Source organism: Bufo gargarizans, chromosome 7 (genome assembly GCF_014858855.1).
Source record: "Bufo gargarizans isolate SCDJY-AF-19 chromosome 7, ASM1485885v1, whole genome shotgun sequence".
Classification (NCBI taxonomy): Eukaryota; Metazoa; Chordata; class Amphibia; order Anura; family Bufonidae; genus Bufo; species Bufo gargarizans.
The window spans coordinates 20252764-20495934 of NC_058086.1; the positions used below are offsets into that span (position 1 = coordinate 20252764).

Sequence of the window (243171 nt, forward strand, 5' to 3'; positions counted from 1 at the left end):
GGAGCTGTGTGCAGTCGGCCGCCGGGGCTGCACACAAGGCGCGCACTGGCAGAGGCTAGCTGCAGAGTCCTGACTTTTGGGGCGGCCGCCCGAGAGGAGGGAGAGGAGCGGGCGCCCGGCACACAGAAGAGCCGCATTAAAGTGTGCAAAGAGCCGCATGTGGCTTGCGAGCCGCGGCTTGCCGACCACTGATCTAGTTCAAGTAGAATTAGCAAAGAGCATGTAGTATTGAACATGGTAAACAACCAATTAGAATGCGAGTAGTCATATTCCAGAGATATGTGTCTCTGTCTTCTTGGAATGTGGGGGCATTGATGGTAGGCTCGACGGGTCATCAAAAGATGAGGTTTTCTTGTTATAAAAGTTTTTATGCGTATATAAGTATAATTTTCTCAAGCACAACAGAATATATTATTAATATGAATGAAATTAGAGAACAGGCGGGCAGGGTATCATAAATAATTTATTTCTTTAACATTTTTCACCCTTTTTGATCATTACATTATCACACATATGCATTTCTCATTAATTTATTAGCTAACTATCTGTCCTGCCTGTCTAGAAAAGGCCCCTTAGACTGCCTGTACTGCATGAAGTATACAGATAAGCTGCATAGATCATGGGATGTTAGACATCCATTCCTGGCCGCCTCATAGTAGCCATTTCATCTAAACATTCACACATCTTTATGGAGTTGTTGACAGAACACACACACACATCATTATCTACCTAAAAGGCTGACGACAGCCAGCCAGAGGTGCATCCCAACACAAGGACCATCCCTTCCTGGCCACCTCATAGTAGCCATTTCATCTGAACATAAACGCTTCTGTATGTGGTTATTGACTAGACACACATTATTATCGATCTAAAAGGATGACGACAGCCAACCAGAGGTGCATCCCAACACAAGGACCACCCCGGAGTAATCCCCGGTGAAATCACGCTTTTAGGGCATTGACTCTTCTTGTAGGAGTGGTGCTCAAACTGCTAGGGTGCATCTGTGGGACCCTCTTTCAGAGATGATGTCCTCCACCCAACTCTCAAAAAGCTGAGGGGTCTTCAGGAGAGGTGGGCAGTCGAGCTGGGCTATCAGACGGTCAACTCTGTAGCTGTGATGTCATCCTTCGTACAATATAGATATATCCACGCCCTCAACTAGGAATATAACATATTAATCATTTCCAGGCAATTACTGAATGTTATATCAATAGAGGAGAAGCAGGAAAGTGGAAAGAAACCAGACATGAACCAAAACCCTAATAATGATTGATACAAGAAATCAGAGTTACTTCTTTCCTTTCTCATTTTCTGCTCTTTTGATCATTACATTATCACTCATATATGCATTTCTCATTGATTTGTTAGCTAACTATCTGTCCTAGCTGTCTAGAAAAGGCCCCTTAAACTGAATGTACTGCATGAAATATCTAGATAAGCTGCATAGATCATGGGATGTTAGACATCCCTTCCTGGCCACCTCATAGTAGCCATTTCATCTGAACATAATCGCTTCTTTATGTAGTTATTGACTAGACACACATTATTATCTATCTAAAAGGATGACGACAGCCAGCCAGAGGTGCATCCCAACACAAGGATCACCCCGGAGTAATCCCCGGTGAAATCACGCTTTTAGGGCATTGACTCTTCTTGTAGGAGTGGTGCTCAAACTGCTAGGGTGCATCTGTGGGACCCTCTTTCAGAGATGATGTCCTCCACCCAACTCTCAAAAAGCTGAGGGGTCTTCAGGAGAGGTGGGCAGTCGAGCTGGGCTATCAGACGGTCAACTCTGTAGCTGTGATGTCATCCTTCCTACAAAATGGACATATCCATGCCCTCAACTAGGAATATAACGTATCAATCATTTCCAGGCAATTTTTGAATGTTATATTAATAGAGGAGAAGCAGGAAAGTGGAAAGAAACCAGACATGAACCAAAACCCTAATAATGATTGATACAAGAAATCAGAGTTACTTCTTTCCTTTCTCATTTTCTGCTCTTTTGATCATTACATTATCACTCATGTATGCATTTCTCATTGATTTGTTAGCTAACTATCTATCCTAGCTGTCTAGAAAAGGCCCCTTAAACTGCATGTACTGCATGAAATATCTAGATAAGCTGCATAGATCATGGGATGTTAGACATCCCTTCCTGGCCACCTCATAGTAGCCATTTCATCTGAACATAAATGCTTCTGTATGTAGTTATTGACTAGACACACATTATTATCTATCTAAAAGGATGACGACAGCCAGCCAGAGGTGCATCCCAACACAAGGATCACCCCGGAGTAATCCCCGGTGAAATCACGCTTTTAGGGCATTGACTCTTCTTGTAGGAGTGGTGCTCAAACTGCTAGGGTGCATCTGTGGGACCCTCTTTCAGAGATGATGTCCTCCGCCCAACTCTCAAAAAGCTGAGGGGTCTTCAGGAGAGGTGGGCAGTCGAGCTGGGCTATCAGACGGTCAACTCTGTAGCTGTGATGTCATCCTTCCTACAAAATGGACATATCCATGCCCTCAACTAGGAATATAACGTATTAATCATTTCCAGGCAATTTTTGAATGTTATATCAATAGAGGAGAAGCAGGAAAGTGGAAAGAAACCAGGCATGAACCAAAACCCTGATAATGATTCATACAAGAAATCAGAGTTAGGCTACTTTCACATTAGCGTTCGGGGCTCCGCTCGTGAGTTCCGTTTAAAGGCTCCCACAAGTGGCCCCGAACGCATCTGTCCAGCCCTTATGCATTCTGAGTGGATGCGGATCCGCTCAGAATGCATCAGTCTGGCAGCGTTTGGCCTCCGCTCTGCTCAGCAGGCGGACACCTGAACGCTGCTTGCAGCGTTCAGGTGTCCGCCTGGCCGTGTGGAGGCAAACGGATCTGTCCAGACTTACAATGTATGTCAATGGGGACTGATCCGTTTGAATTTGACACAATATGGCTCAATTTTCAAATGGATCCGTCCCCCATTGACTTTCAATGTAAAGTCTGGACGGATCCGTCTGAAGCTACTTTCACACTTAGAATTTTTTCTAAAATATAATGCAGATGGATCCGTTCTGAATGGATTTCATCGTCTGCATTATATGAGCGGATCCGTCTGGGCAGTCCCCAGACGGATCCGCTCTCAACTCAAGTGGAAAGTAGCCTTAATTCTTTCCTTCCACATTTTCTCCTCTTTTGATCATTACATTATCACTCATATATGCATTTCTCCTTTGTTAGCTAACTATCTGTCCTACCTGTCCATAAATGGCCACTTAGACTTCCCGTACTGCATGAAGTATACAGATAAGCTGCATAGATCATGGGATGTTAGACATCCATTCCTGGTTGTCTGACAGTAGCCATTTCATCTGAACATTCACAAATCTCTATCATTATGTATTAGAATGATGATAGCCAGTCACAGGTACATCCCAACACAAGGACCACCCGGAGTAATCCCCAGTGAAATCACTCAGGGCATTGACTTTTCTTGTAGGAGTGGTGCTCAAACTGCTGGGATGCATCTGTGGGACCCTCTTTCAGAGATGATGTCCTCCACTCGACTCCTCAAAAGCTGAGCGGTCTTCAGGAGAGGTGCGCAGTCGAGCTAGGCTATCAGACGGTCAACTCTGTGATGTCATCCTTCCTACGAAATGGACATGTGCACACCTGCAAGTAAGAATATTACAAATAAATAATTTCCATGCAATTGTGGAGGCAATAGAGGAGAAATATAAAACTAGAAAACTAGAAATGAACCAAAACCCTGATAACGATTGATGCAAGAAATCATTACAACTTCTAGAACAGTGGCCTCCAACCTTTGGCTCAGCGAGTGCTGCTGTAGAAATACAACTTCCATCATCCTACAATAGCCTACAACTGTCAGAACTTGTTTGGAGTTGTTTTCCACTCACCAAACATCTCAGGGGAGATTTATTAAGAGCAGGGGGGATGCATTTAATTTATCATGAAGTTCATGCCTGGTTATAAATTAAGTGCATCCTCTGACAGTCTATGCGCCCTGAATGAACTCTTGGCCAGCTTGCAGCTGCCATAGATTTTGGTCATCATTTAAAGCAGAAGGCTAAATGCACACGGCCGTGGAACATGGCCATGAGCGGTCCGTGGTATCCCGGCCTGGATTCCTGCTAACAGCATGAGCGCATGGCGTCATTGGTTGCTATGACGCTGTGCGCTTCATGCCTGCCACCGCTGCACTACAGTGATACACTTGTATAGGTCATACGAGTGTATTATTGTAGTGCAGCGCCGGCATGAAGCTCATGGCGTCATAGCAAGCAATGATGCCATGCGCTCCTGCTGTCAGCAGGAATCCAGGCCGGGATCCCACGGCCGTTTACGGCTGTGTGCATTCGGCCGAAAACTGGCATACATCAAGTACATCTTCTGGGGCTGATCTACAAGCCCACTCCTTTCAAAAAACAGAGAGGGTGCCAGTAAAACACCATTTAAAAACATTTTAAACAGAATTTGCAACTTTTGTATATCAGTTTTCTGGTGTATGGGAATGATAAATCTCTCCTTGTGCTCTGAACTACCAAAAGCAGTGGATATAATTATTTATCATCGCCTCTCCTGACCTTGGTGTTATTATGGCTGCTGTTGTTTGTGTGACCAGTGACAGTGACCAGTAAAATAGGGGGAACATTGACCAGTAAGGCTACTTTCACACCTGCGTTCAGGTGTCCGCTCGTGAGCTCCGTTTGAAGGGGCTCACAAGCGGCCCTGAATGCAGCCGTCTGGCCCTAATGCATTCTCAGTGGAGGCGGATCCACAGAGAATGCATCCGCCTGCCAGCGCTCAGCCTCCGCTCCGCTCAGTGAGCGGACACCTGAACGCTGCAAGCAGCGTTCGGGTGTCCGCCTGGCCGTGCGGAGGCGAGCGGATCCGTTCCGACTTATAATAGAAGTCAATGGGGACGGATCCGCTTGAAGATGACACCATATGGCTCAATCTTCAAGCGGATCCGTCCCCCATTGACTTTCAATGTAAAGTCTGAACGGATCCGCTCAGGCTACTTTCACACTTAGAAATTTTTCTAAGTTATAATGCAGACGGATCCGTTCTGAACGGATGCAAACGTCTGCATTATAGGAGCGGATCCGTCTGATGAAACATCAGACGGACCCGCTCCGAACGCTAGTGTGAAAGTAGCCTAAGTTAGAGCAGCATCCAGTAAGATAGGGGAGATAGTAAGCAGCAAGATAGGACCGAGACCAGTAAGATAGGATGAATAATAACCAGTAAGATAGGGTAATGACCAGTAAGACAGGACAGTGGAAATGTCAGATTATTAAGACCACTGATACATAAGATAATGGGTGATAAGATAATCAATAATGGGTAAGTTTGTTCAGTGATATTGTTCTTTGATAAACCCCTGTAGGTATCCTTAATTTTCCCTGTAAGTTGTGAAAATTGTAGTATCAAAAAACTGATTTTACTGATTCATGACCATACCCCAAAACAGGACATTGAGATAACCCATAATTCCCAACATATCTTCTTTGGTGTTCTATATCATCAATCTCAGTGAATTTAACCACTTCAGCCCCACTAGGTGAAACCCCCTTCATGACCAGAGCACTTTTTACACTTCGGCACTACACTACTTTCACCGTTTATTGCTCGGTCATGCAACTTACCATACAAATGAATTTTACCTCCTTTTCTTCTCACTAATAGAGCTTTCATTTGGTGGTATTTCATTGCTGCTGGCATTTTTACTTTTTTTGTTATTAATCAAAATGTAACGATTTTTTTGCAAAAAAATGAAATTTTTCACTTTCAGCTGTAAAATTTTGCAAAAAAAACGACATCCATATATAAATTTTTCGCCAAATTTATTGTTCTACATGTCTTTGATAAAAAAAAAAATGTTTGGGCAAAAAAAATAAATGGTTTGGGTAAAAGTTATAGCATTTACAAACTATGGTACAAAAATGTGAATTTCCGCTTTTTGAAACAGCTCTGACTTTCTGAGCACCTGTCATGATTCCTGAGGTTCTACAATGCCCAAACAGTAGAAAACCCCCACAAATGACCCCATTTCGGAAAGTAGACACCCTAAGGTATTCGCTGATGGGCATAGTGAGTTCATAGAACTTTTTATTTTTTGTCACAAGTTAGCGGAAAATGATGATATTTTTTTTATTTTTTATTACAAAGTCTCATATTCCACTAACTTGCGACAAAAAATAAAAAATTCTAGGAACTCGCCATGCCCCTCACAGAATACATTGGGGTGTCTTCTTTCCAAAATGGGGTCACTTGTGGGGTAGTTATACTGCCCTGGCAATTTAGGGGCCCAAATGTGTGAGAAGAACTTTGCAATCAAAATGTGTAAAAAATGACCGGTGAAATCCAAAAGGTGCACTTTGGAATATGTGCCCCTTTGCCCACCTTGGCAGCAAAAAAGTGTGACACATCTGGTATCGCCGTACTCAGGAGAAGTTGGGGAATGTGTTTTGGGGTGTCATTTTACATATACCCATGCTGGGTGAGAAAAATATCTTGGTCAAATGCCAACTTTGTATAAAAAAATGGGAAAAGTTGTCTTTTGCCAAGATATTTCTCTCATCCAGCATGGGTATATGTAAAATGACACCCCAAAACACATTCCCCAACTTCTCCTGAGTACGGCGATACCAGATGTGTCACACTTTTTTGCTGCCAAGGTGGGCAAAGGGGCACATATTCCAAAGTGCACCTTTCAGATTTTGCAGGCCATTTTTTACACATTTTGATTGCAAGGTACTTCTCACACATTTGGGCCCCTAAATTGCCAGGGCAGTATAACTACGCCACAAGTGACCCCATTTTGGAAAGAAGACACCCCAAGGTATTCCGTGAGGGGCACTGCGAGTTCCTAGAATTTTTTATTTTTTGTCACAAGTTAGCGGAAAATGATGATTTTTTTTTTCTCTTTTTTCCTTACAAAGTCTCATATTCCACTAACTTGCGACAAAAAATAAAAAATTCTAGGAACTCGCCATGCCCCTCACGGAATACCTTGGGGTGTCTTCTTTCCAAAATGGGGTCACTTGTGGCGTAGTTATACTGCCCTGGCAATTTAAGGGCCCATATGTGTGAGAAGTACTTTGCAATCAAAATCTGTAAAAATGACCGGTGAAATCCGAAAGGTGCACTTTGGAATATGTGCCCCTTTGCCCACCTTGGCAGCAAAAAAGTGTCACACATCTGGTATCGCCGTACTCAGGAGAAGTTGGGGAATGTGTTTTGGGGTGTCATTTTACATATACCCATGCTGGGTGAGAGAAATATCTTGGCAAAAGACAACTTTTCCCATTTTTTTATACAAAGTTGGCATTTGACCAAGATATTTTTCTCACCCAGCATGGGTATATGTAAAATGACACCCCAAAACACATTCCCCAACTTCTCCTGAGTACGGCGATACCAGATGTGTGACACTTTTTTGCAGCCTAGATGCGCAAAGGGGCCCAAATTCCTTTTAGGAGGGCATTTTTAGACATTTGGATCCCAGACTTCTTCTCACGCTTTAGGGCCCCTAAAAAGCCAGGGCAGTATAAATACCCCACATGTGACCCCACTTTGGAAAGAAGACACCCCAAGGTATCCAATGAGGGGCCTGGCAAGTTCATAGAATTATTATTTTTTTTGCATAAGTTAGCGGAAATTGATTATTATTATTTTTTCTCACAAAGTCTCACTTTCCGCTAACTTAGGACAAAAATTTAAATCTTTCATGGACTCAATATGCCCCTCAGCAAATACCTTGGGGTGTCTTCTTTCCAAAATGGGGTCAGTTGTGGGGTGTTTGTACTGCCCTGGCATTTGAGGGTCTCCGCAATCATTACAGGTATGGCCAGCATTAGGAGTTTCTGCTATTCTCCTTATATTGAGCATACAGGTAATGAGATTTTTTTTTTCCGTTCAGCCTCTGGGCTGAAAGAAAAAAATGAACGGCACAGATTTCTTCATTCGCATCGATCAATGTGGATGAAAAAATCTCTGCCAAAAAAAAAAAATGGAGGGGAAAGGCGTCTGCCAGGACATAGGAGCTCCGCCCTACATCCATACCCACTTAGCTCGTATGCCCTGGCAAACCAGATTTCTCCATTCACATCAATCGATGTGGATGAATAAATCATTGCCGGGATTTTATTTTATTTTTTATATATATATATACAAAGTGCTTGCCAAAGCATAGGAACGCCGCCTCCTCCTCAGCTCGTATGCCTCGGCAAACGTATCTGTCACTGCAGAGGAGAAAATCCCGTCTTGCAGCGCCGCATACACCGACTTGCGTGTAATCTGACAGCAGCGCAATGCTTCTGTCAGAATGCACATCGGTGCTGCAGCTAGTCAATCGGTTGGTCCACCTGGAAGGTAAAAAAAAAAAAAAGAAAAAACCAGGCCGCAACGCAATAATTTTATTAACTTTGCAACAGAACATATAAACTTTAACTTTTTTAACTGAACATTAACGTGTTTGCTTACTGGTGTGTTTTTTTTTATTTTTTTGTTTTTTTACCTTTATAGAACAAACCTCTCCTTCCCCATGGGTCAATGTGCAAAGCGCAAATCGCCCAAAGATGTGGCGAAGTGCGTTATGCACTTTGTCCCATGTGAAAGGAGACGTTTGCAGCAGCAGTGAGTGAATGGGTCCTAATAGCCCTGTGTGCCTGTCCTGGTGAGATGATCCCTATGCTAATAGTGTACCTGTGAGTGGTACTTCCGGAAACACTCTCCAAAGCATAGGGCAGGGTGGTCCGGACAGTCAGGACAGAAATAGCGGGTGTCACGCCTTATTCCACTCCTGCTACAGACACGACATCTTTTTCGGGGTGACTGTTGGGTTGAGGTACCAGGAACGACATTGGGGAAATGTCGCTCGTGTAGACGGCTAACTACACTGGTGGTTGGGGCCACGGAACCTCCTGGATACAGGAGGTTCTCGATGATCTCTTCCTGAAATTTGAGGAAGGATCCAGTTCTCCCAGCCTTACTGTAGAGAACAAAACTATTGTACAGAGCCAATTGAATTAAATATACAGACACCTTCTTATACCAGCGTCTGGTGCGTCGGGAAACTAAATACGGAGACAACATCTGGTCATTGAAGTCGACCCCTCCCATGTGGAGGTTATAGTCGTGGACTGAGAGGGGCTTTTCAATGACACGGGTTGCTCGCTCAATTTGTATTGTCGTGTCTGCGTGAATGGAGGAGAGCATGTAAACGTCACGCTTGTCTCACCATTTCACCGCGAGCAGTTCTTCGTTACACAGTGCGGCCCTCTGCCCCCTTGCAAGACGGGTGGTAACGAGCCGTTGGGGGAAGCCCGCGCGACTAGTTCGCGCGGTACCACAGGCGCCAATCCGTTCTAGAAACAAATGCCTAAAGAGGGCCACACTTGTGTAAAAATTGTCCACATAAAGATGGTACCCCTTGCCGAATAAGGGTGACACCAAGTCCCAAACTGTCTTCCCACTGCTCCCCAGGTAGTCAGGGCAACCGACCGGCTCCAGGGTCTGATCTTTTCCCTCATAGACCCGAAATTTGTGGGTATAGCCTGTGGCCCTTTCACAGAGCTTATACAATTTGACCCCATACCGGGCGCGCTTGCTTGGGATGTATTGTTTGAAGCCAAGGCGCCCGGTAAAATGTATCAGGGACTCGTCTATGCAGATGTTTTGCTCTGGGGTATAAATATCTGCAAATTTCTGGTTGAAATGGTCTATGAGGGGCTGAATTTTGTGGAGCCGGTCAAAAGCAGGGTGGCCCCTGGGACGGGAGGCGGTGTTGTCACTAAAGTGCAGGAACCGCAGGATGGCCTCAAAACGTGCCCTGGACATGGCAGCAGAGAACATGGGCATGTGATGAATCGGGTTCGTGGACCAATATGACCGCAATTCATGCTTTTTTGTCAGGACCCATGTTGAGGAGGAGGCCCAGAAAAGTTTTAAGTTCGGAAACTTGGACTGGTTTCCACCGGAAAGGCTGGGCATAAAAGCTTCCCGGGTTAGCGGTGATAAATTGTGTGGCATACCTGTTTGTTTCGGCCACAACTATGTCTAAAAGCTCCGCAGTCAAGAACAGCTCAAAAAATCCCAGGGCCGAACCGATCTGAGCCGTCTCAACCCGATCTCCAGACTGGGCAGTGAAAGGGAAAACTACAGGTGCGGCTGAAGTTGGGGACTGCCAATCAGGGTTTGCCAGCACCTCTGGGATTCTAGGGGCTCTACGGGCACGTCTTTGCGGTGGCTGCGACGGGGTCACTACTGCACGTGCCACCGTACCAGCTTCAACTGCCCTTCTGGTGCTCGCTACTTCAACAGGTTGTACGGCAGTGCTGGTACTAGGTCCAGGGAGGGCTGGGCTGCTGGTGTATGCCTCACCACGTAATCCGACAGCACCAGCCCCACTCTGCTGCTCTTGAAGCGGATCCTGCGCAACCTGCGGTCTAGCGACACGGGGCCGGGTACGCCTGGTGGTATCAGGGACCTCAGCCTCCTCGTCCGAACTTTGGGTCAGAGAGCCACTGCTTTCTACAGGTTCGTATTCTGACCCGCTGGATTCATCAGATGAGGGTTCCCACTCCTCATCCGACTGGGTCAGAAGCCTGTAGGCCTCTTCAGAGGAATACCCCCTGTTAGACATGTGGGCAACTAAATTTAGGGGTATTCCCTGAGACTACCCAAGAAAAAAAAGCAAGCCTGTCTTACAAAGGGGAGGCTGGCGAAGTACTGGAGGCCGCTGCGGTTGATAAAAAATATCAAAACTGATTTTTTTATCGCCGCAGTGCGTGTAAAGTGAATGTGCAGTGATCAAAAAAAAAAATTTTTTTGTCACTGCGGTGGGGCGGGTGTGGGCGAACGCACGTGTGGGCGACCGATCAGGCCTGATCGGGCAAACACTGCGTTTTGGGTGGAGGGCGAACTAAAGTGACACTAATACAAATATAGATCTGACCGTGATCAGTTTTGATCACTTTCAGATACTATAAAAGTACAAATGCTGATTAGCGATACGCTAATCAGCGAATAACGGACTGCGGTGCGGTGGGCTGGGCGCTAACTGATCGCTAACTACCTAACCAAGGGACCTAAACTATACCTAAAACCTAACGGTCAATAACAGTGAAAAAAAAAGTGACAGTTTGCACTGATCACTTTTTTCTTTTCACTTGTGATTGACAGGGGTGATCAAAGGGGTGATCAAAGGGTTAATTGGGGTTCAGGGGGGTGATCAGGGGCTATAGTGTAGTGTTTGGTGTACTTACTGTGAAGCCTGCTCCTCTGCTGGATCCAACCGACGAAAAGAACCAGCAGAGGAGCAGGCAGCCATATAACAGATCATATTTATATTTTTTAAAATCAGCAACCTGCCAGCCACGATCATTGGCTGGCAGGTTGCTGACGAAATACTTCTGTGCGAAATGCCGGCGCGAACTGCGCATGCGCGCGCGCATAGTCGCGTCATCTCGCGTCTCGCGAGATGATGCGTATATGCGTGACTGTGCGCAGCGCTGCCACCTCCGGAACGCACATGTGCGTTAGGCGGTCCGGAGGTGGTTAAGATAGGACAGTTATCAGTAAAATAGGGCTGCTAGAGACCAGTAAGGTACGGTAATAACCAGTAAGTTAGTACAATGACCAGTAATATATGGAAGTGAATTATAAGATAAGGCAGTCATGTGTAAATTAGGGTGGGAAGTGACCAGTAAGGTAAAGGGGGCAGTGAATAGTTGAACCAAAGGCACTTTCCAAATGGTCTGAAAGCTGGAACCTTATTGGCTGCTCCACTCGTCTTATGCAGTGGTTTAGATGAACCTCTTCATACACATAAATCATCCCATACAGTTCCCTGGTCCAGTAATGACCCCCCTCCTGCAATGTCTGACTGAGAACTTACCAGGATCTAAAGAGGGGTCGCAGATGTCACTACAGACACACGGATGCTTCTCTCTTGCAGACATAGGGGGTGATGCAGCTAAGCTGGGAGACATCTTCCTCCTCCTGCAACCGGCAACCAGGAATGACAGTTGGTAACAGCAATTATCATTCATGTTTCTGAGGGGCAGTGCTGATTGGTTGTTCAGATTCTAATCCACCAATCAGCAGCTCTCTGTTCTCTACAGCCTGAGTGCAGTACAACTGATGTGTGCAACTGCCAGGTGGACTGATTTTATTGATTAAAGGACCAATTATTACCCCCATAGCAAAGTGTTGGTAGGGTTGATGCAAATTAAATTTCCCATTAGTGTCCATACTTTTACTCTTTTTCCCCTGAAATATTTCAATTTTTTTGGCTTATAGCAGGGTACATACGGTTAAAGAAAAAAAAATTCTTTCATTTCACAATGCCATAAATAAGCATTATTATTAATCCTACTAGATGGCTTTTATCCCGTTCCTGTTATTTTTCACCTTACTGCCTATTTTTTTTAATCCTGTAATTTTGGAATGCTTTAATTATCCAAGCCATAAAGAGACTCTTTTCTTGTGACACATCGTACTTTAAGATATTGGTAAATCTGAGATGATTATTTATTAAAAAAATTCCAAATTGACTTCTCTGCTTTTGTTTTAGTTTTTTTGCAATATGTTTAATTTAATTATGTATTTAAGCTTAAAAGAAAAAAGAAAAGAAAAAAGAAGAATATCCAGGAGGCTCCTGAAAAATGGAGAGATCTATTGGATGAGTTGGCAAATCTCCTGGGCATCACAGAAGCATTCTGGCACTTCCCATACCACAGTCCTCCATGAACCTGTGTGTGGGATCAGATGCAGCCCTGGCACCCAAATGTACACTGAAGGGGCAGTGCCATGTTATGAAAAGGATGTGTGGCCTATTAGCATTGGGCATGGTCTGCAGAAAGGGGCTGTGCATTGTGCCTGTGTATACTATGAAGGGGACATGGCAGACTCCAAGCAATCAAACACTCATTGCCTAACCTGAGGATAGGGCATCAAAATTAAAGTTGCAATGAAAACTTGCTCTGCTACAGGGGCGTAACTAGAAGTGACTGGGCCCCATAGCAAATATTTGTAAGGGCCCCTCCAGCGCGCTTCGCACCTCCCTCCTCCTGTGTAAACCCCACTCCTTTGGCACAGTGTAGCGGTATACTGTATATTGTGTGGCACAGTGTAGAGGTATACTGTATATTGTGCGGCACAGTGTAGCGGTATACTGTATATTGTGTGGCACAGTGTAGGCTATATGTGTATAACATAAACATATTTCACATGAACACTTACAGTTACTTGGCTTGGCCCTTGGGGATCTCGGACACCACTTCAACACTTTGGCCGGGGGCTCGGCGGAGCTGATGTTGTGTTTTATCCTAATGAGAAAGATTTCATAATAAGGATTTGGAGAAGGGGCAGAGGGGTCGCAGAGCAGGGAGAGGCTGGTGCTGCCACTAGGGGGTCATACCATGGGGGAGTAATAAAGCCCACCATAATGCCCCCCCCCCCCCAGTAGAAATAATTCTCCTTATAATGTGACAATGCAAAAAATACCCCCTTGTAATATCCCCAGTTGAGCTAATGTCCCCATAGTGCCCCCATAATGTGCCAGTATAAAATACCCCTATATAGTGCCCCCAGTAAATTCCCCCATAGTGTTCCTCTTCCCCCTTTCTGCTAGTGCCCCCCATAATGTACCAGTATAAAATGCCCCATATATAGTGCCCCAGTAGATGCCCCTCAGTGTCCGGCCTCTGATAGGCTGCCGGCCTAGTGTCCCCCATAATGCCCCCCAATAATGTGCCAGTAAGTGTCCCTATAGATGCCCCCCCATCATGTTCCAGTATAAAGTGCCTCCCCCCATGTGCCAGTAGCAAGTGCCAAACCCCCCCACATGCCAGTATCAAGTGCCTCTCTCCCCCCATGTGCCAGTATCATAGTGCCAAACCCACCCATGTCCCAGTATCAAGTGCCAACCCCCCCCCCCACATGCCAGTATCAAGTGCCTCTCTCTTCCCCCCCATGTCCCAGTATCATAGTGCCATCTCCCCTCCCAAAATAAGTGCCAGTATCAAGTGCCTCTCTCCCCCCATGTGCCAGTATCAAGTGCCAAACCGACCACCCACGTGCCAGTATCAAGTGCCTCTCTCCTCCCCCCCATGTCCCAGTATCATAGTGCCATCTCCCCCCCCCCCCCCCAAAAAAAAGTGCTATATATATGAAGTCAGTGCTTATATTTCAGAAAAGTTTCTGCTGGGATTTGAACGCAGGACCTTCTGTATCAGAGGCAAAGCAGCTAACCACAAGACCATAAGAGATTCCTTGCTGCTGACTGAAAAAATAAGAGACTTCTACTGTTATAGCTGGCTAACTGTACATCTATACACATGACAGCTGCCTTAACACACCCCGCACTGCTATATCTCTATATGACAGCTGTCCCAGCACACTCAGCTCTACTATATCTCTATATATGACACTTGCCCCAACAAACCTAGCTCTGCTATATCTATGCACATGACAGCTGCCCAAACACACCCAGCACTGCAATATCTCTATATGACAGCTGTCCCAGCACACTCAGCTCTGCTATATCTCTATATAAGACAGCTGCCCCAGCAAACCCAGCTCTACTATATCTATACACATGACAGCTGTCCCAGCACACTCAGCTCTGCTATATCTCTATATATGACAGCTGCCCCAGCAAACCCAGCTCTGCTACATCTATACACATGACAGCTGCCCAAACACACCCCGCACTGCTATATCTCTATATGACAGCTGTCCCAGCACACTCAGCTCTACTATATCTCTATATATGACACTTGCCCCAACAAACCCAGCTCTGCTATATCTATGCACATGACAGCTGCCCAAACACACCCAGCACTGCAATATCTCTATATGACAGCTGTCCCAGCACACTCAGCTCTGCTATATCTCTATATAAGACAGCTGCCCCAGCAAACCCAGCTCTACTACATCTATACACATGACAGCTGTCCCAGCACACTCAGCTCTGCTATATCTCTATGTATGACAGCTGCCCCAGCAAACCCAGCTCTGCTACATCTATACACATGACAGCTGCCCAAACACACCCAGCACTGCTATATCTCTATATGACAGCTGTCCCAGCACACTCAGCTCTGCTATATCTCTATATATGACAGCTGCCCCAGCAAACCCAGCTCTGCTACATCTATGCATATGACATCTGCCCAAACACACCCAGCACTGCTATATCTCTATATGACAGCTGTCCCAGCACACTCAGCTCTGCTAATCTCTATATATGACAGCTGCCCCAGAAAACCCAGCTCTGCTACATCTATACACATGACAGCTGCCCAAACACACCCAGCACTGCTATATCTCTATATGAAAGCTGCCCCAGCACACTCAGCTCTGCAATATCTCTATATATGATAGCTGCTCCAGCACACCCTGCTCTGCTACATCTATATATTTCTAAGTATTGCTATACAGTAGATAGATAAACCCAGCTCTACTACATCTATACACATGACAGCTGTCCCAGCACACTCAGCTATGCTATATCTCTATATATGACAGCTGCCCCAGTAAACCCAGCTCTACTACATCTATACACATGACAGCTGCCCAAACACAACCAGCACTGCTATATCTCTATATGACAGCTGTCCCAGCACACTCAGCTCTGCTATATCTCTATATATGACAGCTGCCCCAGCAAACCCAGCTCTGCTACATCTATACACATGACAGCTCAGCTCTGCTATATCTCTATATATGACAGCTGCCCCAGCAAACCCAGCTCTGCTACATCTATACACATGACAGCTGCCCAAACACACCCAGCACTGCTACATCTCTATATGAAAGCTGTCCCAGCACACTCAGCTCTGCAATATCTCTATATATGATAGCTGCTCCAGCACACCCAGCTCTGCTACATCTATGCATATGACAGCTGCCCAAACACACCCAGCACTGCTATATCTCTATATAGCTGAGTGTGCTGGGGCAGTTGTCATGTGTATAGATGTAGCAGTGCTGGCTGTGTTTCGGCAGATGTCATGTGTATAGATGTAGTAGAGCTGGGTTTGCTGGGGCAGCTGTTATATATAGAGATATAGCATAGCTGAGTGTGCTGGGACAGCTGTCATATAGAGTTTTAGCAGTGCTGGATGTGTTGGAGCAGCTGTCATGTGTATAGATGTAGCAGAGCTGGCTGTGTTTCGGCAGCTGTCATGTCTATAGATGTAGTAGAACTGGGTTTGCTGGGGCAGCTGTCATGTATAGAGATATAGTAGAGCTGAGTGTGCTGGTGCAGCTGTCATGTGTATAGATGTAGCAGAGCTGGGTGTGTTTGGGCAGCTGTCATGTGTATAGATGTAGTAGAGCTGGGATGCTCTGGGAGCAAAGACTAGCCTGTCTGATGCAATTCCAAAGAAACAAACAATACAGTAGCACAGACTACTAGAAACTGTAATGCTGGATGTGATAGAAAAGTGTCAGAGCACACAGTGCATTACACTTTGCTGTATATGCAGTATGCCAGACCGACAGGGGAATTATATGTGAGGTCACGGTGTGAGCAATAGGTGGGCCGAGGTGAATACAGTTCTGGTTACTCACGGTTATGTCGCCCCTGGGCAGGCTCGCATAAGTGATGAGAAGAACGGCAAATTCTCTGGGGCACACTCTGGTGTAAGGGACACAGGCCAGATGGTGGTTCGAGGTGTCCTAGGTGGTCTGTAATAATGTGCCTATGGCAAGATCCCTTGTAGTCGTGACGCCAGTACCTTTTGTGGTGGTACAACTATTTACTGTAGTGTTAATTGAGGAATTGGAGACTGAGGCAAGGATGGTGCAATCCAACTTATAACTTATACTGAACATTGCTCTTGGTAACATTACATCCAAGTAATAAACAGTCCATTAGTACAGCCAAGTATGAAATACAGTACCATGCATACGGGGGGTAGGGTGATGTAAGTCCTCAGAAGAAACAGGCTCTTAGCCCTATATATATGTAAGAAAGCTACTGCTTCAGACTAGGCTTTGAAGAAATAAAAGTCTTTGGCTGGTAAAAACTCTCGCCTGATTGTAACCTGACTTGAAGGTGGTTTGCAGAATCCTTGAACCTCTATTTTCCAGGGTTTTCTGACAGATGGCCTATATGTCCTCAGGGTTTAAACTGGAAGGTGTGGATGCCGGAAGCTGTGTCCTACACCTGCTTGTAAAGGTGCCTGGGAAGCCCTTAAGTATGGCCGTGTGCTATCCTTTGACTTTAAGACAATATAAAATTCCCTTGAATACTTGGTTTAGTTGCTGGACACTGGTCACCCCGGAGGAGTGTGCTGTAGAAGTGGACTTCTCACCTCTGGTGGAATCTTGTGGCTTTAACCCTGGGCTGTGGAGCCAACAGGAGGCCTCCCTCCAACAAGCAGCTACTTCATGGCTGCTCTCTGTCTAGAAACTAACTCTACTCTGCCTAACTTAGGCCTGAGCTAAGCTATTTATACACTGCAACACTGCCCCATCTTGTGGAGAAACTAGTGTAGTGCACCCTAACTAGGCCTGTGTAAAGGATCTTACATGAAGAATCACATTGGAAAATAGGACATGAGATGAAATACAGCATACAGGCATAATACAAGACATTAAAACACAATAAAAACAAGTTTGCAGTGCCCACAGTCACATAGTGGGAAACGGCATATATGCAATTGAGACTTCAGACCAGACCTCTGAATTACTTCAGACCCAAACCAGGCCATAAAATGTATTCTAACCTCTGACCAGAACCCTAAATTAATTCAGACCTCATAGCAAACCTAAGTTAAAGGAGCTGTCACTCCTTCACTCCTTGTTCACTGAAAATGTGGCCGCTGGAGTCATCAGCTGATGTTCTCTCAACATCTCCAGAAAACAGCTGATTTTGCTGGGGCAAGCCTCGACCATCCACATCCAGCCAGGTATTTCGTTTCAGATGAATGGCTGTCCCTGTATTAGAAGGGCGGCCTAAGTCTGACTGAGTCAGGGACGCTCATACAAAGCAGCTCTCAGTTTTAGCTCTAAGAGGGGAGTCCCAAGCCCTAATACAATGTCCTGTTGCCAGGTTTCCTTGCTGCTCCAGAAGAAGGAGAATTTCAGGCCCAAATACAACATTGTGATGCCAGTTCTTTTTGCTAGTCTGGAAGAACGAACTCCAGCGTGTAACCCGTATCAGTTGTGTGACACTGAGTAAGAGGATGGAATGCTGGCAGGGAGTGGGCCCCTGTGTTAGGTGCCGGTTGGGCCCCATCAAGCCTGGGAATTTAGGTACAGGGCTATGCAGTGAACTGAATCTTTGTGAAGGAAAGCCTAATTATGATTCTGGAGTCTTGGATGAGGGCGACAGGGCAAACACGCATCTCTAGGCATGTTACTACACAAATCAGCATTGAAAACTGTTGGTAGAACGATGGTTCTGCTGTCCTGTGGCCAAATGTGCTTGAAGTTTACAGTCAGGGAACAGCATCTTCTGCTTACAGAGAAATGCCATTTTCCTAACTTTTTAATCTTCTGTAAGTAAATATGACAATAATTATTGACCAATTCAAGACCATTTACCCCCCCCCCCCCCCTTTCCCTAACACACACATCTTCCACTTATTTAGTACATGCGTCTTCAAAAGCCATAACTTTTCTTTTCCTATTTGGTCATTTAGATAATGTCTGTATCTTTCATTTTTTTTTTTGTAAGTCAGACATTTTATGTCATTTTTATTATTTTTTGTTTTTTACCTGGGAAAATGTAAAATAAAAAAATAGTCTGTTTTCATGTTGTCTTAAAGGGTTTCTGTCATCATATTTAACCCTATTAAGCTAGCTGACATTAGCGATGTGCTAATGTCAGCTAAACCTAACTAGCCTATTCCTACTTTAATCTATACCCCCGTTATGCCAGAAATCTAACTTTTATAATATGCTAATTAGCCTCTAGGAGTAGGGGAGCGTTGTTCCTGCTCCTAGATGCTCCGTTTTCCCACCTTTGTCGCCTCCCTCCAAGTCCTGATTGACAGGGCCAGGCAGCGCTCGCAGGCCTGTACTCTGGTGAAATCTCACGCCGTTCAGCATTCGGAAGGGAAAGACGCTCGCAGGATAGCAGCTTCCTCACCGTGCCTGCGCCGAATACTGAACGGCGCAAGATTAAATCATGCCAGCAAAGGAAGAAATATAGACAATCACAATACATTAGTAAGTGCCTTGCATTCATTTTGTTTACGCGATATATGACATTTGTCAAACTGAATAAAAAAAACTTGAAAACACACTATATTTTTTTTTTTTCCCCTTTCAATTTCAGTTATTTTTATACCGGGGATATATGGGCGTCAATAAATAAAAACATATTACTAACAGATATTTAGAAAGGCTCTACCAGCGGACTACTGGAGCTCAGCCCTTCAGTTACCAGCTGAAAAATAGGAATAAATGAAATAGAAATATGGGCTGGCTCTCAGTATTTTTGCATAAAGTTTTATTAATAACTATATAAACAATCTTTGTGTCATCATGTCAGCATATAAAAACATGTAAATTACATAGGTATGTGCGGAGCTCACGCACAAACTTAAATATCTGGAGTACTCCTAAGTATAGGACCAAAATGGCTATAGTAGGGCTGCAAGAAATAGTTACTTATACCGCTTAGATGTCCAGGACGTGAGTCTCGATTGCCAGGAAATTGAGACAAAGTTGTAACACAATCGCTACAGCGATTCCAATATGTCCTTGCTGTAATTGTTACAAGAAAGGTTTCTCTGTTCGGGTATCCTGTATTATATCAGGACCGCTTTTTTTGTGTAAGCGATGTTCCAGTTACTTTTAGCTGTTGGCTTGCAGCTCAAGACCTCAGACCCATTCGCTCACTCAGCGTCCCACGTGTCCAGCCTGGCAGTTGATCGCTGGAAGATGACGTAGGTGCCCGTGGCCGTCAAGCGCACGGAAGATGGTTGAGCTGAGTTGAGCTGGTGGTTAGCTGGGTCTGTTTGGCCGGCAGTTGTAGATGCAGCACAGTTTAACCTTGAACTTGTGGTGGTATTGAATATAGCAGTATAAGTTTTAGTCCATTTAGTGGATGGTTGATAAGTACAAAAGGCTTTTCAGATGGTCTGTGGCGTCCTCAAATCCTTGTAGATGTTGCAAAGGTTGAAGATTAAAGAAAGTCCTTTTCTTGCATATTAAGTAAAAAACCGCACTTATAGTCTTGGTCTCTATACACACTAGACGCGTTTCAGAAACAAGTTCCTTCCTCAGTAGTCAATCATAGAATGCTGCATGTAGACACAAGATTTGACTTAAATACCCTTTTGGGGTTAGCATAAAGACTGGACCAGATTGTGGACTGGGCTGATTATACAGCCTCATTGGATATCTTCACAATATATACAATGCATTTCCACAGATTAAATACGGTATAAATCTCACTCGCATATTTTTATATATCACTGTATAGAATCCTTATTGGGTATACAGAATAGTTATGACCCAAACTAAATTATATCATAATAGCCCTATTTGTGGTATAATAGGTTCAATGGAAAACATGGATCAAACGGTATATGGAGCTGTTCTTATATCTATAGCTTGCTTCATATGTTGCATTGATCCATACATTTCGATACATGTTTACATTAGTCAGAATAAAAAATAAAAAATAGAATTACATTTAAAAATACAAAAAATAAAAATATATGTAGAAATAAAAATAAAATGCATATATGAGAAATAATAAAGTATACTTAAAAAATCTATTAGATATAGACCTATAAAAACATATGGATAAAAAACATTAAAATAATGTAAAATAATCTCATGCTGGGACAGTCGTATGTGGCTTTGAGGAGAGAAGGGAAGGGATGCAGGAGGGGTCGGTGCGCTGGAAAACAGCCCGGCAACGACTCCCCATGTAGGCCAACCCATCTCTCCTAGAGGAATCCAAAGATTTCAATCTCCGAGTTTAGACCCTGTGGCATCAAGGACCCAAACTCGAATATTTTCTTGGATTCCAATCTGGACATTTTAGCCACAAAATCTCCTCCTCTCCAGTCTTGTTTCACCGACTGGATGGCCATAAATCTCATTTTACTTGGATCACCTGCATGGAATAGCTTAAAATGTTTGGATAATGGATGCGTTTCAGATTGCTTTTTAATATTATTAATATGTTCAGAGATTCTAGTCTTAAGTATCCTTTTTGTACGACCTATATACTGTTTTGGGCATGGGCACTGAATGATATAAATTACTGACTTACTATTACATGACAGGATATCTTTTATTTCCCATTTGAAGTTATTGGATGTTGACACTATTTGTTTTGTATTTTTTTCGAAATGTGTCTGTCTGCAATTCTGACAGCAGCCACACCTATAAAAGCCTTTTAAGTTATCCCAAGGGGTTATCATTGATTTGATCTGGTGTTTTCTTATGGTGGGAGCCACTTGTAATCCCAAATTGGGGGCCCTAGTGTAAACTATTGGCGGATGTGCCGGGAGTATTGGGCCTAAAACTTTATCGTCTTTTAATAGATGCCAATGATTATGGACTATATTGCTCACCGTTTTATAGTCTTTATTATATGGTAAGATTATTTTGGCCGTGTTGTCTTGCTCTTGTGTGATAGCAGATGCTTCTTTCAAACCCAAAGAAGCATCTGCTATCACACAAGAGCAAGACAACACGGCCAAAATAATCTTACCGTATAATAAAGACTATAAAACGGTGAGCAATATAGTCCATAATCATTGGCATCTATTAAAAGACGATAAAGTTTTAGGCCCAATACTCCCGGCACATCCGCCAATAGTTTACACTAGGGCCCCCAATTTGGGATTACAAGTGGCTCCCACCATAAGAAAACACCAGATCAAATCAATGATAACCCCTTGGGATAACTTAAAAGGCTTTTATAGGTGTGGCTGCTGTCAGAATTGCAGACAGACACATTTCGAAAAAAATACAAAACAAATAGTGTCAACATCCAATAACTTCAAATGGGAAATAAAAGATATCCTGTCATGTAATAGTAAGTCAGTAATTTATATCATTCAGTGCCCATGCCCAAAACAGTATATAGGTCGTACAAAAAGGATACTTAAGACTAGAATCTCTGAACATATTAATAATATTAAAAAGCAATCTGAAACGCATCCCTTATCCAAACATTTTAAGCTATTCCATGCAGGTGATCCAAGTAAAATGAGATTTATGGCCATCCAGTCGGTGAAACAAGACTGGAGAGGAGGAGATTTTGTGGCTAAAATGTCCAGATTGGAATCCAAGAAAATATTCGAGTTTGGGTCCTTGATGCCACAGGGTCTAAACTCGGAGATTGAAATCTTTGGATTCCTCTAGGAGAGATGGGTTGGCCTTTATGGGGAGTCGTTGCCGGGCTGTTTTCCAGCGCACCGACCCCTCCTGCATCCCTTCCCTTCTCTCCTCAAAGCCACATACGACTGTCCCAGCATGAGATTATTTTACATTATTTTAATGTTTTTTATCCATATGTTTTTATAGGTCTATATCTAATAGATTTTTTAAGTATACTTTATTATTTCTCATATATGCATTTTATTTTTATTTCTACATATATTTTTATTTTTTGTATTTTTAAATGTAATTCTATTTTTTATTTTTTATTCTGACTAATGTAAACATGTATCGAAATGTATGGATCAATGCAACATATGAAGAAAGCTATAGATATAAGAACAGCTCCATACACCGTTTGATCCATGTTTTCCATTGAACCTATTATACCACAAATAGGGCTATTATGATATAATTTAGTTTGGGTCATAACTATTCTGTATACCCAATAAGGATTCTATACAGTGATATATAAAAATATGCGAGTGAGATTTATACCGTATTTAATCTGTGGAAATGCATTGTATATATTGTGAAGATATCCAATGAGGCTGTATAATCAGCCCAGTCCACAATCTGGTCCAGTCTTTATGCTAACCCCAAAAGGGTATTTAAGTCAAATCTTGTGTCTACATGCAGCATTCTATGATTGACTACTGAGGAAGGAACTTGTTTCCGAAACGCGTCTAGTGTGTATAGAGACCAAGACTATATGTGCGGTTTTTTACTTAATATGCAAGAAAAGGACTTTCTTTAATCTTCAACCTTTGCAACATCTACAAGGATTTGAGGACGCCACAGACCATCTGAAAAGCCTTTTGTACTTATCAACCATCCACTAAATGGACTAAAACTTATACTGCTATATTCAATACCACCACAAGTTCAAGGTTAAACTGTGCTGCATCTACAACTGCCGGCCAAACAGACCCAGCTAACCACCAGCTCAACTCAGCTCAACCATCTTCCGTGCGCTTGACGGCCACGGGCACCTACGTCATCTTCCAGCGATCAACTGCCAGGCTGGACACGTGGGACGCTGAGTGAGCGAACGGGTCTGAGGTCTTGCGCTGCAAGCCAACAGCTAAAAGTAACTGGAACATCGCTTACACAAAAAAAGCGGTCCTGATATAATACAGGATACCCGAACAGAGAAACCTTTCTTGTAACAATTACAGCAAGGACATATTGGAATCGCTGTAGCGATTGTGTTACAACTTTGTCTCAATTTCCTGGCAATCGAGACTCACGTCCTGGACATCTAAGCGGTATAAGTAACTATTTCTTGCAGCCCTACTATAGCCATTTTGGTCCTATACTTAGGAGTACTCCAGATATTTAAGTTTGTGCGTGAGCTCCGCACATACCTATGTAATTTACATGTTTTTATATGCTGACATGATGACACAAAGATTGTTTATATAGTTATTAATAAAACTTTATGCAAAAATACTGAGAGCCAGCCCATATTTCTATTTAATAAATAAAAACACTCAGGGCCTCGGCCCCAGATCTTTGTCCTAAGCCCGAATCTACTGACTGCTGGACCCATATGACTATACAATTGAATCCCTGCACTGCAGCGCTACCACACTGAATGATTTGCCCAGGGCCCCCTGCTCAACTGCTCCACAGATAATGAAAATACAAGGGTGACTACTGACCAGGACGCACTGCAGGAGCTGAAGGCAGGAACGGCCTTAGGGTTGTGCAACCAGTGTGGCCGCACAGGGTGCAATGCCCTGCATTCCTGAAGGGGGCACCAGAGCAAATTTTCGAAGGGCAATGAATCTAATTATTTTCACCTTGCTCCATCCCTCCTTCCCCATCATCAGCTCTTACCTAACAACTGTGACGGCCCATGAGTTTCCTGTGAGCTATGAAGTCTCTTGAGAAGGAAAGCAACAACTGCTTCCTCCCACATGCTGTTTTGTTGGGAGCAGTTTGTGTGGTACACTGTGCACCTCGTCTGGAGACCCTTACAAATATGACCTGTTGGTGCTGTCCCTGACATGCTTCACTAAGTTACTGAAAAGGCTTCAAGTGGTGAGTCTGTCTATATCTAAATCTATCTATGCATCTATCCATCCCTCTATGTCAGTCTATCTATATGTCTGTCTATCTATTATCTATCTCCCCCCAGGGTCCTTCTATAATGCGTCCCAGGTGTAAATGCCGAGTGGTGTAGTGCGGCCTAAATGTCTCTTTATGTGTCACTGTGCTCCTACCTGGATACTGCTGGACCCCATGCTTTGGCTCCGAAGCAATGAAAAGGGGGAACATTTAAGGGATTGGAAAGACTTGGAGTCTAGACCTTGAGATGAAGTTCAATGGCAGCTTTACTTTGAATAAACGTTTCTTCAAACAGTTCACAGGCTTTGTCTTGGTTCCAGCAGGCTTTAGCATTAAACTGGCAGGCAAACTAAACTCTTCTCTATCCTTCTCACACTCAGCCAAGGAACTTTACTCCTGGCTCCTGAGGCTTTAGGCTTCTACTTTCAGGAGGGTAAACTAAACTCTAACTGGTCCCCACCCTTCTTACAGGAAGTAGGACTACCCCACGGTAAGTTCCATTCTATCTAAGATAGCTCTGCCAGAAACGCTGCCACCTGCTGGTGAACCAGGCACATTAGACGAACAGTTACAAAACATTATTATAAATGCAGTGTTGAGGGACCTGGAAATAAATATATAGGTGACATACAGGTTAGACCATAAAAGAAAGAAGCAAGGTGCAGAAGTGGTAACACCACTCTGGTGTGTTACATACACCCTTACTTAAAACCAAGCTGCCCTCTGCTTGTGCTTAGGGTGTGCTCTAAGGGTACCCAAGGGAGGTTAGAGTGCTGCATGAGACTATTTACTATTACTGTATACGTAGACTGAAATAGCAATGGCTACCACTAGGTTCCTGTCAATTCCCACTTGTCCCGCTCGGTAATAACCAGAGCATCAAAAAGACTGCACAAAGCGTTCAAATACTCCAGTTGTGGATACTGAGCCCTAGTACTACTGGAAGCGTGGGATGTCATGTACTGTAATCTCTCCACGATACTATGAAAAGTTAACAAATAGAAGGGTGGCTTCATCCTGTAATCCCTTCCCAGCATCAAGGTCTACATAAAGCATTTTGCACGGTCACCTTGACTAAACTGGTAGCTAAACATATTTTCTTAAGGCTGCGAACAAAGGCTTTAGGACATCTAGACATACATAAACACATTTAGCAGCGGGGTTACCCTTGACGGTGTTAGATCTGCTTGTAACTTACCACTTGGTCCCCCTTTGTTTAGGAACAACACAATACAATGCCTAGGCTTTCTAAGCTAACACAAGGTGACATAAGACCATTAGTATTAACGTCCTCAGAGGAATGAAGTAAGGTGCTAGCTATCTGGCTAACAATATTATGTCCAAAGTCCACTTGCAGTGCATAGGATCACTTTGTTGTACCCATATAAGAGTCCAGAGCAGGGGCGTAGCTAGAAATGCATGGGCCCCATAGCAAAAAAAATGTATGCCCCCCCCCCCCACTTATCTATTGGACCTCCCACCACCCTTTCCAGAGCCCCCACCCAAACCCCCATCCTAGTTCTCCCACCTCTCAATGGGGACGGAGCAGCGATCCAGCGAAATAGCGGCAGGACAGATCCGAAAGGCTGAACAGCCTGCCGTATCCGTCCTGCCACAAGTGCAAAAGTACCCTTAGTCTGTCATATAAGGGGGAAGAAGAAACCCCAGAACTAGAGTATGCCCCCCAAAAGAAGGAAGGGGCGCCCTCCTTATCACTGCTGGCATCTCTTTTTAACTTCAGATCATCAGACTCTCACTTACTAATTACAGCACACACCCCTGTAGTGTCCACCATCAGACAGGGGAGGGAAGAAACAGAAAAAGAAACCCCAGAACTATAGTGTCAGTGTGCCCCCCAAGTTGGGGGCACACTCTAGTTCTGGGGTTTCTTCCCTCCCCTGTCTGATGGTGGACACTACAGGCCAGGGTGTGTGTGCTGTAAATTTGTAATTAGTGAGAGTCTGATGATCTGAATTCTGAAGTTAAAAAGAGCTGCCTGCAGACCTGCAATGATAAGGAGGGCGCCCCTTGCTTCTCCTAGGGGTTCCCACTCTGCAGGCAGCTCTTTTTAACTTCAGAATTCAGATCAAGTATCTCAGAAAGTTCTCACTTTCTTTCACTTACTTTTATTTAGAGCACACTAGTCACAGCAGGCACAGACTGGCAGGACTGGAGTGGAGACCAGTTGAGGAGGAGGCAGGAGCACCGAGCAGAGAGAAGAGGACCGGCCCCCTCCACCTCCCTCTGCTGCTTTTCCAACCTGGTGGCTGGCTGGCTGGCTGGCTGGCTGCAGTCCTTCCTCCCTCCACTCAGGTACGCCCCCGGTCTGGCCCCCTCCACTGCCTACCTCTATCTGTGCTGCTCTGACTGCTCCTGACTCCTCCCCAGCCAGGCCCAAGCTGGCCTGGGCCACGGACGGACCGGCCACTAATTGTTCCCGTCCCGGCCCCCTCCACCGCCTACCTCATCTGCTGCGTGTGCGCCCTGCTCCAGTCCTGACTCCTTCTCCCCAGCCAGGCCCGAGCCGCGGACCGCCCGCGCCCCGCCCACTACACTAGTCTAGAGTAGTGGACGGGCGGTCCGCGGCTCGGGCCTGGCTGCCTGTGCTATGTGTGTGTAAATAAATAAATAAAAAATCAACAGAAGGTGGCCCGGACGGGCCCCCAGTGGCGTAGGGCCCCATAGCCACTGCTATGGTTGCTATGGCGATCCCTACGCCACTGACAACTTGGAGCAAAATGTTAAAACCCAATTCCGTTAAGAATGTAAACATAATGAGAAATAATGCTGAGGTTTTATTTTTTTTTAAAAATCACCTTTACCATTCTGTATTAGAGAAGATGCATGTACTGTAACATAGAGACCATCAGTAATTAAACCAATATTATACAGTATATTAAATAATGTATAATTTCTACATATTTTGAACAGTAATGGAAGAAAACATATATGATTTAATTAGATCTTGCTTTTATTACCAGTCTTGCGTCAAAGGGGTCATCTGAGATCTGAAAAAATTAGAGGTGCCCAGACATGGTATCAGAATAGAAAAAAAGTGGTTTACATCCAGAGCAGCTCCCGGTCTCACTGGAAATCAATGGCCTCAGCGGCGATGTGTGCAACCCTCCCTATATAAACAAGGATGCTCTAACCAATCACTTCTCTTATCTCTCTGCTGACTGTCCGTCTGTCCCTTAACCTCATCACTGCTGCAGCCTGGTCATCAGCCTCAGTGTAAACTGTTCGAGTGACTCACGATTCTTTTAACTCAAAGAATCGAATGAGTCTCTAACTAAGGGCTCTTTCACACTTGTGTTCTTTTCTTCTGGCATAGAGTTCCATCGTCGGGGCTCTATGCCGGAAGAATCCTGATCAGTTTTATCCTAATGCATTCTGAATGGAGAGAAATCCGTTCAGGATGCATCAGGATGTCTTCAGTTCCGGACCGGAACGTTTTTTGGCCGGAGAAAATACCGCAGCATGCTGCGCTTTTTGCTCCGGCCCAAAATCCTGAACACTAGCCGCAAGGCCGGATCCGGAATTAATGCCCATTGAAAGGCATTGATCCGGATCCAGCCTTAAGCTAAACGTCGTTTCGGCGCATTGCCAGATCCGACGTTTAGCTTTTTCTGAATGGTTACCATGGCTGCCGGGACGCTAAAGTCCTGGCAGCCATGGTAGAGTGTAGTGGGGAGCGGGGGAGCAGCATACTTACCGTCCGTGCGGCTCCCGGGGCGCTCCAGAGTGACGTCAGGGCGCACCAAGCGCATGGATCACATGATCGCATGGCACGTCATCCATGCGCATGGGGCGCTCTGACGTCATTCTGGAGCGCCCCGGGAGCCGCGCGGACTGTAAGTATACTGCTTAAATAGCGTCCTGGCTGCCATAGTAACACCGAACGCATTTTGAAGACGGATCCGTCTTAAATGCTTTCAGTTAACTTGCGTTTTTCCAGATCCGGCGTGTAATTCCGGCAAATGGAGTACACGCTGAATCCGGACAACGCAAGTGTGAAAGAGGCCTAAGTCGGAGCTTTAGATTCTTTTAACCTGTGACCCATTCGATTCTTAAACCTGAGCTCTGATTGGTTGCAGGCCGGGGTGGACGGGGAGGGGAGGGGCTGGCTTACACTCTAGGATCAGATTACGCTCCTCCCTCCCTGCTACCAGTATCTCTGCTCTGCTATCTGACTGAGCGGCCTCACACGGATCAGCTCAGTCAGAGGAATCGACTCCTCCGGTTCAGTGAACTGAATTGATTCAAAAGAACGATTCGTTCATGAACCGGACATCACTAGTATCCGGGATATATTGTTTCACATACGGGCGTCAGGGAGCCGCTATCTAATAGCGGGAGACTCCCTGAACGTCCAGGAGACTTGAGATCCCTGCCACCATATTGTTTTATTTTAGGTAATGGACAACCCCTTTAAGGTATACATATAAAGCATAACATAACACAAATGAAACATTACACATATTACACGACATCAACCCAGAACCATTCACAGTGACCCCAGCAATGGCATCCACAGGCCACCCCAGCCAGTGACATACAGTACTGTATGCATACATCCACTGTACTGTGCAGGGTGAAGGAGACCATCGTGCATGTTGAAATGTGTTTGTAGGGGGAGGGGGGTCAGTCAGGTTACAGGAAGTGTTTTTTGTTTTTTATATTTTGTTTATTTTATTCTTGGTTAGAAAGGTCTGTTTGTTTTCACCAGAAACCTTGTGAAATGCAGAAAATATTGACAGAGCAGCTATAAATGTATCGTCACTGACAAATATGTGTGGAAAGTGCACATTTCATAAGAGCAAGATACTGGCGCGTTTCATCAATGTATCTTTTGCAGATAATAGATTAGCAAAAATAGGGTCAGACTGAAGGCAAGAATACAGGACTGCAGGATAAGCTACATGTAGGGTTTGATCAGGGGCGTAGCTATTGGGGAAACGGCTGCTACGGGGCTGAACTCAGAAGGCGGCCGCCCAGGAGGAGGACTGAAATATATTATTTGTTCCTTGGTTGGACCACCCTGCTTCAGGATTAACAGAAATTCCACACTTGAAACCAGTCAGATAAACATAAACATGGAAAAGCAAACAGGCCAAACGAAGCCTTTCCTCCTCTCCCTTCCAGGCTTTTATGGAAAACCAAGGATGCAACAAATAGTGAAGTACCGTCACATCAACTGGCGTAAAAAAGGGTTTATTATACTCACAATATACAGGTAAAAAGCAAGGAGTGTATACAAAGATCAATCACTCGACCCGTGTTTCGCTCAATCGAGCTTCGTTAGGGGTATCTGTCCTGCCCATTCCAAGGCGGTCTTTTAAGCAGCCAGGTAGGTCTGCACCCACCTCTCCGAGACGTCATGGACCCAATCACATTACAACATTAAAAACCTTCAATATTAAAATATCAAGGATCCAACAATACATAGTTAAAAATGCTCCAAAGAACTTATTACTCTACAATAAAGAAAGTACATAAAAACAAACCACATTTCATAAACGAACTTCATATCTCCCGCATGTTAGTTTATAATATTCCTTTCAACCAATCCTAGACCCCACACACCGCAGTAAATCCGACTTCATTCACTATGATTCTTCTACGTCACTCATCACATGGTCTCATTCCTCCTATCCCCACTCTTTCTCTAATGTTCATCCTGGCCAATCACAGGTTACACATCCCTTGAAACGCCCCCCTTCATTCATAAAACCGGCAACCGGCCCCCTCAACAGTATTATACAATGACATTATATACAGTGACATGACATATAGTATATACGTATAGGAAAAGGACGAAGCGGCTGCTCAGCCTGGTCTGAGGGAGTGATCTTGACTGGTCACAGGAGTGGGGGTTGCACGAGAGGAGGGGGTTGTGAAGAAGTTGCTGGGGGAGGGGGGTTCAAAAATTTCTAGTTACACCACTGGATTTGATGGTGCTCTGTAGGGTTATAGACACATACTCTACATAACAGCAGAGCATAATTGTGTACACTGTATGTGTATATTTTGCTTAGCTTAATGCTTATTTAATCCCTTCCCACCCAGTGATGGACTGTTATGTCACCGAGCAAAGGTATTTAACACTCAGAGCCGCAATAGTACGATGATGTGGGCTCAGGTGCTGTGCTTGTAAAAGGTGTACATATACATGGTTGGCATCACCAGGTCCATAATTAGAGTTGAGCGGACACCTGGATGTTCGGGTTCGAGAAGTTCGGCCGAACTTCCCGAAAATGTTCGGGTTCGGGATCCGAACCCGATCCGAACTTCATCCCGAACCCCATTGAAGTCAATGGGGACCCGAACTTTTCGGCACTAAAAAGGCTGTAAAACAGCCCAGGAAAGGGCTAGAGGGCTGCAAAAGGCAGAAACATGTAGGTAAATCCCCTTCAAACAAATGTGGATAGGGAAATTAATTAAAATTAAAATTAAATAAATAAAAATTAACCAAAATCAATTGGAGAGAGGTCCCATAGCAGAGAATCAGGCTTCACGTCAGCCACCACTGCAACAGTCCATTTTCATAAATTTAGGCCCAGCACCCAGGCAGAGGAGAGAGGTTCCGTAACACAGAATCTGGCTTCATGTCACCAGAGAATCAGTCTTCATGTCATAGCAGAGAATCAGGCTTCACGTCACCCACCACTGTAACAGTCCATTTTCATAAATTTAGGCCCAGCACCCAGGCAGAGGAGAGAGGTCCCATAAGGGTCTATTCACACGTCCGTTTTTTCTTTCCTGATCTGTTCCGTTTTTTACTGAACAGATCTGGACCAGATCTGGACCCATTCATTTTCAATGGGCCCTGAAAAAAAACGGACAGCACAATGTCTGATTTTTTTTCAGGACCCATTGAAAATGAATGGGTCCAGATCTGGTCCAGATCTGTTCAGCAAAAAACGGAACAGATCAGGAAAGAAAAAACGGACGTGTGAATAGACCCTAACAGACAATCTGGCTTCATGTCGGCAGAGAATCAGTCTGCATGTCATAGCAGAGAATCAGGCTTCACGTCACCCAACATTGGAACAGTCCATTGGCATATATTTAGGCCCCGGCACCCAGACAGAGGAGAGGTTCATTCAACTTTGGGTAGCCTCGCAATATAATGGCAAAATGAAAATAAAAATAGGATTGAATGAGGAAGTGCCCTGGAGTCCAATAATATATGGTTAAGGGGAGGTAGTTAATGTCTAATCTGCACAAGGGATGGACAGGTCCTGTGGGATCCGTGCCTGGTTCATTTTTATGAACGTCAGCTTGTCCTCATTGGCTGTAGACAGGCGGCTGCGTTTGTCTGTAATGACGCCCCCTGCCGTGCTGAATACACGTTCAGACAAAACACTGGCCGCCGGGCAGGCCAGCACCTCCAAGGCATAAAAGGCTAGCTCTGGCCACGTAGACAATTTAGAGACCCAGAAGTTGAATGGGGCCGAACCATCAGTCAGTACGTGGAGGGGTGTGCACACGTACTGTTCCACCATGTTAGTGAAATGTTGCCTCCTGCTAACACGTTGCGTATCAGGTGGTGGTGCAGTTAACTGTGGCGTGTTGACAAAAGTTTTCCACATCTCTGCCATGCTAACCCTGCCCTCAGAGGAGCTGGCCGTGACACAGCTGCCTTGGCGACCTCTTGCTCCTCCTCTGCCTTGGCCTTGGGCTTCCACTTGTTCCCCTGTCACATTTGGGAATGCTCTCAGTAGCGCGTCTACCAACATGCGCTTGTACTCGCGCATCTTCCTATCACGCTCCAGTGCAGGAAGTAAGGTGGGCACATTGTCTTTGTACCATGGATCCAGCAGGGTGGGAACCCAGTAGTCCGCACACGTTAAAATGTGGGCAACTCTGCTGTCATTGCGCAGGCACTGCAGCATGTAGTCGCTCATGTGTGCCAGGCTGCCCAGGGGTAAGGACAAGCTGTCCTCTGTGGGAGGCGTATCGTCATCGTCCTGCCTTTCCCCCCAGCCACGCACCAATGATGGGCCCGAGCTGCGTTGGGTGCCACCCCGCTGTGACCATGCTTCATCCTCATCCTCCTCCATCTCCTCCTCATCCTCGTCCTCCTCGTCCTCCAGTAGTGGGCCCTGGCTGGCCACATTTGTACCTGGCCTCTGCTGTTGCCAAAAACCTCCCTCTGAGTCACTTCAAAGAGACTGGCCTGAAAGTGCTAAAAATGACCCCTCTTCCTCCTCCTCCTCCTGGGCCACCTCCTCTTCCATCATCGCCCTAAGTGTTTTCTCAAGGAGACATAGAAGTGGTATTGTAAAGCTGATAACGGCGTCATCGCCACTGGCCATGTTGGTGGAGTACTCGAAACAGCGCAACAGGGCACACAGGTCTCGCATGGAGGCCCAGTCATTGGTGGTGAAGTGGTGCTGTTCTGTAGTGCGACTGACCCGTGCGTGCTGCAGCTGAAACTCCACTATGGCCTGCTGCTGCTCGCACAGTCTGTCCAGCATGTGCAAGGTGGAGTTCCACCTGGTGGGCACGTCGCATATGAGGCGGTGAGCGGGAAGGCCGAAGTTACGCTGTAGCGCAGACAGGCGAGCAGCGGCAGGATGTGAACGCCGGAAGCGAGTACAGACGGCCCGCACTTTATGCAGCAGCTCTGACATGTCGGGGTAGTTGTGAATGAACTTCTGCACCACCAAATTCAGCACATGCGCCAAGCAAGGGATGTGCGTCAAACCGGCTAGTCCCAGAGCTGCAACGAGATTTCGCCCATTATCGCACACCACCAGGCCGGACTTGAGGCTCACCGGCAGCAACCACTCGTCGGTCTGTTGTTCTATACCCCGCCACAACTCCTGTGCGGTGTGGGGCCTGTCCCCCAAACATATGAGTTTCAGAATGGCCTGCTGACGTTTACCCTGGGCTGTGCTGAAGTTGGTGGTGAAGGTGTGTGGCTGACTGGATGAGCAGGTGGAAGAAGAGGAGGAGGAAGCTGAGTAGGAGGAGGTGGCAACAGGAGGCAAAGAATGTTGCCCTGCGATCCTTGGCGGCGGAAGGACGTGCGCCAAACAGCTCTCCGCCTGGGGCCCAGCTGCCACTACATTTACCCAGTGTGCAGTTAGGGAGATATAGCATCCCTGGCCGTGCTTACTGGTCCACGTATCTGTGGTTAGGTGGACCTTGCCACAGATGGCGTTGCGCAGTGCACACTTGATTTTATCGGATACTTGGTTGTGCAGGGAAGGCACGGCTCTCTTGGAGAAGTAGTGGCGGCTGGGAACAACATACTGTGGGACAGCAAGCGACATGAGCTGTTTGAAGCTGTCTGTGTCCACCAGCCTAAATGACAGCATTTCATAGGCCAGTAGTTTAGAAATGCTGGCATTCAGGGCCAGGGATCGAGGGTGGCTAGGTGGGAGTTTACGCTTTCTCTCAAATGTTTGTGAGATGGAGAGCTGAACGCTGCCGTGTGACATGCTTGAGACGCTTGGTGACGGAGGTGGTGGTGTTGGTGGTATATCCCCTGTTTGCTGGGCGGCAGGTGCCAACGTTCCTCCAGAGGCGGAGGAAGAGGCCGAGGCGGCAGCAGCAGAAGAGACCGAGGCAGCAGCAGCGGAAGAGGTAGCAGGGGGAGCCTGAGTGACTTCCTTGTTTTTAAGGTGTTTACTCCACTGCAGTTCATGCTTTGCATGCAGGTGCCTGGTCATGCAGGTTGCGCTCAGGTTCAGAACGTTAATGCCTCGCTTCAGGCTCTGATGGCACAGCGTGCAAACCACTCGGGTCTTGTCGTCAGCACATTGTTTGAAGAAGTGCCATGCCAGGGAACTCCTTGAAGCTGCCTTTGGGGTGCTCGGTCCAAGATGGCGGTGGTCAGTAGCAGGCAGAGTCTCTTGGCGGCGGGTGTTCTGCTTTTGCCCACTGCTCCCTCTTTTGCTACGCTGTTGGCTCGGTCTCACCACTGCCTCTTCCTCCGAACTGTGAAAGTCAGTGGCACGACCTTCATTCCATGTGGGGTCTAGGACCTCATCGTCCCCTGCATCATCTTCCACCCAGTCTTGATCCCTGACCTCCTGTTCAGTCTGCACACTGCAGAAAGACGCAGCAGTTGGCACCTGTGTTTCGTCATCATCAGAGACATGCTGAGGTGGTATTCCCATGTCTTCGTCATCAGGAAACATAAGTGGTTGTGCGTCAGTGCATTCTATGTCTTTCACCGCTGGGGAAGGGCTAGGTGGATGCCCTTGGGAAACCCTTCCAGCAGAGTCTTCAAACAGCATAAGAGACTGCTGCATAACTTGAGGCTCAGACAGTTTCCCTGGTATGCATGGGGGTGATGTGACAGACTGATGGGGTTGGTTTTCAGGCGCCATCTGTGCGCTTTCTGCAGAAGACTGGGTGGGAGATAATGTGAACGTGCTGGATCCACTGTCGGCCACCCAATTGACTAATGCCTGTACCTGCTCAGGCCTTACCATCCTTAGAACGGCATTGGGCCCCACCATATATCGCAGCTACTGGGACCTGAGGTAGTTGGTACACTAGGACGTGTGGATGTAGCAGAACGGCCACGTCCTCTCCCAGCACCAGAGGGTCCACTAACACCACCACGACCATGTCCACGTCCACGTCCGCGTCCCTTACTAGATGTTTTCCTCATTGTTATCGTTCACCACAACAACAAAAATATTATTTGGCCCAATGTATTGTATTCAAATTCAGCTGGATATAAATTTGAGGCCTAGTATTTAGGCGCTGGGTGACAGGTATGGGTTTAGTGACAGAATTAGACTTGGAAATGCACAGTAGCGGGTGTGTGAAGTTATTCTGAATGACCCTATGTGCACCTTCAATATGATCTACACTTTTAGGGATAGATTTCAAATAGCTCTGATACAGCAGAAACCACTAAATTTTTAAATTGCTAAATTGGGAATTGTATTTCAACCCAGAACAAGAAATGTGCTTGAACGGACACTAAATAACTCGCCCAGCTACAGCACTGACGACAGATTTAGCTGGATATAAATTTGAGGCCTAGTATTTAGGCGCTGGGTGACAGGTATGGGTTTACTGACAGAATTAGACTTGGAAATGCACAGTAGCGGGTGTGTGAAGTTATTCTGAATGTCCCTATATGCACCTTCAATATGATCTACCCTTTTAGGGATAGATTTCAAATAGCTCTGATACAGCAGAAACCACTAAATTTTTAAATTGCTAAATTGGGAATTGTATTTCAACCCAGAACAAGAAATGTGCTTGAACGGACACTAAATAACTCTCCCAGCTACAGCAGTAACGACAGATTTAGCTGGATATGAATTTGAGGCCTAGTATTTAGGCGCTGGGTGACAGGTATAGGTTTACTGACAGAATTAGACTGGGATATGGCCAAAAAATAACCACACTATTGATGGTTAAATGCACTTGGTGACAGGCGCAGCTTGCCACTGATGTAGTATATGGCCAAAAAATAAACAGACTATCGCTGGTTAAATGCACTTGGTGTGACAGCTTCACCCTGATGTAGGATTTAGCCAAAAAACAACCACACCATTGAGGGTTAAATGCACTTGGTCGCAGCTTGTGCTGGCACACCACAAGACACAAAATGGCCGCCGATCACCCCAGAAAAAAGTGACTGACAAACGGTCTGGGCAGCCTAAAAACAGTGAGCAATTGAGTATCAGCAGCTCAATGATGCACAGCTGCAGATCGATCGATTAATCAAGTCCTTTGGAGGAGTTAATCTGCCTAATCTCGCCCTACTGTCGCAGCCGCAACCTCTCCCTATGCTAATCAGAGCAGAGTGACGGGCGGCGCTATGTGACTCCAGCTTAAATAGAGGCTGGGTCACATGGTGCTCTGGCCAATCACAGCCATGCCAATAGTAGGCATGGCTGTGACGGCCTCTTGGGGCAAGTAGTATGACGCTTGTTGATTGGCTGCTTTGCAGCCTTTCAAAAAGCGCCAAGAAAGCGACGAACACCGAACCCGAACTTTTACGAAAATGTCCGGGTTTCGGGTCCGTGTCACGGACACCCCAAAATTCGGTACGAACCCGAACTATATAGTCCGGGTTTGCTCATCCCTATCCATAATGACACAGTCCATTAAATGATCCCATTATTTCATCTGCCCAGTGATGTCAGGATTGTAATTTTTTGGTCACCTTACAGCCATCAAAATAAATTGAACACAAAATTATCAAAAGGTCACATGTACTGTATCCTAAAATGATATAAATAAAAAAGTACAGATCGCCCCGAAAAAAAAAATGCTCATTGCAGAAAAATAAAATAAAAGTTATGGGTGTCAGAATATGGTGACACAAAGCAATCTTTTTTCAAATAAAGTGCTTGTTAACTTATTTAACCCTCTCAGGACACAGCCCATTTTAATATTTTCATTTTACCTTCCTCACCTTCCAAGAGCTAGGATTTTTTTGTTTTCTGTTCACAGCCTTGGGCTCATGCACACGACCGTTGTTGTTTTCCAGTCTGTTTTTCACGGATCCGTTCAGTATCCGAGGCTTTTTTTTTCTCTGATTTAGGGTGCATTCACACAACCGTAAGTGTTTTGTGATCCGCAAAACACAGATACTGGCTGTGTGCGTTCCGCATTTTGCGGACCGCACATGGTCGGCACTATATAGAGAATGCCTATTCTTTTTCACAACCGTGGACAAGAATAGGACATGCTCTATCTTTTTTGCGGGGCCACGGTACGGAACAACGGATGCGGACAGCACACAGTGTGCTGTCCGCATCTTTTGCGGCTCCATTAAAATGAATGGGTCAGCACCCGTTCCACAAATTTGCGGAACGGATGGGGATCCATTTATACGGTCGTGTGAATGCTCCCTTAAGTCCTCTTCTATTCCGTTATTCCACAAAACATATCCGTATGGGATCTGTTTTTTGCAGATCGGAAATGGAAACAGTTACTTATTAATCACCGAACACATGAGCGATTTGGGCTGAGCATAGCATTTCTACGGTATGGATCCGCAAAATACGGATGAAATACGGATGACATACAGATGTGTTGCGTGTGCGTTCCGTATTTTTGGTGGATCTATTGACTTGAATGGGGCCTCGGACCGTGATTTGCAGACAATAATAGGACATGCACTACTTTTTTTGCAGAACGGAAATATGGAAACAGAATGCACACGGAGTACCTTCCATTGTTTTTGCGGACCCATTGAAGTGAATGGTTCCGCATATGGTCCGCAAAAAAACGGAACAGAAGCGGAAAGAAAATACGTTCGTGTGCATGAGCCCTTATAAGGTTTTGTTTTATGCGGAACAAGTTATATTTTTTATTGACAGTTGGCACTGTTTATGTTACCATAGCTTATATTGGAAAAAAAAAATTGTGAGTGACTTATGAAAAAAATGACTATTCTGCCAATGGATGGACAAATGAAACATTTACAGCTTTTGAAATACAGAGATGAAAAAAATCACTGGAGCAGGGGCATAGCCTTAGTGGAAGCAGCTGCTACGGGGCCCCAAACTCAGAAGGGGCCCACAGGGGGAGGACTTAAAGATTTTATTGTCAGGGCCCCTCAACAGTATTATACAATGATATTATATATAGTGACAATATATACAATGACATGACATACAGTATATATGTGTAGAAAACGGACAGAGCGACTGCTGGGCCTTGTCTGGGAGAGCAATACTGATTAGCCACAGGAGTGGGGGTTGCCGAGGAAGGGGGTGTTCAAAAATTTGCTGTGGGGCCCAATCAGTTCTAAAGTCACTGCATATAAAGATAAAGTAGGGTAGGTATAAATATAAATCACTGAAGCTAGTAAATGTACCCTTTAAAATGTCACTTTTAATATAACAGTTAAAATAAAACCCACCAAAATGTAACAAACAAATATGTATATAAGATAAATAATGTGAATATTGGGAGAGATAAACCACTGGAACTTCAGATCAAGTCATTAGAGGCAAAAGGCAGAGGGGTTACCACCATGCGGTTACTCACGGTACCGTAGATCATAGGTGGAGTAGCATGGAGAATGATGCATTCAAGACTTGATCACCGATTCTTTGTAGATGCCAAGCGGTGGTTAATCAGAAAGACCCAGCAGTGATATTGGATATAAAGGAAGCTGAAAGTTCACATGCACTAATAGGCAAGAATGGGATAGCTATCCCTAACAGCCTATACTATCCCTACCTAAAGCAGGACAGTACCCCAAGATAGGAGAACTATCCTATTTATGCGTAGCCCCTAGAATTAGATACCTACCTATCAATATAGATACCCACTCTGTGATATAGGGAGTCAATTCCTGCCACAATAGGGCGCCCTTTCAAAGGATTAACTCCCTTATGAATCTTCGGTAATATGTAAAAAGTAGGTATCTTAGGTTTATTGTTAAACATATATTTCATTTCTTCATGAGATATAAGTTGGGCATCCAATGCTGAAACCAATATTTTTTCCAGTCTAAGTTGGAATGTGAAAGTAGGGTCTCGTTCAAGTTGGATGTAGGAAGATTATCTTTTTTAGAATCAGTTCTAGTTACACCACTGCACTGGTGCCGTAAAGAGGACCTTTCACCTGGATATCCTTAATCTAATTATTATCCTACCTTATAGTGCGGCCCCCACTGATGTCTTGGCACTTTTTTTTCCTCTAAAGAACCCCCCGTTCGTCCGCTGTGGTCCTCGTATCTTTAGGCGACTCGGTATACTAGGCGTGGACTTGTATTTCTCCTGGGCGTGGTTATCTTCTCCCTGTCTGCGAGCGCATTCAATCAGAGCGCCCCGCTCTTAGCCGGGGAGAAGGAGCTCAAGTTCTCAAGAGAATCACAGCTCCTTCTCCCGCGAAAACTCCCTGTGATTAGATGTGCTCGCAGCCAGGAAGATAATAACCGTGCCCAGGAAAAATACAAGTCCACGCCTAGTATATTAGCATATGAGGCGCTAAAAGATACAGGGACCACAGCGGACAAACAGGGGGGTTCTTTAGAAGAAAAAAAAGTGCCAAGACATCAGTGGGGGCCACACTATAAAGGTAGGATAATAATTGGGATATCCAGGTGAAAGGTCCTCTTTAAATACCCAACTAGGCTGCGTCCATAAGAGGTTAAAGTGATTCTCTGTCTTTTATCATGTCATTTAAAGGGGTTCTCTCATGAGTAATGTAACAAATGAAAATCGGACATCATATAGTACATGAAATCCTTTTTCTAACAAAGCTAGAACCAGCCCTGTGCCTCACATGAATCCAGAGATCTCCCTAGTCATGTCCTCTCTATAGCAGCTAGTGGCAGTTGAAGGATGGAACTGAGCACGTGCATCCATGTCAGTGAGCAGGACAGAGAAATTAGAAAAAGAGCAAACAGCAGGTGGTGGCATAGATTTTGTTGAATAACTCAGTAACTATAATACATTTTTAGAATATTATTTGTGGGACCATCCCTTCAATTATTGTGTTGCCCGGATAGAAAGATAACGTGCCGGCTACCAGCAGTGGCCACTAGGGGGAGGTCAGAATCTAACTGCTATATTATGTAGCTGGGAGTGTGCAGTAAGTGCCTGAGCTCTCTTAGCTGCATGTGCAATCTACAGGGGTGCACTCGCTGGGGGCTTCTTAAAGTACATAGTTTGTCGTGTAGGGTGGCCTAATGTCTCTTAATGGTGTTGCACTTGTCACGGTGCTCCTACCTGGATATGCTGGAACCCCATGCGTGGCCCTCCGAAACTGCAGACTAGGGATGGTTAATGAAGGGGATAATAAAATAAATTGAGTCCAGACCTTGTGATGACGCTGATAACAGCTTTACTTGAATAAACTCTTCTCCAAACAATTTACAGACTTTGTCTTGGCTTCCAGCAGGCTTTGGCATTAACTTTGGCAGGTAAACAAACTCAACTCTGCTACACCAGTTTCTCTCTGGCTCTGCTGTGCTAACAAGCTTACTGCATAACTTTGCTTCTGTCTTTATGCTGCAACTTCTCTCTGTAGTCTGTCTCCAGTTTAATACCAGGGAATTTATACCTCCTGGCTTCAGAGGCTTCAGGCTTTGGCCTCTGTGTCCAGCTGAGCTTAGGGTACTCTCGCTGGCTTAGGAAAGGCTTTTCCAGCAGGGACGAGCACCTGCTTTCTTCCCCAAGCAGGGGGTAAGCTGAACTACGGATGTAGCATGGTTAGGACTCCTTTTTTCTGAGATTTCTGAGTTTGGTTATCTAATCTAAGAAAACACCTTCAATTGCTTTTCAATGGCTTTTGTCTCAAGATAATGAAATGAGTTAAGAAATTTGAGTTAACAGCGGGAGTGCTAACCATGATACATCTGTAACTAACTCTGACTAACTAGACTCCTCCCTCTCTTGGAGAGAGCTAGAATGGAAAGAGGGGTTCCATTCTAGGTAACATATCTCTGCCAATTATGCCGCCATCTGCTGGTGAACCAAGCATATTACACTTAATCATAACAGTTGCATGGAAATAGATATGCACATTATATAGGACCTGGAAAATAATACATGGGATGACATTATGTTAACCATATGAGATAGTAGCGAGGCGCAAAGGTGGTAATTCCATTCTGGGGCGTTACACATGCAGGGTTGTCAACCATCCAGAAATTTCTGGACAGTTTATAAAAATAGGTGACTTTTCTCCTGTGTCCGTGAAAACAATATTTGTGTTCATGATTTTTTTTGAGGCTGATGTTACTCGACTACTTATTTTGGTGGTAATTATCCTCATTTTACAGCTCACAGTAAATGCTGGTAGTGAGTTATTTTCAGTATATTGAACTATAGACAGGTAATACTATCATTCATTATGGGTTTATAATTTGTCTGTAAAAAATGTTGGCTGTCTGTGATTTTGGGATAAGTTGTCCAGAAAAAAGCATGTTCATAAATTAATCACAGAAATTAGCAGGAGGGGTTCCAAGCGCAATAAAACATATCAAAGGGGTTGTCATATTAAGATAACTCCTGACTATATGTACAGTCATGTGAAAAAATTAGGACACCCTTTGAAAGCATGTGGTTTTTTGTAACATTTTTAATAAAAGGTTATTTCATCTCCGTTTCAACAATACAGAGAGATTAAAGTAATCCAACTAAACAAAGAAAACTGAAGAAAAGTCTTTTCAAGATCTTCTGAAAATGTCATTCTACAAAAATGCCTATTCTAACTGAGGAAAAAGATAGGACACCCTCACATGTATTCCCTCTTAAATTGGCTCAGATCTCACACAGGTATATCACACCAGGTGCACATAATTAGTAGATCGTTACTCTGCATGTTGAATGAGGCTTGCCCTATTTAAACCTCAGACATTTAGTTTGGTGTGCTCCTGACTGTTGAAGTGAGAGTGAGCACCATGGTGAGAGCAAAAGAGCTGTCAGAGGACTTCAGAAAAAAGATTGTAGCAGCCTATGAGTCTGGGAAGGGATTTAAATAGATCTCAAAAGATTTTGAAATCAGCCATTCCACTGTCCGGAAGATAGTCTACAAGTGGAGGGCTTTCAAAACAACTGCCAACATGCCCAGGACTGGTCGCCCCAGCAAGTTCACCCCAAGAGCAGACCGCAAGATGCTAAAAGAGGTCTCCAAAAACCCTAAAGTGTCATCTCGAGAACTACAGCAGGCTCTGGCTACTGTTGATGTAGAAGTACATGCCTCTACAATCAGAAAGAGACTGTACAAGTTTAACTTGCATGGTAGGTGTGCAAGGAGGAAACCTTTGCTTTCCAAGAGAAACATCGAGGCCAGACTGACATTTGCCAGAGATAAAGTTGACAAAGACCAGGACTTCTGGAATAATGTTCTTTGGACAGATGAGTCCAAAATTGAATTATTTGGACACAACAGCAGAGGACATGTTTGGCGTAAACCAAACACAGCATTCCAAGAAAAGAACCTCATACCAACTGTGAAGCATGGAGGTGGAAGTGTCATGGTTTGGGGCTGCTTTGCTGCAGCAGGACCTGGTCAGCTCACCATCATAGAATCCACGATGAATTCTACTGTGTATCAGAAGGTGCTTGAAGAACATGTGAGACCATCAGTTAGAAAATTAAAGCTGAAGCGGAACTGGACCATGCAACATGACAATGACCCAAAACATACTAGTAAATCAACCAAAGATTGGCTGAAAAAGAAGAAATGGAGAGTCCTGGAATGGCCAAGTCAAAGTCCAGATTTGAATCCCATTGAGATGCTGTGGGGTGACTTGAAAAGGGCTGTACGTGCAAGAAACCCCTCAAACATCTCACAGCTGAAAAAGTTCTGCATTGAGGAGTGGGGTAAAATTTCCTCAGACCGATGTCGAAGACTGGTAGATGGCTACAAGAACCGTCTCACTGCAGTTATTTCAGCCAAAGGAGGTAACACTCGCTATTAGGGGCAAGGGTGTCCTATCTTTTTCCTCAGTTAGAATAGGCATTTTTGTAGAATGACATTTACAGAAGATCTTGAAAAGACTTTTCTTCAGTTTTCTTTGTTTAGTCGGATTACTTTAATCTCTCTGTATTGTTGAAACGGAGATGAAATAACCTTTTATTAAAAATGTTACAAAAAACCACATGCTTTCAAAGGGTGTCCTAATTTTTTCACATGACTGTATTATTAGGGTCTATGGACATTATGCTTAGGATCCTTTAGTAGCCAGAACAGAGAAATACGCCATAGAATCAGCTCCCATTCTGGTGGACTTGTATCTGTCCTTGTAATATATGGATGACCATATTATTTGGCCGCCATGTTATACTACACATCTCGTACAGTAGAAATGCCCAGCTCCCTGTCTCTCCTCATGGCAAAATCAGCTTTGTGACAGAAGCCACCACATATTTGGAAAAGGATCTAGGAATTTTAATAAACAGCAAACTAAGCTGCAAAAACCAGTGTCAGGCAGCTGCTGCCAAGGCCAACAAGATAATGGGTTGCATCAGAAGGGGCATAGATTCCCATGATAAGAACATAGTCCTACCACTTTACAAATCGCTAGTCAGACCACACATGGAGTACGGTGTACAGTTCTGGGCTCCTGTAAACAAGGCAGACATAGCAGAGCTGGAGAAGGTCCAGAGGAGGGCAACTAAAGTAATAACTGGAATGGGGCAACTACAGTACCCTGAAAGATTATCAAAATTAGGGTTATTCACTTTAGAAAAAAGATGACTGAGGGGAGATCTAATTAATATGTATAAATATATCAAGGGTCAGTACAGAGATCTATCCCATCAGCTATTTATCCCCAGGACTGTGACGGTGACGAGGGGACATCCTCTGCATCTGGAGGAAAGAAGGTTTGTACACAAACATAGAAAAGGATTCTTTACGGTAAGAGCAGTGAGAATATGGAACTCTCTGCCTGAGGAGGTGGTGATGGTGAGTACAATAAAGGAATTCAAGAGGGCCATGGACGTATTTCTGGAGCTTAATAATATTACAGGCTATAGCTACTAGAGAGTGGTCTTCCTCTGGATCAACTTGCGGGATAACAGGCTGAACTGGATGGACAAATGTCTTTTTTCGGCCTTATGTACTATGTTACTATGTTACTATATTTAAAGAGGTTTCTGCTCAGAAAATCCCTTTCAGAATTAAAGCAATTTTCAACTTATTTCAACATGAAAAAGACAAAATAGTAGTCAAACGTGGACACTGACTTTAAAGGAAATGTGTCACCAATTTTTTTTTCGGCCAGTTAAAACCAGATACCAGCACACATCCTTTTTTGTAATCTGTTTTTCTTTTTTGATTGCAGATTTAGTCTTTCTATTTTCTGAACATGATTATGGATGTGATCATCTTGCCTGATCTGTTCTTAACAGCATTTAGAAAACATTAAGAAGATTGCTTTATGGCAGCTCCATGGTCCATAGACACAATGGTCGGGAGAGGACATCATTGACTTCTATGGGAGAGTTTTCTGGACATGCTCTGTGCCCTGTACAAAGCTCATTGTACAAGGAAAGAATAGATTAGATATGACAAAGTATTGTGAATGGTGGATCCTGGGTTATCTGTCATTCTAATCCTGCCTGCAATGATATCATCTCTGTGTACAGATAAGCAGGTAACTGCAGTAAAGTGATCTGTACAACCCAATAAGTGGAGCCTATTATTAGGCTTAGTGGTCAGTGCGAAAATAGGAGTTTATGGTTCTTGTTTAACTATAGTTATTGACATTGAAAATTAAAAAAATAACAAAAAAAATATTTATAAATGTGATTTAAACGATAAGTCACTTCCTGATGCCCCATTCCCTTTAAGGGATTATGCAACACAAATGTGTGCCGGCCAGGCCCGTGCTGTGGACGCAAATTGCGGTCTGCAATGCACGGGCACCGACCGTAGGGCCGCTGTATGCGGACGAAGGACCTATTTACTTGAATTGGGTCCACAATCTGCATCCAACAGTCCACACAGCAAAAAATAGTGCATGCACTACTTTTTTGCCGTGCGGAGGCATGGACAGAAACCAGACTGAAGCCCCCCGTAGTGTTTCTGTGGGGTTTTGTGCCTCCGTTCTGCACTGCACCTTACGGATTGCGGACCCATTCAAGTGAATGGGTCCGCATCCGTGATGGGGTGCACAAACGGCAGGATTCAGGCTGCAATACGGGCATGGCCGGGCAACGCTCGTGTACATGAGCCCTAAGGTAGAGGAAACAAACCTTTTTGGTGCCTGAGGTGGTACTTTCAAAATGCCCCCCTCCAGCCCTTGTACTTCTACATGATAGTTGGTAAATGGACTAGCACTAATTTTAATTTACCCTTATGATAACACTTCCAAAAATATCATTTAAAACCTCTTTAAAAGACTCCTCCTTAAAATTCAGGAATTTGGGGAAGGTAGAAAGAATTTTCTCATGCAAAAGTAAAGTATCCAATACATGCGATCCCTGCAATAACAGACATGAGTAGGACCTTCTGACTCCAGGGAGTGCTGTGGGTGGGACAGTTTACAAAAGAGACTGGAAGGACGGATATCCTCATCTCCATCTTTAATACATGTTCCATCGCAGTGAGTATTGTTACAGATATTCTACTATTATCATTGGTTATTTTACTATGTTTTACGCTTCAGATACTATTTTTGTGGTAACACTTCTGTCTGCAATAGTTTAGGAAGTTCTGCAAAGCATTTACATTCAGAACTGCTTGTCTAGCACACAATCCCCACTCCACAGCACACATCAATGTCAAGCAGGTTATATTATGACGAGGATGGAACAGAAACTTCCAAACCCAGCAACAAGCCAGGCGATCCACATAGCACAGTCACTGACACTGACAGGTAGTTTTCCCTGGAGTAGACACCAGACACTGTATTGCTAAAACAACAAAAGAACAATAACTCACAATAATACAGCCGCCTGGACAGTAAAGCATTGACATGGTCATCGTTATTTATATAGGACGGCCCAGCATTCCTTTCTAAATCTCTCGAATGCTGCTAAATCCGGACTACATTGCAGAAAGGAAATATGTCTTGTTCTATATTTTGTAAAAGTTCCTTTCACTTTCACTTGTATTTGACATTTATTTATCTGAAATGTGCTTTTTGTTTTTGTTATAAACCAGCTGCAGGAAAATCACTGTTAAGGCTACATGCACACGACTGTATGCGGATCCGCAAAAAAAAAGACGGATGACATCCATATGCCATCTGTTTTTTTGGCGGATCCATTGTAACAATACCTAAAACGGACAAGAACAGGACATGTTATATATTTTTTTTTTTGCGGGGCTACGGAATGGACATACTCATGCGCAAAGCACACGGTGTGCTTTCTGCATTTTTTGCGGACCCATTGAAATAAATGGGTCCGCAACCTATCTGCAAAAAAACCTGAACAGACACGGAAACAAACAACGTTTGTGTGCATGTAGCCTAAACCAGACACAATACCATGTAGCGCTAGCTTAGCTGAATGTAATGATTCTTTTCACTTGCTTCATTCTGGAGAAACAGTACTTTTAATCCATATGCAAATGAGCAGTTAAGTGCACTGAGGGCGGACCCAAGCCGCTCTGTGCACCCTTGATCCTACTGCTGCTTGCCAGTCTCTCTCTCCTGCTTGATTGAAAGGGCCAAGTTCCTCAATAATCATCTCACCTGGTCCTGAAAATCTCGAAGCAGAGCATGATCTGACAGCAAGCAGGAGGAGCAATGGTTTGGTCCCGCCCTCAGTGCACTTAACTGCTCATTTGCATATGTAGAAGTACTTTTTCTCTAGCTTGTATCCTTACATACTAGTCCTACAAGGTATTGTACCTGGTTCAACAGCGACCTATTCCCTTAAAACCATCAGAGAGTAATGGTACATGATGATCATACAGGATCACAAAATAAATCATATCGGTTCCACAATACAATCTCCTCAACAGTTGAGGATATCCTATGTATAAAAGTATCATGTATTTCCTGTTTACCCTTAGCAAATCTAACAGAGTGAAGAAGTAAACCAAATTTGCTTTAATTATTCTGTTTATAAAAAATATATTTAGAATTGAAAGAAACACTTGCATTTTTTACAGATTTTGTAACTTTTTGATGTTATTTAATTTAATTTCAAGCGGTTAGCCCGTCAACAATTTCTATTAATTGCAATGATAATGCATCTCCAGTCCACCATTGCTTTGATAAGCATGACCTACATGCAGGAGTGACAACAGTAAATTAGGCTAGAGCAATTTTGGAATCCGCTTGATTAAAGGGATTGTCTGATTTCAGGAGGAAATCTGACAACCCTCGGGATCAGCCTGAAATAAAGAACTGGTACTGTAAGTACCTACTTGGCAGATCCAGCTCTGGTTCTCCCAGCCAGGCTCTATTTACATGACTGCAGCAGTGATGTCACGTCGACAACATGGGACCACTGCAGCCAATCACTGAAATCAGGGGTGCATCAACGTGACAGGGATTGGCTGCAGTGGTTACGTGTTGCTGACATGACCTCACTGCTGTAGTTGGGTAAATGTAGCCCCGATGGGAGAACCAGAGCAGCAGTAGAGGATACACCAAAGTATTTACCAGTTCTTTATTCCAGGCTGGTGCAGAGCGTTATCTAGTTTCCTCCTTAAACTGGACAACCCCTTTAAACTCTTTGGCTATAATCACCAAAGCATGCTTGTAGAAAAAAAGATAAGGATGCCAAGAAAATATTACCTTGCCTTCAGGAAATAACCATGGAGTTGTTTGTGCAATGCTTTAGGGTCACATGTCGGTAAGTTGATAGAGGAAAGAATGCATACTGCTAAGTATCAGAAATCCTGGAAGTCATTGTTCAGGAAAACAAAGAGGTCAGCAGAAGGTCTGAGTACAAAAACTGTGTATGAGCCTCTTAATTTCAAACAGATCAGGATAAGGCACTTCAGTATCCCAGAACAGGTTTACTGCAGAGGGTTAATTGCTACAATGTCACATTGCTAAGTTAAATATTGTGACTTACCAGGTTTGTGTACCTAAAGGCATTGTATGAACAATTGATGGTGACCTTCTAGACTGATTGAGTTATGTTGCCAGTAGATGGACCTAGGTAAGCCCCCTGATTAGTTAGTGAGTCTAGTTCTGCCTGAGCAACAGTGAAGACCTATATATGCAAGCGCGTCCGAGCTACGCCCAAGATCAGAGAACCCACATCTGAGACTTCTACAGCCAAGAAAACACATTTACAACCCAAAGTTTATGACAGAGAGGCCTTACTGCTGTGAGAGGAAACATTGCTAACCCACCCTTCTGTCAGCGCAATTCATGCGCTTCTCATCTTGTTTGTGTGGTGCCAAATCAATTAGAAGTATAAGTATGCACGTGCTATGCTGCTTTCATAATGAGACCAGACACACTAGGTGGTTTCATGAAAGCATCTTCTCATCCCCCCTGAGCCATGGTAGAAGAGAGAGCTGTCACGGTGGGGAGTGGGGGGAAACCCCCTACCGTGCGGTGTCAAAGGGTAAAAGGGGATTAGCCTGGCCAAAAGGAGAAATACGGAAGCAGGTCACCTCCTACAGCGTCCCTAATCCTCTCCCTGACTTCTCACCGTATGAGCGGACCCCGATGGTAGGACAGCTCATACACTGGATTCCTAGAGACCCTGAGTCGCCCTGGTAATCCCTCACCAAGGAGCAGGGGAGAGACGACCTGTTCATCCCAGTAATGGAGGAACAGGAGTCTCTATCTGAGGCCAGGCTGCAAGGAGAGGGGAACACATACAGCATATGGGGATGGCAGGTAAGCGAAACCCATAACACACTTACCTGCCACAGACACACTGACTGGAACCCATGCACAAGTGCTGCTGTCCACACCAACATTAAAGGACACAGCACAAACTACAACACAGGAACCCAGGACAGCCATAGCTGCAATAAACGTGAGACAGGGGAATGTCTAACAAACATGCTGGACACCAAACAAGACATACAAAACCCTGAACATAACCCACACAAACCAAAAGATAGGAAGGGAAAGAGACACCATAATAACATCAATGACCACAAGGGTGGCCCTCACTGGACAGAAGGTAAAAGCCAGGAACAGTGAACCACCAGCATACACCAAGGCTGGAGGAACACTGAGCTTTAGGCATCCAGCAGAGGCTAAATAGCCCAAGCAGCCACACCCACACACACATAAACCCAGTGTTCACAAAACACTAGGAAGGGAGTTAACCCTTCCAACACAAGACAGAGGAAGAAAGCCACTTAATGGGGAAGTGCACACACAGGCATACCAAACCACACGTTACCACCGGCAACAGCATGCGTAGCAACCATGTCACGGCAATCACCCAGAAGGCAGAGACACTGCCACCACATGCTCTCACAGCAACACGTTGGCGCGGGCAACCGCAAGTGTGGCAACAGTGTCACAGCGCAAACCAAATGCCGTGACAAGAGCTTTATTCACATTACATTGATTTAAATAGCAGACATGACATCCCAAAAGGGGTGTTCCTTAAGAAGAGACTATTGGCTCCTTAACCTGATAGGAGTGGTTTCAGCAACTTCAACTCTGAGTTCATAGGTAGATTTGAAAACTGCAACCTAACTCCCCCCTTCCCCCTCGACCTTAAAACAAAGAATGCACACACGTCTCAAACATCTGGTTTGCGGCCATCTAGTGGACAAAAATCAGTACTACACAAAAATGTGCACCACAGAATGTTCACACCACATACACATAGAGGAACAAAACCCATCTCTCACACTTCCACACTGCTGCTTATTTTAAGGTTAAAAAGCCCCACTCATTGACCGCGTCTTGTACAACTACCCAGGATGTGCATATGGTATGTCGCCACTGCAATGCAGTTAGAAGAAATAGGTTTGTGAATGACATTCGTGGTCCTTAGCATTGTCTGTAATACTCAGGTGATAGACGGGTGGTGCGAATTTTCAAAATGGATCAACTCCTGCTGGTTTTTACACTACTCTTTTATGTCCTGTCTCCGATAAATGGTGATTTTCTGATTGAAGGACTAAGAGGCATTCAGGTCAGTAAAATGATTATCATATCTATTGTGTGCATATGTATATCTCTGCACACACACTAGGGTCATTTTCACTGAATATTTCAATGTGTTTTTGAAGTGTGGGAGGAAACTAGAGAACTCCATGCAGATGGTGTCCTTGGTCTGATTTGAACCCAGGACTTCATCCAAAGGGTTAAACACTTTACAAGTCTATAGCTAAAGCCTCTAGACTATTATATTAATTTTTCATACTATAGTAACATTTGTATTCACCTATGCTATGCCATTCAGTCAGTGAAGGAAAGGGATGCTTGGGAATGGAAAATAAGTAAAGGAGACACAGCATTAAGATAGTGACGTGGCCCCTTCATTCTAAGGATCACTTGTGATCCCAGCAGTTGGAATCTTTGCAATAAACCATCACTTAGTATAGTAGAAAAATCCCATTAAATATGACCTGTCAACATATTATGGCATGGCTCTCTTTATTTTGTCTGCCTGCTCCTATTCTTGAGCTATGTCCTCTTAGACTCCTGATGAATATCTGAAATGGTTAACCATGGTGGTGTCCATGCTCTCCCTATCACAGCTCAGGGGGCGTGTCCATGCTCCCCCTATCACAGCTCAGGAGGCAGTTGAAGGATGAAACTGAGCATGTGCGGCCTTCTCAGTGAGCAGGTCAAAGAAATAGGAAAAAAACTAACTGCAGGTGGCGCTATGCAGATACATTTGATTGAATAACTCAATGTCTATGCTAAATTTCTAATTACATGCAATTACAAAAGTATTCAGATACAGGTGCTGGTTTGAAAACTGTAGAATATTTTCGTGGGACAACCCCTCTAATGATATAGAACAGTGTTTCAGTTCAATTGGCACCACCAATCATAATGTTATGGCATACTCTAGTAATATGCTGTAACATTATGGAATGGGAATATCCCTTTAAATGAACTACAGTATAGTAGGTTTAAAATACAGAAAAGCAGTAACTTATCTTTTAAATCACCATCTCTCCTGCAATGACCGTTTCCAACCTCTTCTTTTTGCTGCTGCAGCACTGATGTATCATATTGACACTTGGATGTGGCAGCCAGTCATAGGGCACAATGGTGATATTAGTAGGACTGACACGTCAACAATGTAGCCTGTGATTGGCTGCCACGGACATGTGTCAAGATGTCATGTTAACGCTGCAAGACATAAACACCATCAGGCCAGATGGGATCCTGCTCTGGTTTGCCATATAATCTTTACTATGCAATATTCAATATATAGTACAATAGTGCTAGAAATTTAAAGTGAAAGGCACATAGAAAGAAGAAGACATCATAAAACTAAAATAAGTTACAACCAGGTTAAATTAATATTATTTTCACATTGTTGTTTGAAATCATTCGACTGATGTATAGTATGATATGCAACATATTTTCTATATGTTTTATATGTAATTTTCTTCTTCTATTTTTTCTTTAGAAAAGAAGCACTGATAGGGTAAGTACTGGGACTGACACATTACATGTAGCCTAAGGTCAGCGCTACGCTTGGCAGACGGGGGGGGGGGGGGGGGGGGGGTCAAATTTGTATGTCTATAGACAAAAGTCAAAATTTTTGCTGCAATTTCTGTGTTCCACTAAAATTGTGACTTTTACCCTTTTCCACCTCCTTCGCCTCTTTTACAAAAAGTATCAGGGCATGGGCGGGCCTTCCGTCGTCTAACTCATTTAACATGTGCACCAGAAAACTGGCGCACATAAGACCAGGCCCCTTGCTGATGTAAATTTACTTTCCTGTCACATGGAGCTCCCAACGATGCTCCACAATGATTACCTCTTAATATTTCTAGTGCATTGTATACCAGTGGGGTTTGCTTTGGTATAAGAAATGTCCTCCTTTATACATCTCCCCTAGACTTTTTTTATGGTTCAATCAGTTTTTATTGATTTATCCAAGCAGATTAGCAATAATAATTACCAAGCATTGTAGGAGGCAATTGTGAAACACATGAAAGATGTAATATATCCAAAGACACTAGTAATGTTGATTAGTATCCACTTATGAAACATTTGAGAATATGAGTATAATAAGGAGAACAAAAAAAATATACAAATAACAAAAATGTAGGAGTAAGGAAACAAGAAGGAGGATAGAAGGGGAGACAAGACAGAGACATTAGGTAAGGAACACGGATATCGGGAGAATGCATGGAAACAAGATATACCATATCTAAACTGATAGCATCAAGAGAACTTAAAGGTCAGGAAAGAGAGCCATCTCTCAACCAAGCTGAGAAGCGCGGGGAGGAACGGAACTGCAGCCAAGACTCCCAAGTTACTGTATGGACCGGGCCGGATAAACTTGAGTCAGCACTTAACTCTTCTAGTCGCGCCAGGGCATCCAGAGCAGTTGCCCAAGTAATCCTCTGCAGACTCTCTGTTGACTTCCACCTATGGGAAATAATCTGCCTCATTGCAAGTACAAAAAATCTTAAGATACCCTTCTTAACATGTTTTATTCACCCTGGAAAAATAGAGAGCAATGCTATCAGAGGAGACAGTGATATAGTAGTCCAGTAAAGATGGTTATATAGAGAGAAAACATTTTTCCACAAAGGGGCTACTCCAGGGCAGTCGGACCATATATGAGCCATTGTGCCTATATCCATTTGGCAATGCCAGCAGATATCTGGTACCGATGGATAGAATTTATGTAGTTTTACCGGAGTCCTATATCACCTGGTCCAGATTTTGCAATTAAGCTCTTGGAGGCCAATTAAAATGGAAGACTTATGTGTGAATAATAAATATATTTTCCATTGATCTGGGGAAATAGTAACTCCCAACTCTTCCTCCCATGCCCTAACCAATTTTATTCCCTGGGAATGTATCCCATGAGTTTTATCCTCAATCTCTCCATCATTAATCATACTATAAATCAAGGAGACCGCATGACCTGGAGCTGACTCAGAGACACGTAAGTTCTCAAATGGGGTCAGTCGTGTATTAGGCTGAGACCCAGGTGTCAAGGACCATATGAAATTTCTTAACTGAAAATAAATAAAAAAACATCTACCTGGCGTATTTGAAAGCATGTGAGACAAATCATTCAGGGGAAGCAAGCCCTTATCACCTTGGAGATTTTTGACAGTAATCGAGTGCACAGCTGATGTTGCAAAGCTCGGCAGATTTTTAAGGGAGTCAGAAAGTGATGGATGCCAATTCTAAACTGTGAGAGGTCCCGGCCTTGAGACCAATTTTAGCTTAGGAGCAAATCTATCCCATAGTGAAGCTAAAGATGACAGTAAAGGAGATAAATGTAAATGTGGGATCTGGCTACGCGTATCTGCCGGGAGCCAAAAGAGTCCAGGTACTAAATAAGGAGACATATCTGTTTCAATTTCCACCCAAAGCTTCGAGGTAGAGTTATGAACTAGATCAAGGACGCAGTTTGTGATAGATGCCTTGTAGTAAGTAAGGAAATTTGGAAGGCCTGCTTCCCCTGAGGACTTAGAGCATGTCAGCATAACTAAGTCTTGGTCTCATGCCCTTACAAACAAATCGTGTGGTGACTTTTCTAAGGCGGGTAAAAAATTAGATGGGAATCTGACATGGAAGTGTTTGAAATAGATACTAGAGTCTAGGATGAATATCCATTTTTAGGGTATTGATTCTACCAAACCAAGATAACTGTAGGGACTCCCATTTATGGAGACTGGAATCGATAGTTTTTATCAACGGAGGAAAATTACTTTTAAAGACATGATCAGTATTGGCAGGTAAGTTAATTCCCAAGTATTTGACGTATTGTGATGCCCAACTGAACTGGAAGGAGTCCATTAGATAAGTAGTTAGTCTAATGGGAAGAGTAATGTTTAGAATTTCCAATTTATGAGTGTTTACCTTGAAGTTACTGAGACGGCCAAATATTTTAAATTCTTTCAAAACTAAAGGAAGACCGACTCTGGGAGAGGTTAGATATATAAGAAGATCATCAGCAAACAGGGACAATTTGTGTTCAGAATCACCTATAACAATGCCTTGAATGGATTCCTAGACATTTTTTTTGCGCTGCTGAATAATTTTATTGCAGTGTTCAAGATTGCAGACAACTGAATTTACTGCCTTGGACTACATCTGTAGCTGGTGGCACAGGATACATCCCAAAGAAGCATGGCCCAACAGGCAAACTAATGACAGAAGTGGTAACTTCATACAGTTTGTTAATATCTGTATGATACTTCAGCAAGTCATGCAGACATTAACCTACTGCAAGGAGTTACCACCTCTTTCATTAATTATGTGTGTAGTCATGTGACTTTGAGCTGAATCGCTCGGTCATGCCGTGCCTATTATGTGTGACAGCACCCAAAAGGTTTGGATATAATCCTGGCCTTAAAGGGATTATCCAATGCAAAACTTTTTTTTAACAGACCTCTTCAGCGTGGCTTGACCGCAGTGGGGTTCATACTTACCTGGTCTGGGCTGCGGCTGGATTCTTAGTGCACCGCTCCACGTCCACCACTGTAAGTCCTGGGTGTCTGGGAATCAACATCCTGTTGACCAACGTCACGTGGCCACTGCAATCAATCACTTGCCATTGTGGTGACCTGTCACCCATGCAGTACGTCCAATGGGATGCCAATCAACAGGATGTTGGTTCCCAGACACCCAGGACCTGAGGAAGTGGCCATGGAGTGATGCATCTAGAATCCAGTTTAGTATAAACCCCGTCAGGGGTCCAGTCCAGCCACTCTGAAGAGGTCTATTAAAAAGTTTAGTGTTGGATAACCCCTTAATGTTGTTAGGTGACTCCTATAGAAATACAGGTAAAGGGTCCTAAAGGTAAAAACAAAAGGCACGACAGGCCACGAGTCGCAGGCTACATCCACCTGTGGTAGCCAAATGGCACAGTTTATGTGATTTTTTTTTTTTAGGATTCCACAGCATTATTGCCTGTCAGTGTATCACTGAAAGGCAATCTATTAGACCATGCCTCGGGCAGCTGTCTGTGGCAGATCTAGGGGACTTTGATAGATGCTGCACTCAATGTTAACAAATGTGTCCTTCAAATAGCCTGAAGACTATTAATTAAAGGATAACTGTCGTATATTTTTTTGGGGGAGTATTGGATTGTGGTGATTAATATCTCCTTGGTGGCCCTATTTCAACTTTTCACTGTGTATTCAATTACCCCTTAATTCCACATTTTTGTTCCCTGTACTGCCTACTTTTACCTGTGCTTAAAATAGGGTTACTAGGCATGGTCCGTGTATCTGTTGAAGGACGGAGGACGCTGCGTGCAAGGTCACATTACTGACAGCCAGGGACTGTAAGTAAATGATTAGAGCCAGGTCCTCCCCAGCAGCTGATAACAGTGCCTGGGCTGTGTGCACTTCTCCTTGTCCCTGCGCTTGGCAGACGCTCCCTCACTCAGCAGAGCTGGAGAATACAGAGTGGAAGCAGCGCAGAGCAGGGAAGGGAGATCTGCCGTCTGCTCAGTGTATAAATGAAAGTAACATGTGGTAAGAGGACCCCTTTGTGCTGCAGGAGGTTACTGACACTATTGTGGGGCTATTGTTACTGGCTAGTGAGGGCAGGTGGGATTAGCCTCAGGGTGAGGGCAGTGGCGGCCATCTTAACTGAATAGTGAAATTGCAGTTTTATACAGACTGGTTGCTAAGGGCTGAATCTTATTAAATATGGAGTAAGTCAGTATAATAGTAACTGATTCAGGAATATCATGTTATTAGTAACTACATATATGAAAATTGAAATTAGGTTCTAAATGTGACAGTTATCCTTTAAGTTACTTTTTCATGTTATAATAATCCACTGTATTGTTGTTCCATTCAGCCAGTAAAGGACATAGAGTTCTACAGGATAGACATCAACAGTCAGGTGACATCTCGCTTTGCCCATAATGTCATCACAAGCAGAGCTGTTAATCGTGCCAATATATCAAAAGAAGCCATATTTGATGTGGATCTACCAAAAACTGCTTTTATCACTAATTTCAGCATGTAAGTACTACAAATGTATATGTGTAGTTGTTGCAGGTTTACATTTATACAGTAGCTTGTAACACACACTGGTACACGGAGATAGGGTCACAACTAAAGGGAAAGAGCAGAGGCTACAAATGTGCCTTAGGGCCTGAAGTCACCACATATGAGAACATCAGGGTTTATTCTGTCCGTGCTGCAAGTTCACTGTACATTATCCTTATCATGCTTATTTTTTGTGCTGTTACATCGTTGCCTTTATATCTGTGACATCACTTTGTTATCACTGTATTTGACTCCCCTGTTCTGTGACATCATTGTGTTTGTTATTCCTGTTCTGTGACGTCACTGTGTTTAATACCTCTGTTATATGACATCACTGTGTCTGCTATCCCAGTTCTGCGACATCACTGTGTTTTATACCCTTGTTATATGACATAACTGTGTCTGTTATCCCTGGTCTGTGACATCACTGTATTTGTTTCACCTGTTCTGTGACATCATTGTGTGTTATTCCCTTTCTGCGACGTCACTGTGTTTTATACCCTTGTTATATGACATAACTGTGTCTGTTATCCCTGGTCTGTGACATCACTGTATTTGTTTCACCTGTTCTGTGACATCATTGTGTGTTATTCCCTTTCTGCGACGTCACTGTGTTTTATACCCTTGTTATATGACATCACTGTGTCTGTTATCCCTGGTCTGTGACATCACTGTATTTGTTTCCACTGTTCTATGACTATCACTTGCACATTATTCCCATTTTGTAACTTTATTGTGTAGCAGTGATCACCAGCAGGAGTATGTCCATGATCCAACTAACCAGATTTTTAATGGAGGGAAAAAATGTGTCAAATATGAAAAAGCCCTAAAAAAGAAAAAAAAATGAAAAATAACCTGTAAACATAAGACCTTGAGCTTTCATCCCCTATAGGTTTATTGAAAATTCTCTATTAATAGCTGCTTCTTTGTGAACTAGATGGCAGCCAATATTTCTGGCAATATAAAATAAAATTTGTCACCAAGTTTTCCCAGACCTCTTACTGCTGCTGGCTCTACTTGGTTTTGTAAGATTTTGGGTGCACAGGTTGCATCTATTTGTAATGAGACAAGAGTTTGTCCACTACTCTATGAATTCCTTAGAGCTACAATTCCAACAAATCGTACCGAACTTTAAGTTTTTTGGTACACGGACGCGAACCCAGACTTTTTCAATGAAGTCCTGGTTCGGTGTTCGGGTTATTTTATTCTAATACAGAGGCGTTCCCATGGTGATGGGGACGCTTGAAGTTAAAATATACCATTGGATTAGAGAAAACTCCGATCCGATGGTATATTCTAAACCCCAGGTGTTCCCATGGTGATGGGGACGCACCCCTGACAGGGCGCTGCCATCCGCAGAACCTGAGGGGTTAATTGCGTGGACGGCAGCTCCCTGTCAAAGATCGGGTGTCGGGAATGTTTCTGCAATGCATAAGCAATGTGTCACGGCCACGGTTATGGTCGTGACTCCTTGGGAGCCGCATACAGTTGCCCGCGGTTGTGGTTGTTGTTTCAACCGCAGCTGAGGCATATTGTAGTTGGCCTCAGTGCGGTTGCCGCGAACAACAACTATGTGTGCGGTTCCCAGGGAGTTGTGTGCGTGTGTGGATGCACTTTGTTTGTATGTCTGGTGTGCACTTGTTGTTGTTTGGTGCGCACGGACATCGTCCCTTCACAGGGTGATCAGGTTGATCACTTCCCCTGTATGTGTGTTTTCCCTTCTGTGGTGTAGGAAGGGTTAACTTCCTTCCCAGTGTGTGTGTTGTGTCACTGGGTGTGGTTGACCGGTGGGTGTGGCCACTTTGCCCTATAAAGCCTGTGTCTGGAGCACAGCTCAGTAGGTTGCTTTCAGTCATGCTTGGCTGAAGCAGCCTCCTGTGGATTCCATCCTTCTTGTAAGGGCCACCCTTCCGGTCATAAGTTTAAAACCTTTGTTAGTAAAGACTATGTTTCACGGTGTTATCTAGGTGTGTATGGGATTGGGTTATTGCAGCCTATGGTCCAGGGTTCCTGTGTGATGTCTGGTGTGTGCTGTGTCCGTTGTTGTCTTGTACTTACAGCACCTGCACATGGGTTCCTGGTTGTGTTGTCTGTGGCAGGTGAGTGATGAGTTGGTTCCATTTGACTGCCACTGCCATAGCTGTTTTTGTATCCCCTGTGTTGCTTGGCCGTTGAGACTCCTGCTCCTCCGTGTCTAGGAGGAGCAGGTCGTCTTACTCTGTCCCCTAGTTCAGGGCCGACTTGAGGGCTTGCAGGGACTTTTAGGTTCCGGCGTATGAGCCCTCCTACCACCAAGGTCGGCTCACTGACAGGAGACAGGGTCAGCGTTAGGGACGCAATAGGAGGTGACCTGCTCCCTAACTCTGTGGTCCCGGCCAAGGGGTAACCCGACCATCTCCTGGCACTGTCACGGCTGGTGGTGGGGGAAACCCCCAGCCGTGCGGTGCCAGGAGATGGTTGGGTTACCCCTTGGCCGGGACCACAGAGTTAGGGAGCAGGTCACCTCCTATTGCGTCCCCAACGCTGACCCTGTCCCACACAGGACAGAAAGGTTTCTGCCTAAACCCTTTTCAATGACCCTTGGGCCTTTTTCCAAGAGAGTCCTGACCAAGTTACCTCCAGTAGAAGAGAAGATAACTAAGACTGGGCCTCCTCTTGCCCTGGGCCCCATAGCAGTCACATGGTCTGCCGCTATGGTAGTTACGCCCCTGGCTCTGATGTGGATCATAGCATATGGTTCATTGAGGATCAAGAATGGGCCTCACACTTTCTCCCATTACCCTACTGTGGTATAATCCTCACTAACCTCATCTTTATACCCTTCCAGGGGTTGCTTTCTGGGTTGTATTGCAGGTAAATTATTTGGTTCAGGTGTCCCTTGATAATTCTGGTCTGTGCATCTTTGCCAGTTAATATTCACGTATAGTGTTTTATATACGACCTTCTTTCAGTATTTCCAGTCCTGGAATGTCCTTCAAGCCCATTTCAAGCCTGAACTCTCCAGGCTTTTGCAAACATTTGCACCCTTCTTGGTTTTCCAGACCTGTCTAATCTATTAACCCAATTATATACCCATTTTCAATCAGTAACCTTTTGACAAGGCCTATACTAGATGGGCTTTTGGTGCCCCTGACCAGACTCCTGATCACTGACTGATTGAATATTCGGGTTTCTTTCATGGAGTCCATCCTTTTACTGGAAAAAAATAATGCTGCATGGTGCACCATTTTTCTTTTTCTTTTGATGGAATATGCAGAGCCTCCAGCACAGATCTAAACAGAGCTTAAAAAAAAAAAAAAAAAAGATAGTAGTTGGCCAAATGTTTTTCGAGAGAACTCTTCTCACTGCTTTAGTAGTTAGCATGATTTATTATTATTATACAACAAGTTCAAAAAGTGTATGCCTTGTCTTCCTGCATTGCAACTACTGCAAGTCAATGGGGTTGCATTGTGACCAACCATGCTGGATTTCTTGCCAATCTTGGATCGTGACAATCCACAGGTCACAACACGACCCTATTCACTTTGGTGTGGGCCAAAGTTACTAATTAGCCCTAGCTTTACGATTAAGCACCAAATCTATTTTACAGGCTAATAGACGGAGTAACGTATTCAGGAGTGATTAAGGAAAAGGAAGCTGCTAAGAAACAGTATGATAAAGCTGTATCAAGGGGCCAAACAGCCGGACTAGTCAGGTAAATATCACTATGATACAGTGAGCATAAACTGTGAATGTATTGTATGCCCATACAGTCTGGATTCACATACATCAGCTTTATACCAGAGCTGGACACAATTGATGGGATTAGTGCTATAATCAGTTCCCCAGTTTCTGTACCGTGCTAGAGGAAAACTATATAGGACAAGCAGATAAGAACCCAGTTTAAGATACAAATCAGATCTGTCAACAGCCTGCTGTGTTTGGGAGCAGCTTGACAGGAAATTGGGTGTGTTGGATATCAGAATGCCTGATCCCTTGTTCTTCAGGTTATTAAAAATGTTCACATTTAATTTCATTACTTGCAACAATGTATACACACGGGTTACATATCATCTATGGAGAAACATGCATACATCCTAGCCTCCTCATCCCTGCTACAGAAGAGTCTCTGCCACCTAAATCATGCAACGTGGTGACTGGATTAGTATGCTTTTTAACAGATCTGTTCATGTAGTTGCTTATCACATGTACTTCTTCCTAAAGCTTTTTTTTTTCTCAATTTGGACTCACCCGTCCTGTTTTCACCATATAAACATATCACTCTGGTTGGTTTCAATCCCATATGTAGCGCTTCCTGTTGCTGTAGCCAACCAAACCCATGATGCACTTCTCCTTTTTCTGCCACAGCTCCAGCACCGCACCTAACAATGCCCAGCTAGTTTATAGCTCCTCCCACCCAGCTAGTTACATAGACACTCCCCTATCACTACCCTTAACACCCAGCTTGTTTATAGCTCCTCCCACCGGCTAGTTACATAGACACTCCCCTATCACTTGCCTTAACAACACCCAGCTAGTGTGTAGCTCCTCCTACCCAGCTAGTTACTGTCAAGGATGTATCAAGACATACGGATGTCCCAGAGACAGTGAGTGGCAGGAGATCTGTGAGACTGGCAACACGTGGTTTGATCTGCCAGGTTTTCCTTGTGGATCAATAGGTGTCTGTATTGTTTCTGGTAATGGCCACACCCCTTGCCTCCAGGTTTTGATTATGTGGTCATTTAACCTTCCGTATTTATAGTTGCTTCTCCCACTATACTGTGCGGTTTATAGCTTCTGTGCTTGTGAATTGTTTGTGGTTGGATCTCAGCTGAGTTCCTGGTGCTTCCATAGCCTCTTTGAAGTTAAGTCTTTCCTTTCCCTTTTAGTATTTTGTTTGGGTTCTGTGTGTTGCATTTCCCTATTGTTTGTAGTAGACTCCTGTTCATCCTTCCTTTTGGAGGAACAGGTATTCTCATCCCTGCCATTAGTACCAGGGTCCTATAAGGCTAGATAGGACTCTATGTATTCCTGCGTATAAACTCACCTACCTTTGGGGTCTGTTTATACTGGTAGTCAGTCAGAATTTTGGTTAGGGTTTTCACTAGGAGGTGTCCATCTTCCTTCCCTAGTTCTCAGACCTGATTTCCTGTTTCTCCCTTCCCTCCTATGCTTGGTGTGGTGTTTCCCTCCCACACCGAAGTGTGACAGTTACATAGACACTCCCCTATCACTGCCCCTAACACCCAGCTAGTTTATAGCTCCTCCCACCCAGCTACTTACATAGACACTCCCATATCTCTGCCCCTAACAACACCCAGCTAGTTTATAGCTCCTCCCACCCAGCTAGTTGCATAGACACTCCAGACATGCACGTTGTCATGTGACCATAGCCCAGAACATGAGATAAGAGCAAAAAAAGGCAAAATAAATATATTGTAAAATTACAGCTTCCTTCATAAATGATTATTTCAACCCCTTCCTAACCTCCCCCATACATGTATGGCAGAAGTCAGGTCTTTAAACATGATGTCCACTGAGGTGCTGAGCAGGGACGCTATAGCCACGGGATTTCTGCTGTTTAAACAACAGACACCTGCAGCTGAAGTGTGTGATCGGCGATAATGCCGCAAACAGAAATTTAATCCCTCAGATGCTGTGGTGAATTGTGGCCACGTGATCTGAAAGGCTGAGATGAAGAAAGCTGTTCATTCTCTGTGGTAGCCTTGAGCCATCTAAAATGCTACCACAGTGATTGTTCCTATGCAGGTCTCCATAGGGATATAATAAAACTCCCATAGGGTGTAATGGTAATTCATTGAAGGCTATGGGACAAGCAATCTAATGATAACATGTTCAAGTCCTCTAGGGAGAATTCAAATAATAATTGTAAAAAAGTTTTTAAAAAATTAATTGGCAAATTTGCAGTTTTTTCCTTGCTTTACCATCTAAAAAAATTGAATAAACATTGAACAAAAAGTCACAGACACATATTGGTATCAATAAAAAGTACAGATTGCCCTGCGAAAAATGAGCCCTAGCTCAGCTGTATAGATGTAACTATAAAATAGTTATAGTGGTTAGAATATGGCGATGCAAAAAAAAAATCTAAGTTTTTATTTTTTTAACTCGAAAGTGTATGTGTATGTCTGCACACAGGTACATCAGGTGCCCGGGAAGGTTTTAGACCGGGTCTCAGGTTTCTAGCACGTATCGTTCCTGAGATAGTCGCAAAAAATACATTAGGCTACTTTCACACTAGCGTTTTAACTGGATCCGGCAGGGTTCAGCAAAAACGCTTCTGTTACTGATAATACAACCATCTGCATCCGTTATGAGCGGATCCGTTTGTATTATCTTTAATATAGCCAAGATGGATCCGTCATGAACTCCATTGAAAGTCAATGGGGGACAGACACGTTTTCTTTTGTGGCAGAGAAAACAGATCCGCCCCCATTGACTTGCATTGAGGTTCATGCCGGATCTGTCTTGCTCCGCATCCCAGGACAGAAAGCAAACTACAACATGTTGCAGTTTGCTCTCCGGTATGGGAACGCAACTAAATGGAACGGAATGCAGAGGAGCACTCCGTTCTGTTCAGTTTAGGTCCCATTGACAATGAATGGGGGCAAAACTGAAGCGTTATTTTCCAGTATTGAGCCCCTATGACAAATCTCAATACCATAAAACTAAAATGCTAGTGTGAAAGTAGCCTTAGCCAATAGAAGCCTGGTCACATGACCCTTATCAGCCAATAGAAGCTTGCAGGCCCTTAGTCTCCACATACACACAGTTTTACACCAGGTTTCCATAACAACCCAGCCATTTTTCTTCACTGCTGTAGGTCAGCTTTAAAGGGGCAGGGTGCTGTGGATGACACTGTTAAGGGAGCGAAGTGCTGTGGAGGCCACAATTTAGGGACAGGTAGGGTGGCCATACAGGCCACCTTTAAAAGACGGACTTAAAATCTCTGCTCCCAGGTCGAGTACGGAGCTCTGAAATAGTAACTTTTTAAAAGAAATGTGTCATCAGAAAATGAACTTTTGTTTAAAAGCTTTGTACACCTTTGGAGGCAAATTTTCTTTGATTGCATTTTACTCCTTTTGGCCTAAAAATCTTTTTTTTCAATTGGTCTTTATTAAAAATATTGAGCCATTCTGTCACAAAGGGTTAACTGTTTGTCTAGCTGTGTGAATAGTACTTTTTACTTTCATTTTGTGTCGTCATCTAATAATTCTAATTAGCCCCTTAGGCCGGCCTTGTTCATTTCCGGCCTTATTTAACCCATGAAGATGTCTGTGATGGATCCGTGGATTGTCTGTTTGTCCGTTTTTATCCTCCATGTGTCATTCGTGATCCATGGACTTTCAAGAGCATTCCCTATCTGTCTTCCGTGAAAAACGGACACACCACAGATGCCAACCGTGTTTTGTCCGTGATTTTCACGGACCCATAAACTTCAATAGGTGTGCTTGGTCTGCATCACTGACCAAAGTAGTTCATGTCTCTGTAATTTTTTTACTGACCCGCAAGCAGTAAAAAAAATACTGTGTGAATAGACTCATTTAAATCAATAGGCACATGTGCTGTCCGCATTTTCCACGGAAAACAGAATGGATGAGGCCTAAGAGGTCATAAACACTTATTTAAGCCACATTCTTATCAGAAGAACTGAGCTTTAATGAGTGTTTATAAGGTCAGAGATCAGAGATAAGGGGCCGATCAGGTTAGCTGGCTGACAGAAGAGAGAGAAAATTCTCTGCTAGAGCATCTCAGATCTGTACAGAAAAAAGGATTCCATATACGTAGTAAAGACCATTTAATTTTTTTTTAGCTCAAAATGAGTACAATGCAATAATAAAAAATGTACATAGCCTTTAAATCATGTTTTAGTGCTAAACATATTTTTAAAGAATTTTAATGATATTATTTTTAATTCACAGGTCAATATTTATATTAAATGGGGTCCGCCATCCGCATCCGATGGGTCTGCACCACAAAAAAGTAGTGCATGCACTACTTTTTTGCGGTGCGGAGGTACGTACATTAAACCCACGGAATCACAACGGAGTGCTTCCGTGGGTTTACTGTACGTACCTCTGCACCGCAAAAAACTCCGTAGTGCTTCCATGGGCTTCCGATCCGTGCCTCCGTTCCGCATCTCCCGGATCGCTAACCCATTCAAGTGAATGGGTCTGCGATCCGTGATGCAGGATGCACACGGCCGGTGGCCAAGTATTGCGGACCTGCCGACACACGTTCGTGGGCATGAGCACTTAGGGTAGTTTCACACTAGCGCTTTTCTTTTCCGGCATAGAGTTCCGTCCTAGGGGCTCAATACTGGAAAAGAACTCATAAGTTTTATCCTAATGCATTCTGAATGGAGAGCAATCCGTTCAGGATGTCTTCAGTTCAGCCTTTTTGACTTTTCAGGACTGAGATAATACCTCAGCATGCTACGGTTTTATCTCCGGCATTCAAATTGCTGCATTGACGGATCCGGTATTCTGGTCTGCGCATGCCTTTAAAAATGTGAAAAATAAATAAATACCGGATCCGATTTGCCGGATGACACCGGAAAAACAGATCCGGTATTGCAATGCATTTTTCTGACTGATCAGGCATTTTTCAGACTGATCAGGATGCTGATAAGTCTGAAAAATGCCTGATCAGTCAGAAAAAATTACATGCGTTTGCATACAGTTTGCCTGATCAGGCAGGCAGTTCAGGCAACGGAACTGCCTGCGGGAATCAAACAACGCAAGTGTGAAAGTACCCTTACAAATGCCATCAGTTGGCATACGTTTTGCCGGATCTGGCAGTCAGTTCCGGAGACGGAACTGCTTGGCGGATCACTCTGCCGCAAGTGTGAAAGTAGCCCTACTTGCGTTATCTCCTCATCATTACATGCAGGATTAGAATGACATATATCACCTTTGTATAGATAGCACAGGATCCACCATTCAGAATAAGTGACATCACAGCTTATCTACTCCCTCCTCTGTATACAGTAGGTCACAGAGCATGCCTAGAAAACTCTCCCATAGAAGTCAGTGAGGTGTTGTCGTCCCCCAACCCCAACCCCCCCGCCGGTCCATTGTATCTATGACCCATGGTTTATGCTGTAAAGCATCTCTCTAAATGCTGTTAACTGTTTTGGCAAGATGGTCGCCCCCCTAATGATGTTCAGGAAATATAATTAAAAAATCTGTAATCAGAAAAAAATGTTGACACATTCCCTTTAATGAAGTAACTGTCTACATCCGCTTGACGGTGTCATGTACAGTAAATAAGGAACTGGGTGAAGCTCCGAAGCAGACGCTTGTCTCTGTATTCATTATGATTGCCTTTGTTCTACAAGAACAATTTAGGAGAAAAAAATTAAGTTAAATTAAAACTCTGTTGCCCCTAAGAGGATCTCTTTATTATTGAGTGATATAAGTACCTATGAAGTTATCGCCCCCCCTAGTGGCAGCTACAGGCAGTCTCATACAGTCTTTGAAGTTTTTTTGTTTTTTATTTAAATCACAGCATGGGGGAAAAAAAAGAGTTAAGCCACTGACAAAATGTGAGGTTCAAAATAAGTATGCATTTTTCTGGCATTTTTTACATGGGAAAAAAATGCCAAAGCAAATTTGTATATGATGGAAGTCTAAGAACCACTGTTTAATAACAGTAACACTGTACATCATTTATATATACTGTGGATAATCTAATAAAAAATGTTCAATATTTTTGTAAATACTGTAAATATTGAAAACTAATTTATGAATATTGAGAATGGCAGTACTACATTTAGCTTCCATGTGGCTATGCAGCACCATTTTTATAGATTATTTTATTTATGGGGATGGAGGCTTTGGCAATCTTATGATCCATGTAACTCTGGCCTATGCTCATTATTACTGCCTTGATGACTTGGTCTTCCTTTGCTTTCTTCTTTTTATTACCTCCTCAAATTAAAGGGAACCTGTCATCAACTTTATGCTGACCTCACTGAAGGCAGTATAAAATAGTGACAGAAATACTGTTTTCAGTGGTGTGTCACTCATGAGCAAAAAGTAAGTGGTTGCCGAGAACCAGCATCATAATAATTGCAGCCCAGGACTTGAAAAGAGTCAGATCTACCTGAGAAGAGTCATGGTTATTCCTAATCTCCTGCACTCTTACCCATCTGCTGATGATTGGCAGTTCTCTCCTAGAGAGAAAGGGAGAAAACTAGGTAGAAGACTGTCAGTCATCAGCAGGTGGGCAGGAAAGCAGGAATTTATGAATAACCAGGACTCTTCTCAGGTGGCCGGGACTCTTTTCCAGGCCCAGTCTGCAATGATTGTGATGTTGGTTCGCGGCAACCACTTACTTTTAACTTTTAAAATCTACTTTATACTGCCGTTAGTATGGGCAACATAAAGTTGATGACAGGTTCCCTTTAATGTTAGGGTTAAATATTAGGATGAAACAATATAAGGTTGGTGGATACATGAGCTGTCCACGTCAACCATTGACAGACGTGTGAAAGAGGCCTAATTGTTATGTATGAGACTTTATATGAACATGTGGATGACTTACTCAGGGCCTCTGGAAGGAAGACGGAGAAGTTCACTGTGTCTGTTAATGTGGCTCCAGAAAGTAAAGTCACATTTGAGTTGGTCTATGAAGAAATGCTGAAACGTCGCCTTGGAAAGTATGAGATGTTCATCAAAGTTCAGCCTAAAACTCTTGTTAAAAGCTTTCAGGTGAAGTCTATGCAATATTAATATAATCTAAAGTGTGCATTGTTCCTCCTGCCTGTAGACAAATACAAATAGTAAAGCTGTGTCAATGTGCTAGAGCCAGGTTTTGGACCTTAATGGCTTGGACAGTTCAAGGCCCATTCACACTTCAGTTAATTGGTCAGTTATTTCCATCAGTTATTGTGAGCCAAAACCCGTAGTGAAGCCTCCACAGAGATCAGGTGTAATGGAAAGATCTTCTCCTGTTCAGTGTTTTTGACCCGCACCTGGTTTCGGCTCACAAAAACTGATGGAAAAAAACAGGCTAAACAACTGAAGTGTGAACTCAGCCTAATCGGTACTTTCTTTAGTTAAAGAGGTTGTCCAGGTTCAGAGCTGAACCCGGACATATCCCCTTCTTCCCCCACTCAGCTAGAAAGGGTTTTTTGTTTGCATTTTTACACTGCTGGGCGGTGGATTCCGCCTAGCAGTGTTTCCGGTGACATCATCAGCACTGATGGGCGGGCTGTAGCTCTGCTCTAGCCGTTTTACAGGTTAGGGAAGTGCTAATACCCACCCATTAGTGTCGGTGACATCACCAGCCTCACTGCTAGGCAGAAGCCTGCGCCTAGCTTACCCATGGAGAGCCCGGTACATCACCGGATCTCCAGAAAAAGCCCTTGCCCTGCTCAATTTATCGCAGGGCAAGGGAGAGCATCAGAGCATAAAATGTCAGAGGGGCTGAGTGGGGGAAGAAGGGGATATGTCCGGGTTCAGCTCTGAATCCGGACAACCCCTTTAATCATATCAGACAAGACATCAGACATATGCATACGGTTATTGTTTCATGAAGTATGAGAATGCTTTTCATCCATCCCCAACGATTAATGGGGTTGTCTGATGGAATAAAATGTTTAGAAAAGGGCTACAATGATTTTAAAAAAAAATAAATAAAAAAAACATTAACAATCTCCTTCCACGGCCATTCTACAGCCAATTCGCTATCAGCCAATCACTGACTGAGGTAAGTGTCCGCTGTCCCTAATGACTGGCTGAACAGATATTTCCTCCTGCCATTTCATGTGTGTAGAGATGGGAACAAGAAGAGGAGACCGACAGGCCCCCAGTGAGAATCAGAATGGCAGTGGTGGTGGATTGGTGAGGGGAATAATGCTTCTGTTATTTTTTAACCCATTCTGCACCTACTTTAAAAAAGTTTTATCTCATTGGTTAATCCCTTTAGCAGTTCTGCTCTGCATATTTAGATTGGAAGCTATTTACAAGCATAAGCCCTCCACGTACTTACCAAAAAGTTAGGGAAGGATGTGTTTGCAATAAAACAGAATGATTTATAACTACTTAACCACCACTAAAAGAGTTGCTTATTTACCTGCTTCCCGGCGCTGGCTCCCTGCTTCTCCTCCCGGCCTGTGATGCTCTGCTGAGCTCCCTCACTTGACATCGCCGCAGCCGATCACTGGTCGCGACTGTGATTGGCTCCCCTTACTTCCTGACAAATGGTCACTTGACACAAGGGAAATCAGTCAACCCCCCCTCCAACCTTTCATTTTTGCACAGCCCCTTCAAGCCGAAAACAAATTAGTACATAATAAGCATGTATACACTAAGGCAAGGATGAGGTTCTGGAAATCCTCTGTAATATTGTCCTCAGTCCAGAGAACTGCAGTTTACCAGTTGAATTTTATATATATTGCCCTAATTAATTTTTTTCTCATTTAGATTGAAGTAGACATATATGAAGGACAAGGGATCAGCTTTCTAGATGCTCAAGCGTCTTTCATAACCAATGACCTGCAATCTGCTATCAAAAAATCTCTTTTTGGTGAACAGGTAACTTTTTGTGCGCTATGCAGTAGTAAAAATTACTATAAATTCAACATCACAGTATACAAAAAATGTACAGAAATATATTAATAGCTTTCTAACATTTATACACTAACAAAAAAGTGAACGCACCAAGAATGAGTTGTTGGGAGTGAATGAAACTTTTTATGTGTGAATGGAATGAGGATATACTGTATGTAAGTGATTACAATATTAGAGTCAAATGATTGGTTTATTTGGGAAAATTGTACAATAGAAGGCTAGAGGCAGCCCGACGGGGTCCTAATACCTCCTGTATTAGGACCCTGTCGGGCTGCCTCTAGCCTGCATTCAAGATGAGATACGGTTGGGCAAGGAAGGCATACTGGTTCCATATGGCATCCTGAGGCACATTTGCCCACAGATGTTACAGCTGGGCCTCTACATCCTGCACACTTGAAGGTTGCCAAAGTTGACATCCCAGGTGGTCCCATAAATGCAAAAATTAGCGATAAATCTGGCGACTAGGCAGGCGAAGGAAGACGGAGACATTCCTGGTAAACCCTTGCTGTGTGTAGGCGAGCATTATCCCACTGAAAATGCAAGTTGGAAGCCCTGCCATGAGAGACAACACATGTGGCGCAGGAGCTGTAAGTGTCCTTGGGGTGACCGGCTGTCGTATGCGATGGCTCCCCAGATCATCACACCAGCATTTGTGACAGTGTGTCACCCCCACAGAAAAAGTAGGATTGAAGCGCTCACCACCAGGCCTCCATACAAGAACCTGTATTTGTTGCTAAAGACGATATAGTTCCAGTCCATCTCAATCCTGGTTTCTCATTCATGACACCACTGCAAATGAGCAATGGTAACTGGCTGTCACTGGCAGGACACGTAATGGGCACTGCGACACCAAATTTCCTTTTGCTAAGCACCTGGAAAGGGTTTGGGCAGAGACAGGGGTGTGTAATAAAGGTGCCACCTGTGTTTGGATGATGGACAACGAAATTGTGGGAGCTACTTGTGCTTGTCAGTGGATCAAATTATCCTCTCTACTGGTTGGCTATCCAGGCTATCTGGAGCATATTTGCAGTGTGTGCTTGCCCTCACGTAACCACTACTGCCAACAAATCGTAACAGCTATGCGAGAATGGCCTAGATGGCGAGCAATTCATCCAAATGACCTTCCTGCTTCTCGCAGGTCAATGATGCACCCCCTCTCAAAATCTGTCAACTGAGCAAAATATCCTTGAGAGCACTGTAGAGGGTACACTACTCAAAAGAAGCCTCAGAGCCTTTCTATAGAGGGGAAACACTTGTATACCCTCTTATGGCAAGACCCCATGTCTAACAAATCACTGAAAAAAAGATATAAAACATCCTGCACAATATGATAATGAACGTTGCGGATGTACAGTACATGGCTACATTTATAAAGTCACAGAAAATAATGTACTATAATAATAGATGCAAACATAACATATGGACTAAGCCCTCACTCTAATGATAAAATCGGAGACACTTGGTAAATACATTTTGATCAAATTACATCTGTGCCCACCTACCCAGCGCCAAGTTGGTCTCAGTTCAGTCAGGTCCTATGCTAAGGGTCAATTCACACGTCCGTAATTTGGGTCCGCATTTGTTCCGCAATTTTATTCTGTCTCTCAGAGTATTTTCACTAAGCTGCTTGGCAATTGCCCCGTAGCCTTTTCCAGCCTTGTGGAGGTCCACAATTTTGTCTCTGGTGTCTTTGGACAGCTCTTTGGTCTTGCCCATGGTAGTAGTTGGCGTCTGACTGTCGGGTGGACAGGTGTCTTTAAAGAGCTCAGACAGGTGCTACTAAGTTAGATTAATGAGTGGAGTAGAGGTGGACTTTTTAAAGGCACAGTAACAGGTCTTTGAGAGACAGAATTCTTGCTGTTTCTCAGGTATTCAAATACTTATGTTCAGCAGTGCAAGACATATACATTCTTAAAAAATCATACAATGTGATTTCCTAATTATTATTATTTTTCTTATTCTGTCTCTCAGAGTGGGAATGCACCTACAATGTGAATTTCAGACCCCTCCATGATTTCTAAGTGGGAGAACTTGCAAAATCGCAGGGTGTTCAAATACTTCTGTTCCTCACTGTATCTAATAGGCGACCTTGATTAAGGTGGTACATATAGGTGTGTGTGCTCCATCCTCTCATTGGCTACTGATGCACACAGAGGTAACTAGGAGCAACACACTATATGTGCAGGGTCTACGCTCCTGAAAATAAATTCATTACGGCATAGGGAGGTTTAGCGTAGGACCTGCCTGAACTGAGACCACCTTGGGGCTGGGTAGGTGGGCACAGATGTATTTTGATCAAAATGTATTAGCTAAGAGTCTCAGATTTTATCATTAGAGTGAGGGCTTAGTCCATATGTTATGTTTGCATCTATTACTATAGTGCATTATTTTCTATGACTTTATAAGACCCCATGTCTAATCAGATCACACCTGTAATCATTTACATAGCTGCCTGACACATATCTGCATGCCAAGTTCTGCAGCAATCCAATATTTCAATCTGGATGGGCTATTTATTTATTTATTTTGTCAATGAGTGTACTTTAAGTCATAATTTAAAGGGATCAGGTCACCATGAAAATGCCACCATGAAGAGCAGGAGGAGCTGAGCAGATTAATATATATAGTTTTAATGGAAAATATTCAGTAATATTGGTAATTTAAATCTCTGCTCAGTCTATGCTTAGGAGTCATGTAGACGGTCCTATTCAGTAACTGACAGCTATCTCTGTATGGTTGGTCGTGCAGAGTTATCTGTCAATCATTGATTGGACCGGCATTATGACTCCTAGGCAAAGACTTAAATGAATACATTTCAAATTATACTGAACCTTTTCCCATACCTCTATATATCAATCTGCTCAGCTTCTCCTGCTCTATAACATGCTGCCTGCAGATTGCACTGCATTTTCATGGTGACAGATTCACTTTAAAGAATTCAAAAAAAAAAAATGTAATTTCTTGATCTGTTCTTTAATCTGCTTCCCTCAATGTAGCATTTGCTGCCCTCAGTAGTGTCTGCTGCTGCCTCAGCCTCCAAAATTGTGCATCCTGCTGTCCCAATACTATGCCAACCAGTGCGCCCAATGCTGTGCCATGCTCAAGCTTCCAATGCAGCACAATGCTGACAGCATGAAATATTTACGGTGACTTTTTTGTCCTTAGGGTCATATCTCTTTTAAACCCACGATAGATCAGCAGCGATCATGTGCCAACTGTAATACCACGTTACTGGATGGAGATTTTACTGTGACCTATGATGTTAATAGAGAATCCCCTGGAAACATACAGGTGAGGTTTTATAATTACTGTACATTCTAATTAATTAGCTATTACGTTTCAAGGGGTTTTCAAAAGTAGAAACACAATGCTTCCTTCTAGAAACAGCACCATACCCGGGTCATGTCTGCAGACATGTTTTCCTAATTCTGGAAAATCCCTTTAAAGTGCAACTGTCATATTTTTTGGGTTATTTGCTATTTTATTAGAGCTAGGCATGTATACCTGAATTAGTCTGTCAATGATTGTCAAAAGATCTGTAATTACCTAATAAGAACAGCTTTCATTAATATGCCATATTCCTTTCAATTAGTCCCTTAAAAGGGGTTTCTGGGAGTTTTACACAGCTGATTGGCGGGGGTCCCGGGTGTCGGACCACCACCAATCAGATACTGATGATCTATCCAGAGGATAGGCCATCAGTAAAAAAAAATTCCCAGAAAACCCTTTTAACAGAGTGTTGCTATGTCTTCCCTGTCTTCAGCTCAGTGTATACAGAAGACGGAGGGGCGGTCCTTCACACTGCATGCCTGCATTAGGCTTCAGAGTGAGGAGGCGTGTCTCTCAGTAATCAAATCTGATTGGCTGGCTGGAAGTTGCTGGCTACAGCAAGTTTGTATGAGAAGTGAGGAAAGGCAGTTTTGGCCTCAGAGAACTGGCCAAGGAGCCATCTCGAGCAGATTCTTATAATGCAGGGTTCAGAACTGCAGTAACTAAGGGAAAAGTTTGAGGAAAACAGTTGTATGTGAATAAACTAAAGATTGCTTTATGCATAATGCTCCTGCAGCAGTAACATATGCCCCAAAATGTTTTTTTTATTAAAACATAACAGTTACACTTTATCTCTTGCTAAAAAAAACTAATGTAGAGCTGGGAAAATACATATACTAATAAATGGCCTATAGGGAACATATTACTAAAGACGAGAACACAAATGAGTATTTTAGATATACTTAAAAGTGAAATGAATGGTGAAATCTCAGAATAAATTCCACCAGATGGCCCAAGGTCTGGCAGTGCCCAATCAACTGTACGTTGATCCGGAAGAATATGGTTTTCAATAGCAATGAAATATCTGTGTTCTTTTTTTTTTTTTTAGGTTGTCAATGGATACTTTGTTCACTTTTTTGCTCCCTCTAAATTGCCTAGTGTAACAAAAAATGTAATTTACATCATAGACAAAAGTGGATCAATGATTGGTCAAAAAATGGAGCAGGTAAGATACATCTATGTCAAATTAAGAGTCATTCATAGTTGGTTTGTTTTCCAGGTTGCATCAATATCTTGTTAAAATAATCATTTATATAGGTAGCTGTAATTCTGTATTTCTTTTATCTGTATTGCTCCTATCTCTCGTTCTGGGCTGTCACATGACCATGTCCATGCAGCTTTATTATATTTCCTGTGATGTTATGTCCATAAGGGAGATAAAGGAGTGTCTATCTGGGTGGGAGGAGCTATAAACTAGCTGGGCATTATTAGGGGCAGTGTTAAGGGAGTGTCTGTTCAACTAGCTGGGTGGGAGGAGCTATAAACTAACTGGGTTTTAGGGGCAGTGATAGGGGAGTGTCTATGTAACTAGCTGGATGGGAGGAGCTATAAACTAGCTGGGTGTTGTTAAGGGCAATGATAGGGGTGTGTCTATGTAACTAGCTTGGTGGGAGGAGCTATAAACTAGCTGGGTGTTATTATGGGCAGTAATAGAGGAGTGTCTATGTAAATATCTGGGTGGGAGGAGCTACAAAGTAGCTGGGCGTTGTTAGGGGCGGTGCTGGAACTGTGGCAGAAAAAGGAGAAGTGCATCATGGGTTTGGTTGGATACAGCAACAGGAAGTGCTATATACAGGATGATAGGTTTACATGGTAAAAACAGTTCCAAACTGAAAAAGAAAAGCATGAGGAAGATATACATGAGGTAAGCAATTACATGAGCATATCTAAAACCCCATAATAAGGGTCCATTCACACATCCATAGAATGGGTCCGCATCCGTTCCGCAAATTGCAGAACGGGTGCGGACCCATTCATTCTCTATGGGGCAGGAATAGATGGGGGAGAACACTATGTGCTCTCCACATCCGCATATCCGGAACGCTGCCACGATTTTCCGGTTCACAGCTCCGGAAAAAAATAGAGCATGTCCTATTTTTTGTCCGCAATTGCGGACAAGAATTGGCATTTCTATGGGGGTGCCGGCCGGGTGTATTGCGGATCCGCAATTTGTGGATCCACAATATACTACAGACATCTGAGTGGAGCCTAATTACAGAAAACCCTTTTAAACTCATTTTCTTTTCAGATTTTATGAGGCTTAAGCCCTTTTGCACACGAACATTGTGCATCCGTTCCGTGCCATTTGCGGTCCTCAATGCATGGGCAACGTCCGCACCGCGGCCAGGATGGATCGAGACCCATTCAACTTGAATAGGTCCGTTATCCGTCCACACCGCAAAAAATAGAAGAAGTGAATCAGTCCGCATCCGTGATGCGGAGTGCACACAGGCTGCAATACAGCCACAGGCACACAACGTTCGTGTGCAAGAGGCCTTAGTCATTGTACAAAGAAACTTTATGCAAGTTGTAGTTATACTTTGTCTAGTGTCTCTACTGAAACTCTCAGAAATCTGTGAAGTAGAATCTCACTTTGTTATATTTGTAAGTTGCACCATTTATTAAGGTGGAGGCACCCACTTTTTTTAAACTGCTGCAGTTTATGATACATTTTTTTTTTAGCTAAAGCCTCTCCTTCCTGCTGGATCCATTTTTAACATTGACTCAAAAATATCAAAAAATATCAAAGATGAAAATAAATGGTAAAATATTTTTCAGATGCAGCAGTTGCATATACTGAATATTCAAGTTTCATATTCAATGAAATATGTATCTTATATATATCAGATATGACATTTATTGGTATCACATGCTCTCCTAGTGTCTTCTTGCAGACCACTCCTGCAGACTGCTAGCACTTTCATGTGTATATTTTCATAGCCTAAGGGCTCATGCACACGACCGTATGTATTTTGCAGTCCGCAAACAACGGATCCGCAAAAAATACATCCGTATGCATTCTGTATTTTGCAGAACGGAACAGCTGGCCCTTCATAGAACAGTACTATCCTTGTCCGTAATACGGAAAATAATAGGACATGTTCTATTTTTTTAGCGGAACGGAAATACGGAAATGGAAAGCACACAGAGTAACTTCCGTTTTTTTTGAGGACCCATTGAAGTGAATAGTTCCGCATACAAACAGCCGAAAAAACATAATGGACACCGAAAAAAAATACAGTGCCTTGCAAAAGTATTCACCCCCCTTGAATTTTTTCGTATTTTGGTGCCTCACAACCTGGAATTAACATGGATTGTTTGAGGATTTGCATAATTTAATTTACAGAACATGCCCACAACTTTGAAAATGTATTTTTTTTAATTGTGAAGCAAACAACAAATAGGACAAAATAACAGAACAAGTCAATGTGCATAACTATTCACCCCCCTAAAGACAATACTTTGTAGAGCCACCTTTTGCGGTAATACCAGCTCCAAGTCGCTCTGGATAAGTCTCTATGAGCAGTTGCCACATCTTACCACTGGGATTTTTGCCCATTCCTCCTTGCAAAACTGCTCCAGCTCCTTCAAGTTAGATGGTTTGCACTTGTGAACAGCAATCTTTAATTCTGACCACAGATTTTCTATTGGATTGAGATCTGGGCTTTGACTCGGGCATTCCAACACATTTACATGTTTTCTCTTAAACCACTCAAGTGTTGCTTTAGCCGTGTGTTTGGGGTCATTGTCCTGCTGGAAGGTGAACCTCCGTCCGAGCCTCAAATCACGCACAGAGTGGGACAGGTTTTGCTCAAGAATATCCCTGTATTTAGCACCATCCATCTTTCCCTCAACTCTGACCAGTTTCCCCGTCCCGGCTGCTGAAAAACATCCCCTCAGCATGGTGCTGCCACCACCATGTCTCACTGTGGGGATGGTGTTCTTTGGGTGATGTGATGTGTTGGGTTTGCGCCAGACATAGCGTTTTCTTTGATGGCTGAAAAGTTCAATTTTAGTCTCGTCAGACCAGAGAACCTTCCTCCATACATTTTGGGAGTCTCCCACATGCCTTTTTCGCAAACGCACAACGTGCCTTTTTCTTTTTAGCTGAAAGTAATGGCTTTCTTCTGGCCACTCTGCCATAAAGCCCAACTCTATGGAGGGTGCAGCTTATTGTCATCCTATGTACAGATACTCCAGTCTCTGCTGTGGAACTCTGCAGCTCCTCCAGGGTTACCTTAGGTCTCTGTGCTGCCTCTCTGATTAATGCCCTCCTTACCCGGTCCGTGAGCTTTGGTGGGCGCCCATCTCTTGGCAGGTTTGCTGTTGTGCCATATTCTTTCCATTTGGTTACGATAGATTTGATGGTGCTCCTGGGGATCATCAAAGATTTGGATATTTTTTTATAACCTAACCCTGACTTGTACTTCTCAACAACATTGTCCCTTACTTGTTTGGAGAGTTTTTATGGGCTTCCAAACAAAGGGAGTGAATACATAAGCACATGCCAATTTTCTGTTTTATTTATATATTTTTCTCATTTCACTTCACCAACTTAGACTATTGTGTTCTGATCCATCACATAAAAGTCAGATTAACAAAACACTGAACTTAGGGCTGTAATGTAACAAAATACAAAAAAAGTCAAGGGGGGTGAATACTTTTGCAAGGCACTGTACGTTAGTGTGCATGAGCCCTACATGCTGTGTATGCATGTATACTTCAAGAATGTGTCTGTATTTAGACAAAACAAGCCCTTCTTCGCATTCTGAATGACACGGCCCAGCATGATCACTTTAATTTCATACTGTTTTCCGATGATGGTCAAGTTTGGAAAGATTCCTTAGTTAAAGCAACTCCAGAAAACCTGGAAGAGGCTAGAACTTTCGTCAAGTCGATTATTCCTGATGGCCGTAAGTTAAATTGTCTTATGTAAATGTATCCACCAGCAATTTATATTGTGCCAAATAAACAAAGATGGAATGCCTCATTCACACGTCAATGTTTTGGTCAGTGATTTCCATCAGTGATTTTGAGCCAAAACCAAGAGTGGAGCTACAGACATAAAGCTACACAGGTATAAAGGATCTGCGCCAGAAGTATCTGCACCTGTTCTGTGTTTAGAGCCGCACCTGGTTTTGGCTCAAAATCACTGATGGAAATCACTGACCAAACGCTGACTGTGTGAATGAGGCATAACAGGAAGCTCCGGGTCCCTGGTGCAAAATATGTTACTGTGGCCCATACACAGGCATTTAATACTGGCCATGTAAATCCATCTTTAGGCCCCTTTCACACGGGTGAGAATTCCGCGCGGGTGCAATGCGCGAGGTTAACACATTGCACCTGCACTGAATCCGGACCCATTCACTTCAATGAGGCTGTGTACATAAGTGGTGATCTGTTCGCCATTGACTTTCAATGGTGTTTATAACTGATGCAGATGGTTGTATTATCAGTAACAGAAGCGTTTTTGCTGAACCCTGCTGGATCAGGCAAAAACGCAAGTGTGAAAGTACCCTTTGTCTTTTGTCCTGCACCAGGTTTATCATCCAGCCTGAGCCCCTGTAAAAAAAAAACTGATGCAGGTTAGCATGCTCGGCCGAACACTATATTGAGATATATATATATATATATATATATATACAAATGCAAAAACACAAAATGCAATCGCACACTGCAACCAGCACTCTGCCCTGCCTTTATGCTGGATGTTGAATAAGGCATTGGTGTACATTTTGGCCAAAGCGTAATAAGCCACTCACCACGTCAACGTCGCCTTAATGAGTGGTCCCTAACACTTGTTCCTACCTCTTATGGGCCATGACAGCCACACAGGAACTAGTGTTAGGGACCACTCATTAAGGCGACCTTGACGTGGTGAGTGGCTTATTACACTTTGGCCAAAATGTACACCAATGCCTTTTTCAACATCCAGCATAGAGGCAGGGCAGAGTGCTGGTTGCAGAGTGCGATTGCATTTTGCGTTTTTGCGTTTGTATCTGTATTTCGCCATAGCAATCTGCACCTGCTAGGGGTTGTGCGGGCTGAATCTCACATATTTTTTCTTTGTAGTGTGTGTATATATATATATATATATATATATATATATATATATATATATATATATATTATATATTAGCAATTACACATTTATTTTGTGGCATACATTTTTTACAATTACTAAAAAACAATATAAAATATATAAATGTAATCTCTATTTCTGCTGAAATTTGAACTACCAAGTAGGGCTGCAGTAAACGAATATTTTTGTAATCGAGTATTCTATCGATTATATTTCTCGATTCATCGAGTAATCTAATAAGAAAAAGCTACTTAAAATAACGTACGTAATTAGGTATGTATAAAGTTATTGGTTTGAAGGGGTTAATAACTTTATACATGCCTAATGCCAAGGTGCTTCCATTAACCCCTCCAAACCAATAACTTTATACATGCCCATTGGGTTTGGAGGGGTTAATGGAAGCACCTTGGCATTAGGCATGTATAAAGTTATTGGTTTGAAGAGGTTAATGAAAGCACCTTGGAGGTGCCTTCATTAACCCCTCTCTAAACCAATAACTTTATACATGCCAAGGTGGTGCCTGCAGCCTCCATTAACCACTCTCTCTCCATCTGCCTGCCCCCAGCCTCTGATCTGCCTCCCCCCCCAGCCTCTGATCTGCCTCCCCCCCTCCCCCAGCCTCTGATCTGCCTCCCCCCCCTCCCCCCAGCCTCTGATCTGCCTCCCCCCCCCTCCCCCCAGCCTCTGATCTGCCTCCCCCCCCTCCCCCCAGCCTCTGATCTGCCTCCCCCCCCCTCCCCCCAGCCTCTGATCTGCCTCCCCCCCCCCTCCCCCCAGCCTCTGATCTGCCTCCCCCCAGCCTCTGATCTGCCTGCCCCCTCTGGTAACGCAACCCCCCTCCCTCCCCAGTATTAATCATTGGTGGCAGTGGCCACAGGGTCCCCCTCCTCCCCCCCCCCCATCATTGGTGGCAGTTTGCAGTTCCGATCGGAGCCCCAGCAGTGTAATGCTGGGGCTCCGATCGGTTACCATGGCAGCCAGGAGTCACGCTACTGAAGTCCTGGCTGCCATGGTAAGTTAGTGAGCAGAGAGCAGCATTATACTCACGTGCGCTGTGGCCGCCGGTCGCTCCTTCTCATAGGTCTGTGCGGCGCATTGCTAATGCTGTAAGCATTAGCAATCCGCCGCACAGACAGAAGAAGGAGCGACCGGCGGCCACAGCGCACGTGAGTATAATGCGCTGCTCTCTGCTCACTAACTTACCATGGCAGCCAGGACTTCAGTAGCGTCCTGGCTGCCATGGTAACCGATCATAGCCCCAGCATTACACTGCTGGGGCTCCGATCGGAACTGACACTGCCACCAATGATGGGGGGGAGGAGGGGGACCCTGTGGGATATGGCCGGCACATTCATTGGTGGCGCAGTGGCCACAGTCCCTCCCCTCCTCCTCCTACTCTGTCCTTATTGGTGTTCAGCGGCAGCCGCGCACAGTGGGGAGGGAGGGATTCCCTCCTCCTCCCTCCTCTGTGCCGGCCGGCTCAGTCCTGCCTCTCTGACCTCCGGAGGACACGGAGAGGTGAGTGAGACGCTTAATTTCACTCCCGCTCCGTGATCATGAGATGTAAACGATTCCTCGATGCAGGGAAACGGCATCGATGAATTTTTTGACTCGATTTAATCGAGTTATTCGAATAATCGTTTCAGCCCTACTACCAAGCTTGTATATTAGAGGCAAGGATGTTAACCACTACACTATATATGTTAACCTGCACAAAAATATAAAATAAGTCTTCTGCTGAATAGGAATACTCACTAAATCAGAAACTACTATGAGGTTTTTCTGACACAATTTAGCATTCGGCTTTATAGTTGAGTGGATAAGGTCCTTGCCTGTAATGTACAAGCTTGGGACTTCAAATCCTGGCAGAAAAGTTTCAGAAATTAGATTTAAATACACTGGGGTGTCCCCAAGCACTGACTCCATATATGTATATAGCTATATATGGAGTCAGAGCAGGGACTCCTAAGCCGAACTAGAATCAGAAAAGAAGCTGTCACTGTACTGCCACCTAGTGGAGGCAGCAACCAGCAGATTGCAAATTTGGATTTCTAAACTGGACGTCCACAAGAGAGAACTGTTAGTTATCGCTCTACTTCCAAATCCACCATAAACATACACAATCAGCTCATATTAATAGAGAGAGGGGGAAAAGTACTCAACGTTTTATGTATGTTAATTCTATATAGAAAGTCAGTGAAATGTAAACATGCACCTTATCATTATAATATGTTTTATTATAGTTACAAACATTAATAGTCCAGTATTAATGGCTGTGGAGCAGCTGAATAAAGCGCATGAACTTAAAATTGTTCCCGAGCGAAGTGTTTCCTTAATTATTCTTCTTACTGATGGAGACCCCAATACAGGTAGGTAAAATACAAGTGATTTTAAATTGATACACTAAGATATGTATCTGCCAGGAGAACCCTTAAAGGGGTTTTCAATGTTAATTTGTTTAGTCAAATTAACTCCCAAAGGAAACATACTTACCAGCTCCCCGACTCTCAGTTCCATCCCTATGGGTCCCAGGCTGTCTTCTTTGGACTTCTGGTCCTCATAGGTAAACCTTCTGCACAGACTGGAGTCACATTCACCGCTGCAGCCAATGACTGGCTGCAGCAGTGACATGTCCTAAGTGGTATGTGACCCAGGAGGGCTGTACCGCTTGGGAGCACCAAGTGTGTGTGTGTGTGTGTGTGTGAATCTGTCACTTCTCCTGATATATCTGGTAGAACAGGAGGCAGAATGCCACGACCCAGTCTCACCAGTGAGGTCGCATGGAGTTTGGCACCATATGACTAAACTGGGAAGGGATTAGGGTGTGGCAATACATAGACCCTGCGTTTTAGGGCTCATGCACACAAACATTTTCTTTCCGTGTCCGTTCCGTTTTTTGTGCAGACCGTATGCAGAACCATTCATTTCAATGGGTCCGCCCAAAAAAAGGAGGTTACTCCGTGTGCATTCCGTGTTTGTATGTCCATATTTCTGTTCCGAAAAAAAAATAGAACATGTCCTATTGTCTGTATTACGGACAAGGATAGTACTGTTCTTTTAGGGGCCAGCTGTTCCGCAAAATACGGAATGCACACGGATGTCATCCGTATTTTATGGGGATCCATTTCTTGCAGACCGCAAAATACATACGATCGTGTGCATGAGCCCTTAAAGACATTGGCGCTAGAATGTGTATATAATGCACACACAGTCCTGATCAAAAGTTTAAGACCACTTGAAAAATGGCAAAAAATCATATTTGATTTTGGCTGGATCTTAACAAGGTTCCAAGAAGAGCTTCAAATTGCAACAAGAAGAAATGGGAGGGAGACAAAACATTTTTTGAGCATTCAATTTAATGAAAACAACGAATAAACTGAAACAGGCTGTTTTTCAGCTGATCAAAAGTTTAGGACCACACCTCCAAAAAAAACCCCCACAAAACAGAAATCCAACTTCCAAACATGAACTCAGTAATGAGTATTTCCGCCGTTATTGTTTATCACTTCAAAAATTTGTTTCGGCATGCTTGATGCAAGCGTTTCCATGAGGTGAGTGGGAACATTTCTCCAAGTGGTGAAGACGGCCGCACGAAGGCCATCTACTGTCTGGAACTGTTGTCCATTTTTGTAAACTTCCCTTGCCATCCATCCCCAAAGGTTCTCAATTGGATTTATATCAGGGGAACACGCAGGATGGGCCAAAAGAGTGATGTTATTCTCCTGGAAGAAGTCCCTTGTCCTGCGGGCATTGTGTACTGTAGTGTTGTCCTGTTAAAAAACCCAGTCGGTACCACACAGACGAGGGCCCTCAGTCATGCTGGACATAGCCAGCGGCCGTTTGATGCCCCTGCACTTCCTGAAGCTCCATTGTTCCACTGAAGGAAAAGGCACCCAGACCATTATGGTGCCCCCTCTACTGTGGTGCGTAGAAAACATCTCAGGTGGGATCTGCTTGTCATGCCTGTAGCGTTGGAAACCATCAGGAACATCAAGGTTAAATTTTTTCTCATCAGAGAATAAAACTTTCTTCCACCTTTGACTGTCCCATGTTTGGTGCTCTCTTGCAAAGTCCAAATGAGTAGTTCTGTGGCGTTCAAGAAGACGAGGTCTTTGAAAATGTTTTTTGTTTTTGAAGCACTTCAGTCTAAGATGCTGTCTGATGGTTATGGAGCTGCAGTCAGCACCAGTAAGGGCCTTAATTTGGGTAGAGGATCGTCCAGTGTCTTGACGTACAGCCAATTGGATACTCTGGCTCAGTGCTGATAAAAATGTTTTGGGTCTTCCACTTTACTTTTTTGTTCCATAACCCTCAGGATCATTTAAGAAATTCCAAATGACTGTCTTACTGCGTCCCACCTCAGCAGCGATGGCGTGCTGTGAGAGACCCTGCTTATGCAGTTCAACAACCCGACCACGTTCAAAAAGGGAGAGTTTTTTTGCCTTTGCCATCACAACGTGTGACTACCTGACAGAAAATGACAATGAATCCACATGTTTGCACAGATTTGGCCTTTTAAAGGCATGTGGTCCTAAACTTTGGATCAGCTGAAAAACAGCCTGTTTCAGTTTAATCGTTATTTTCAATTAATTGAAAGCTCAAAAAATGTTTGGTCTCACTCTCATTTCTTCTTGTTGCATGTTGAAGCTCTACTTGGAACCTTGTTAAGATCCACCAATGTAAAATATGATTTTTTTTTGCCATTTTTCAAGTGGTCTTAAACTTTTGATCAGGACTGTATTATAAGCTGCTCTGGAATTCACTGTAGTGAATCAACTCATCTATGCCGCAGCTGATTTCTACATGCAGCTGCATGGGTGAGTGTATGTGCAGTAACACGCATGTTGCTGATACAGGCCCAAGATCTATTCATGGTTTCCATACAATTTTATTGACAATTTAGATCAAATAAAATGTTAAAACTGTATTAGACCCGTTTAACATCTGCGGTTTGAGATCAGTTAGGAAACAGCCTGTTGAATCTCTCTGCATTCCACCATTGCCGGAAGCAACCGCACCGCCATCCAGCCCCATTCACTTTAATAGGCCGGACAAATTCCGCTGCATGCATATGTGACACAGGCCTCACTCCTTTAAGGTCATACTACTTTACATGGCTTACACCTGCTGGGAATATGGCTGTAGTTACTTACAAAGGCTGTAGAGTGGGGGTGGGGGGAATGTTCCTTAAAAGTCTCAGAGAGGGTTAAAAAGTAAACAAAGTAATATCTCCTAAGGTGAATCAAACCCTGCAAAAATCGAGGAAAATGCTAAGAAAGCCATTCAGGGCAAATACACCTTGTACAGTCTTGGTTTTGGCCAAGGAGTCAATTATCCTTTTCTGGAGAAGTTAGCACTGGAAAATTCAGGAATTGCCCGTCGCATATATGAAGACTCGGATGCAGACTTGCAGTTGCAGGTAAATTGTTATATTGAAGTATTATGGTTTTTATCATCATTAACTGCTAAAAACACTCTGCATATTTTGTAATGATTATTTGACCACCAGGGATATTACTGAGCCAATGGACCACTAGATAACTAGGGATGTCTAACAAACTAATTGGTTATTGGCGAAAGGCATAAAGTGCTGGGCTACCAGGTATAAACCATAATTATCAGGGGCACCAGGGTCAAGGGTCCGATGGAGCATGCCACATTTTTTTCTGATGCATTTAGTATGAATTCCTCAGAATATAACTCTGTATGTCTTTATATGAAATCGGAGGCATTTGGATGTACGGTAGGGTCCCAGAGACTTCTATGAGTGCCATTTATGGCTGTATAACATGTATAACATGCAATCTGTGCAAGAACAGTAATAGGGAGCTGTTCCAGTTGAAATCCCTGGTTCTTTCAGACATCCAAATGTTCGTGAACACATACTGTATGCCATACATAGTTACCAACATTTCTATGTGTGTGTTGGATTTAACTATGGATTAGGCCTCCGTGTTGCATCTATTATTTTTATTTCAATGGGTCTTTGGGTTGCATTTTGCAGCCAAGAATAGTTCATGTTTTATATTTTGTTGAATGTACATTTGGACGCAGAAAGCACATATATCATCTGTCTGCTTTCCGCATTCCTATGTTCATTCTGCAAAAAGATAGAACATGTTCTATACTTGGCCGCAAAGTGTGGCCCACAAACCCATTGAAGTCAATGGTTCCAAGAAAAAACAAAAACAGATGCAACATGGACATCATCTGTATTTATGCACTGCAAAATACATACAGTTGTGTGTATGAGGCATGTAGTAATGAATCCCAGCAGCTGTGTCTTTGCAAATTCAGTTTATTCCAGAATATGTCCTACAACCAGGACGCATTTTGGCAAACATGCCTTTATTAACAGGTACGTTTGCTGAAAGGCGTCCTGGTTGTAGGACATATTCTGGAATAAACTGAATTTGCAAAGACACAGCTGCTGGGACTCATTACTTTACTACATGTTGACTGTGGAGGCGGCTCCTTTTCCCGTGCAGCGTGCATTGAGCGAGTGCTTACCAGTTTTGCTACTTGTGTGTATGAGGCAGACTTTACAATTATTAACAGGAAGGATGGATTCACATCGCTGCCATTTTTTGCACTGGTAAATGTTGGCATAGGTTCATCCTTTATATACCTCTTTTTAACTTCCGCTTTCTGTTCTCTAGAAGCCCCTTTTGCTGACTGTTTTACAGCAAATTTTATAAACCAATTACTTAATGTACTTAAAGGAATTGTCAAACACCTATAATGCCCCCAAAAATGCCCAGGCACCTCATACAGGTTATACTTACCGCTCTCCCTGGCACCCACATCGCTCCTGATGCCTACACGGTCACCACTGCATCTCCCTGGCGCGTAAATCAAAACATCTGATGAATAGCAGGCCGTGACGGGGACAAGCCTCCCTAGCATCACCCACGACGAGGTGCCGGGGCATTATAGGAGTTGGATAACCCCTTTAAATAAAGTGAATTGTATACATCAGATAGCTGAGAGGGGGCTAAGATGCTGTCAGACGCGGAAGAAAGGATCGGGCCTATTGAAATCCAAAATTCTTTGTTCCCTTAACATCGACAATGGTTGGGGAGGACGGGGGAGTCAGAAGGCCCTAGTACACATAATATGGTGAAAACCAGCTGACTTGGACCAGTGCTATGTAGTGTGTATGGCCAGATTAAGTTGATATGTACACACAAATTATCATGAAGATTTACTCAAGTGATATTTTGTTCTTAAATGGTAGGGCTTCTACACCGAGATTGCAAATCCAACATTAATTGACATAGAAATGCAATATCCTGAGAATGCTATCGCTGACCTCACTCAGAACAACTTCAAACATTACTTTGAAGGGAGTGAAATTGTGGTCGCCGGACGTGTAACAGATAATGACTTGAACTCATTTACTGTGGATGTAAAGGCAAAAGGGGTAAGTGCCATAAAACGTTACTTTCTCTGTGTCGGTAGTCATTCAGTCATTCTTCATCCTTGGCTGCTGTCAGCTCAGCTGCATTAGAATAGAACATTGGTCAGTGACGGGAGCTTACCTGTATTGTCTCATGGGAGTCAGATCTTGCCAGATAACCTCCAAGCCTGTTGCTTTGTCCTTCCTCCAGGCTTTGCACATGGGCATGTCAAGGAGATGAGAGTTTGAGGATTTGCCTTTTTGCTGCTCTATTGCTGCCTTCTCTCTCAATCAGTGTTGGGAGTGTAGAACCCCTTTAACCCTGGGTTCACACCTGAACGTTCTGAAAGGAGCGCTCTGTATGCGCGATTGTACCGGCGTTTACAATCGCACATACAGAGACAAGCGAACGCCCATTGTCGCACGTTCCCGAAAGTCTATGTACGGGAACGTGCGACAAAACTGCCCCAAAGAAGCTCAAGAACTTTTTTGAGCGTCGGGCGTTTTACAGCGCGATCGTACGCGCTGTAAAACGCCCAGGTGAGAACCGTTCGCATAGGGAAGCATTGGTTTCTCCTTGTTGAGCGTTTTACAGCGCGTAGGAACGCGCTGTAAAACGCTCAGGTGTGAACCCAGGGTAAGGGTACAGCTACACATGGTGTAAATGCTGTGACTTTCCAGAGCAATATTTTGTGCATACAATTTGTAGTATTTACATGACAGACTTTCAACAGGTGTCACCAGAGACTTTCAACCTTTTGCAGTGACCTGGAGGATCACGGTAAGGCCTCATGCACACGACCGTTGTTTGGGTCCGCATCCGAGCCGCCGTTTTGGCGGCTCGGATGCGGACACATTCACTTCAATGGGGCCGCAAAAGATGCGAACAGCACTCCGTGTGCTGTCCGCATCCGTGGCTCTGTTCCGCGGCCCCGTTAAAAAAAATAACATGCCCTATTCATGTCCGTGCTTTGTGGACATGAATAGGCATTTATATTGCCAGCGCCCGTTCCGTAAATTGCGGAAGGCAACACGGGCGGCTTCCGTTTTTTTGCGGATCCGCAGTTTACATGAGGCCTAAAGGGTTCATATAATGCTAAAGAGTTTAACCTGATGCTACAGATTTAAATGTTTTTACACCAATAAACAAAATGGCTACTTAGGTGGCATCTCCCCTTCTTCTTACAACACTCAACAGACGTCTGGGGACCGAGGAGACCAGTTTCTCAAGTTTAGAAATAGGAATGCTCTCCCATTCTTGTCTAATACAGGCCTCTAACTGTTCAATCGTCTTGGGCCTTCTTTGTTGCACCTTCCTCTTTATGATGCGCCAAATGGTCTCTATACGGTAGGTAATAGATCTGGACTGCAGACTGGCCATTTCAGTACCCGGATCCTTCTCCTACGCAGCCGTGATGTTGTGATTGATGCAGAATGTGGTCTGGCATTATCTTGTTGAAAAATGCAGGGTCTTCCCTGAAAGAGATGACGTCTGGATGGGAGCATATGTTGTTCTAGAACCTGAATATATTTTTCTGCATTGATGGTGCCTTTCCAGACATGCAAGCTGCCCATGCCACACGCACTCATGCAACCCCATACCATCAGAGATGCAGGCTTCTGAACTGAGCGTTGATAACAACTTGGGTTGTCCTTGTCCTCTTTGGTCCGGATGACATGGCGTCCCAGATTTCCAAAAAGAACTTCGAATCGTGACTCGTCTGACCACAGAACAGTCTTCCATTTTGCCACACTCCATTTTAAATGATCCATGAAAATGCCTGAGCTTGTGGATCTTGCTTAGAAACGGCTTCTTCTTTGCACTGTAGAGTTTCAGCTGGCAACGGCGGATGGCACGGTGGATTGTGTTCACTGACAATGGTTTCTGGAAGTATTCCTGAGCCCATTTTGTGATTTCCTTTACAGTAGCATTCCTGTTTGTGGTGCAGTGTCGTTTAAGGGCCCGGAGATCACGGGCATCCAGTATGGTTTTACGGCCTTGACCCTTACGCACAGAGATTGTTCCAGATTCTCTGAATCTTTGGATGATGTTATGCACAGTTGATGATGATAGATGCAAAGTCTTTGCAATTTTTCGCTGGGTAACACCTTTCTGATATTGCTCCACTATCTTTCTGCACAACATTGTGGGAATTGGTGATCCTCCACCCATCTTGGCTTCTGAGAGACACTGCCATTCTGAGAAGCACTTTTTATACCCAATCATGTTGCCAATTGACCTAATTAGTGTTAATTGGTCTTCCAGCTCTTCGTTATGCTCAAATTTACTTTTTCCAGCCTCTTATTGCTACTTGTCCCAACTTTTTGGGGATTTGTTGACACCGTGAAAATTTTAATCAACGTATTTTTCCTTTAAAATGATACATTTACTCGGATTAAACGTTTGATCTGTCATCTACGTTCTATTACAAATAAAATATTGGCATTTGCCATCTCCACATCATTGCATTCAGTTTTTATTCACAATTTGTTTAGTGTCCCAACTTTTTTGAAATCCGGTTTGTACTTACCTGCTGCGATGTCTGTGACCGGCCGGGAGCTCCTCCTACTGGTAAGTGACAGGTCTGTGCGGCGCATTGCTTAATGATCTGTCACTTACCAGTAGGAGGAGCTCCCAGCCGGTCACAGACAGTGCAGCAGGTAAGTATGATGCTTCTAATATTGCTAAGTAACCATGGCAACCAGGACTGCAGTAGCGTCCTGGTTGCCATGGTTACTGATCGGAGCCCCAGCAATTAAACTGGGACTCCGATCGGAACTCTCCGCTGCCACCAATGATGGGGGGAGGGAGAGAGAGGGGAGGCCGCACACTGGCCACCAATGATAATACAATAGAGGGAGGGAGGGGGCGCGCACACTGTGCCACCAATGATATTAATACAATAGAGGGAGGGAGGGGGGCCCGGGGGGGTCGCACACTGGCCACCAATGATAATACAATAGAGGGAGGGAGGGGGCGCCGCACACTGGCCACCAATGATAATACAATAGAGGGAGGGAGGGGGGGCCGCACACAGGCCACCAATGATAATACAATAGAGGGAGGGAGGGGGGCCGCACACTGGCCACCAATGATATTCAAACTGGGGAGGGAGGGAGGTCTGCCCCCTGCTGCCTGGCAGCCCCTGATCTCTTACAGGGGGCTATGATACGCACAATTAACCCCTTCAGGTGCGGCACCTGAGGGGTTAATAGTGCTGCTCACAGCCCCCTGTAAGAGATCGGGTGCTGCCAGGCAGCAGGGGGCAGTCATGTACACAGTTCGTAGTATATTCTAACTAGAAGCGTCCCCATCACCATGGGAACGCCTCTGTGTTAGAATATACTGTCGGATCAGAGTTTTCACGAAGTGAAAACTCAGCTCTGAAAAAACTTTTATGCAGACGGATCTTCGGATCGTCTGTATGAAAGTAACCTACGGCCACAGATCACGGACGCGGATGCCAATCTTGTGTGCATCCGTGTTCTTTCACGGGCCCATTGACTTGAATGGGTCCGTGAATCGTTGTCCGTCAAAAAAATAGGACAGGTCCTATTTTTTTGATGGACAGGAAACACGGATCGCAGTGGCGGATGACAAACGGTGCATTTTCCGAGTTTTCAACGGACCCATTGAAAGTCAATAGGTCCGCAGAAAATCACGGAAAACGGAACAACGGCCACGGGTGCACACAACGGTCATGTGCATGAGGCCTAAGGCTATCTTAATACTGACCAATGTAGCTCAGGCCCTGACGCGCGTTTTGCATCTCGCTTCCTCAGGGGGTTCCCTGAGGAAGCGAGATGTGGTACTGTGTATATGTTAAATGTTGTGATTTGTTGTTGAAGCACTTATTTTTTTTATTCACTATGTATCTCAAATGGTTATTTATGTGAAACAAATAGTCAACACTGGCAGTCTTTGCCCAGTTTCCAGGGCAATGAGCTTATCCCATCCCCTGGTCTTAGCTGAGCAAAGCTAGTGGCAACACATGTATTAGTGCACTCCTGAGAAGTAGGCCTGAAGAGAAGCTTGGTCCAGCCTGAAGAGAAGCTTGGTCCAGGGAATCTTCATCCCTGTGACAGAAAGCTGCCAGAGAACAACTTAACTCAAAGAACTGACATTCAAAGGTTTAAAACCATCAAGTCTATGCAGGATTCAGACAGTAAGGTACAGCATATTTATGGCAATAAGACTTTGTTGTGGACAGGGTATAATTCGGTGCCCACCATACTTGGAGTCGGGTTGACCACCCGAATCTAAGATCTGTGCCCCACAGCCTGGGAAATGCAGAAAAAGTTAATGAGAACGGAATTGTATGCTTGTGGTTGTCTGGGAAGATTGGAAAGTGAAATTAGGCAGAACTGTGGCTTTTGCTGTTGAATGAACTACTACTCCCATTATTTATTCAGTAAAGAGAGACTTTTTTATTGCGACCAAGTGGGCCTGGTTATTGACTCCACCACCATTCATCTGCGGGCCCCTATCTTTGATCCTGCTCTTCAAAAAATATCAACACCAAGGGCACCCCACATAACACTAGGCAGGAGCCCCAAAGCCAAAGGGGGTCCAGAGGGAAGAAAGGGTGTGGTCCAGGGCAAGATAGAGGGCAAGAGATTATCCAGCAAGAATACTACACCACCATCATTGATACCACCAATTGCATTATCTCCAACCTCACCATCCACCACACCATCCCCTGCAGTCTTGAAAGCAGCAGAAGATCTGATGTGATCCTGCCAGCAATGCCACCATGAAAGCCAGACCATTTTGGCCAGTTTTTTTCTGCAGCCGATTGCAGATTCGCTGCAGAATTTCTGCTGCAGAAATTTTATATGAATATAAATATGAAAGAGATACGTATTTTCTGTACAGAGAAAAATACTTTACCAGACAAATAAGCATCTAGATTTCTTTGGTTTAACTTACTGCTATTGTATGAATAGGCAGATGCATCTTTAAAATATACTGAAAATATCCAACTTCAAGAAAAGGATGATGAGAGCAAGCAGCAAAAATACATCTTTGGTGACTTTACAGAGAGACTCTGGGCATATCTAACCATACAGCAGCTCTTAGAGAAACGGTAAGTAAAGGGGTGGAATGTAGTACTTAATTCTAGACTCAAAGCATGACTTACAGGGTAAAAAGCACAGCAGATGCTATGGGGCCAAGAAACCAATGGGCTCCACTTCCATTTCTACAGTAACAAACAATGTTAACCCCTTAGTGACAACCCATACATCTCTTTACGGCGCTCACTAAGGGGCCTTAGGCTGGGCGCTGCATGGGTCTCACGAGAGCCGCGGTCCTGCTTTAACAGCCCAGACGCAGATGCGCCGATCAGGGCTAACGCTTTACATGCCATGGGCAATGGCGCCCGCCACATGCAAAGCACTGACAGTGGGAGCGGACTCCCTCTGTCTCCCATCGACACCCCCCAAATGCGATTGCAGGGTGGCGATGTGTGTAAATGCAGGCTGGGGTCCTATGAAGGCCCCAATCCTGCCTTGAGTAGTTTCCAGCAGGCTGTGAATCTCTGGCGCAGACTGCTGGTCAATGTCAGTATAGCACTGACATTAAAATGCAATGCACTATAGCAGTGATGGTGAATCTTTTAGAGACAGAGTGCCCAAACTGCAATCCAAAACCCACTTATTTATCGCAAAGTGCCAACACTACAATTTAACCTGAATACTACAGTCCAATATAGTATATCTTCCATGTACTTTATTATTAAGCTATAATAGCCTGCCTACATTCAATGCGCTGCCTGTGCTGTTCATAGTGCGCCCCATGCCATAGGTTTGCCACCACTGCACTATGAGGATAATGCATTGCATTTGAAAATCAATCTGAATATTGTCTGTTATAGTACCCTTGTTGGACTATTAAGACGTAAAAAAAAAGTAAAAAAAAAATTATAAAAACTAATTATTTATTTTTGAAAATTCCATAACAAAAAAAAGTTTTTTCCATTGCAAATACGCTTTTTAATGAAAAAAAAAGAAAGAAAACCACCCCCTTATGTTTAACGACCTGGACTACATAAATATTCTGTACATTATCCCCTGCGGTGAACGCTGTAAAAAAAAATAAAAAAACTGACAGAATTGCTAGTGACCAAAAAGCGTAATTCACTCCAAAATGATACCAATGAAAAATACAAGTCGTCCTCCAAAAATTAAGCCCTCATACAACTGTCATGGAACCATGAACCAGACGTACAACAAGAGATAAGTGGAAAATAAGAAGGTTTTATTGAAGAGCAAGCCGTAGCAAAGTCCGAACGGATGGCTAAACCGAAGCAGGGTCTTGCGGAGACAGAGGTCAGGAACCAGAAGGGTAGTCAGACGAAGCCAGGAACAGGAACCAACGGGGTAGTCAGACGAAGCCGGAATCAGGAACCAACGGGGTAGTCAGACGAAGCCGGAATCAGGAACCAACGGGGTAGTCAGACGAGGCCAGGATCAGGAACCAGAAGCAGCAGCAGTCTTGGAAGCATGTGAACACAGGAGGACCAAGCAAGGAACTGAAGCCACAGACCTCCTATATATATGAGCTAGGCATCCAGCTCCTCCCAGTGGGAAGGAGGAGCCGCAGGGTGGGAGGCTACAAGAAAACCCAGAAACCAAGATGGCCACCAGCACATGTCAAACGAAGGGAACAGCAAGGAGGTAAGACCATGACAGTACCTCCCCCTCAAGGGCCCCTCCTCCGCGGAGTAAGGAACGGTTTCTGAGGGAAGCGTGCGTGGAAGGCTCGGAGCAAGACAGGAGCATGGACATCTGCGGAGGGAACCCAGGAACGCTCCTCTGGACCATAACCACGCCAATGGACCAAAAACTGCACCCGGCCGCGGACCAGGCGTGAGTCCAGGATATTGCTCACCTCATACTCCTCACGATTGCCCACTTGGACCGGACGAGGCCGAGGAATCGAGGAAGTGAAACGATTACACACCAGTGGCTTCAACAGGGAGACATGAAACACGTTGGAGATCCGCATGCCAGGAGGAAGCGCAAGGGCATAGGCTACCGGGTTTACCCTGCGAAGCACTCGGAAGGGACCAACAAAGCGAGGCGCCAGCTTGGGAGTGGGCACTCGAAGGTTGAGGTTGCGGGTGGACAACCATACGCGGTCTCCGACCTGGTAGGAAGGAGCGGGCGCTCGTCTGCGATCAGCCTGGAGTTTCTGGCGCTGCGCAGAGACCTCAAGGGACCTCTGGATCTGTACCCAAGAAGCACGTAGGACGGAAAGGTGATCCTCCACAGCCGGAATATCCTGGGGAGAGAATACCTCCGGTAACACGGCAGGTTGGAACCCATAATTGGCCATGAAGGGAGACGTCCCAGAGGAAGAGTTCACCGCCGTGTTCCTGGCAAACTCAGCCCAAGGCAGGAGGTCAACCCAATTGTCTTGGTGATCGGAGACATAGCAACGAAGGAATTGCTCCAAGGCCTGATTGGATCGTTCTGCGGCCCCATTGGACTGAGGGTGGTAGGCCGAGGAGAAAGAGAGATGAATCCCCAACTGGGAGCAAAAGGCGCGCCAGAACCTGGACACAAACTGACTCCCCCGATCCGACACAATCTCCTTGGGCAAACCGTGCAACCGGAAGACCTCCCTGGCAAAAATCGAGGCCAACTCTTGTGCAGAGGGTAACTTCTTGAGAGGAACACAGTGGCACATTTTGGAAAACCGATCCACAATCATGAGAATGACCGTATGGCCTCGGGATGCAGGGAGGTCCACAATGAAATCCATCCCCAGGTGTGACCATGGACGCTCCCCGGTGGCTATGGGTTGCAAAAGGCCCAACGGAAGGTGCCGAGGGGACTTACTCTGGGCACAAACGGAGCATGCCGCTACATATGCGGCGATGTCGGAACGTAGAGAAGGCCACCAGAACAGACGTGAAACCGCCCAGGACAGCTGATTCTTTCCAGGGTGCCCCGCGGCCTTGGAGTTATGGTAGGTTCGCAACAACCGAGTGCGCAACTCCTCAGGCACAAAACATCTGCCGTTGGGTCTCCCAGAGGGAGCACCAGATTGAGCCGCCAAAATCTGCTCACCCAGAGGAGAAGTCAGGCTGGTGCGAATAGCGGCCAGGATCTGATTCGGGGGTATGACCGTAGTCGGAATCGACTCCTCCCCGGACAGCTCGGAGTACTGCCGTGATAAGGCATCCGCTCTGATGTTCTTGGAGCCGGGTAGGTAGGAGACCACGTAATTAAAACGTGACAAGAACAGAGCCCATCTGGCCTGACGTGGTGTCAATCTCTTGGCCTCAGAGAGGTAGGTCAGATTCTTGTGGTCCGTCAGGATGAGAACCGGAACCACCGAGCCCTCGAGCAAGTGCCTCCATTCTTTAAGGGCCTGCACGATGGCCAATAACTCCCTGTCACCAATCTGATAGTTGCACTCCGCGGAAGACAGTTTCCGGGAGTAAAACCCACAAGGAAGCAGAGGACCCTCTGGTGTTCTACGCTGAGACAGGAGGGCGCCTACTCCCGTCTCAGACGCGTCCACCTCGAGGACAAAAGGCAACCCAGGGTTGGGATGCGACAGAATCGGAGCCGACACAAAGGCGGACTTTAGAGCCTCAAAAGCTCGGATGGCCTCGAGCGGCCAGACCTGAGGATTACTGCCCTTCCTGGTCAGATCCGTGAGAGGCTTGGCTAGCATGGAAAAGTCCCTGATGAACTTCCGATAATAATTGGCGAAGCCCAAAAAGCGCTGCAGGGCACGAAGCCCACTGGGCTGGGGCCACTGTAAGACAGCCGAAACCTTCTCAGGATCCATGGAGAACCCCTCAGCGGAAATGATGTAACCTAAGAAGGTTACCTGGGATCGGTGAAATTCGCATTTCTCAAGCTTACCGAACAGCTTGTTCTCTCGTAAGCGTTGCAACACTCGTCTGACATCCAGAATGTGGGCCTCCATGGATGCAGAATATACCAAGATGTCATCCAAATAGACCACCACACACTGCTGCAACAGGTCACGGAAAACATCGTTGATGAATTCCTGGAAGACTGCGGGCGCATTGCACAACCCAAAGGGCATAACCAAGGATTCATAATGACCGGTCCTGGTGTTAAACGCGGTCTTCCACTCATCGCCCGCCTTGATCCTTACCAGGTTATATGCCGCCCTCAGGTCGAGTTTGGTAAAGACAGTGGCCCCTTTGAGGCGATCGAACAGCTCGGAAATCAAGGGTATCGGGTAAGCGTTCTTGATCGTGATGCGATTGAGACCCCTGTAATCGATGCAAGGCCTCAACTCGCCGCCCTTCTTTTTCACAAAGAAAAATCCAGCCCCTGCCGGGGACGAGGATTTGCGAATGTGTCCGCGTGAAAGCGCCTCCCTCACGTACTCCTCCATGGCCTCATTCTCCGCTACCGACAGTGGATAGACTTTGCCACGAGGAGGAACGGCACCGGATTGTAACTCTATGGCACAATCGTATGGGCGGTGCGGAGGTAGGGCAACCGCGCGCACCTTATCGAATACATCCCGGTACTCTTCGTATTCAGGAGGCAACAGAGAGTCCGAGGAAGTACACAGCAACTTGACAGGCCCATGGATGCAACTAGCCCCACACTGCGGTGACCACGAGAGGATCTCGACCGATCTCCAATCGAAAGTCGGATTATGCTTCTGGAGCCAGGGGTACCCCAAGACCACCGAGTAGTGTGGAGACGAAATAACCTGGAGACAGACCGACTCTCTGTGAACGGCACCAATGGCCATCCCCACTGGAAGGGTCTCATGAGTCACGTGTGGCGGCAGAAGGGGTCTGCCGTCTATCGCCTCAAGAGCCAGTGGGGAACCTCGAGGCTGCAGAGGAATGGAATTGGCGGCAACGAACACTCTATCAATGAACAAACCACCAGCACCAGAGTCCACCAACGCCTGGGTCGTCACCGAGCCCCCGACCCAGGAGAGGACAACCGTGATCAGTGGTTTGTCAACACGGGAAACCGGGGACGAGGAGACTCCACCCAAGATCTGCCCCCGACAGGACCTCAGGTGCGAGCGTTCTCCCGGACGGTTCGGACATGCCAACCGAAAATGCCCACCGAGACCACAGTACATGCATCGGCCCTCGCGTCTCCGGAGTACCCTCTCCCCCTCAGACAGGCGAGCAAACCCCCGCTGCATGGGTTCACCCCCAGACAAGTCATCCCCAGGAGGCGTGGGAGGAGAGGGAGGCACGGGTGGGACAGCAAACGTAGGCGCCAATCTGTTAGGAGACCTCCGCAGGCTCTCCTTAAAGGAAGGTCTCTCCCTGAGTCTGGTGTCAATCAAAATCAGGAAAGAAATAAGAGACTCGAGCTCCACTGGTAGGTCCTTAGCTGCAACCTCATCCTTCAAGGCATCCGAGAGACCATGAGAGAAAGCAGCGACCAGAGCCTCATTATTCCAGCCCACCTCTGCTGCCAGGGTACGAAACTCAATGGCGTATTCAGCTACGGATCGTGAACCCTGTCTGATGGATATAAGGAGCTTCGCAGCAGAGGCAGCACGAGCCGGCACATCGAATACCTTCCGAAGAGAAGCAACAAAACCGGAAAACTCGGCAACCACCGGATTGTTGTTCTCCCATAAAGGGCTGGCCCAGGCCAAGGCCTTGTCCGAGAGCAGCGAGATCAAGAAGCCCACCCTTGATCTCTCAGTAGGAAAGGCATCTGGCAGCAACTCGAAGTAAATGCCCACCTGGTTAAGGAAACCTCGGCACTGAGTTGGCTCTCCCCCAAAGCGCTGTGGAAGGGGGGCAGAACCGGTCATACCCTGAAACACCACAGGCGCAGCAACAGGTGTCAGGGTAGACTCTGGCGCAACAACCGGAGCGGCAGTAGGAGCGGGCCCAGGAGCGACAACCGACCCATCGGCAACGGAAGCTAAATGAGCCGTGCGTTCAAGCAGGGTTTGCAACGCCACAGCGAACCGACCCAACAGGTGATCCTGCTGATCAAGTCTGGCAACCAGCGTAGGTAGCGAGGGTGGCCCTGTACCGTCAGAATTCATGGCTTGGTCCTAATGTCATGGAACCATGAACCAGACGTACAACAAGAGATAAGTGGAAAATAAGAAGGTTTTATTGAAGAGCAAGCCGTAGCAAAGTCCGAACGGATGGCTAAACCGAAGCAGGGTCTTGCGGAGACAGAGGTCAGGAACCAGAAGGGTAGTCAGACGAAGCCAGGAACAGGAACCAACGGGGTAGTCAGACGAAGCCGGAATCAGGAACCAACGGGGTAGTCAGACGAAGCCGGAATCAGGAACCAACGGGGTAGTCAGACGAGGCCAGGATCAGGAACCAGAAGCAGCAGCAGTCTTGGAAGCATGTGAACACAGGAGGACCAAGCAAGGAACTGAAGCCACAGACCTCCTATATATATGAGCTAGGCATCCAGCTCCTCCCAGTGGGAAGGAGGAGCCGCAGGGTGGGAGGCTACAAGAAAACCCAGAAACCAAGATGGCCGCCAGCACATGTCAAACGAAGGGAACAGCAAGGAGGTAAGACCATGACAACAACTCCATAGAATGAAAAATATAAAAAGTTATGGGTCTTGGGAAGCGGCAATGCAAAACATTTTTTCCTTAAAAAAAAAAAAAAGGGGGTTTTATTGCAAATAAGCAGTAAAACATAATAAAAACTATATGTATTTGGTATCACTGTAATCGTACTGACCCAGAGAATAAAGATAATATGTTATTTATACCGAGAAATGAACACTGTAAAATCTCTAACGTAAAAAAGCTGTGGAAATATTGCCGTTTTTCCCATCTCCCTCCCAGAGTTAATAAAAGTTAATCAGAAAGTTATGTGTAACCCAAAAAAATTAAAAACTATAACTTTTCCCGCAAAAAAATAAGACCTCATACAGCTATATAGACGGAAAAATAAAAAAGTTATAGCTCTTGAAACGCAAAGATGAAAAAAGGAAGAAAAACACTTGGTCAGTAAGGCCCAAAACAGGCTGGTCACTAAAGGGTTAAAGAGTCACTGAGCTTTCCAAAAACGTTTCATATGTCATAGCGGCATATCCAATGTTTTAATCGGTGGAGGTCACTACTATGTGAGCACTTCTCTCTCTTTGTTTTAACGATCAGTCGGGGACTAAGCACTCAGTACCCTCAATCAAAACCTTTGTTACGATGCTGTGACATTACAAACGTTTTTTGAAAGCTCAGCGACTCTTTAAACTATCCGAGTAGCCACTGAACATGGATCTCTGTTTTAAGAGAAGAATTGTCTGGATGATGCAGGGGAAGAGATTGAAGGAGGGTTTAAGGGAATGAAGGGGATGTTGCAAGTGTTAAAAATGACTTGGACAGGGATTTAGGATTTTTAGTTTACAGTAAACATTCTGTAACTGTAGCAGCCAGTGTCAGGCAGCTGCTGCCAAGGCTAAGCAGAAGTGTCATAAATGCCCATGATGAGAACTAGCACTTTACAAATCACTGTAAGACTGCACATGGAGTATTGTGTACAATTTTGGGTAACTGTGCATAACAAAGACATAGCAGAGTTAGAGAGGGTCCAAAGGCACCTAAGGGTAGGTTCACACACCTCAGTTTATCAAATCCGTCAGGCTGTCCCAGCAGAGAACAGCCTGCCTAAGATCTTTGGATCCCTCCCAACCAGATTCTGCCGTTCACTGCCGGACTCCATTGACTATAGTGGGATCTGCGCTTTCCGGCATAAGTGCCATTGCATTCAACTGTTTTTGTCTGTCTGGCGATATGCCCCCATTGTCTGTGATGAGACAATCCTTTAAGGTAAGGAAAATTATATTATGCCTAATGAGGAAAAGTAAACATACACATTTTTTATGCCTATAACTCATTCAAATGTTGTAGATGATTTTTGAGCATTGTTAAACCAAAATAGCTCACCAAATTACCTGTAACCAGATTTACATTTAGGGTTTTAAAATAATTTTGTTTATTCCAAGACTTCATGCGAACCCATCAGAAAAAGGGAACCTAACAGCACAAGCGCTCGAGCTCTCCCTAAAGTTCAAATTTGTGACTCCTTTAACATCAATGGTAGTTACAAAGCCGGAGGAAGAAAGCAAGGTCAAAGAAGAAATAATTGCTGATAAATTTGTGGAAAGTACAGGTAGGAGAATTATTACAGATGCAACACACAAAAATACTATTTTTGTTGATGGTTTCCCACAATTGCAGTTTTAAAGGGGTTTTCACAGATTTTTACATTGATGACCTATCCTCAGGATTGGAAATCTGTATCTGCGGGTCTGGCAACCGACTCCTCCACCATTCAGCTGTTTGAAGAGACCGTGGCACACTGGTGAGCAATGCGGTTTCTTCCTAGGCCAGTGACTTCACGTTCATCCGTCACTCACAGAAGTGCTGTGCTGGGGGAGCCGGCTGTCAGATCTCAAACCTATCTGACATTGATGACCTATCCTGAGGATAGGTCATCAGAATCAATATCTGGGACTACCATTTTAAAGGATATGGACACTTTTAGCAGCTATGTTTTCAAATAGAGCATTGTCCTTATTTTGGGCTTAAACATTTTTCCATTTTAACAGTTTTTCCTTATCTCTGCACTCCTGAAAACACATAAACACACTTTAAGGGTCCCTACACACAACAATCTGCACTTGTGTTTTTTTACCACTTAAGGATGGGTTCACACTAGCGTTAGGGATTCCGTTATAACATGGTTATAATGGAAAATAACATAATCCATAAGACGGAAGGACGGATCCGTTCTTCTGCCTATAGACTTGTATTATGACGGAATGCAAAACGGAAGCCTTTAAAAGGCATTTTGTTTGCTTTCTGTCCTAAACGAAGTCTATGGGAATCAAAACGGATCCGTCTGGGTCCCGTTGTGCAAGACGTAAAACAAAGTCCTGTCGACAGGACTTTGTTTTCCGTCTTGCACAATGGGACCCAGGCGGATCCGTTATGTTTTCCCATAGACTTCTATTAGGACGGAAAGCAAACGGAATGCCTTTTAAAGGCTTCCGTTTTGCATTCTGTTATTTTCCATTATAACCATGTTATCACGGAAAGCCATAACGGAATCCCTAACGCTAGTGTGAACCCACCCTAAGCCAGAAAAACTGCTTCCTTTTTTCCATACCGCATGTGGTTTTGTGTGTTTTATGTTCTAAATGGCTTTGTGAACTGAGATATTTTCAGGCATTGTCCCCCTTAAAAAGAGATGTAAAAATGCAGATACAGCATGCTGGATTTTTTAAACGAAACCATAAAGACAAAAACACCACCTAACAAAAACAGCAGGAGTAAAAAAGAAGCTTTTGTGTTCTGTAATTCATATTTCCCATATACCTTCAGCTACAGTAACACTTGGAGCTGGCATTTTCACTTAGGCCCCTTTCACACGGGCGAGTTTTCCGCGCGGGTGCAATGTGTGAGGTGAACGCATTGCACCCGCACTGAATCCGGACCCATTCATTTCTATGGGGCTCTGCACATGACCACAATGCACCCGCATCTTATCGGGCCCTCACACGCCACGCTCGTGTGAAAGAGGCCTTAAAAAGACACACCAAAAAACTGATTTTAAAAAGTCACTAATACCACAGAATACCATAGAACAATGCAAAAACCTATATTTAAGCTTAGTAATTTGATTTCACTGGAAAGTAGAAAGAACAGCCAGCATTGAGTATGTAAAGATGCAGGCTGCTGGGGGCAAGAGGTTGCAAATTTTTAATAAAGGCCAATTAAAAGAATGTTTTACAAGCACACTTCTAATTGATCTTTTAATGCGCTTCTTCCAAATGCTTTTAACTGTGTCCATAGCTTTACTTACCGTGTCCACAAATATGGGAAAACTGTGACATTACTATGTAAGATTCAGTTTATACACATTTATGTCCTCTGTTTAATATATACTCCAGAACGCTGGCTAGTGTAACCCTATGGACAGATTTTGCATGCACGCCAGGAGCTTTCCCAGCGTACGTGCTAAACATACATCAGAAATATGGTGTGAACCCAACCTAGTTATATAGTTTTTTTAAGTTTGGTAAATATGTGCACTATATCTATCTCCTAAGGTCCGGTTTACACACTCCAGCTGCCACATCTGGAAAAAAAACTCCACCCTCTCGCTGTGGCACAAGATTTTTTGGGTAATACTTTGGTTTTAGCCACAAAATCACGCAGCCGATGGTCGCCACGAATGGGTTTTTCGGCCGCATGCCATAAACAGAGTGTGTAAACTCAACCTAAAAGTATAAAATATTACCCAATTAACTTTCATTCCATTGTTTGCAGTGCAAAGAGATTTTACTGCGTCGTCCTTTCCACATAAAAGACGTAAGCATTTAACAATAGAAAAATAATAACTACATAATCTTGTTTTTTTATGTTTAAAGTGGATCAATTTGCTCTTCTGACATGTCTACTACTGCAGAGAGAACAGTATAGCACAGCATTACAGAGCAAAGCATGCTGGGTTTAGTTAAAAAAAAAAAGGCTCATGAAAACAGGAAGTTCTTCATGTAAACATCCTGCCAGGGTGTAGTGAAGTTGAAAACAAGAGAAAGGGAAAAATAGGTATACGAGGCAAACATTACCAGTGTTTGGCGTACTCTTCATTATGAAACTGGAGTACCCCTTTAACTCTATGGCTAAATTTGTATCCCCAAAACACCATGAACTCTAACCCTTCTAAAGATATATTATGAAATGAATCTTGAATTTTGGTCCCATTTAGAGAAAAAATATGATGTGATCACATAACAAAAACGTGAACATACAATTTAAGATCTCTGTATTCATTTATAACACAGAATTCATAATTACTTTAACATAAATATTATGATGATTGATGAATTCTAATATAATTCTAACTGCATGCCACCATTCACACCATCACCTGGAGGAGCTAGCGTCATATGGTTTTATACAGCTAGTATTGAACCGGTGGTATCTAAATGAATGTGCATGCAGTGTCATGGAAAGCAGGGGGAGCAGTTCAGTGCTAGGTCTCCCAACACAAGCTTACAGCAGTTGCATGCCCAACCTCTATGGTAGGTATACCACTGCTGTAAATTACATTAATTGTATGAGATATACAGTAACTTTTAACCATTTTTGTTATTTTTAATTTTCCATGTCCACTATATTTAAACAAAAATTATAAAATCCTACAGTTTTGGCACTGGCCACCAAGCCTAATAATAGGCACCATTTCTTGGTCTGTACAGATCACTTTACTGCAGTTATATATCATTCTAATCCTGCCTGTAATGATATCACCTCTTTGTACAGATAAGACAGGATCCCCCATTCACAATACTTTGTCAGAGCTTATCTATTCTTTCCTTGTGCAATGACCTCTGCACGGGTCACAGAGCATGCCTAGAAAACTCTCCCATGTAAGTCAGTGAGGTCCTCTCCTGTCCATTGTGTCTATGGCCCATGGTGCTGCTGTAAAGTTGCCGAAACTGCATGCCGGATGCTGAAATCCGTGTGCAAACGAATACCGTTTGTTTCCGGATCCGTTTGACAAATGCATTGAAATACCGGATCCGTCTCTCCAGTGTGATCCTGAAAAAAGGATCCGGTATTATTATTTTTTTTTTACATTTTTAAGGGTCTGCGCATGCACAGACCGGAAAACCAGATCCATTTTTCTGGAACACTTGGTACCGAATTCGGCATTAATACATTTCAATGGAAAATAATGACGGATCCGGCATTCCGGCAAGTGTTCCGGAATTTTGGCTGGAGAAAATACTGCAGCACCGTAAAAGTGACTGAACTGAAGACATCCTGATGCATACTTAACGGAATGCTTTCCATTCAGAATGCATTAGGACAAAATTGAAGCGTTTTGTTCCTGTATTGAGCCCCTAGGATGGAACTCTTTAAAGGGAACCTGTCACCGGGATTTTGTGTATAGAGCTGAGGCCGCTAGCACATCCGCAATACCCAGTCCCCATAGCTCTGTGTGCTTTTATTGTGTAAAAAAAAACGATTTGATACATATGCAAATTAACCTGAGATGAGTCCTGTTACTGATTCATCTCATGTACAGGACACATCTCAGGTTAATTTGCATATGTATCAAATCGTTGTTTTTTTTTACACAATAAAAGCACACAGAGCTATGGGGACTGGGTATTGCGGATGTGCTAGCGGCCATCTAGCAACCCATGTCCTCAGCTCTATACACAAAATCCCGGTGACAGGTTCCCTTTAACGCTACTGTGAAAGTACCCTTAGACAGCATAGGTCATCAATATCAGATCGGTGGGGTCTGACTCCCGGCACCCCCACTGATCAGCTGTTTGAAGAGGAGGTGGCGCTCATGCAAGTGCTGCTTCCTCGTCAATATTATATTATTCAATATTACACTGTGTAATTACAAGTGCTGGTCCCATTCCCTTGTAATTACACTAAATATTACACCCAAGAAGTGCCCTCTCTATCCATTTGTTTTCTTTCCTCTATGGCTAAGATTCAGTAATAGATAAATCTTATACTTGAATATATCCTAGTCATACGCTATAAAACAATTAAAATAAACCCAGTGTTTCTATTACAGCACCGCATACTCAAGGGTCTGCAAACTGGGGTAAGTTATTCCTTATATTTAAAGGCTATGAACACCTTTTACCCAGGAAAATCTTTTTTCTTATATGTTAGTGCTCAAGTTGCGATAATTTTCAGTCTGCAATCTTCATTTCCTTATTTACTTTAAAAAGTGGATGCAGAATAGTATCAAGGCGACCTAGTACATTGGCTACTGGTTCTTTCCCCTTTGTTTTTCACACGTACTGCAAATAAATCCTCGGGTACCTGGATAAAATATCTAGGTTTTACCAAATGTGGAGGACGCCCATACAAAATGTGTAGATATGCCACACCAACAAAAAAAATTCACAATTCCACACATACAGAAACATTCCCGATAAAAAGCTATATTAATTGCAATACAATGGGCATTATTTATGTTATGGAATGTACAATGTGTGATCTCATGTATGTAGGGAGTTCCCGCAGGAAATTTAAAACAAGACTGTTGGAACATGTTAATTACATTACTATGGGTACAGCAAATGCGGCTAATCATTTTATAACAGTACATAATCATAGTTTTAACTGGCTTCCGCACCTATGCGATTGAAAGAGTAGTTGTTCCTTTAAGGCTGGGTTCACACCTGAGCGTTGCGCAAACGCGCGTTTAACGCGCGTTTTTGTCGCGCATTTTTAAGCGCGTTTTTTGTAATAGTAAACGCGCGTTTGACGCGCGTTTGTGTGATTGACTACAGTGTCCTATGGCCACAAACGCGCGTCAAACGCCCCAAAGTCGCTCATGTACTTTTTTGAGCGTCGGGCGTTTTACAGCGCGATCGTACGCGCTGTAAAACGTCCAGGTGAGAACCATTCCCATAGGGAAGCATTGGTTTCTCCTTGTTGAGCGTTTTACAGCGCGTAGGAACGCGCTGTAAAACGCTCAGGTGTGAACCCAGCCTAAGAGGTGGTAATATGAAGAAGAAGGTTTTGCAGCGTGAGGCATATTGGGTACTCAGCCTGAAAACCAGATACCCTCAGGGTCTCAATCTGAGGAAAGAACTGATGTTTTTTTTTTTAATACTGTTGTAATCCAATATACATAAGCGAACAATAGCCATTATTTTGTTTCACCGATAGCTACATGAAGATGTCCTAGTAATTTAGATGTCTTCTTATTTTATACCTATTTTTCATCTTTGACTTTTTATCCCATTCACACTATGCAGTTTTTCAGGGCAAAAATACCTGAGGCTAGAGTCCTGATTCAGAAAAAGTGCCGTAATAGAAGTGAATTATGCGCTGCAAATGTGTTGTGGTATTTTGTATTATGTATTGTTTGCTGTGGGACGTATAAACATATATGTATTTTTATGCTGTTAAAGGGAACCTGTCACCAGGATTTTGGGTACAGAGCTGAGGACATGGGCTGCTAGATCGCCGCTAGCACATCCGCAATACCCAGTCCCCATAGCTCTGTGTGCTTTCATTGTGTAAAAAAAAAAGATATTATATATATGTAAATGAGGCAAGTAAGAAGCCCAAGGAGCTGTTACTAACGTTTCCAGAGCCCAGCCACGCTCCACTGTGAAGAAGTCCAGCACCGCCCCGCATCATCCCAATCTCCTCCTTGCTCCCCGACGTCACAAAGCTAGAGCGCCATAATCTCGCGATGCTGGTATCAGCCTCAGGGAACGAACTGGGCTTGCGCTAGCTCGCGCGAGATTACGGCGCTCTAGCTTTGTGACGTCGGGGAGCAAGGAGGAGATTTGGAGGATGCGGGGCGGTGCTGGGCTCCTTCTGAGTGGGCGTGGCTGGGCTTAGAGTCAGAGAACGCTGGACTCCTCTCTGAAGCATGGAGGAGACAGGACTCATCTAAGGCTACTTTCACACTTGCGTTTGTCGGTCCGCTCGTGAGCTCCGCTTGAAGGAGCTCACGAGCGGACCCGAACGCCTCCGTCCAGCCTTGATGCAGTCTGAATGGAGCGGATCCGCTCAGACTGCATCAGTCTGGCGGCGTTCAGCCTCCGCTCGCCTCCGCACGGCCAGGCGGACAGCTGAATGCTGCTTGCAGCGTTCAGCTGTCCGCCTGGCCGTGCGGAGGCGAGCGGATCCGTTCAGACTTACAATGTAAGTCAATAGGAACAGATCCGCTTGAAGATGACACCATATGGCTCAATCTTCAAGCGGATCCGTCCCCCATTGACTTTACATTGAAGGTCTGAACGGATCCGCTCAGGCATCTTGCGCACTTAGAAATTTTTCTAAGTTATTAATGCAGACGGATCCGTACTGAACGGAGCCTCCGTCTGCATTAATATGATCGGATCCGCTCAGAACGGATCCGATCAAGCGCAAGTGTGAAAGTAGCCTAAGGTGCATTTACATGTATGACGGGAACATCTATTTTAGATTTTTCTCTGAACTGATAGTTCATTCAGAATAGATTTTAATATTATTATTAATGTATTAAAAAGTATGTATAGAAAAGTGAGTGGATAAATAGGTTTAGAAAGTAATGACAGGTTTCCTTTATATGCAGATCTCAGGTGTAGCACATGACAGAGTTTTGGAGTGCCCTGCCTCTGGGAGGTGGTTCCCCTCCCCCTCCCATTTCTGGTTGGGGGAGTAGATCTATCCATCTACCGTTTTTATTTGAAAATGTCTTATATTATTTTTTTCTCCGAATAAGGGTTAGGGCTTATTATTGGGATAGGGCTTATTTTGGCTCCATGAACATATTTCATATAGACACATGCCAATTACAGAACAGTCCCTGGACAGTGTTTTTATTAAATATGACTATAACCCCCCTCATCCATAGGGATGCACCCATATACTGCAGTACATGGGTGCATTCCTATGGAAGAGGGGGGGTTATAGTCATATTTGCCACACATTTTTCATTCTGGACCGTATATTGCCCTTGAGCTGTCCTTACCCAAGGGACCTAGTCAGCAATCTACGGTACCAGGGAGAGCAGATACTGCACGGGAGAGATGTAGGGAGCTCCTCCTGCTGCCTCCTTCATGTAAGTAAAAACTTGCGGGCTCGCGGCAGTACAGGGCATACAGAGAAGCCGCCAGCCCACCCAACGTGAAAGTGAAGGGAAGCACGGGCTGCCGGCATAATTTAGCATTTAGTGAAGCTGCCAGCCCGCCCGTTAGGTGCTGCTTAGTGCCGCGATGAATGCGCGGGCTGGTGGCTTTCCTGAAGGCTAATTCACTGAAGCCTGCGCTACCCACCCACAGTTTCATGGCAGCTCAGGAGCCATTAGTGAGCGCTCCTGAGCTGCTGCAGCCCGCAGATTTCCCCCACCTTCCCTTTATATAAAATAAAATACGGATGTATCTAGGGCTTATTTGTGGAGTAGAGCTTATATTTTAAGCCTACTCCAAAAACTCTGCAAAATAGCGCTAGGGCTTATTATCGGGGGACAGTTGGGGAGTTGACAGCCTGATTGAGGAGAGAAAAAAATAATAAAAGATATATAGAAATGTGTCATTATCATCATTGTAGTGACAGACATAAGTTATGTTATTTATACCACACAATGAACCGTCTGCAATTAAATTCAACAAAATAATGTTAAAATTGCAGCTTTTTTGTCTTTGCCTCTAAAAGTAAACCTACAACTAATAATGATAAATATTAGATTAATTAGAAGAATTTTTTTTAAAAGTTATGACTGTTGGAACACAAAGGAGGAAAATGTTACTGGTCCTAAAAGGAGTTATCCGGCCCAGAATATTATCCTCAGGATTGGTCATAAATATCTGATCAGACTGGGTCCGACACCCGGCACCCCCACCGATCAGCTGTGAGACGAGGAGCTGTGTTCCTTGCACCTGGCTCCACTGGAGCGGTGGCATAGTGTAATTACAAGTACCCGCTCCAGTCACTTGAATGGAGTGAGTACTTGTATTACAATGCAATTTCGAGACAAAGTGCGGTGTACTGAATATTTACTTCAAACACATATTAAAAAAGTACAATAAAAATGTATCATATTGGGAGGGTTTTTCCAATTTTAATGTGACTGTGAAGAGGTTAAGAAAGTTGTGGCAGAGTTTACTGTTTGCATTGCAGTGTAAAATCCATTTAAATAAATCTGGAAGAAAGCTGCGTCAGACAGGGCTTTTGAAAAACTGCAGCATGTCCTCACACAAGACATGTTCTGCATTATCTGAATGGGTTCCTGTAAATCCTCTTCCGCTTGCTTTTCCTGCATTTTGTTTATATCGTATGTCTAATAGAGATGAGATGAGGGAATCAATTCTGAACTAATTGCTTCCTGATATTAGGAAGTAATCCAATGCCAACTTTGCGGTCCGTCTTTATTGCTCATATGTAAAACACCTAAGAAGTCATCTTCATTTAATATGTCCTATAGTACAGATGAATGCCATAGAGCGAGACTTCCATTTATTAGTGGGGAGCTCCCAACAAGCAGAAGCTCTTGTCCCAGCAGAAGTATTTGTTTGTTACTGTTTGTCGTCATTTCTATCAACAGTTGATTCAGACCCTCATTTTGTGATAAATGTTCCTCAAAAGAACGATGCTTTGTGCTTTAATATTCAAGAGGAGCCGGGTGTGATCCTGAATCTTGTTGAGGATCGAGAGCGTGGTAAGCTTTAACCCATTATGAGTACTATTTATTCTAAGTATTTAATATTTGACACATTTTGGGAGAGTCTTAAGACTTAAGCCTCTTTCACACGGGCGTCGCAAAGCATTTTAATGCGTTTTGTGCAAAGCATTTTAATGCGTTTTGCACGCGCGTGAGAAAAATCTGCATGTTTGGTACCCAGACCCGAACCGGACTTCTTCACAGAAGTTCGGGTTTGGGTTAGGTGCAGTGTAGATTTTATTATTTTCCCTTATAACATGGTTATAAGGGAAAATAATAGCATTCTTAATGGAGAATGCTAAGTAAATTAGGGATGGAGGGGTTAAAAAAAATTAAACTCACCTCATCCACTTGTTCGCGCAGCCCGGCTTGTCTTCTTTCTTCTTCTTTTGAGGACCTGGGAGGAAAAGGACCTTTGGTGACGTCACTTCGCTCATCACATGGTCCATCACCATAGTGATAGATCATGTGACGGACCATGTGATGAGCGCAGTGACGTCACCACAGGTCCTTTTCCTCCTAGTCGTCAAAGAAGAAGACAGAAGAGAAGCCGGGTGTGGATGAGGGGAGTTAAATTATTTTACTTTTTTTTTTAACCCCTCCATCCCTATTTTACTAAGCATTCAGTATTAAGAATGCTATTATTTTCCCTTATAACCATGTTATAAGGTAAAATAATAATGATCGGGTCTCCATCCCGATCATCTCGTAGTAACCATGCGTGAAAATCGCACCGCATCCGTTCACTTCTATGGGGCCTGCGTAGCGTGAAAAACGCACAATATAGAGCATGCTGGGATTTTCACGCAACACACAAGTGATGCGTGAAAATCACCGCTGATGTGCACAGCCCCATAGAAATGAATGGATTCAGTGGGGGTGCAATGCGTTCACCTCACGCATTGCACCCACGCGGAAATCTCGCCCGTGTTTTTGCTGGAATTTCAGAAAAACCCTTACATAAGCTACTTTATAGTTGTTTTTATGCTTTTTTTTCTTAGTTTTTTTTAGTCTGTGCCTCAAAGATAGAAAATGCAATGTTGTGTTTACTTATTATTTTATTTATATACTAATTTTAATAATTATTACTATAATTATATCATTGTTATTATTTTTCCACTGTAACTGGCAATGTAGAGCAGACATATGCCTTGTTTATCGCTATTATAGGTCATATTTTGCATGCAGCACTACAGGACTGGATTTTTTGCTTATTACATGGGCAGACCCATAAGAATGACTCCAGATCTCCGAAGTCCTGAAAGTGGCCACACACCTACATCACTAAGTTACAATACAATAGTTGTCACCTGAACACTCATTTAGTGAACAGTCGTTCTTCTCGATCCCAACATGCACGCTCAGTTCGGCTGAGAATGTATATGTTGTCAGTGCAGAGAGGGAACTAAGCCTCTGCCAGACTCAGTACGTTGAGAAGAATGTATTAGGGGTCTTGAAATTGTACATGCCAGATCCTTCTTTCCCTTAAAATCTTCTGTCCCTGGGTAAAAGTTGGGGCACCCCCATACACAGATCGGTAGGTTCGCCTGACATTAATCTAACTTGTATGGGCACCTTTAGATAATATTCCTAGTGTCCTTCAATCCGTAACATAAGTCTCTGTTTTATCGCTTTGGTTTATCTTAGTGATGTATTATGCCATCTACAATGTCATGGTGTAAAGTTTCTTAAATGTTGGGCTCTTCTCTCAGTCAATCATTTGTAAACCTGACTGATGAAGGGGCTTCAGTGCTCCAGAAGCAAATATAATTTTCTGGTTAGCCCATAAAGGTATACTTATACTTTTATCTTTAACACATAAAGTGCTCAGTGAACTTCCTTTCAGCACTGTAAGAGTTAATCCTTTCATTCATTCACTGTTCAGCTGTTGACTAAGGTGCTGAGCAGCCTCCCTATTTAGCTGGGCTGTGGTTTCACCTCCTCACCTGAGCTTAGAGGTTTTCTAGTCTCTAGTAACCAGCAAAGGTGTGATCTCTTGTCTGGCTACACGTGTTGTCACGGTAGGGGCGGATAAGTGCAGCCCTGATATCTAATATACTAATACCACTATTGTCCTTTGGACTATAATCACACCTCTTAATCCTGCACCTTTATACTGCTTTAAAACTTTATTAATATACGACTAATACTATGTTACTAAAAGGTACGTGATTTTAAATTTTCCAGCAGACGGCTCAGCTATCACTACTTTGTTTATACTACAATATTCCTGCTATTTCTTCATAGGTAGGATTAGTACATTGTTCCCCTACTGGCTACGCGCTGCCAGTTTGCGTATAGGGGCAATGTATCTTTCACTTGCTTGTTTATTTAGTATTGTTGAAGCCTCGCTGAGTCGTAGCTGTATTAAAACATATGAGCAACGCTGCCCCCTAATCCTAGCTATGAAGAAATAGCAGGAATATTGTAGTATATACAAAGTAGTGATAGCTGAGCCATCTGCTGGAAATTTTAAATCGCTTACCTTTTAGTAACATAGTATTACTCTTATATTAATAAAAGTTAAGTCTTAAAGCAGTATAAAGGTGCAGGATTAAGAGGTGTGATTATAGTCCAAAGGACAATAGTGGTATTAGTATAGTAAGTATAAAACACTGCATCCTCCACCATAGGGGACAATAAGAGAGTTGTTCATAAGCCCTAATATCCACCCGCACCTCCTACCTACTCGCATGGTCCGTCCTAACTTATGGCGTACAACTTGGCAACGGTCCCTTTCTTAGATAAGTGCAGGGGCCTAAAGACAAATACAAATACCATAGACAAAGCAAGGGTCAAGTCAGGAGGACGCGTAAATACCAAAAGGAGCTAGCAAGGTCGAGGTCACAAACAAAGCCGAGGTCAGAAGCCAAACGGTCACGTCAAGTACAAAAGGAGGTAGCGATGTCGAGGTCACAAACAGAGCCGAGGTCAAAGCACACACGAGATACACAATCCAAGAGAACGCTGGTGAGGGTAACAAAAGACCAATCACAGGCAACCTGTGGCAAGCAGGCTGCCTGTTTAATAGCCCTGACTGGTGAGTCACATGACGTGGCCAGCATCACGTGACTCACGTGACTCACGTTACACAGCCCAACACAGCTGAGCGCTGATTCATCATAATTGGTGCTCAGCTCCCCTGCTGCTCGTAGTCTAGGGGAACGCCGGCCGCTCTGAGGAGGTGTGCGCGGCCGGGTCCTCCCCGCCCCCTGGTCCCCATGGAGACACTCCTGCACACAGACGGGATGCCGGCGGCGCTGCAAGGAGGATGCGTGTCACCGGCTCCCCATTACACGTGTACTGTACTATTGTCGTTTTTACTCCTTGCCTTCTGCCCCGACCTTGGAATTGCTATTTGGAATACGCACATACTCAGCCTGCCCCGATCTTGGACTGTGTTCAGACTACGCCTTTTCCTGATTCCTTGGTGCAGCCCATGGGTCAGCTGTCAACTAAACCAGGACTACTCTAGGAGGTAGCAGCCTGGTTGCTTCCCTACGGTGAAGTCCAGATCCCTGTATAGTGGTTAAAGGGTGAATACCAGGGAACTGCAAGGACAACGCCATTAGGTTTAGACCAAAGTCAAACTGGCAAGTTGGCGCACTGGGTCCACACCCACTGTCTGTTACACTCTGTAAGTGAATAAAACATAATTACCAAACTTTCACTATTGATCTACATTAAAATTCACTAGTACTGTAGATGAATATTTTTCAGTTTTAGGAGAAAAATGCTTACATCATTCCTTCAGCTTAACACCAGTTTTGCTGCATTCTGCCTAAGGTATTTCAGTAAATGGAGAACTTATTGGAAAAGAGAAAGCAGGCAACAATACGAGATCAAATCAAACCTATTTTGGAAGACTTGGGATTATAAATAGAGAAAAGAAGATAAGAATTGAGGTGACCACTGACAAAATCACAGTCTTGAACCATAAAAACAAGAAAACGCTTGCATGGCAGAAAAAAGGCTCTATAAGCAAGGAAGGGTAAGAAACTTTTTAATATCATTATTTATTTCAAGGCGCTATTAATTCCAGGGTGCTGTACAGAAATGGCTTTACATGGACCATATAAAATTAAAACAAGTACAATAAACATGAATAAACTGTTTGACGGGCAGGTACAGCGGGAGAGAGGACGCTACATGCGATGGCTTAAAATTAGAGATTATCATCTTCTAAAGATTCTATTGGAGACCAAGTTGGCCGAATCAACTGTTCAATTAAATATGTGTCCAAATTAGTTAATTAACAGAATCCAAAGTGCTCTGATTGCTTTGAAAAGCTCTGTCTCTCCGTCTCTCTCTCATTGTAGGTTGTAGGCTTTTTCTTAGGTGTGTTTTACAGTTACTTCTTAAAGTTTGGATGTTGGGGGAGAGTCTGGGGTAGTGCATTCCAGGGTATGGATGATGCACGTGAGAAGTCGTGAAGAAGATTGTGTGAGGAGCAGACAAGAGGAGAGCAAAGGAAGGATCAGAGATTACATGTGTGGAGAGTAGGTCTGAAATGTAAAGAGTGGACAGTTTGTTGACTGCTCAAAGTGTAGAAACATCTCAAAGATTATCCAAAGAAATGAGAGGTGTCCAGGTCTAAATGTGTCCTAGCAGAGGGTCTGAATACTTATGTCCATGCAAAATTTTAGTTTTTTCCTTTTTAATAAATTAACAAAAATTTCTAAAATTCTGTTTTCACTTTCTCATTATGTGGTATTGAGTGCAGATTGATGGGAAAATTATTGTTATATTAGCACAAGGCAGCAACATAACAAAATGTGAAAAAAATAATAAAAGGGTCTGAAGATTTTTTGTGTGCACTATATTTGCATTGTACAGTGGTTACTACAGGATAAACCATAGGATTACATACTGGCCATTTACATTTAAAGGGATTCTGTCACCTCCCCTCAGCCAAAAAACGATTTAAAAGCAGCCATGCAGCACAGCTTACCTGGATTAAGCTGTGCTCTTTTATCTTGAAATCCGTCCAGCAGTTAGTGCAAAAAACGACTTTGATCGATATGTAAATGTGTCCTGAAGGTGCCCAGAGGGGCGTTTTTTTCTTCTTAGTGAGCCCAGTACCGCCCCTCTTTCAGTGCCCAGCCCGCCTTCCTTGTACTTTCTAACCGCCGCCCCCAGCCTGCCACAGCCTCTCCTGCCTCTCCTCCCCCTCCCTCACGCCGAACGAAGTCTCGCACAGGCGCAGTACCCACTGAGGGCTGCGCCTGTGCGATCATCAGGAGACTGAGGGCGGCAGCTTCATCTTCGTCACTGGGCATGCGCCGAGCCCAGTGACGTCCGATGTTAGCTCTTTCCCTCAGTCAGCCTGGTAGGAAGCGCAGAGGATTGCCGATCGGCTGCTGCACCCTGCGCTTTCTCCAGTCTGCCTGCCACAGTGAAGACGGCCAGCGATTTCTTTCCCCACCCTCCCTTCAGGAAAGAAATAAGTATTTGTTGGGGCAAATTAGGTATTATTATATTAAGTAAAGGCAGGCAGACTGGAGAAAGCGCAGGGTGCAGCAGCCGATCGGCAATCCTCTGCGCTTCCTACCAGGCTGACTGAGGGAAAGAGCTAATATCGGACGTCACTGGGCTCGGCGCATGCCCAGTGACGAAGATGAAGCTGCCGCCCTCAGTCTCCTGATGATCGCACAGGCGCAGCCCTCAGTGGGTACTGCGCCTGTGCGAGACTTCGTTCGGCGTGAGGGAGGGGGAGGAGAGGCAGGAGAGGCTGTGGCAGGCTGGGGGCGGCGGTTAGAAAGTACAAGGAAGGCGGGCTGGGCACTGAAAGAGGGGCGGTACTGGGCTCACTAAGAAGAAAAAAACGCCCCTCTGGGCACCTTCAGGACATATTTACATATCGATCAAAGTCGTTTTTTGCACTAACTGCTGGACGGATTGCAAGATAAAAGAGCACAGCTTAATCCAGGTAAGCTGTGCTGCATGGCTGCTTTTAAATTGTTTTTTGGCTGAGGGGAGGTGACAGAATCCCTTTAATATAATGTACTGTCCGCGTCTGCCAATGCAGAAACTGATGTTACTTAGGGCGAGTTCACATCACCATTATTTTTCCGTTCTTCTGATCCATCAAAAAAAGTATCCTGTAAAAAAAAAAAAAAAAAATGCATACTGTGCATTTGTTATGCACATTTGGCATCCGTTTGAGCCATTTTTCTTTGAATGCAGAATGGAAAAATAACGGTGATGTGAACTTTCCCTACGGCCTCATGCACACGGCCGTTCCGTGCTTTGGGGACCGCAACGTCTGTGCGGCGGCCAGGACGAATTGAGACCCATTCAACTTAAATGGGTCCGTGATCGGTCCGCACTGCAAAGAAATTTAACATGTTCTATTTTTTGCTGTGCGGAGGCACGGACAGAAACACCACGGAAGCACTCCGTAGGGCTTCTGTGAGGTTCCGTGCCTCCGTTCCGCACCGCAGCTCCGGATTGTGATGCGGGGAGCACACGACCGGTGCCCGCATATTGCGGACCCGCTGTTTGCGGGCCGCAATACGGCAATGGCCGGGCCATGGCTGGGTGCATGAGGCCTAACATAAAAGTGGGAATTCCCAAGAAGGTGACTCCTCCTTTATGACTTTCCCAGGCACTAATAGACTATATAAAATTTGAGATTTTCCTAGCTGCTTGTGAAGGAAAATATAGATTTTATTAAAGACAGGAAATAAACATTATATGCTATACTTCTTTACTGGACTCCAATCAACAGCAACGTTTAAATAAAGATAAGAAAAAGAAAAAAATTTTAAGAAACATGCAGTGAGATACACTGGCAATCACAACACAGCATAGGATATATAAGCTCCTGTAATGTGCCAATCCTCCTCTTTCTTTGATGTAAACAAACAGAAATAACAAACTCACATGCCTTTCCTGAACGAAAAACTGGAAATCATCCAAAATTCAATGAGCCATGTCGAGGGAAGAGATCGACTGAAGACTCCCAGAAGAATATTAAACTAGACGAGAACAGAAACAGGGTGGGTTATACGGTGGGATAATGTCCGTCTCCTGTCTTAAATAAAATCTATATTTTCCTGCACAAACAGCTAGGAAAATCTCCAATTTTATTACAAGCAGGAGACTCCATTCTATGCATGTTTAAAGCTAATACAATACATGAGTAATAAACTTGAACTCTATATTATGCAAATAGATTAAGAACATGGAAGTATGAGGTTCAGGTCGAAAGTAGAATGTTTTAAATGTGGATTCTGACGACCAGTCGGCTGCCTTAAGAATGTCAGATAGAGAGGCACCAGCCTGCCTAACCTTTGTAGACGAGGCACCCCGAACGGAATGAGCCCCGAATACGGAGGTATCGATACCTGCTAATTGCATAGACTGCCTAATCCATCTGGCTAGAGTTGGGGATGAAACCGGAAGGTGAGGTTTACAAAACGATATTAATAATTAGGAATGAGCTGGTTGCCTAAGAGATTCAGTCTTACGTTCGTAGACCTTAAGACAATGAACAATACACAAATGTTCTTGTTGAGGAAAGGCAGGGTAAAAAACTGAGGGAAAATTGGTCTTGGTATGCCGGGAAATGGAGAAGGATACGCCTTGTGGGGAAAATTGTCTCTGGGGTATGTCTAGGGCTCTGACATCGGAGACTCTTTTGAAAGAGAGGAGGCATAGAAGAGTAGCCAATTTAAAAGAAAGGAGCTTTAATGATAGGAGATTATCTCCCTAGGAGACAAAAAGATTAAGTACCACAGTAACATCCCAGGTAGAATGATACTTGGGTAAAGGAAGTCTGCGGAATGTCATTAACTTACAGATAAGGGGGTGTTTACCTATTGACATATTCTGGAGCGGAGCGTGATAAAAAGAAATCGCTGAACGATAAACGTTAATCGTCCGATGCTGATAGGTAATTCAGGACCTGTACCATAGGTGCGTGAACGGGATCCACATTCCGTTGTAAGCACCAATCAGCCCAAAGTCTCCAGGCTGATCTGTAAGCAGACCTGGTACCCAGGGCCCAAGCATCTGAGAGGATATCCTGAGCTGAGTGGGAAAGTCCGATATCAAACTCTGCTGACCAGAGATGAGCCATGCTACTAGATGAAGTAGGTCTGACAAGATTAAGGGATGAGGATTCCCGGAAGGGTCCAGGAGAATCGAATGATGATTTGCTAATAGGCGTGAAAAGTCTATGGTCATCCCCAGAAGTTGAGGAAACAAAGACTGAGTAGGCCAGAACGGAGTTATAAAGACTATCGTCGATTTCTGGGTTCTGGTCAACAACAGTACTCTCGGAATGAGAGCAAAGGGGGGAAACGCATATAGAGTTCCCGAAGCCAAGAGGTGGAGGAGGGCATCTGTGCCTAACGACTCTGAGTCGGGATGCCAGCTGAAGAATTTGGGAAGCTGACGGTTTATTCATGATGCGAAAAGGTCTATTTGGAGGGGGCCCCACAGTGAGTCGAGGAGTTGGAAAATCATAGGATCTAGACGCCAGTCACTGTGGTCTGTTAGGCTGGGTTCAGACCTGAGCGTACTTGAATGTACGCTCTGTATGCGTGATTGTACGGGTGTTTGCAATCGCGCATACAGAGACAAGCGAACGCCCATTGTCGCGTGTTCCCGCTGAAGTCTATGTGCGGGAACGCGAGACAAGACGCCCCAAAGAAGCTCCTGTACTTCTTGCGGCGTCTGGCGTTTTACAGCGCGATCGTACGCGCTGTAAAATGCTCAGGTGAGAACCATTCCCATAGGGAATCATTGGTTCTTGCCTGTTGAGCGTTTTACAGCGCGTTCCGCTCAGGTCTGAACCCAGCCTTAGGAAGCGGGAGTTCCAATCTGCAACTGAGTTGGAAAGGCCCGGAAGATATTCCGCCTTCAGTGTAATGTCTCTGTCGAGACAAAAGTGCCAGAATTCTTTCGCTATATTGGCCAGGATTTCTAATCTGGTGCCTCCCAGACGGTTCACATACTGTACTGCAGGGTTGTTGTCCATCCGCAAGAGAATGCAACAGTGCGATCTGCCAAGAGTTCCAGGCAATTGATGTGAAGTAGCGCCTCTTCTTCTTCAGACCATTTGCCACCAGTGGATAAGGAGCCGCACCGGGCACCCCATCCGCTGCAACTGGCATCCGATTCCAGAATTAGATCTGGAACCGAATTAAAGATAGCCTTCCCGTTCCATAATTGGATGTGATCCAACCACCACAGGAGTTCCTCTTTGGCATCCGAGGAAAGGGATACTTTGTCTGAATATCCCAAACTTTCCCTGAGGTGATGGGTTTTCAAGTGTTGGAGGGCTCGCTAATGTAGAGGAGCGGGGAAAATTGCTTGAATGGAGGAGGATAGCCAACCTACTATCCGAGCTAAAGTGCGAAGTGAGATCCGCTGTCTGTTCAAGACTGACCGAATCTCTCTTCGGATGGTTTTCAGTTTCCTGGGAGGGAGACGCAGAATGGCTGACTGAGAGTTGATGAGAAAACCCAAGAATTCTACTTCCCGAGAGGGAATTAGAACAGATTTCTCGAGATTTAGAAGGAATCTCAGATTGGTCAACAAGGTCGTGGTCCACTGAATGTGGAGATGTATCAGGGACAGAGATTGGGCCATAATGAGTAAATCGTCTAAGTATATTATCAGACGAACACCTCAGAACCGCAGTAGAGATACTACTGGTTTTAATAGTTTGGTGAAACACCAAGGGGTGGAAAGACCGAAAGGCAAGCTGGTAAACTGCCATTTCTGGCTTTCCCAAACAAATTGGAGGTATGGCTGGGACAGTAGATGCATAGGTATTGTGAGATAAGTATCCTTGAGACCTATTTTTGCCAGCCAATCGTGCGGTAACAAAAGGTCTCTCAGGAGATGAATTTCCTCCATTTGGAAGTGTTGGTAAAGCACGAAACTGTTGAGGAATCTCAAATTGATAACTGGTTAGTGACCACCATCTCTCTTTTTCACTAGAAAGAGATTGCTTACAAATCCTGGGGATTCTGAGGGTATTGGAATAATAGCGCCTTTGGAATAGAGTTCCTCTATTTCTAGTTGAACTAGTGTGCGGTCTGACTCTGAGAAAGTTATTGGATGAGGTGAGTGTGTTTGTATTGGTGGAAATAGGAATTCTATTTGATATCCTGAGGCCGTATTTAAGACCCATGAGTCTGATGTAATCAGAGACCAAACATGGGAAAAATGTTTTATCCTGCCCCCTAGGGGTATTTGTGAAAAATACTGGCTGGGGACACTCACCTCCCGAGGGTCTGGTTCTCGGAAAACCTCTATGGCCTCTCGCCCTCCAGGGTTGGCCTCTACCAGAAAAAGGGTGTTGGGTTGAAGGAGTGGGATGGAGCTGGATGTCTGTCCACTCGGGGAAGGCCTCTTGGATATTGATTCACGTGGGTCGGACGGCTGGGAAACTGGCCTCTTCTCTTCCCAGCCCTCCCAAAAACACGACCCTGGAAAACTTTTTTCATGGAGGATTGTGCTTTGTCAAGCGATGAAAACAATCCTACGTATCTGTTAAATGCCTTAATAAAGAAATCCCCCAAAAAGGTAGCCATCTGATGGGGGTGTTACTGTTAGATGATACTATTTGGATAAGTTGGGGGTCCAACTTCATTAAAATACTACGTTTTCTTTCCATGCAAATGGAGGCGTTAATATTGCCAAATAAACATACCGCTCTTTGTGCCCAGCCTTTTAGAACTAGTAAATCTATAGGGATGAGCGCGAATATTCGAATAGCGAAATATTTGTACGAATATTACAACTTCGTAAATTCAAGAATATTTTGAATATACTAAGAATTTTCGTTTTATTTTCCATCTGAACCCATTAGTCATATTAGTAATTTACTTTAATATCACAAAATTAGTGCTAGTAATTTACTATGACAAATTTTGTGATAGTAAAAATGACTACTATCACTAATGGGTTGGCTTGGTAGAATTGTCGAATATAGCGCTATATTCTCTATCTTCGTCTATTCGACCAAGCCAACCCAATAGCATATAGTTGCGATGCGATTCATGCGTATATTTAATTGCCGATTTATCGCATAACATAAACTATCTTACATAAAGAGGAAAATTATAAATCAGTAACGATTCTCATTAGTAATCGTTCCTGATTTATAATTTTCCTCTTTATGTAAGATAGTTTATGTTACGCGATTCACTTGCATATTTAATTGCCGATTTATTGCATAACAAACTATCTTACATGAAGAGGAAAATTATAAATCAGTAATGAGTCATTACTGATTTATAATTTTCCTTTTCATGTAAGATAGTTTGTCATGCAATAAATCGGCAATTAAATATGTGAGTGAATCGCGTCGCATAAGGGCTGTATGCTATTGGGTTGGCTTGGTCGAATAGACGAAGATAGAGAATGTATCACTATATTCGCTATATTCGACAATTCTTCCAAGCCAACTGTAAGTAACTGTTGGCTTGGTAGAATTGTTGAATGTCGAATATAGTGAATATAGTGCTATAGTCTATTTGACCAAGCCAACCCAATAGCATACAGCCCTTATGCGACGCGATTCACTCGCATATTTAATTGCCGATTTATCGCATGACATAAACTATCTTACATGAAGAGGAAAATTATAAATCAGTAATTAGAATTATTTAGAATACAATACGTTCGGTCGCGAGCACATAATAGCGAGCGACATAGAAAAGAATTTAACGAATATCACGAAATCTCGATAACTTAGTTTTTTTGAATATTAAGAATATTCTAAAATACGAAGTTATAGCAATATAGCGAACATTCGTATAATACACATAGACCAATAGGAAAGTTGCCTTTATGCCTTATACAGTTAAAATAAAATCGCAATACGCGAATAATTAAATCGCATATTATTCGCGATAAATAGAATAATGCTGAATATTCGATTTCGACGAATATAAAACAAATATTGAATCGAATATTCGTGAAATATTGCAAAATCGAATATGGCACCTCCCGCTCATCACTATAAATCTATAGGGGCATCTGAAATTGTGGCTTCCTCTGTCAAATCTAGGATTTTTGTTAAGGGGCCTAGTAAATCCAAAAATCAATCTTGAATGGCCCTGAAGGAGCGGTTCACGCTTTTCTTGGGGTTTTTCCCCGATACTTCAAAGTTGAATCTAAGTCAGGGGTGTTTGCCACTTTTGATTGCAAAGTGGGTATAGGGCACTCTGCCCGCAATTTACTACGGGCTGACTTATCCAGGGGTTTCCTTATCCAAAAAATTTGAAATTTAGCCACCTGGGATTGGGGCACCCATTCCCCTGATCTGGGGTGTTTAATATCATTAGGATTGAAAAATGAGATTCCTGCGGCATCAGTAAATGTCTTCGTATTCCGAATTCTCCTCTTTGTCAGAGATGTAAGATATGTCTTGGGCTTGACTCGGGATGTCAAAGCCTTTAGAGCCCTCGTAGTTTTTAACTCCTCAGGGGCGGAGGGTGTGGGATGTAAACTTTTGACATCTGAATGTACGCTTTTTTCTATGAACCTGAAGTATGAACCTGATCCTCTTTAGTTTTAGCCATTTTGGCTTGTTTCTTGGGCTGAGGATTGGTAATTATAAAGCGGTGTTTGTAAGAGCGTTTGCCTGGTCTGTGAAGGCCCTGCGCGATACTAGATGCGGAATCTTCCGCTGACAAAAAAATATCCGACGGAGTGGCTGGAATCGCTTGAGGTAAATTCGGAGTGGCGGAATGAGATATGGCTTGGGCCACAGATTTATTAACAACCTCGTGTATAGATGACATAGCAGAGTTTAATGCCGCATGAACTGACTTTTGTAGGGTTTGTTCCATCAGAGACTGGATTAACTTTTTGTCCAAAAATGTAAGACCCTGAAGGTCTGAGGCTGCTTCAGCATTCCCTTCAGCCATGAGGAATATATGAACAATTGTCAAGGAATAAAATAATTTCAATAATGTAACATATGACAAAATTCTATGTCCTGTGCTTGTGGTGTGGAGAGTGAGTGATTAGCTCCCTGCACCACAGCATAGCACAGCAGCTGGTGATAATGAGATGGTAACCTATGAGGTGATTAGGAGAGGCAGAATGTAGATACAATATGCCAAACCACTGTCTATATAAAGCTAACCCTTTATAAATGCTATCAGAAAGACATATATATATATACTTTTATGATGGAAACTGTGTATAAAAACTGTAACTGTTATATGAAAGGATACTTGTGGTAAATGGAGCAAAGAGTTGAAATTTGGCGGGAAAATCTCTTCAGTGTCAAGTCTGAGGTAGTGAGGGGATTGTGTGCAGAGAGGCACAGCAGATGACCAGCGTTAGCTGTCAGTCTCACACAGCGGAGAGCAGCGTCTTCTCATGGGGGAGAAAATGCAGACTCGCCGGAGGGAGTGGATTAAGCCACCAGAGGACGGTAGCAGGGAAGTGGTAAAGTAAGATCCTAACACTAAGGGGAAGTGTAAGAGAGTTGGGTGATAACCCAAAACAAGCACCACTTTACCACAGGAAATGGTGGGGTACCATCGTAGTAGCTATATGTGGTAAATATCTATGAGGTGAATATAAAAAACGGTACACTTAGCTGGAGTCAACAGCAAAGAAAGAGGAGGATTGGCACATTACAGGAGCTTATATATCATATGCTGTGTTCTGATTGGCTGCCAGTGTATCTCACTGCATGTTTCCTGACATTTTTTTATTTTCTTATCTTTATTTAAACTTTGCTGTTGATTGGAGTCCAGTAAAGAAGTATAGCATATAATGGAGTCTCCTGCTTGTAATACAATTAGGATTACAGTACAGTATTTTAAGGAGACATCCTCTTTATTGAACAAATTGGGGTATATAAAACACAGTATTAAAATACAACATGCTCTGTATTCTTGGACTGTATCAATGTTTAGTTTCAAAGTCTAGAAAGGGTCTCATGTATGAAATCTTTCAGGTTTAATCTGGTAATCAACAAGAAAGCAAATCTGACGTTATCATTTGGTGAAGGAGCAACATTTTTCATTATTTTGCATGAAGTTTGGAAAAATCATCCTGTTCCTATGAATTTCCTAGGCTTTTACACTGTAGATGACCATACATTTTCTAAAGAAGTACATGGACTTTTGGGTAAGCATTCTCAGTATATTGTGTTTTGAAATTTATTTTCAGAATAGGTCATCAATATCAGATCAGTGAGGGTCCGGCACCCCCACCGATCAGCTGGGTGAAGAGAATGCATCAGCATTGCCTTCTCTTCATGGTTTCCTTTATCTCCGTCAAATCTGCAGAGGTGAGCAGGTGTAATTACATCTAAGCCGTCTATGGGACGGCTCACTCCTATACAAGTGTATAGGAACGAGTCGTTCCATAGAAATTAATGGGACGGCTTAGGTGTACAGTAATTACACCTTCTCCCTGTTGTAGATGCGACGGACAGCAAGTAAACAATGAAGAGAAGGCGGCACTGGCACGGCGCGCACCTTCTCTTCAAACAGCTGATCGGCAGGGGGGCCAGGTGTCGAACCCCCGCCAATCTAATATTGACGACCTATGCTGAGGATAGATCATCAATAAAAATAACTTGGACAAACCCCTTTAATATTTCAATATTTTATGGTCTACCATTATGTCATCATTAAGCTATATTTATAATCTGTGTTTTATTACAGATTTCATAATTTATCATATTTCATTGCAGCTTTATTGCATATTTTGTTTTTAAAGGACAATTTTTTCATGGTATTGATTATGAAATATCCAACCTTCAAGAAAATGAAAAGACAGGCAAACAAGTTGCAACAATGAACGTGAAGAATAAGCAGCTGACCGTGACAAGGTAGTAAATGAGTTTCAGTATGTCTTCTGACTCAATATCAAAGCTGCAAGTGTGAGGTTCCTGAAATAGTAAAGCTATGGTTGTTTGTATTGACCAGTACTTACTCATTAAAATCTATCAGACCGCTCAGCTCATGTATGAAAAATCCAGATGAGGTATATTTCCAGTCTTATTAGGACAATGTATTTGTTTAACCCCTTAATCACAACCTCTGTAGATGTATGGGCGCCATAGCCTCCTGATTTCTGCTGTTTTTAATAGCAGACACCCGGAACGGACATTTAACCTCTCAGATGCCAAGGTCAATTGTGGTGAAACCCCAGAAGTGTTGCAATCCCAGGGCTTGAATGGCTTCATCGTGCTGAGATCAAGGGATCCGTTCAGTTGAAGGAAGGGTCTGAGGCCTGCCACAAATATATATACAGTGCAGACCAAAAGTTTGGACACACCTTCTCAAAGAGTTTTCTTTATTTTCATGACTATGAAAATTGTAGATTCACACTGAAGGCATCAAAACTATGAATTAACACATGTGGAATTATATACATAACAAAAAAGTGTGAAACAACTGAAAATATGTCATATTCTAGGTTCTTCAAAGTAGCCACCTTTTGCTTTGATTACTGCTTTGCACACTCTTGGCATTCTCTTGATGAGCTTCAAGAGGTAGTCACCTGAAATGGTTTTCACTTCACAGGTGTGCCCTGCCAGGTTTAATAAGTGGGATTTCTTGCCTTATAAATGGGGTTGGGACCATCAGTTGCCTTGTGGAGAAGTCAGGTGGATACACAGCTGATAGTCCTACTGAATAGACTGTTAGAATTTGTATTATGGCAAGAAAAAAGCAGCTAAGTAAAGAAAAACGAGTGGCCATCATTACTTTAAGAAATGAAGGTCAGTCAGTCCGAAAAATTGGGATAACTTTGGAAGTGTCCCCAAGTGCAGTCACAAAAACCATCAAGCGCTACAAAGAAACTGGCTCACATGCGGACCACCCCAGGAAAGGAAGACCAAGAGTCACCTCTGCTGCGGAGGATAAGTTCATCCGAGTCACCAGCCTCAGAAATCGCAGGTTAACAGCAGCTCAGATTAGAGACCAGGTCAATGCCACACAGAGTTCTAGCAGCAGACACATCTCTAGAACAACTGTTAAGAGGAGACTGTGTGAACCAGGCCTTCGTGGTAGAATATCTGCTAGGAAACCACTGCTAAGGACAGACAACAAGCAGAAGAGACTTGTTTGGGCTAAAGAACACAAGGAATGGACATTAGACCAGTGAAAATCTGTGCTTTGGTCTGATGAGTCCAAATTTGAGATCTTTGGTTCCAACCACTGTGTCTTTGTGCGACGCAGAAAAGGTGAACGGAGGGACTCTACATGCCTGGTTCCCACCGTGAAGCATGGAGGAGGAGGTGTGATGGTGTGGGGGTGCTTTGCTGGTGACACTGTTGGGGTTTTATTCAAAATTGAAGGCATACTGAACCAGCATGGCTACCACAGCATCTTGCAGCAGCATGCTATTCCATCCGGTTTGCGTTTAGTTGGACCATCATTTATTTTTCAACAGGACAATGACCCCCAAACACACCTCCAGGCTGTGTAAGGGCTATTTGACCATGAAGGAGAGTGATGGGGTGCTGCGCCAGATGACCTGGCCTTCACAGTCACCGGACCTGAACCCAATCGAGATGGTTTGGGGTGAGCTCAACCGCAGAGTGAAGGCAAAAGGGTCAACAAGTGCTAAGCATCTCTGGGAACTCCTTCAAGACTGTTGGAAGACCATTTCAGGTGACTACCTCTTGAAGCTCATCAAGAGAATGCCAAGAGTGTGCAAAGCAGTAATCAAAGCAAAAGGTGGCTACTTTGAAGAACCTAGGATATGACATATTTTCAGTTGTTTCACACTTTTTTGGTATGTATATAATTCCACATGTGTTAATTCATAGTTTTGATGCCTTCAATGTGAATCTACAATTTTCATAGTCATGAAAATAAAGAAAACTCTTTGAATGAAAAGGTGCGTCCAAACTTTTGGTCTGTACTGTATATAATATATATATATATATATATATATATATATATATATATATAAATATTCAAATCACCCCCTCTTCTTCATATTAAAAATAAACAAAATAAAGATCATAGAAATTGCTGCATCCCAAAATGTCCAAACTACTAAAATATAAGCGTATTTGTCCAGTATGGTGAATGTCGTAACAGAGAAAAAAATTGCTGTCACTTCACCTCTAAAAAAATGTTATAAAAAGTTAGCAAAAATTCATATACACTCAAAAATAGTACCTTATATTAATGTATTTTTTTTTTAAATAAATGGTGATTTTATTTCAGTGGTTACCTCGGGTGCCGGAATTTTCCTCTCTATTAGTGTCACGGTCCCCCAGGTGACTGATGTCAGGAAATCAAGGAGATTGGCTGAGCGTGGAGGAATCTAACAGCCTCCTTGAATTCTCTTGATTTAGTGTTGATAGGGTTAATGACCACTTCCCTTTTCTCAGCTGTTGCTCAGTGGTCATCACTTCTACCCTTTATAGTCTCACCCCACCCTTCTGACTATGCGGTAGATAGCTTCATTTGGGTTTGGCTGAGCTGGTGTGAGATCCTCTCTGGTGTTCCTGTTCTTCCATCTCTACAGAAGTTAAGTGTCGCGTTTCTATGTATTTGTTATATTCCCTGTTGTTGTATCTGGGCCTAAGACAGAGACTTCCATATGTCCATCTGGGGAGGAATGGGTTGTCTCTGGTCCTATACTTATTACAGGGCCTTATAGGGAAATCAGGGCCTAGGTATACTGCTTATGAATATTCCTACCTTCAAGGTCTATTCATATTGATAGGTAATCAGGGCCTGGATTAGGGTTGTCTAGGAGTTGACCTGTTTCTTTCCTAGTTTCCAGGCCCAGTTACTGTTCTCCTTCCCTCCTGTGCTCAGTGTGGAGTTCCTCCCCCCACACTAATCGTGACAATTAGGCCTCCTGCAGACGAATGTGGCTATGCTGCAGGCCGCAAATTGCACGAACACCGACCGTGGGGCAGCGGATTGCGGACCCGTTCACTGGAATGGGTCCGCGATCCGCCCGTTCCACAAAAACATAGGACATGTTCTATATGTTTGCTGATCAGAAGTACGGGACAAAACCCCATGGAAGCACTCCGTAGTGCTTCCGTAGGGTTCCATTCAGTGATTCCCTTCCGCATCTCTGGATTTGCGAACCCATTGAAGTGAATAGGTCTGCATCCATGATGCGGAATGCCCACGGAACAGCGCCTGTGTATTGCATATTCGTGTGCAGTAGGCCTTAATCAATAAAAAACAACAGATTATCCTGCAAAAATTAGCCCTCATACAGCTCCGTAGATGTAAATAAATAAATGTTATGGGCGTCAGAATATGGTAAAGCAAAGAAAAAAACAAAACATTTTTTTCAAAGTTTTTATTAAGTATTAACACAAGAAAAACTATATAAATGTAGTATCGCTATAATCATACTGATCCGTAGTATGAAGGTAACAACTCCGTTTTACCGTGTAAAAACAAAACCCATAAAATTATGGCAGGATTGCATTTTTTTTCCAATTCCATCCCATTTGGAATTTTCTTCCAGCTTCTACTACGTTGTATACATTATAAAAATATAAACATGTTCCCCTCAAAAAAGCCCTCATAAGGATAATGGCTTAGTTCTCATGGGTTAAAAAAATGGTCTGAAAAGGCTAATAGTCTTTTGGCACGATTTTGTGCAAAGCAGGTCAATTTCCACACCTAAGGGAAAAAAAAATGCAAAGTGCACTTGAGATTTGTCTAGTCTCATACACTTTGCTGTTTTTTTGCAGTGTTTTTTTCCCGCACAAAATCCACATGGAAAAACCATGTGTAATCCGCACCATGTGCTGGCACCCTAATAAACAGAGTTATCGTATGTCAAGTGCCATGCATTACCCACTGCAATAGGCATAACAATGGATCAGTTTTTCCAGAGTGCTACTTTAAAAGAAAGTATACAAATAATATCTATTTATAATATTTATTATTATATTTTAGGAGTTCGGAAAAAGACTACAAATCGGACCCCAGGAAAGGCATTAAAACTCCCTGCTGGTTTGTGAATTCCAATGGAGAAGGACTAATCGATGGAACCCATACTGATTACATTGTACCTGATATCTTTAGCTTTGCCTACCAGGAATGATTGGGTTTAAAGGGTGTTATCCCATGAAAATCAGACATCATATAGTACATGACAATACCTTTCTAACAAAGCTAGAACCAGCCCTGTGCCTCACATGGAACCAGAGATCTCCACATTCATTGCTCTGCTAGATTTATATCAAGTTGAATGCCGAAGGGGAGTGTCCTTTCTGCTGCAGCTGAGGGGGCGTGTCCATGGCCTCCCTATCACAGCTCAGGAGGCAGTTGACGGATGAAACTGGGCATGTGCGGCCAGCTCAATGAACAGGACAAAAAAATAAGAAAAATAACAAACAGCAGGTGGAGCTATACAGATACATTTTATTTAAAAAATTCAAAATCTTTAATTACATGCAAATACAAAAGAATTAAGATCCAGGTGCTGGTGTGTAAACTTTACAACATTTTTCGTGGGACAACCCCTTTAAATGAAGAGAATATTGAAATCACAATTTTTTTATAAATAAAAATAAGCATGATACATTTAAGAGGGGTTTTCATATGCGGATGGATGGAAATGGATGGTAATTTTGGCAACTTTGGCAATTTTGATGTCTTTTTTCAAACGTATTAACTATGTAACATCAGTCCCATAACTAGCACTCTACGACTGACCTCTACCGCACACATTGCTATTATAGCTTTAAAGATGTCCCATCAGACTAACACAATTTTCCCCTGTATATATGGACATTCTTTAACTAATTTCCATCTGTATAAAAAAAAAAAAAAAAAAAATGAGTTCCATAGGTACTGGGTTAGTGATCTTGGCTTCATTGAACCAGTAACATTTTAGAAAGGATATAGGCTATATACCTGTACCTGTGTATATATACTGTACCTGCAATACCTCAGATAGGGTATCTGCAATATCTTTTTATATATTGTAATATCATTTTATGTTATCACGATCGGCGTGACTATCACATACGTGACACAGAGGGAGGGAAAGAGGAAGGCCCTGCCCAAGTGAGAGGGAAGGTGGTGACCCCTGACTCACCTTGCGGCTGGCACCTGGCTGCCCTGACGTCCCTAGACGGGTTCCTTACCCGTACGCCGATCACGTGCCTAAAACCCTGGCTTTCCCTAAGATGAGCCCTAGATAGTGAACAGGGCGGTGGGAACACTAGTCCGCACCACTAGCTCTAAAGGAAAACACCAAGGGGAGGACAGACAATACAGACTCAACATATAATCCCAGGTGGGCGACAACAGGAGACAACAAAAAGCCCAACAGGGATCCGGAGGGTAGCACTCTGGAACAACAACCAGGATTGACAGCTCCAGTGGGTCAGTATAGAAGTCCAGGCAGGAAGCTCTATAACTGGCAACTAGAGAAGTGTGAGAGGAGAATATAAGGAGGTTGGGAGTGGCAGACAAGAAACAGCTGAGGAGGAGAAGCTACGGATCCCTGAGTGAGACAAAAAGGATTGCAAGGCAAACACAGAAAACAATCACTAAGAAACAACGTGATCTTTAGACATAGAGCGCGCAGCCACCCGCTGCGACTTCCTGACCCCGGGTATAACGGAGTCAGACGTGGCTCTTGACACCCTCGTGACATATGTGTTATGTATCTGCTGTATGCTTCATGAATGATAAGGTATGGCTGGCATTTGGAATAGTACTTACCATTCTATTCCCCCCCATTCTTCGTCGGAGTTGGCTGGTCCTACTTTCTGCAAGGAGGGGGAGCTCTAGGGAGAGTTAGCTGAGCATGCCTGGAGTGAGGAAGCTTGTCCATCTGCTCCCAATCCATGGGCCTTGGGACTAAAGTTATAGCTTGTCTGTGACGACCACACTCCTGCACGGTCCCAGATTATCTGCAAGCTACAGCATTTACAGCAGAGCGATCACCACTACAGCTATACAGCCTCCCCTGCAGGTGAAGGGATAACGATTTAAGACACCATCACCACAGTTCAGTACAGGCACATGTAAAAGCCTACATTTCACAAATACCAGGTTATTGTTAGGAAATCAGGAGAGAGAAAAGGACTAGAGTGCTATTGTCTGCCATCTTGCCTGCCACCATACCTCATCATCTGAGGATAGAGACATTGCACCTTGTACTGGATGTACTGTAACTCATCAGTAAATAAAAATGTTTGTTGTTCTTCTACGTCTGGCTGATCCTTTCACATCTCCTTTTCACTGCACCAAACCCCTGAAGAACACCATGACATAACATCATCAGGGCCACTACCACTCCTATCATCTACACCAGCTCCACCGTCTAGAGATAATTGACTTTTTTATTGGGTTCATATTTTGCTAAAAAAAACTAAGAAGCATTTGGATTAATTTTAGGTGAATTAAAGGGGTTCTCAGGGGCTTTGACAATATTCTAGTTTTCACACCTTTGGCAGGAAGAGGATTTCACTACTACTTACATTTCCATCACACCACAGTCTGAGCTGTGCTCACGTGAGTCTGACTGCGGGCGCTTCCCCTGATGTCTCGACTAGATGATTTTTTTTGTTCAGCTGCATGTATATTTGCAATAGCTAAGGCAGCTAAATGGTAAGTAAGGCCTCTTGCACGCGACCGTTTTTTCCCCCGTTCCGTTTCTTTGCGTTCCGTTTGTGGTTCGTATGTGGAACTATTCATGTCAATGGGTCCGCAAAAAAAACTGAAACGTACATGTATTCCCTTTCCGTTCAAAGACAGAACATGTCCTATTAATGTCCGCAAATCATGTTCCGTGGCTTTACTCAAGTCAATGGTTCTGCAAAAAAAAAACGGAATGCATCCGTATGTCTTCCGTATCTGTTCCATTTTTGCGGAACCATCTATTTTAAAATTTGAATGGAGCCACAGAACGTGATTTGTGGCCAATAATAGGACATATTCTATCTTTCAATGGAACGGAAATGGAATTCATACGAAGTACATTCAGTTGTTTTTTTTTGCGGAACCATTGAAATGAAAGGTTCCGTATACAAAATGCAAAAAATGTCCATAAACGGAAAACAAAAACGGTCGTGTGAAAGAGGCCTTATGCGGATAATATGGACATGTTCTATCTTTGAATGGAAAAACGGATATGGAATGCATACGGAGTACATTCAGTTTTGTTTTTTTGCGGACCCATTGAAATGAATGGTTCCGTATACGGAACGCAAAAAACGGAACGTAAACGGAAAAAAAACTTTTGTGTGCAGGAGGCCTTAGTAAAATAGATGTGCTAGGGTCATTTATCTTATTTGGGGCTGTTAAAGGAAATGTGTCATCAGAAAATGGCCCTACTGTTTAAATAAAAATTTTATGTTTTACATATTTTTAGGAATATTTGATGTAATTTTTAATTTTCCATGTCAACATCTATATTTTTAAAAATAGATATAAAATCCTGCAGTTTTCACACTGGCCACAAGCAGAATAATTGGCTCCACTTCTTGGTCTGTACACTTTACTGCAGTTACCTGCTTATCTGTACACAGAGGTGATATCATTGCAGGCAGGATTAGAATGACAGATAACCCAGGATCCACCATTCACAATACTTTGTCACATCTAATCTATTCTTTCCTTGTACAATGACCTCTGCACAGGTCACACAGCATGGCTAGAAAACTCTCCCATAGAAGTCACTGAGGTCCCCTCCCGACCATTGTGTCTATGGCCCATGGGGCTGCCGTAAAGCAATTTTTCTAAATAATGTTAGAAACAGATCAGGCAAGAAGGGCACCCCGCATAATCAAGTTCTGAAAACTGAATTAATAAAATCTGTAAATCAGAAAATAAAAACAGATTAGAAAAAAAGGAAGCGTCTTACTATCTAGTTTTAACTGGAAGAAAACATTTATGGTGACGCATTTCCTTTAAGAACAGCTCAGGCAAGATGGCTGTGTTGCTATTTATCAGAAAAACACATTCATAGGATTCCCAGGACTTGGTCTATCAGCGTACACTGGCCACAAAGCCAGCTATACCTCCCTGGAACATCAGCAAGGGTCTGCTAACCTTAAGGCGCATTTAAATTCTCAGAGGAAAAGCCGATTGTCGGCAAGGAAATGTTCCTTCCCATCTGTCGTCTGCTCATTAAAAGGGGGTGAAGAGCTGCCGTTACATCCAGCGATCACCTCCACAGTATGAGAACGAGCGATCACTACTGCTATCACTTGTCCCCATACACCACATTCTGCTGCCCAGGAACGATGATTGAGGTGTCTGCACCTCCCCTCGATGAACAAGCGTTTTGCTCATTCATCGGGTGACCTGCGCCACCTGTTCTATTTGTTTGCCGGGCCGCGGAACAGTCTAAGGCTCCTTTCACACCTGCGTTCAGGTGTCCGCTCGTGAGCTCCGTTTGAAGGGGCTCACAAGCGGCCCTGAACGCAGCCGTCTGGCCCTAATGCATTCTCAGTGGAGGCGGATCCGCTCAGAATGCATCCGCCTGCCAGCGCTCAGCCTCGGCTCCGCTCAGTGAGCGGACACCTGAACGCTGCAAGCAGCGTTCGGGTGTCCGCCTGGCCGTGAGGAGGCGAGCGGATCCGTTCCGACTTACAATGTAAGTCAATGGGGACGGATCCGCTTGAAGATGACACCATATGGCTCAATCTTCAAGCGGATCCGTCCCCCATTGACTTTCAATGTAAAGTCTGAACGGATCCGCTCAGGCTACTTTCACACTTAGAAATTTTTTCTAAGTTATAATGCAGACGGATCCGTTCTGAACGGAGCCACCGTCTGCATTAATATGAGCGGATCCGTTCAGAACAGATCCGATCGAACGCAGGTGTGAAAGTAGCCTTACTTATGCAGACAGCACAGGAATGGATCCGATCTGAGGTAGGGGCTCATTTGTTGCGGGATGAGGTGACGGTTAGATTGGTACTATTTTGGTGGGCATACGCCTTTTTGATCGCTTACTGTTGTACCTTTTGTGATGTAAGGTGACAAAAAAAATGGTTTATTTAGCACAGTTTTTATTTTTTTACGGTGTTCATCTGAGGGGTTAGGACATGTGATATGTTTATAGAGCTGGTCGATGCGGACGCGGCGATACCGAATATGTAAACTTTTTTTTTCCCCCCTATTTTTTACCAATTTATTTTAACTTTATTTGGGGAAAATGACGTTTTTGTTTATTTTTCAATTTAAACTTTTAATTTTGGGGGGGGGGGGGACGACTTTATTTTTTAAACTTTTTTTTTTACTTTATTTTTTCAACTTTTTTTTTACTTTATTTTTTGTCCCACTTTGGGATTTCAACTTTTGGGGGTCTAATCCCTTTTACAATGCATTCCAATACTTCTGTACTGGAATGCATTGGCTGTATGAGTAATACTGTGTGTATTACTCATACAGCTTCCGGCCTGTGAGATCCCCCCCTTGCATTTAGCCAAGGTGCCTGCTCAATGATTTGAGCAGGCACCGGGTTCCGATCACTGCCCACCGAGCGGCGGTGATCGGAAATTCTCAGGACGTACCGGTACGCCCTGTGTCCTGAACAGGTTAAACGGCACCTCTCCATGCCAGGTTCTTGACATAACCCCTTCCCTCCAGCCAGAGGTGTAACTTGACCAGCATGCACTCTCTACAATACCAGTGTCTTTTTATGTGGCACCATGATCTTTGGGCTCCCTCAGGCTCCTGGGCCCGGTAGCGACTGCTACCTCTGCACCCCCTATAGCTACGCCCCTGCGGTGACGTACTGGGTCTCTGCTAGGCTGAGGCTTATGCCTAGCACTGTTCCCTGTGACGTCACTAGCACTGACGTGTGAGCTTTAGCGCTGCCCTAGACTGTAAAACATCTAGGGCAGCGCTACAGCCCCGCCCATTAGTGCTACTGACGTCACCGTCGACACTGCTAGGGGGAAGCCTCCGCCTGGCAGTGTAAAAATGTAAACAAAAAAGCCTTTACCCTGAAAAACAGCGCAGGGCAAGGGGGAGCATCAGAGCATGAACTGCTCATATCAGGGGGGCTGCCTGGGTAAAAATGGGGATATGTCCGGGTTCAGCTCTGAATCTGGAAAACCACTTTAACCCCTTAAGGACTCAGCCCTATTTCACCTTAAGGACTTGGGCATTTTTTGCAAATCTGACCAGTGTCAATTTAAGTGCTCATAACTTTAAAACGCTTTGACTTACCCAGGCCGTTCTGAGATTGTTTTTTCGTCACATATTGTACTTCATAACACTGCTAAAATTGGGTCAAAAAAGTGAATTTTTTTGCATAAAAAAATACAATTTTTACCAAAAATTTCGAAAAATTAGCAAATTTCAAAGTTTCAGTTTCTATACTTCTGTAATACATAATAATACCCCCAAAAATTGTGATGATTTTACATTCCCCATATGACTACTTCATGTTTGTAGCATTTTGGGAATGATATTTTATTTTTTGGGGATGTTACAAGGCTTAGAAGTTTAGAAGCAAATTTTGAAATTTTTCTGAAATCTTCAAAATCCCACTTTTTATAGACCAGTTCAGGTTTGAAGTCATATTGTGGGGCTTAGATAATAGAAACCTCCCAAAAATGACCCCATTCTAGAAACTACACCCCTCAAGGTATTCAAAACTGTTTTTTCAAACTTTATTAACCCTTTAGGTGTTCCACAAGAGTTAATGGCAGATGGAGAAACAATTTCGAAATTTCTATTTTTTGGAAAATTTTCCAATATAATCAATTTTTTCCAGGAGTAAAACAAGGGTTAACTGCCAAACAAAACTCAAAATGGGTTGCCCTGATTCTGTAGTTTGCAGAAACACCCCATATGTGGTCGTAAACTACTGTTTGGCCGAACGGGAGCACATAGAAGGAGGGGAACACCATATGGGTTTTGGAAGGCAGATTTTGCAGGACTGGTTTTGTTTATACCATGTCCCATTTCAAGCCCCCTGTTGCACCCCTAGAATAGAAATTTCAAAAAAGTGACTCCATCTAAGAAAGTACACCCCTCAAGGTATTCAAAACTGGGTTTAGAAACTTTGTTAACCCTTTAGGTGTTCCACAAGAGTTAATGGCAGATGGAGAAACAATTTTGAAATGTCTATTTTTTGGAAAATTTTCCAATATAATCAATTTTTTCCAGGAGTAAAACAAAGGTTAACTGCCAAACAAAACTCAAAATGGGTTCCCCTGATTCTGTTGTTTGCAGAAACACCCCATATGTGGTTGTAAACTACTGTTTGGCCGAACAGGAGCACATAGAAGGAGGGGAACACCATATGGGTTTTGGAAGGCAGATTTTGCAGGACTGGTTTTGTTTATACCATGTCCCATTTGAAGCCCCCTGTTGCACCCCTAGAATAGAAATTTCAAAAAAGTGACTCCATCTAAGAAAGTACACCCCTCAAGGTATTCAAAACTGGGTTACAAACTTTGTTAACCCTTTAGGTGTTTCACAAGAGTTAATGGCAGATGGAGAAACAATTTTGAAATGTCTATTTTATGGAAAATTTTCCAATATAATCAATTTTTTCCAGGAGTAAAACAAGGGTTAACTGCCAAAAAAAACTCAAAATGGGTTGCCCTGATTCTGTAGTTTGCAGAAACACCCCATATGTGGTTGTAAACTACTGTTTGGCCGAACAGGAGCACATAGAAGGAGGGGAACACCATATGGGTTTTGGAAGGCAGATTTTGCAGGACTGGTTTTGTTTATACCATGTCCCATTTGAAGCCCCCTGTTGCACCCCTAGAATAGAAATTTCAAAAAAGTGACTCCATCTAAGAAAGTACACCCCTCAAGGTATTCAAAACTGGGGTTACAAACTTTGTTAACCCTTTAGGTGTTTCACAAGAGTTAATGGCAGATGGAGAAACAATTTTGAAATGTCTATTTTTTGGAAAATTTTCCAATATAATCAATTTTTTCCAGGAGTAAAACAAGGGTTAACTGCCAAAAAAAACTCAAAATGGGTTGCCCTGATTCTGTAGTTTGCAGAAACACCCCATATGTGGTTGTAAACTACTGTTTGGCCGAACAGGAGCACATAGAAGGAGGGGAACACCATATGGGTTTTGGAAGGCAGATTTTGCAGGACTGGTTTTGTTTATACCATGTCCCATTTGAAGCCCCCTGTTGCACCCCTAGAATAGAAATTTCAAAAAAGTGACTCCATCTAAGAAAGTACACCCCTCAAGGTATTCAAAACTGGGGTTACAAACTTTGTTAACCCTTTAGGTGTTCCACAAGAGTTAATGGCAGATGGAGAAACAATTTTGAAATTTCTATTTTTTGGAAAATTTTCCAATTTAACCCTTACTTTATTACTGGAAAAAATGGGTTAACAGCCAAACAAAACTCAAAATGAGTTTCCCTGATTCTGTAGTTTGCAGAAACACCCCATATGTGGTCGTAAACTACGGTTTGGCCGAACGGCAGGACATAGAAGAAGGGGAACGGTTTTTGGAAGGCAGATTTTGCTGGACTGGTTTACTTACACCATGTACCCTTTCAAGCCCCCTGATGCACCCCTAGAGTAGAAACTCCATAAAAGTGACCCCATCTAGGAAACTACGGGATAAGGGGGTTGTTGTTTTGGGACTATTTTAGGGGTAAATATGATTTTTGGTTGCTCTATATTACTCTTTTTTGAGGCAATGTAACAAAAAAATTCTAAAATTGTTTCTACATTCACTATTTAGTTTGTGGAACACCTAAAGGGTTAACATAGTTTGTAAAGTAACTTTTGAATACCTTGAGGGGTGTAGTTTCTTAGATGGGGTCACTTTTTTGGAGTTTCTAGTCTAGGCTACATCAGGGGGGGCTTCTAATGGGACATGGTGTAAAAAAAAAAACTGTCCATCAAAATCTGCCTTCCAGAAACCGTATGGAGTTCCCTTCGTTCTATGCCCTGCCGTGCGGCTATATAGCCATTTACGACCACATATGGGGTGTTTCTGCAAACTACAGAATTGGGGCAATAAATATTGAGTTTTGTTTGGCTGTTAACCCTTGCTTTATTACCGGCAAAAAGGATTCAAATGGAAATTTTGCCCAAAAATTGTTGTTTTGGCACCGTTTTTTTTTTATATTTTTAACACCGTTCATCCGAGGCGTTTGGTCAAAAGTTATTTTTATAGCGACGACTTTTACGCACGCGACGATGCCCAATATGTATGGCTCTCAGACTTTGGAGACACTAAGCAGGCATCCTAAAACTGCGGCCCACCAGATGTTGTAAAACTGCAATTCCCACCATGCCCTGCTGATGGCTGTAGGTTTTTCTGGGCATGCTGGGAGTTATAGTTTTACAACATCTGGAGGGCCGCAGTTTGAGGATGCCTGCACTAAAACTAATATTTTTTTGGGAAAAAAAAAATGTTTTCGTGTCTCCAAAGGCTGAGAGCCATAGTTTTTTATGTTCTCTAGTGGACTGTTGGGGATTATAAAAATTTAGTACTCCATGGAAGTGTGATACTCCCTGAAGCAATCGATAACGCAGAGGCCCGGATGATCGGGGCACGTGTCGCACTGAGTGGTGGTGTCCTTCCGTATCCCCCTCCTGCGACACACTGCACTTTTTTTGGGTTCGTCCCTTCTTTCCAGTATGGGGGACCACACCTGGAAAGTGTTGGCCAGGGACGATCCGGGCGCCTCCAGTTCCCGAGGTACTCCGGCCTGCTCTTTCCCGGTCCGAAAAGATCAGGTCCTTGAGGACTGCCTCATAGAACTGGAGGAATGTCCCTGTGCTGCCAGCGCTTCGGGATAGTACAAAAGAGTTGTACATGGCAACCTGCACCAAGTAGACCGCAACTTTTTTGTACAATGCCCGGGTTTTGCGCATGGCGTTATATGGCGTGAGGACTTGATCAGAGAGATCAACTCCTCCCATATACCGATTGTAGTCGACGATACAATCGGGCTTGAGGACCGCTGGTGGGGGTAGGGGGGCTGGTGGGGGTGGGGGGCTGGTAGGGGGGGGCAAGTGGCAGGGGGGAGGCTGGGGTCTGATAGATGGATCAAAAAAGTTAGGAATAAAAGTTTTTTTTTTTTTCTAACTAACTTTTCCCTTCTTTCCCTGCCTAACGGTGCCTCTCCCTCACTGACCCTAACCTACCTGGGTGGCGATGGGTGCAGGAGGGTGATGGATGGTGATTAGGGGGATGCAGGAGCTGGTGCTGGACGATGCTGCCGGGTGCTCGTGCAGAACAGGAAGAGGAGGGGAGAGAGGAGCGCAGGAAGTTTGAATCTCGCGCCTCTCTCCCCTGCACCAATCAGCACCCTGGACAGCAGTGTTCAGCACCAGGGCCAGCACCGCCTCCTCAAATCCTCGGACTGCGATTGGTGGTGTAAAATTACGCCACCGATCGCAGTCTTTTTCCGGTTCATCGGGTCACAGGACACCCGAATGGACCGGAACCGCAGAAAACCGCAGGTCTGAATTGACCTGCGGTTTTCTGCGATCGCCGATACGGGGGGGTCAAATGACCCCCCCCTGCGTTGTTACGGGATGCCGGCTGAATGATTTCAGCCGGCATCCCGTTCCGATTAACCCCCGCGGCGCCGGAATACCGATTTAAAGTTAGGACGTACCGGTACGCCCTGAGTCCTTAAGGACTCGGGAAATAGGGCGTACCGATACGCCCTGCGTCCTTAAGGGGTTAAAGGGGTATTCCCATCATCAGTTTTCATACTTACCTGCGGCGAGCGCGACGTTCAGTTCCTGGATTCGGCTGAGCTTGATTGACGTCTTCTCCCGGCCGGGCCTCGCTTGAGCAGAAGACTGAAGATTTTATCCCGGCCGGGCCGTGCAATGTCCTGAATGCGCCATGGTGACTTGTTCCTGGCCTTTATAGTACAGAGCCGGCATGCGCGTTCGCGGCTCTGTACTATACTGGCCAGGAAAAAGTCATCATGGCGCATGCGCGGAGGGGCGCGTGTTCAGGACATAGCGCGGACCGGCCGGGAGAATATCTTCAGTCTTCTGTGCAAGCGTGGCCCGGCCGGATTTGACAGGCGAGAGGTGGCAGTAACCAGGGGAGACGAAAGACAACAATTAGGTAAGAGGGGACTTATTTTCTCAAAAAGGGTGGGAATTGGGTAATAAAATGTATTTACAAAAATGATCACTGTCAAATCATTAACAGATTTAACAGTGATCATTGTCATGGGATAACCCCTAAATCACACTTTTTTGTGCCCACTTTTATGCCCGTCATTTTTAATACTCCTTTTAACCGGTTTCCCTTTAGAACACTCACTGCAGCTTTTTCTATTATTGGCGAGGTCTCCTCAAAATTCTTTTAAAAAAAACAAAAAAAAAACTAATAATACAAAAGGCTCCTGGAATCATGGCCATAACTGTCAGGTGAAAACGGTCCTAAGGACCTAAGGGCTGTGCCTGCGGAAGGACGGGGGGCACACGGGGGGCACACCAGCTCTGGTGCTAGGATATATTTTTCAACTTTATTTATTTCTTATTTTTTGCCCAGAAGCAAAACTAATGCAATTCTTGTGTACGGGCAAGGAAAGGTTACTGCACATGCGCATAGATTTCCATAAATGCCACTACACTGAGCTCAACTTCAGCCAAATTATAAAACGCAAATTAGCCCAGAAACCAATCTTTCCTAATTCCCCGTGTTTTCGTCATATAATAAACACAAAGTAGAAAATACAGTTGTTTAGGGATCCTTATGGAGAAGAGTGACCGATAATGTCACTACTCAGAGCTGACCTCTAGGGGGCAGGACGTTCCTCCACGTAATCGGAAACTAGAAGATGACCTGGTGGTGACACAGCAAAATTTCGGCGGCTACCGGGGCCAGGCGGAAAAAAAAGAACCTCCGGCACTTGTATAGCGCATGCGCGGGACAGGCACGCGTACAAGAGGGTCTCCAGAGCGCGCTGTCAGAGGACGAGACTTCGTGATTGGGTCGCTCTTCCGCTTCGTGTGTTCCGTCACAGGTTCGGGTACGAAACTGGTAAACGCTCCTCCCCGTTGTGTCTGTTATTAATAATAATAATAGTAATAACCTAATATGTTACTCAAAGTATGGAATGGGAAATGATATGTGAAGTTCTTTTTAGGACCCCGTCAGCAGGTAGGGGCAAGGTTTTAGCACTTGAACTGGTTGAAGGCAGTGAATGGTATAGACCAGGGGTAGGCAACCTCCGGCTCCCAGCTGTTGTGAAACTACAACTCCCAGTATGCATACTTGCCCTGCTCTTGTAAAAACTCTCATAGAAATGAATGGAGCATGCTGGGAATTGTAGTTTCACAACAGCCGGAGTGCCGAAGGTTGCTGATCCCTGGTATAGACGAGTAATGATAATGTCCGGGTACTGCTTACTGACGGACTTCTCAGAGCAGAGCCCGTGGAGACGGCATAATCCGGGGGCTGCGGACTGATCTGGAGGGTCCTGCTTGTCTGCTAAATAATCATTAGAGATGTCAGATGGTTTTGTCTCTAATTCAAATATCACATTTCCATTATTCTCTATGGGCACGTTCCACTCTGTCATTCCTTTTAGTATGTCCCGTTATTAGGAATCACAATAGATGTAAGGCATCATGCGTTTAAGGCCCCTTGCAGACAAGCGTGCCCGGATTAGGTCTGGCTGCGTTGCGTCTGCTATCAGGGAAAATCGTGCGAGTAGATACGCAATTGCAGTCAGTTTTGATTGCGTTCCGATGTTCAGTTCTTATCGCGCGGGTGCAGTGCGTTTTGCACACGCGTCATAAAAAAACGGACTGTGGTACCCAGACTTCTTCACTGAAATTCAGGTTTGGGTTCGGTGTTCTGTAGATTTTATTATCTAGCGCCAAAGGTCCTTTTCCAGCCAGGTCCTGCAAGAAGAATAAGAAAAAAGAAGACGAGCCCGGCTGCGTGATTAAGTGGATGAAGTAAGGCCTCTTTCACACTTGCGTTGTCCGGATCCGGCGTGTACTCCACTTGCCGGAATTACACGCCGGATCCGGAAAAACGCAAGTGTACTGAAAGCATTTGAAGACGGATCCGTCTTCAAAATGCTTTCAGTGTTACTATGGCACCCAGGACGCTATTAAAGTCCTGGTTGCCATAGTAGGAGCGGGGAGCGGGGGAGCAGCATACTTACAGTCCGTGCGGCTCCCGGGGCGCTCCAGAATGACGTCAGAGCGCCCCATGCGCATGGATCATGTGATCCATGCGATCACGTCATCCATGCGATTGGGGCGCCCTGACGTCACTCTGGAGCGCCCCGGGAGCCGCACGGATGGTAAGTATGCTGCTCCCCACTACACTTTACCATGGCTGCCAGGACTTTAGCGTCCCGGCAGCCATGGTAACCATTGAGAAAAAGCTAAACTTCGCATCCGGCAATGCGCCGAAACGACGTTTAGCTTAAGGCCGGATCCGGATCAATGCCTTTCAATGGGCATTCATTCCGGATCCGGCCTTGCGGCAAGAGTTCCGGATTTTTGGCCGGAGCAAAAAGCGCAGCATGCTGCGCTATTTGCTGCGGCCAAAAAACGTTCCGTTCCGGAACGGAAGACATCCTGATGCATCCTGAAGGACGGACTGTCCATTCAGAATGCATTAGGATAATCCTGATCAGTATTCTTCCGGCATAGACCCCCGACGACGGAACTCTATGCCGGAAGAAAAGAACGCAGATGTGAAAGAGCCCTGAGTTACATTTTAATTTTATTTTTTTAACCCCACAATAGACCTTTTACTAAGCATTCTGAATCAAAGAAAGCTATTTTCCATAATAAAGTAAATGGAGTCCCGGGTAACTTATCCCTCGCCTCCTTAGCAAACATGCATGAAAATCGCACCGAATCCACACTTGCTCGCGATTTTTATGCATCCCCATTCATTTCTATGGGGCTTGCGTTGCATGAAAAACACGGAATATAGAACATGCTGCGATTTTCGCTTAACGCACAAGTGATGCGTTAAAATCACCGCTCATCTGCACAGCACCATTGAAGTGAATGGGTCCAGATTCAGTGCGGGTGCAATGCGTTCACCTCACACATTGCACCCGTGCAGAATTCTCGCCCGTGTGAAAGGAGCCTTACACCACTTCTGTGTTCCTGACCTGCACCTGGTTTTGGCTCATAATCACCAATGGAAACTACTTGTCGAACACTGACGGTGTGAACGAGGCTTAAGGGCTCTTTCACACGAGTGGATGCCGTGCGGACAGCAGAGACACGGAGTATTAACATGATTTATAATGCTCCGTGCCTTTCTGTGATCTTTCTAGGCTACTTTCACACTTGCGTTCAGAGCGGATCTGTCTGGTGTCTGCACAGACGGATCCGCTCCTATAATGCAAATGTTGGGATCCCTTCAGAATGGATCCGTCTGCATTATAGTTTAGAAAAAATTCTAAGTGTGAAAGTTGCTCAGACGGATCCGTCCAGACTTTACATTGAAAGTCAATGGGGGACGGATCAGTTTGAAAATTGAGCCATATTGTGTCAACTACAAACGGATCCGTCCCCATTGACTTGCATTGTAAGTCTGGACGGATCCGTTTGCCTCCGCACGGCCAGGCGGACACCCGAAAGCTGCAAGCAGCGTTCAGGTGTCCGCCTGCTGAGCGGAGGACAAACGCTGCCAGACTGATGCATTCTGAGCGGATCCGCATCCACTCAGAATGCATTGGGGCAGTACGGATGCGTTCGGGGCCGCTTGTGAGAGCCTTCAAACGGAACTCACAAGCGGAGCCCCGAACGCAAGTGTGAAAGTAGCCTTACTACAAAATCGCAGAACGATGTTTCTGCGCAGGTGCAAATTGCGCCCACACGGAATCCGGACCCATTCATTTTAAAGTGTCTGTGTACATGTGCGTTGGTTTTTATGCATCACTTGTGCGTTGCGTGAAAATTGCAGCATGTTCTATATTCTGCATTTCTTTCTTTCTTATTATTTTTTTCATGCAACGCTGGCCCCGTAGAAGTGAATGGAGCTGCGTGCAAATCGCATGGCATTCGCAAGCAAGTGTGGATGCGATGCGTTTTTCACGCATGGTTGCTAAGAGATGTTTGTATACATTCAGATTTTTATCGCGCATTAACCCTGGGTTCACACCTGAGCGTTCTGAAAGGAGCGCTCTTTATACGCGATTGTACCGGCGTTTACAATCGCGCATACAGAGACAAGCGAACGCCCATTGTCGCGTGTTCCCGAAAGTCTATGTACGGGAACGCGCGCCAAAACGCCCCAAAGAAACTCAAGAACTTTTTTGAGCGTAGGGCGTTTTTCAACGCATTCAAACGCGCTGTAAAACGCTCAAGTGTGAACCAGGGCCATAGGGAAGCATTGGTTTTCATGTGTTGAGCGTTTTACAGCGCGTTTGAACGCGCTGTAAAACGCTCAGGTGTGAACCCAGCGTTGGGCCTCATGCACATGACCGTTGTTGTGGTCCGCATCCGAGCTGCATTTTTTGTGGCTCATGTGCGGACCCAATAACTTCAATGGGGCCGCAAAAGATGCGGACAGCACTCCGTGTGCATGAGGCCTTAATTGCATTGCATCCGTGCGATAAAATCTGAACAACTGACCGCGATCGCAGACAAAACTGAATGACTTTGCCTGAAAAATCGCGCAGTTATCACTAAACGCATCCGGACCTAATCCGGACACGCTCGTCTGCAAAGGCCCTAAGGCTCTCGCTGATTATAGGTCAAAGTCTTGTAGGTTACAGTTCAGATCAGGCATTTCCCCCATGATTAAAGATTAACGTGCACGTTCTGTGCTCTTTCTCTTGCAGCTGACTGAGAAGACATGACGTTTCTGCTAAAAGGTACTTTTTATTTGATTACCACATCGGGTCCCATTGTTTGAACGTGCAGTTCTGTCTCTGCTGGTATCGCACATTATGTGACTAGAGATCATTGTATTTATAGATATGACAAGAGAGATGATTTCATGATGACGACTTGCCTGGTTTCCAACACCCATTTTCAAAAAGCTTTTTAGGGGGAAGTAATGACACGAGCAGGACCCTCTTATCAGTGGCGGATTACAATAGGGACGTTCGGGTCGGCAGCCCCGGGCCCAGCACCGCTGGGGGGCCCAACGCTGACCCGAACGCCCACATACTGCGGCGGGGCACGGGAGCGCATAGCTCCCTGTCCCGTCGCCGATCACCGCCATTCACCGCATAGGCCTCAGGCCTACAAGGCCTGAGGCCTATGCGGTAGTGAAATCCCGGCGCAGGCGTGCGTGATGACGTCATCGCACGCCTGTGCCGGGACGCAGCACTGTGACGCGCCTGACTCATCCCGCCCGCCTTCCTCTGCGAGCAAGCGCCTGGCCCTGGACATAGGTGAGTATTTCTTTTTTCATTTTTTGTTCATTTTACATTTTTTGTTCATTTTTTATTTTTTTATTTCATTTGCCTACTTGGGGGGGACACAGGGGGACCTATTAGGGAAGATAAATCGATTACATGGGGGGGGGGGGGAATGTGGGGGCTGTATGGGGCCAAATTATTATGGGAGGGAATACTATGTGGGGGCAAATTACTAGATGGGGCAGTGTGGGGGCAAATTATTATGAGGGAATTCTATGTGGGGGCAAATTACTATGTGGGGGCAAATTATTATGAAAGGGACTACTATGTGGGGGCAAATTACTAGATGGGGCAGTGTGGGGGAAACTATTGTGTGGGGGCAAATTGCTGTGTGGGGGCAAATTATTATAGGAGGGACTACTATGTGGGGGCAAATTTCTATCTGGGGGTAGTGTGGGGGTAATTGCTATGTGGGGACTATGTGGGGGCAAATTACTATGTGGGGGAAACTATTGTGTGGGGGCAGTGTGGGGGAAATTGCCATGTGGGGACAGTGTGGGGTAATTGCTATGTGGGGGAAAATTACTATGTGGGGCAGTGTGGGGAAAACTATTGTGTGGGGGCAAATTATTATGAGAGGGACTACTATGTGGGGGCAAATTACTAGATGGGGCAGTGTGGGGGCAAATTACTAGATGGGGCAGTGTGGGGGAAAATTAGTAGATGGGGCAGTGTTGGGGCAAATTGCTATGTGGGGGCAGTGTGGGGAAATTGCTATGTGGGGACAAATTACTATATGGGGCAGTGTGGGGGAAAATTAGTAGATGGGGCAGTGTTGGGGCAAATTGCTATGTGGGGGCAGTGTGGGGAAATTGCTATGTGGGGACAAATTACTATATGGGGCAGTGTGGGGGCAAATTACTATGTGGGGGAAACTATTGTGTGGGGGAAATTGCAATGTGGGGACAGTGTGGGGTAATTTCTGTGTGGGGTAATTTCTATGTGGGGACAGTGTGGGGTAATTGCTATGTGGGAAAATTGCTATGTGGGGGCAGTGTGGTGTAAATTACTATGTGGGGGCAGAGTGGTGGAAATTACTATGTGGGGGCAGTGTAGTAGTGGAAATTACTATGTGGGGGCAGTGTAGTAGTGGAAATTACTATGTGGGGGCAGTGTAGTAGTGGAAATTACTATGTGGGGGCAGTGTAGTAGTGGAAATTACTATGTGGGGGCAGTGTAGTAGTGGAAATTACTATGTGGGGCAGTGTAGTAGTGGAAATTACTATGTGGGGGCAGTGTAGTAGTGGAAATTACTATGTGGGGGCAGTGTAGTAGTGGAAATTACTATGTGGGGGCAGTGTAGTAGTGGAAATTACTATGTGGGGGCAGTGTAGTAGTGGAAATTACTATGTGGGGGCAGTGTAGTAGTGGAAATTACTATGTGGGGGCAGTGTAGTAGTGGAAATTACTATGTGGGGGCAGTGTAGTAGTGGAAATTACTATGTGGGGGCAGTGTAGTAGTGGAAATTACTATGTGGGGGCAGTGTAGTAGTGGAAATTACTATGTGGGGGCAGTGTAGTAGTGGAAATTACTATGTGGGGGCAGTGTAGTAGTGGAAATTACTATGTGGGGGCAGTGTAGTAGTGGAAATTACTATGTGGGGGCAGTGTAGTAGTGGAAATTAGTGTGGGGCAGTGTAGTAGTGGAAATTACTATGTGGGGCAGTGTAGTAGTGGAAATTACTATGTGGGGGCAGTGTAGTAGTGGAAATTACTATGTGGGGGCAGTGTAGTAGTGGAAATTACTATGTGGGGGCAGTGTAGTAGTGGAAATTACTATGTGGGGGCAGTGTAGTAGTGGAAATTACTATGTGGGGGCAGTGTAGTAGTGGAAATTACTATGTGGGGGCAGTGTAGTAGTGGAAATTACTATGTGGGGGCAGTGTAGTAGTGGAAATTACTATGTGGGGGCAGTGTAGTAGTGGAAATTACTATGTGGGGGCAGTGTAGTAGTGGAAATTACTATGTGGGGGCAGTGTAGTAGTGGAAATTACTATGTGGGGGCAGTGTAGTAGTGGAAATTACTATGTGGGGGCAGTGTAGTAGTGGAAATTACTATGTGGGGGCAGTGTAGTAGTGGAAATTACTATGTGGGGGCAGTGTAGTAGTGGAAATTACTATGTGGGGGCAAATTACTATGTGGGGGCAGTGTGGGGCAAATTACTGTGTGGGGGCAAACTACTATATGGGGGCAGTGTGGGGCAAATTACTGTGTGGGGGCAAACTACTATATGGGGGCAGTTTGGGGGAAATTACTGTGTGGGGGCAAATTACTATGGGGGATTACTATGTGGGGGCAGTGTGGTGGAAATTACTATATGGGGGTGTTGCTATTGGGGAGGCACTATAGGGGCAATTCTATTATTTCTGGGGACACTATACAGGGATTTTTGCCTGGAGCACAATAGAGGGTGGTATTATTACTGGGGGTTTCTAGGGGACATTATAGCTGCTGTGGACACTATAGGGACATTTGGGGTAATTTATCAAACTGGTGTAATGCCGAACTGGCTTAGTTGCCCATAGCAGCCAATCAGATTCCACCTTTCATATTTGACAGCTCTTTTGGAAATCCAGTTCTACTTTACACCAGTTTGATAAATTACCTCAATTATATCTATCAGGGTCACTATTTTTTCAGCAGTATAATTCCTGGGGCATTGGGGAGCACAACGGGCACAGTATTGGGGGTGGCAGGATGACACTGTGGGGACACCAGGACGGGGAGGTTGATGGAAAAATTGAGAAATCTAACGTGTCTGTGTTACAAACTGTAGAGACGAGATGCGGCTAAAAGAATTTGCCATGGTGGTCTGGGTCAAATGGAGGAGAAGAGGAAATAGAAGGTCTACATGACAGGAGATGTCACTGGATGTAACAGGTATGTGGTGCTGTATTCTCCTCCATGTCTTTTTTATTACAATTATATGTATTTTAAATTTGATGACCAAATTTTTCAGTTTAGGACCCAATTTGGGGTATTATTTTTTTGTCTGAAGATGTCATATGGCCTAAGAAGAGACTGTGGCGCTCATAAAGCACCGCAGCCTCTTCATACAAAAAAAAAAACTAAACTAAAATGGAGGGGGGGGGGGGGGCCCAAGTTGGGTAGACAGCCCCGGGCCTATCATGCGCTTAATCCGCCCCTGCCTCTTATATTAGAGCAGCCAGAGGTTGTGGGGCGCATTTAGGGTACCGCCACTCGCAAGGGGGTATTTATCAAAACTGATGTTAAGAAACTGAGTTGCCCATAGCAACCAATCAGATTCCACCTTTCATTTTGCAAAAGAGCTATGAAACATGAAAGGTGGAATCTGATTGGTTGCTATGGGCAACTAAGCCAGCTTTCCTTTACACCAGTTTGGATAAATCTCCCCCACATTTTTTTATACAAGGTTTTGAGGCAGAGCCACCTGCAGGATTTTCAGCCCAAACCAGAAGTGGATCCACCAGGAAGGAGAAGTGTAAATCCTTCCTTTATATTGTAGATTTGCTCTGTGGCGCACATTCACATTTTTGAGACTTTTATTTTTTTTAAACTATTAATGTGGAGGTGCCTGAATTTGCTGCACAATTCTATGCCACCCTAGGGCTTACTCCACCCAGGTTTAGTCTAGTTTTCTCCATCTAATTTGAGTGTTGAAGTGCAACTTTTTTTTTTTTTTTGCATTAAAAATTGCACTTCCCAGGAGAAAGGTGACTTTTTTTTTTTTTTTTTTTTTTTGCATTAAAAATTGCACTTCCCAGGAGAAAGGTGACTTTTTTTTTTTTTTTTTTTTTTTTTTTTTTATTTTTTTACGTGCAAACAAATAAGACCAAGCTAAGTAAAAATTGACTATAAAACAACCACTAGAGGTCAGAATTCATCAATGGTGACTTTTAATAAATACTCGACTAATGAAATACTAATTTTATGGCCAAAAACAAGCAGGCTTGATAAATGTTCCCTTACTATTCCTGTCTAATAAACCATGTAATCTAAAGGCCCATTTACCAGGACTGATTCACAAGCAATTACTGGGAATTTCCCAATTGTTTACAATGCGTTAAAGTTCGGTGCAATTTACATTATAATTGAGGTGTAGCTACAATAGTAAATGCGGGCTGTATGGCACTATGTAGGTAAATTGATCTCTTGTTGCCTTCTGGGGTTCATTACGGCAATGGAACAGATGACTGGAGTTACCCTATCCGGCATAGACAGGCACCGCCAGATAGTCTTATTATGGGACCCGACGCATTTAGAAAAAATACCGCTGCATACGCTAGTATTTCTCTAGCAGGAAGCCACCATTTATGCCCAAAACCTGTCAGAATGCATCATAATGAGTAGGAATCTGGTGATGTCCGGCTATGCCGGATATGGTGACTCCAGTAGTTACAAAACAGAGATATGAACTTAGCCCCAGATGAACTTTTTTACATTCTTTGTTACAAACTTCTAAGAAAAAGTACAGTTTATCTCTGCAAAGAGATTCCCGGGTAGATTAAACTTTATTAAAGGACTCAGAGGTCAACATTTATCGTACCGTGCTTAACCTTTGCCCTTCTCAAGCCTTGTTAACCTTAACTGGGTAAATGCCTGCAGTATGCACACCTGGGTCTGCCACTTTTCTTCTATCTGTATTGTTGGTTTGCTTCCGTATGTTTTCCTAGAGCAGGACAAGTTGTAGGTGTCTTAGGCAGGATTTGGGGTACATATGAGCTAGCATTCTATCCCTTGCTGACCACACCACATAAATGAACACTATGAACCGGTCTTTGTGCCTTCAGCCAGGAACGCACTAGGAACTTAATGTGGCCCTGGGGAAAAAAAGGGCCCGTGTTTCGGGACCAACACAAGTAGGCTGGATCTGAACTACTATAGCACTGCACTAAGGCCTCTTTCACACGAGCGTGACTGATTAGGTCCGGATGCGTTCAGGGTGTGTTCAATGAAACTCGCACTATTTTGCAAGCAAGTTCCGTCAGTTTTTTCAGCGCGGGTAAAATGCGTTTTGATGCGTTTTTTTCACGCGCGTGATAAAAAAACTGAAGGTTTACAAACATCTCTTAGCAACCATCAGTGAAAAACGCATCGCACCCGCACTTGCGTGAAAAACGCAGAATATAGAACATGCTGTGATTTTCACGCAACACAGAACTGATGCGTGAAAAACAACGCTCGTGTACACAGACACATTGAAATGAATGGGTCAGGATTCAGTGCGGGTGCTATGTGTTCACGTCATGCATTGCGCCCGCACAGAAAACTCGCTCATGTGAAAGGGGCCTAAATATTGCCCCAGTAGAGCAAAATACCAACCCAGCACAACTAAATACCTCCACTGAAGCTGCCCCTCTGTGATGGCAAGCACCAGCACATTTATGGAGGAGGGGGCCGAGGAGGAGGGACGCCACTGCACCGCACCAAACCAACCCTCCCTTCAGCATGCTACTTAGTCTTTTCAGTGCTACCAAACATACAGGAGAATACAGCGCTATATACCTAGTACATTCAGCGATGTACTGTCTAATTTAGACATTCTACTTCCTCTGCTTCCTCATTTGGCCTAGACCACATGACAACTTCTATTACGTCTCTTCTGTGTGTCAAACTTTGCAGAGACATCTTAGATGACTTGATTTTATTTCATGCTCTCCACCTTCTCATCACAAATTTATAATCCTCCTATAGTCCCCCATTAATAATAATACCCCACTAACATGACCCAGTAATAATAATGCCTCAATAGTGTTGATAGGATTATTCTAATTATTAATACTAGGGACACTATAGGGGTATTATTATTAATGGTTCATTTTAGGGGGGCATTATTAGTGCCTCCAGCAATATTAATACCCTGCTATTGTGGCCCCAGTGCTAAAAATGTTCCCATAGTGCCCCAGTATTAAAAATGCCCTCTGTGCATCTAGTAATGCTCCTATTGTGTCCCCAATAATGTGCCCTATAGTACCCCAGTAATAATAATGCACCCCTAGTGCCCCCAGTATAATAAAACTCTTGTGCCCCCCCAGTAATTTCCTCTATAGTGCCGATTAGTATTAAAATGCTCCTAGTAATGGCCCCTAAACTGCCTTTTATGCTCCCCAAAAGACCAAGTAAAAATCTAATACCTGAGTTACATTCCAACCTGCAGTGCAGGCCACAGGCGGTCGCAATGATGTCATTCGTTCACATCTGCAGTGCTCAGCTGTATGGCAGTTCTGAGGATGGTGATACAGGTGTAATGGCAACGCCCCCGTTGCTCCTAGAGGGTCATTTGCATATATTAAGACGTTATTTTCTCAGCAAAGCGGGCACATATGAACATGGGACCAACACAGATGCCTTCAGATGCCAAGTGCTTATGTAACAGGTCAGCCAGTGTCATAGGGACAAATCTGCTGACAGATGTCCTTTAAAGTCCTCACAATAGGAGCTATTGCTGAATTGCTCTATTGTGATGGATCACTTACCAATATTTCCTCTAAATACTCTGGTGGTAACTATATTTTTATGTCTTATTTCAGAACTGAGGTTTAAAGTCCCATGGGGACACTTGGCAGCCAAAGCCTGGGGCCCATCCGAAGGGCGACCGGTCTTGTGCCTACATGGGTGGTTGGATAACGCTAACACTTTTGACAGACTTATTCCAATGCTTCCCCAAGGTGAGTTCAGAATGTTTATAGGTCTTGCACTCTTTCCAGTGTGCCATATTCTTAACGCTATGTTTGGTGGTGGTCTGACCTCTAGGACCCCCCTGCGATCAAGATAACGAAGGACGTTAGGGACTCCTAGACGAGCACTGGGCAGGGAAATACAGCTTTGCTCTAGTGAATGGGGCCGTGGTGCAGTTCCCTGCAGGCAGCCATTATATTAAAAATGTATATTGCAAGATCTGCAAATCACTGTATGTGCAATGGCCTGGAAATGAAGCCACTAATCTAAACTATAGTGTTCCATGCGGATTCCTTTAGCGGACACATACATACACTCAGTTTATATATTAGATATTGCTTCAAACACGTTTGTAAACATTTTTTTGTATATACCATGGTATTAAATACATTGTTGCCTATTTTGCAGACCATTACTATGTAGCTTTGGATTTCTCAGGACATGGACAGTCCTCCCATATGCCTATAGGAGTGAGGTATCAACATCTGGACTATTTGAGCGATGTACATAGAGTGGTAACATGTAAGTTGAGCTTGATGTATTTTCATGACCCATGCTTGGGAAATCTCTACACATGCTAGTGTATCAGTATCAGTGGCGTACATGCAGGGGTCGCAGTTGCGACCGGGCCCGGCACTCCAGGGGGCCCGGCTGCCTGTGGACTTCCCTGGCCCCTGCAGTCAGTGTTCCCTTCAAGCTGTGTGCGGGTGGGCGGCCGCGCAGCAATTATTGTGTGGCCCCGCTCACAACTTTATAATTTTCGCTCAGCCATCGCGCCGCTCAAGCAAAATGTCAGCAGTCAGTGTCAGAAACATCTCCTTCATGCGCCTCCTGCCCCGTCTGTCTGCTCCTCCCACTTTATGAATGAAGCAGCGGGGCAGGAGTGACATGACGGAGGGAGAGATGTTAGGCTCAAGCTGCCGGCAGCGAGTCTGCATGCCACCCTAGTTAGTAAGTACAGCAGTTTTTTTTTTTTTTTACAAAGATTAAGCTTTATGAATATACTTTACAGCTGTGTGCGGGGCCGGTGTATTACAGTAGAGTCACTGCACCGGCCCCGCCAGTGTCCCCGCCTTCTCCCTCCCCACTGACACATTACAACAGCAGAGCAGGCCACAATGAGCGAGGGAGAGGAGAGTGAGGAGGGACTCAAGTAATTGCTACGCTTCTTCCCAGGGCCGCTGAAACCATAGGGCGAACCCTGTGAGATGACTCAAAGCTCTTTTATTCCTGTCTGTTTCAGACGGGAATAGAAGAGCAGGCCTGACATAGGAGATCTGACCTGGACGCTCCTCAGAGTCTCAGCTTCCCTTTTTATGCTCTCTTGTGGCTGGCCTCCGGTCTAGGCTCCCCCTACCTCCTTGTCATTATCCCCACTGCTCCCAGTTACCTCATACCAAGCCTGGACTGGTCATATGGAGTCTGTGGCACTGTCTGCTGTCCATAGAGCACTGGCTCCGCCCCCTGTCTTCACCTGCCGGGAGAAGTTCTTGTGATCTGCCTCCTGCTGAAACCTGAAGCCTGGCAGCTACATCCCATAATGAACTGTGGAGTACTAGATTTACACTAGGTAGGCACCAGCAAGCCTGTGTAATACCCATAACAGGCACAGTGTAGCAGCTGGCTGATCTGCAGGACATGGGATAGTGTGAGGTGCAATACTCTGCACAGCCTGCAACTGCTGTGGTCAGGGGAGGAGAGGGTGCACTGCAGACACTGAAGGATTCCTGATTGTGTCCTTCCAGTAATGGGAGGCAGGGGAGGCTTATTCACTTCTTGGTATCTGGGATGAGTGGCAGCTGATAACAGACAATAAGGTATTTATTAAAACTGGTGTAAAGGAAACCTGGCTTAGTTACCCATAGCAACCAATAAAATTCCACCTTTCATTTCCCAAAGGAGCTCTGAAAAATGGAAGGTGGAATCTGACTGGTTGCTATGGTTAATTAAGCCACTTTTCCTCTGAACCAGTTTTGATAAATCTCCCCTAATGGCTATAGTGTGCACAGTGCTAATTCATACACAGGCCAGTGCTTCCATTATCTATGGAAAGTAGTCCTGTGCATTATATCACACCTTGTAATTTACTGACCTTAGGCTGGACTAGGTAAACCCTGGTACTGTTTATGAGCGATACAAGAGTCTGATGTAACAGTGTGCACAGTACTACTACATGAGCAATACTTCTGTAATCCCCCGTAGTATATTATCTCTGCTCATCAAACACAGCGCTGTACAGTACATGGTATAGAGGCTCTACTTGGTGTCACAGCTCACGGGGAGGGGGCCCCATGGATCAGTTTTGCATCAGGGCCCCGTGGATTGTGTGTACGCCACTGTAGTGTATATTTATTAAATGAGTGCAAAGGAATCGGTTCATAAAGGGGTCATCTTGCAAAAAATATTGTTTTTAGTTAAAGGCTATGGACACCTTCGGGGATTTTTTTTTTTTCCATGATTGTATTTGACTCATTTTGGGCTAAATCTTTTTTTTTTTTTTTTTTAATTGGCCTTTATTAAATATATTGAGCCATTCTATGACAAAGTGTTGATTGTTTTCTCTAGCTGTGTGAATGATACTTTCACTTTGCGCTGGTCATCTAATAACCCTAAAATTGCTAAAATGTCAAACACTTATTGGTAAGAGAGCAAAAATAAGAAGCCAAAAATAAAGATCCTGCTAATAGATAAACTCAAAGCTGTGGAGGGAAAACGTCTCATTTTTAATAAAGACCAATTGAAGAAATTATTTTTTAGCTGATCATGAGTTCAATGCAATAATAATAATAAAAAAATAAAAATTAAATTGCCACCAAAGGTGTACATGGCCTTTAAATCCACCTCATATGCTTATATCCCCAGATATTTAAGAATTAGTGTTAGTATAGCGCTATCTACTATCTCTATTGAACAGTCATTCTGCATCCACCTCAGTAACCTTATGCTCAGTCTTGCATTTCTTTCTGCTCCGTCAGGTATGCTGAGGGATTCCTGGGGTGGTTAGCCGGCTGCTTTTGATGCTGCAGTGTCCTTTTCTCGCAACTACAGGTTATGCTGCCAGACGCTGCAGGTGGCGCTATACTAACGTTATTCCTGCAATATTTGTAAATCTCAGCATTATTCTGATATGTGTAAATACAAACTATGTCTATATTTACATATAAGTTATATTCTTTGTGGGATAACTCCTTTTTAAAGAGAAATTCCTATTTAAAGGGGTTGTATCATATCAGGCATGAATGGCATATCGCTAGGATACCACACCAGTGTCCGATAGGTGAGGGTCGGAAGTCCCATAGTAGTGATAGGAGAGCACACCGCACATGCACAGCCACCTCTCTACTATGGGAGTGCCTGACTGCTCGGCTTGGGCTGAATAGGAAGGTAAAATGGCTCTAGAAAAAAAAACAAAGTTAGCCCAATGTTGTAGGTGAAGTGAGTCTAAATTGACAGAAGATGAGGCAACACAAGTTGGCCAGATCATCAATACCACAGTGCAGCACAAAATGCCCCCCCAGAAGCTGTCCCTCTGTGGTGGCCATCAATAGCTGCCACGTTCTGTCCTACTCGTTCCTTAATTGTATCTAATTAAGATATGTAGCAGGCGTCTTAGGAGGTGAGACATAGCCACAGCACCAAGCCATCCCTACCTTCAGCATGCTGCCTGGACTTCCTCTAATATCTCCTATAGTGCACCCAGTAGTATGTACCTGGCCAGCTGCAGTGAGGAGGGCTTTGGTGGCCCTTTGGGAATCAGCCTACCGGGAAAATTCTCTTTATTGTCTATAGCCAGACCGCCCCCGTTTCCCAGCTATTTTTTGGAACTCCCATATCTGTGAGTGGAGGTTGGCGATACTTGCACGATGTGCTCTCCTTCACTTTGGAAGATAGGTGCAGACCCACCTCTGGGACTCGCTCCTATCTGACATTGGTTGTATATCCCAACGATATGCAATGAATGCCTGAGATGAGACAACACCTTTAATTGATGCCACATTGCTAGGATATCACTTACTGATCGACTACCTGGTTTCGAGGGGTCTCGTGGTTAGACCTCTCATCTCATTTTTTGGGACTTTTTTTTTTTTTTTTTTTGTTTGTTTTTTTGTTTTATGAATTAAGATGGAAAACTTTGGCTTGCTCACCTTGGCGATTTTAATTTCCATTATAGGAGCAGAACAAAATAAATAAATGAATCTGGCACATACAGTCAGACATTGCTAACCTGATCAATCACTGTTTTTGGTAAAAATGATATTATACATGGGGAAATAATTTACTAGCAGGTGTAGTAGAGTAATAGAAATCCAACAGTCATGACATGCATGCTGCTTATTCTCTGTAATTCAATCACTTATTAAAAGGGCATGTTCAAAATAATAGCAGTGTGGAGTTCAATGAGTCAGGTCATGCATTCTTTGAAAAACAGGTAGCAATTATTGCCCTTATTTAAGGAAGGAAGGCAGCAAATGTTGTACCTGCTGGTTACAGTGCATTTCTCTCTGAAATTCTGAGGGAAATGGGTTGTTCCAGACATTGTTCAGAAGAACAGTGTACCTTGATTAAAAAGTTGATTGGAGAGGGGAAAACCTATAATAAAGTGCAGAAAATGATAGGCTGCTCAGCTAAAATGATCGGAAATGCATTAAAATTGCAACCAAAACCTGAAAGACGTGGAAGAAAGTGAAAAACTACCATTGAAATGGATAGAAGAATAGCCACAATGGCAAGGACAAACAATCAGCTCCAGGAAGATCAAAGAAGGTCTAAAGTTACCTGTGAGTACTGTTACACTTAGCTTGGCTTTACATGGGTGTCTTCTATCTGCAAGAAGCCCCCGCAAAGTCCCACTGTTGAAAAAAAGACATGTGCTGAAGAGGTTACAATTTGCCAAAGAGCACATTGACCGGCCTAAAGAGAAATGGCGCAACATTTTGTGGACTAATGACAGTAAGATTGTTCTTTTTGGGTCTAGTGGCCGGAGACAGTTTGTCAGAGGACCCCCAAACACTGAATTCAGGCCACAGTACACTGAAGACAGTGAAGCATGGTGGCGCAAGCATCATGATATGGGGATGTTTCTCATACTACGGTGTTGGGCCTATTCATCGCATACCAGGGATCATGGATCAGTTTTAATACATCAGAATACTTGAAAAGGTCATGCTGCCTTATGCTGAAAAGGAAATGCCCTTGAAATGGATGTTCCAACAAAACAACAACCCCAAACACACCAGTAAACGTGCAACATCTTGATTCCAGACCAACAAGATTGACATTATGGAGTGGCCAGCCCAATCCCCGGATCTTAATCCAATAGAAAACTTGTGGGGTGACATCAAAAATGCAGTTTCTGAGGCAAAACCAAGAAATAGAGAAGAACTGTGGAATGTAGTCCAATCATCCTGGGCTGGAATACCTGTTCACAGGGGCCAGAAGTCGGTTGACTCCATGCAACACAGATGTACAGCAGTTCTCAGGAACAGTGGTTATACAACTAAATATTAAGTGATTCAAAGGAAAGCAAAATCTTTGTTTAAAACGTTTTTCAGTTTTATATAGTGAATGTTTGAGTTTGTAAAGAAGAATACAAACACTGCTTTTTTTTTTTTAAACAGTCTAATATTCCCTTTTTTTTTTTTTTTTTGAGGAACAACACAAATTTGATAGATTTTTTTTCTTCATGTTTTGATTTGGAATAGAATGTGTAGTGTTCCCAATGCATTTGTCTGCATGGAAATAAGTTATTAGAAAGATTTTGAGCTTTATTTACTTCTTTTTAAACACACTGCTATTATTTTGAACACAACTGTACCTGAGACGCCAGACAGACCTCATTGACATTTGTCCTCTGGTTAAGAGTGTATGTGTATATATAAAATATATATAATCTATCAAGAAATTATTAATTATATTTTGTTCTCTTTTTCCATAGCTTTAGGTTGGAAAAGATTCTCAATATTAGCACACAGTATGGGTGAGAATTTCTTGTATTTTCATTCTATACCTAGTTCCTTGGAGGGGAGAGCGTATGCATATAACAAACCCCTGGTGACCTGCATGTTGATGGGCTTCTATCTGGCTGCAGTGTCTTTTTAGCCAACTAAAACCAGATGCCACATATTATTTTATTTATTTTTTTGATAATGTGCTTTTATTTACTGATTGAAGATTTATTTATTTTTATTTTATTTCCTGAATGTGATAAAAGCTTGCCAAAGCTGTTAGTAACAGCATTTAGAGATGTGCTTTACAGCAGCCACCATGAGCCATAGGTACAATGGACAGGAGCTGACCTCATGGACTTCTGTAGAAGGGTTTTCTAAGCATCCTCTATGACCTGTGTGGAGGTCCATTTGGGTCCATCAAATTATGATCATGGCAATGATGCCAGGAGCAGGTTAGTCCAGCTCTGCAGGGCTTATAAAAAGACATCCTCACCCCTTCCGATTTACAATCCCACCCCCCCAACCAATGTTTACAGAAGACATCACACTGTCCTGTGAAGTTGCCATTGGATTGTATTCTCCTACTAGACAAAGGGAAAAGTCCCTATTCCATTTCTATGTACATTCCTGAGCTAATTTTTGGCAGAGATTTTCGAGATGGGACAGGAGCCCATGGCAAGATTCATAATAGGCATATGCAGAAATTTGAGGGGTATACCATAACCAGTGTCAGTGAATTAGAAACCACTGCTGATGCCTGATTTTAGATGTAAATGTACCTGACTAGATTTACTTTATAGCATGACATGAGGGGATTGTCATGTTCATAAATGCTTTCAAGGTGGCTCTAAATGAGGTTATCCCATGACAAATATTTATCACATATCCATAGCATGATTGATGGAGGTCGCTGGGACCCCCACGATCAATGGAACAGGGAACCCAAGCTTCTCTTATTGGAAGCATATGAATGGAATACAGGGCAAAAAAAAAAGGAAATACTAAAATAAAATTAACATGCAGTAAGAATAAAGCCTCATGTATTACAGAAAATTTACATGACCAAACTGAAAAAAGTTATGGCTTTCAAAGAGACACGTACTAAAAAACAGGAAATGTGCTTCGGGGTAAATGGCTTATCCTTTAGTTAAACTTAGTAAATGAATACTCCTTTCTTATTTTACTGATCGAAGAATACTAACTTTTTTCTATTTTTCTGCAGGTGGTTTTCTTGGAGGAATAGTAAGTCGATTCTGAAATTTTCTGTTTCTACCCTGCTGCACTGGTACAAGGCTCATTGGCCTATCCTGTATGAATGGAAATAATAGTGGATCCCGGTGTGGTGCAAATTCTGGCAAATAAAATAAATAATAATTGAACGATGGGATAATCCCACCTCCTTAACAATCAGGGGTCCATTTACCTCCTTTGTTTACTCATTAGGTTGTTACACAGACCAAAAAAGCGGAAAAGCGTTTGTATAAACGCCCGTACCAGATGATCTTCCAGTGTAAAAGATGCCGGGAATCATCCAATCGATAACGTTGTTCATCAGGTGATCGTGTTGTTCAGGCACCACAGAAAATCTTCCTTCCTGTGCAGCAGATCGTCTAAACAATGATCTGCTGCGCTGAATGCAGCCCTCCTCTCTGCTGATGATCTGACAGTAATCGGGTGTCTGCTTCGTCCCCGATAATCTGCCAGATGAGCGAACACCTGGAAGTTCGGGTTCGGCCGAACTTCGGTTAAAAGTTCAGGTTCGGGACTCGGACCTGACCCGAACTTGACCCCCGAACCCCATTGAGGTCAATGGGGACCCGAACTTTGGGGCACTAAAATGCCTGTAACTTAGATATAGTAAGGGCTAGAGGGCTGCTAAATGGGGGCAAGAGCAGGTCAATTTCCCTGCAAACAAATGTGGATAGGAAAATGACAAAATGAGATGGAATAAAAAAAAAAATTCAAAAATAATAATCTTTAATTAGGAGGTTGAGGAGGCGGTGAACGTGTAGGTAGAAGCAGTTTGTTGTGTGTGGGTTCTAAAAAAATCCCCCCCCCCCTTTTATTTATATTTATTAGATAAATTTGGGAAGACGCCAAAACATTGGGAAATAGAAAAGAGAACCCTCATTGCTGTGCGGCTGGTGCTGTGTGACCACCACCTCTTCCTCCGAACTGCACACGTCACTCGCATGACCTTAATTCCATGTGAGGTCTAGGACCTAATCATCCTTCACATTGTCTTCCTCCCAATCCTCACGTCTGCACACTGCAGAAAGCCACAGCTGTTGGCACCTGCAGTTGCATCAGACGTGCTGCCATGTCCACATCCTGAATCATAAGTGGTTGGGCACCAGTGCACTTATTCTCTTCCGGTTCTGGGGCAGGGCTAGGTGGATTTTCCCACAGAAAGCCTGACAGCAGAGTCATCAAAAAGCATAAGAGACTGCTGCATGACTTGGGGCTCAGACTGCTTTATGCCCATGGGCTGCAGGTGCCAACTCTGCGCTTTCAGCAGGGGACCGGGTGGGAGACAATGTGAAGGAACTGGAGGCACTGTCAGCCACCCAATCTACTACCTCCTTTACTTGTTCTGGCCTCACCATTCGTACACCGATATTCAGGCCTACAAAATAACACTGAAGTGTTTGTGGTCTACGTGCACCTGAGGAAGGTGTTTAATTTGGGCTTGTAGCTGGCACAGATCGACCATGTCCTCTCCCTGCAACAGGAGCTCCACCAGCAGCACCACGACCAGGGCCACGTCCCTTATTTGATGCTCTTCTCATTCTTTGAGGTCACCCACCGAACTAACAGTTGAATTAACTATATCAATTTCCCAGTCAGGTATGCAATGCAGGTTTACCTCACAACAAGAATGGGAATATGTCACCCACCGAACTAACAGATGGATTAACTATATATTTTTGTGTCAGGGGTACAAAGATGGTGCATTGCACCCACACAAAAAAATCGCTATAGGTCACCCACAGAACTAACAGCCAGATTTAGTATTATATTTCTGTGTCAGGGGTGCAAAGCTGGTGTATTGAACCCACAAAAATAAATAAATCAGTATACTGTAGGTCACCCAAAAACAAATAGCCAGATTCCTAACACTCTCCCTCACTTTAGCTGCCTGCTTCCTGTCCCTGCACTACTCAGAGCTGATGGGCGGTGCTACATGTGATCCAGCTGGTATAGAGGCTGGGTCACATGATGCACCGGCCAATCACAGCCATGCCATTAGTAGGCATGGCTGTGATGGCTTCTAAGTGCCTACAGCTTAAAAGCTTGTTGATTGGCTGCCCTGCAGCCTTTCAACAAGCTTCTTTAAATGTCCGAACTCGAACCCAAACTTTTCCGGCAAAGTTTCGGGTCCAGGTACCCGAACTCGCAAAGTTCGGTACAGACCCAAACTTTACAGTTCGCGTTCGCTCAACACTACTGCCAGATCATTGGTCCACGTAGAAGGACCTTTAGTCTGTGAAGAGTTCATCCTTGACAGCTGAGGATATAGCTTAGGTGTGAGATACAAATCTTAACAAACTGTCACCTAGGAAAGACGCAATCCAAATGTTGCAAGTTTTTGGGACTTGTAGTGTTTTCATTTGGGCCTAAGGCTCCTTTACATCATTCGACAATCAGGGTAATTATTAGGAAGGAGCATTCCTAGGGATACTTGTTCCTGATAATTGCCCTGTGTAAAGGTGTCACCGATCACCTGATGAATGAGGAAACACTTGTTCATCAGGTGATGGCGTTGTTGATTTGGACACCAAAATCATTGTTTCTGGGCTGCAGATTGTCCTGTGTAAACTGGAATCTACGGTCCAGCAATGAATGTGTGTGGGGATATGCCATCTTTTTAAGGGATCGCTCCTCCCTACACTATGGAGTTGATTGCTGCAGGTAAATGCAGCCTTAATCTTCCCCTGATAATTGTTCAGTCGGCCCATGTTAAGTTTTTCTGAAAACATTGTTTATTAAACAGGATTTTTTTCAAGATCATTATAAATTTCAGACAAGCCCTGAACTAGCCCAAAATAAAAATCATCTTGTACTCACCCCTCCTGCTTGTTTACAGACTGCAGCAGGTACCTGCTGGTGTACAGCAGGTGACCACTGCAGTAATTCACTGTACTCAGCAGTCTACAACTATGGACTATGATTGGCTGCAGCGGTCAGAAGCCTCACACCTGCATTTCACTATCACACGTCACCAACACTGTGATGTGCACAGTGGCCTGCAGTTATATGGAAAGTCAGTGCTGCAGCCAATCACTGTCCTCCGTGTTAGACCGCTGAGGACTGTTTGATTTTGCATTTTGTAAAAAAAAAAAAAAAAGGGGGGGGGGGATTACAGCATTACTAGTGTCCAGACCAGCACCAGAAAAAGGGGTGTGAGTAAGGGGATTTTTTTTTTTTTTTTTTTTGCAGGGCATAATCCTTTATCTGGATTGTGCCTCTGCTAGGTCACCACTAGTTTTAATACATCTGTAATATAGGGGAGTTACCAATATAACATCATTTAATGTTCAGGCTGTCATGCATCCCAACCCCCACCTCCACTGACATTTGGATGGTGCTTTTGTCCATAAAATGGGTTCATGCAATGAAATTTGTCATCAAGCCTACACTGTTGAACCTGCCATCTGCGTATTAAAAAAAAAAAAAAAAAAAGCCCTCCATCTGCAGCTATTTTGTGGATGTAATTACATAGAGAACAGCCCAAACATGATTTAAAAATACAGTATAGTAGTAAGTGCCCTATAGTACACATGACAATTTACATGTGTAAACTTAGTGACTATCCCCTTTAAAAATTGCTCTTTATTTTGTAGTTTGCATCTGTATTTCCTGAAACCATTCAGCATCTAATACTTCTGGATTCCTATGGATTTTTACCTGTCCAAACAGTAAGTAATATTGCATTTATTTTAACATGTAATTTCTTTCCTCTGAATTTTTATTACTGTAATCAGATTCCAGAATACTTGTAAATATATACTGTGTTAAAAGAGCCTTTCTGAAGTATTAAACACTTAAAAGGGAACCTGCCACCTTTACTATGCTCATTGAGGACAGCATAGTCTAGTGACAGACCCGCTACAAATCCTGTTCAGGGAAATCAGGCAGTCACAGAAATGTCTGCAGCAAAAATAAATAAATGTTTGGGTACGTCCATGTGAAAGTGAAATGCTGTGGACTTACCGTTGCAGATTTTTGGTGCAGCCAATCCGCAGTGTTGTGCAGTTCCAGGAAAGTGGATGAGATATAATGATATTGACTCCACACTCTGCATGAAAATCTGCAGTGTAAATTGACATTTGGTGTGGATTTGAAATCTGCTGTCAATTTATGCTGCAGATCTCCACCTCGACAGCCATTTTAGCAGGAATAAGCGCATGAAATACAAAGTGTTTTTGACGGGATCTTTGCAGTCAACTTTTCTGTGTGTTTGGTTTTTTTTTTGTTTTTTTTTTCAGTCGCACGTAGTTTGGTCAGTGATTCGTGTTTTTGTCACTCTTTTTTAGTGATTTCCATCAGGAATTGTGATCCAAAACCTAGTGGGGGTCAGAAACACAGATATGGTATCATGAATTTTTTGGCTTTTGGCTTAAAGCCACATTTGGAAAGTACTTATTAAATTGCTGACCAAACACTGACGTGTGAACTAGGCCTGACCTAAAGCTAACCGAAACACTAACGCTGGGTTCACACCTGAGCGTTCGCGATGGAGCGCTCTGTATGCGCGATTGTATGGGCGTTTGCAATCGCGCATACAGAGACAAGCGAACGCCCATTGTCGCGCGTTCCCGAAAGTCTATGTACGGGAACGCTCGACAAGATGCCCCAAAGAAGCTCATGTACTTCTTGTGGCGTCGGTTGTTTTACAGTGCGATCGTACGCGCTGTAAAACGCCCAGGTGAGAACCATTCCGATAGGGAAGCATTAGTTTCTCCTTGTTGAGCGTTTTACAGCGCGTAGGAACGCGCTGTAAAACGCTCAGGTGTGAACCCAGCCTTAGGCCTCTTGCACCTGACCATATGGCTTTTTCAGTATTTTGCGGAACGGCTTGCCTTTAATACAACTGTCCTATTCTTCTCCGTTATGCAGACGATAGGACATGTTCTTTCTTTGAATGGAAATACGGAAATGGAAATGTTGTGGAAATTTTATTAGGATGTGTATTTGATATATTGTGTATTGTCATCATGTCTCTGTGTCAGGGTAAACCATTGGAGTGGATATCTTCCCGTGTATGTCCTGTCACAGCTGCTGGGCGCAGGGGTCTCCATCGGCGAATGGTCCATGTGCTAAGCACTGGGCTGTGGGCCAGGGGACACTGATGTGTTCAGCAGAGCAGGGTTTTGTTGGCTCATGTATTGCCGCCGGCTAGGGCCCCCGCGCAAGACGCGGATTTATTGACTTGGCGTGGATGCATTTGTTAAGAGAACAATATAAACGAAAGGAACGTGCGTTTGTTGTCTCTAGTGCGCCTGATCAGCCGCTGGAGATAATGACGTTGTCCTGTAAATAAACATGCATGTGGATCATAGTAACTTTATCTGGCATTGATCACTGAGCAAGGATGGATAAAGTTCACTCCAGTGGTAATGGTAGATTATTGTATACATGTGTTTGTTAGCTGGCTATGTTATTCTAAATGATGGTGTCTTGTCTTCCTATGTCATCACTTCCTGCATCCTTGTCTTGGGCCAACACCTTTTGTTAGTAAATAAAAGGGAACACACTGAGCAAGGCGGGGGCAGATGCTCAGCAAGAATTCAATTAAGATGGTAGCACCTGGGTCTGTCTCTTACTGCAGCTGAGGGAAAATGGATTTACCTTTTTCCTTACACAAACTTTTTTTTTGCAGATCCATTGAAATTAATTTTTTCACATTCCGTATACAGAACCAAAGTGTGCAAGAGGCCTAAGTGTGAACTAGGCCTAAGTTGTTTGAAAAAACTGTAAATGTTGTTCATTGTGTTTACAGGACTTATTAACAAACCATGTAAAAAGGGCAGTCACCCATTACTCTCGATTAGAGGGGGCAAATGGAGCAAAGGTTTATACCCCAGAAGGAGCCTTGCAAAGGTAATTTTTATTTTTGTCTTTTACCATTCATAACTTAACACATGCAAGTGAATGCACAGTGCATATACTTATTGTCTGCATGGCACACACAGATTTTTTTAATTTATTTATTTTCTCTCCACTTTTGAATATGGCTTTTTAACATCCCACAGTTAAAATTCCACTACCAGTGCCTGATAGTTTGATATCCACTACCCATTGCTTTAAAGGGAATATGTCACCACATGCCTCGAAATAAATCAAGCTACACTGATGATGTGCACTTGTCAGCTGAATCCATTCCATTTGTCCCATGTTGATTGGTGGTCCCAATCCAGAGATACAAGCCATTTTATATACTATGGGTGCATTGCTGTTGCATCCATAGCTTTAGTCGGTTTCTGTGCCGGCCACGCCCCCTCCCGCTATGAGTGACGACCAGGCAATGTAGAGTTAATGACGCCAGGACCAGAAATCTCATGGGTCATTGATCAAAGAGGCGCACACGCAGCGGCAAGATTTCAGGGCGAGGCGCTATTAGCTGTACACCACTCCCCCCCCCCCCCCCCACTCAGAGTGGGGAGGAAAGGGGACATTGTGGCCAGCAAAGAAACTGACTGGAGTTCTAAGTGCAACGACAATGGCGTTGTTGCACCAAGTGGCTAATTTGCATAATATAAAATCACTTGTATATCTGGATTGAGATCAGCAATCAACATGGAACAAGTGGGGTTGGATTCATCGGGCAAGTGCATATCGCCCAGTAAAGAAAAAGGGGGTCAGTCAGCTGGGCTGAAAACAAAAGATGCAATGTAACGGCTCTCTGCAAACCAAATAAAGTACAAAAATGCATAATAATTGCTAATGCTATACTTATAAATTAGAGATGCTTGGCAAATCATTTTGTACAAAATTATTTGAGCCCGTCTGCCACACGTCAAGGCGATCTCTGTAAGACTGGTTCCTAACACTAAATTCTACCTGTTATGTGCCATGACGGCTACCATACAATTCAGGGGGTGTAGGTTCCACATGCATGCTGGGCCTGCTTTAATTTCTGTCATCTTTGGTGCCAAAATGACCTCCATTATATCCAAGGAATGCAGGTACCAACATGCATGCCGAGCCCACTCCACACCTCTCCTGGTGCCGAATGGCCACCAAAGACTGCAATGAGGGTCCACAACTATATCTCTCCTGGTGCCAAATGGCTTCCAGTGAGTGAGGGAGAGCAGGCCAAGCTATATACTCGCACTAATTAAAATCAGCCTATTGGGCAGACGAGCTGGTCAGGAGTGCAAGACTAAGGTGTCAGCCACACCTCCAGTACAAATTGCAAAGAAAAAAGGTGGGGGGGGGGGGGGTTCAGTCAGCACATCCCAAATTGCAGGAGCACGTTGCTATGGCTGAGAACAATACTGTAAAACAAAACCTGCATATCTCCCAGTGTCAGCTGGATTTTTTTTTTTTCCAGGTATGTGGTGACAGATTTCCTGGTGTTATGATTTTGGTCGTAACGTTTCTGTAATAAGCTTGGTTTACCCTAAGTTCATAGTATTTCACATATTTACTTACATCTATATAACAAATCTGCAGTGGTTATTGCTTTTGATATGTACATTGCATTGTTTAAACAGAAGCTGTTTTACCTTTTGTACAGCTCCTTTTGCTTAGGGTAGGTAACATGTTGGATTTTTGTATCCAACAAAAAAAAGTTAATAATGGGCAAGTCCACAGAACAACACGCCAATATTTTATCATAGAGTTCTGTGGCGACATAAGTCTGGTTCAGTAAAATTATGAGTGGATTGGGTGTTAGAACTTAAAGTAGCTCTGGAATAAAATAAAATTAAAATTGGCCCGATGTTGTAGGCAGGTCCAAATTGACAGAAGGTGGGGCGACACAAGTAGGCAGGGCCAACACAAGCCCGGGGTAGGCTGGTACAACAGAAGTAGGGGGGACAGCAATAACTTAGTGCAGCACAAAATACAGCCCCAGCAGTACCAAATACCAAAGTACAGCATAAAATACTGTCCTATCACCATACTGAGGATTGTTTTAAACCAGTGGCATTCAAGAGGGCACTTGCGGCTGCTGGCCAGGTGCATAAGTATCTAGCATTAATTAATGCTGAGAGCAGCAGATCATTATGTACCTGTCCAGTGGCCACGAGGGGGACTTTAATGGTCCCTGGGCATGGGCCCAACAGGAAATTTCCCTGTAAGGTCTATAGGTAAAAGGGTTAATCCAACACGTGGAGGAAGAAAAGCTCCCACTAGAACCACAACCTCTTCTGTTCCATTGTCTTGCAGATGGCATCAAGGCACCCATCATGATTCGTATCATGCCACCGATCACCAATAGATGGTTTCAGCAATCAGTCCCTTATATCTCAGAGGCCATTTTACTGTAAAAAACAAAAACAAAGTATCCTATATGGAAAGTTTTATACTGTAGAAGGAAGAGTTTCAGCAGTACCTTGCCCTCCACCCTGCTGCCGATTCTGCAGTCAGGGCTGTAGTCACATGACCACACACCGCTCCTTTCAAAAAGGGAAACGTGAAAAGTCTGCAGAGGCTTCATTGACCACAATAACTTGGTCTACAGAATAACATATTGACGGTTATTTAACGTGTATGACGGTTACGGTTGTATCGTGTTCTGGACCATGCAGTGATGCAAATACCAGTGTAGAATTGTTTTACATACTTGTTTGAGTCGACAATATCTATGCACCTCCTTTACCATTTGACATTTTATATAGGCTACTAGATGGCAATTCGTCATTAAATTCTGATACTGCTAAAGTGCTCCTGCAGCGTGGAACTAAACCTGTGCCCGATGGTAAGTAGTTACATTGAGCATGTTTTGTTAATTCAATACACTCAGAGCAGTGGGGGGGATGCTGAAGAGATGGTAGTGATCTCCTGCAACTTCCTTGTCTATATACTCTAGTTAGCGAGAGCACAGGGCATACAGATCGCACAGACACTGTCAGCACTCACTGCTGACAGTCTACCGATGTTAGGCAGGACGGTATGTAGATAGATATAGATATATAGTGTTTATGGCCAGCTTTAGGGAATACATGAGGGAGGCAGTGAGGGCAGGACAGCTAAGTGAGTGAGGCACATCTTCGCTATTAAGTACTGTGCTGGACAGTGATGCATAAACAAATATTTTAAAAAAGTTTATCAATTGCCCTGCACATAAAAAAAAAATGGCAGTTACACTTTAAAGGGAAGCTTTCACACGATACCAATATTCTAGATGCAACACTTGTTTTAAGTTAAGGGACAGCGTAATAACGCACAGAATCAGGAGGAAAGTTAGGGGTATGTCACATTTGGGGGTTAGGAAAGGCTTTATTTTTCTACCACCATGAAAATGCCTTTTGTATGTTTTTTTTTTTTTTTACAAAACTTTGTTTTCTCAGTATAGAAAAAATATTTTTCCGTATGTGGTACGTTATCAGCCTTGCATGTAGAGACACAAAGTTAAAGTCCCAGGAGAGACTTTGTTGTTGTTTTTTTTTTTCCTGTCTCATTTAACCCATAATAAATGGCTGTAGCCTTAATACATTGAGAAGTGTTTTTTTTATGTTTAGAAATCTAAAACCTATTACTGGCTTATTTACAGGCACAATATATGATTATAAAGAAACCAGCAATATATATTAACTGTCAAATGATTATTATTATTTTTTCAATAATTCTCAAAATTGAGGCAGAGAAAAAATATCTGAAGAAAAAAAATATCTCCCAAGATTCAAACCCTGGATCTCTACATGCAAGGCTGACCACTTGCCTCCAGGCTACGGCCTTCATTATGATCATATATTATGCCTGTGAAATAAACCAGTAATTAGCTTTCTAAGCATACTTATCCACTCTTCTCAATGTGGTAAGACTACAGTAAGTAGTGTATATTATATGTACATGCTAAAACATAAAACTACACCAATCTACTTAGCTCCTTCTGCTCTAAAACACTGTGCATGTAGCTTACATTGCATTGTCATGGTGATGAGTTCCCTTTAATTCCTCACCTCAAGCATGCTCTTTCACAACTAAAAGATGAATCAAAGGTAATTATATATTATTTGTGTATATAAATGGTGACTGACTAAAGAGACACTTTCCTTATTGAAATATGAGGATAATCATTTTTCTATACTTTTATTTTTATTTTTTTATTTTTATATTATTGAACGTTAGGAGAATAATTTAATTATTTTTCCTCCAGGTGTGGTGTTTAGTCGTGACATAAGGATCACTGTGGTAAGGCTAGAACTTTTTTTACTTGAAACAGAGGAAGTATAAGAAGTTTAAAGGGAATAATGTTTAACTTGTCTGGGAATAATGAGATTTTCTCAAGTGCCTCTGGTGTCTCCTTGTTCAGGTCCCTGAAGTGTTGACATCCAGTGCAGCATGGTCACACCTCAGCAGCCACGGTGCGAATGGTTCCAACCAATTTCTAAACACCTTAGCGGCCACATCACTTCTGAAGCCATTCATTGACTGCAGTGGAGCAGGTAACCATACTGCAATGGATGTCAACATTGTAGGTACCGGAAGGAACATGGAGACAGCTTGAAGGACTGGAGCGTCAGGGAGCAGGCAAGTATGAATCTTTTGGTCAGAGGCAGGCTACTGGCACTTGATAAAATCGTATTATTTCCAAAGAACCCCTTAAATACTTTTTCACATGTCAGTTACTCACGGACGTGGGCTGTCTGTTCTCCATTGCCAGTTTTTTTGGCCTAGCAGTACACTTGTTAAAAAGGGATAACCCATGACTCAAAAAAGACACTTTATGGACATTGTCAAGGATGACTGTTTGTTCATGGACAATGAAATGGACATTTAATAGACTTAATAATTATTATTATTATTATCATCATTTTTGAGGAAAAAAATAGTACAATTGAAAATTCAGTCTTGGCTAAAATATTGATTTCCCTTGCTTTACAATTACCTAAAGGGGTTATCGGGTAAATGATAATGATGACTTATCATCAATATAGGTCATTATTACCAAATTGGCAGGGGTCCAGGTCCTAGCACCCCTCGCTGATCAGCTGTTTCTGGGAGCCGCTGCACTCCCCATAGCTCTAGGGAGCTCAGTCAGCTCCAGGCAGCTTTCCAAGCACTGCGCTGTACGTAGTGCAGCAGCTGAACACCATTTACTTCTATGGGGCTGAGCTACAATCAGGACATGTGTCTGATATATGGTGACATCACATGGCCTAGGAAGAAGCCATATTGCTCATTGAGCTCCTGACCTCTTCTAACAGCTGATCGGTGGAGGTCCCGGGTGCCGGACGCCTGCCGATCTAATATTAATGACCTATCATGAGGATGGGTAATTAATATCTATTCCCGGGTAACTCTTTTAATTTGGTTCTGCACTTGTCACCTTGCAGTGCTTTTCAGCATCTTATGGTCATGGTGGACTTATATGTTGTGTTTGTGGCATGCAGAAATTAAAGTATGAAATAAGCTAAGCAATGTTGGTAAGAGTTCCTCAGGTGGAGGATTAGCCGGCACTCTAGCTAAAACTAAATTGTTGGGATTTATGGACTGTTTAGTTAACATGTACCATATTTTTCTTTTTATAAGACACCCCCCCCCCCCCCCCCTCAAAAGTGGGGGGGAAATAGTAGTGTGTCTTATACAGCGAATGGTGCAATCTTTAAATGTCTGACACGGATACATCGCCGGTCGCTATTCTGCACAGCCCAGCCTGCGATGTATCAATTACAGTAAACCTCTATCACGTGGGGTGGGAGGAGGGGCTGGAGGCCGGCAACTGCTGTTGCACTCGCGGCGGGGCCCGGTGCAGTCACTGTACTCCATTACACCGAGCCCCGCTCACAGCAGTCTACAGGTAAAGTCCATTTATTTAATGCTCAAACAGTGGCTCTGGTTTGTTAAACTAGCGTGATCGTCTGTAGTAGTACTCACTATGAAAGCGGCGGGTAGGCTGACAGCAGAACGTCACTCATTAGGTCATGCTCCTCCCACTTCATTAATGAAGCTGGCGGAGCAGGAGCATGACTGAGTGATGTTACTCTGCCGGCCTGCCCGCCCCCACCATCATAACGCCCGTACTACTAAAATATAAAAATATTTTTCCAATACGGCGAATGGCGTAATGGAAAAAAGGTCAAAATGGCCAATTTGCCATATTATCATTGCTTCTCTTACCCAATTTTTTTTAAAATAAAATGTGATCAAAAAGTCACATTCCAAAATGGTATCAATAAAAACTACAGATTGTTTCACAAAAAAATGAGCACCTCAATAGATATAAATATAAAAAGGTTATGAGGGTCAGAATATGGTGATGTAAAAAATAAATTAAAAAATTCTCAAAGCTTATTTTTACACTATTTTTTTTATACATAAAAAAACTAAAAACTATACATATGTGGTATCATTGTAATCGTACTGACCCGGAGAATGAAGGGCCGTTTTGCCACAAACTGGTCCCTGTGGGAACAAAACTCGTAAAACTGTGGAGGCATTTATTTTTTCAATTCCACCCCATTTGAATTTTTTTTCCCCCCACTTCCCACTACATTGTATGCCGTAATAAATAGTGGCATTAGAAAGTACAACTTGTTCCGTAAAAAATAAGCCCTCATACAGCTTTGTGAATGGAAATATAAAAAAAGTTATGGCTTTAAGGAAGATGGGGAAGAAAAATGAACCCTCAAAAACAAAAAAAAAAACTCCAGTATACTAAGGGTTAAACAGTGACAGGTTACTACTTTGAAGCAGAATCGATTGTGGATTTCAATAGAAGTCAATAGGGAAGCAGAAAAAGTCTCTGAAATATTTGTCAAAACTCCTCTAAAAAGTGACTCCATTTTCTTTCTGTTGTGTATTTTGCTATGTGAATATAACCTTAGGCTGCTAGAATACGTCTGAAGATTTGAAGCTAAAACCAGATGTAGCTCCAACTTCAAAACTGCATCAGAAAACGTGAACCGGAACTCTTGTAACAATTTGCACACACATCTCTTTATAAGGCCGAATGCACACGGCCGAGAGCTGCTGTACAGTAATACACTATACGAGTGTATTACTGTACAGCAGCGGCGGCATGAAGCGCACGGCGGCATAACAACCAATGACGCCGTGCACTCCTGCTCTGAACAGGAATCCAGCCCGGCATACCACGGACCGCTCTCGGCCGCGGAACACAGCCGTGTGCATTCGGCATAAGCCAGTACAATTTGAGTAATTAGGGCATATTCCCAGCACCTGCTTTCCATGTTCCACAATAAAATGCATAATGCAGTTTATTGCACCTAGATTGTGGTGTAAATTTTGCCAAAATGTGGCCCAATTTGGCTAAGTTTATAAAAATTATCTGCACCTAGCCCAAAATGGGGAATGGCTTACTGGAAAATTAGTGAGGCATTGTGGGAAAGGGGATGTGGTTTAAAATGCACCAAAATTGCAGTAAAATTCTGTCCAAAAAACTAAGCCAACCAATAGTGGGTATAGAGTTATAGACAAGTGTCCGTCCCTGCAATGGATTTATCATCCAGCCTGAGCCCCTGTGATGAATCTGATGCAGGTCTGAACGCCCTATCAAAGCTTACACCATCTAGAGCTTTGTTAAATCTGTCTTATGGTTCATTCAGACGACTGTGTCAGTTTTGCGGTGCGCAAATTGCGGACCTGGGAAACACTGATACCGGCTGCATGTGTTTTGGATTTTGCTGAACGTAATGTCCAGCCCTATGATAGAGATGCCCTTTCCTGTCAGCAATTGTGGTCAAGAATAGGACGTTCTATCTTTTTTGCGGGGCCACAGAACGGAAGTACGGATGTGGACAGCGTATGGTATGAAGTTCTTATATTGCTTTGTTGTTTTGTCCTCAGAACAATTCAGTGCCTCTTTCTCCTGAGCAATGTTTGCATATGATGAAGTCCATTCAGTGCAATGTCCATGTTATTCTGTAAGTATCAAATTCTTTAAGGGGGTTCTCAGAGATTTTCATATTAATGGCCTATCATCTGGATAGGGCCTTCAATATAAGGGTGGTGGCGGTCTGACTCCCCAGACCGCCCATCAGATGAGTGAGGTGGCTGCGGCGCTCACCGGAGCTCTGAGCCCTATGGCCTCCTCTCAGCTCACCAAGCACAGCGCTGTACATTGTATAGCGGCTATGCTTGGCATTGCTGCTAAGGCCCAATCACTTGAAAGGGACTGAGCTATGCCTAGCCAATGTGACCAATGAATGTGACATCACTGGCCTAGAAAGAGGGCAAAGTCCGCACAGAGCACCGTAGTCTCTTAATGCAGCTGATTGGTGGGGATCCAACTCCTTGCACCCCCACCACTCTCATATTTATGACCTATCGTAAGGATAGGCAATCGGTATAAAAAAAATCCCGGAATATCCCTTTAATTGATGACTGCATGCAAGTACAGACACAATTATCAAAAAAAATGTTTTCATGCTATAAAGGTGTAGGTTTATATTGTACCCTGTTTAAGTGGGTTGTCTTAGTCATGGGAAAATGAGTCAAAAGGCAGGGTCTCGGCAGGCTAATGCTTACCTGTTGGAACCTCAATGTTCTACCACAAGTGGTGTTGCTTGGGTCTTAAAACATCAGGGGCACGAGCCCAAGTAGATACACCCACTGTACACATGCACCGCTCCTCTGCCCACTGTACACATGCACCGCTCCTCTGCCCACTGTACACATGCACCGCTCCTCTGCCCACTGTACACATGCACCGCTCCTCTGCCCACTGTACACATGCACCGCTCCTCTGCCCACTGTACACATGCACCGCTCCTCTGCCCACTGTACACATGCACCGCTCCTCTGCCCACTGTACACATGCACCGCTCCTCTGCCCACTGTACACATGCACCGCTCCTCTGCCCACTGTACACATGCACCGCTCCCCCGCCCACTGTACACATGCACCGCTCCTCTGCCCACTGTACACATGCACCGCTCCTCTGCCCACTGTACACATGCACCGCTCCTCTGCCCACTGTACACATGCACCGCTCCTAGAATCAGTTAATCGGCCCATAGTGTAACACACCTAGATGAAAGTGGATTTGCATGTAGCTTCCCTGCATTGTTTGCACTTCTCTGTTCTCCTTCACACTGGCACTGATTGCTGCTGGGCTGGAAGAGGCAATTTACACATCCCTTTTACTGGTGCCAGCACTGGTAAGGACAGGACACAGCAGCTCTGTAATCTGCTTGTCCTGTCTTGGATGTGGTGCTCAGCTGCTAGGCCTGCTTAAAGGGGTTGTCGAAATACCCATATTCCGTGTGTTTGGTGACGTCACTGGCTCTGATGGCTGTGCTTTAGCTCTGCCCTAGCAGTTTTACTGGCTAGGGCAGCGCTAAGGCCCGTCTATCAGTGCCGGTGACATCACCGGGCTTCCTGGCAGCCCCAAGGAGACCCCGGTTCATAACCAGAACTCCTGAAAATGCCTTTTCCCTGCGCGATTTAGAGTCAGAGGGGCTGCCTGGGTGAAAGACAACTCCTTTAAGGGCCTGAGAAAACTACAGGACGTTTTTCATAGATTCATACTGAGCCGCCAGTACAGGGTCATTTACATACACTTTAGACTGGCATTAAATGGAGCTGTTAATTATATGTTTAGTGTGTCTCTGGGTAAACTCATACGGAGCTGCCCAGCAGCTCAGTGCAGAGCAATGGAGAAAGTGCTGGCCAAAGGTTCGGAGCCAAATGCTTGTAATCTGGGGCCAAGGCCCCAGATCTAGGTGCCTAGCGACGGCCCTGTCTACCACCAAGAACTCCTCTCCTTCCCATGTTTGCTTACCTGGCTGCAGTGGTGACGTGCCCTTATACACATGACCACTGCAGCCAATCACTGACCTCAGCGCTCTCATGCCATATACCACTGAGGCCCGTGAACAATAGCATTTTTTGACAGCTCATTTTTATAATCCTCTCTCTAATTGCATTTTATATTTTTAACATTTGTTATTGGGGATATAATGTATTGGCTTGCTGATCATTGGGTAGTCATAGATAATAACTAGTAATGTGGACTCCCTATCTGCAGTACTACTGAAACCAGGCCAAATGTTTTCTTACAGGGCAAATGAAGGAATATCTGCTGATGTAATGCGAGGCGTTTACACAGATGTGGGGCAGAACCTACTAAATGGATTTAAAGAAAACTTAAAGGAGGTTAGTTTATGTGTAATTACTTTTTTATGGCATGTAAAACCTATTCTTATCTGCTGATACCACTGTGTGGAACTTCGCTAGATGACATTGACCGTTCTAGTTAGCCCCCAGATACTGACTTCCAGCCCCTAAGGGGGAATTGTTAATGTCCTCTATCAAATCTCAGAAATAATGGATGAAATTTAAAGGGTTATTCCCATTGCCGCATTTCCGCTGTTTCTGTAGCTCCCATTCACTGCTTTGGAAACAGCGGAGCCCAGTCCACTAGTTTCTAGCACTTAGTATCATTCCCATCTCTGCCATGAAAGACTGCGATTGGAATAACCCTTTAATCTTTTTCAGGTCTAGGTGTATAATCCAAAGGAAAGCAAAACGCAGTATTTGTAACCAATTTATGCCTCACAGGAATAGGTGAAGGGAAGAATACAATGCATTTGGAAAGTTTTCAGACCCTTTCAAAAATCCATGCAGCAGATCTGTGCATAATATGCACGGTGTGCAGGTACAATTAAAGGAATTCTACAGCCTTGAAAAGGATAATAAATCTAAACAGGGAATCCGTTTATAGTTAGCTAGCGGGATTTTCTGCATGTTGCCAAAACCAACAGTTGTAAAAATCCATCAGAAAACTGTTATTGAATAGCTGAAGGGGGGGGGGGGGGGTGTAAAGCGAAGGCGATAGGGCTTAACTATTATTCTGACTCCGATTGATGTAATGGCTATTTATCCCTAGTGAGACCTCTATGCCTGGCCTGTATAAGCAGATATAATCACTGCGGACAATCCTATTCTGTAAGCCAGATAAGAGTACAGCAGAACAGATGGATTCCGGTATTGTGCGGTCAAAAGATGATGCTTTTGTAAGCATACATGAGAATATATGTGTAACTGTGCAAATGTCTGGAGCAGAATGAAGATACAGGAAGTGAGGTACACAGAAGAAGGGGTGGAGCAAAGAAATGATCACAGATATCACGAACAGAAAAACAAGTGCAATACCAAAAACGACCACTAGATGGGAGCATATGACCAAATATAGAATATCATATGAATTAAACTATATAGCTCTAACTGCGTAGCAGCACAACTATCTTTGTTCTACTGCTGACAGGGTAGAAAGAGGCAATGTCTTAGGCTACTTTCACACTAGCGTTTTGGCTTTCCGTTTGTGAGATCTGTTCAGGGCTCTCAAAAGCGGTCTAAAATGGATCAGTTTTGCTCTAATGCATTCTGAATGGAAAAGGATCCGCTCAGAATGCATCAGTTTGCATCCGTTCAGTCACCATTCCGCTCTATAGGCGGACACCAAAACGCTGCCTGACGAAGCGACTCCAAACGGATCCGTCCTGGCACACAATGTAAGTCAATGGGGACGGACAAGTTTTCTCTGGCACAATAGAAAATGGATCCGTCCCCCATTGACTTCAAGACGGATCCGTCATGGCTATAGAAGACATAATACAACCGGATCCGTTCATGACGGATGCTTGTGGTTGTATTATGGTGACTGAAGCGTTTTTTGCAGATCCATGACGGAAAGTAGCCTTTAAATGCAGACATAAATGTGAGAAAGGGGATAACAAATTGGCTGATGTCCTGGGGCACATACTGAAAATGTCACTGTATATTTGTAAGTTTTAATTGCAATATGAGGTACAGTAGGATCAAAGAAAAAAAGAATAGAAGAATTGCTTTTTCTTTTTTCTTTTTTTCTGTTTAATGGCCAATTTTGGACCCCAGGACACATTTATTTAGTTTTTTTGTTTATATATTTTTAAAACTATGGGGCACATTTATTAAGACCAGCGTTTTAAACGCTGATATTAATAAAGGCCCATAGCTGGCGGCGGATTCGCCAAAGTTATGAAGAGGCGCCGGCGTCCATAAGCAGCACGTCACTGCTGGGTCATGTGCCAATTCCTGGAAAACACCTTTAAAACTGTACTTTGTCTTCTGCCACATGACCATTTAGGAAATAATAAGTGACAGTGCCAGACTTCCACAAACTAGTTTGACCTGAATATATCCAGGCCTTTAACAATATGTTAATCGTTGTCCCTCTAGTCGCATTCCAATAAAATACTTGACATTATTGTATTTTATTAAGTCATTGTGAGAAAAGCTTAAATGCAGATTGTGGTTTGATTTACATTGTGTTTTGTTTTGTCTCTTCAGCGCTTTCAGTCCACTGTTGTGGATGGAAATCATTTTGTACATTTGAATGAACCAGAAAAGATTGCTAAAATCATTGCCAATCAGCTGTATGAACAGCCTTATATTCACTCACGGCTTTAACATGTGACGACGTCACCTTCCTGTCACTGCAGGAGGAGATGGAGTATAAAAAGCCATCATTCTGAAATGCATCTAAACAAGGAATCGATCAAACAAAAACATCCGTTCAAAAAATAGTTTATCTTTTATTGAAAGACTAAACTCTCCAAAGCAGCCATTGATCAAATGTATTCACGTGTCTGACATAGTAATAAAGCAGTATTTATATTTCATTGTTTGTGCGCACCTTATTTTGGTGAAGCAGATCTGGGGGGGGGGGGGCTTATTTTGAAAAACACCATGAAATCCATGCATGTTTTATTTAGGGCTGTTCTGACATAAAGCTGTCAGTATGATCCTGTAGAAGTAAGGTCAAGCAGATAAACAGCATTAGGCTACTTTCACACTTGCGTTCGGGGCTCCGCTTGTGAGTTCCATTTGAAGGTTCTCACAAGCGGCCCCGAACGCATCCGTACTGCCCTAATGCATTCTGAGTGGATGCGGATCCACTCAGAATGCATCAGTATGGCTCCTCTTGGCTTCCACTCAGCAGGCGGACACCCTGGCCGTGCAGAGGCAAACGGATCCGTCCAGAGTTACAATGTAAGTCAATGGGGACGGATCCGTTTGTAGTTGACACAATATGGCTCAATTTTCAAACGGATCCGTCCCCCATTGACTTTCAATGTAAAGTCTGGACGGATCCGTCTGAGCAACTTTTTACACTTCAAATTTTTTCTAAACTATAATGCAGACTGATCCAGAACGGAGGATCACGCTCCCACATGGAGTGGAATTCCCGCAATGGACTCACTCGTGTGAAAAAGCTCTTACATTTTGTCAGATAGAGATAGAGAGATATATCTCTCTATCTCTATTTTTTTTGTTTTTTATATATATAACAAAGAAAGTCCGCAGCACTCCTTGAAGTAAAAAATGGGCAGTTTATTCACACATGTCAGAAAATTTACAACGTTTCAGTTCTCACAGAACCTTTCTCAAGTCAGGTGAAACATAAAGTGCGATAGTGCCAGTATAAATACATAGTAAGGTTGTTACCAATCAATTCATCAACCAATACAAAAATGGTACACTCCCCTTTTGTGGACGTATAACAATTCACTCATCTGTGTCACATATCCATGTAAACAGCCCATTTTACATGTACCATAGTGCTGTAACTGTGCTATATAGCCATAGTGTATATTAAAGTGCCAATAATAGTAAAGTGCACAGTGCATTAAAAATTCCTAATTTCTATACCTTGCTGGGGGTATATACAGGTCCTTCTAAAAAAATTAGCATATTGTGATAAAGTTCATTATTTTCTGTAATGTATTGATAAACATTAGACTTTCATATATTTTAGATTCATTACACACCAACTGAAGTAGTTCAAGCCTTTTATTGTTTTAATATTGATGATTTTGGCATACAGCTCATGGAAACCCCAATTTCCTATCTAAAAAAATTAGCATATCCTGAAAAGGTTCTCTAAACGAGCTATTAACCTAATCATCTGAATCAACTAATTAACTCTAAACACCTGCAAAAGATTCCTGAGGCTTTTAAAAACTCCCAGCCTGGTTCATTACTCAAAACCGCAATCATGGGTAAGACTGCCGACCTGACTGCTGTCCAGAAGGCCATCATTGACACCCTCAAGCAAGAGGGTAAGACACAGAAAGAAATTTCTGAACGAATAGGCTGTTCCCAGAGTGCTGTATCAAGGCACCTCAGTGGGAAGTCTGTGGGAAGGAAAAAGTGTGGCAGAAAACGCTGCACAACGAGAAGAGGTGACCGGGCCCTGAGGAAGATTGTGGAGAAGGACCGATTCCAGACCTTGGGGGACCTGCGGAAGCCGTGGACTGAGTCTGGAGTAGAAACATCCAGAGCCACCGTGTACAGGCGTGTGCAGGAAATGGCTACAGGTGCCGCATTCCCCAGCTCAAGCCACTTTTGAACCAGAAACAGAAGCGCCTGAGCTACAGAGAAGCAGCACTGGACTGTTGCTCAGTGGTCCAAAGTACTTTTTTCGGATGAAAGCAAATTTTGCATGTCATTCGGAAATCAAGGTGCCAGAGTCTGGAGGAAGACTGGGGAGAGGGAAATGCCAAAATGCCTGAAGTCCAGTGTCAAGTACCCACAGTCAGTGATGGTCTGGGGTGCCATGTCAGCTGCTGGTGTTGGTCCACTGTGTTTTATCAAGGGCAGGGTCAATGCAGCTAGCTATCAGGAGATTTTGGAGCACTTCATGCTTCCATCTGCTGAAAAGCTTTCTGGAGATGAAGATTTCATTTTTCAGCATGACCTGGCACCTGCTCACAGTGCCAAAACCACTGGTAAATGGTTTACTGACCATGGTATTACTGTGCTCAATTGGCCTGCCAACTCTCCTGACCTGAACCCCATAGAGAATCTGTGGGATATTGGGGAGAGAAAGTTGAGAGACGCAAGACCCAACACTCTGGATGAGCTTAAGGCCGCTATCGAAGCATCCTGGGCCTCCATAACACCTCAGCAGTGCCACAAGCTGATTGCCTCCATGCCACGCCGCATTGAAGCAGTCATTTCTGCAAAAGGATTCCCGACCAAGTATTGAGTGCATAACTGAACATAATTATTTGAAGGTTGACTTTTTTTGTATTAAAAACACTTTTTTTATTGGTCGGATGAAATATGCTAATTTTTTTAGATAGGAATTTGGGGTTTTCATGAGCTGTATGCCAAAATCATCAATATTAAAACAATAAAAGGCTTGAACTACTTCAGTTGGTGTGTAATGAATCTAAAATATATGAAAGTCTAATGTTTATCAGTACATTACAGAAAATAATGAACTTTATCACAATATGCAATTTTTTTTTAGAAGGACCTGTATATATAGTAAGCTGAAAAGATGGCTGGCGTCTTGTCTCGTGTAGGTCTGCGGTGCCTCTGCGCGTCTCGTCCTTCACTAATGCGCATGTGCCAATCACTCACCAGCTGTTCGGCCGCACACGAACTATATGCGTCACCGACTGGCGGGGTTAAAGCGCAAGTATGTTTTATAATTTCCTGTTGGCCTGCGTCTAGCATTTGGCTTTTTTGTCACAAAAAATAAATAAAAATGCTGACAAAACTTTACCAGAAAGATTCCTCACTTCCTTTGTAACAGGAAACAATGTGAAAGTTGACAAATAGCCCCCTCCTCATACACTCTCCGGTAATACGTTTAGGAATCTCAGAGCCTGAAAAATACACTTGGGGTCCATTCACACGGCTGCAAGTGTATTGCGGATCCGCAAAACACGGACACCAGCCATGTGCGAACCGCACATGGCCGGCACTATAATGGAAATGCCTTTTTTTTTTTTTTGTCCCTGTCTGCGGACAAGAATAGGACATGTTATATGTTTTAATTTTTTGCGGGTCTGCGGAACAGAAGTGCTGTCCGCATCTTTTGCAGCCCCATTGAATATTAATGGGTCCGCATCCGTTCCGTAAAATTGCAACAGGGATCAAGCAAGTATGATACCCTCCTCGGGTCTGGCCATGCTGGGGTGGTCTGCCCGAAAATCCCCCGGGGTGCAGTCCCTTCAAGAAACATACATGTATACAAAATGTTTTTGTTTTTTTTTTCAAAAGAAAGTAGTTACAGGAAAATCCAAATACCAGTAAGAGTAATCATCTCTTGCCTACACTTTCATAACAGCTCTATAGAGAGGAATAATATAGGAAATTGTCTTAGGGAGGAACGAGCACAGACCATTTTTTGTGGCCAACAGACAAATCCTGGTTAGAGACATCTAATTTGTAGTGTACCTAAACTTTTTACATTTACCCTGTTTGTTCTGAACCTGTGGATTTCCTCTCCTTTTTTAGCCTATCCGAATGTGAACAAATCGGATCCAATATACATTCTATGAATTTGTGCTTCACGTGCTTAAACAGCAGAGCAGAGCCAATGAAACACAAAGATGCAGAGTGCTTAACCTCCTCCCGTCACACTAACGCCGAAAGGCGTCATCTCTGCGGCGCTCCCAGGTCACACTAACGCCAATAGGCGTCATCTCGCGAGACGCGAGATTTCCTGTGAACGCGCGCACACAGGAACGGAAGGTAAGCGAGTGGATCTCCAGCATGCCAGCGGCGATCGTTCGCTGGCAGGCTGGAGATCCGAATTTTTTAACCCCTAACAGGTATATTAGACGCTGTTTTCATAACAGCGTCTAATATACCTCCTACCTGGTCCTCTGGTGGTCCCTTTTGTTAGGATCGACCACCAGAGGACACAGGTAGGTCAGTAAAGTCGCACCAAACACTACACTACACTACACACACCCCCCCGTCACTTATTAACCCCTTATAAACCCATGATCACCCCATATAAACTCCCTGATCACCCCCCTGTCATTGATCACCCCCCTGTCAGGCTCCGTTCAGACGTCCGTATGATTTTTATGGATCCACGGATACATGGATCGGATCCGCAAAAAGCATACGGACGTCTGAATGGAGCCTTACAGGGGGGTGATCAATGACAGGCGGGTGATCACCTATATACACTCCCTGATCACCCCCTGTCATTGATCACCCCCCTGTCATTGATCACTCCCCTGTAAGGCTCCATTCAGACGTCCGCATGATTTTTACGGATCCATGGATACATGGATCGGATCCGCAAAACACATGCGGACGTCTGAATGGAGCCTTACAGGGGGTGATCAATGACAGGCGGGTGATCACCCATATACACTCCCTGATCACCCCCCTGTCATTGATAACCCCCCTGTAAGGCTCCATTCAGACGTCCGCATGCGTTTTGTGGATCCGATCCATGTATCCATGGATCCGTAAAAAATCATGCGGATGTCTGAATGGAGCCTTACAGGGGGGGTGATCAGTGACAGGGGGGTGATCACCCTGATTACCCTGATCACCCCCTGTCATTGATAACCCCCCTGTAAGGCTCCATTCAGACGTCAGCATGCGTTTTGTGGATCCGATCCATGGATCCGTAAAAAATCATGCGGATGTCTGAATGGAGCCTTACAGGGGGGGTGATCAGTGACAGGGGGGTGATTACCCTGATCACCCCCTGTCATTGATAACCCCCCTGTAAGGCTCCATTCAGACGTCCGCATGCGTTTTGTGGATCCGATCCATGTATCCATGGATCCGTAAAAAATCATGCGGATGTCTGAATGGAGCCTTACAGGGGGGGTGATCAGTGACAGGGGGATGATTACCCTGATCACCCCCTGTCATTGATAACCCCCCTGTAAGGCTCCATTCAGACGTCAGCATGCGTTTTGTGGATCCGATCCATGGATCCGTAAAAAATCATGCGGATGTCTGAATGGAGCCTTACAGGGGGGGTGATCAGTGACAGGGGGGTGATTACCCTGATCACCCCCTGTCATTGATAACCCCCCTGTAAGGCTCCATTCAGACGTCCGCATGCGTTTTGTGGATCCGATCCATGTATCCATGGATCCGTAAAAAATCATGCGGATGTCTGAATGGAGCCTTACAGGGGGGGTGATCAGTGACAGGGGAGTGATCACCCTGATTACCCTGATCACCCCTGTCATTGATAACCCCCCTGTAAGGCTCCATTCAGACGTCCGCATGCGTTTTGTGGATCCGATCCATGTATCCATGGATCCGTAAAAAATCATGCAGATGTCTGAATGGAGCCTTACAGGGGGGGTGATCAGTGACAGGGGGGTGATCACCCTGATTACCCTGATCACCCCCTGTCATTGATAACCCCCCTGTAAGGCTCCATTCAGACGTCCGCATGCGTTTTGTGGATCCGATACATGTATCCATGGATCCGTAAAAAATCATGCGGATGTCTGAATGGAGCCTTACAGGGGGGGTGATCAGTGACAGGGGGGTGATTACCCTGATCACCCCCTGTCATTGATAACCCCCCTGTAAGGCTCCATTCAGACGTCCGCATGCGTTTTGTGGATCCGATCCATGTATCCATGGATCCGTAAAAAAATCATGCGGATGTCTGAATGGAGCCTTACAGGGGGGGTGATCAGTGACAGGGGAGTGATCACCCTGATTACCCTGATCACCCCCTGTCATTGATAACCCCCCTGTAAGGCTCCATTCAGACGTCCGCATGCGTTTTGTGGATCCGATCCATGTATCCATGGATCCGTAAAAAATCATGCAGATGTCTGAATGGAGCCTTACAGGGGGGGTGATCAGTGACAGGGGGGTGATCACCCTGTTTACCCTGATCACCCCCTGTCATTGATAACCCCCCTGTAAGGCTCCATTCAGACGTCCGCATACGTTTTGTGGATCCGATACATGTATCCATGGATCCGTAAAAAATCATGCGGATGTCTGAATGGAGCCTTACAGGGGGGGTGATCAGTGACAGGGGGGTGATCACCCTGATTACCCTGATCACCCCCTGTCATTGATAACCCCCCTGTAAGGCTCCATTCAGACGTCCGCATGCGTTCTGTGGATCCGATACATGTATCCATGGATCCGTAAAAAATCATGCGGATGTCTGAATGGAGCCTTACAGGGGGGGTGATCAATGACAGGGGGGTGATCAGGGAGTCTATATGGGTGATCCCCCCCCCTGTCATTGATCCCCCCCCTGTCATTGATCACCCCCCTGTCATTGATCACCCCCCCCCAGGTAAGGCTCCATTCGGACATTTTTTTTTGGAACAAGTTAGCGGAAATTTTTTGTTTGTTTTTGTTTTTGTTTTTTCTTACTAAGTCTCATATTACACTAACTTGTGTCAAAAAATAAAATCTCACATGGACGCACCATACCCCTCACGGAATCCAAATGCGTAAACATTTTTAGACATTTATATTCCAGACTTCTTCTCACGCTTTAGGGCCCCTAAAAAGCCAGGGCAGTATAAATACCCCACATGTGACCCCATTTCGGAAAGAAGACACCCCAAGGTATTCCGTGAGGGGCATATTGAGCCCATGAAAGATTGAAATTTTTGTCCTAAGTTAGCGGAAAGTGAGACTTTGTGAGAAAAAAACAAAAAAAAAATCAATATCCGCTAACTTATGCAAAAAAAAAAAAAATTCTAGGAACTCGCCATGCCCCTCATTGAATACCTTGGGGTGTCTTCTTTCCAAAGTGGGGTCACATGTGGGGTATTTATACTGCCCTGGCTTTTTAGGGGCCCGAAAGTGTGAGAAGAAGTCTGGGATCCAAATGTCTAAAAATGCCCTCCTAAAAGGAATTTGGGCCCCTTTGCGCATCTAGGCTGCAAAAAAGTGTCACACATGTGGTATCGCCGTACTCGGGAGAAGTTGGGGAATGTGTTTTGGGGTGTCATTTTACATATACCCATGCTGGGTGAGAAAAATATCTTGGTCAAATGCCAACTTTGTATAAAAAAATTGGAAAAGTTGTCTTTTGCCAAGATATTTCTCTCACCCAGCATGGGTATATGTAAAATGACACCCCAAAACACATTGCCCAACTTCTCCTGAGTACGGCGATACCAGATGTGTGACACTTTTTTGCAGCCAAGGTGGGCAAAGGGGCACACATTCCAAAGAGCACCTTTCGGATTTCGCAGGCCATTTTTTACACATTTTGATTGCAAGGTACTTCTTACACATTTGGGCCCCTAAATTGCCAGGGCAGTATAACTACGCCACAAGTGACCCCATTTTGGAAAGAAGACACCCCAAGGTATTCCGTGAGGGGCACGGCGAGTTCCTAGAATTTTTTATTTTTTGTCGCAAGTTAGTGGAATATGAGACTTTGTAAGGAAAAAAGAGAAAAAAAAAAATCATCATTTTCCGCTAACTTGTGACAAAAAATAAAAAATTCTAGGAACTCGCCATGCCCCTCACGGAATACCTTGGGGTGTCTTCTTTCCAAAATGGGGTCACTTGTGGCGTAGTTATACTGCCCTGGCAATTTAGGGGCCCAAATGTGTGAGAAGTACCTTGCAATCAAAATGTGTAAAAAATGGCCTGCAAAATCTGAAAGGTGCTCTCTGGAATGTGCGCCCCTTTGCCCACCTTGGCAGCAAAAAAGTGTGACACATCTGGTATCGCCGTACTCAGGAGAAGTTGGGGAATGTGTTTTGGGGTGTCATTTTACATATACCCATGCTGGGTGAGAGAAATATCTTGGCAAAAGACAACTTTTCCCATTTTTTTATACAAAGTTGGCATTTGACCAAGATATTTTTCTCACCCAGCATGGGTATATGTAAAATGACACCCCAAAACACATTCCCCAACTTCTCCTGAGTACGGCGATACCAGATGTGTCACACTTTTTTGCTGCCAAGGTGGGCAAAGGGGCACATATTCCAAAGTGCACCTTTTGGATTTCACCGGTCATTTTTTACACATTTTGATTGCAAAGTTCTTCTCACACATTTGGGCCCCTAAATTGCCAGGGCAGTATAACTACCCCACAAGTGACCCCATTTTGGAAAGAAGACACCCCAAGGTATTCCGTGAGGGGCATGGCAAGTTTTTAGAATTTTTTATTTTTTGTCGCAAGTTAGTGGAATATGAGACTTTGTAAGAAAAAAAAAAATATAAAAAATCATCATCATTTTCCGCTAACTTGTGACAAAAAATAAAAAGTTCTATGAACTCACTATGCCCATCAGTGAATACCTTAGGGTGTCTACTTTCCGAAATGGGGTCATTTGTGGGGTTTTTCTACTGTTTGGGCATTGTAGAACCTCAGAAAACATGACAAGTGCTCAGAAAGTCAGAGCTGCTTCAAAAAGCGGAAATTCACATTTTTGTACCATAGTTTGTAAATGCTATAACTTTTACCCAAACCATTTTTTTTTTTTGCCCAAACATTTTTTTTTTATCAAAGACATGTAGAACAATAAATTTGGCGAAAAATGTATATATGGATGTCGTTTTTTTTGCAAAATTTTACAGCTGAAAGTGAAAAATGTCATTTTTTTGCAAAAAAATCTTTAAATTTCGATTAATAACAAAAAAAGTAAAAATGTCAGCGGCAATGAAATACCACCAAATGAAAGCTCTATTAGTGAGAAGAAAAGGAGGTAAAATTCATTTGGGTGGTAAGTTGCATGACCGAGCAATAAACCGCTAAAGTTGTGGAGTGCCGATTTGTAAAAAAGGGCCTGGTCACTAGGGGGGTATAAACCTGTGGTCCTTAAGTGGTTAAAGAAACACTTCTGCCCCTTTATTTTTTTATTTTATTTTTTTGGTACCCTTTAAAGACAGTACTCAGATTTAGACTAGGAAGCGGCACTACAGATCTGATCTAGGGAAACTAAAGCATTCCCAGACCAGGACCTGGAAACTTCCTTAGTAGAATAGGAATTATATTTGCACTGATGGTCAACCTGATCCACCTTGAAATTGTAATCTTTATGGCACAACACCCTTTATTTAGGCCTTGGAACTGAATCAACAATTGGTCATGTTTTATGAAGGGCTTAATTTTTTATTTAGTTTGTAAATAAGAATACATCTTATTACGTTTAAGGCTCCTTTCACACTAGCGTTCGTCGGTCCGCTCGTGAGCTCCGTTTGAAGGGGCTCACGAGCGGACCCGAACGCTTCCGTCCAGCCCTGATGCAGTCTGAATGGATGCGGATCCGCTCAGACTGCATCAGTCTGGCGGCGTTCAGCCTCCGCTCCGCTCGCCTCCGCACGGACAGGCGGACAGCTGAACGCTGCTTGCAGCGTTCGGGTGTCCGCCTGGCCGTGCGGAGGCGTGCGGATCCGTCCAGACTTACAATGTAAGTCAATGGGGACGGATCCGTTTGAAGATGCCACAATATGGCTCAATCTTCAAGCGAATCCTTCCCCCATTGACTTTACATTGAAAGTCTGGACGGATCCGTCCGAGGCTATTTTCACACTTAGCTTTTTTTTGCTAATATAATGCAGACGGATCCGTTCTGAACGGAGCCTCCGTCTGCATTATTACGATCGGATCCGTTCAGAACGGATCCGATCGAACGCTAGTGTGAAAGTAGCCTAAGGAATGGAAGTCACTCTCCTTTTGGTAGTTTTGGTTTAGAACAAAAATTAAGGAAGGACAGTCTCCTGTAAGGATTCATTTTTAAGACGAACCTCTTTTAGGACAGAAATGTAGGGACTCTTAAAGTAGAAAGCCTGGATCTCACCTACTCTATGGGCAGAGGTAATGAGAATGCAAATGGAGCTGACATGATAGCCAGAAGCATTAGATTTGACTATCAAGGGGGAACAAAGGGATGCAATGGCAGATGGATTCTAGATACAGCCATAACAAATCTCTGGATCCAGGAGTGCTCGACTAACCTAAAACTGAAAAAGGCACTAAGGGCAGCTATCTGAACCTTAAAGGGTAATTGTTCTCAAACCCTTGTCAAGACCCACTTGGAGAAAATCTATAATAAAGGCTACATCTAGCTGATCTCAGCTACAGGCCTAGGTTTTAACCCTGGGTTAACACCTGAGCGTTTCTAAGACGCACGTATTTGTCACGCGTTTTTCACAATAGTAAACGCGCGTTTGTGTGATTGACTGCAGTGTTGTCCAATGAGTCTATGGGACAAAATGCACGACAAACGCCCCAAAAAAAGCTCAAGAACTTGTTTATGCGTCGGGCGTTTTACAGCGCGTTCAAACGCGCTGTAAAACGCTCAAGTGTGAACCAGGGCCATAGGAAAGCATTGTTTTTCACGTGTTGAGCGTTTTACAGCGCATTTGAACGCGCTGTAAAACGCTCAGGTGTGAGCTTAGGGTAAAGTCAGAAAACTTTATCAGATTCTAGAGTAAATTTTACAGATCACCTGCTTTTTCTATTTAGGAGCAGAGTATTGATGCAACTGAAAAGCAGTAGTGGGCATTGCTATGAAAAAAATATATACAGTGGCGATCAAAATGAGAGAACAACACACAATTTCCAAAATGTCAAGGTCATAGTGTAGTCCTATGTGAATATATCCTAACATAAGTAAAATAGCAGTATTTTAATATTATTTCTTAAATTGTATTTATTCTAAAGCACAAAATAAAAATGTAAATGAGATAATTGAAAAAGAACACTGATCAAAATTAGAGAACACTTTCAGATATCTGCACGTTATTGGTGTTAATCTGGCAACTGGTGCCAATTTCCTTAATGATCTGACAAACCCTATTTAACTGGTAGTCTAACTTTACATTTTCACTGACTTTGCCAAAATAGTGTGCCATTCCAAAGTGACTGAAACTCTCCGGCAGCAGGTTGTCCAGATGAAGGCCAAAGGAGTGACCCTATCAGCCATAGCAACAGAGGTTGGTCGTTCCAAGTCTGAGATTTCTAGAATATTGCATCTTTACAACATCACAAACTCATTCAAGTTGCCCTCGAAAGACAAATGCAAGAGAGGACAGGATAATGCGGAGACTCTCCATGGGTTATAGTGTCAACACTGGAGCTGGTATTGCTTGCCAGTTCAGCACTGAAGGATCTGTCTCGTAATACAGTGTCTCAACATTTAATAGCATTTGGACTGAAAGCCCACTCTGCAGTGACCAAACCTCTCATTAGCAGAAAGAATCAAAAGGCTAGACTCGCCTGTCACGATGGGGAGTGGGGGAAACTCCCCACCGTACGATGATGAATGGTGGGATATGACACTAGGCTTGGAAATCGGGAAAAGTGAGCAGGAGACCACCTAACGCCACCCTAATCCAATCCCTGACCTCCTAACTGTATGAGCCAGCCTTGATGGTAGGGGGGTTTATACTCTGGAACCTGGGCCCTTCTGACTCTAATGATCCCTGGAATAGGAGACAGGAATAAGAGACAACTGGTTCATCCACGACACGGATGAACTGGAGTCTCCCACAGGCCTAGCAACAAAGGGAAGGGAAAGCCAGTGAGCAAAACCCAGATTGGCAGATAAGCCCCAGCGTCCACAACACGCACTGGAGCAACAGCACTTACCTGCCACAACGACTTGGTGGAACAACATGTTGCTTGCTGACATTAGATTCCCCCTCCGGGAAACCCCTCAGACCCCCTTCCAGGGGAACAGACAAACAGGGGAACATCTAGCATCCATGCCGGACAGAATACACCAAACACTGACCAGACACAGAACAACAACTAGACGTACAACAACCCCAGAACATACACCACGACCAAACATAACAACAGGTAAGGTAGAGGATAAGGAGATCATAGGGAGACATCGCTAAACACCTTGATGTTCCACAAGGAGGCCCACATGTACAGTTGAAACATCCAGAGAGGAGACAAGCTCCTTCTCAAACAAAGGCACACATACTGTGGGGGTTTAGCTCTTCTTCTGGGTCATTCTCACAGATACGGCTTCAGGACACCAGGTTCCAGGTCCAAACAGTGCATTTATTGCGCCTCAGCAAACCAAACATAAATACAAAATAAACACCTGCCCGGCTGGGCTCTAACTAAACATGACGTTCCTGACTCACCTAAGTCACAGTCCACACCCTGTGAACCCATGCGGCTTTGTCAGCCAATGTCCCACAGCCTCCTGGCTGCTCCCACAACAATGTCTCCTTGGGGATAGAGGTCTCTTAGCCCTCTCGGCTCAGACCACACAGAGCCACTCCAGCCTTCTGTGTGCAAGTCCCCACCCCCTCTCACTCTGAGGATTCCTTTATCCCCAGGTGATTACTGCACCTGGTCTTTCTTCAGACCTGGCGATTCTGAGGGAAGACACAGCAAATCCTGCCATATATCTCCCCTAACAACCATGAGGCATGTCCCTGCCTCACATGCCTCACATACCTCCCCCCTTTGTTCAAGCCTGTAGGGGTGAACACTAGCATCAAATCCAGATGCACGTGAACGGGCATTAACCTGGCCTACAGTCTTCCCCTTATTCTGCCAGACCCAGGACAACAGCGCTTGGTTTGTCACCCTCATGAGTTTATTACAGAGCTGACAAGGCCTCTGGGTATTTCTTGTCCATCTCATGAGCAGGTACTGTCTTTTTATATTTCCTGGCTTCTGCACAGGCCCCTCACGTCCTTTCTTGGACTGCGGCAACTCTTGACTAAACTGGTCCCAGTCATGGTCGTGTCCCAACCCTTTCTCGTTTGCCTTGCAGGGCTCCTTCAGCAGAGCAGGTTTCTTATGTCTCGCTCCTTTTCCACGCCTCTGGACCCCTTTACTATTATTCTCAGCAGGTGTTTTGGAGCCAGCTTCAGAGTCTTCTGCGTCTTCAGTGGCTTTTCCCACTTCAGCAGTCGCTCTTTCCGCCCTAACCTTGGTCTCTGGGACATCCAAAGTTTTCTCCCATTTCAAGAGCTCGGCCTTAGCTTCCTTGGCTTCTGTCTCTTTGGCCTTTACTTTATTAACCTTCTCCCCATTCAGGGGCATGGCATCATATCCTTGGTTTCTTAATTCCTCCTTCCCTTTCGCATCAAGGTTGGAGGCACTGGGGTCTTCAGCATACTTCTTGTCTTTTGGCGTTTTCCCCAGGACACTGGTCTCCTTTTGGGGAGGAGTCAGGAGAGACAGCCCATCGCAATAGCCCGGATCTGCATACTGGTCGTCCGTCTCCTCATATTTCTTCCACAGCAGGCAGCTGGCTACTTGGAAGGCCTTGTAGGCGGAGGGGATGTCTTTTGCGACCTGGTCCTGGTTACACACTGTCATGAGACTCTTGGCCTCTGCATCAACATCAGCCCCATCAACTGGTTCAGCTGATACCTTTTCCACCTTCTCTGCCTTGGCCAGTACCCTGGCACCACCATCTCCAGACCCACTCTTACCAGGCTCTGACTTCTTGGCACCTTCCAGAGGATCTTCCTCTTCTGGTTTCTCACTTTCTTCCACCTGCTGTGCAGGAGCACACTTAGGCTTCTCCACCTCATAGATGGCATCTTTTGAGCTCATGAGAGCTTCCATCTTTGCTCTGAGTTGCTTGTTCAGCCTCTCTAATTCATTTTGCTCCTCAAGCACTTCTTCAAGGGCTCTAGCCAAGGAGAGGGTCTTGGACTCTTTCCCCCAAGCATCAGCCTCCGCTCGGTCGCGTTCTTCGGCATATCGAGCCGATATGTATTTCTCTTCAACCAAGAGCTGGTCAAACTTCTTTTGTTTCTTCTCCAATCTAGACACAGTTTGTCTCTGGTGGTCCAGGTCCACCATGCGATCACATAACTCTTGATCAAGTTGAGCCATCCTGGCTTCCAAATGTCTTTTCTCCTCCAAGAGAGCAGATTTTTCTGAGGCGCTGTTTAGAACCTCATCAGTCAGCTCATCTCTTTCCTGCTCTGCATGAAGTCTGGATTGCTCAGAAACTGCAAGTTCCGCTTGAAGTTGGAGAATTTCCGTTTCTATTAGTGACTCTAGTTCCTTCAGTTCATTCATCTCTTTCTGTGACTCCTCTGGAGATTCCTGCAGTTGCTCTGCGAGAACCGCTAGCCCCGTCTCTAGTGTATCTAGGGACTGTGCAGAGCGAGCGAAAACATCAAGTTTGTAGCTGTACTGTCCTGTCAGGTCATCTACAACTGTCAGGATATGAGCTTCAGACACTAGGCTGTCACCCGACTGAACTCTCGTCTCGTCAGATATAACTGTCACCTGGTTGCTACTAGTAACGACTTTAGTTTTGCTGGGTCTTGACATGGTAGCCTCACTCTCGGAGTTGCTAACTGTCACGGCACATAGGCCACTTATACGGCTCGTGTCATTATTAACCCTGGCCTCTAGGGGCACCCCTGAGTCAATCCCCACCTGGGACATTTTATTAATCATAGAAACCTGTGGAGACTGCACATCCACCTCTGGTCCGTGTGGTACACCCTCTAGCCCCGCCACGTTGTCTACAATGGGGTCTCCTAGCGGTGTTTCTTCAACATTTATCAACACTTTTATATCAGACACATGTTTACCCACAGGGGGAGCTTTTTCCCCAATCACAGCCTGCAAAGGAAAAGGCATGTCATTATTATCACATATTTCATATGACATCACATTTTCCTTATGCATTTCCGCACTTTTGTCACCATCACTTTGTATTTGACCAGCACCATTGTTTCCAATGGTCAATATGCTTTTCCCATGCAGGTCAAAGTGCAGCTCCCTTAGATCCTCACTTAAAGGTACAGGTACAGGTTCTGCAGGAGTTTTTGCACTCTCTGCAGAAGTGTCTCCATTACTCCACAACTCCCAGCATAAGGGAAAAGTACACCCCAACACTCCCTCATGCATAAGCTTATCTGTAACATCAAGTTCATCAGTCTCTGTTCTCATTGGAGTCTCGCGCTCAGTGAAAATCAGTGGATAGTCCTTGTCCGCACGACTGTCCAGCACCTTTATTATTTTACCAGTCTCAGGTTTCAATATTGTGCTACCTCTTACCCGGGCTAGCATGGAATCCCGGATCCTTGTCATCCCAAAACTAGCTTTGGTCATGGGCAACTGAGGAAACACAGAAACCTTCTCCCCTGCAGGTTTCTGCGAGGGAGCGATCACAGCCGGCTTATCCGCCTGTCCAGACACAGTTTTTTCTCTGTGTGACTTATCACCTACCGGCCCAGCAGGTATCCCCTGCCGCCGGCTCACTGTCACTGGCTCTGCCACATGGTTAATAACAGGAACAGTCTTACCCTTTGTAATCAACCATTCTGGTAAAGCAGTGACAGCCTCTCCCGCGGACTCATCAAGGTTGTGGTTGCTCCTAGCAACAGCTTTACTGCACCTCCGCACTTCCTCTCTAGGACTCCAGGCACAGTCGCAGGGAAGATATGCACTCCTGAGAACCGCACCGCTCTCCACCTCCTTTTCTTCCCGACGGTTGCCCTTGGCAACGGCATATCCTTGCCTTTTATCAGGAACTCCGCTCCACAACTGCCCAAACAATGGAAAGTCCTTGCCCAGTACAAATTCCACTTCCAGTGTCTCAGATTTTAACAGCTCCCATTGTACAGAGCCATAGTCTGTCACAAAGGTCAGTGACACCGTAGTTTTTGTCTCTGGCCCCCTTGTTACAAAGTCCAGAATTACAGGCAGGACCCGAGACACTTGCTGGCGGGAGTCTAGAATGACCCCCAGCGGGATTCCGCCGATCACTAACTCGCAGGATTTCTCCCACGGGCTATACCATTTTGCAGCCATTTCCACTGATCAGTCTCTTTTACTCGACTACTGGCCCTTTAAGTCCTGCACTGTTTGCACCACAGAAAAAAAAAACGGCCAGTTTAACACCAGCAGTCTCTGCTCTGCAAACTAGCAGGCTTCCAGCACTTTTACTTATCAGCAGGGACACCTGCCCGCATCCTCCACCAATTGTGGGGGGTTTAGCTCTTCTTCGGGGTCATTCTCACAGATACGGCTTCAGGACACCAGGTTTCAGGTCCAAATAGTGCATTTATTGCCCCTCAGCAAACCAAACATAAATACAAAATAAACACCTGCCCGGCTGGGCTCTAACTAAACATGACGTTCCTGACTCACCTAAGTCACAGTCCACACCCTGTGAACCCATGCGGCTTTGTCAGCCAATGTCCCACAGCCTCCTGGCTGCTCCCACAACAATGTCTCCTTGGGGATAGAGGTCTCTCAGCCCTCTCGGCTCAGACCACACAGAGCCACTCCAGCCTTCTGTGTGCAAGTCCCCTCCCCCTCTCACTCTGAGGATTCCTTTATCCCCAGGTGATTACTGCACCTGGTCTTTCTTCAGACCTGGCGATTCTGAGGGAAGACACAGCAAATCCTGCCATATATCTCCCCTAACAACCATGAGGCATGTCCCTGCCTCACAGTTGGTATATATTTTTTACCACTGTATGGAATAGCATAACCACTGTGTTATTCCATGAGTGGGAATAAACTGTAATCCCCACTCTTCTGCCATCTGAAAACAAGGCACATTAGGAAGAATAGTTTGGGTTCTTCACACGATTTCCACCAGAGTGTTTCTCAATCTGCTGTTATTTCTGCATTTTCTGAAACAATCAGTTTGGCCAAATTTATCTGCTGCTTAATTTTTTCCTGCATTTCTAGGTTTCCCTGTCACACTATGCGGCACAGACATTTCTAGGACACCACTACTAAAACATGTTCTAACACTGCTTTCACACACACCTCCGGGAACCAGAAGCAACTATCAGGCACTAATATTGATACAAAGGATGTATAATAAAATTAATATTTATTTTACATACGTTTTGCAAGTGCATCTCCAGGGTATATGTGCCGATTGTAAATGTCCATGATGTACACCCTTTTATCATCCATGAAATCTCGTTCATGCCCATTACCCTAATAAAAAGAAAGTAAAAAATTGGATTTTAATACATAAACTATATAAGGCATATAATGCATAGCCAGAATGAATGTCGTATATGGGCCGCCATCTGCACTGTGTGTTCTAATTGCTAATACAATTGGTTGCTCCGCTTTCATCGCTCTACTCTCAGTAATATTTTACGGTCATATCAGGAATATGATCTCAAAATGTATTTTTATATATTCATGTTTAAAAATACTGATCTAAAATATTAAAGGGGCCATTCAATGATTGATAGTACATGACAATCTCTTTCTAACAAATCTGGAACCAGCCCTGTACTCCATATGGGTACAGAAATCTCCACATTCACTGCTTCAATTGCTCTGATTATCTTCAGCCTGGGAACTCGGGGAAGGGGGGGGGGGGGGTCCTTTCTGCTGCAGCTCTGTCTCTGTAACTGCCACAGCTTATAACAGAACAGAACATATGGCTGGTGGCACTTGAAGATTTAAATTGAGCATGTTCGAGCAGCTTAATAAGATGGTAAAAAAATAGGAAAAAGAACAAACAGCAGGTGGCGCTATACAGAAATATTTTATTAAATAGCTCACTGGCTAAATTTTTAACTACATGCAATTACAAACGCATTCAGATCCAAGTGCTGGTTTAAAAATGCAACTGACAATGGTTTCTGGAAGTATTCCTGAGCCCATTCTGTGATTTCGAGCGATGTGAGCATGAGAGCGTCAGACTTGCGACGCTAGGCTCCGCCCCCCGCTCCCTCCGGCACGCTGGTCGCCCGGTCCGTTCGGATCGCATGTGTGCGGTCCATGGAGATGCCAAGTGAGACGCCGAGACGCCGGACCTGCAAATGTGAGAAGCTGGGAGAACCTCCTGTTGTTGCCCTTGCCCTGCCTCCTACCCTGCCGGCGCCCAGATCCGCCGATTTGCTTGATATCCTGGCCATCTCCCTGCCAGAGACTGCTGGGGATTGCTGAGACCGACGGAGGCTGCTGGGGTGGAGTGGTGGTATGGTATGGTGTGCAGACGCTATGAGGACCGGTGTAGTCGGCGGTGAGCAGGAGGTAACAGTAGACCCTGGTAGTAAGAGGTTCCAGCAATTCTTCTAGGGGACTTGTTGAGAAATTACTTTTCACAGTTGTTTGGCAATCTGGCACGTCGGCTGATAGAACTGCCCCCCTCTTCTCAGTTTGATAAACATTTCTGGAGACCATTAAAAGAGGGTGAAGACCCCTAAATGAAGGTGAAGAAAGACGTGGATGGGGTAGAAGTTTATGGTCAGGAATGTGAAATCAAAATGTGAAATCTAATGTGAAACTAGAAGCGTATGCTCTGGAAAATATCGGCTGAAGCCGGTGCAGCCTTCTTAATACTGGTGGAATAAAGTAATGAAGTGAAAGAGGGGAGAGGGAAGGGAAGTAAAGAAAGGAGAAGAGAAGAAGAAGAAGAAGAAAGGAAGAAAGGGAAGGGGAAAAAAAACCAAAAAAAAACCTGGGGGTTCTGGGAAGAGGAAATATCGAGCAGGTGGTCTACGATATCATATGGTAGTCGTTATAGCTCCTGACTCCCCCAGTTTGATTGTGCTTAATTTTATGAAGAACCCCCCCTTATGAACCTTAAACCCTTCTAACATTTAATCTTTCTAACGCTTCCATCCCTAACCCCCCCCTTCTGGACTAAATCTGGATTAACGGACTACCATCTTTACTTACAGTACTATCGTACCTTATCTCATGTTGAAGATTTAACTGATAAGTGGATATTAAGTCGCTGTATTTTTTCCTTTTTTTTTTTTCTCCTCTCAGAGGTGATTTTCTATTTTTTTTATTTTTTTCCAGAGGTGACTTTGAGTCCCTTCATGGAAAATAAGGACAACATCTATAACCTTGGACGGTTTTTGCTGTATCCCCATCCCCCCCTTGCTGTTGTGGGGTTTTTCTCCCCCTCTCTCTCCTTCTCTTCTTCGTTCCTTTTTTTTTTTTTTTGTGTTATTAACAAATTGTCAAATACTTTGTTAGATTCCGTTCTGGTTCCCTGTGACTTGTGCTGGGTGGGTTGACGGGAGGTGGGAGGGGGGGGGGGGGAGATAGGGGGAGTTCAAAATGCCACCTAAGAAAGGTCCTGCGGGGGGTAGTAATAGGAGATCAGCTACGGGATTGGAGATTGGGCCCAAACAGCAGGGTTTAAATAAATTTTTGGCTCCAAACTCGCCAGGTTTTGGGTCCCCACAGAAGGAGAGAACGACAGACCCAGGGTCTCATGGTCTGGTGCAGGACGGTGGGACCGTGGGGGGAGGAGGGGAGAGGGGAACAGCAGTATCATTTACAGAAATTGATGCAAAGATGATGAAAGACATATTTTGCACTGTCTCGAGGATGGAGAATGTAATGGGGAATATAGTGACCCAGATCGGGGCAGTGCAAATGGACGTTAGTGTAATACGGGATGAGATGGAGAAAATAAGGCAGCGCCTACATGAGATGGAGGAAAGGGTTCCCGTTCTGGAACATTCGGTACAGAAATTGGAGAAAGAGGTGGTCTCGTTAAAGGAAATGAATACTAGGATGGAACAAAAAATAAGTCAAGAAGATAGATCAAGGAGATCTAATATAAGATGCGTAGGGATCCCAGAGCGCGCAGAGGGCGATAACTGTACCGAATACATGGAGAGATGGATAAGGGATAACTGCACGGAAGGTGTTCTATCTCCACTGTTTGCCATTGAAAGAGCACATAGGGTCCCTACAAGAAAGAGGGTTCCAGGAGAATCTCCTAGACAGATACTGGTTAAATGTCTATTAGGTAGGGACCGAAATACAATATTATTTGATGCAAGGACTTCTGAAAAGTACCAGATACAGGGTGCAAAGATTAGGTTATTCCCAGACTATTCTGCACACACTAACGCCCTTAGGAAAGAGTATATTGCCGTTAAGAAAAGATTAAGGGGAGCAGGTTTAAAGTATAGTTTACTTTTTCCGGCAAAACTAAGGGTGGAATATAAAGGCAGGACTGTTTTTTTTCAGACCCCGGAGGAAGTTAGCGACTGGGCGGATGGGGAGGGCCTATGAGGCCGGGGGGTGCGGAGGGGGAAGGAGCTATTATGCTAAGGTATGGAGTCGCCCCGACTGCTGGATGGCAGGGAGGGGGGCTATTTGGGATGGCAGGGTGGGTGTGGGTTGTGGGAGAGGGAGACGTGTGTGTTTTTTTTTATTTTTTTTTCTTGTTTTCTCTTCCCCCTCTGCTAGATGGTTAGGATTGTCTCGCTGAATGCGAGGGGTTTACGGGAGAGAGTGAAGAGGTATGCTATCCTTGAGTGGATGAAGAGGTTTCTGCCAGCCATCATTTGTCTACAGGAGACACATTTGGATAAGGAATCTTTAAGATGGTTGCAGAAGAGATGGATAGGGGAAAGTTATCATTCCGTATACACTACTTATTCAAGAGGGGTCTCGATTTTGGTTCATAATAAAATTAAATTTGAGTGTCTGACGTGTGAGGCCGATGACTATGGCAGATGCCTCTTTCTATATTGTAATATAGAAGGGGTTAAAATGGTAATTGCAAACATCTATATCCCTCCACCGTATAAGTCAGAGATTTTATACCAACTGTATGGATTCATGCTGGATAGACAGGAATCTATAATGATTGCGATTGGAGATTATAATGCAGTAATGGATCCACTCAGGGATAGAACATCTAGTAGAGGGGGAAGAACACAAAAAGTAGATTTTTATAAACTAGCCCAGGAATTTAATTGGATTGACGTTTGGCGCCTTCAGAACCCGGATGTAAACATGTATTCCTGTTACTCCAAAACACACCAAACCTGGTCCAGAATAGATATGGCCCTGGGAAATAAAAATCTGATGTCCTATAATAGGATTAAAATAAAGTACCTTCCCATGGCTCTATCAGATCATAATGCTGTGGTAATGGAACTAGATTTGAATAAAAAGAAGGCTTCATTACCGTTTAAGTTTAACTCCCATTGGTTACCAATGATCCCAGATAAAGAAAGTATAATGGAAGAATTAAAAAAAATTTTTAGGGAGAATAATTATTCCGCGAGTAGGTTAATTGTTTGGGATACGGCTAAAGCATATCTAAGAGGATTGCTTTGTAAAAAAGTGAACCACTGGAAAAAAACCACCAGGGAAATGGGGATTGTTTTGGAAAAAAAAGCTCAAGAATTGGCAATGACATGTATGAGATACCCCACTGACTATAATAAGAAAATATGGGAGGAAGAACAGGAAAAGTTAAAGGTATATCATATGGAGAGAAGCAGGAAAGAATTAATTTTTCAAGGGATCCGGCTGGCCACAGAGGGAGAAAAAGTTGGTAAAATCCTGGCAAATATAGCAAGAAATCAAAGAGAGAAATCCTGGATAGGGGCGATTAAAGATAAAACGGGTGAGACAATTAATACACCAGGAGGAGTTAAAGAGGTGTTCCTAAAATATTTCCAGGAGGTATATAAGTCTAAGGCACAATACTCAAAACAAGAATTAGATTTGTATTTAGATCAGATTCCTCTTAGGGAGATATCCCAGGTCCAAAAGATATTTCTAGAAAAAGAAATATCAATTGCAGAAATAAATAAGGTCTTGGGGCAGGTAAAATCTGAAAAAGCACCAGGATGTGATGGGCTCCCTTTTTAAATTTATAAAGCCTTCTCCCAGGTGTTAGTACCTGAATTAAAAACAACATTGGATGAGGCTAAAAAAATTGGGGACCTACCAGACTCTATGAAAGAGGCAATTATAACATTAATTCCAAAAAAAGGCAAAGAACAACTAGATCCGGGATCATATAGGCCAATATCACTTTTAAATACTGATGTTAAAATCTTGGCGAAAGTTTTGGCCGATAGGCTCTCAAAGGTGGTTAAAGGTATAATAAACCTAGATCAAACAGGTTTTATACCTGGTAGAACGATATACTCAAACATAAGAAGGTTGTATCTAAATATTGAAGCTAATAGAACAGAAGCGGGGGAGAAAGCAGTACTATCATTGGATGCCCAAAAGGCATTCGACTGTATTGAATGGGAATATTTATGGGCAGTATTAAAAAGGGTCGGTATAGGGGAAGGATTTATAAGATGGATACAGTTAATATATCAGGATCCGCGGGCTAGAGTGATGGTGGATGGGAGCTTGTCCCTGCCCCTTGCCCTATTTCGGGGCACTAGGCAGGGATGCCTTCTTTCTCCACTATTATTCGCTATTGCGATCGAACCTATGGCATGTATAATAAGAAATGATAGGGAAATTAAAGGTTTTCACTATGAGGGTGGCGAAGAAAAATTGTTAATGTACGCGGATGATATTTTGTTATTTATGCACAATACTGGAGATCAGTTCAATAGAGTTATAGATATAATAGATAAGTTTGGTTGTTTTTCTGGATTAAATATTAATTGGGGGAAATCACATATGTTGATGTTGGGAGATGCACAACCACAGGGGTTCTTAAAGGTGCAGGTGTTGGGAAAACAAGAAAATTTTTAATACTTAGGAATACAAATTTCCGGAAACATAGGAGAATATGAAAAATTAAATGTACTTCCCCTAATAAAAGAACTTAGGGCTAAAATACATGTCTGGCGTAGATTACCAATTTCAATACAGGGTCGTGTAAATTTAATAAAAATGGTTTTCCTCCCTAAAATATTATATGTCCTTCAAAATGCCCCAGTCAGGTTGTCGCAGGATACTTTTAGATTACTTGATAGTCTAATGGGAGATTTCCTTTGGAAAGGTAAGATTCCCAGAATAAAGAGAGAGATACTTCAGCTCCCAGTGAAAGAAGGTGGACTAGCAGTTCCGAATTGGTTTTTTTATTATATAATCACACAATATGGTCAAATAAAGAGTAGTTTAGATGGTTTGGTGGGTAGGCAGGTAGTAAACAGATTGGGATGGAAAGAAGAATGGAACTTTTTAGAGGTGTTGGAATCAGGTACATTGGGGAGAAATAGTATTGGAAATAGAGTCTTAAACTTAATGGAATACATATGGGTGGAGATTAAAAAAATACTAGAGATTAAAGGGTTTTTGCAATACACACCTATATGGAAAAATATTAACCTTAAAGAACTGCAGGGGATTAAGATGTATATAAACTGGGAAAAAAAATGGGATGAAATATTTAAACCAGATATTTGAACAGGGTAAATTGAAAGATTTTAATACAATGGTTAGAGAGTTTGGTATACCATATATGGACTTATATAAATATTTTCAGCTTAGGAATGCATTGAGGTCAGCTATGCAAGAAGATAAATATAAGATGGAAAGATCTGAGTTATTGCACAAATTTACTAATGTGGGTGAAAGAGGAGGAATAACGGCAAAAAGATATAAGATATTGATGGACGGAAAAAAGAAACGGGTCACAATTAGGGATGAGCGAACTCGAACTGTATAGTTCGGGTTCGTACCGAATTTTGGGGTGTCCGTGACACGGACCCGAACCCGGACATTTTCGTAAAAGTCCGGGTTCGGGTTCGGTGTTCGTCGCTTTCTTCGCGCTTTTGTGACGCTTTCTTGGCGCTTTTTGAAAGGCTGCAAAGCAGCCAATCAACAAGCGTCATACTACTTGCCCCAAGAGGCCATCACAGCCATGCCTACTATTGGCATGGCTGTGATTGGCCAGAGCACCATGTGACCCAGCCTCTATTTAAGCTGGAGTCACATAGCGCCGCCCGTCACTCTGCTCTGATTAGCGTAGGGAGAGGTTGCGGCTGCGACAGTAGGGCGAGATTAGGCAGATTAACTCCTCCAAAGGACTTGATTAACTGATCGATCTGCAGCTGTGGATCATTGAGCTGCTGATCCTCAATTGCTCACTGTTTTTAGGCTGCCCAGACCGTTTGTCAGTCACATTTTTCTGGGGTGATCGGCGGCCATTTGTGTCTTGTGGTGCGCCAGCACAAGCTGCGACCAAGTGCATTTAACCCTCAATGGTGTGGTTGTTTTTTGGCTAAAGCCTACATCAGGGTGAAGCTGTCACACCAAGTGCATTTAACCCTCAGTAGTGTGGTTGGTCAAGCTATCACACCAAGTGCATTTAACCAGCAATAGTCTGTTCATTTTTTGGCCATATACTAAATCAGGGGCAAGCTGCGCCCGTCACCAAGTGCATTTAACCCTCAGTAGTGTGGTTGGTCAAGCTGTGACACCAAGTGCATTTAACCAGCAATAGTCTGTTCATTTTTTGGCCATATACTACATCAGGGGCAAGCTGCGCCCATCACCAAGTGCATTTAACCAGCAATAGTGTGGTTATTTTTTGGCCATATCCCAGTCTAATTCTGTCACTAAATCCATACCGGTCACCCAGCGCCTAAATACTAGGCCTCAAATTTATATCCCGCTAAATCTCTCGTTACCGCTGTCCTGTTGTGGCTGGGAAAGTTATTTAGTGTCCGTCAAAGCACATTTTTTGTTCTGGGTTGAAATACAATTCCCAATTTAGCAATTTCATAATTTAGTGGTTTCTGCTATATCAGAGCTATTTGAAATCTATCCCTAAAAGGGTATATAATATTCAAGGTGCACATTGGGTCATTCAGAATAACTTCACACACACCCGCTACTGTGTATTTCCAAGTCTAATTCTGTCACTAAACCCATACCTGTCACCCAGCGCCTAAATACTAGGCCTCAAATTTATATCCTGCTAAATCTCTCGTTAGTGCTGTAGCTGGGCGAGTTATTTAGTGTCCGTTCAAGCACATTTCTTGTTCTGGGTTGAAATACAATTCCCAATTTAGCAATTTCATAATTTAGTGGTTTCTGCTATATCAGAGCTATTTGAAATCTATCCCTAAAAGGGTATATAATATTCAAGGTGCACATTGGGTCATTCAGAATAACTTCACACACACCCGCTACTGTGTATTTCCAAGTCTAATTCTGTCACTAAACCCATACCTGTCACCCAGCGCCTAAATACTAGGCCTCAAATTTATATCCTGCTAAATCTCTCGTTAGTGCTGTAGCTGGGCGAGTTATTTAGTGTCCGTTCAAGCACATTTCTTGTTCTGGGTTGAAATACAATTCCCAATTTAGCAATTTCATAATTTAGTGGTTTCTGCTATATCAGAGCTATTTGAAATCTATCCCTAAAAGGGTATATAATATTCAAGGTGCACATTGGGTCATTCAGAATAACTTCACACACACCCGCTACTGTGTATTTCCAAGTCTAATTCTGTCACTAAACCCATACCTGTCACCCAGCGCCTAAATACTAGGCCTCAAATTTATATCCTGCTAAATCTCTCGTCAGTGCTGTAGCTGGGCGAGTTATTTAGTGTCCGTTCAAGCACATTTCTTGTTCTGGGTTGAAATACAATTCCCAATTTAGCAATTTCATAATTTAGTGGTTTCTGCTATATCAGAGCTATTTGAAATCTATCCCTAAAAGGGTATATAATATTCAAGGTGCACATTGGGTCATTCAGAATAACTTCACACACACCCGCTACTGTGTATTTCCAAGTCTAATTCTGTCACTAAACCCATACCTGTCACCCAGCGCCTAAATACTAGGCCTCAAATTTATATCCTGCTAAATCTCTCGTTAGTGCTGTAGCTGGGCGAGTTATTTAGTGTCCGTTCAAGCACATTTCTTGTTCTGGGTTGAAATACAATTCCCAATTTAGCAATTTCATAATTTAGTGGTTTCTGCTATATCAGAGCTATTTGAAATCTATCCCTAAAAGGGTATATAATATTCAAGGTGCACATTGGGTCATTCAGAATAACTTCACACACACCCGCTACTGTGTATTTCCAAGTCTAATTCTGTCACTAAACCCATACCTGTCACCCAGCGCCTAAATACTAGGCCTCAAATTTATATCCTGCTAAATCTCTCGTTAGTGCTGTAGCTGGGCGAGTTATTTAGTGTCCGTTCAAGCACATTTCTTGTTCTGGGTTGAAATACAATTCCCAATTTAGCAATTTCATAATTTAGTGGTTTCTGCTATATCAGAGCTATTTGAAATCTATCCCTAAAAGGGTATATAATATTCAAGGTGCACATTGGGTCATTCAGAATAACTTCACACACACCCGCTACTGTGTATTTCCAAGTCTAATTCTGTCACTAAACCCATACCTGTCACCCAGCGCCTAAATACTAGGCCTCAAATTTATATCCTGCTAAATCTCTCGTTAGTGCTGTAGCTGGGCGAGTTATTTAGTGTCCGTTCAAGCACATTTCTTGTTCTGGGTTGAAATACAATTCCCAATTTAGCAATTTCATAATTTAGTGGTTTCTGCTATATCAGAGCTATTTGAAATCTATCCCTAAAAGGGTAGATCATATTGAAGGTGCACATAGGGACATTCAGAATAACTTCACACACACCCGCTACTGTGTATTTCCAAGTCTAATTCTGTCACTAAACCCATACCTGTCACCCAGCGCCTAAATACTAGGCCTCAAATTTATATTCCTGCTAAATCTGTCCTTAGTGCTGTAGCTGGGCGAGTTATTTAGTGTCCGTTCATGCACATTTCTTGTTCTGGGTTGAAATACAATTCCCAATTTAGCAATTTCATAATTTAGTGGTTTCTGCTATATCAGAGCTATTTGAAATCTATCCCTAAAAGGGTATATAATATTCAAGGTGCACATTGGGTCATTCAGAATAACTTCACACACACACGCTTCTGTGCATTTCCAAGTCTAATTCTGTCACTAAATCCATACCGGTCACCCAGCGCCTAAATACTAGGCCTCAAATTTATATCCCGCTGAATTTGAATACAATACATTGGGCCAAATAATATATTTGTTGTTGTGGTGAACCATAACAATGAGAAAAACATCTAGTAAGGGACGCGGACGTGGACATGGTCGTGGTGGTGTTAGTGGACCCTCTGGTGCTGGGAGAGGACGTGGCCGTTCTGCCACATCCACACGTCCTAGTGTACCAACTACCTCAGGTCCCAGTAGCCGCCAGAATTTACAGCGATATATGGTGGGGCCCAATGCCGTTCTAAGGATGGTAAGGCCTGAGCAGGTACAGGCATTAGTCAATTGGGTGGCCGACAGTGGATCCAGCACGTTCACATTATCTCCCACCCAGTCTTCTGCAGAAAGCGCACAGATGGCGCCTGAAAACCAACCCCATCAGTCTGTCACATCACCCCCATGCATACCAGGGAAACTGTCTCAGCCTCAAGTTATGCAGCAGTCTCTTATGCTGTTTGAAGACTCCGCTGGCAGGGTTTCCCAAGGGCATCCACCTAGCCCTTCCCCAGCGGTGAAAGACATAGAATGCCCTGACGCACAACCACTTATGTTTCCTGATGATGAGGACATGGGAATACCACCTCAGCATGTCTCTGATGATGACGAAACACAGGTGCCAACTGCTGCGTCTTTCTGCAGTGTGCAGACTGAACAGGAGGTCAGGGATCAAGACTGGGTGGAAGACGATGCAGGGGACGATGAGGTCCTAGACCCCACATGGAATGAAGGTCGTGCCACTGACTTTCACAGTTCGGAGGAAGAGGCAGTGGTGAGACCGAGCCAACAGCGTAGCAAAAGAGGGAGCAGTGGGCAAAAGCAGAACACCCGCCGCCAAGAGACTCCGCCTGCTACTGACCGCCGCCATCTGGGACCGAGCACCCCAAAGGCAGCTTCAAGGAGTTCCCTGGCATGGCACTTCTTCAAACAATGTGCTGACGACAAGACCCGAGTGGTTTGCACGCTGTGCCATCAGAGCCTGAAGCGAGGCATTAACATTCTGAACCTGAGCACAACCTGCATGACCAGGCACCTGCATGCAAAGCATGAACTGCAGTGGAGTAAACACCTTAAAACCAAGGAAGTCACTCAGGCTCCCCCTGCTACCTCTTCTGCTGCTGCCGCCTCGGCCTATTCTGCTGCTGCCGCCCCGGCCTCTTCCTCTGCCTCTGGAGGAACGTTGGCACCTGCCGCCCAGCAAACAGGGGATGTACCACCAACACCACCACCACCACCTCCGTCACCAAGCGTCTCAACCATGTCACACGCCAGTGTTCAGCTCTCCATCTCACAAACATTTGATAGAAAGCGTAAATTCCCACCTAGCCACCCTCGATCCCTGGCCCTGAATGCCAGCATTTCTAAACTACTGGCCTATGAAATGCTGTCATTTAGGCTGGTGGACACAGACAGCTTCAAACAGCTCATGTCGCTTGCTGTCCCACAGTATGTTGTTCCCAGCCGCCACTACTTCTCCAAGAGAGCCGTGCCTTCCCTGCACAACCAAGTATCCGATAAAATCAAGTGTGCACTGCGCAACGCCATCTGTGGCAAGGTCCACCTAACCACAGATACGTGGACCAGTAAGCACGGCCAGGGACGCTATATCTCCCTAACTGCACACTGGGTAAATGTAGTGGCAGCTGGGCCCCAGGCAGAGAGCTGTTTGGCGCACGTCCTTCCGCCGCCAAGGATCGCAGGGCAACATTCTTTGCCTCCTGTTGCCACCTCCTCCTTCTCGGCTTCCTCCTCCTCTTCTTCCACCTGCTCATCCAGTCAGCCACACACCTTCACCACCAACTTCAGCACAGCCCGGGGTAAACGTCAGCAGGCCATTCTGAAACTCATATGTTTGGGGGACAGGCCCCACACCGCACAGGAGTTGTGGCGGGGTATTGAACAACAGACCGACGAGTGGTTGCTGCCGGTGAGCCTCAAGCCCGGCCTGGTGGTGTGTGATAATGGGCGAAATCTCGTTGCAGCTCTGGGACTAGCCAATTTGACGCACATCCCTTGCTTGGCGCATGTGCTGAATTTGGTGGTGCAGAAGTTCATTCACAACTACCCCGACATGTCAGAGCTGCTGCATAAAGTGCGGGCCGTCTGTTCGCGCTTCCGGCGTTCACATCCTGCTGCTGCTCGCCTGTCTGCGCTACAGCGTAACTTCGGCCTTCCCGCTCACCGCCTCATATGCGACGTGCCCACCAGGTGGAACTCCACCTTGCACATGCTGGACAGACTGTGCGAGCAGCAGCAGGCCATAGTGGAGTTTCAGCTGCAGCACGCACGGGTCAGTCGCACTACAGAACAGCACCACTTCACCACCAATGACTGGGCCTCCATGCGAGACCTGTGTGCCCTGTTGCGCTGTTTCGAGTACTCCACCAACATGGCCAGTGGCGATGACACCGTTATCAGCGTTACAATACCACTTCTATGTCTCCTTGAGAAAACACTTAGGGCGATGATGGAAGAGGAGGTGGCCCAGGAGGAGGAGGAGGAGGAGGAGGAAGAGGGGTCATTTTTAGCACTTTCAGGCCAGTCTCTTCGAAGTGACTCAGAGGGAGGTTTTTGGCAACAGCAGAGGCCAGGTACAAATGTGGCCAGCCAGGGCCCACTACTGGAGGACGAGGAGGACGAGGATGAGGAGGAGGTGGAGGAGGATGAGGATGAAGCATGGTCACAGCGGGGTGGCACCCAACGCAGCTCGGGTCCATCACTGGTGCGTGGCTGGGGGGAAAGGCAGGACGATGACGATACGCCTCCCACAGAGGACAGCTTGTCCTTACCCCTGGGCAGCCTGGCACACATGAGCGACTACATGCTGCAGTGCCTGCGCAACGACAGCAGAGTTGCCCACATTTTAACCTGTGCGGACTACTGGGTTGCCACCCTGCTGGATCCACGCTACAAAGACAATGTGCCCACCTTACTTCCTGCACTGGAGCGTGATAGGAAGATGCGCGAGTACAAGCGCACGTTGGTAGACGCGCTACTGAGAGCATTCCCAAATGTCACAGGGGAACAAGTGGAAGCCCAAGGCCAAGGCAGAGGAGGAGCAAGAGGTCGCCAAGGCAGCTGTGTCACGGCCAGCTCCTCTGAGGGCAGGATTAGCATGGCAGAGATGTGGAAAACTTTTGTCAACACGCCACAGCTAACTGCACCACCACCTGATACGCAACGTGTTAGCAGGAGGCAACATTTCACTAACATGGTGGAACAGTACGTGTGCACACCCCTCCACGTACTGACTGATGGTTCGGCCCCATTCAACTTCTGGGTCTCTAAATTGTCCACGTGGCCAGAGCTAGCCTTTTATGCCTTGGAGGTGCTGGCCTGCCCGGCGGCCAGCGTTTTGTCTGAACGTGTATTCAGCACGGCAGGGGGCGTCATTACAGACAAACGCAGCCGCCTGTCTACAGCCAATGTGGACAAGCTGACGTTCATAAAAATGAACCAGGCATGGATCCCACAGGATCTGTCCGTCCCTTGTCCAGATTAGACATTAACTATCTCCCCTTAACCATTATATTATTGGACTCCAGGGCACTTCCTCATTCAATCCTATTTTTATTTTCATTTTACCATTATATTGCGAGGCTACCCAAAGTTGAATGAACCTATCCTGTGTCTGGGTGCCGGGGCCTAAATATATGCCAATGGACTGTTCCAATGTTGGGTGACGTGAAGCCTGATTCTCTGCTATGACATGCAGAATGATTCTCTGCTGACATGAAGCCAGATTGTCTGTTACGGGACCTCTCTCCTCTGCCTGGGTGCTGGGCCTAAATATATGCCAATGGACTGTTGCAGTGGTGGCTGATGTGAAGCCTCATTCTCTGCTATGACATGCAGACTGATTCTCTGCTGACATGAAGACAGATTCTCTGTTACGGGACCTCTCTGCTCTGCCTGTGTGCTAGGCCTAAATATATGCCAATGGACTGTTGCAGTGGTGGGTGACGTGAAGCCTCATTCTCTGCTATGACATGCAGACTGATTCTCTGCTGACATGAAGCCAGATTGTCTGTTACGGGACCTCTCTGCTCTGCCTGTGTGCTAGGCCTAAATATATGCCAATGGACTGTTGCAGTGGTGGGTGACGTGAAGCCTCATTCTCTGCTATGACATGCAGACTAATTCTCTGCTGACATGAAGACAGATTCTCTGTTACGGGACCTCTCTCCTCTGCCTGTGTGTGTGCTAGGCCTAAATATATGCCAATGGACTGTTGCAGTGGTGGCTGACGTGAAGCCTCATTCTCTGCTATGACATGCAGACTGATTCTCTGCTGACATGAAGCCAGATTGTCTGTTACGGGACCTCTCTCCTCTGCCTGTGTGCTAGGCCTAAATATATGCCAATGGACTGTTGCAGTGGTGGCTGACGTGAAGCCTCATTCTCTGCTATGACATGCAGACTAATTCTCTGCTGACATGAAGCCAGATTGTCTGTTACGGGACCTCTCTCCTCTGCCTGTGTGTGTGCTGGGCCTAAATATATGCCAATGGACTGTTGCAGTGGTGGCTGACGTGAAGCCTCATTCTCTGCTATGACATGCAGACTGATTCTCTGCTGACATGAAGACAGATTCTCTGTTACGGGACCTCTCTGCTCTGCCTGGGTGCTGGGCCTAAATATATGCCAATGGACTGTTGCAGTGGTGGGTGACGTGAAGCCTCATTCTCTGCTATGACATGCAGACTGATTCTCTGCTGACATGAAGCCAGATTGTCTGTTACGGGACCTCTCTCCTCTGCCTGTGTGCTAGGCCTAAATATATGCCAATGGACTGTTGCAGTGGTGGCTGACGTGAAGCCTCATTCTCTGCTATGACATGCAGACTAATTCTCTGCTGACATGAAGCCAGATTGTCTGTTACGGGACCTCTCTCCTCTGCCTGTGTGCTAGGCCTAAATATATGCCAATGGACTGTTGCAGTGGTGGCTGACGTGAAGCCTCATTCTCTGCTATGACATGCAGACTAATTCTCTGCTGACATGAAGCCAGATTGTCTGTTACGGGACCTCTCTCCTCTGCCTGGGTGCTGGGCCTAAATTTATGACAATGGACTGTTGCAGTGGTGGCTGACGTGAAGCCTGATTCTCTGCTATGACATGCAGACTGATTCTCTGCTGACATGAAGCCAGATCCTCTGTTACGGGACCTCTCTCCTCTGCCTGTGTGTGTGCTGGGCCTAAATATATGCCAATGGACTGTTGCAGTGGTGGCTGACGTGAAGCCTCATTCTCTGCTATGACATGCAGACTGATTCTCTGCTGACATGAAGCCAGATTCTCTGTTACGGGACCTCTCTCCTCTGCCTGTGTGTGTGCTGGGCCTAAATATATGCCAATGGACTGTTGCAGTGGTGGCTGACGTGAAGCCTCATTCTCTGCTATGACATGCAGACTAATTCTCTGCTGACATGAAGCCAGATTCTCTGTTACGGGACCTCCCTCCTCTGCCTGGGTGCTGGGCCTAAATATATGCCAATGGACTGTTGCAGTGGTGGCTGACGTGAAGCCTCATTCTCTGCTATGACATGCAGACTAATTCTCTGCTGACATGAAGACAGATTCTCTGTTACGGGACCTCTCTCCTCTGCCTGGGTGCCGGGGCCTAAATATCTGAGAATGGACTGTTCCAGTGGTGGGTGACGGGAAGCCAGATTCTCTGCTATGGAACCTCTCTCCAATTGATTTTGGTTAATTTTTATTTATTTAATTTTTATTTTAATTCATTTCCCTATCCACATTTGTTTGCAGGGGATTTACCTACATGTTGCTGCCTTTTGCAGCCCTCTAGCTCTTTCCTGGGCTGTTTTACAGCCTTTTTAGTGCCGAAAGGTTCGGGTCCCCATTGACTTCAATGGGGTTCGGGTTCGGGACGAAGTTCGGATCGGGTTCGGATCCCGAACCCGAACATTTCCGGGATGTTCGGCCGAACTTCTCGAACCCGAACATCCAGGTGTTCGCTCAACTCTAGTCACAATATTAGCTAGGAAAAAATGGGAGAATGAACTTCAATTTTTTACGGAAGAAAAATAGAACGATGCATTAAAGAACTATTCTCGAGTCTCAAACAGGGGTTCACATAAGATTTCACAATTCTTTGTAGTCCACAGGTTGCATAGATCCCCATGGATATTAAAAAGAATGGGTGTTAGAGCCTCGGATTATTGCGTAAAATGTGGGGGAGAGAGTGCCGATTTAATGCATTGTTTTTGGAGATGCCCCAGATTGTTTAGATATTGGACAGAAATAACAGATACCATATATCGAATTTTGAAGGTTCAAATATCAGAAGATCCCATGACTTGTATTTTGGGGGCAACCGAACACCTGGGTCTAAATAGAGACATAAGTAGGGTCCTGAGTAAGGTGCTATTTCAAGCTAGACTCTTAATACTTAAGAAATGGGTAGGTGCTGACCCTCCAACAGTTTGGCAGTGGAGAAAAGCAGTGGCTGATTTGATTAAAGAAGAACGGGTGATGGAGGGCCATAGTAGAAAAGAAAAAACTATGGATGAAATATGGAAGATGTGGTTACTTTAGGGCTGGATAGATGAAATTTTTTTTTTTCTTGTTTGTTTTTGATTTTTTACACGTCTCCCTCTCCCACTCCCCAAGGGAGGTGGGAGGGTGGGTAAATGGGGAGTAAAAATATTGGGTATGTATAGAATAGGACTGGAATGTTTTCTCTTTTTGATGGCTCAAAAATGTAACTTCTATCTAATTTATTGATGATGAATTTTGAGATGATGGAAATAAAGAGATATTTAAAAAAAAATAAAAATAAATGCAACACAACCCCTTTAAAGGTGTTGTTGGACATGCAAGATATTATTTCATGATGAGACCTCATCTAGGTTGATTCACTGCCCGTTTCTCTCATACTATTTACCAAATGCCTAGTTGACGTAATTTCTTTATTACATTGATATATGACAATGTTATTTGCTCAGCTATATTGTTAGAAAACTAATGTTGTCTTAACCTGTACTTATTGGATGGTAAAATTGTTTCAATAAAAAAGAGATTGAACCATAAAGGGGTTGTCGGACATATCCCCATCTTCCCCCACTCAGCCTCCCTGATATGAGCATGCTCCGATGCTCTCCTTTGCCCTGCGCTGATACAGTGAGAGCATCCGGTAATAATTATAATAATTATTTTTTATCAAGTGACAGCAGCATGTCCTCTACAACGTACCTGCTCCATATAGCTCCAGTCCTCTGCTCTCTCCATCTTCCGATCCCCACGCTATTTACATCCAGCTGGCTATACGCATGGTCACATGCACCGCTCCAGCCAATGACTGGCTTCAGCTGTGACATGCAGCTTGTGGTCACATCATTGCAGCAGCCAATCATTGGCCAGAGCAGTGCATGTGACCATGCTGGATGTAAACAGCGCAGGGACCGGAAGATGGGGACAGTGCGGAGGACCAGAGCACTGTTCTGTTACAAGAATCAGACTGCGGGAACTTGATAAAAAATAATTATTACAAGAAAACCTATTTAAAGCTTATTTCATCAATTCCATCACAGACCCTTTAATAGAACAGCCGTTGCTGTGGAATCAGTTTAAAGGGTTATTTAATAAAAGTAACCTAATAAGTAAAAACAAAATGATTCATCAATTACAAACAGGATTCCAAAAAAGTTGGGACACTATACAAATCATAAATAAAAACTGAATGCAATGATGTGGAGGTGTCAACTTCTAATATTTTATTCAGAATAGAACATAAATCACGGAACAAAAGTTTAAACTGAGAAAATGTACCATTTTAAGGGAAAAATATGTTGAATCAGAATTTCATGGTGTCAACCAATCCCCAAAAAGTTGGGACAAGGCCATTTTCACCACTGTGTGGCATCTCCCTTTCTTCTTACAACACTCAACAGACGTCTGGGGACCGAGGAGACCAGTTTCTCAAGTTTAGAAATAGGAATGCTCTCCCATTCTTGTCTAATACAGGCCTCTAACTGTTCAATCGTCTTGGGCCTTCTTTGTTGCACCTTCCTCTTTATGATGCGCCAAATGTTCTCTATAGGTGAAAGATCTGGACTGCAGACTGGCCATTTCAGTACCCGGATCCTTCTCCTACGCAGCCATGATGTTGTGATTGATGCAGAATGTGGTCTGGCATTATCTTGTTGAAAAATGCAGGGTCTTCCCTGAAAGAGATGACGTCTGGATGGGAGCATATGTTGTTCTAGAACCTGAATATATTTTTCTGCATTGATGGTGCCTTTCCAGACATGCAAGCTGCCCATGCCACACGCACTCATGCAACCCCATACCATCAGAGATGCAGGCTTCTGAACTGAGCGTTGATAACAACTTGGGTTGTCCTTGTCCTCTTTGGTCCGGATGACATGGCGTCCCAGATTTCCAAAAAGATCTTTGAATTGTGACTCGTCTGACCACAGAACAGTCTTCCATTTTGCCACACTCCATTTTAAATGATCCCTGGCCCAGTGAAAACGCCTGAGCTTGTGGATCTTGCTTAGAAATGGCTTCTTCTTTGCACTGTAGAGTTTCAGCTGGCAACGGCGGATGGCACGGTGGATTGTGTTCACTGACAATGGTTTCTGGAAGTATTCCTGAGCCCATTCTGTGATTTCCTTTACAGTAGCATTCCTGTTTGTGGTGCAGTTTAAGGGCCCGGAGATCACGGGCATCCAGTATGGTTTTACGGCCTTGACCCTTACCCACAGAGATTGTTCCAGATTCACAGAATCTTCGGATGATGTTATGCACAGTTGATGATGATAGATGCAAAGTCTTTGCAATTTTTCGCTGGGTAACACCTTTCTGATATTGCTCCACTATCTTTCTGCGCAACATTCTGGGAATTGACGATCCTCTACCCATCTTGGCTTCTGAGAGACACTGCCACTCTGAGAAGCTCTTTTTATACCCAATCATGTTGCCAATTGACCTAATTAGTGTTAATTGGTCTTCCAGCTCTTCGTTATGCTCAAATTTACTTTTTCCAGCCTCTTATTGCTACTTGTCCCAACTTTTTGGGGATTTGTTGACACCGTGAAAATTTTAATCAACGTATTTTTCCTTTAAAATGATACATTTACTCGGATTAAACGTTTGATCTGTCATCTACGGTCTATTACAAATAAAATATTGACATTTGCCATCGCCACATCATTGCATTCAGTTTTTATTCACAATTTATTTAGTGTCCCAACTTTTTGGGAATCCAGTTTGTATTTTATCCTAAAAAAGAAAGAAAAAAAAGACACAAAACATAATTTAGAAAATGTCAATACATAAAAACAAGAACCAAAATATAAAATAAACTGTATAAAAAGTGTCATTTATAACACATCTCAAAAGGGGGGAGGATGAAGAGGGGGGTCACAGACCATGGTGATTGGAGGCTGAAGTAAAACTGCAGATGCCAAAAGTGCTGCACCCAGAATGAAACGCTAGAATGAAATTACAGATGCCGAGTGGGAACTTTAAAAAAAAACTGTCACTGAGGAATCTACAGGCAGCAGATTATAGAGCAGAAGGAGCTGAGCAAATTGATATATAAATATATATCATTCTATGGGAAAAGATAAAAAAAAAACATGTAATTTATCAAATGTAAATCTCTATTTCAAGACGGTGAATTTGGATATTACATTCACTCTGTAAGTGTGTAAACATAGATAGCTGTTAGTCACTGATAAAAATGGTCCCGTGTACAACTGAGCTGAGAAAAAGCAGAGACTTAAATGTGTAAATTACATTAACTGAATATTTTCCCATAAACTACTGTATATATCAATCTGCTCAGCTCCTCCTGCTCTATAACATGCTGCCCATAGATTGCACTGCATTTCATAGTGACAGGTTCCCTTTAAGTAACAGGTGAAAGGCATTTCTGTGGAAAGAGGGCATCGGGCAGGCAGAACACAGTGTAAACCCTACGAGCCTAGAGTGGGAAAAGGTGGAGAATATACTGTAGGGAACATTGGACATGTGAACAAATGATTAGAAAGGCATCAGAAATGTGGGCAAAGGAAAAAGGAGATTTTTGTAAAACTTACCAGTAAAATCTCTTTCTCACTCTTCATTGGGGGACACAGTAACCGTGGGTATAGCCATGTCCTCTAGGAGGCGATGACACTAGATAAAGCTTTTAGCTCCTCCCCTGGCAGCTATACCCCCTCCAGCCTGGAGAGAGAGCTTCAGTTTGTGCACAAGCAGTAGGAGAAGCAAACCAACCAAAGAAAAAACATGGAACACCAACCATGCAAAAGACCCAACAGAGTTCAAATCAGCAACTGCCACAACCGTGGTCGAACAACAATACTGGGTGGGTGCTGTATCCCTCAATGAAGAGCAAAAAATAGATTTTACTGGTAAGTTATACAAAAATCTCCTTTTCTCGCCCATATTCATTGGGGGACACAGAAACCGTGGGACGTCTAAAAGCATTCCACAGGGAGGGAAAAACCACAGACCAATGGAAGCAATCGTTCCTGCAGGCATCTAAGAACTGACGCTTGCAAGGCCACGCTGCCCAAGGCAGCGTCCGCCGATGCATAAGTCTGGCATGGCAGGAGGGTCTTCTCTTTAGCGGACCTGTGTGACCCTTCTGCTGGCGGGATGCAGGAAGCAAGGCTGCCCTGGTCCACCTTGAGTTCTTGTGGGGGAGGAGGCAGCGTGGCGGACCAACGCTGCCGTGCTCCCCCGGGAGAACAGTGAGGAGAGGCGACCACTGTTTCCCACCTGTAAAGAAGGAAAATAAAAAACTAAAATAAAAAATCTTCAGGAGCTACCCTGCAGAGCCGGGAGGTCTTGCCTTCTATTGACACTAGAAAAAACTGAAGCTCTCTCTCCAGGCTGGAGGGGGTATAGCTGCCAGCGGAGGAGCTAACAGCTTTTACTAGTGTCAACGCCTCCTAGAGGACATAGCTATACCCACGGTTCCTGTGTCCCCCAATGAATATTGGCGAGAGAAATGTTTAACCTTTTCCTGACCGAGTGATTTTCCGTACATTCCTGGAACCATAACTTTTTTTATTTTTCCGTTCACATAGCCGTACAAGGCCTTAATTTTCGTGGGACAAGTTGCACTTTCAAATGGCACTATTTAAAATCACATATGATGTAGTGGAAAGCTGGAATAAAATCCAAATGGGGTAGAATAAAAAAGAACAACAGTTTTTACAGTGGTAAAACTGACATGTTACCTTTCTTGTGTTTTAATAGTAAAAAAAACAATACGTCTACAGAGCTGTGTGAGAACTCATTTTGTTGTGGGGTGATCTGTAGTTGTTATTAATTTCATTTTGCAGTTTGTGTAACTTTTTGGTCACCTTTTATTAGATTCTTTTAGGAGGTGATGCGACAAATCAGCCATTTAGTTTTTTTTTATTACACCATTCGACATACAAGAAAAATATTGTTATATTTTAATAGTACAAGCGTTTTGGATTCGGCGATGCTAATGATGTATATTTTTTATTGTTTATTTCTTATATAGAGAAATGGGGGAGATTAAAAATTCTAATCTACCATAGACTGCAATGATTTAACATAGCAGTCTTTGGAAGATTCACTATGTTCCTAAAGAAGCCTGCCACGCATAGAAACTTACAGCTTCAGGACCTACTAGGGTTGATTTTCGTGCAGTTAATCACCTGAACACGCCTTTAGAAAAAAGTAGCTAGCCATGTACCAAACATCACATGAACCACTGTGATAAATTGTCTGCATTTTTAGATGGCCTATGTTTACACTGTTACAGGTATAGTACATCTTCCCCAGAGTGCCAAAGGCTAAAACCAAAAAGACGTAAAGGAGTTTGCACCGCGCTTCCATTTGCTGCTATGGGAGTTCTGAAAATAGCCAAGCGCTGCCTCAGCTCTTTCCGGCATTCTTTTGCGGTGAGTGGAGAGGTGGCCATCCATGCGTAGTACGCTCTCTATTCACCACTATGGGACTTCTGAAAATAGTGGAATGTGCTCCCATACAAGTAAACGGAATGCAAACCACCCATGTGCAGTGTGCTCTTCTTCACTTTGATGGCCCCATTCTGGAGATATAAGCTGGTCCCAGAGGTGGGACCTGCACCTATCTGATATTGATGGCATATCCTAGACATATGCCATCAATGTCTGAGACGGGCAAACCCTGTAAGGGGCTGAAACAGCAAGAATAAAGGCCATTATATAGGAAGTGCCGCTGTCAATCACATCTACTTCTCCCATTCCCCATGCCATAGTTATACACTGAACTCAAGTTTGGCCAATTAACTATATTTTATTTAAATATATTTATTGTATTTTTTGTCCATTTTTTTTTATTTATTTTTACATTTCTTTAACCCTATTGAGGGATTGATAATTTTGATTACATGTGCTAAATAAAAAGGTGGAGTCACTAAATCATAGGGTATTGCCATTTATAGCATATCCCAAAAAGATGTTACTTGTACTGTTAATGGATGCAGCTGCTTGCATCTGGAGCTGTGATGATGTCACAACGGTGGGTTTGGCTTGGGCATGATGTCACACAATGCATTATGATGTCACCTCCTGGGGGTTCTATACAGCGCCTCCAACCACTGGAAGCTTGTTTCTGCTTTGCCATACTTTGGTGATAGGAGACTGCCCTCTTGGAGACAATGAGGATAATTCTACTACTTGCGTTTTTGGATTTAATCCAACCTTCGCACCCAATGCTGGTAAGTATTTTATCTTATTGATGGGGGGAAAGATTATTCCTAGGAATTTATACCCAGAATCCCTGAAGTCTAATGTACTCTGGGGAGAAAGGATATAACTGGATGTACTCGATTGTATCTTCCAGGACTTTTCATACTGGATAAATACCATTCTGTTCAATGAGAGTCCAGCAAATAACCCAAAACCATGGAAGTTTGAGGTAAGTGTTCAAGTACTATCCATACGATATAAGATTTATAATTATCATGATTAGCACATCCTTGTATATATCTGTATGTTCTTGCCTGACATATTATAGTATGTTATGTTTCAGGACTTCCAGTCTGAGGACACTGTTCCCCACATAAGAATAATATACCATCTCTTTGGGGTGAGTTTACTATTACTTTACTGTCTGTACAGCGCCGATAGAACTATTAAAATACTTATAGACAAGGGCACATGCTAAGAAGGGGAGCTCAGGTCATGTTCAAAATGGTTATCCTAAGCCAACACTTTAAAGCAAGCCCATATCCTCATGTACACAGCAGCCCCTACTATTAGCATCACTAGCATCGCCTGATCCCAAGTGTCCACAGTCCTATATAACAGATTATGTTTTGTTGCAGGAATTTTTATCAAATCCAGTTGATGACCTGTATGTTCCGCCGGGTCATAGACGGACACGAGAGTGTTGCATTGATGTAAGTTCAGCTCATAGATTCGGCATGTAGTTATTATTTTACCTGCCTCAGTTATTATTTTACCTGCCTCCCTTTACTCATGGGATCCATGTGCTTATTCTCACTATGTTTTACAGAATAATCAACCGATATCCACTGCACCCCTAGTGAAGCCAACAATATTTCAGAGGACATATAAATGGATAATATCAAAGTTCTCAAGGGTAAGCTACAAATTCCCACATAATCTGTGTTTGCAGTCAGCCATATTACTCCTCCAGATCTGTTCCATGCTAGAAAATAAAAGCTGCAATTAAGTCTCATAGGTTGCAACTTAGTATTTCTTTCTGCTGTTTCTTACTTTTACAGGACACCCCACCACCTGTGGTCTGCAGACAGGTCCTATTGGACTGTGTTGGAACATATCGTGCTCGGCTCATCCATGGCACGGTGTGTGTTGGATTGATGTCACCAGTCATTTTACTACTGATCTTGGCTGTATGGTTTATACTAAGCCGGCAAGAAGATGAAATGTTCCATCAGCATCCAAGGCTCTCAGCTGCCAAGAACCTGCACATCATCAAGAAGATTGTGGAAGATCCACCAAGAGCTGATTCCAAAATTGTGCAAGGCCCTGTGTCAAGGAAGCATGTAAGATTCAGTAAATTGGTGCATGTCCGACTGATACCTCCTGACCACCATAATATAAAGGCTCCGTCGAATAAAGAACATCAAGAAAGAGAATTCATCTATGACCCTGATCCCAACTAAAGCATCCTGTCACGGATCCTGCACTCCATCAGACGCATCAGGTGCTGCAAAAGCGACAAGGAAAACTGATGTAACAAAGAGGAACGTTACAGCTTTTATGGAGGAGATCTACATCATCACGAGTCTACTCCATGGTCGGACACTCCATTTTCTAGAGTTTAGTAATACATCTTACGGGCAGCACGGTGGCACAGTGGCTAGCACTGTTGCCTTGCAGCGATGGGGTCCTGGGTTAACATCTGGGACAACATCTGCAAGGAGTTAGTATGTTCTCCCCGTGTTTGCGTGGGTTTTCTCCGGGTACTCCGGTTTCCTCCCACACTCCAAAACATACGGATAGGGAAATAAAAAATAATAATAATGACAACACGTGTCATTGTGACATTTTTAAGGGTTTATAAATGGGGCACTGTGGCTCTATATGGGACATTTCTAGACCAACAACCTGTAAGATCTGTCATCTTCCAGACGGGGTGCTGTGCCTGCAAGGATGAGATTAGTTGAAAGACTGTAAGACAATCAGATGTAGTACTACGGTTGTCCTGGACTGATACAAAAGGCTGCAGAACCAGTAACCCAGGGATAGTTATGTCATGACAACACAACAACGTGTGCTGTCCGCATCTAGAGTTCCGTTTTATGCGGCTCCGAAAAAAAGATAGAGCATGTCCTATTCTTGTCCGCAATCGTGGAAAATAATAGGCATTTCAATCATAGGGCTGCAAAATGCGGAATGCGCACAGCCAGTATCTGTGTTTTGCGGATTTCCGATTTGCGGACCGCAAAACACTTACGGACGTGTCAATGGACCCTAAAGGTGGAGGAGGATAGGAAAGAGCTTCCAACATACATTAGGAGCCCTGGATGTGATAGCCTGGAGGGTGAGCAGAGTCTGCTGATATCCAGGTAATGTCTCCCATTAATGGACACACTCAACCAGTCTGTGATGTAATGTGTGTGAGAGAACTACAAGTCCCAGCAGAGACCATGACTCTTGAGAGTAGGGAGTGGCTAAAAAAAGTGGTGCTGCCTATGGCCACCAGTTAAAATTTAAATAGTAAAGCTCTTGTTCTACATGTAGATGGCTGACCCTAGCCGATTATTACACAATGTATAAAGTAGGGTTGCACCAGGTATCGAAGTATCGATACCCAATCAATACTTTAGACCCAGATCGATTTGATACTGGGATTAGCTATTTTCCGATACTAGGCTATGCTACTGTGCAGCAGAGTATCAGATAGAGAACATGGCACACGCCGCTCTCAGCGTGCACCATGTTCTCCTCAGCAGCAGTCGACAAGGCAGTCCCTCCCCACTGTGATGTGCCACCACTGCCACCAATGAGAAGAGGAGTGAGGAGGCGGGGGGGGGGGGGGGCAGCAACGGGTGTCGGACGTATCAAATACCTGGCACCTAGCCTTAATGACAGGGTGCTGCTATCCGCCAAACTGCAATAATTGACGGGGATTGCAGTGCCCTCTCATAGAGGCCGGGTGCCTGACATGTGATACGGTTGGCACCCTCTCCTTACATTTGTATGAATGGTTTAATGACATACATTGGTGGTGCAGTGTGCCCCTTCCCCCCAACCCAGTATTGATTTGATTTTGATACCATAAAAAAGGATTGCCATACTCGATAACACGCTAAAGAAACACAAAAAGAGCCCTTACATTCCAGTCTTATGGGTTTTGTTTTTAAAGTGTTCACCATGCAGTAAAACAGCTATGACCTGTTACCTTTCTTGTGTTTCAATACTATAAAAAATTGTGGAGTGATCTGTAGTTATTAATTTCATTTTGGAGTGTGTGTAAATTTTTGGTCACTTTTTATTACAGTTTAGATTTTTCGACGTACAAGAAAAATAGTTATATAGTTATATAGTCTCAGGATCTTCAGATGGTCCAAAGCTCCTATTGCAACTAAATGTGCCGTAAAGACCGAAGTATCGACACCCGCCAGAGACAGAATCCACTTGACCCAGAGAGAAAGGGTAACACTAGTAACCGGGGCAAACGGCCTTCGAAAGGACACAAAAAGTTGTGGCACGTCCCTAGACCGAAGGGACGCCGTCCGAGAGAGGTACTCCCTAAAACAGGAAACCAGACAAACAGCGGGGCAATCAGAAAAAGCAGGGTAAGCAACTGTCGAGATGCTCGTCTTGGTACGACGAGAAACATTGAAAGAAATCCCCTCGGGAGTGAATGAAACCGCATCAAAGTCCAAGGCACGGACATCTGAAACGCGCTTACACGACACGAGGCAGAATAAAGTAACAAGCTTCGCCAAAAGCTGCCGTAACGAATGATCCGAATTTGAAGGCCAACGAGACAAGAAGTCAATGACCAAAGACACATCCCACAAAGAGGAGAACCGAGGTCTAGGAGGCCTAGAGAGACGAGAACCCTTGATGACGGGAAGAAATGGCTGATCTGTACAAATTAATCGTACGATAGGCCTTGCCATCCTCGAAAAGGGAGGACAGAAACTGCAAAACATCCTCTACAGGAGCCGTAACGGGATCCAGGTTCCGTCCCAAGCACCAACGAGACCAAACTCCCCAAGTTGCCCGATATGCCCGAATGGTACCGGGGGCCCACGCACTTTCCAGGAGGAATCTAGTCGTCTCCGATATTCCAGCGATGTCCCAGCGACCCACGAGATCCTGCACACCAGAAGGCGGAGAGCGCTGTCCAACAGAAGGGGATGGTGCTGACCCAGCGGGCCCTGAAGAAGATCCAGACAGGACGGAAGAAGAAGTGGGTCCGCAATCAACAACTCCAACAGCTGTGGAAACTAAGTCTGCGGACGCCAAAACGGGACCACAAGGACTAATTCCGCCCCTTGACGACGCACCTGAGAAAGTACCCGAGGTATCAAGGCGAAGGGTGGAAAAGTGTATAAGAGGGCGCCTGGAGCAATGCGTCCACCGCCTCCGATCGAGGATCCGGCCTCCAACTGTAATACCTGGGCAGCTGGGCGTTCCAACGAGAAGCAAACAGGTCCAAGGAGAACGGGCCCCAAAGGGATTCGATGGAGGAGAACACCGTAGAATCCAACATCCAGTCGCTGAAGTCCGAGATGTAGCGTGAACTCCAATCTGCATGGACGTTGAGAAGACCTGGAATATACTCCGCCACGACCGTGACTCCCCTGTCCAGACAATAGGACCAGAACTCCTTCGCCAGATGAGTCAACATTGCCGACCAAGTGCCGCCCATGGAGTTCAACGTACGGCCAACACATTGTCCATCCTGAGCCGTATACAAGCATTGACCTTGCCGTTGACGAAGCTCCGAATCGCAAAGGACCCCGCCAGCAGCTCCAACGCGTTGATGTGTAGAGAGGACTCCGACGTGGACCAAGGTCCTCCGGTGGACACGCCATTGCAGCGAGCACCCCACCCCTGCAGGCTGGCGTCCGATTCTTTCACCACGTCCGGCTGAGGACCCACGATAGCCTTGCCATTCCATGTGTCGAGATTGTGAATCCACCACGTCAGCTCGTCCCTGGTGTCTTGATCCAGGACCACCGACTCCCTGTAGGAGGCACCCGCCTGTAGATGGACAATCTTGAGCCGTTGAAGCGCCCGGTAATGGAGCGGGGCCGGAAAGACCGCCTGAATTGAGGAAGAAAGAAGACCCAAGACACGGGCCAAGTGACGTAGGGAAACGTGAGGCAACCGGAGAGTGTGTCGCAACTCCCTGCGGATGGCCGGCACTTTGGACATTGGAAGACAAAGAGTGCGGGTGGAAGAGTCCACCCGGAACCCCAAGAACTCCATGGATCTGGACAGTTGAAGACAAGATTTTTCGTGATTCATAACGAACCCCAGACCGGTGAGCAGGGAGACAGACAGCCGCAGATGCGCTAGGAGAGTGGGCGGATCCTGGGCAATCAGGAGCATGTCGTCCAGATAAAATATCAGACGGACACCCTGACCCCCGAAGCCATGCAACCACCGGCTTCATGAGTTTGGTGAAACACCATGGGGCCGACGACAGGCCAAACGGGAGGCACGTGAACCGCCATATCTGATCCCCCCACAGGAAACGCAGGAGATCCTTCAAATCGAGTTTGACCATCCACTTGCCCGGAAGGAGAAGGTCCCTGAGAAGATGAATGCCTTCCATTTTGAAATGGCGGTATCGTACATAAACGTTCAGATTCTTCAGATTTATCACCGGGCGAAACTGTCCCCCCTTCTTTTCCACAAGGAAAATATCGCTGACCACTCCCCCATAGGGGTCTGGAGCTCTTTCTATGGCACCCTTTTCCAGAAGGGACAAGAGTTCCGTGTCTATGAGCTTGCGAGACTCTAGAGAGAACTCTCACGGTCTGAAGGGGGGCAGACAAATTGGGGCGTCTATCAGTTCGATCTGAAAACCCCTGATCGTGGACAGCACCCATGGGTCGGAGGTGATGTGATCCCAGGCATGCAAAAAATGTTGGAGCCTGCCCCCTATGCATAGGGAAGAAGATAGAGGACAAACCTGGGGACTTACCAAAAGGACGTCGGGAACCCGGAGCTCCTCTGAAGCCTCTGGACCTTCCGAAGAGGCCTCTGGATGGAAAGAAGGGCGGCTGTTGTCGCTGATCCTGAAACGTTTGGCGTTGATGAAAGGAGCCTCGACCGGTGTTACGGGTCTGAAAATGCGTTCGGCCGGACAGGCGGCCCCTAGAGATGCCGGCCCTGGTAGAGACCCTATTCTGAAAGACTTTGCGCATATTAGATTGCGCTTTATCCAAGGCCGTGAAGGCCCCAACAAATTTGCCTAACTCCTTAATAAAGGAGTTGCCAAAAATGAGCCCCTGCGCATCCTTGCCAGACTCAGACAAAGCCATGTTGGCTAGTTTAGGCTCGATCTTCATGAGGATTGCCTTCCTCCTCTCAATTGCTAGGGAAGTGTTAACGTTTCCCATAACACATATGGCACGTTGCACCCAGCCCCTGAGCTCATCTGGGTCAATCTGAGTGCCATCCGCCCTGGCAGACTCCACTAAATCAAATATTTTCGTAAGGGGCCCTAAGATATCTAAGAGTTTATCTTGGCAAGCGCGCAGAGCCGAGTCAAGGCCCCTGCGAGAATTAAAGCCAGTTTTGGCCAGAAATTGGACCATTTTAGGGTCCACGTTAGGAGTCTCACCGACTTTATTAGGGATAACAGGGCGTGGGCATTCCGCCCTTAGCTTGCTGCGGGTCTCCTTGCATAAAGGTGTTCTAATTCTGGCCTCCAAGTAATGAGCCACATGGGGGGCGGGGACCCACTCAGCCGACCTAGGGTGGTGTAGGCTATCTGGGTCAAACAGGGGCTCCAAAGATGGGTCAGTAAGGGGAGTGTCACCCAAGGCGATAGCCCCTGAGGCCCCACTAGTAGACGGCCGGGAAACTGGGACGTAATCATCCACATCAGGGTCAACCATAACACCCTCAATATCGTCATCCGAAGCACCCGGATGGTAACTCAAAGCCTCCTCATCAGACTCAATTTCAGAGTTATCACTAGGCTCGTGCTGAGTGCGAGCAGACTTCCACCGACGCGACTTTTCTGCCTGGCGCGGACAGGCTTGTTTGCGTGTGCTAGGCACGCTCTCATGTGATAGAACAGTGCTATCAGTGACTGGGTTTCTGGAGGCAGTAGCTGCAAGCGGTGGGATGCTGGGAGAGGCCATAGGGATAAGGGCCTGCGAGATGGATTGGGTGATAACCGAAGACATAGATCCCATAGCAGAAGCAATCGCCTGGGATATGGATTGCTGCAGGGCCAGAGCTTGGGCATCAGCAGGGGACATAGAAAAAGCACCAAGGGCAGGGGAAGATCCCTGGGGTATGGGGACCAGAGAGCTGTGGGCAGGGGGAGCCTAATCCTGAGCAGACATTCTAACCAAGGAGTTAGTCACTCCAGAGATTTAGACTAAATAAGGGAGACTGCTGTCCTAACCTAACCTGTAACGCTGGTCACAAAATGGCGCCGGGGCAGACAAAGCGCGGCCGCCTGAATCAAAGGACACGCCCCCCTGCTCAAAAAAGCCAATAGGAGCCGGGAGAAAAAGATGCCGCCCACAGAAAGGACCGCCCCGTGAGGCGTGTCCCGAGAGCAGCCGGGGATAGCAAGATGGCGCCCGTGACCTCGCGCCGAGAACTTCCAAGATGGCGCCCGAACTCTCGTACCTTGCGAGAACTCAGGCGCAAGAAGAAGGAGGGGAAATATGGCGCTAACCGCCCAAGAGGACAGGAACTGGAGGATACAATAACCGGTGAGAAGGGGAGGAGGGGGGGGGGAGGAGGCAGCGGGTAAACAAGGAATGAGGCACAAGAAAAACGGAACGCAGCAGCGGCGTCTACAGGATATAAATATATATATAATATAAATATAATATAACCCAAAGATAGAGACAACTCCCAATAGCTGAGTGAGAGGCCCCCCCCCCGAAAGAGAGATAATACCGCTAAAGAAATATAGATACAAAAGAGAATTATATAAATCACACAAATACGACAAAATCTCAGACTACTTATCTGCTATGGAGCAGCAAAGAAAGAGGAAGTGTTCCCTGAGGAAGGGCTACTTATGGACTGATGGGAGGGAGGGGTTACCCTTAGGGGTGTTTCTTTTGTTACCATGGTTACTCTTCTTGCTGCTATGGAAATTAGTAAAGGAAGAGAAAGCAATATGAGCCTCCGTGTCTTGTGATAAAATTTAAGATTACACTCACCGGTAATCACTTTTCCATGAGCCCATGACAGCACCCTTGAGAGACCGCCTCCATCCTGGACAGGAAACGGGAACTTTCGTGGAGAGCTCTTAAGGAGAGACTCGGCCCCTATACCACCAGTTATTTGCAAGAACATGTCCTAAAACACATCTAACAACCTACTAAACATATTTTTTTTATTTTTTTTGGAGGGAATAAATGCCGGGTGCTGTTATGGGCTCATGGAAAAGTGATTACTGGTAAGTGTAATCTTAAATTTCCCTTACGCTTATGACAGCACCCTTGAGAGAAGACTAGAATAGAAGAAATAGTCTAGGGGGGGGACAACTGCCTGTAGGACTTTCCTACCAAATGATAACCGATCACTAGAGTCTAGACCTATCTTGTAGTGGTGGAAGAAAGTACAAGGAGACTTCCAGGTAGCGGCCCTACAAATCTGCTCTTGGGATGCGTCTGCTCTTTCTGCTCAGAAGGTAGAGCTAGATCTGGTTGAATGAGCACCAAATACTAAAGGAGCGGGTTTCCCTGTTGAGTGATAGGCTAAAGAGATGGTACCAACTATCCTTCTAGATAGTGTTCTAGATGAAACCTTATTACCTTTGTTCTTCCCCAAAACTGAACAAAAAGTCTAGAGGACTTTCTCCAGACACTAGTGATTTCTAGGCACTGTAAAGGGCATCTCCTCACATCTAGACAATGTAATTTCTTCTCTTTCTTATTCTTTGGGATCTGACACAGAGAAGGTAGAACAATATTTTGGGACCTATGGAAAAAAGAATCCACTTTAGGAAGAAAAGAGGGAACAGGTTTAATGATAACTCTGTCATCCAAGATATTAGTATAGGGAGGAGAGGTAGAAAAAGCTGAAATATCACTCACACGTCTGGCAGAGGTGATAGCGATTAGAAAAGCAGTTTTAAATGACAGAATTTGAATTGGTAATTCCTGAAGAGGTTCAAAAGGAGGTTCCAGATAAAACTGTGTTGAGTTCCCACGAGGGAGCGGCGGATCTAATCACCGGATTGGTTCTGCTAACTGCTATAAACTGCTATAAAAAACCTCCTAACCCACTTATAATTGGCGAGAGAAAAATCAAAATGCAGTGAGGGCTGAGACCTGCACTTTGAGTGAACTGAATCCTAGTTTTTTATTAAGCCCACTCTTTAGAAAATCCAAAATTTCTGGCATCGGAGGAAGACTCAAGGGATCTATTGGGATCTTAGAGAAGCTCAAAAACGTATTCTACAGTATATTCTAAGATAGATTGTGGAGGTAATTTCCTTCCTTCCAGATACCAGGCTGCTAGATGAAGATTTGCTACTTCTGGATTCAGGATCGGACCCTGAAACAAAAGATCCCTTCTGTCTGGAAGAATCCATGGGTCCGTGAGAGACATTTTCCTGAGCCAAGTGAACCAAGCTCTTCTTGGCCAAAAGGGGGGGACCAGAATAAGTGCTGTCTTGTGCTGTCTCAATTTTTGTAGTACTCTTGGTATTAGCCTTAGAGGTGGAAAGGCATAAAGCAGATGATCGGGCCATGGGAGGGCGAAGGCATCTATTCCTGTAGGTAGATATTCTGGATGTATTCTGGTTGGCACTTCCTGTTCTGCCTGGTAGCAAAAAGATCTATCTGAGGACAGCCGCAAAGTTCAATTATCTGGTTGAAAACCTCCTGGTTTAGAGTCCATTCGCCTTGGTCTAACCGGTCTCTGCTTTTTTGTTTTTTGTACCTTTTAAGTGAACCGCTTTGATAAATGGTACGCAGGAAATAATCAGAGAAAAAATTTCTTCAGTTAGTGACATAAGATTTTCTGATCTTGTACCTCCTTGTCTGTTCAAATAAGATACTACTGTAGCGTTGTCTGAAAAAACCTTCACTCCTTTTCCTTTTATTTTGGAGAGAAAATCATCTAGAGCAGCGTTCCCCAACCGCCAGTCAATGGCCCAGGACCGGGCCCTGGAAGATTGTTTGCCAGGCCGTTGCAATCAGGGCCGTCTTTAACGCGGTACTAATGACGTGCTTCCATTATGGAAGCGCTTTATTAGTACAGGAGGACCAGGAAGCGGTGAAGGATCTGTACTCACCGCTTTCTGGTCCTCGGCTATCGGCTGTGCAGGGCTGCGCACAGCATGAGGTCACTCTGTGACCTTTACACTGTGCACCGCGATACACAGCCAATAGCAGAATGAAGAGGATCGCGATGGTGACCAGGAGCAGGAGAGGTAAGTGTTTTATTTTATTTTATTTGCACTGGGGGCTTACATAAGGGCTGATGGCTGACCTGGGGCTGACATGGGGGGCTGATGGCTGACATAAGGGGCTGATGGCTGACATGGGGGCTTATGGCTGACATGGGGGGCTGGTGGCTGACATTGGTGGCTAATTGCTGACATGGGGGGCTGAAGGCTGACATGAGGGGATGATGGCTGACATGAGGGGATGATGGCTGACATGAGGGGATGATGGCTGACATGGGGGCTGATAGATGGCTAAAGGTTGGGGGATTCAGCTGAGGCATTAGGGGTCTGATCTGAGGTCTGATTAACATTGGGGGTCTGATTGCTGGTCTGACCTGAGGTGTAATGAAATTTTTTAATTTTTTTATTGTTCCACTCTAAAACCTAGGTGCATCTTATATAGGGCGAAAATTTAGGTACAGTGCTGCAGAGACCAGTGCAGCAGAGACCCTAGTCAGTTTATATAGGCGTTATATAGTGTTTTGTTATGCACGTGAATCAGTCAGCGCTGACTAGCACAACCTAAGCTCCCCACCCGGTCCCTGGGAAAATTGTCTTGCATGAAACTGGTCCTTGGTGCAAAAAAGGTTGGGGACCACAGATCTAGAGCAAAAAAAAAACGCTCTCAGTTCCCTCATATTCTGAGAATCCTGACTTTCTAAGGGACTCCACTCTCCCTTGTTGACTTCCGACTGGCAGTATGCCCCCCATCCCATTTGACTTGCATCCGTGGTAATTGATATAATGGGCCTCCTGACCGACTGGAACCGAGGAGGCCCATGGAGATGGGTGGTCTCTAGGACACATAAATGTTGCTAGGCAACCCCTCTGAGAAGACAGAGGATGTCACAACCATGCTCCAAAACAGCACCGAAAGATAAGGAGGATACCATGTGGAAACAACAACCGTATCCAATGACGGCACCCATACACCACAGATGCAGAGCACCGGCGTCCGTGGGTATTAACTGTTGCCATGCCCCACTGAAGAAGCTAAGGCATCTAGAGCCGTGGCATAGTTGAACTGCAGCAATACAAGATGCGTAGGTATTCCTGTGTAAGCGGATCACTTGTGGAAGGGGAAATGCAACAGGAAGCACGGTGATGGGAGAAGGCTAATGCATACGGCAGGTACAGAACCCAGTGGAGAAACAATGCCGCCACCTACTGAAGGGGGGAATGCATATGTCCGGCACTAAAACCAGTGTAACTGTACTTAGTCCACCTACCGCAGGGGGAAAAATATAAGGCAAGTACTGTATCCGTAGTAGTGCAAGTACTCCGCCTATGGAAGGGGTAATGCATACAAGTGCTGCTAGCGGAAGTGGTCATGCTTACAGCAGGAACTGAATGCAACGGTAGAGAGATTACGCCATTTATGGAAGGGGTAATGCATATGTCGTATCCAGTACCCTGTGAGAGTGCAGTAACTCCACCTAAGGAAGGGGTAATGCCTACGGTAAACACTGTAACCGGTAATAATGCCATAACGCCACCTATGGAAGAGGCTAATGCAATTCTGTCCCCTAAGGAAGGGGAAACGCCTACTGGCGTCACTGAAAACAGCGCTCTAGCAGTTAGTTCACCTATAATGCCTAAGGTAAGTATTGTATGCAGCAGTGGTGCAAATACTCCACCTGAGGAAGGGGGTAATACAGAGGACAAGAACTGCTGGCTACTGTGGAGGCAATCTTGAAAGATTGCAACGGATTCGAGTGAGGGCCCGAATTACTGATTCCCCCCCCCTCGGACCGAACCTCCCCAGGAATGGGAGGGTGCGTCTGATCGAGACCCTAGGGGGGAAGGTGGGGGTGCGGAGATGACCGAGGAGAAAATGTTCTGCTCTGGCCCGCTTGCGCGCAGTTCTACCTCTTAGAAGTTTGGTGAGGATATATCAACCAAACTACCCAGAGGGTGGAGTGTGAACTAGAGGTCCGTCCACTGGAGTGCGTAGGCGGAGCTTTATCAACCAAACAACCCTGGAGGATGGATTGGGAACTCCCAGAGGATCTCCACTGGATCGCGCAGGTGGAGAATTATCAACCAGACGACCCCGGAGGATGGATTGGGAACGTCCAGAGGTTCTGCACTGGATGGCGCAGGTGGAGAATTGTCAACCAAATGGCCCTGGAGGACCGATTAGGAATCCAGAGGTCCTTGTGAAGTGCGCTAGAGAATTATCAACTACACGACCCAGAGAGTGGATTGGAATACTTCAGCTGTCCTCCCTGGATCTGTGCAGGTGGAGGATTATCAACAAATGACCCTGGAGGATGGATTAGGAATTATGAAAGGTCCACCTTGGTACCACACAGACAGGGTGGTCCTGCGGTGATGAGGCTGAGGAGGGCCCGTAACTAGGATGCCCAACGTCAAGTGGGCAGAGAGCCAGGAAGGGGTTAACTGTTTTAACTTTAAGGCACCTTGTACTGGAGATAGAATACTCAGATAATCTGGTGCTGGCCGCAAGCGGTCGCTGGCCAGAAGGGGTTAAGCTGTCCTGAGGAAAGGGGGCAGGACTCAGCGGCTTCTGGGGGGCTGGCGGGAAGAATTTGCGCCACAGCGCATCCCCACCCCCTGCTAGGGATGTTATTGACCCCCTAAGTGCCCTGACACCAGCGGATCACATATAGAGTAGAGCCTCCTCCGTTCCCTTCCCTGTTTGTCCACCGGTGCATGTTCCCGTTCCGCAGCGGGGGTGGTCGGGCCTAAGTACTTGCGCATGGCCGACCGGAGCTGTCGGTCGGCCGGGGTGCAGAGGGACCTTGAGCGATAGCGCATGTCGGTGAAGCTCTCCAGCTGTCTAATATACTCTGTGTTCCAGTTCCTCACCATCTCTGTTTGCGTCACTGATCCCCCCCACCGGCTAGGGGAGCTCACCCCGGACTGGGAAGAGCGCGGGCCGGAAGCTGCGGGCCGGAAGCTGCGGAGGCCGGCATCGTTCGGGTGTTAACTCCTTCCGGAGCAGCGCTTCCTGGTGCCCACTCCCGAAAGTGGCGGAATCTTGTGGTAACTGCGGAATTGGACAGGCCACGAGCCGAGAGGGCAGCACGCTCATCTGACACCAGCTTCCGGCCCGCAGCGGAATCACTGATCCCCTGCACACGGCCTCCCGCTGTGTGCAGCAGTGCCTGCCTGAATGTTATTAACCCCCTTGTGCCCACGAAGCTGTCCGCCAAGAGGGGAGTGAGAGGGAGTCCTGGTGCTACCATAAATAAGGCTGGTGCCTGTTTCCTGGTGCCCAAATCCAAGGAACAATTGCCACCAAAGAGGGAGGGATACTTACCTAATCCCGTGTACTCACCTCATCTTCATCCTCTTCTCTTCACCCTCCCTAAGTGGACGCGCAAGGTCACCTTTTCCAGCAGGGTCACCCCATCAGCAGCTGGCACCGGAGTGGAGGAGTCTGGCATGGCGGGAGGGTCTTCTCTTTATCGGACCTGTGTGACCCTTCTGCTGGCGGGATGCAGGGAGCAAGGCTGCCCTGGTCCACCTTGTCTTCTTGTGGGGGAGGAGGCAGCGTGGCGGACCAACGCTGCCGTGCTCCCCCGGGAGAACAGTGAGGCGAGGCAACCACCATTTCCCCCCTGTAAAGAAGGAAAATAAAAAAATAAAATAAAAAATCTTCAGGAGCTATGGGGTGGAATAAAAAAAACAACAGTTTTTGCAGTGGTAAAACTGACATGTTACCTTTCTTGTGTTTTAATAGTAAATAAAAATACGTCTACAGAGCTGTGTGAGAACTCATTTTGTTGTGGGGTGATCTGCAGTTGTTATTAATTTCATTTTGCAGTGTGTGTAACTTTTTTATTACACCATTCGACATACAAGGGTTGATTTTTGTGCAGTTAATCCCCTGAACACGCCTTTAGAAAAAAGTAGCTAGCCATGCACCAAACATCACATGAACCACTGTGATAAATTGTCTGCATTTTTAGATGGCCTATGTTTACACTGTTACAGGTGTAGTAAATCTTCCCCAGAGGGCCAAAGGCTAAAACCAAAAAGACGTAAAGGAGTTTGCACCGCGCTTCCATTTGCTGCTAGGATAGTTCTGAAAATAGCCAAGCGCTGCCTCAGCTTTTTCCGGCATTCCCTTGCGGTGAGTGGAGAGGTGGCCATCCATGCGTAGTACGCTCTCTATTCACCACTATGGGACTTCTGAAAATAGTGGAATGTGCTCATTCAAAAGATATGAGCTGGTCCCAGTGGTGGGACCTGCACCTATCTGATATTGATGGCATATCCTAGAGATATGCCATCAATGTCTGAGACGGGCAAACCCTGTAAGGGGCTGAAACAGCAAGAATAAAGGCCATTATATAGGAAGTGCCGCTGTCAATCACATCTACTTCTCCCATGCCATAGTTATACACTGAACTGATGTTTGGCCAATTAACTATCTTTTATTTAAATATATCTTATTGTATTTTTTGTCCATTTGTTTTTTTTTTTACATTTCTTTAACCCTATTGAGGGATTGATAATTTTGATTACATGTGCTAAATAAAAAGGTGGAGTCACTAAATCATAGGGTATTGCCATTTATAGCATATACAAATAAGATGTTACTTGTACTGCTAATGGATGCAGCTGCTTGCATCTGGTGCTGTGATGATGTCACAACCGTGGGTTTGGCTTGGGCATGATGTCACACAATGCATTATGATGTCACCTCCTGGGGGTTCTATACAGCGCCTCCAACCAGTGGAAGCTTGTTTCTGCTTTGCCATACTTTGGTGATAGGAGACTGCCCTCTTGGAGACAATGAGGATCATTCTACTACTTGCGTTTTTGGATTTAATCCAACCTACGCACTCAATGCTGGTAAGTATTTTCTCTTATTGATGGGGGGAAAGATTATTCCTAGGAATTTATACCCAGAATCCCTGAAGTCTAATGTACTCTGGGGAGAAAGGATATAACTGGATGTACTTGATTGTCTCTTCCAGGACTTTTCATACTGGATAAATACCATTCTGTTCAATGAGAGTCCAGCAAATAACCCAAAACCATGGAAGTTTGAGGTAAGTGTTCAAGTACTATCCATACGATATAAGATTTATAATTATCATGATTAGCACATCCTTGTATATATCTGTATGTTCTTGCCTGACATATTATAGTATGTTATGTTTCAGGACTTCCAGTCTGAGGACACTGTTCCCCACATAAGAATAATATACCATCTCTTTGGGGTGAGTTTACTATTACTTTACTGTCTGTGCAGCGCCGATAGAACTATTAAAATACTTATAGACAAGGGCACATGCTAAGAAGGGGAGCTCAGGTCATGTTCAAATTGGTTATCCTAAGCCAACACTTTAAAGCAAGCCCATATCCTCATGTACACAGCAGCCCCTACTATAAGCATCACTAGCATCGCCTGATCCCAGGTGTCCACAGTCCTATATAACAGATTATGTTTTGTTGCAGGAATTTTTATCAAATCCAGTTGTATGTTTCGCCGGGTCATAGACGGACACGAGAGTGTTGCATTGATGTAAGTTCAGCTCATAGATTCGGCATGTAGTTATTATTTTACCTGCCTCAGCTCCTTTACTCATGGGATCCATGTGCTTAGTCTCACTATGTTTTACAGAATAATCAACTGAAATCCACTGCACCCCTAGTGAAGCCAACAATATTTCAGAGGACATATAAATGGATAATATCAAAGTTCTCAAGGGTAAGCTACAAATTCCCACATAATCTGTGTTTGCAGTCAGCCATATTACTCCTCCAGATCTGTTCCATGCTAGAAAATAAAAGCTGCAATTAAGTCTCATAGGTTGCAACTTAGTCTTTCTTTCTGCTGTTTCTTACTTTTACAGGACACCCCACCACCTGTGGTCTGCAGACAGGTCCTATTGGACTGTGTTGGAACATATCGTGCTCGGCTCATCCATGGCACGGTGTGTGTTGGATTGATGTCACCAGTCATTTTACTACTAATCTTGGCTGTATGGTTTATACTAAGCTGTCAAGAAGATGAAATGTTCCATCAGCATCCAAGGCTCTCAGCTGCCAAAAACCTGCACATCAACAAGAAGATTGTGGAAGATCCACCAAGGGCTGATTCCAAAATTGTGCAAGGCCCTGTGTCAAGCAAGCATGTGAGATTCAGTAAATTGGTGCATGTCCGACTGATACCTCCTGACCACCATAATATAAAGGCTCCTTCGAATAAAGAACATCAAGAAAGAGAATTCATCTATGACCCTGATCCCAACTAAAGCATCCTGTCACGGATCCTGCACTCCATTAGACGCATCAGGTGCTGCAAAAGCGACAAGGAAAACTGATGTAACAAAGAGGAACCCTACAGCTTTTATGGAGGAGATCTACATCATCACGAGTCTACTCCATGGTCGGACACTCCATTTTCTAGAGTTTAGTAATACATCTTACGGGCAGCACGGTGGCACAGTGGCTAGCACTGTTGCCTTGCAGCGATGGGGTCCTGGGTTAACATCTGGGACAACATCTGCAAGGAGTTAGTATGTTCTCCCCGTGTTTGCGTGGGTTTTCTCCGGGTACTCCGGTTTCCTCCCACACTCCAAAACATACAGATTGGGAAATAAAAAATAATAATAATCACAACACGTGTCATTGTGTCGTTTTTAAGGGGTTATAAATGGGGCACTGTGGCTCTATATGGGACATTTCTAGACCAACAACCTGTAAGATCTGTCATCTTCCAGACGGGGTGCTGTGCCTGCAAGGATGAGATTAGTTGAAAGACTGTAAGACAATCATATGTAGTACTACGGTTGTCCTGGACTGATACAAAAGGCTGCAGAACCAGTAACCCAGGGATAGTTATGTCATGACAACACAACAACGTGTGCTGTCCGCATCTAGAGTTCCGTTTTATGCGGCTCCGAAAAAAAGATAGAGCATGTCCTATTCTTGTCCGCAATCGTGGAAAATAATAGGCATTTCAATCATAGGGCTGCACAATGCGGAATGCGCACAGCCAGTATCTGTGTTTTGCGGATTTCCGATTTGCGGACCGCAAAACACTTACGGACGTGTCAATGGACCCTAAAGGTGGAGGAGGATAGGAAAGAGCTTCCAACATACATTAGGAGCCCTGGATGTGATAGCCTGGAGGGTGAGCAGAGTCTGCTGATATCCAGGTAATGTCTCCCATTAATGGACACACTCAACCAGTCTGTGATGTAATGTGTGTGAGAGAACTACAAGTCCCAGCAGAGACCATGACTCTTGAGAGTAGGGAGTGGCTAAAAAGTGGTGCTGCCTATGGCCACCAGTTAAAATTTAAATAGTAAAGCTCTTGTTCTACATGTAGATGGCTGACCCTAGCCGATTATTACACAATGTATAAAGTAGGGTTGCACCAGGTATCGAAGTATCAATACCCAATCAATACTTTAGACCCAGATCGATTTGATACTGGGATTAGCTATTTTCCGATACTAGGCTATGCTACTGTGCAGCAGAGTATCAGATAGAGAACATGGCACACGCCCCTCTCAGCGTGCGCCATGTTCTCCTCAGCAGCAGTCGACAAGGCAGTCCCTCCCCACTGTGATGTGCCACCACTGCCACCAATGAGAAGAGCAGTGAGGAGGCGGGGTGGGGGGGGGGGCAGCAACAGGTGTCGGACGTATCAAATACCTGGCACCTGGCCTTAATGACAGGGTGCTGCTATCCGCCGAACTGCAATAATTGACGGGGATCGCAGTGCCCTCTCATAGAGGCCGGGTGCCTGATATGTGATACGGTTGGCAGCTGCTGCTTACATTTGTATGAATGGTTTAATGACATACATTGGTGGTGCAGTTCCCCCCCCCCCCCCCCTCAACCCTGTATTGATTCGATTTTGATACCATAAAAAAGAATTGCCATACTCGATAACACGCTAAAAAAACACAAAAAAAGCCCTTGCATTCCAGTCTTATGGGTTTTGTTTTTACAGTGTTCACCATGCAGTAAAACAGCCATGACCTGTTACCTTTCTTGTGTTTCAATACTATAAAAAATTGTGGAGTGATCTGTAGTTATTAATTTCATTTTGGAGTGTGTGTAAATTTTTGGTCACTTTTTATTACAGTTTAGATTTTTTTATTACAATATTCGACATACAAGAAAAATTGTTATATTTTAATAGTACAAACATTTTGGGATGCGGCAATGCTAAGGATTTTTATTTTTTGCAGTTTATTTCTTATATAGGGAAAAGAAAGAGATTAGAATTTAAAAATATATATATTATTTTAAGTCCCTCTAGGGGTCTTTAACATGTGATCGTCTGATCACTTCTCTCATAGACCGCGATGATTTAACTTAGCAGTCTTTGGGAGATTCTATGTTGCTATATTGCCCTGCCACACATAGGTACTTCACTATGACAGGTCTCAGGATCTTCAGATGGTCCAAAGCTCCTATTGCAACTAAACAGCTCCCTTGATCTCGGCATGGGGAAACCTTTCAGGCTCATTTGAGGGGTTAAAAGTCCATGAACACCAATCACAGATTCTGCTGTGTAAAACAGGCACCCGGTGGCTATTGAGCCCGCTTAGCTTCTGAGTAGGTGTCTTCTTTAAAGGGCTTCTGTCACCCCCCATTTAGCAATTTTCTGTATCGGACATTAGCTATTTGCTATTGTCAGTTGAGTCCATAAATATCACTCTTACCTCTCTCTGTGCTGTAATTTCTTAAAAAATCATACTTTTATAACATGCTAATTACTTCACTACCAGCAAGTTGGGCGGTTACCTGCTGGAAGTTGCTGCATCCTCGGACTATAAACACGCCCCCTCTTCCACTTGATAGACAGGACCAGCGAGTGCTCTCCTACTCCCGCTGTCCCTGTCCGCCCATGAAATCCCACGCCTGCGCCGTACCGGTCCTGATTTGGCGCAGGCGCTCTGAGAGAAGGACGCTCGCTTGCCAGCTCCCTCCTCAGTGCGTCTGCGCCGATTACTTCATACTACACCCGGAAGAGAAGACTGACGATTATCGCTGATGCCGGAAGTCTTCTCTTCCGGGTGTAGTGGGACGTAATGGTCACAGGCGCACTGAGGAAGGAGCTGCCAACTGCGCGTCCTACACTCAGTACGCCTGCGCCGATTGAGGAACGTTACGGAGCAGGTGCGGGATTTCAGCAGCAGATGGGGCCAGCGGGAGGAGGAGAGCGCTCGCTGGCCCTGTCTATCAAAAGGAGATGGGGCCCAGCTACCACAAGGAGGCGACAATAGATATTAAAAAGGTTGGCTCCGCCCAGGTGGTCTATACCCTCTCCACAGCCACTAGGCTAATCATTTTGTACCAATAGCAGTATCAGAGAGAAACAAAAGTAAAGAACCAACATGTCCTGGACCGGGGAAGGAAGAACAACAGCAGCCCGGTGACAGAAAGAAAAATAAAAACACAGGGTGGTAATTGTGTCCCCCAATGCATTAAACAAAATTTAATGATTTTCCTAGTTTATGACGTAAAGTCATGATTTTATTAAAGACACGGAGGCGAGTATTGCTTTCTCTTCCTTTACTAATTTCCATAGCAGCAAGAAGAGTAACCATGGTAACAAAAGAAACACCCCTAAGGGTAACCCCTCCCTCCCATCAGTCCATAAGTAGCCCTTCCTCAGGGAACACTTCCTCTTTCTTTGTCCAACTGCAACATCACGAACATCCAGAAGACACTGGGATCTACCAAACCGGTGCACTCCAACGGGAGACGACCATAACTGCGAACCAGACTTGTAACGAGCCGCACAGACATGCGCCTAGATCAGGAGAGTCAACCTAGGGGAAAAACGGAAAACAAACAGCATGGTAATCTCAGAGTAAAGAATACTGTAAAATAGCAACAGCACCACAGCCAAAATAAACTGGCAAACACATAGAAAATAAATAACATAACGAAAAAGTGTAAAATCACAGATACAAAATAGAATACATTGTATAGCAAGTATATAGATAAAAAGGAAACCATCTAAAAGGGAGGGAAGGGAGGGCAATACTCGCCTCTGTGTCTTTAATAAAATCATGACTTTACGTCATAAACTAGGAAAATCATTAAATTTTATCACAAGACACGGAGGCTCATATTGCTAGTTCAAAGTGAAGAAATAACAGACGAAAAAGCGTGAGGACCAGGACAGAAATAAAAATCCCTGAACGTAGAGGCCCTGGACCAGTCCGCTAGTCTCAAAATATCCTCCAAACGGGCTCCCGAGACCGCCATAGACGTAGCGGAAGCCCCACGAACCGAATGTGCCGTAAAGACCGAAGTATCGACACCCGCCAGAGACAGAATCCACTTGACCCAGCGAGAAAGGGTAACACTAGTAACCGGGGCAAACGGCCTGCGAAAGGACACAAAAAGTTGTGGCGTGTCCCTAGACCGAAGGGACGCCGTCCGAGAGAGGTACTCCCTAAAACAGGAAACCGGACAAACAGCGGGGCAATCAGAAAAAGCAGGGTAAGCAACTGTCGAAATACTCGTCTTGGTACGACGAGAAACATTGAAAGAAATCCCCTCGGGAGTAAATGAAACCGCATCAAAGTCCAAGGCACGGACATCCGAAACGCGCTTACACGACACGAGGCAGAATAAAGTAACAAGCTTTGCCAAAAGCTGCCGTAAAGAGAGATCCGAATTTGAAGGCCAACGAGACAAGAAGTCAATGACCAAGGACACATCCCACAAAGAGGAGAACCGAGGTCTAGGAGGCCTAGAGAGACGAGAACCCTCGAGTAACCGGCGTACCAGAGGATGTTGGCCTGCCTGAAGACCCGAGAAACCTTGATGACGGGAAGAAATGGCTGATCTGTACAAATTAATCGTACAATAGGCCTTGCCATCCTCGAAAAGGGAGGACAGAAACTGCAAAACATCCTCTACAGGAGCTGTAACGGGATCCAGGTTCCGTCCCAAACACCAACGAGACCAAACTCCCCAAGCTGCCCGATATGCGCGAATGGTACTGGGGGCCCACGCACTTTCCAGGAGGAATCTAGTCGTCTCTGATATTCCAGCGATGTCCCAGCGACCCCCGAGATCCTGCACACCAGAAGACGGAGAGCGCTGTCCAACAGAAGGGGATGGTGCTGACCCAGCGGGCCCTGAAGAAGATCCAGACGGGACGGAAGAAGAAGTGGGTCCGCAATCAACAACTCCAACAGCTGTGGAAACTAAGTCTGCGGACGCCAAAACGGGACTACTAGGACTAATTCCACCCCTTGACGACGCACCTGAGAAAGTACCCGAGGTATCAAGGCGAAGGGTGGAAAAGCATATAAGAGGGCGCCTGGAGCAATGCGTCCACCGCCTCCGATCGAGGATCCGGCCTCCAACTGTAATACCTGGGCAGCTGGGCGTTCCAACGAGAAGCAAACAGGTCCAAGGAGAACGGGCCCCAAAGGGATTCGATGGAGGAGAACACCGTAGAATCCAACATCCAGTCGCTGAAGTCCGAGATGTAGCGTGAACTCCAATCTGCATGGACGTTGTGAAGACCTGGAATATACTCCGCCACGACCGTGACTCCCCTGTCCAGACAATAGGACCAGAACTCCTTCGCCAGATGAGTCAACATTGCCGACCGAGTGCCGCCCATGGAGTTCACATAACGTACGGCCGACACATTGTCCATCCTGAGCCGTATACAAGCATTGACCTTGCCGTTGACGAAGCTCCGAATCGCAAAGGACCCCGCCAGCAGCTCCAACGCGTTGATGTATACAGAGGACTCCAACGTGGACCAAGGTCCTCCGGTGGACACGCCATTGCAGCGAGCACCCCACCCCTGCAGGCTGGCGTCCGATTCTATCACCACGTCCGGCTGAGGACCCACGATAGCCTTGCCATTCCACGCGTCGAGATTGTGAATCCACCACATCAGCTCGTCCCTGGTGTCTTGATCCAGGACCACCGACTCCCCGTAGGAGGCACCCGCCTGTAGATGGGCAATCTTGAGCCGTTGAAGCGCCCGGTAATGGAGCGGGGCCGGAAAGACCGCCTGAATTGAGGAACAAAGAAGACCCAAGACACGGGCCAAGTGACGTAGGGAAACGTGAGGCAACTGGAGAGTGTGTCGCAACTCCCTGCGGATGGCCCGCACTTTGGACATTGGAAGACAAAGAGTGCGGGTGGAAGAGTCCACCCGGAACCCCAAGAACTCCATGGATCTGGACGGTTGAAGACAAGATTTTTCGTGATTGATAACGAACCCCAGATCGGTGAGCAGGGAGACAGCCGCAGATGCGCTAGGAGAGTGGGCGGATCCTGGGCAATCAGGAGCATGTCGTCCAGATAAATTATCAGACGGACACCCTGACCCCGAAGCCATGCAACCACCGGCTTCATGAGTTTGGTGAAACCATGGGGCCGATGACAGGCCAAACGGGAGGCACGTGAACCGCCATATCTGATCCCCCCACAAGAAACGCAGGAGATCCCTGGACTGTTGGGCAATAGGCACCGTGAGATAGGCATCCTTCAAATCGAGTTTGACCATCCACTCGCCCGGAAGGAGAAGGTCCCTGAGAAGATGAATGCCTTCCAGATTCTTCAGCTTTATCACCGGGCGAAACTGTCCCCCCTTCTTTTCCACGAGGAAAATATCGCTGACCACTCCCCCATAGGGGTCTGGAGCTCTTCCTATGGCACCCTTTTCCAGAAGGGACAAGAGTTCCGTGTCTATGAGCTTGCGAGACTCTAGAGAGAACTCTCGCGGTCTGAAGGGGGGCAGACAAATTGGGGCATCTATCAGTTCGATCTGAAAACCCCTGATCGTGGACAGCACCCATGGGTCGGAGGTGATGTGATCCCAGGCATGCAAAAAATGTTGGAGCCTGCCCCCTATGCATAGGGAAGAAGATAGAGGACAAATCTGGGGACTTACCAAAAGGACGTCGGGAACCCGGAGCTCCTCTGAAGCCTCTGGACCTTCCGAAGGCGCCTCTGGATGGAAAGAAGGGCGGCTGTTGTCGCTGATCCTGAAACGTTTGGCGTTGATGAAAGGAGCCTCGGCCTCTGCCGACCCTGGTAGAGACCCTATTCTGAAAGACTTTGCGCATATTAGATTGCGCTTTATCCAAGGCCGTGAAGGCCCCAACAAATTTGCCTAACTCCTTAATAAAGGAGTTACCAAAAATGAGCCCCTGCGCATCCTTGCCAGACTCAGACAAAGCCATGTTGGCTAGTTTAGGCTCGATCTTCATGAGGATTGCCTTCCTCCTCTCAATTGCTAGGGAAGTGTTAACGTTTCCCGTAACACATATGGCACGTTGCACCCAGCCCCTGAGCTCATCTGGGTCAATCTGAGTGCCATCCGCCCTGGCAGACTCCACTAAATCAAATATTTTCGTATGGGGCCCTAAGATATCCAAGAGTTTATCTTGGCAAGCGTGCAGAGCCGAGTCAAGGCCCCTGCGAGGATTAAAGCCAGTTTTGGCCAAAAATTGGACAATTTTAGGGTCCACATTAGGAGTCTCACCGACTTTATTAGGGATAACAGGGCGTGGGCATTCCGCCTTAGCTTGTTGCGGGTCTCTTGCATAAAGGTGTTCTAATTCTGGCCTCCAAGTAATGAGCCACATGGGGGGCGGGGACCCACTCAGCCGACCTAGGGTGCTGTAGGCTATCGGGGTCAAACAGGGGCTCCCCAGATGGGTCAGTAAGGGGAGTGTCACCCAAGGCGATAGCCCCTGAGGCCCCACTAGTAGACGGCCGGGAAACTGGGACGTAATCGTCCACATCAGGGTCAACCATAACACCCTCATTATCGTCATCCGAAGCACCCGGATGGTAACTCAAAGCCTCCTCATCAGACTCAATTTCAGAGTTATCACTAGGCTCGTGCTGAGTGCGAGCAGACTTCCACCGACGCGACTTTTCTGCCTGGCGCGGACAGGCTTGTTTGCGTGTGCTAGGCACGCTCTCATGTGATAGAACAGTGCTATCAGTGACTGGGTTTCTGGAGGCAGTAGCTGCAAGCGGTGGGATGCTGGGAGAGGCCATAGGGATAAGGGCCTGCGAGATGGATTGGGTGATAACCGAAGACATAGATCCCATAGCAGAAGCAATCGCCTGGGATATGGATTGCTGCAGGGCCAGAGCTTGGGCATCAGCAGGGGACATAGAAAAAGCACCAAGGGCAGGGGAAGATCCCTGGGGTATGGGGACCAGAGAGCTGGGGGCAGGGGAAGCCTAATCCTGAGCAGACATTCTAACCAAGGAGTTAGTCACTCCAGAGATTTAGACTAAATAAGGGAAACTGCTGTCCTAACCTAACCTGTAACGCTGGTCGCAAAATGGCGCCGGGGCAGACAAAGCGCGGCCGCCGGAATCAAAGGACACACACCCCCCGCTCATAAAAGCCAATAGGAGCGGGGAGGAAAAGATGCCGCCCACAGAAAGGACCGCCCCGGGAGGCGCGTCCCGAGAGCAGTCGGGGATAGCAAGATGGCACCCGTGACCTCGCGCCGAGAGCTTCCAAGATGGCGCCCGAACTCTCGTACCTCGCGAGAACTCGGGCACAAGAAGAAGGACGAGCGAAGCCGAATAAGAGGGGAAATATGGCGCTAACCGCCCAAGAGGACAGGAACTGGAGGATACAATAACCGGTGAGAAGGGGAGGAGGCAGCGGGTAAACAAGGAATGAGGCAGAAGAAAAACAGAACGCAGCAGCGGCGTCTACAGGATATAAATATATATATATAATATAAATATAATACAACCCAAAGATAGAGACAACTCCCAATAGCTGAGTGAGAGGCCCCCCCCCGAAAGAGAGATAATACCGCTAAAGAAATATAGATACAAAAGAGAATTATATAAATCACACAAATACGACAAAATCTCAGACTACTTATCTGCTATGGAGCAGCAAAGAAAGTGGAAGTGTTCCCTGAGGAAGGGCTACTTATGGACTGATGGGAGGGAGGGGTTACCCTTAGGGGTGTTTCTTTTGTTACCATGGTTACTCTTCTTGCTGCTATGGAAATTAGTAAAGGAAGAGAAAGCAATATGAGCCTCCGTGTCTTGTGATAAAATTTAAGATTACACTCACCGGTAATCACTTTTCCATGAGCCCATGACAGCACCCTTGAGAGACCGCCTCCATCCTGGACAGGAAACAGGAACTTTCGTGGAGAGCTCTTAAGGAGAGACTCGGCCCCTATACCACCAGTTATTTGCAAGAACATGTCCTAAAACACATCTAACAACCTACTAAACATATTTATTATTTTTTTTTATTATTTTTTTAGGGAGGGAATAAATGCTAGGTGCTGTTATGGGCTCATGGAAAAGTGATTACTGGTAAGTGTAATCTTAAATTTTCCTTACGCTTATGACAGCACCCTTGAGAGAAGACTAGAATAGAAGAAATAGTCTAGGGGGGGACAACTGCCTGTAGGACTTTCCTACCAAATGATAACCGATCACTAGAGTCTAGACCTATCTTGTAGTGGTGGAAGAAAGTACAAGGAGACTTCCAGGTAGCGGCCCTACAAATCTGCTCTAGGGATGCGTCTGCTCTTTCTGCTCAGGAGGTAGAGCTAGATCTGGTTGAATGAGCACCAAATACTAAAGGAGCGGGTTTCCCTGTTGAGTGATAGGCTAAAGAGATGGTACCAACTATCCTTCTAGATAGTGTTCTAGATGAAACCTTATTACCTTTGTTCTTCCCCAAAACTGAACAAAAAGTCTAGAGGACTTTCTCCAGACACTAGTGATTTCTAGGCACTGTAAAGGGCATCTCCTCACATCTAGACAATGTAATTTCTTCTCTTTCTTATTCTTTGGGATCTGACACAGAGAAGGTAGAACAATATCTTGGAACCTATGGAAAAAAGAAACCACTTTAGGAAGAAAAGAGGGAACAGGTTTAATGATAACTCTGTCATCCAAGATATTAGTATAGGGAGGAGAGGTAGAAAAAGCAGAAATATCACTCACACGTCTGGCAGAGGTGATAGCGATTAGAAAAGCTGTTTTAAATGACAGAATTTGAATTGGTAATTCCTGAAGAGGTTCAAAAGGAGGTTCCAGATAAAACTGTGTTGAGTTCCCACGGGGGAGCGGCGGATCTAATCACCGGATTGGTTCTGCTAACTGCTATAAAAACTGCTATAAACTGCTATAAAAAACCTCCTAACCCACTTATAATTGGCGAGAGAAAAATCAAAATGCAGTGAGGGCTGGGACCTGCACTTTGAGTGAACTGAATCCTAGTTTTTTATTAAGCCCACTCTGTAGAAAATCCAAAATTTCTGGCATCGGAGGAAGACTCAGGGGATCTATTGGGATCTTAGAGAAGCTCAAAAACGTATTCTACAGTATATTCTAAGATAGATTGTGGAGGTAATTTCCTTCCTTCCAGATACCAGGCTGCTAGATGAAGATTTGCTACTTCTGGATTCAGGATCGGACCCTGAAACAAAAGATCCCTTCTGTCTGGAAGAATCCATGGGTCCGTGAGAGACAATTTCCTGAGCCAAGTGAACCAAGCTCTTCTTGGCCAAAAGGGGGGGACCAGAATAAGTGTTGTCTTGTGCTGTCTCAATTTTTGTAGTACTCTTGGTATTAGCCTTAGAGGTGGAGAGGCATAAAGCAGATGATCGGGCCATGGGAGGGCGAAGGCATCTATTCCTGTAGTTAGATATTCTGGATGTATTCTGGTTGGCACTTCCTGTTCTGCCTGGTAGCAAAAAGATCTATCTGAGGACAGCCGCAAAGTTCAATTATCTGGTTAAAAACCTCCTGGTTTAGAGTCCATTCGCCTTGGTCTAACCGGTTTCTGCTTTTTTGTTTTTTGTACCTATTAAATGAACCGATTTGATAAATGGTACGCAGGAAATAATCAGAGTAAAAATTTCTTCAGTTAGTGACATAAGATTTTCTGATCTTGTACCTCCTTGTCTGTTTAAATAAGATACTACTGTAGCGTTGTCTGAAAAAATCTTCACTCCTTTTCCTTTTATTTTGGAGAGAAAATCATCTAGAGCAGCGTTCCCCAACCGCCGGTCCATGGCCCAGGACCGGGCCCTGGAAGATTGTTTGCCAGGCCGTTGATGACTGACATGGGGGCTGATGGATGGCTAAAGATTGTGGGATTGAGCTGAGGCATTAGGGGTCTGATCTGAGGTCTGATTAACATTGGGGGTCTGATTGCTGGTCTGACCTGAGGTGTAATGAAATTTTTTTATTTTTTATTGTTCCACTCTAAAATCTAGGTGCATCTTATATAGGGCGAACATTTAGGTACAGTGCTGCAGAGACCAGTGCAGCAGAGACCCTAGTCAGTTTATATAGGCGTTATATAGTGTTTTGTTATGCACGTGAATCAGTCAGCGCTGACTAGCACAACCTAAGCTCCCCACCCGGTCCCTGGGAAAATTATCTTGCATGAAACTGGTCCTTGGTGCAAAAAAGGTTGGGGACCACTGATCTAGAGCAAAAAAAAAACGCTCTCAGTTCCCTCATATTCTGAGAATCCTGACTTTCTAAGGGACTCCACTCTCCCTTGTTGACTTCCGACTGGCAGTATGCCCCCCATCCCGTTTGACTTGCATCCGTGGTAATTGATATAATGGGCCTCCTGACCGACTGGAACCGAGGAGGCCCATGGAGATGGGTGGTCTCTAGGACACATAAATGTTGCTAGGCAACCCCTCTGAGAAGACAGAGGATGTCACAACCCTGCTCCAAAACAGCACCGAAAGATAAGGAGGATACCATGTGGAAACAACAACCGTATCCAATGACGGCACCCATACACCACAGATGCAGAGCACCGGCGTCCATGGGTATTGACTGTTGCCACGCCCCACTGAAGAAACTAAGGCATCTAGAGCCGTGGCATAGTTGAACTGCAGCAATACAAGATGCATAGGTATTCCTGTGTAAGCGGATCACTTGTGGAAGGGGAAATGCAACAGGAAGCACGGTGATGGGAGAAGGCTAATGCATACGGCAGGTACAGAACCCAGTGGAGAAACAATGCCGCCACCTACTGAAGGGGGGAATGCATATGTCCGGCACTAAAACCAGTGTAACTGTACTTAGTCCACCTACCGCAGGGGGAAAAATAT

The 243171-nt window shown here is 44.6% G+C and overlaps 2 protein-coding genes across 5 annotated transcripts; both read left to right on the forward strand.

Annotated features, from left to right (window-relative positions):
• The first annotated feature begins 45364 nt into the window (after positions 1-45364).
• Positions 45365-127586, forward strand: LOC122943571 (inter-alpha-trypsin inhibitor heavy chain H3-like). 2 transcript variants are annotated; one of them, XM_044301414.1, is made up of 22 exons: positions 45365-45466; positions 49819-49940; positions 51396-51413; positions 55772-55938; positions 59555-59659; positions 66518-66680; positions 68397-68507; positions 71709-71834; positions 72922-73038; positions 76618-76786; positions 80202-80327; positions 83196-83377; positions 85196-85381; positions 90305-90444; positions 98324-98490; positions 100653-100694; positions 102931-102960; positions 107413-107526; positions 111316-111520; positions 121469-121641; positions 122239-122350; positions 126414-127586. In XM_044301414.1, the coding sequence occupies exons 1-22, from the start codon at positions 45454-45456 to the stop codon at positions 126559-126561; spliced, it is 2736 nt and encodes a 911-aa protein (XP_044157349.1). In that variant the 5' UTR covers positions 45365-45453; the 3' UTR covers positions 126562-127586. The 2 variants fall into 2 exon arrangements, with proteins under 2 accessions (XP_044157349.1, XP_044157350.1); XM_044301415.1 differs by lacking the exon at positions 85196-85381.
• A 10644-nt stretch (positions 127587-138230) lies between these two features.
• Positions 138231-175220, forward strand: LOC122943572 (serine hydrolase-like protein). 3 transcript variants are annotated; one of them, XM_044301416.1, is made up of 13 exons: positions 138231-138442; positions 142227-142259; positions 149325-149462; positions 149881-149994; positions 155408-155449; positions 156643-156662; positions 160265-160339; positions 162424-162524; positions 165269-165348; positions 166750-166784; positions 170403-170479; positions 172620-172713; positions 174889-175220. In XM_044301416.1, the coding sequence occupies exons 2-13, from the start codon at positions 142241-142243 to the stop codon at positions 175006-175008; spliced, it is 915 nt and encodes a 304-aa protein (XP_044157351.1). In that variant the 5' UTR covers positions 138231-138442; positions 142227-142240; the 3' UTR covers positions 175009-175220. The 3 variants fall into 3 exon arrangements, with proteins under 3 accessions (XP_044157351.1, XP_044157352.1, XP_044157353.1); XM_044301417.1 differs by having other exon boundaries at positions 138232-138431; XM_044301418.1 differs by lacking the exons at positions 138231-138442; positions 142227-142259 and adding an exon at positions 145631-145692.
• The last annotated feature ends 67951 nt before the right edge of the window (positions 175221-243171 follow it).

What these genes read in the sequence shown, in the direction of transcription:
- LOC122943571 (XM_044301414.1), top strand. An exon ending in AATCTCTTTTTGGTGAACAG is followed by an intron (nt 68,508 to 71,708) that starts GTAACTTTTTGT and finishes TTTTGTCCTTAG; the next exon opens with GGTCATATCTCTTTTAAACC. An exon ending in ATGCAGACTTGCAGTTGCAG is followed by an intron (nt 83,378 to 85,195) that starts GTAAATTGTTAT and finishes CTTAAATGGTAG; the next exon opens with GGCTTCTACACCGAGATTGC.
- LOC122943572 (XM_044301416.1), top strand. An exon ending in GTGGTTTTCTTGGAGGAATA is followed by an intron (nt 156,663 to 160,264) that starts GTAAGTCGATTC and finishes TTTATTTTGTAG; the next exon opens with TTTGCATCTGTATTTCCTGA. An exon ending in CCAGAAGGAGCCTTGCAAAG is followed by an intron (nt 162,525 to 165,268) that starts GTAATTTTTATT and finishes CATTTTATATAG; the next exon opens with GCTACTAGATGGCAATTCGT.